This window comes from Pan troglodytes, chromosome 5 (assembly GCF_028858775.2).
Source record: "Pan troglodytes isolate AG18354 chromosome 5, NHGRI_mPanTro3-v2.0_pri, whole genome shotgun sequence".
NCBI lineage: Eukaryota > Metazoa > Chordata > Mammalia > Primates > Hominidae > Pan > Pan troglodytes.
The window spans coordinates 94,628,745-94,872,537 of NC_072403.2; the positions used below are offsets into that span (position 1 = coordinate 94,628,745).

The 243,793-nt window shown below is 38.2% G+C and overlaps 2 long non-coding RNA genes across 3 annotated transcripts; both read right to left on the reverse strand.

Annotated features, from left to right (window-relative positions):
* Positions 1–68,839: 68,839 nt before the first annotated feature.
* Positions 68,840–70,894, reverse strand: LOC107975316 (uncharacterized). Its single transcript, XR_001718747.4, has 3 exons — positions 70,775–70,894; positions 69,775–69,963; positions 68,840–69,159 (listed from the first exon to the last, which is right to left on the reverse strand). It is a non-coding gene; the product is annotated as an uncharacterized LOC107975316 (long non-coding RNA).
* A 22,832-nt stretch (positions 70,895–93,726) lies between these two features.
* LOC134810326 (uncharacterized) lies at positions 93,727–233,143 on the reverse strand. Of its 2 annotated transcripts, XR_010158085.1 has the most exons (5): positions 232,942–233,143; positions 231,038–231,142; positions 96,670–96,771; positions 95,651–95,742; positions 93,727–95,090 (listed from the first exon to the last, which is right to left on the reverse strand). It is a non-coding gene; the product is annotated as an uncharacterized LOC134810326 (long non-coding RNA). The 2 variants fall into 2 exon arrangements; XR_010158084.1 differs by having other exon boundaries at positions 93,727–95,742.
* Between the last annotated feature and the right edge of the window lie 10,650 nt (positions 233,144–243,793).

A 243,793-nucleotide genomic window follows, 5' to 3' on the forward strand; every position in this document is an offset into this window, starting at 1 on the left:
CAGTGAGAGGAGTTCAGTGTTTTGAGGCTTAATGTGCACTGGGAAAGGAAGCCTGTTCTTACAAGTCTGCAAACTATTCTTCCCCTTGTCTGGGCAAACAAATTAATCTAATCATGAAAGAGTGTTAAGAGAGGGAGGGAAGGAGAAAAATGGGAGGGGAGTGGCAAAAAGGGGGAGGAAGGACAACAAAGTTGAGGAGGGAAGAAGCAAGAATAAAGACTTAAAACAGAGATTGCCATGGAAGAAGAAAGAATGTTTCCCATCATTAAGGGGTCTTCTTTCAGAAGAAAACTACTTTGGATGTAAAATAAGCCCTCCTACTGATAAACTATTTGGCTTCATCCAATCTCCATGGGTCCCATCCAAATTAATTTCATTCCTTTGTCAGGCTCCTCCCCTCTTTAGTTCCTGACTCCATCTGTCCTCTCTGAAGAATTGCTGGGCACTCCAGCTTCACACCTTTGTTCCTGGCTGCTTTGGGCTTCCAAGACCAATCTCTCACACAAAGGCAGCTCATCCAAGGACATAGGGAGAGAGAACTAAACGGCAAGGGCCATCCTTAATGCTTCAGAGAAAACCCCAAACAAATGGAAAATGCCAAGCTTGTTTTAAATAGAAAGCTATCCCTGTAATTCTTAATTCTATAATTACCATGCTATGTCGCTCTGGCAATGAATCTCTCCACTTACACTTTTCTCCAGAAAACTCTGCTTTTAAGGAAGTATTTACATATGTCAAATAATCTAGTAAATAAAATTTGTATGTAATGCAAACCAGTTATATAGTTAGCCTTCCCTAAACAACAGAACCAGCTTCAGAGATTTAGCTCCACAGGGGATCATTGAGATCGTCTAGTTAATAACCTCCTTGTCCGGGGCCCAAAGGGCCAGAATGAATTTCCCCGCTTCACTACACAGTTAGTGGCCACGCTAAGAATAGAAGCCAGGTCTGAGTTCTGGTCCAGTGACCTGATCTCCTTTATTGTAAAATTGGAAGGTTGATAAAGCCAGAAAGGGCTTACATTTAGAACACTGTGAAACAGTCTTATATTTATAATAAGCCCTCAACTATAAACATGTGACCACTTTTCAAATTCCAGTTTTCTTTCCCTTCCAGCACTCAGGTTTTGTATTAAGAAATAAAAGCTGTTCTTCATCTAAATTCAGCAGTCATTGAAAGGGAAATATGCTGCCTCAGAAATCATACACAATATGCTTTATAGTCACTTCTACATGTCCAGAATCATCCATTCTTCTGATTTATGCTTGATATTGTTCTTTTCCATTACTATGGACTACTATGGATAATTGTGTGTTGCCTAAATTTTTAAAAACCAGTAACAACTTCATCAAATGTGTTTTTACAGTTTTCCCAAAATATTGATTGTAATTTAAGAATGGCTTTATGTGTATTCCCACTGAATTTTCTTCATTTCAGATTTTAAAATTGTGTAGCCATAAGCCTACACTATCTTGCTTCTTCTACCTTGTTTACACTTCACTCCTTTTCTCCTTTACCGATTTTTCTTCTGCCAAATAAATGTGAATGTACTTCCAAGTCTTTGCTTTTAAGCCACTCTTCATACTTTGGCCAACAAAAGTTCCAACTTTTTGCCCCTTTGAAAATAAATCATTTCCTATATGTGTTCCCCTCCCACAAACTCAGCAACTCATAATTACCCAGGATTCCTTCTCCTTTGTTGACATTAATTAGTTATACAATCTCAAGATTCTGCCTTCCATTTAATTTCAATTTAAGTTAACTTAACAAATATTTTCTACCCCTTACTTTATGTAGAGTGCTGTACTAGGCTCTGTGTGGGATAAAAATGAGCAAGTTGTATTCCCTCTTCTCAAGACAGTACTTGTCAACCAGGAATGTCTTCTCCAAAAAGATAAATGGAGCTGATAAAGTGTCAACTTTAAAGGGGTATTTTAAGGATTAGATGAACTAATGTGTGTAGTTCCTAGCATATGCTAAATCCTTAGTATAAATTACCTGATATTATGTTACTTTTCTATTATTACCAAATCATTGCTTTGATCCTCTCCAGTCCTAACATGCTGACAAAAGTATATACAGTACAAGGCTAAATGTGCTAAGAGCAACAGAAGACCTAGCAGACACCATTTTAAACTAGTGGTTACATATCCCAAGTAATGAGACATACCAATGTAATTTAACTCCTGATATGATGCACCGAGAGGGCACCTCACGTTTGAGATATCCATGCCATAAATGTATAATCTGAATCAAATCAGGAGAAAACATGAATGAACCCAGATAAAGAGACATTCTACAAAATAACTGTCAAGACTCTTCAAAAGTAGTAAGATTATGAAAGACAAAGAAAGACTGGGAAGCTGTCTCTGATTGAAGAAAATCAAAGAAGCATGCCAGCTAAATGCAACATGTGATTCTGGACCAGATAAAGGACATTAGTGAGAAAATTGTTAGGATCTCAATCAAGTCTGTAGATTAGTTAATGGTATTGTAGCAATATTAATTTCCTGGTCTGGATCACTATGCTATGGCTATTCAAGTTATTAAGATTTGAAGACAGTGAGCAAACAGTATGTGCAATTTTTTTACTATGTTTGCATTGTTTGAAAGTCTGAAATTATTTCAAAATAAAGGTTTTTGTTAAAATAACAGGAGTCATATAAAGTATAGGCAGAAGACAAAGGAGAGAGAATCTTTCCTCAAGTCATAAGTCAAAGGGAGGGGATGAGGGAGGATAGCAGAAAGATTTTTGGGGATGGAAGCATTTGAGGCGGTCAATATTGAGAAAAGATATTCTAGGCAAAGAAAAGAACAGAATTAAAAGCAGCAAATAACAAGGTACGTTTTGGATATAAGTCATCACGTTCCTTTGGAGCTCGGTGTCTTTGAAAGGGAAGTAGTGTGAGACAACAGTGAGAGGTGGATGTTTCTGTGTCTCTGTGGTAGGCTGAATAAGGCACTTCTCCACAAAATGTCCATATCCCCATCCCCACAACTTGACAATATGATACCTAACATGACATAAAAGACTTTGCAGATGGGATTCAGTGAAGACCTTGAGATGGGGAGACAATCCCGGATGAGCCAGGTGGGCACAAAGTAATCACAAGGGTCCTTATACAAGAGAGGCAGGAAGATCACAAGGCAGAAGGAGGAGATGGGACAAAAGGAGCAAAGGTTGGAGTAATGCGCTTTGAAGATGGAGGAAGAGGCCATGAGCCTAGAAATGCAGACAGTCTCCAGAAGCTGAGAAACACTAGGAAGCAGTCCTGCCAATGCCATGATTTTTGACCCTGACCTCCATAACTGTAAGAGAAGAGATTAGTGTTACTTTAAGACTCTGAGTTTGTTGTCATTTTTTACAGCAGCAATCAGCAACAAATACAGTCTCTATACCTGACTTTGGTCTGAAACTCATTTCAATTTCACCTCTATCTGGGCTAGGGTTACAGTCTCCTACCTGTTCCCTCTGCTTCTATTCTCCATTCCTCCTTTCTGTGAAAGGTTGTCAGATTTATTTTTCTCATGCCCTGGACTGATCATGTCATTCCTCTAAACCAAAGCTCTTAGGCATCCACAGTAGCTGCTAAAATGAATCCACACTTACTATCCTGGCATTTAAGAACCTCCACAATCTGGCCTCAGAGTGAATTTCCATCTTTATCTGTAATTCTCTGCAGCATTACCTTTTCATCTAGGCAAGCAGATTTAGTCGCAGTCTCCAGGGTTCTCCTTCTGTGTTTCAGAATGCCAGCTTTGAAGGTCCAGGTCACTCTTCCCCCTTCTTCCACATGCCAGTTCATAGTGATTTCCCTCTCTGCTGAACTCTTAGAGACTTTAATGACTGTGTGGTCTGAAACCACATGTCATCTGTTCTTAGAGTCCAGACTGCCTGAGAATTGACACACAGGAAATCAACCTAGACTGGATGGGATTGCCATCTAAAGATATGATTCAGAATTTTATGTGTGAACCTGGGAAGCAGATTTAGAAAGTACTCAAGTCAATTAAGGTGTATAAATTGGAATTTTGGGAGCAAAACTAAAACTAATAGAGAAAAAAATGTTCCAGACAACATGATCTAATGGCTAAAGGCCCTATGCTTTCTGGCGTCGAAATCCTGGATCTATTACTGAGTAGTTTTATTCCTACAGCTGAGATTATTATTGATTAAAATAACTGACTATGCCTGCTCAGGCTGTTATTATAAGTTCATCTTCTGATTATAGTAATTTTCACATATAGCTCTTCCTATGAAGAGAGAATCTACTGGCATGAACTGTGGTTCTCATTGTAAATTGGCATTTAGTTTCATACATCAGTCTCTTATGAATTTGGTTATTAAATTGATCACTAAGGCTAAGTCCAAAATCACTAAATCAAGTGAAGGAACTAAAGCAATTTGTTGCATTGCTCTGGCCAGTGAAAGAACTTTACACTATCTGCATCTGAATTATTTAGACTGTCTGTAATGATCAAATTCACCAGATTATTGCTCAACCTTCTACTGTAATTTGCATAGATAGCCTCCATGTGAACCTGGCATTGTCCCTGGAAGTGCCAGGCAGCTGCTCCATTGAAAACAATAACAGCTGTGAAGCTTAAATCACTTCATGTTTCAGTAAGATGACAACAGCATGGCATACAAGCAGCAGACTGAAAATTCTTTTCAGATAATGCTGCTGAAAACACAGAACAGAAAAAATCACACAATACAGTTGTGTGCTTTAAATTCCACAGTTAGAGAAGCCAGGGCCTCCCTCAGAGACCCTAGGTGACTCATGGTTTTATAGTGTTGTCTAGAGCATGCTACCTTAGCACACACATTGAATCCCCTAACTCTCATTCCTAAATAAAATGCAAAAGAACTAAGAAGCACTCAGTACAAGTCATAATTTCCTTCATATTCTGGTGGGAAGTCATGGTAATTAATGTAGCTATAAACACTCCTTGATGAAGCCCCTTTATATTATTTTTAGTCAAATTCTCTCTTTGGCAAGTGATTACAGAATTACATAAAGTCCCAAACCCCAACAAACATATCTAGCAAAAATAAATAAATAAATAAATAAAATAAAACAAACATCCTTTGTTTCTTTGCACAGTTCCTCATTGCACCATGGTAGTATATATCACTACAAATTAGTACAACCAATCATATAAAATCAAACTCATAAAAACTCAGACTTCAGAAAGGGGGATGCTAAACTCAGAAGACTTCGGATTACCAGAAATTCAGAGAAAGTGGAAGTTGACAATTTCAACAAGTTTTCTAGCTGACCTTTAAATGATTTTGATGAAGAAAAGGGCAGGCCACTTGAGTAGGAGAAATAAATGCTCACCTATGTCAAAATATTTGGCAGGCACTGGGCTGGGCCCTCTGGCCTGAATGAATCTCAAGTCGCCTGTCAGAGGACCCGCATTTCTATTACTTTTGGATTTGAAAATAAGAGACCCATGTTTAAAATCAAATATTCCAGCCAGGGCAATACCTCCCTTTGTGCCATCAGGATCCTTTTCAAAAATCTGATCTAAAACTCTTCCTCTGATCAAGAACAATAAGTGGTTTTCCTGCTTAAAAGCCACCAATTGATTTCCATTGTCTCCAGCATGAAATCCTAATATTTCTTAACATAGTCCTTCCCACTGTGGTCTTGACACATCTTTTCTTCTCTCATTTTTTAAGCTGCAATTAACAGCTATTTTTTATTACAAAAGTAATATGTGGTTATTATAGTTACATTAGAAACACAAAAAAGCGTAAATACTGAAATAAAAATAAACACCCAGAGATAACCATTATTAATCATATTTAATTTTATGTCCTGACAGTTGCTTTTCACTATATAGGTATACATTCTCTCTATGCCCTTTTCTTTCACTTTTTATTTTTTTTTCTATATCAGTTCTTTGCTCTAAGCATATTTTCATGAGCATTTTCACTCCCATTACTTAGAAATTAATTAGAAAGGGATCATAATGAAACCATTTTAGTTTACAAGTTATTAAAGATAGCTATAGGAAGATAATACATGTTATGTTAACCAACATTTTCTACTATGTTTTCTAATTTTTTCTTTCTTCCATTTATTCAGGGGTGTTTATTGCCTTTCCTAAGCACATTGTTACAGCAATATTTGGGGAGTGGGGGCTACATCAAATTCTTGATGTCTGAGCTTCCAAAACCTTAATATTTGAGGACCTTATAACATAAAGCTTATACCACAAAGTGTGGATCTAGAAGAATATGTTAGTAGAGTTTGCCCAGGACTGTCCTGGCTTAACATATTAAAGTCCCATGTCTCAAGAACACCCTTAATTCTGGCAAATTGGGACAGTGGATCAACTTAGCAAAAGCCAGCACTTTGTGTTCCCTGTTGAGATAAATATTCTACATTCCTGTAGGGAAAGAGTCTTAGAAGGCAAGTCCTTGAGGCAGGGCTCTCCTTCTGTATTTCAGAATGCCAGCTTTGAAGGTCCAGGTCACTCTTCCCCATTCTTCCACATGCCAGTTCATAGTATTTCCCTCTCTGCTGAACTCTTAGAGACTTTAATGACTGTGTGGTCTGAAACCACATGTCATCTCTTCCTGCCAGGTGTCAGCCCTGGATTGATAAGATGGATGGTGTCCAGAGCACAGTCCATGGCTCAAGGGATAGAAAGGAAAAAATTCTGATGATCTGCATTGTTTTTTTCCCGAGAAAAAGGAAATGAGAGAGTTAGGAAGTATGAGGAAAAGTGTGGAGGAAATCATACGTAAGAGAAATATGAAAGAGAGCTGATGAGGGACAGTGTCTACAGCTGCTGGCCCTGCTGAGGGTAGGAGACCAGGCCAGTCAACACAGCTATATCATTGTCCCCAGCCATAGCCAACAACCCACAACCAGGGACTAATGCAAGTGCCCTTGAAGTGACTTGTCATCAACTCCCCAGGGCACAGTTGAACCCCTTCATTTTACAGATGAAAACACAGAAGCCTACAAGAAAAAAAAACTTACTCAAGATCATTTACTCAGTGGTAGAGTCAGGATAAAAGACCAAGATTCTATACTGTTTATGTTCACTAATTGTTTGAAACAATATAAATAAACATTATAGGACCTATTTTGGGGTTTACATAAGAAATATTTGAAAACCCTCAGGAACTCTGCAAGAGTTAAGGTTTTATTCTACTTACAAACTAACAAATGAGCCTGTTACTATTTCACTGATGGCTGACAAAAGGCATGAGACTCCTGGGATGGAGACAAAAGACTTTATTACTCAAAGCAAAAGCAGTGACCAGAGTTTCATGGTTGCTTGCTTCAGGTCCCCATGTGCCCCAAGTTTTATGGGGCAACACAAAGGGCTCATGATGGATGCCTGCAAAGAAAATGGGTTGTATTTACAGGAAAGGAACACTGAGCTTGGGGATTTATTGTTTTTATACTAAACAGAAGCAAGCCTACCTTTGGTCTCCAGGAAAATATTACCTCATCTTTCAAGGTTAGGTTACTCACTACAAACTCAACTCTAAGAAATGTCTCGTAAAGAGCAGACGAGACCCTGTGTTCTTGGCTGGCACACCCAGAAAGAGCATGCAGGAATACTCAGAGCCCACAGAAGAAGATTGCCTCTTCCAACATCTATCATTTAAACTAAATGGAGTAACAAACCTAAGTGGTTACAAGGTATAATATTGCCCATTAGATTTCCCATTCCTTTCCAAGATTGGGAGTTAACTCATCATATTTTAGGAAATAAAATCTTTTTCAAACACTGTGGTACTTTACAAGCACTATATGGACTCCTATAGCCATTTATTTCACTGATCAGTTTTAAAATATGGCAGTTAAACAAGGGTGATATTCCAAATATTTAACATGGACACCAGTCAATCAGAACAGAAGCTGGCTATAAACAGTGAGTGTATCACACAGTTGTATCAGCTGCTAAGTTCTACTAAGACTGAACTCAGGGTTAACTTAAGATACAGGAAGTCGAACACCAAGAATCTGCTGTAGTATATAACAAATGTGCCGCATTTGCGTAGGGATAAGGCAGATATATGAATGCTTGTTAGTGATAACAGTGCTAGTCTATTTGATCTAAATAAATTGGAAGTCAGTTCAGAAAATAACTTTATGGCTCAAAAAGAAAGAAATGTCGTTATTATTTTCCCCATTTTCAAACGAATACGAGGAAACCTGCGTACAAAGACATTAACTTGTTTGGAAGGCCAGGGTAAAGTATGGCTTCAGCTAGAAGAAATTTCTAGGGAGCAACTATTAGAGAAAGGTCAAAGAATTCTTCAATTTAAAAAAAGGTAAAATAATTTTGGGTTATGTTTTTACAGTCTTGAGGAAGTATTATGAGTGACTAAAGCTCTGGGGACAACTAAGTGGCACTTAAGATGCTTCCTTTACATATTGTCAGTGGAGTCTGTCTGGCTAGTCTCTCCAGGAGGTAAGATATAATTGACAGTAAAAAGTTTCCCAAAGAAATTATGCTATTTTCACTCTCAATTGGAAGAAACGCTAAGGCTCATGCACGGCTCATAGCCACTCAATCAGCCACCTACAAATCCAGAAACATCTCAAGGAGAAAGCTCTTGCTTCTTTTTCCTCATCCACTCAAGGAAAATAATTTTAAGATTTGTTTCTTGGGAATCAGACCCAGATACATCTTGCCTCATGGTTCTAGAACAATTCAATGAGAAGGACACAGATGACCTCATCTGGTGACTGGAAAAACTGTAGTGCAGAAATGAAGAACTGTGAGATTCACCAAATGCCAGTTGCAAGGTAGAATGAATCTGTTGAGCTGAGTTAATTCAAATTATCTGGAGAATTGTCTCATGTCTCTACCTCATAGATCTCGAACCACTGAGTCAGTAGATAGGACCAAGGAACAAAGTATGTCTCGTCTTCATTATACCCTTGCCACCACCCCATCACCAGTCCCAAAATGAAGAGAAGGTATATTTAGTTACCAAGTGACTAGCACCATGTGCTTCCCATGCTGTATCACTTTATTCCCACATTATGAGCTGGCTTATTGTTTGTGTTCTGCCAAAAAAAAAAAAAAAGCATTACAGCCAAAGAAATGGAGCAATGAAAAAAATAGAAAAAAGAAGCAAAAGAACAAATCATACTCTATGAACTCTTTAGAATCTTATAATCAGAAAAGCTGAAAGGGAACTATTTTAATTTCAGCATGGGTATTTGTTTTTCTATTTAGAAATGATTTTCTTTCAAATTACAGGTCCTAACCTGTATGGGATAGGGTGAAGACTGTAATCCTTTTAGTATTTGTGGGTTCTAAGGATTTTAGCCAGCTCTGGTCATCTGCAAAGTATGGTGGTATATTAGTTTTCTGTGGCTTCCGTAAAAAATTATCACAAATTTCAAACAAATTTGTGATAATTGTGGCTTAAAACAAGAGAAATATATTCTATTACAGTTCTAGAGGCCAGAAGTCCAAAAATCAAGGTTTCAGCAGGGCTGTACTCCTTCCAAAGGCTAGAGGAGATAATCTTTTCTTGCCTTTTCTAGGAGGCTCTGATGGCTCCAAGCATTCCTTGGCTCATGGCTGTATAATTCTTATGTGTGCTTTTATCTTCACATGGCCTTCACTTCTGTGTTTGTGTCTTCTCTTATAAGGACATTGGATTTAGGGCCCATCCAGATAATCTGGGATGATCTCATCTCAAGATCCTTAATTACATCTGCAAAAACTCTTTTTCCAAATAAGGTCACATTCTTAGGTTAGGGGTTAGGACATGGATGTATTTTTTGGCAGGCCACCATTCAACCCATTACAGGTGTGGTTAGACAGACTAATTTTTTTAAGTTTCCTGCCCTTGTATTACAGCACTTATGACTAACTAAGAAGAGGCACTATGAAAATACAATAAACCATGTTAAAAAAAAAACAAAACATAGGAGTAGGGTTTTGAATTTTCTTTTTTTTTTTTTTCTGCTGCATCCAAGTGCCTGGCACATACTAGATGCTTAATAAATATTTTTGAATGAAGGAGAGTTCTGGAAGAAAATTAAGAGATTCTAGGAGAGGAAGCATTTGAGCTAGGTATGAATGATGGGTTGCTCATTGCTTCTGAACATGGCTACAAGGCAAGATGGGATCTCCATTCTCAATGCATAGACTAAGGAGAATAAACAGCTAGACCTGGGGAGGTGGAGAAATTTACTTGGCTATACAATTTGTCCCCGAAATATGAAGCCGGAGTCCAAATTATAATGCCCAAAAAAGCATGGCAGAAATCAAGATTGTAATCCACTCCTGTAGATAGTCTGTAGCATCATTATCTCAAGTAAAGATGCCGAGATAAATAGGTGTGATATTTTATATGAATTCATTTAGGCAGATTAAGACCGAATCAGAGGTAGTAATAGCCTTCTAGAGTAGGAACTATCAAAAATTAGGAAGCATCATGATTCCAGGCAAGAAGATGGGAGCCCAGGGCTAGGATGCAATCCTAATATGGAATGATCAGAGTGCAGTTTTTAAAGTACAGGTAATCGACAATTTTGCATACTGGAGAAATGTAATAGAAGTTAAGAGAAGTCTGTGGGTTAGTGGGCATGCATGCCCATATGTTATCACACATACACCACTAGGATGGGGAAGGTATTATTTTATGGCTGCCCCACCCAGGATCTTAGCTTAGGAAATGTCAGAGCTGAGCCATCAGAAGGTCCTCCATGTCAGAAGGTAGGCTGGATCAGGAAAGGGCTGACATTTTTGGCAGATAAAAATATGGAAGGAAGCACAGTTCAGTCAGAGAGAATACATGATAAAATGCACAGGGAAATGCAAAACTTGTTTCAAAAATGGTAGATAATGCATGCCTTATCTACCATTTGTTTGGGAAATGAAACTGTAAAGTTCCATAGGGTGCCAGTCCTGGATAGGGAAATGAGGAATGTTTATTTATGTACTTTGTCTCATTTAATTTTATGGCAATATTTCAGGGTTCCCTTGAGAAATTAAAGGTTAGCTGGGCTAAGTAACTTGCTCAGGTTTAACCAGCAGAAAGGATAGGATTCCAATTTAGGGTTGTCTGACTTCAACTGATATGCTCTTTCCATGGGATATAAGACCAGCTCTTTACTGCCACTTCAGAAAGTGAAAGAGGCTCCCCAGGAGTGATTAGCACAATACTGAACATGTACGTGTTTTGAAGAAGAGAAATGGATGCTATAAATAAGTACAGCTGGGAGATGACTGCAATAATCCGGGTGCAAGAAGACAAGTGTTGAACTAGAATGATAATAGTAGGAATAACATCATAAGTTTCGTTAGCCAAAGTTAACATTGTATCTGTCCCAGAAGTCCACATGATACATTTAACCAGGTAGAGTTTAACTTAAAAAAATTTACTTTAATTGTTTCAGGAGGTGAGATAGAAGAATAGAAGGTGCACTTTTTTTTTTTTTTTTTTTTTGAGCCGGAGTCTCAACATGTGAGCCTCATTCTTGTTTTGGAAAAAAATTACTGTTTTTTTTTCTATTGATTAACATAGGGATACTTTAAAATATAAAAGAATTCAGCATTTTAAATTTCAAATGTTATGAGGGCCATTTATTAAATAATTTTGCTTCCCAAAGTAGTTTGATGATTTATGAATGACAGAGATGGTAAAGATCTCAGATGAAAAGTGTTATATCAGCTAAAAATATTTACAGTATTTTAATTTATTACAACTAAAGAACAGTGGAATGTTTTGTAATTCAGAATATAGATTGTCATTTAAAATTTTAAACCTGTTTTTATAACTTCATTTTTCTAACATTAGCTATAGAGAGAGTTGGGTAGAGCTGGCAGCTAATGAGTTACTCATACTTCACTTGACTCCAATTTCTTAACTATAAAATCACAAAACCATCACAGAATTGGAAATATGAATATTAACCACCATCTTCCAAACTCCAGGAGGAACTGTCACTAGTGAAGCCTAAATATAGACCTGCCCCAAAAGTACGAAACCCGAAGTAGGGAAAACAATGCTGGTTGGAAATATGGGCTTTGGAACTGCACTGTCCTGAGTTTGAATTCTCAGCTTTCTCTGAATAATCTATGCCCTCATCTGTAAATGGAAGACAATTATTTCTCTTTCAGGGGTTTCTGTAAGCATTAAATGTCATAATATGTAAAGTGCTTAGCAAATGTAAAATGTAAGTGCTTAGAAAAGTTCTGGGCTCATCTGAAGAGATTAATAAAGGGAGCTGTCATGATTAGAGAGATTGTTCTCCCTCTTCCATCATGTTGCTGACCTTGGAGATGCAGGGTATTTGTAGAAGCTGGTGATCACATTCTTACTGGGATTTTTTTCTAAAGCAATCAATGCAGCATCCTTCATCCCATGCATCAGTAACTCTTTTTTCATTTGTTCATGGACTATAACACCAAGTAATGTAGTACAGCTGGAAGTAAATGTTAGGTGCATTGATTGCACCTTGAGATGTGCTGGCCATGGGAGGAAGGAGCAGGAGACAGGAAGAGCTGTGAGAATGAATGGTAGATTCTGTACGCTTTTCGCACATACAATTTGACAAGGGGAAGTGACAAATAGATTCAAATTATCAAGAGTAATTTCCCTCTACATATCACACAATCAGGCAGCAGAAGCAGGAACAGATTCTTTTCCAGACCAGCAGATTCACAATAGGTAAATGCCTAATGGGCATGCAGATCATATGCACTGCATGAGTTAAGGAGGTGTCTCTGAGCCCCAGGTGAATAGTGAGGGGGGTGTCAAGGGAATTCTGCACTGGAGTTGGAATATAAATGGCAGGTCTGTTTGGCGTCTTCTCATTCCAAGATAAGAAAACAGAGAAAGAGCAAGCTGAGGTTAATAAAAGAATCTTAGAAATATGAAATGTTGCCAACTTAAACACAAGCAAAAGATCTGGATATATCTCTTCTCACCAAAGAAGATACACGGATAGAAAATAAGCATATAAAAAAATGGTCAACATCATATATCATTAGGGAAATGCACTGTGTAGCACTTATAGTAGCTAAAATCCAGAGAAACAAAACAAAACTGACAATATGTCAATTGCTGCTAAGGATTGGATAACAGGAACACTCATTCATTGTTGATGGGAATTCAAAATGTAATAGCCACTTGGAAGACAGTTTGGCAGTTTCTCACCTTGGGAGGCCAAGATGGGCGGATCACAAGGTCACGAGATCCAGACCATCCTGGCTAACATGGTGAAACCCCGTCTCTACTAAAAATATAAAAAATTAGCTGGGCGTGGTGGCGGGTGCCTGTAATCCCAGCTAGTCAGGAGGCTGAGGTAGGAGAATGGCGTGAACCCGGGAGGCGGAGCTTGCAGTGAGCCGAGATTGCGCCACTGCACTCCAGCCTGGGCGACAGAGAGAGACTCCATCTCAAAAAAAACAAAACAAAACAAGACAGTTTGGCAGTTTCTTACAAAGCTAAACCCAGTCTTCCCATACAATCTAGCAATATACTCCTAGGTATCCTGGGTAATCACACATCCAACTGATTTGCAAACTTGTATGCACACAAGAACCTGCATGTGAAAGTTTATAGCAGTTTTATTTAAATTGCCAAAAATTGGAAGCAACAGAGCTGTCCTTTAACAAATGAATGGACAAGTAAATTGTAGTACAATTATTTCATGATAAAATATTCAATGATAAAAAAATAAGAGCTATCAAACCACATGTCTTAAGTGTGTATTGCTAAATAAAAGAAGTCATTCTGAAAAGGCCATTTGTATAACATTAAACTACAGAAAAGGTGAACAAATCAGTGGCATATGCAGAATAATTTCAAATCTATGTGAATACTCTACCTTCCAGGAGGGGCAGCGTAACTCTCTACTCTTTAAATGTGGGCTGTGCATTGTAGCATCCTTCTGAAGAGTACAGTATGGAAAGGAGGGAAAAAAATAACTTTACATTGAAAAAAAATCTGACAAACATCTTTGTCAAGTGATCAAAGTTAATATCAATGGTGATAAGCCATGTTGATAGTATGCAGGCTTGATATGATCAGGATGGCACTTTACCTGTGTGGCCTTCCTCCCCAAAACCCATAACCCCAGTCAAATCATGAGAAAAATATCAGACAAATCCTAAATGAGGGGTGTATTAGTGTGTTCTCACACTGCTATGAAGAAATACCCAAGACTGAGTAATTTATAAAGAAAAGAGTTTTAATTGACTTACAGTTCCACATGGCTGGGGAGGCCTCAGGAAACTTACAATCATGGTGGAAGGGGAAGCAAACATGTCCTTCTTCACATGGTGGCAGGAGAGAGAAGTGCTGAGCAAAAGGGAAAAAGCCCCCTATAAAACCATCAGATCTCATAAGAACTCACTCTCTATCACTGAGAACAGCATGAGGGTAACTGCCTCCATGACTCAGTTACCTCCCACTGGCTCCCTCCCATGACACCTGGGGATTATGGGAACTACAGTTCAAAGTAAGATTTGGGTGGGGACACAGCCAAATCATATCAAGGGACATGCCACAAAATATATGACCAGTACTCTTCAAATCTGTCAAGGTCATCAAAAACAAGGAAATTCTGAGAAACTGCCAACAGGAATCTAAGGAGACACAATGACTGGTATGGTCTGAATGTGTGCCCCAAATTCATATTGAAATCCTTACCCCTATGTGATAGTATTAGGAGGTGGAGCCTTTGGGAGGTGATTATGTCATAAAGGTACTGCCCTCATGAACGGGATTAGTGCCCTTGTATTAGATAAAAGAGTCCCCAGAGATCCCTCATCCCTTCTACCATGTGAGGATATTATGAGAAAGCACCATCTATGAGGAAGCAATTCACCAGACACCAAATATCACTCCTTGATTTGGACTTTCCAGCCTCCAGACTGCAGGAAGTAAATGTCTGTTATTTATAAGCCACCCAGTTAATTGTATTTTGCTATAGCAGACCAAGCAGACTAAAGACAATGACTGAATGTAATGTGGAATCCTGGATGAGTCCATGCTTTGAGTTAGGAATTTAGCCCCACCTACATTTCTAAACTTTGGGGTTCAACAGAGTTGAGGGAATCTTCTGTGGTTCACAAAACACTCTAATCCTTGGGCTATATAGGCTACCAGCTCTGTTGCTTGAGATCTGGAGACAAAGTTCATCTGTTGGCATTCCCCTCCCCACCACTGCACCTATCTGCTAACCCTGGTCAAGTATTTAATGCACCTAGTAGATTTTATTTTATTTTTCAACTCAGAGTTTAGTGTGTTTCCTAATTTCACAAAGACAGAGTTTGCTATTTCTCATTCTTCTCTTTTTAAAAGTTGATTTTTGCATGGAAAGAGGGAAAGAAATATCCTCATCATGCTTACCCTGAAAACCCAAATCATTTTAATTTTAAAGACAAGTAAGAATTAAAAAGGCAAGTTAACTGCAACACTCAACATTTCCCCCCACTCCTTTCTACTATCTTTTATTAGTTTCAAATTTTAAGAAAGTAGATTGCAATGGCGTTTTGTGGCACCTTTTAAAACTTTATAGCAGCCAGAACAGTAATGTCATATATATATATTTTAGTATAACAGCAACAGTATAATTGCTGAAACAAAAAATAAAATCTATTTATGTTCCCTGTAAGATTTTGCCAAGCTTCTAGTTAGTAGCAAGGCATTCTAACACAGATTGACACGTGATTTCAAGATTCTGCCTAAACCTTGCAAGAAAATTCCTCATATTTAAGAGTTTGCATTGCCCCAAATAGAACTTTTCCATTAAGTTATTTATTCCTACTATATGTGAGGTATTGAGCCTCAGTACCAGTTGAATTTGACTTTTCTAAGTTTGTGGAAAATAGTACATAAGATTTGATATTGCCATCAAATTTTTCCCCAAAATTCTTTTTGTTATATTAATTTATTTTCTTTCCCGTATACCCACTTGGTATACGTTAAAGAGGAGGGCTCAAGAAATAACAATGTGCTATGAATACACTGCAACAAGTTAGCAATTTACATTTACAGGATTTATCTGCTAAAGATGCTGTAGAAAATAAAAACAGCAATGAAGATCCCTTTTAAAAGAAAGGTATAGAGGCATGAGGCTCAAATAACCCTCTTTAAGATTTCACTGAAAAGAAAATATGTGAGATTTTTCTATAACTTTCTACCTATTCCCAAACCTTCTATCTCCTTAAATAAGTAAAGATAGTTCCCCGTTAGCCTTCTTTGCAATATTTGGGCTGCTTACAGTGCTGTCGGAGCAGTATCAGGTGAACATACCTCCAGGGGTTAGGGAATATGTGTTCTTTGTAGATTGTGTAAAGTTGGGTGCTGTCCTTTGGAGAGTATGCAGACTGCCACCTAGGCTTCTGCCTTCTGCCCTCAGGCATCTGTGCTTGTTCCCAGGGACATTTCAGCCCAGCAGAGCAGCCTTTACTAATAGTCTTTGGGACATTTCATTAGGCTAATGGTCTAATGGGACATTTTAGCCTGGCAGGGCAGCCTTTACATCTTGGCCTTTGTTTTCTACTTCCTCCTTATTCATTGAAACTGTATTTATTTTAAATGTGTTCTAACTTCACAGGGGCTACTATTTTAGCAGAGTTTAATCTTTTAAGATTGTCATTTCATCTATACTAAGCTGTAGTATATATGATCAAGGGGTCAAAAGACCCTGGATCTGAAGGCAGGTGACTTGTGTTCAAGCCCAGAGCCACACACCTTCCCAGCCAGTAACTGGAAGGGAACCATTCACCTGTGTGCCTCACTTTCCTCCTGCTTCGAAGGAAGCTGAAGGTGGTAGCACTGACCTCAAAGGGTGACTGAAAGGATTCCATGAATTAATGTAAAGCTCTTGGTACCAGTAAACTCCTACAAAAAGGTGTCTATTGTAATTCTACTCATTATATGTTTTTCTTTTGTTTTGGTTAGGTTTGGTTGGTTGGTTGGTTGGTTGGTTTTTTGAGACAGAGTCTCGCTTTGTCGCCAGGCTGGAGTGCAATGGTGCCATCTCGGCTCACTGCAACCTCCGCCTCCCGGGTTCAAGCAATTCTCCTGCCTCAACCTCCCGAGTAGATGGGACTACAGGCATGCGCCACTACGCCCGGCTAATTTTTGTATTTTTAGTAGAGACGGGGTTTCACCATGCTGGCCAGACTGGTCTCGACCTCCTTGGCCAGACTGGTCTCGACCCCCTTGGCCAGACTGGTCTCAAACTCCTGACCTCGTGATCCGCCCGCCTCGGCCTCCCCCAAAGTGCTGGGATTACAGGCGTGAGCCACCGCGCCCGGCCTTTATTTTGTTTTTAATCATTATATGTTTTTCTTCTCTATTGTTGCTATGATCTAAATATGGCTCCCAAAATTCATGTGCTGGAAATTCAATCCCTAGTGCAACAGTGTTGGGGGATGGGGCCTAATGGGAGGTGTTCAGCTCACAAATGGATTGATACCACTGTAAAAAGGGCTTGCAAGAGTAGGTTTGCTCTTTTCTGCTTTTCCTACAAGTGAGGACACAGACTTGGTCTCTCTCTTGCCGTTCCACCTTGTGAGCGTGCAGTAAGAAGGCGCACACCAGGTGCATTCATCTTGGGCTTCCCAGCCTCCAGAACTGTGAAAAATAAACTTCTTTTTTTGTATGAATTACCCAATCTGTGATATTCTGTTATAGCAGCGTAAAACAGACTAAGACAATTGTCATATTTTATCTTCTTTTAGTTTTTAAGCTTCCTGATTTGAGTTTTTAAGCTTCCAGATTTTACCATTTCTCTCTTAAATGGTTGTATTTTTTTCTTAATATTTTTATACTACCGTAATCTTTTACTTTGTCCTTCAAAGATTAGATATTTTTGTCTCTTTCATTTATTTCTCAAATTTTATCATTGTAATTATCTTCACTTCTTTCACAGTTGCATTTGTTTTATTCTGAGCCTTTTTCCTTTTTCTCCTTTTACATATTACCTCTCTCTTTGTTGAGCCCTTTTAATTTTATGTGGTTCTGGGGTTTTGTTTGATAAAACTTGCTTTTGCTTTATCTATATTTTGTTTACTCATTTATGTCTCAACTTTAAAATATCTCTTACTTTTGCTTCTTTTTTTTTTATTTTTTATTTTATTTATTTATTTATTTTTAGACGGAGTCTCACTCTGTCGCCCAGGCTGGAGTGCAGTGGCTCGATCTTGGCTCACTTCAAGCTCCGCCTCCCCTGTTCACGCCATTCTCTTGCCTCAGCCTCCCGAGTAGCTGGGACTACAGGCGCCCACCACCAGGCCTGGCTAATTTTTTAAATATTTTTTAGTAGAGACGGGGTTTCACCATGTTAGCCAGGATGGTCTCCATCTCCTGACCTCGTGATCCGCCCTCCTCAGCCTCCCAAAGTGCTGGGATTACAGGCGTGAGCCACCGTGCCTGGCCACTTTTGCTTCTTTTATTCTTTCTGTTGTTTGCACTCTAGTCTCTTAATTGCTGCTCTTCTTAAACTTTTGCCTCTGTGAGTTTATCTATGTCTAATTTCTTCAGCATCTTGACATTGGTTCTTTGACTTCTTTCATTGTTTATTTCATACAGGCACAGGAGTATAGAAAAAAGGACTGTATGGAGCAGGTGCCTCAATAGCAGGAATCATTAGTACCCGTTTGCTTCTAGTTCCCCTGCCTCCCCGGCTGTCCCTCTGGCTCCCATTAATGAAGCTCATGTTTCCTTCAATGTTATTCAATATATTTCTGTATATATTTATATAATATTTATATATAACATATATAATATTTTTATATGTAATATTATACATAGATATATATTATAAATATCTATAATTGATGTATATAAATAATTTTATGTCCAGGCATAGTGGCTCATGCCTGTAATCCCAGCACTTTGGGAGGCCAAGGCTGGCAGATCACTTGAGGCCAGGAGTTCGTGACCAACCTGGCCAACATGGCAAAACCCTGTCTTTACTAAAAATACAAAAATTAGCTGGGTGTGGTGCTATGTACCTGTAATCCCAGCTACTCAGGAGGCTGAGACACAAGAATTGCTTGAGCCTGGGAAGTAGAGGCTGCAGTGAGCCAAGATTGCACCACTGCACTCCAGCTGGGGCAACAGAGTGAGACTCTGTCTCAAAAATAAATGAATAAATTTTTATATTTACATATAAATAATTTACATATATAGTTTATGTATAATATATAAAAATGTATGGATAAATATCTTTTAAATAATTTATATGCAAAATATATTTATACAATATATAAATAAATATTTTATATAATTTATAATAATTTATGATATATAAATATAAAGATATATTTATCTATACTTAGAGATAAATATATGTAGATATTTATATATTTACATATTTATACACACATCTATATTTACATATAATATATACATATATAACTCTGTCTCTCTATATAAAAACATGTATGAATATATATCTATATACACTATATATTTATATATGTATAGTCTGTGTGCACTATATATTTTAGTGTATATACAGTATATATTCTATACACACTATATACACTTTATATATTATATACATAAATATATATTATATTTATATAATACATATTTATAATTTATATATCTATTTATGTATCTACACACACACACAAACTGAGTAACTTGGGATACCCACAGGCTAAAAATCTTCCCTAGGACCATAACAGAATTTATTAAAATGGTACATTTATATTGCTGGAATAATGCTATATTCATTTATTTAAAAGATTACTTATTTTCTGATTAGAAAGGTAATAGATACTCAGGAGAAAATCTGGAAAATTCAAGAAATTATTACAAAATAAAAACCAAAAATTACCTACAATCCCAGTAACCTGAGATCACCAACTTTATTTTCCAGTATGTTTCTTTCCTCTCAGACTTTTTCGATGAATATATCTGTATATTTTTTCTTTAGAATTAGGATTATACTATATGTAGTAATACAGTCAGCATTTTTCTACTTATCAACATATAGTGATTATTTTTCTTTGCCTTAAAAATCTTTAAAAAAATCAGTTGTAATGGTTCCCTATATGCCACTCACTAGATATGTCATGTTTAAGCATGCCTCTGTGTTTTTTGTTGTTGTTATTTCTGCTCATGCTTAATCTTATCTCTCTATTGGAAGTTAGATGGTCTTAGCTCATAGTCTATGCCACATGTACATTAGGAGGGGACATACTAGATAGAGCTCACGCACAGCTTATCTTTAATAAGTTAGGACCTAGATGATGATGGATCTCTGGGCTAAGAATCACAAACTCAAATGGCCATCAGGGCCTAGCAGGCAATGTAAACACAGGGCCTGGTCCACGCATGGTGGCAACAATAGGGAGCGATGAGGACTGTGGTGAACCAGAAAGCATGGGCCATCATAAAGACAGCAGCCTCACCCCGCTCAAAACGATTGTTTCTATGCCTGAAGTCAGGCCCTGGTCTTCTCATTTTTTTCAAGAGAAGCCAAAATTCAAATTTTTGATGTATCAACTGATTTTTAAAAATTGACAACTAGTGGAATATTTTAGGAAACACTATTTGAGCCAATACTATGCAAGACAAATGAAACTGACAGTTAGACTCAGTCCATGGGCCACAAGTCTGAGGCCTCTACATTAGCTGAGTTCTTATGGAAAAAGCCAAGTTAAGAATTAGAAAACTGGATCCTCTTTGAATCATAAAATTTGATTGAAGTTTGTTGTACTATTATAATTTTAGTTTCATCTATCAACCAGACATAGACAAAGGGTAGGTTCTATCCTTTTGAAGCAGACTCAGGAACACATCCATAATAAGATATCCAGGTGAGAGGCCCAGAAGCACTCAAGACTGTGACCCCCTCCTGCCTTGAGAAAAAAGTATATGCAAAGGGCAGTGTTGGGAGGGGAAGGGGGCGTCTCTGTTCCCTCAGCTCTACTGTTAGCGCAAATTGCTACACTGACACAGGTGAGGAACCTGAGAATGATGGCTTTCAGAAATGTCTAAATCTGCATAAAAATATGACTGTGCAGCACCTTGAAAGAAAGATTGGGGATATGGAGAGTTTCAGAGGTATAGGATACAAGAGAGATGCTGTGAGCTAAAGTTCACCTTCCGACATACTTCCTCCTGCCCTGGTCTACAGGGCTTCAAGATTATGTCAAAACTCAGCATTTCAGACTGGTAAAGGATCATTCAGGGCCTGAATAAGACAAGATCATGGAGAAATAATAATGGTTATAGAGCTGGTTTCTTCAAGGACAGCTGAAATTCAGCCTCGAGAGCATGCTAATTTTGAGACTTAGTTGGGGTAGGAAGTCAGCATTTATTCTTTCAACAAGTTTTCATTAAGTGCTTATTACATGATAGGCTCTTTACTATTCATGGAAATTCAACTGTGAACATGATAGACATGATTTCTTATAATCTGGGGGAAGAGATGGGGGTAACAGATAACTAAACAGGCAATTATAATCTGGTATTAATATAATAATGCTACAACAGGGGAGGTATAAGGTGTGATAGAAAACTACCTAACCCAAACTGGGTGTCTTAGAAGGATAAGCTGAATGAACTATAGAATTTGTTAGGGTTGTCTGTGCTTGGAGGAGAAGGAGCTGAAGTAGAAAAACTGTTCCATACAAAGGGAAATGTGCATGAAAATATTCAGATATCAGAGAGAGCCTGATGCCTTAGAAGAACTGACAGAAGCTTATGGCTAGATAATTGAGTAGCAGGGGTGAAGCAATGAGAGATGAGAAATCCAAGGAGATCCAGTACCCTAGCTAAGGCACTTGAAGAGGAATCCCAATAGTGGTTATGAATTTAAGCAATTGGTCAATAGCAACTATTCTTTGGCTAGTGGATTGAATTGGTGCAGGGAGCAGGACTCTATTCTCAGAGAAAAGGGAGGGTTAGAGCCTGGCAAGGTACAAGGGGCTACCCAAATGGACTAGAGTTGAAGATGGTGAAGAGTTGGGTGCTATTCAAAGATTGAGGCAAAAGCTTTGTTGTACAAATTGGTCTAAGTCTACAGTAATATGACTAATTCCCACTGGGTGTGGACATCTATTATTCCGTTTTCATACCGCTATAAAGAACTGCCTGCGACTGGGTAATTTTTAAAGGAAAGAGGTTTAATTGACTCACAGTTCAGCATAGCTGGGGAGGCCTCAGGAGACTTACAATTATGGAAGAAGGTGAAGGGGAAGCAAGGCGCCTTCTTCACAAGGTAGCAGAAAGGAAAAGTGCCAAGTGAAGGGAGAAGAGCCCCTTATAAAACCATCAGATCTCATGAGAACTCACTATCATGAGAACAGCATGGGGGAAACTGCCCCCATGATTCAATTACCTCCACCTGGTCTCTCCCTTGACATGTAGGGATTATGGGGATTACAACTTAAGATGAGATTTGGGTAGGGACACAAAGCCTAATCATATCAGTACATAGCTGCATGATTAGGATTGGTTCACGGCTGGAGCTAGACTGTGGAAAGTGGAGCCTAGGTTAGATGGCATTAATTAGTTATTTCTCCTGTGAGAGAGAGACAGGAATGAATAGGCAAGTTACTAACATAGCAAGTATCCTACCCACTGAGTTCTTAGTTGAACTTGATTTTTAATTTTTTTTTTAAGAAAAATTAAGCAGAATTTCAGGCTCTGGAAGGGGACCTCTTCGAAATTAGTTACTTTAAGAAACCCCATATACACTGCATATGTGATAATTCAGAAATTCTATTATGGAAAAAATTAGTCCTGCTAATATATTAAAGGCAATTAAATTGCAATTTGGCAATAAAGCTTAAATAAACAAGCAAAAAAGGCATATATGAAATGAACAAAATTTTCAGGCCTCACTTCATGTTGAAAAAGATTTTTCCATGCTTCCATTACACATTTATTAATTAGAAACACATTAGTAGCTGAGAATTGAAGTGAGCTTATACTAGACAGACACTCTAAGCCCAATAGCATAAACTCATGTTGCAGAAATAAAAATGTGTCTTTATAAACATCCATTAAGCATTAACCTCAAATTCTACAAACTAGCAACACAATGTGGAACGTTTTTAAATGTAAGCCAAGCAAAACAGCCAAATCAGGATTCACCTCTTCTCTAAACAAAGATGAAAAAGTGAACCACGTGCCATAGCTGTTCTCTTTTGTATATATATGCTCAAACAGTGCTTTTCAAACAGTTACCTGTGAATGAATATTTCATATCATCTTATTCTCACCCTGAATGAAGACTTAATGGAAATATTTAATAGCATGCATAAATCATCATATCTCAGTGCATTCTCACAATGACTCCATGAGGTAAGTATTATTTAAAGCTTTGAGAGGATAACCAAGTTGTCCAAGGATGGAACTAGGGCTCATATTTTGATCTCATAACTCTAAATACAATACTATTTTTAATAAACACATTAATAGGTTCTCTTTCTTTAGTGAATAGGGGTTTTAATTCCAAAGAACTGTTTTCTTTCCTTTTCTTCTCTTTAAAAATCTTCATCTTTGATCTTTATCTTTTCAAGCTCAAGCATTAGGACACAAAATCTCTTCTTCCAGCTAGACACTAATATGCTCATTTAATTCTCAAACAGTTATTAAGTTTCAACCATGCTCCTGTGTGGGGGTGAGTAGACAGGTCACCTGGCCCTATACTCATTCTATTAATATTAGAAGATCATGTTGAACATGTATACATTGCCACACAATAAGCCTATAAAAAGTTGACATGCAGTAATAAGATGGAATTAACCAATTTAAGTAAACCAGCTAGTTGCCCCTTCCCCACAGGCAGGATCTAGGGAACCTGGATTGAATCCAGACCTCAGACTTGAACTTGCTTTGGGCTACAGTATATGAAAATAGGACTCAGCAGAATCTTAGGTGGAACTGTGAAACAAAGATGAGCAGAACATTTTATTGGGGCATGCTGTCAAGCTATGGGAGTTGTAAAGAGGCAAGCTGGACATGTTTGAGCAAAAATGATCAGGAGACATGAGGCAAGAACAAATAGAATGCAAGAAGAAACAGATGAATCTACTATTATGATTATAGACTTCAATACCCCTCTATCAATAAGGGATAGATCCAGGCAGGAAATTAGTAAGGATATTGTTGAACTCAACACCACGACCAATTAACCAGATATAATGGACATTATTAAACTACTTCATCTAATAACAGCATACTACACATTCTTCTCAAGCTCATATGGAAAATTCACCAAGAATAAACTACACACTGAACCATAAAACACACATAAACAAAATTAAAATAATAGAAATAATATTGTATATGCTCTCAGACCACAATAGAATTAAACTAGAAATCAATAGCCAAAAGATAGTTGGAATATCCCTAAATTCCTGGAGATTAAACAATACACTACTAAATAACACAGAGGTTCCTCAAAAAATTAAAAATAGAACTACCATATGATCTAGCAATTGATTTTCTGGGTATATGCCCAAAATAATTGGAATCAGGATCTCAAAGAAATATGTGTACTTCCATGTTCATTGCATTATTACACAATAGCCAAGATACAGAAACAACTCAAATGTTCATTGATGGGAAAAATAATAAAGAAAATGTGGTATATACATGCAATGGAATAGTATTCAGTCTTTAGAAGAAAGAAATCTTGCCATATACATCAACATGGATAAACCTGGAAGATACTAACCTAAATAAAATAAGCCGCAAGATATCCAAATAGGAACAGCTCCGGTCTACAGCTCCCAGCGTGAGCGACGCAGAAGACGAGCGACTTCTGCATTTCCATCTGAGCTTTGAAGAGAGCAGTGGTTCTCCCAGCACGCAGCTGGAGATCTGAGAACGGGCAGACTGCTTTCTCAAGTGGGTCCCTGATCCCTGATCCCCGAGCAGCCTAACTGGGAGGCATCCCCCAGCAGGGGCAGACTGACACCTCACATGGCAGGGTATTCCAACAGAACTGCAGCTGAGGGTCCTGTCTGTTAGAAGGAAAACTAACAAACAGAAAGGACATCCACACCAAAAACCCATTTGTACATCACCATCATCAAAGACCAAAAGTAGATTAAACCATAAAGATGGGGAAAAACAGAGCAGAAAAACTGGAAACTCTAAAAAGTAGAGCACCTCTCCTCCTCCAAAGGAACGCAGTTCATCACCAGCAACGGAACAAAGCTGGACGGAGAATGACTTTGACGAGCTGAGAGAAGAAAGCTTCAGATGATCAAATTACTCCGAGCTACGGGAGGACATGCAAACCAAAGGCAAAGAAGTTGAAAACTTTTTTAAAAATTTAGAAGAATGTGTAACTAGAATAACCAATAGAGAGAAGTGCTTAAAGGAGCTGGTGGAGCTGAAAACCAAGGCTCGAGAACTACGTGAAGAATGCAGAAGCCTCAGGAGCCGATGCAATCAACTGGACGAAAGGGTATCAGCAATGGAAGATGAAATGAATGAAATGAAGTGAGAAGGGAAGTTTAGAGAAAAAAGAATAAAAAGAAAGGAGCAAAGCCTCCAAGAAATATGGGACTACGTGAAAAGACCAAATCTACGTCTGATTGGTGTACCTGAAAGTGACAGGGAGAATGGAACCAAGTTGGAAAACACTCTGCAGGATATTATCCGGGAGAACTTCCCCAATCTAGCAAGGCAGGCCAACATTCAGATTCAGGAAATACAGAGAATGCCACAAAGATACTCCTCGAGAAGAGCCACTCCAAGACACATAATTGTCAGATTCACAAAAGTTGAAATGAAGGAAAAAATGTTAAGGGCAGCCAGAGAGAAAGGTCGGGTTACCCTCTAAGGGAAGCCCATCAGACTAACAGTGGATCTTTCGGCAGAAACTCTACAAGCCACAAGAGAGTGGGGGCCAATATTCAACATTCTTAAAGAAAAGAATTTTCAACCCAGAATTTCATATCCAGCCAAACGAAGCTTCATAAGTGAAGGAGAAATAAAATCCTTTACAGACAAGCAAATGCTGAGAGATTTTGTCACCACCAGGCCTGCCCTAAAACAGCTCCTGAAGGAAGGGCTAAACATGGAAAGGAACAACCGGAACCAGCCACTGCAAAATCATGCCAAAATGTAAAGACCATCGAGACTGGGAAGAAACTGCATCAACTAATGAGCAAAATAACCAGCTAACATCATAATGATGGGATCAAATTCACACATAACAATATTAAGTTTAAATGTAAATGGACTAAATGCTTCAATTAAAAGACACAGACTGGCAAATTGGATAAAGAGTCAAGACCCATCAGCGTGCTGTATTCAGGAAACCCATCTCATATGCAGAGACACACATAGGCTCAAAATAATAGGATGGAGGAAGATCTACCAAGCAAATGGAAAACAAAAAAAGGCAGGGGTTGCAATCCTAGTCTCTGACAAAACAGACTTTAAACCAACAAAGATCAAAAGAGAGAAAGAAGGCCATTACATAATGGTAAAGGGATCAATTCAACAAGAAGAGCTAACTATCCTAAATATATATGCACCCAATACAGGAGCACCCAGATTCATAAAGCAAGTCCTGAGTGACCTCCAAACAGACTTAGACTCCCACACAAAAATAATGGGAGACTTTAACACCCCATTGTCAATATTAGACAGATCAACGAGACAGAGTGTCAACAAGGATACCCAGGAATTGAACTCAGCTGTGCACCAAGCGGACCTAATAGACATCTACAGAACTCTCCACCCCAAATCAACAGAATATACATTTTTTTCAGCACCACACGACACCTATTCCAAAACTGACCACATACTTGGAAGTAAAGCACTCCTCAGCAAATGTAAAAGAACAGAAATTATAACAAACTGTCTGTCAGACCACAGTGCAATCAAACTAGAACTCAAGATTAAGAATCTCACTCAAAACTGCTCAACTACATGGAAACTGAACAACCTGCTCCTGAATGACTACTGGGTAAAGAACGAAATGAAGGCAGAAATAAAGATGTTCTTTGAAACCAACGACAACAAAGACACAACATACCAGAATCCCTGGGACGCATTCAAAGCAGTGTGTAGAGGGAAATTTATAGCACTAAATGCCCACAAGAGAAAGCAGGAAAGATGTAAAATTGACACCCTAACATCACAATTAAAAGAAATAGAAAAGCAAGAGCAAACACATTCAAAAGCTAGCAGAAGGCAAGAAATAACTACAATCAGAGCAGAACTGAAGGAAATAGAGACACAAAAAACCCTTCAAAAAATTAATGAATCCAGGAGCTGGTTTTTTGAAAGGATCAACAAAATTGATAGACCGCTAGCAAGACTAATAAAGAAAAAAAGAGAGAAGAATCAAATAGACGCAATAAAAAATGATAAAGGGGATATCACCACCGATCCCACAGAAATACAAACTACCATCAGAGAATACTACAAACACCTCTACACAAATAAAATAGAAAATCTAGAAGAAATGGATAAATTCCTCGACACATACACTCTCCCAAGACTAAACCAGGAAGAAGTTGAATCTCTGAATAGACCAATAACAGGAGCTGAAATTATGGCAATAATCAATAGTTTACCAACCAAAAAGAGTCCAGGACTAGATGGATTCACAGCCGAATTCTAACAGAGGTACAAGGAGGAACTGGTACCATTCCTTTTGAAACTATTCCAATCAATAGAAAAAGAGGGAATACTCCCTAACTCATTTTATGAGGCCAGCATCATCCTGATACCAAAGCCTGGCAGAGACACAACCAAAAAGGAGAATTTTAGACCAATATCCTTGATGAACATTGATGCAAAAATCCTCAATAAAATACTGGCAAACCGAATCCAGCAGCACATCAAAAAGTTTATCCACAATGATCAAGTGGGCTTCATCCCTGGGATGCAAGGCTGGTTCAATATACGCAAATCAATAAATGTAATCCAGCATATAAACAGAGCCAAAGACAAAAATCACATGATTATCTCAGTAGATGCAGAAAAGGCCTTTGACAAAATTCAACAATCCTTCATGCTAAAAACTCTCAATAAATTAGGTACTGATGGGATGTATCTCAAAATAATAAGAGCTATCTATGACAAACCCACAGCCAATATCATACTGAATGGGCAAAAACTGGAAGCATTCCCTTTGAAAACTGGCACAAGACAGGGATGCCCTCTCTCACCACTCCTATTCAACATAGTGTTGGAAGTTCTGGCCAGGGCAATTAGGCAGGAGAAGGAAATAAAGGGTATTCAGTTAGGAAAAGAGGAAGTCAAATTGTCCCTGTTTGCAGATGACATGACTGTATATCTAGAAAACTCCATTGTCTCAGCCCAAAATCTCCTTACGCTGATTAGCAACTTCAGCAAAGTCTCAGGATACAAAATCAATGTGCAAAAATCACAAGCATTCTTATACACCAACAACAGACAAACACAGAGCCAAATCATGAGAGAGCTCCCATTCACAATTGCTTCAAAGAGAATAAAATACCTAGGAATCCAACTTACAAGGGACGTGAAGGACCTCTTCAAGGACAACTACAAACCACTGTTCAATGAAATAAAACAGGACACAAACAAATGGAAGAACATTCCATGCTCATGGGTAGGAAGAATTAATATCGTGAAAATGGCCATACTGCCCAAGCTAATTTATAGATTCAATGCCATCCCCATCAAGCTACCAATGACTTTCTTCACAGAATTGGAAAAAACTACTTTAAAGTTCATATGGAACCACAAAAGAGTCCACATCAACAAGTCAATCCTAAGCCAAAAGAACAAAGCTGGAGGCATCACGCCACCTGACTTCAAACTACACTACAAGGTTACAGTAACCAAAACAGCATGGTACTGGTACCAAAACAGAGATATAGATCAATGGAACAGAACAGAGCCTTCAGAAATAATGCCACATATCTACAACTATCTGATCTTTGACAAACCTGAGAAAAACAAGCAATGGGGAAAGGATTCCCTATTTAATAAATGGTGCTGGGAAAACTGGCTAGCCATATGTAGAAAGCTGAAACTGGATCCCTTCCTTACACCTTATACAAAAATTAATTCAAGATGGACTAAAGACTTAAACGGTAGACCTAAAACTATAAAAACCCTAGAAGAAAACCTAGGCATTACCATTCAGGACATAGGCATGGGCAAGGACTTCATGTCTAAAACACCAAAAGCAATGGCAACAAAAACCAAAATTGACAAATGGGATCTCATTAAACTAAAGAGCTTCTGCACAGCAAAAGAAACTACCATCAGGGTGAACAGGCAACCTACAAAATGGGAGAAAATTTTTGCAACCTACTCATCTGACAAAGGGCTAATATCCAGAATCTACAATGAACTCCAACAAATTTACAAGAAAAAAACAAACAACCCCATCAAAAAGTGGGCAAAGGACATGAATAGACACTTCTCAAAAGAAGACATTTATGCAGCCAAAAAACACACGAAAAAATGCTCACCATCACTGGCCATCAGAGAAATGCAAATCAAAACCACTATGAGATACCATTTCACACCGGTTAGAATGGCAATCACCAAAAAGTCAGGAAACAACAGGTGCTGGAGAGGATGTGGAGAAATAGGAACACTTTTACACTGTTGGTGGGACTGTAAACTAGTTCAACCATTGTGGAAGTCAGTGTGGCGATTCCTCAGGTATCTAGAACTAGAAATACCATTTGACCCAGCCATCCCATTACTGGGTATATACCCAAAGGACTATAAATCATGCTGCTATTAGGACACATGCACACGTATATTTATTGTGGCACTATTCACAATAGCAAAGACTTGGAACCAACCCAAATGTCCAACAACGATAGCCTGGATTAAGAAAATGTGGCACATATACACCATGGAATATTATGCAGCCATAAAAAATGATGAGTTCCTGTCCTTTGTAGGGACATGGATGAAATTGGAAATCATCATTCTCAGTAAACTTTCGCAAGGACAAAAAACCAAACACCGCATGTTCTCACTCATAGGTGGGAAATGAACAATGAGAACACGTGGACACAGGAAGGGGAACATCTCACTCTGGGGACTGTTGTGGGGTGGGGGGAGGGGGGAGGGATAACATTAGGAGATATACCTAAGGCTAAATGACAAGTTAATGGGTGCAGCACACCAGCATGGCACATGTACACATATGTAACTAACCTGCACATTGTGCACATGTACCCTAAAACTTAAAGTATAATAATAATAAAATAAAAAAAAATTACACAAGTAAAAGAAGCCAGTGGCAGAAGGCCACAGGCCACATGAACCCAGTTATATGCAATGTCCATCAAATCAGAAAGCAGATCTGTGGATGCCGAGGATAGGGAGTGGGGGAAGAGAGGGGCTGACTGCTAATGGGTACAGAGTTTCTTTTTTGAGTGTTAGAAATGTTCTAAATGTTCTAAAATTAGATTATGGTGACGGTTTTATAACTCTGTAAATATACTAAAAATCACTGAATTTTATACTTTAAATGCATGAACTTAATGATATGTAAATTATTTCAATAAAGCTTTAAAAAAAAACGAGGATTTTGAATTAATCCAATCAGACAAAGACAGAGAAAAAAGAATTTTCAAAAATGAACAAAACCTTCAAGGATTTGGGGATTACGTTAAATGGCCAAACCTAAGAATAATTGGTGTTCCTGGAAAAGAAGAGAAATCTAAAACTTTGGAAAACATATCTGAGGTAATAAGCCAGGAAAACTTCCCTACCTTGCTACAGAGCTAGACACCCAAATAAAAGAAGTTCAAAGAATACCTGGGAAATTCATTACAAAAAGATCATCACCTAGACAAATAGTCTTCAGGTTATCTAAAGTCAAGATGAAGGAAAGAATCTTAAGAGCTTTCAGGCAAAAGCATCAGGTGACCTATAGAGGAAAGCCTATCAGATTAACAGCAGATTTCTCAGCAGAAACACTACAAGCCAGAAGGGATTGGGGTCTTATTGTAGCCTCCTTAAACAAAATAATTGCCAGCTAAGAATTTTGTATCCGCCAAACTTATCTTCATAAATGAAGGAGAGATAGTCTTTTTCAGACAAACAAATGCTGAAAGAATTCACCACTACCAAGCCAGCACTACAAGAAATGCTAAATGGACTTCTAAACCTTGAAACAAAACCTTAAAATACACCAAAACAGAACGTCCTTACAGCATAAATCTTACATGCTTTATAGCCTATAAAAGAATAACACAATGAAAAAAGCCCAAGGCATTCAGGCAACAACTAGCATGATGAATAAAACAGTACTTCATATCTCAATACTAATGTTGAATATAAATGGCCTAAATGCTCCACTTAAAACATATAGAAAGGTAAAATGGATACAAATCCACCAACCAAGTATCTGCTGTCTTCAAGAGACTCACCTAATGCATAAGGACTCATATAAACTTCAGGTGAAGGGGTGGAAAAAGATATTCCATGCAAATGGACATTAAAAGTGAGCAGGAGTATCTGTTCTTATACCAGACAAAACAGACTTTAAAGCAACAACGGTTTAAAAAGACAAAGACAGATAATAATAAAAGGATCAGTCTAACAGGAGAATATTACAACCCTAAATATACATGAACCTAACACAGGAGCCCCCAAATTTATAAAACAATTATTACTAGACATAGGAAATGAGACAGACAACAACACAATAATAGTAGGGGACTTCAATACTTCATTGACAGCACTAGACAGGTCATCAAGACAGAAAGTCAAAAAAGAAGCAGTGGACTTGAACTATATCCTAGAACAAATGAACTTAACAGATATTTACAGAACATTCTACCCAACAATTGCAGAATATACATTTTTTCATCAGCACATGGAATATTCTCCAAGATAGACCATATGATAGGCCACAAAATAAATCTCAACAAATGTAGGAAAATCAAAATTATATTAAGTACCCTCTCAGATCACAGTGGAATAAAAGGGGAAATCAATTCCAAAAGGAATCCTCAAAACTATATAAAAACATGGAAATTAAATAATCTACTCTTCAATGATCTTTGGGTCAACAATGAAATCAATATGGAAATTAAAAAATTATTTGAACTGAACAATAATAGTGACACAATTAGAACACAGCAAAAGTGGTGCTAAGAGAAAAGTTTATAGCATCAAATGCCTAATCACAAATCCGAAAGAGCACAAATAGACAATTTAGATTGCTAAGGTTACATCTCAAGGAACTAGAGAAACAAGAACAAACCAAACCCACATCCAGCAGAAGAAAGTAAATAACAAAGGTCAGAGCAGAACTAAATGAAATGGAAACAACAGCAACAACAACAAAAATACAAAAGATAAATAAAACAAAAAGGTGGTTCTCTGAAAAGATAAACAAAATTGATAGACCATTAGCAAGATTAACCAATAAAAGATCCAAATTAGTTCAATTAGAAACAAAATAGGAGATATTACAACCAATATCACAGAAATACAAAATATCATTCAAGGCTACCATGAATGCCTTTACACACACCAGCTAGATCTAGAGGAGACAGATAAATTCCTGGAAATATATAATCCTCCTAGATTAAATCAGGAAGAAATAGAAACTCTGAGCAGACCAATAACAGGTAGCCAAATTGAAACAGTAATTTTAAAATTGCCAACAAAAAAAAGTCCAGGACCAGATGGTTTCACAGCTGAATTCTATCAGGCATTCAAAAAAGAATTGGTAGCAATCTTACTGAAACTATTCCAAAAGACAGAGAAACAGGAAATCCTTTAAATCATTATATGAAGCCAGTATTACCCTAATACCAAAACCAGGAAAGGACATAACAAAAAAAGAAAACTACGTACCAATATCCCTGGTGAACATAGATGCAAAAATCCTCAACAAAATACTAGCTAACCAAATCCAATAGCATATCAAAAAGATAATACACCATGATCAAGTGGGTTTTATACCAGGGATGCAGGGATGGTTTAACATAGGCAAGTCAGTACATGTGATATATCACATAAACAGAATTAAAAACAAAAATCATATGATCATCTCAATAGATGCAGAAAAGGCATTTGACAACATCCAACATTATACTGAATGGGGAAAAGTTGAAAGCATTCACCCTGAGAACTGGAAAAAGACAAGGATGCCCACTTTCACCACTTCTATTCAACATAGGACTGGAAGTCCTAGCCAGAGCAATCAGACAAGAGAGAGAAATAAAGGGCATCCAAATCAGTAAAGAGGAAGTCAAACTGTCACTGTTAACTGATGGTATGATCGTATACCTGGAAAACCCTAAAGACTCATCCAAAAAGCTCCTAGATCTGATAAATGAATTCCATAATGTTTCAGGATAAAGAATTAAGGTACACAAATCAGTAGCACTGCTATACACCAACAATGATCAAACAGAGAATCAAATCAAGAACTCAACCGTTTTTACAACGGCTAAACAAATAAAATACTTAGCAATATACATAACTAAGGAGGTGAAAGCTCTCTACGAAGAAAACTAAAAACACTGCTGAAAGAAATCATAGATGACACAAACAAATGGAAATACATCCCATACTCATGCATGGGTAGAAACAACACTGTGGAAATGACCATAATGCCAAAAGCAATCTACAAATTCAATGCAATTTGCCTCAAAATATCATCATCATTCTTCACAAAACTAGAAAAAAAATCCTAAAATTCATATGGAACCCAAAAAGAGCCCACACAGCCAAAGCAAGACTAAGCAAAAAGAACAAATCTGGAGGCATCACATTACCTAACTTCAAACTATGCTAAAAGAATATAGTTACCAAAAACAGCATGGTACTCATATAAAAACAGCATGGCACTGGTATAAAAACAGGCATGTAAACCAACAGAACAGAATAGAGAATCCAGAAACAAAGCCAAACACTTACAGCCAACTGATTGTCGACAAAACAAACCAAAATATAAAGTTGAAAAAGGCTGCCCTATTCAACAAATGGTGCTGGGATAATTGGCACAAATAGAGGAATGAAGCTGGATCCTCATCTCTCACCTTATATAAAAATCAACTCAAGATGGATCAAAGACTTGAACCTAAGACCTGAAACCTTAAAAATTCTAGAAGATAACATCAGAAAAACTCTTCTAGACATTGGCTTAGGCAAAGACTTCATGACCAAGAACCCAAAAGTAAATGCAACAAAAACAAAGAAAATAGATGGGACCTAATTAAGTTTAAGTTTCTGTAGAGCAAAATAAATAATCAGCAGAGTAAACAGACAACCCACAGAGTGGGAGGAAATATTTGAAAACTATGCATCTAAAGAAGAACTAATATCCATAATCTACAAAGAACTCAAATAGATCAGCCTGAAAAAAGGAAATAATCCCCATCAAAAAGTGGGCAAAAGATATGAATAGACAATTCTCAGAAGAAGATATACAAATGGCCAACAAACATGAAAAAATGCTCAATATCACTAATTAACAGGGGAAATGCAAATAAAAAACACAATGAGATACCACCTTACTCCTGCAAGAATGGCCATAATTAAAAAATAAAAAAATTGATGTTGACATGAATGTGGTGAAAGGGAACACTTTTACACTACTGGTGGGAATGTAAACTCGTACAACCACTATGGAAAACAGCATGGAGATTCCTTAAAGAATTAAAAGTAGATCTACCATTTGATCCAGTAATCCCACTACTGGGTATTTACCCAGAGGAAAAGACATCATTACAAGAAAAAGACACTTGCACACACATGTTTATAGAGCACAATTCACAATTGCAAAAATATAGAAACAGCCTAAATGCCCATCAACCAATGAGTGGATAAAGAAAATGTGATACACACACACACACACACACACACACACACACACACACATATATATATATATCATGGAATACTACTCAGCCATAAAAAGGAACAAAATAATGGCATTCACACAACCTGGATGGAGTTCAAGGCCATTATTCTGCTAAGTGAATTAACTCAGGAATGGAAAACCAAACATCCAACCTCAGCCTCCCGTGTTCAAGCAATTTTCCTGCCTCAGCCTCCTGAGTAGCTGGGACTACAGGCACATGCCACCATGCCCAGCTAATTTTTGTACTTTTAGTAGAGACAGGGTTTCACCATGTTGGCCAGGATGGTCTCGATCTCTTGACCTCATGATCCGCCCACCTCAGCCTCCCAAAATGCTGGGATTACAGGCATGAACCACTGTACCCAGCCATTTTGTTTTGTTTTGTTTTCACTTATAAGCAGGAGCTAAGCTCTGAGGACTCAGACATAAGAATGATATAATGGATTTTGGGGACTCAGGAGGAAGTGTGGGAGGGGAGTGAGGGATAAAAGACTACACACTGGGTACAGTGTACACTGCTCAGGTGATGGGTGCACCAAAATCTCAGAAATCACCACTAAAGAACTTTTCCATGCAATGAAACACAGCCTGCTCCCGCAAAACTATTGAAATATAAATAAATAAATAAATAAATAAATAACACTACACATCTATTAGAATGGCTAAAATCCAAAACTCCGACAACGCGGAAGTGCTGACAAGGATATGGACTAACAGGAACTTTCATTCATTCCTGGTGGGAATGCAAAATGGGAAAGTCACTTAGAATATAGTTTAGCAGTTTCTTACAAAGCTCAACACATTCTTACCAATGACCCATAAGTCATGCTCCTTGATTTACCTAAATGACTTGAAAACTTATGTCTAGATAACCCATACATGGATATTTGTAGAAGCTTTATTTGTACAGGTTCAGATTCTCATATCTGAAATGCTTGGGACCAAAAGTGTTTCAGATTTTGAATGTTTTCAGGTTTTGGAATATTTGTATATACATAATAAAATATCTTAGGGATGGGGCCCAAGTCTCAACATGACATTTCTTTATGTTTTATATATACCTTATATATACATGTTATATATATAGCCTGAAGGTAAGTGATAGAATATTTTTAATAATTTTGTGCATGAAACAAAGTTTGTATACATTAAGCCATCAGAAAGTGAATATATCACTATCTCAGCACTTATGTAGACAATCTGTGGCTGTTTGGCATCACCATCATTCCTGACTCTGAATTTATAGCTACCAATAAACAATCATTTTCTCATATTTATTCACATGTAAGTACTTAACAGTAAAAAAAAGACATATCATTAATATAGTAAAAAAATGTGTTCAGGATAACTAAGCAGCATAGTAGCATCATTAGGATACTTGTATCAGCTGTTAAACAACAGCAGGAACTAACAATGGCACGTGGGTTCAGGTGTGGAATTTTCCACTTGTGGCATTATGTTGGTGCTCAAAAAGTTTTGGATTTTGAAGCATTTTGGATTTCAGATTTTCTGACTACAGATGCTTAGCCCATAATTAACAAAACTTGGAAGTAACCAAGATGTCCTTCAATAGGTGAATAGTCGAACAAACTGTGGTATATCCCAACAGTGGAATTTATTCAGCACAAAGAAGAAATATGCGGTCTAGTTATGAAAAGAGACAGAAGAACTTTAAACGCATATTGTTATGTGAAAGAAGCCAATCTGAAAAGGTCAACATTCTGTATGATTCCAAGTATATAACATTCTGAAAAAGGCTTAGTAATACAAACTACCAGACTTATGAAAGATTGAACCATAGAAAGGCACAATACCTAGACAAAAGAAATAATCCAAGGCTGCCAAGAAAAGGGCCTGACATGTCCAAGTTGCAGGAAAGGATATTGGGAGAAGAATAAACTAGTTCTGATGAGTGATTATTTATGGGATAGGTGGGAACAGGGAGAAGTCAACAGTGACCTCAAGGTTCCCTATTGGTGGTACAGAAAAACAGGGGACATGTATCCCTCAGAACCAGGACAAGTTAGGAGAGGACAAGCAGTTCTTGATGGAAGGTGGTGAGTTAGGTTCATCCAGGCTGCATTTTAGTTTCCAAGTAGAAACATCCAGCGAATAATTTTGAATGTGTGACAGACACTCAGAAGAGAGATTGAGATACACAGTTGAAAGCCATCTGCTTTAAGCTGTTAGAAGACATAAGCACCAATGAGATCCAGAGGTATAGAGCAGAGAGAAAAGCAAAGGGCAGGGAACGGACCATCTCTGTGGCTGAATCTGCCTGAAGAGCTCAAGCTCCTAGATCACAGGTGGGCTGTAGAACAAAGTCACCAGGCATCCATCACTCCAAACTCTGCCTTTGAGATCCTCCTCCTCCAATGTAAATCTAAGGTAATTAATCAAATCAAACAAAAGCTTCCAGAGACTTGCTCTTCTTTTGTACTAACCATCTTTCCTCTCAAGTCTCCTCTCCAGGGTCTTAATTGCATATTTCATAAGCCTGTTTGGAACTTTTACTAGCTGTCACCTTCAGTGAATACCGGCCAAGTAAAGTCTTCAAGTGTGTGATATCTAACACACTGGATACTTAAAGCAGTTATTGAAATAGGGCCTGCAGATATGACAGCTTGTGCTAACAGCTCCAGAACTATTACAGGTGAACATTTCAAAGCTCTTCACAGGATTTTTTTTTAATTCCTGGATCGTTGACCTCATTAGCTCCTTGGCTCTTAGGCCCATGTGAGCTCAATTCCTTCCTGTCCATTGTCAGAGTCAACAATAGCCCTGTCCTCCCTGGTCCAATTGTGTCTCAAGTGCTGTCATGGATACATTCATCTACATAACCCTTAACATTTTAAGGACAATGGCTGTCCAAAATTGACCACTCAAAGAGAAGTATGGATTTTTTCTTGTTCTTTATAACTTTGATCATTTGTGGTCATTTTTTGAGCAAACGAGGCTTTTGGGTTTTTGTTTGGCAAGGGTTTTTGGCCTCTGCTTTCAGCAAAGGGATGAAGCAAGTCATTTTGTCCACATATTTCATTGCCCCAGGGCCAGGCTCACATCTATTGCAGGCAGGTCTTGGAACCAGCTGCCCATGCTTCCTGAGAGAAGGGCATAGGGAAAGGGGTGTTCAGAGGGATTGGAATCAGTCGTCTTTTCCTTACACTCAACACAGCATCTACATGGGTGCCTTAGTTCAACCTAGGCCCACAAGTTTGAACTTGAGAAACTCATTCCTGTGCACAGAAATAAACATCAGCTCCCAATGTACCCCTAGTGACACCCCTATCTCCAAGATACTTTTTGACAACTAAAAAGAGTCCTAACAGGAGACTTAAAAGGATCCTGTGAACTGTGATCTTTATTTTAAGTGACTCAGAGCCCTTTTCCACTTTTCAAACATTGACTCATTATCCAAGCACATTTAATACTTTCTTGTGTATAGAGCTGTGCTAGGCATTTTACAGAGCTAATTAAACAGACATGATGCCTAACCTCTAGGCGTTTATGATTTAAGGAAGACAGTGTCAGTGAGAACAGAGGAACCAATTCAGGACATAAGGGAAATGGAACAAATACCTTATGGCTATGCAGATAAACTATAAGAGCAAATGTGTTATTGGGTGTCTACTGGCAGCAACAGGACCATCCAGCTCACCTGGGGAATTCCAAAGCTCCTAAAGTAAGTTCATTGTGACTATTATTTATCTTTTTAATCCTGTACATTCATTGGTAGGAGCTAGTGATGCCCAACAAATGTGGATCACTGACAATATATTTCTGTCTTTCCATTCTGCAGACAGAACTTCACAGAAGTAGACAGACACCCCTGAAGCCAGGCCTCTGGCCCTTCCTTATCTCACCTTCCTCAGTCCAAGTTCTGTATATCTTTGCTTGCTCAGCTTTAGTCTAGTCTGATCATTCCAACTTGGGATTCATTCTTTCTTCCCTAGACTTCCTTCTCAGAACCATCTGCTCACCCGTAGAGGACAAATCCCAGGTTTACCCACCTTAATCTCAATAATGTACCTATTTCAGATAGTCAAGAGCTATGCACAGTAGCTAAAATCAATGGAAGGACCAGAGTTGCTAGGGTCACCATTTAATATCGAGGTCTCAAATTTCCCAAAGAAGTAAGAATCATATTAGAGTTTGAATAACACTGCAAAGTAGATTAGGAAAAAAACACAATAGACTTAGGGCCTGGCAAAGAGTTTTAAAATAGAGAATAAAGTTCTTGTTATGCCTTGTAGGAAAGCAGAGCTACATTTTTTATTAACAATGGTCAGTTTTGTTGTGAGGGCATTGGTTACTTTAAATTACTGGACAGAAGGCATATCTGAAATGGTTCTGGGAGTAACCCAGAAGGGCCAGGCAAACACCAAAGCTCTCAGACAGTAACAAAGCACCAGGAAGCCCTGTGGCCATCAGCTCAAAGTCTTCTGTGGCTGGTGGAATATGCCCACTGTAGAGTTGGCATGGTCCCTTCAGATTCAGCCCTATTGCTCTGTCCCAGTGTGGGAAATGGGCATCTATATGGAGCCCCCAGCCTTACCCTCTGAGTCATGCCATCTTCTCAGGTGCCGCTTCAGAGCAGAATGCAAGCCCCTGCTCTTTCTGGGTACTATGCCCTTCATCCCCCAGATTCTACTAACTCTCTGCTATCCTATTTTATTTTATTTTATTTTATTCTCCTTTTTTTTTTTTTTTTGATGGAGTTTCACTCTTGTTGCCCAGGCTAGAGTACAATGGCATGATCTTGGCTCACTGCAACCTCTGCCTCCTGGGTTCAAGCGATTATCCTGCCTCAGCCTCCCAAGTAGCTAGTAATACACACGCCCACCACAATGCCTGACTAATTTTTGTATTTTTAGTAGAGAGGGAGTTTCACTATGTTGGCCAGGCTAGTCTCGAACTCCTGACCTCAGGTGATCTGCCCACCTACAGCCTCTCAAAGGCCCAATCCTCTCTAAGCCATCGGCCTCCAACATACCTTGCATATCTCTTCAATGGGTTCAGGCTTTTCAAAAATCTGAAAGGTATGTGTCTGACAGGAAACTTTGGCTTTTAGCCCAGGAACATAAACCATCCTGAAATCAGTAGGCTAAAAAGCTCTGAATACTTGTTTGAAATGAGGAACGGGGAAAATGTAGGAAGCATTATGATGCTATAAGAAGTAGACTGTAGTGTACAGTCAAATTAGAACTCAGGATTAAGAAACTCACTCAAAACCTCACAACTACATGGAAACTGAACAACCTGCTTCTGAAGACTACTGGCTAGACAACAAAATTAAGGCAGAAATAAGTAAGTTATTTGAAACCAATGAGAACAAAGACACAATGCACCAGAATCTCTGGGACACAGCTAAAGCATTGTTTAGAGGGAAATTTATAGCACTAAATGCTCACAGGAGAAAGCAAGAAAGATCTAAAATCAACATCCTAACATCACAATTAAAAGAACTAGAGAAGCAAGAGCAAACAAATTCAAAAGCTAGCAGAAGACAAGAAATAATTAAGATCAGAGCAGAACTGAAGGAGATAGAGACATGAAAAACCCTTCAAAAAATCAGTGAATCCAGGAGCTGATTTTCTGAAAAGATTAACAAAATAGATAGACCGCTGGCCAGACTATTAAAGAAGAAAAGAGAGAAGAATCAATAGACACAATAAAAAATGATAAAGAAGAGATCACCACTGATCCCATAGAAATACAAACTACCATCAGAGAATACTACAAACACCTCATGCAAATAAAATAGAACATCTAGAAGAAATGGATAAATTCCTGGACACATACACCATCCCAAGACTAAACCAGGAAGAAGTTGAATCCCTGAATAGATCAATAACAAGTTCTGAAATTGAGGCAGTAATTAATAGCCTACCAACCAAAAAAATCCCAGAACCAGATGGATTCACAGCCGAATTCTACCAGAGGTACAAGGAGGAGCTGGTACCATTCCTTCTGAAACTATTTCAAATAATAAAAAAGAGGGACTCCTCCCTAACTCATTTTATGAAGTCAGCATCATCCTGATACCAACACTTGGCAGAGACACAACAAAAAAAGAAAATTTCAGGCCAATATCCCTGATGAACATCGCTGTAAAAATCCTCAATAAAATACTGGCAAACCGAATCCAGCAGCACATCAAAAAGCTTATCCACCATGATGATCAAGTTGGCTTCACCTTAGGATGCAGGGCTGGTTCAACATATGCAAATCAATAAATGTAATCCATCACATAAACAGAACCAACGACAAAAACCACATGATTATTTCAATTGATGCAGAAATGGCCTTTGATAAAATTCAAAACCCATTTACTCTAAAAACTCTCAATAAACTAGGTATCAATTGAACGTATCTCAAAATAATAAGAGCTATTTATGACAAACCCACAGCCACTATCATACTGAATGGGCAAAATCTGGAAGCATTCACTTTGAAAACCAGCAAAAGACAAGGATGCCTTCTCTCATCACTCCTATTCAACACAGTATTGGAAGTTCTGGCCAGGGCAATCAGGCAAGAGAAAGAAATGAAGGGTATCCAAATAGGAAGAGAGGAGGTCTAATTGTCTCTGTTTGCAGATGACATGATTGTATATTTAGAAAACCCCATCGTCTCAGCCCAAAACCTCCTTAAGCTGATCAGAAACTTCAGCAAAGTCTCAGGATACAAAATCATTGTGCAAAAATCGCAAGCATTTCTATACACCAATAATAGGCAAACAGAGAGCCAAATCATGAGTGAACTCCCATTCACAATTGCTACAAAGAGAATAAAATACCTAGGAATACAACTCACAAGGGATGTGAAGGACCTCTTCAAGGAGAACTACAAACCACTGCTCAAGGAAATAAGAGAGGACGCAAACAAATGGAAAAACATTCCATGCTCATGGTTAGGAAGAATCAATATTGTGAAAATGGCTATACTGCCCAAAGTAATTTGTAGATTCAACGCTATCCGCATCAAGCTACCATTGACTTTCTTCACAGATTTAGAAAAAATTACTTTACATTTTATGTGGAACCAAAAAAGATCCCATATAGTCAAGACAATCCTAAGCAAAAAGAACAAAGCAGGAGGCATCACACTACCTGACTTCAAACTATAGTACAAGTCTACAGTAACCAAAACAGCATGGTATTGGTACCAAAACAGATATATAGACCAATGGAGCAGAACAGAGGCCTCAGAAATAACACCACACATCTACAACCATCTGATCTTTGACAAACCTGACCAAAAAAATGGGGAAAAGATTCCCTATTTAATAAATGGTGTTGGGAAAACTGGCTAGCCATATACAGAAAACTGAAACTGGACCCCTTCCTTACACCTTATACAAAAATCAACTCAAGATGGATTAAAGACTTAAACATAAGACCTAAAACCATAAAAATCCTAGAAGAAGACCTAGGCAATACCAATCAGGACATAGGCATGGGCAAAGACTTCATGACTAAAACACCAAAAGCAATGGCAACAAAAGCCAAAATTGACAAATGGGATCTAATTAAACTAAAGACCTTCTGCATAGCAAAAGAAACTATCATCAGAGTGAACAGGCAACCTGCAGAATGGGAGAAAATTTTTGCAATCTGTCCATCTGACAAAGGACTAATATCCAGAATCTACAAGGAACTTAAACAAATTTACAAGAAAAAAACAACTCCATCAAAAAGTGGGTGAAGGATATGAACAGACACTTCTCAAAAGAAGACATTTATGGGGCCAACAAACATATGGAAAAAAAGCTCATCATCACTGGTCATTAGAGAAATGCAAATCAAAACCACAATGAGATACCATCTCACACCAGTTAGAATGGCAATCATTAAAAAGTGAGGAAACAACAGATGCTGGAGAGGATGTGGAGAAATAGGAATGCTTTTACACTCTTGGTGGGAGTGTAAATTAGTTCAACCATTGTGGAAGACAGTGTGGCAATTCCTCAAGGACCTAGAACCAGAAATACCATTTGGCCCAGCAATCCCATTATTGGATATATACCCAAAGGATTATAAACCATTCTACTATAAAGACATGTGCACACGTATGTTTATTGCAGCACTGTTCAAAATAGCAAAGACTTGGAACCACCCCAAATGCCCATCAATGATAGACTGGATAAAGAAAATGTGGCACATATATACCATGAAATACTATGCAGCCACTACAAAAAAGGATGAGTTCATGTCCTTTGTAGGGACATGGATGAAGGTGAAAACCATCATTCTCAGCAAACTAACACAGGAACAGAAAACCAAACACCACATGTTCTCATCCATAAGTGGGAGTTGAACAATGAGAACACAGGGACACAGGGAGGGGAGCATCACACACTGGGGCCTTTCCGGGGGTGGGGGCTAGGGGAGGGATAGCATTAGGAGACATACCTAACATAGATGACGGGTTGATGGGTACAGCAAACCACCATGGGCTGTGTATACCTTTGTAACAAGCATGCACATTCTGCCCTTGTATCCCAGAACTTAAAGTATAATAAAAAATTTTAAAAAGAAGAAGTAGACTGTGGGTATAATGGAGACACAAAGGGCAGGGGTCTAACTCTGTCAAAGGCAAACATGAAGCTCATTGACGGTTTCACAGAGAAATGATTCCAAGATGAGTCTTTAGCTATATAAAATTTATCTCACATTTTACCTTCCAGAATATATGCTTTATAAACTGGAGAAAACCTGCAGAAATCCTTTTTTTTTCTCCAAATTCAAAAATTGCACTCCATTTGATCTAGGAATGTAACCAAAAAAATCACATTATTTTACCATGTGGCAAATTTTCTAGTGATGACAATAATAGTAGTGACAATTACAATGAAAACACAGAATGGCATGAATTACTAAAAACTTTCTGACACCTCAGTACATATACTTTTTAGGCTTGCCTGGAGGAATTGTGGAGCTGAAGTTAGTCCTTATTTTCCACTAGCCTTACTACTCATGCCTAATTGTAATGTGCATAGAGAATGACATGAGTTTGAGTGATTGAGTGAAATCAGACACATTGAATTTCCCAGGTCTGGTAATTAATACCTTGTCAAGTACCAAGACAGTGGTGCACTCAAGAGGAAAAGCCCGAGAGTAATTATACAGTGGCCAGGTTAGGGCTCAGTAAGTGACACTGACTTATTGGCACTGAGTTTAAGACACTGCCTGTCAAGATCGATTTATAACAGAAATGACTCATCTACCCTTCTCATTCTAAGATCAAGTGTGTGTCCTCTGCTCAGGGGAGTCTAACTTTCTTTGGCAGACTGATAGAGTCAAAGTTTAATTAACATGATGATAAATCACATGGAAGCCATCGTGTATTACCAATTCTCAGATAACCCATTCCATGTCCTATGCTGTCTTTTGCCTAGTCCCTGTGCCTTTATAAAGGATTCAATACAAGGAGTATTTAGTAGAAATACTAAATTACAGTATTTATTTGGGGGAAGAAATCAAATACAAAAAAGCTTGTATCTTTTTAGAAAACAAAACATAGGAAAGAAGAAAAAAGGAAAGACGGAAGGAAGGAGGAGAGAGACTATGTTGAGCATCTTTAAGATACAACTAGGCTCTTTCTCTTACAGAGCTGTGTATATTTTTCAGAAATCTGCTTGATACAACCAAAAAGGCCACTAAGTAGAATCTTACTTGGATAGAATTATCCAGGCTGGGAGTACCTACAGCTGGACTAAAAAGGGTTTTTTTCAAAATGACTAGGGAATCTGTGGAGACTCCATCCCAATCTTAGACAAGAAATTGCAATCCAGCAAATGTTACAAAATTTAGAAAAAACAAAAGTTTATGTGGTCAATGTATGCATCCTTTTTCCACTGTGGTCCAGCTGGAAGACCTGAGATCAGTTATTTAACCTCTTTAAGTTTCAGTTTTCTCATCTCTAAAATAGGGAATTTAATGGCATTATGTATATAAAATCCTCACTACAGTTCTTGGCAAATATTAGATACTCAATAAAACCTCAGTTTTTATCACCATCATCACTAGAATGGAGGGACTTGACAGAAGAGAACAGGAGAACAAGAGAGAATCCATACTTGAAAGCTAAGAGCTATTATCTAAAACTTACCCAACTAGGAAGTCCAGTGGTTTAAAAACAAAAACATATCTTTTATTTTACTAAGACCAAATAGATTTATATCTCAAAAAATGTTAGGACAAATTGCATTTTTCAGAAACTTAATTATGCATTCTGATACTTCATAAATTCCATTAAACAAGGTGTTTATAATAGTTACTGGATGAAGTTAAATTTTATAATTTGGTATTTTCAAATATTATTTGTCACTTGATTTTACTGTGCTTTCTGTGTAGTGCCACTTTTTAAAAGGTAAACAAATTGATACTTTATATAACAAAGTTGAACTCATATAAAAACCTCAGTCTTCAAATGCAGGATGAGACTTAATTCAATTTTGGCCAGGTAGCATCTCATCAGTAAATCACTGCCTAGAATGTAATGCAGAAATAATGGCATAAGGCCCTGTCATTGACATAGATGTTTGAAGCAGTGTTTGAAGTCAATCAAGATCTCAGAAGCTTCGGTTAAAACAGTAATTTCCATGACTATGGCATTACTGAGGTTTTAAAACGTTTGTACAGGCTAAGGGATGGAAAATATTTATCAAAATTAGAGAACCCATACCAAGTTTGGGCACTGAAGATAGTCATCAAACAGTGGCAGCAATAAATATTCTCTTACTTCCTTATGTGGTCTCAAACTCCTGAAATGGGGATGGGAAAGTACTGAGTCTGTTAGGACTGCCCCTTCTTCTGCATAAAAACATAATTTTTAAAAAATCCCCACTCTGTCCATACCATCTCATGGGCCTCCATGTCTCCAACATTTGGGATGGGGGTGGTGATGGGAGAAACTCAGGAGGTCACTCTGTGTCTGTAAACCTTGGAAGTAGAGACTTTTGAATAAAACTCTTCAAAAGGGGATTTCAGGCCTGGCGTGGTGTCTCATGCCTGTAACCCCAGCACTTTGGGAGGCCAAGGCAGGCAGATCACCTGAGGTCAGTAGTTCGAGACCAGCCTGGCCAACATGGTGAAACCCTGTCTCTACTAAAAATACAAAAATCAGCCAGTTGTGGTGGCGGGCGCCTGTAATCCCAGCTACTCTGGAGGCTCAGGAAGGAGAAGTGCTTGAACCTGAGAGGTGGAGCTTGCAGTGAGCTGAGATTGCACCACTGCACTCCAGCCTGGGCAACAGAGCGAGACTCTGTCTCAGTTAAAAAAAAAATTGGGATTTCAAAAGTTGTGCTAGTTTAATATTTACAACTAGAATCTGGGGCACCATAAAGCTAATGATAAGTTCGATGTTGACATAGGATTCTCTAGGCAAAATGGAGGAAATAACTCCAGACAGTTTGGTTTACAATCAGCCAAGTCACTGTCATCACAGCCACTGTCCTCATAGCTGCCACCATCCTGTGGCTGGAAAGCATAACCCCAGGGGCTCAGTGCACATCCATGAAGGCTACATCCATCAGATCTCTCAGCTCAGGTGAGGAGGACCCTAGCCTCACAGGCAGAAAGGGCAATTGCATTTGATAATACTCCCCAAGGTAAGAACAGAGATAAATGTCTACTAAAGTGCATAATCTAAAGCCTGCCCAGTTCCAATAGTGAAGAGAAAGGTTTTTAAGGGTAACCTAATTTTAGTGTCTCACTTAATTCTCTCCCAGAAATGTCCCTGCTCATACCATGGGTCCCCGCATGGAATTTACACTGGCAAAGAAACCAGGGGCTCTGGATTCTGTCCCTGGTTCTTACTCTATACCATTTTATCTACACTTCAAGAAGTCACTTAACTAAGCTGTGGTTCAGTTTCCATTTATGTCATATGTGTATGATATCAATTCATTGACATTCATTAGAAAAAAGCATCCAGTTCAGACAATGAATTACTAAAATTAGCTCCCAAATTCCATCTTGGTTCCCAAACCCTCCATTTTATCTAAAATGACCTAATTAAAAGAAAATTGAGATAGTATTATGCTGTCCTATAATGCACTTTAAAATACTCAACATACATAGTGTGATATCATGTTTATATTACTTACAGTGAGCTTCAGTCAGGCACTAATCAAGAATGCACAAACCAGATGGTCTTCTGGCATTCCACCCAGGAAATCTGTTCCCCAAAGCAGCTACCGTAATAACTTGAATGATTCACATCTCGGCCAATAACCAACACTTTGCTATTAGCTTAATGAATACCAGCAATGGATTTTTATTGATTAAAAATAGTGACCTGGTGAGTAGCATGATAAATTTTAGAACCAGCTCTTACTGATTACATTGAAGGTATCTAGGTATGGGTTAGTTTAAGGCATTTTGGTGACACGCAACTCCTTATGAACAGGGTATAAAATCCAGTGAGATCTATGCTTTCACCTTCGAGGATGACACTCCACTAGCCGGTCCTGTGTTCAGCCATTGGTTTAGGAGGCTTTCTAATTGCCTGATACTGCCTATAAAAGGATGGATTCCTGCTGCTGGAGTATGGTTGTGTTTGTCCCCAATAAACTCTGCATGTAAGACAGGGGTTAGAATATGCCAAAGGACAGACAGAAGGGATTTCATTGGGATTACACAGCTGGTTGTATGTGCAATTTTATGCTTGCTTTCTAATTATATTTGTTTAAAAATATCTGTATGTGTAGCAGAATTTGATCTGAGACCTGCTGCTATAAATAAGTGATACTGCAGTTATGAGGAGGTGTTTACCCTTATCGATTTTAACTTTCTCCAGCAGCTTCCTTTATCTGCCAAAAAGAGCCAAAGAGTTTCTGTACGGCCAGTTGGCTTGTCACACACAGCTAGTAAGATTGGTGTAAGTAAAATTGCTTATTAAAAAAACTCCATTCTCATCAGGCTAACCCAGAATTTGATTTAATAACTGAGCATCTAACTATTCTTTGTATTAGAATATCAATTCAAATAAAAGCTTATCTTAGGTACCATTCAGGAGTGTGTTACACTTGCTGCTGCTTCTCCGCTTATCTGATTTTTGCTTTGGAAAAGACCCAGTAAACATTTATTTGAAAACTAAGTGCAAGGTGCTATGCTGGGCACTAACAAGGGTACAATGGGATATGACTCGAGGTTTGGGAGCTTCAGGAACTTTCATGAAATGATGAAGTAAGCTGGAAGTTAAACTGGACTAGAAGTCAGGCAATCCAGGCTCTAGTCTGGATTAGCCCACTAGTACTTCTTTGGGCAAGCCAGCCTGTCTGTCTGAGCTTCACCTCTTTGTGTGACAGCAAAGGGGAGGCCCCTCCAGTTTCTTCCATTTTACCCATCTATGATGCAATTAATCAAAGGCTGTGAACTTATTCCTGCTGTGAGCCAGGCATTTTACTAGTTCTTAGGATTACAAAGACAAAAAAGATACGGCCCCTCCCCTAAGCAGGTCATACGATGTGAGAAAAAGTAGAAATAATCACAATAATAGTATATTTTTATACTTTATATAATATTATGACCCCCATTTCATTGAGAAATATCCAAGGAGCTTAAACCAATTATGTTGTTTTTCCCCTCACAGCAGGTGGATGGCAAAAGTCAGAAGATCATCTAAGACTATAGGAGAGGGAAAACCCATCATAGTTGGGCTGAGTAATTTTGACTCAAGTTATAAAGTTGGATACTGATGTCACTCCCTGTTCATCAAGTATCATCTAAGGAATATAAAAAGACTTTGTTCAAGCACATATGCCCTGCTATTTTTCCTGGAATTTCTGTCATTAAAATCACTCTGAAGCAACATAACCATAAACCTTTGATAATTTTGCCTGAAAAGGATAATTACTCAAAAAGTCAATTTTACATCATGATACATAACCTTACCAAATACATGATAGGTAAGTTTTATTAACCTAAGAAAAGGATAAATGACATATTTTTAGCTCTTCTTCTCAAATTACCACCAACAAGATGTCCCAACGCATCCTCCAGGCGAACATTTTAAAATCCAAGTCATCATCTCCACCAAACCTTTCTACCCCAACCACCCACACCAACCTTCTCCACCCAATTTCTCCCTCACTACTAATGTTGCCATTTTTCTCTCAGTCAGTCATATAAGCTTAAAATCTTAAAGCTAACTTTGATCCCTTTTTTTGGTCTCCACTGCTCAAGATCTATGGACACACTCTAGCATATCTCTTTCTCTCTCTCTTTTAAAATTGTGATAAAATATGCATAACATAAAATTTATCATCTTAACCACTAGAAGTGTACAGTTCAATATTGTTAAGTATGTGCAACCAATCTCCAAAACTATTTTCATGTTGTGAAACTCTAGACCCTTTAAACAAACCCACATTTTGTCCTCACTCCAGCCTGTCAACCACCATTCTGTGTTCTGTCTCTATGCATTTGACCATTCTATAGGTACCTCATATCAATGAAAAACACAATATTTGCCTTTTTCTGACTGGCTTATTTTGCTTAGCTTAATGTCCTCAAGGTTCCTCCAAGTTGTAGCATGTGTTAGGGTTTCCTTCCTTTTTAAGGCTGAAAAAATATTTCACTGTGTGTATACACCACATTTTGTTTATCCATTTATCTATCAATGGACAGTTGGGTTGCTTCCACCGTTGGGCTATTGTGAATAATGCTGCTGTGAACATGGGAATACAAATATTTCTTAGAAACTCTCCTTTCAGTTCTTTTGGGTATATACCAAAAAGTAGAATTGCCAAATCATATAGTAACTCTATTTTTAATTTTCTGAGGGACACCATACTATTTTCCATAGTCTACCAAGCCCTTCCCTCATTCCTTTGCCCATGCCCTCTGCCTTCCCAGCCACATTAACTCCACCTGCTGAAACACTCTCACCTCTTAGAAACAATTTCACTTGGTACTGGCATTGCATAGTCAAAATGCTCCCTCCAAATTCGAATGTCTATCAGCCTATGATTCATCTTCATAGCTCTTATGCATCCATGTGTGTGTCCTCGGAAACATGCATGTGCAATGTCTTCTTTGCTACAGTGAAAAGCCTTAAAGGCAGGGAAGTGAACTATTTTATTTGCTGCTAAAACTCCAGCACTCTACATTGCTAGGCATACAATAAACAGGGAAGAATTGATTATCTTTAAATGTTGAAGGCTTCATATTTTCCTAAATATGACTTCTACTCTCACTTTTGAAATTACAAACTCTTAGAATTGAATCAAGTTTATAAATGATCCTTTCAGAGATTCTCTGAGAGCTCTTTATTTGAGGCTTTAATTTTCTAGTTTGACTGTCTGTAATGATCAGATCGAAGAGATAATGGCTAAATAGCTGCTTCTCTTGGGGCAATATAGAACCAGTCATCACTGGATCTCATATTGGACTTTCTGCAATTAGCTCTCTTTCCTTTAGTTACAATCATTGTCTTCCAAATGCTGTATGCTAAGAAATAAATAATGAATATCTAATATTGTAGGAGTCTCACAGTAACAGATTCGAGGAACAGATTCAGTAGGTCTAGTATTACTACGTCAGTGAGAAATTTTAAACTTGCCTCCTTTTTAATTGGTTTGTTTTATTATTGTTTTCCTTCTCTATTGGACAGATTATAATAAAAGAATCATGACTTTTGCCAAGGAGAGACGACATAAAAATAAGTTAAGACAGGAGAGAATTCTACATGCATGGTACAATTTTAAAATAAAATTATAATACATAATAAAACACAAAATGAGTTGCAGCTGTGGTCTGAAAATCTTAAATAGGTCATCGAAGAGAAAATTGACTAATAAACAATCTCCCACACACTAACAAATCAGTGTACATATGCAAATAAAATTAACTCATGCTATAAAAGGCTAAAAAGAAATCCATAAAACATGTTGTAAGCTGCCATTTTTCCAGAATCGTTGGAGGAGAGAGGCAAAGTGTGGTCAGGTCCTGTTGAGCCTGGGTTGGGGAGGATAAGATCACGAAGTGACGAAGAGGAAGGTGGGAGCAAAACCAGGAAGTGACAAAAGAGCATTGAACGCTTGGTTCTGAGAATTCTAAGTTTTTCTGGCTGCCTTGATACATCTTACCGAGCCAGAAGCAGCATCTTAAAGAGCCAAACCATGCTGCACATGCCTATCTTTTATCTCCTATTTGTAAGCTGAGGCCTGTGTATTAGATTCATGTTTGTACACACTAACAAAGAACTAGCACACCATAAAACAGTTAGTGCATGCTTAAGACATTTTTAAAGAGTGAAATACTATATCTTACAGTCTATGTTAAATTATTAACTAAGATTTTTCTGTGATCTATAACCAGGGTCTTCATATATTTCACTTTACCTGGAACGTCCCAGTTAACACTACAGTCCAAGCATAGTTCTCTCTTTCACTCTCGAAAGTGCTCAGGTTTGGAAGATAAATTTCATGATGAATCAATATAGTCATCTAGTTTATGGCAGTCTGAAAGTTGATTTCTAGAATTCTCTGTCGTCAACTTGTTTACTGGCCATTGTCTCTTCCTCATCAAAACAGAATAGATTATGCAAGTTAACACTGAAAAGACTATAACTCTGGATTCCAGATAAACAAATTTAGTTATGATTCTAACATTAGCAGTTTTTTATAGAAAAATCATTTTCTAAAGTCAAAGAATATTTAAAGCAACATAACATTTTATATAATTAATTTCTTCCCAATATGAATGTATAGCAGAAATGTTACTACCTTCAACCTTCTGGCATATCATTAAATATAGGGCAACAGCCATATTGAAAATGAATTCACTCCATATATGTGTTTATGTGTGTGTATACATATGTGTGTATTTGGGAGAATGGAAACATTTCTGATGCTCCCAGGAACATAAGAGACTTTGGGTTATGGTTGCCGTACTTGGCAATGACTTCATTGTTGGATTTGTATAAAAAGATAAATGAGGGGCAATTTTTATCTTTTGTAGAAAAATTTTTTAATTGCTTCAATGTATCTTACTATGGCTGCTTCTAGCATGTGCCATGTGGTTTGTAGGAATTAGGAAAAAGTCACCTCTTTGGATGGACCCTGTAGAAAAAGGAGTTTTCCTTTCTCCATGCTGGACCAGGGCTAGATCATAGGCTGGATTGAACCCCTTTTCACTGAGAGGGGTGGCCCTGATTGTAAAACTAATTTTTTCTACCTTACAAAATAGATACAGTCCCATAAAGACTGCCTGTGAAGGAAATCACCATATTTTACATCCTACTTTTTCACTAGAATTTTTCAAAGGTGTCCATCTAAGAGGGGGGAAAAAAGCACCCTTTATAATGCATGATAGTGGTAGAGGGAAGCAGGGGGATTCTATTTTAGTATGCAGAGAAGCTTTGGAAATCTCAAAGTTTAAAGAAACGTAACAAACACTTGATAAAAATCTTAAATCTACAATTCAAATAAGTAAAAATCTATGAATTAAAAATAGCTAGAATGCTTTTATTTTGAGGATTTTATTGCCAAAGACCAAAAGATTAAAAGAACAGATCAAACTGAGCTTAAAAGTCCCTGGTTTTTAATTAAACTTCTAAAATACTAGAACATGCAAACATGCTGTTCTCTTATATGAATATCAGATAGATAATCATCATGATGACGACAACGATGAATATTAAGAACAGGGCTAGAGAGGAACAAAAACACAAATACATGAGAGGGTGAAATTCAGAATGTGGTGAAAAGCAGCAGATAAAAGAGATACAGCACAGACTCTAGAATCCACACAATTGTCACAGCCATAATGGAGCTACCTATTCACCCAAAAAAAAAAAAAAAAATCTATGGCTGAGGAGGTCCCAAAATTCTGAAAGCAAGCCTTGGTAAAAGGCATCACAAATCATTTTTCTGATTTATGACCCATGTAGGAGTCCATTTCTGAGCATCCAATACCTGAGTAAGGAAACATACTGGTAGCTCTAAATTTTACCTCAAGCTCTAATTGCAATATAAAAATAAAACTACCAGACTGGCTTTTGTATAGATGTTGCAACTGGAATGGTGCTGCGTAGACAATATTTTTATATATTCTGAATTTATCTGTCTGTTCTTCATTTCTGCTATCACAATGGTGCCCAAATCTAAATAATAGAAATGTTTAAAGTGGTATTTTTTAAATCAAAATATCTGTAGTTTCCTAGAATAAGAGAAAAGTTTCCAATTTTGATGCAACATTTTTACTGACTGACAAACCAAACAATATCCACTGCACTGATCAGTTCAGAACTGAATCCAGAGAGTGCAATTCTTAAAAATTGCTGGTTGAACTGTAAAGAAATCACATCATTAATTGTTTCTCTCATCATGGGATTTTCTCCATCTGACTTTTCTATGTACAATCAACCTGAGATTTATTGACTTGACAGTATTTTAAATAGATTTGTTAAGAAAAATAAATAGGCAGGTTGCTTATACTAGTGCTTCCCAATCTCTTTCCATTAAAGACTCTTTTTACGTTTTAATATATCTTACAGTTGACATTTACACATTTTCCATTTCCTTTAGTGTCTCATCTCTGCATTCAAGTACTTTGTTTTGAGACCTTACAGTAAGTTTAAATATAGTTTCCTTTCTCTACCTTCATGTCTGCCATTATTCAAACAATCATTGTGCCCAAATCTATTGATACATGTGCTTTTTCCCCCAAAAAATACTTCAGCTCAAATCTTGAATCTTTAAGTTAAAACTAAGCTTCTACCCCCTCAGCCCCCACAAGGCCTCAGCACCCAGTTTGGGCCCTGGTTTGGTTCCTTGCAATGTTAAAGTCACACTACAGGTAGCTCGGACCCATTCTCTGTGAAATAATTCCTGTAGTGATTGAAAAGAGCACATCCTCAGAAACATTGGTACCAAAAATATATAGGAGGTCAAGGGTGCTTTTTAAAAGACCAAGAAAGAAAAGGAATAGCACAAAAATAAAATTAAGCACTAAAATATTTCATTTAGATATCCTCTAATCTCTATGAGGGGTCTTAGAGAATAGGGCAGATGAGTTAAAATTAAAGGAAAAGGAATAGGGGTGCATGCAAAATGTTGCTCTGCGCCTGGGATCTGTAAGTGTGGCCCATCACTCCTCCTACCAGGGACCAAAGGCATCCATGTTCTGTGCTCAGAGGAGCACAGTGGCACTTCAGCTAGCAGATCCTCTGAAGCAAAATACCTTCCTAGAAAGGGACATTGCTTATTAAAACAAACAAGCAAAAAAAGTAGCATTATTTAAGAGACATATGTTGGCTTGCCTCTTTTGTATCAGGATTCTCCTTATAATATGCCACTATGAGTGTCACAACCAAAATATCACTCACAGAGTACAGAGTCAATCTTTTAAATTTAATTTTCATTGAAAATAAAGTGTATGCATTCAGTTGATAACTAAACCAAAAGCTCCTTAAAGCAAGTGCCTATGTGTTAACGATTGCTTCCTTATATACCAGATAAGTTAATGAAGGCATGAATAACCTTTTTGAAACTAGAATGATGGATACATGCTGGCTGAAAGTGAAAACAAATAATAAAATAGCACCATTCGCAAAGCACATCTCTGTGGAACCACCAGGCTAAAGATTCAACACAAGAGCTCATAGTTTTCCCATATCTGCTGCCTCAAAAGCAAATGCTCAAATTACAAAAGCTCAATCCAAGGAATCCTTCTGACAAGCAGAAATATTACCTTTGTGCTCTCCAAGATCCTATTAAAGCTACCAGAAGCAGAACAGTAAGGAAACAGTAAAAAGTTTCTGCAATAATAATGTCAGTGATGTTGATAGAGCGTTAAGGCACTTATTAGGTGTCCCTTTGGAAGAACGGGAGAAGAGATTATTAAGAATAACAACCACCAAGGATGACCAGATTCATTGGCTCCTTGTGAGTGAAAGCCCCAGGCAGTTCCTGAGCCTATTAGAAGGTCTGAGACAGACAGGCCAACAGAGGATCAATTTGTATCCAGAAGCCAATAAGTAGACAATACCATAAATGTGTGGGTTAGGTTTGCCATTTTGCTGTTCTGGGGTTTCTCGGCAAATTTGGTTTATTAGTATGAGGATGAACACTCTTTAATGAAACCAAGGTTTATTGACAAACTGTGCACAACCCGTGAAAGCATCCCTGGGAGAAAAGGCCCATTTCCTCCCCTGAAGATCCCCACAGTTATGTGATGGTTTTGTTTATTTTTCTAACCAGAAATGCTCTTTTAATAAATAAAGTGTCACTTATTATCTCCAAAAGTCACATGTTTTACAAGCAATCTGTTCTGTCTCCTTTACTAGTCTCTTAATCGAATTCTCTTTCTGTGGAGACTTTGGTATTGAACTATATTGAAAACCGTTACATTTGTCTAAACATCATAGGTGATAAGATTAATTCCACTTCTAAAAGATTGCTTTGGACAGCCTAAGACATGAAACAGAACTAGAAGCATATTTAATGTCACTAACCTTAGAGACAGGGCATTCAATACAATTCATTAAGCATAATTGAAAAAGAAATCCTACAATGAAAACGTAACAAGAAACTTGTGTAAATTAACTTTTTGAAGTATATTCTTCCCTCAGTGCACATAGTCAGCTCTCATTAATTTTAATGGACATAACTTGCTCATATATCAGCTGAAGAATTTCACCTGCTTCTTGTAAAACTGGCTGCATAAAGAAAAAGGTGCCCACAAAGAAAAATGGACATTGTTGCTAAAGGTTGCCTAAACAATAAAGTCTAAAGTCATTATAGTTAATTAAATCTAAGTTGTTGCATAGTCTCATAAATGAGGAATTATGAAATTAAGCAAATTGTTTTTTAAAAAAAGAAAGCACCTGGGAAAATAACGTTGAGGTCAGGCCACGTGTATTGTTGACTGCTTTTCCACTCAAAATATAATTCTCCCACCAATACGAACTGTGAGTTTGAGGGTAGAGATAGTGTCTTACTCTCTGGCACTACACACAGCATCCACCTACCACCCAAAGGGTGCTCTGTAGATAGTTGAATTGAAATGGACTGACTATTCATTGTTTCCCAAATTCTCTCCAAACTTTCACACCTCTGGGCCTCAGCTCATACTGATCCCTCTGTCTAGAACATCCTCTTATATGCCCAACCCTAATCTCCAATTGCCAAATCCCCAGCCAAGCCACAAAAGCTCTATCAAATGCTAGGAAGTTTTTCCTGATACTCCCAAATGAAGATTGTTGGATCAGCATAATCTCATAATGCTGTTACATTCTTAAAACTTACTGAAGACCCCAAAGGGTTTTATTTATATTAATCATACCTATCAAAATTTAAGAAATTAAAATGGAAAAATAATTTATCTATTAATTTACTAAAATAACAATATACTCATTTCATATTGGCATAAATAACATATTTTTATAAAAATAAATCCATATTTTCTCCTCAAATGTGAACAGACTTATATTATTTAGCATTTTTTGAATCTTTTTAATTTCTTTTTTTTTTTTTTTTTTTGGTTGAGATGGTGTCTCTCTCTGTAGCCCAGTCTAGAGTGCAGTGGCACAATATGGGCTCACTGCAACCTCTGCCTCTGGGTTCAAGTGATTCTCCTGCCTCAGCCTCCCGAGTAGCTGGGATTACAAGCATGCACCGCCATGTCCAGCTAATTTTTGTATTTTTAGTAGAGACGGAGTTTCACCATGTTGGCCAGGCTGGTCTCTAACTCCTGACCTCAAGTGATCTGCCTGCCTCAGCCTCCCAAAGTGCTGGGATTACAGGCATAAGCTACTGCACCCGGTCAGATCTCTTTAATTTCTGGCTTAAAACAGAACACTAGATTCTCATATCCATTTCTGCACTCGATATGTTGCAATAAATTGTTGGGTTGAAACATTTGAAGAAAAACTGGCCCACATGACATGTAGTTGGAAAAGAAAGGAGTATTTTCAGTTAGCTGTGGGTGTTCTTGATATTACACCGAAATTCTACAAATGGTAGTTTCTTACATATTAGTTGCAATATGAAATCTGAAACAATATTAATGAACTTTGTATATTTTGTTACATTATATTATTGTTCTATTTTATATTTTGAATAAATGTTTTTACCTATGCATGGTTCGTATTATGCATCTGAATTTTTTGAAACACTTCAGATGATTCCAGTGTGCAGCCATATTTGAAAACTATTGCTCTAGAATTTATGATCAGAGCCATAAGGAATTAGAATGTGTTTCTCTTACTTCCACTAACCCTGGCCATAATAATACCTCCTCTCTGTTATTCTGGATGTGACACAGAGAGAGAGAGAGAGAATTTGAAGATTAGGAGAAGGAGGAAAACCAGATGAAGCTAGGAAACATATGTGTATCATAACAGATCTCTTATTTTGTGAGTGCCTAGTGTGCGCTATACACGCACAGAAATGCACGTTTTTTCAGACCCATGTAAGATTATATTGTAATGCCTCCTTACTTTGCAATGCCAAATACTTTCATGTATGTTTCTTAGAAACAATGACTACACACCTATTAGAATGGCTAAAATCCAAAACAGTGACAACACCAAATGCTGATGAGTATGTGGAGCAACAGAAACTCTCATTCATTTTTCCTGGGAATGCAAAATGGAAAAGACACTTTGGAAAATCATCTGCCAGTTTCTTACAACACTGAATATACTTTTATCATGTGATCTAGAAATCATGCTCCTTGATATTTACCCAAATGAGTTAAAAACTTTTATGTCCACATAAAAACCGGGACATTAATGTTTATGGCAACTTTATTCACAATTGCCAAAACTTCGAAGCAAGCAAGATGTCCTTCAGTAGGTGAATATGTAAATAAACTGTTATACATTCAGGCAATGGAATATTATTTAACAGTAAAAATAAATGAGCTCTCAAGCCGCAAAAAGATACAGAGGAACCTTAAATCTACATTGCTATCATTGAAAGAAGCCAATCCAAAAAGGCTAACATACTGTATGATTCCAACAATATAACATTCTGAAAGAGGCAAAACTATAGAGACAGTAAAAAGATGAGTGGTTACCAGGGGTTGGGAGGAAGAAGGCAAAAATAGCAGAGCATACAGGATTTTTAGGGCCTATGATGGTGAATACATGTCATTACACATTTGTCAAAACTCATAGAATGTACAACACCGAGAGTGAACCCTAATGTAAACTATGAGCTTTGGGTGACAATGATATGTCAATGCAGGTTCATTGTTTGTAAGAAATGTACCACTGTGGTGCAAGATGTCAATAGTGGGGGAGGCTGTACATATGTGAGGACAGGGGTATGTGTCCTATCTGCTCAATTGCACTGTGAAACTAAAACGAAAAGTTAATTAGAAAACAAGGGCAAGCGCATTCTTTTACAAGCACAGTTTAATTATCAAAATCAAGAACTTACTATTTATGTGACTATTATCTAATCTACGGAATTTAGTCAAATTTCACTAATTATTCCACTAATGTCCTTGATAGCAAAAGGAAGAAAATGTCTTTTTTTTCTGATCCAGAATTATATATTGCATTTAGTCGTCATGTCTCTTTATCACCTTATAATTCCTCAATCTTTCTTTGTCTTTCATGACCTTGACATTCAAGGTATACAAGCCCTCAGTTTGGGGTTATCTGATGTTTCCTCATAAATAGGTTATGCATTTATGGAAGGATTAGCACAGAAGTAAAGTGTTGTGTCCTTTTCAGAGCATAATAAGAAGAAGCACATGATATCTCTGTCTCATTATTAGTGACATTTACTTTGATCACTTACTTAAGGTGATTTCTGCCATGTTTCCTCAGTGTAAATCTTTTTTCCCTTTGTAATTAATAAATACCTTCTGGAGACCTACTTTGACGTGATGTAAATGTCCTATTTTTCATCAAATTTTCAACCATTAGTTTCTTTCTTGGTTCTTGGCTAAAATTATTATTACTACAGTGGCTGCCAACTGGTGATGCGTCTACTTTTTAATTCCTTTCAAGTTCTCCCTTCTCTTTCAGCAACATCAAATATTTCTGTTATTCTGGGAGTGATATAACACTAACTAAGCAGCAGCATTGCTTAATTGCATTCTCAGAACTGATCAGATTCTAATCAGTCTAATTAGGTTTGTGTCATTCAGTACATTCTAGGGCATTGCTAATGGGGCTGCCATCAAGCAGATACTTGAAAAATCCCTGGTTGGCATATCTCTTCTAGGCTCACTGAAGATTTCCAACTGTTGTTTAGCAAAGGTAAGAACACTAAAAACTCCTTGAATTTTCCTGAGTTTTAAGATCCTTGACCCAGAAAAAGAGTGGATTCCTGGGGTCCTTAAAAAGGTAATTGGAGGCTGGGCACAGTGGCTCACACCTGTAATCCTAGCACTTTGGGAGGCTGAGGCGGGTGGATCACGAGGTCAAGAGTTCAAGACCAGCCTGGCCAAGACGGTGAAACCCCATCTCTACTAAAAATACAAAAATTAGCTGGGCGCAGTGGCAGGCACCTGTAATCCCAGCTACTTGGGAGGCTGAGGCAGGAGAATCGCTTGAACCCAGGTGGCAGAGGTTGCAGTGAGCCGACATCACGCCACTGCACTCCAGCCTGTGTGACAAAGTGAGACTCCATCTCAAAAAAAAAAAAAAAAAAGTAATTGGAAAATCTTTAGACCAGCCATAACTGTCGTTTCTAAGGGTCAAACTAGGAATCATAGAACCAAATCACCTCATTGAATTCGGAGGATTTAGCTTCAGAATAAACTGACTTTTTCTCCTATCATATGCATTCTTCTTTTAAGCCTATGCAGTGGAATTTTTAAACTTCAGAGAATGTATTTTTCAGTTCTAGAATTCCCATTTGATACCTTTTTATAATTTCTATTTTTCTATTAAGAATTATTACCTTTTAATTTATTATATGGGAAAATTTTCCTTTATATACTCAAAAATAGGTGTAATTGTTTCTTTAAAATCTGCATCTGCTAATTCCAACATCTGGATTATCTCAGGGTCAGTCTCTTGTCTTTTTTCATGAGAAAGTCTATTGGTTAAGTTTTCTTATTTCTTTGTATGGCAAGTACTTTTTCATTATATTTCGAGCACTGTGAATAATATGTTATACAGACTCTGGATTCTGTTATGTTCCTTTGAAGAGTATTAATTTTGTTGTTAGAGCAGTCAGTTAAATTGGCTGAACTCAGACTGAAAACTCTATATTTTCTATGGTGAATGGTAGCTCAAATTCCTTTACCAGTTCAATTCCTTTACCATAGCTGAGCTGCTAGGAGTCTGTCCCACATGCATGATTTGAGACCACCCAGAAATTTGAAAAGAGTTTATGAACAGCATTGTGGACTCCCCATCTCTGGCTCTTTCTTCTCCAAGATTTCTCCTTCATTTTCCAGTGGCTGTGGTTTCTCTGAGCTCTGTAATTTACTTCTTTTAAACAGTAAGACTGTATGAAGTACTTTAATAGCCACTCTGCATAGCAGACTGGGACCTGTACTCAGGCAAAAAGAAAAAATATCACTAAATGATATTTATTTAATTTAGTGTCACTTCCCCTCCAGTATTTGCCTGCTTTTGTTCACTTTCCAGTGCCATCAGGCAAATAATTTTTTAAAATATTTTGTCTAGAATTTTTAATTCTCTACAGAAGTATTGTAAGTATTTTGTCAATTACCAAAGACAGAACAAATCATCTTATTGATAGTTATTTAAGATAGTGGATTCCTCTTTATCAAAAACATGGTTATATTTAACTTAATTTCCTTTTCATTAATTGATTCATCCCTTCTTTGCTTAACAGATTCACTGTGTTGAGTGTTGTCATGAAACCAAAAAATGAGAAAGAATGACCCCTGCCCTTGAAAAATTTAAAATTTAGTTGGAAAGAGGAAACATAAACTCATGAAACTAAATAACATGCATTATTGCTTGCATGTGATCTAGTATCAAGTGAGTGTTACCAGTAAGAGTGTTCTTGTTACTCAAAGTGTGCTCCCTGGATGAGCAGCATGGTAACCCCTGGGAGCTTTTGAAAACTCAAAATCTTGGGTCCCACTCCAGACTTACTGAATCAGAATCTGCATTTTTATAAGAGCCCCAGATGACACGAATGAACATTAAAGTTTGAGAAGCACTTTTCTAGATGTTAAGAAGAGAGGGCTCCTGCAGGAAGTTTTAGGGAAGGTTTCATACATACTGAGAGATTTCAGAGATACATACACACAGAGATTTCAGGCTCTGAATGGTCCAAGAAGACAAGAAGAGCATTTTAGGTGGAGAATACGAGGCAAAATTAGGAATAAGTTCAAACTGGGTAATAGTTAAATATAATTCTGAAAAAAAAAAGTTGACACTTGTGCCAATCAGAGTGCTTTCATCTGCAAATCAGAGAAATCACAGCCAGAAGAGATTTACAAGGACGCTATTATCTCACATAAGTAGGTCAGTTTTAGGGATGGGTAATCAAATAGTTCAATGAGGTCATCATAAAAGCAGGTTCCTTCCATTTTCTGCTGTGCCATCTGCTGATCCCCAGGATATTGACTGTTAGGCTGACTCCCCCTCATAGCCTCCAGATATCTGACTCAGTTTCAAGTATTCCTTGAGGATACATCTACCCTGTCTTTGTCCTTTTTTTTTTTTTTTAATACAGTGATAAAAACCTTCCCAGACGCTCTTGGGAGATATCCTTTCATGTTTTCTTGGCCAAAACTTTGTAAATTACACATGGTTTCACCAATTACTTGGAAAAAAAATAATGAGACCACTGTAATTAGCTTAAAACAATTAAGGGTTACCTCTTTGGTTGGGGAAGAGTCCAGCTATCCTTGAAAGAGATGCTCATAGTAGGAGAGCAAACAAAAACCAGCATTCTATTTTCAAAGAAGGGGAATGGCCATTGACTAAATCTAAAGTGCCTGCTGCCTTTCAATATTTCACTTCGTCATGCTGAGTCTTACTCTAAAATATCACCCTTATTTGAAGAAAGGAGCAATTTAGGAATAAACTATAGCGAATAAATTGATAGGTAAATAGACAGAAAAATATATAACTATTTAGCTTTTCATTAGCATACTTCTTATCTCACCCATAAGAAGTCCTTTTCTATGCCACATTTTAAAGAACTTTTTTTAGTTTGAAGAGCATCATTGTCAGTAATAACTCTAAACTATGCCAAATGAATAACTTTAAAATCCAGCCCCCACCCACCACTTTTTTTTTTCTTTACTGGTTTGCATTTGCTTTTCTGATACTAAGAATAACACTTAGGATTTATTGAGTGACATCTGGTTTATTAAATGTCTATTTCTTCTTGCTTGTTAAGGGGATCATAACACAGAAAGACAAAATTGAGAGAATAAAAGTATAACCAAAGAGTAGGACTAACCTCAAAACTCACCATAATTAGAAATAAACACAGAGAAATATGCTGAGAAAATTGCCTGCCTTCATCTGGACATCTGTTTGTACATTTGAAACCTTATTCTGGAAATCTCCATTTTACTTTTCTCCATTTTTTATGTGACTGAAAGCTTCACTTTCCATGGACATCTCTTTTGCACATTTTTTTACATTCAGCCTTCAAGAAAGCTCACCTCTTAAAAGACTAGAAGGTACCTCCTCCCTGCCTGTAGACACCAGCATTTACCCCATGCTTAAGTCTAGCGCTGTCACCAGCAAAGGAGAAATAACTGGGATCAACTAGTAGAGGATGCCCTGCTGTACAACAGTTGTTGTTGATGTTGGTGGTGGTGGTGGTGATGGTGCTGCTGGTGGTGGCGGGAAGTGATTTGAGGCTCTGGAACCCTTCCAACTGATATGAATGGTTAAAAAAAATACTGCCCATATATTTATCACCATGTTTTGTGTTTTCCTCATTTCTAAGTGAAGAAATGACTCCTTCTTGTCTTTCCCAAAAGCCTATAGATCGAAATTAGAGGAAGCATAACCTAAATGATTTGTGTGTCCTAAACACTTTGTTTGCCTTGAAGAAAGGAGAAGGTAGTTTTAAGGGGATTATTAGAAGGATCTCTCACCTTCCTCTAACCAAGAGCTGTATTTAACTGTTCCAAATTGGCAATGTGGATTAATAGCTCGGCACCTCAGTTTGAGTCTTGAATTCACCAATGCTAAGGATATGACACTAAGCACATCAATTACACTCTTTTAGTATCATTTTTCTCATAATAGAAATGATAATTATGGTAATTGGGCCTGTTTATGGTGAAGATTAAATGAGAAAACATTTGTTAAATGCCTGCCTCCTAGTAATGGCATCTGTTATTATTTCGTTCTGTTTAGTCAAGACTGTGACATAATGTAGAAAAAAGTCTCAAATCACCAAAAAAAGTCACTTGCATTTTTCTTTATATTGACATCCCAAATAATGAAAAGAAACATCCAAGAGTCACTGATATTTGTAGTGTTTTGTTTTGTTTTTTTAAGTAAACTGAGTTCATCACTGGCTTGGAAATAAAAAGACTGGCTCTAAGTCTGACTCCTCTACCAAGTGCTGGGGATTTACAGAATGGCACTTAATTTCTCTGGATCAGAGTTTCTTGAAAAACTTGGATGAGATGATAACTCTTATCATAAGACTTAGGACAAAGAAAAGGAGTCCCTACTTTATGTCATTCACTGATAAGATAATTTATATATATCTTCAACAGCAAAGAAAAAGGCTAACTCATTGAGATAGCCTCAACTGAAATACTTTTGGTTTTTCCCAAGACTATGTCTAAACTTCCTAATTTCTTTAAACTCTATTTCATATTCAAGGCTCATTTCATACTTACTACCTTCATGAAGCCTTCTCCAATCCTACCAACTCAGGGCATCATCTTCTTCCTTTGAAGTCCCATGACACATTGCTTTCATTTCCCTCATATCATCATGTTCTGCTTAGTGTCATAATTTATTATTTTTCTGTCTTGACTCTCCTACATTCACCACAACAGAGCGATAAGCTCCTCATTGAACTGCTTATATTTTATGTGTAATTATTGCTCCTTGAAAGCAGGACAATGCTTTGCTCATAATATTCCCTGCAGCTCCCAGCATAGCATCCTCTACAGTGCACACACAATCAGTCGTAATGGTTGAATCGAACTGAATTAAATTAAAATGAAAGTTTTCTTTAATGAAAATATTTTCTATAATGAGGAGTCATTGTATTGCTAAGTTTCTATGTCATTAAAACTTCATCTTACCTTAGAAATAAAACTATAAGAATATAACAAACTTTGGGGCTAGAAGATAAAATGCCTGAATAGAAAAATTGTTAATAAAACATTTAAAAGGACACTTTCATTTCGGAATTTCTAAGAACATATGTTTTAGATCTTAACATTTCTCTTGTTTGGAGACTCCAGATGAAATAATAGTTGTGCAAATACTTTGTAAAAAGGAAATCATTATGTAAACATCATATTTTGGAAGTATTTAGTAGTAAAATATAAAATATTATTTTCTTGGTTTGAAATAATAAAAGGAAAATTTCACCACTGAGAATAAAGAAATAAAATCAATTTTTGTACTTATCAAATTTGACAGATTCATGACATATCAATAAGAAATAAAATCAATTTTTGTACTTATCAAATTTGACAGATTCATGACACATCAATAAGAAATATTTTAAAACCCTTTTTATTGTAACAAAGATGAACCATACTTTTGAAAGATTCAGTTTTTAACAGCTAGAAAGGCACATCAGTATTTTAATTTCTGTAATTCATTTTTGATTCCCAAAGCGATGACTGTAAGATCAGTAATAGGCACACAATCACACAGCCTGAGAAGGTACTAATTCAAACTATTGCACTAGTTTCATCTGGTCAGTCAGTTTGTGGTTATCCAAATTAAAGTAGCCTGATAAGGCCGTTTATTTCACAAGTCATCCATTATAAAATATGGAATAGGTTTCAAAACTGTATCAAATGTTGTAGGAATACACCACACAAAAAATTGGCTAAGTTTCTCCACATGATCCCCTAGTCTCTCCCTTTAATACAGGTATACATTTTTTCTGAAATTTTCTTTATTTAATTTCAATATATCTGTTAGAGATTTCCATGTTAGTTCACATATATCTTCTTTGCTCATTTCATGTATTCTTATCTAATTTAACTTAACCCAACCCAGGTAGTTTCCTTCTCAAAGCCTTTCTCCAGTAGTGTTTGGGTTTCTAAGTACCCTTTCAACCCTAACTATTATGAGATGACAAAAGATGGGCAGTAAATATGTTCCCAACAGAAATGAGTGTTGGCAACCTAATGGATTAAAAAGTCCCAAACTGGAGATACCACCAAGACACTACTTGAAAGTATAATGTTGCCGTTTATTACAACAAAAACAAAGATAAATAGATGGGACTTAAACTAGAGTTTCTGCACAGCAAAAGAAATAATCAGCAGAGTTAACAGACAACCCACAGAGTGGGAGAAAATCTTCACAACCTGTACATCTGACAAAGGACTAATATCCAGAATCTACAAAGAACTCAAACAAATTAGCAAGAAAAAAACAATCCCATCAAAAAGTGTGCTGAGGACATGAATAGACAATTCTAAAAAGAAGATATAAAAATGGCCAACAAACATATAAAAAATGCTCGACATCACTAATGATCAGGGAAATGGAAATCAAAACCACAATGCAATACCACCTTAATTCTGCAAGAATGGTCATAATCAAAAAAATCAAAAAATAATAGATGTTGGCATGGATGTGGTGAAATGGGAACACTTTTACACTGTTGGTGGGAATGTAAACTGGTACAACCACTATGGAAAACAGTGTGGGGACTCCTTAAAGAACTAAAAGTAGATCTACTATTTGATCCAGCAATTCCACTACTGGGGATCTACCCAGAGGAAAAGAAGTTATTATATGAAAAAGATATTAATACTTGCACACACATGTTTATAGCAGCACAATTTGTAGTTGCAAAACTATGGAACCAGCCCAAATGCCCATCAATCAACAAATGGATAAAGAAAATGTGGTCTATATATACCATGGACTACTACTCAGCCATAAAAAGGAATGAAATAATGGCACTCCCAGCAACTTGGATGGAATTGGAGACCATTATTATAAGTGAAGTAACTCAGAAATGGAAAACCAAGCACCATGTGTTCTCACTGATAAGTGGGAGCTCAGCTATGAGGACACAAGGCATAAGAATGATACAATAAACTTTGGGGACTCAGGGGAGAGGATGGGAGGAGGTGAGGGATAAAAGACTACACACTGGGTACAGTGTACACTGCTTGGGTGATGGGTGCGCCGGAATCTCAGAAATCACCACTAAAGAACTTATTTGTGTAACTAAACACCACCTGTTTCCCCAAAACCTATTGAAATAAAAAATAAAGAAAAGAAACAAATAAATCATAATAAAGCTTTCCTGAAGACCAAAAAATAAAAAAAAAAACCTCTAGAAATAAACCTAGACAGATATGTGGTGAGAAAAAAAAGAAAATTAATGTTGCCATTTATAATTTCCCAGTGTCATTCACCAACCTAGCTGGCTATTGCTTTAGACAAAATGATCACTAATTAAAGCAATAGGCTATGAGCCATATTTTTTATAAAAGTTTCAAGGAATCATTTCCTAGCATCATAGTCCCACCTTATACACCATATTGTATCAACACTTTACATTATTGCAAACTTTAGAGGTGTTCTTCGGCCTCTTTTCAATGGTTTCCTTTCATTTGATAATGTTATCCCTTTATCTCTCTGCACTAAAGGTAACATCACACCCCCACATCTGATATAGTTATAGCACCCAGAGCAGAACTTACAATGGAGAACATGATCAATTCTTCCAAAAGCACTGTAGGCCTACCCAGAAGCACAGTCATTATCTTAGCTGCTTCCGTCTAATGATAGAAAAATCTTTTATAATATGTTTGCGTTAGCATTTTTCCAAAAACCCTGAAATTTGAATTTGTTTTACTCCAGAAAGACATTAAGTTGTTTCTGCATTCAAACAACTCTTAATGCAATAGTTCAGTATACCCCAAACTTATGCTATCTCATTTTGTAATTTAATTCCCTCAGTATCGTTCACCTTGGTTTTTGTTACTCCCAAAGGATAAAATCTCATTTGTGCAAATTTGCAAAATATCTTTTTATAAAAATCTTTTTTTGCAAACAAGTAATAAGTAGAACTAAAGTTCCCAAGGGGTTTCTGTTTTACACAAAAACAAAATTTGTAGTCCTGAAATGTTCAATGACTAAAATCTATATTTACCTGTTTAATCACTTGCCTTCATAAATCCTCTAGACCTGATATCCCTAATTAAAATTCATAGCATTCCAGGTGTGCACAGATGTGTTAACTGCTAATGCATACTTATCTATTTCAATGAATTGAGGAAACATGCTGAGGGTTTTTATTTCACAGTGTGGCCAAATTATGCTTCGCTGTTTACATCATTGAAAGAACTAAAAGGGTTTTCCTATCTGAGATTAAGGCCCAATATCTCACTTGAACCCATAATAACTAGAAACTAGGGAGATAAGAAAATCTTATACTGGGATTGAACAAATAAGTAAATTGATGGTGGATAGTGGGATCCAGATTTCTCTCTGCTGAGAGGTTATAGATAAGTTGGAAGTCAGAATGAGACATGTGGTGTGGGCTTGGGGTCAAAGACATCAGTGTGAATTCATGTTTAACTTAAAATATATACAGATAGATAAATACAGAAATGATTTTGTATATGTGTGAACACATGGGTTAGTATACATACATATATTTCCTAGCTCTGCCCTCTGAGAGGACCTTCTAGAAGCAATAACATCCCAGGATGAATGAGCACACCCAATGCCCAGATCTTGGTTTCTAACACCATTCTCCAATGAAAGGAACCAGGGCTCCTTCAGAAATGGCTGACTCTAAGGCTGAGACAGAGAATATACAAATGACCCTGGAACATCATGTAGTGCCAGAAAGTAAGGATATGCTAAATAAACAAAATGATGGGGACCTGCCAAAGGTGTACATGAATTAACCTGAGATTATTCAAAGGGGGAGAAGAGACAAATCTCCCATGTAGAAAAATTCCAAATAATTTACATAGATACTTACCCATCGAGGAAATGGAGTTTAACTTCCCATCCCTTGAATATGGACTGCACTTACTAACTTGCTTTCAAGTGTTGGGGAGTAGGGAGACTATATTTACAGTGGAGAAACTTGTCAAACACTACCTTGACAGGTGGTCAGGGTTAACATCATCATTGACCAGTCATGTTGATAGCATATACCCTTGATGTTATGTGATAAGAAGGACACTTTATCTCTGTGGTATTATTTCTAAAATCTCATAATCCCAGACTGATTGTAAAAAGGAAACATCAGGCCAACCCAAATTTAGATAGTTCCACAAAATATCCAACCAGTACTCCTCAAAATTATCAAAGTCATCAAAAAATGTTTTAAAAATCTAAGAAACTTATCACAGCCAAGCAAAGTCTAAAGAGACATAATAACTAAATATAATGTGTTTTCCAGTAATGTGTTTTCTATCTAATGAGATCCTGGAAGAGAGAAAACAGGACTGGATCCTGGAACAGAAAAGTCTGTTCGGGAAAAAACAGTTAAATCCAAATAAAGTGTGACATTCATCATACTCACCAATGCTGGTTCCTTAGTTGTGACATATGTACCATTCAGAACAGGGGAAACTGGGTGAGGAGTACATGTGAATTCTCTGTACTATCTTTGCAACTTTTCTGTAAACCTAAAACTATTCTAAAAGAAAATTTTATTTAATTTTGTTCATGTGAGAGCAAGTTTCAGTATGTTTCCTAAAATAAGAAACTTTGAATTAAAAGTTGCTTTGCTCTGGGACAATCAATACAATAGACATCTTAGTTATGCAAATATAATACAAGGATGTATTTTTCATTTTTGCGGAAAACCTAAGTGCAGTGAAATAACCCAAATGATAGCTATTTCAGAGGAAGAAGCTTAGCTGTCTGGTTAGGTAAGCTAGCTATGTAATAAGTTTGGCCAACTTATGACTATGCAGACTTTTTTTTTTAATTTGCAAAGAATATGTATGAGTGATTTAAATTATTGTGTGTCCTGGTACAGATGAGAAGTCAAGCTGGAGAAGACCTCAGGAAGAACACATAAACAATTGCAGATCAACTGCCAGATACTACACCATCATAGACTGGACTAGTGAAGGCTGTGGCAACATCTAATTATAGTTTACTGTTGAGGAAATTAAAACATACTCTACAAATACTTATTTCTACTCACATAATTGGGAAGAGACATGTCCTTCTGCATTTTCATCCAAATTCTCCTCCAAAGCCAAGCAAAATTGACCCTGTTCTTATATACGGGTGCTGAGATCTGAAAAGACCACAAGATAAATGTGTTGGTCAAATCTAAATTCATTAGGTTATCTTTGGAGGAGTAGACAGTCAATAGTCTGGTTATTTATTCTGAAGAAAATAGCTTTGGCTAATGTTGCTCTTGATAAGAATGAAGTCTCTAATTTGAAATCATGAGTTACAAACTCAAATGTCTACCAGGTTTAAGTAGATATCACAAAACAGGAATCAAGGAAAATAGAAATCAAGTTTAGACAGATCCTGTCTAAAAGTAGTGGTGACCATTAGCACCAATTGACTTCTACCTTGTGGAAATGTAGACCCAATATTAATGGGTATTTTTAAGAAAAAGAAGAAAAGCCTGATTTTTGTCATGAAGGTTTTGAAATATTAGCATGGGTTTAAAAAAATGTAAAACACTGCATAGGCCAAATGACATATATCTGTGATATTAATTTGTACTAAAGGCAATTAATTTATAACTTCTGGCCTAATTATACCATTATAATTCTGGGTTTTAATTGTGTATTGTTGTCAGGCTTTTTCCAGGATGTTCAAATATACAATTAAAATACATGTGTCTTCAGTGTGATGAAAGAATCAAATTCAGAAAAGGTTGTTGCAGAATTGTTACCAAAACACGAAGGGTCCTGTCTAGGTCCTGCTGTTCATCACACAGAAAGCCAATCACTGAGCCAACAAGTATTTTTAGGGAAGAAGGCTTTAATCAGGTGCTGCAGCTGAAGAGATGGGAGATCAGTCTCAAATCCTTCTCCATGACTGACTATAATTGGGGGTTTATATGCAGGAAATAAGTGTAATCCTGTGTGGGAAAACAGAAATTAGGAACGGTAAGGAAGAGGAGTTGGTCAACAGGAAGCAAGTGGCCAGTTAGGCAGTCATGCTAGGTGAGGGGTCTGGCATCTCACTGTCCAGATGTGATGATCTGGTAAGTTTCAGTTCCTTATTATAATCTGGGACGACTGATGGTTGATTTCCTGAGAAAGGAACTCAGATAAGACAAATCAAACTTTCTCAAGTTTTAAGACTGGGAGGATCAATTTCTATGTTTACTCAAAAGAAACCATAAACCTCAGGTCTGTAGGACAATTGGGCCAGTTCCAGAATGATGAACTAAAAGAAAAATAAGAATAGTCATCTCCAGAAAAAAAGACATCTCAGGACAGAGATGGGGGCAAAACCTGTACTTCCAAAATTAGTAGATTCTGAAAGAAGTTAAATATAAGGGAATCTAGAATCTCTTTCACTTATAATTTGTAAGAATAATAGGCTGTGATTTTAGACTGTCAGACCCAACTGAGGACATGGCCAAATCTCCTTGAGGGTCAAATGTGGGTAGGGGAGAGCTGGAGGTCAGTGATAGGGTAAAGGGCATTCAGCAGGTTCACGGCTACATTCAGGGGAGATTTAGAATAATCAGCAGTGCCAGCTACAGAAGGATGGGTCTGAAAGAGATGGATTGCTGGAGAAATTGTAAGAGACAGTGGTCATCTCAGGCAGGAATTAAACTTGGTCATCATGACAAAGACCAATAGCCTAAAATAGGTTCATTTCCATTGTGACTGCCTCAGCTCATCTTCTAATCAGTCTCTCTGCCATTCCTATGTACATACCCGGCTTCTGTCTCACTGCCTTCGTGTCATCCTCCACCTCCACCACAGTGCTTCTTCACTGATGTTTCCAGTGGTGTACCAATGGCAGGACAGTGGGAGCAGTTCACCCCAGTGCAAGCCCTAAGGTGGGCAAATACAAAGGGAATTTAAAACAATAATAAAACTAAAAGTCAGTCTGCCTTTCATCATATCCATGTGTATGTAAGTCTAAACAACATCATTGATACGTTACTTCTCCCCCAAAAATATTTTCTCTGCCTAAGTTCTAAACAATTGTGATTACTAATGACTTTTAATATTGTATACATGAGCTTCAAATTAGCACATTTTTAATTGTGTATTTAGTAGACATTTTACTTCCATAAACATTTTTTACATAGAAATTCATCAGAGAATTTCCAATTGTACAATCAACACCCTAAAATGTGTTTCCGTCATAAGCTTGTAACGATTCAAGTATTTTTCAAGCTCCTTTCAAGAGCAGTTTTTATGTCTAACTTCTAAGGCATCATACATTCCCACTTTTAAATACAGGCAGTCCTTGGTTTGCACAGCACTGTGGAACTGAAAAAATTGTCATGTAAGCAGAAACCATGCAAAAAGATCTTCATCATCAAAAGGTAGAAGATTCTTCTGTGACTTCTAAACTTTTTGGTTGAGACATTAAAAGCCCTCTTACTCTCAGTTCTAAAGAATAGAGAAATGAAAAATAGTAAAATTGATATTTGTTTAGTACATTGTAAGTTAAAACATTAGAAACATTGTGAATTAGTGTTTTATTTCTTTGTTTTAAAAAAACTTATCACAAGTAGTTTGAATGGTGTTTTCTTTCTTTTTCTCCTATAATTTATTTTTGGAATGAGCATTTTTTTCTATCCCTTGACAAATTGTTAGACTATTTTGAAGTTTGAATCAGCTTCCAACATTTTATCCTTTGCATTTTCAACATCATGAAATATCTCCAAGAGTCCCCTTCATGTGAAGTCCCTGGTGTCACTTCCTCAGAGACATCTTTATATTTCTTTTGTCACATCCACTTGCCTAATTTATGTCCATAAATTCACCTTCACCAAGTTCCTCTGGCTGCATATCTAAGTCTCAAATGATGGCTGTGTCAGCATTCCCATGGTCAGCTATTTCTTCTAGAACTCCATTCATGTTTGATGTCAGTTTCATTTCTAGCATTATCACTTTTGTTCCTTTGTTACACTTTCATCTTTGTTGACCAATATACTGTTTTGACTATCCATTTTTGTAAAAATATCTTGTGGACTATCACTGGACAAGAAGGATGTAACACAACTACACACTGTACTATCTGTGCATGTACTACATAACAGATGCACGGTGACCAGTCACTAACAGACTCTTAAAGAAGTATCATGATTGGTCACCAATCATGATGTGAATCTTTTATTTATGTAGTGATTTTTGAGCTGAAGGGCTGGCTGTAAAGTCTGTATTTCATGCAATTACTCACAGTTAATAAAGTGAACTGGTAACTGAAATGTGAACCTTGTTGTTGCAGGACTGGTGCTATTTAACTACACTGTGATAACTGAAATTCTTGTCCATCAGAACTGTACAACATAAGGACTGCTAAAGGAGATTCACAACAAACAATGACAGTATAGTGATTTCAAGATGAATAAACAGAACTCGAGTTCCTTCTGTTAGTCATTCTAAGTGACCACTTGGAGTTTTGATTTGTGTTTAATGTTTCAAACAGTGAAAAGAGTACAAACTGTGAGGTTTTTTTGGTAAGTGTAAATTCTAAGCTCATACAGAAAATATTTTATTGAATTTGAATAATATCTTTAAAATTAAAATTTATTCTTATTTTTCTGATTTTTTTTAAAAATCAGAAAAATATTACTAAAATTAATGTTGTCATATAGAGGAGGCAGTTGTTAAAAAATGATGTATTCTGTGCATCAAATATGATAGGCACACAACTGGATCTTTCTAAAAGACAGATCTGATCTTCTCATTCCCCTGACCAAAAGTTTTCACTATCTTGTTATCATCTGTGTGATTAATTCTTAACCTATATCACCTGCGAAACTTCTCAAAAATACAGATTCCTGGGATTTAACACATAGATTCCAAAGCAGTAGGTCTAGGCTAGGGTCTGAGAAACTGTCATTAAAGCCCATATGTGGCTCATACAGGTGCTGATCCACTGACATACAGGATTAATTCTAAATTCCTTAGTGTGGAAAAAAAGGGTCCTTAAGATCTGGCCCCTGTCTACCTCTACAGAGTCGTCTCCTGCTACTGGTTTCTCCCTCACATTTTATAGCTTACAACTGCTTATAGCTACTGAGCCAGCCCTAGGTACGTGTTGTTCCAGCTTCCATGGACTGCTCTAGTCCCCAACCCCATGCCGAGGTCCACTTAGAAAACCCTCATTTCCATGTAAGGGTCAGCTCAAGGCTCATGTCTTTCAAGCCTGCCTTCTGTTGGGCTCCCTTGGCTCCTTGTCTATACTCTGTAGCAATTACATCATCACACTGTACTAACTGAACAGTTCTGTGCCAAACTTCTTGAAATGGCATGTCTTTTTCATTTATCTATTTCCAGCATTTAGCCCATTGCCTGATTATTTCTGGGTGTGTCTTTTAGGAATGCTTTCCACTAAAAGTAACAGAAAGCCAACACAGGCTTAAACAAATAGAGGTTTGTAATTCTCAAATAAAAAGTCTTGAGGGAAGTGGCTACTGGTGGGGTTTCATTAGCTCAACAATGTCACGGCTGTCTTTTCTGTGGCTCTCTTGGCCTTTCTCTCATACCTGGGGGGCATCATGGTTGCAAGATAGTGGTTGCAGCTCTGCACATCACAGTCACAGGAAGGAGGAGGAAGGTAGTTGTACAAATTGTGCATATGCTGTTTAATCAGTAAAGCAAATCTTTTCAGAATTCTCCTGCAAACTTCCACTAAGGTACCATTTGCCAGAACTGGGCCACATAGCCACCACTAGCTACAAGGGGGGCTGGGAAAGAAGAGGATGGGATTGGTGTGATTCACCTAGAACAGGATTGGTGTGATTAAGTTAGAACGTTAGATCAATCATGACCCATGGCCTCGGGTGGCACATCATTGCTGTGAATAAACTTGCAGTTCAATTGGCAAAAAAAAGTGGAAAAGAATGAGTATACAATTATCAGCTCTGCCACAGTAGGTATTCTATATACTTTATAAGTGTAAACGAGTGAATAAACAAATGCATGAAACATGAAGAAGTAAATATTAATCTTTGCAATAAGGACAGGTAGATAGTTCTTGTAATTGATTAGGGTAGAAAAGGCAAGAGTAAATACAGATGCAGAGTGATACAAATAAAAGAAAACTCAACTCTACAACTTTAAGGCAAAACAAAACAAATAAAGGACATAATTTATGAGTCTCTATATAGCTTCCTTCACTGACAGAAGCATCAGGCAGCTCCAGGCTTATATCCTCACAGGTTCAAGTTCAGGGGAAAGAAGGCACCACAGGAGCCACGAAGAAAAGCATAAGTTTACAATCAGGCTACAGTCACATGGCTACCCTGAATCCAGGGGTCAGGACTAGTCACAGTCAAGACTCACAGACCAAGTAGGAGAAGGGTGGAGAAAAAACAGGAGCTATTATCAGAAGAAAGGATGGATTGGATGACTGGCAGGCAAAAAGAATAGATGCCACCTCAAACAGAACCCACAAATGAGGACCAGGCATTCAGAAATGGGCATGAGAAGTTAGCAAGGCAGGTGTATGGGTTCAGAGTCAACATGATTTGATGTCACTGCCGTCCATGTGACACTCCCACATCACTTAGTAGAGGAGCTGGCAGCACCTGCAACACATCATCTCAGCTTATCTTTTCTTGGGTGGTTACCTTTACAAAGCAGCAGTAAGAGGATAGATTAAATTAATCCTTCTCAACTTTTCATCAGAATATCCCCTACAGCCATGAAGGGTGAGCACTCTGGATTTTGGGGCAGAAGGGTGGTGAAATAGAAGGCTGGCAGAATATTTTGGAGCTGTCTGCTGCAAAACTAAAATTTATTTGAAGTCTTGTGCTTTTTACCTAAGATGTTTAACTTTGAATTTTATTCCATAGAATATCCATGTTATTTTTCAAGTGTTTTAACTTACTAATCACTTAATAGTTTCTCAAGTTTTTTTTTCCAAATAAAATTGACACTCCTAAATGACATACCATTTCATTCACTTTGGCACATAGCTATTTACCACTGGACTATACATACGGCAGTTCAAGAAGCATGGGATTAAGTAAACTCTGCACATTGTTTCCAGCCTGTTATTCTCAGGTAGCTCTCATTAGCCATAAATGTTAAATTAAAGCTGTCATTAGCCATAAATGTTAACACAGACGGTCCCCAAATTAGGATTTTTCAACTTTAAGATGGTGTGAAAGCGACAGGCATTCAGTACACCCCTCAACTTATCCAGATAAACCCATGGTAGGTCAGGGAACATCTATAAAATTGCCATCTTTGAGTACCTACCACATTCAAAGCAATTTTATATATTTTCTCATTTAATTTTCCCAATAATTCTGAAAAGCAAATATCATCCCCAAACACACAAGGAAGGTGAAAGTCACAGAAATTCACTAAGTCACTGAGAGTTAGACATTTAAATAATAGGATCGAAACTCAGGACTCTGGCTCTAAAGCCTGTGTCTCTTCCATGTCTTTCTTCCTCTCCTTTCAAATTGCTTCTTTACGCTTGAGGAATATCAACCTTGAATAAGAAACAATCTACAAATTTAAGCAGAATACAGAATAACTAATAATGCATTATCCTACACACACTGAGGCCTCCTGCGCTAAGGCAGTGTGGAATAGTGTAGTAGACCTGGAATTAGGAGTCCTAGGTTCTTTTGTCAACCCCACCTATAGCAACCCCACCTATAGCATTGGAAAAATACTTCTCTGGACCTAAGGCTCTTGATCTGCAAAATAAGAGTGAGACCCGGTCATTTTTGCAGTCATATTCAGCTCCAAAGTGCTAACCTTTCAACATCAATTCCTCAAGATTCAGCAGTCTAAGTGCAGACTAACCAAGTCTTATACGCCTATTAAATGTAATATGCCCTCCAAAAGAGATCAGAAAGATTTAATTATAGACACACTCTCAAAAACGGTATCAGATGAATGCTAACTCCAACCCCAACTTCTGAGAAAATAATCATAACAGCACTAGGATGATAACAACTACTTATTGATTGTTAATCACATCCCAGTTACTGTTCTAGTGTAAGTACTATCTCCTTTAACCTTTGTAACAACCCTACACAAAGTAGATCCCATTATCATTCCCATTTTACAGGTGAAGAAACTAAAGTATGGTACATTTAAGTAACTTCCCAAGATCACATAATTAATGGCAAACTCAGCCATTAATTTTGTATAATGTAATGTGTAATGGCAAACCCAGAGTCAGACTCTGCAGTCTGAAGCGAGATGATCATGAAACACTGTCTCCCTCCTGACCAGGCTGTTCTCATTGAGAAATGTGCACTTGAAAAGCTTCCTGGAGACGAAAGATCTTATCATTAATGCTGCACCATAGATTGATTTAAAACACAGTGTTTTATTATGCCAGCAGATGCATGCCAGAGTTGTGACAATGTCCATTAATGTCTAATTGGCTTTGTTAACCTTGCTGGAGTCTGTGGAGATTGCAATGGTGAGGTCTGAGAGAAAAACTGAGCTGGTGGGAAGGAGTCTGTTTGCAGTTAGGAGGCAGGCACCTGATACACAAGGATTCCCTGCATCGTAACCACACTAACACTGATGGGAAAGTAAATTACCATTAGTATTCATCACCACCAGTCAGACATGCCTAATGATTGGCTTTCAGGTTAAGTAGAGAATACTAAACTTACTCAATAATATTCATTCAGTAGTTGTATTCGCCGGTTTTTACACTGCTGTAAGACACTGCCCAAGACTGGGTAATTTATAAAGGAAAGAGGTTTAATTGACTCACAGTTTCACATGGCTGGGAAGGCCTCAGGAAACTTACAATCATAGCAGAAGGCAAAGGGGAAGGAAGGCATGTCTTACATGGCAGCAGGCGAGAGAGAGAAAGAAAGAGAGAAGGGGAGGAAGAGCCCCACACTTATCAAACAATCAGATTTTGTGAGAACTCTTATCATGAGAACAGCAAGGGTAAAATCTGCTGCCATGATCCAATTATCTCCCACCAGGTCCCTCCCTTAACACGTGGGGATTACAATTTAAGTTGAGACTTGGGTGGGGACACAGGGCCAAACCATATCAGTGATCCTTTGCGAGCTCAGTTGAGTAATGCATTTTTTCATGGAGACTGTTTTGGGATGGTGTTGTATGGAATACATTCTGGAAAATTCTGCTCCATAGAATATAGCAAGCTTTGGCCAGCAGACCACCCAAAAATGAACAAGTGCAATAAAGAGTTCTTAGCTTTCTATGCTACTCATCCAGGAGGCCCTGGTGCCCCAGACAGCTGAAGCATTTAAGAGAAAGTAGATTCTCATGTTTGTTGAACCTCACTCAAACCAAGGGCAAGACCGAAATGTCTCCATCAATATGCAAAACTTTTTACTTTTAATTGGACATTTATTATAGATAAGACATTCTGATAGGCATTTTACATACCTTAAATTGTTTAAAGTTTAAGCATCTTTATCATTTTTAGATGTATAAAAGATAATTTTTAAAAATAGAACACTTGCTGGTAACCAACTTAGTGTTAAGATTATTTTCTTAAATTCAACTAGTTGATTAAAATTAGGTGAAGGGAATGAGGGATTGACATGAGGTGATGTCTTTTAATTTATCTACTTAATAGAATTGAAAGATCCCAACAGGTTCTTCCTGCTCAATACACAAACAAAGACCATAGCATTGCAGTAAAGAAAGAATTTAATTGACACAAGGCTGGCCATGCCATGTGGGGGACAGTTATTACTCGAATCAATCACATCTTAGGTTAGGGGTTTTCCAAAGGTAGTTTGGGGGAAGAGGTGGAGGTGGCTAGGCAATGGGTACTTACTGCTGATTGGTTGGGGGTGCAATCATAGGGATATAGGAAATTATCCTCCTGCTGGCTGAAGTGCTTCTGGGTGGAGACACAGGAGTGGTTGGCAGGTCCAGGTAGAGCCATCATTGGTGTTAGACATGCAAAAAACCTGAAAAGTTATCTCCAAAGGGCAATCTTAGGTTTTACAATAATGATGTTATCTGCAGAAGTAATTGAGAAAGTTGTATATCTTGTGATCTCCAGAAGAAATGGCTGGCAATGCTCATATGTTAGCAGAATCCAGGCTTTTCTATCTTCCTAGCCTGGTGGTCTCATTAAGCTTTACAAAGATGGCTGTGTTTGGGGGAAGGGCTATTATCATATAAACTATAAATGTCTCCCAAAGTTAGCCCAGCCTATGCCCAGGAACAATTAAGTCAGCTTGAAGGCTAAAGGCAAGATGGGGTTGTCTAGATCAGATATCCTCCACTGTCATAATTTTCTTACTGTTACAATTTTTGCAAAGGTGGTTTCTGAATTGTCACAAACATCCTACCCAAGTTAAAGAACTTGCTATTTTCTATTTTTATCTTTCTTTTAAAAAATAATTTCAGATTTTGATTCAAAGATAGAGCTCATTTTTGCCACTGAATTCTCTAAGAATTTCTATCAAGGAGGAAGTCTTGATTAGATCAGTGAATCTCAGATATTTATAGTCCTTGGAAGAAACAGGTTACCAAAAAAAAGAGGGAAAATGAAAGATGGTTCCTTTAAGAAATGAACAAAGAAGGAATATACGTCCCAACCACAAGAAGCAAATGGAAGGAAACGGCTGGCTTCAGAATGTTAATATCATCACTGCAAATTAGTTTTCATATAAGTAATTAATCAACTTTTGTCACTTTTTGCGATTCATTGTGAACATTCTGCATGAGGTCCGTCCTTCACTGTGCTACTTCAAGTTTAAAAGCCTGAGGCTTTTAGAACTTGCCTTATGACATTGTCAAGGCCCTTTTTATAGACTAATTAACATGCCAGAAATTTCAAGCCAACAAAAGATACAATGGTACCATTTTTCAGCTTTGAAGAACTTTTCATGCCCACTTCAAGCACTTCTTACACTTCTGGCCCTCTCTGCTCAGATACCAACCTCACTGGAGGGACTGGCTTTAAGCTTCATGGAGGGCCCCACCCTTCCTGTTCACTCAGTGGGACCATTCATGAGAGGAAATAATGACATTACATTATGCAATCTTCCCTATATGTAACCTCTCCTAATAGAGCCTTTTTGATGGAATTTTTAGGATCCACGGCCACCAGGATTAAGCTACATACTCTAAGCTAAGGACCACACTGGACTGGAGCAAATATAACAGATCTCAGCACGGATTGCCTTGGTACCAGAGTCCCTAACAAGCCCACATGCTGCCAGTCACACTGTCCACACAGAATCTTGGGGGATCTGGAACACTCCATCCTGGCTTTAAGTTACCACCACTACCAAACTACTGCCCTTTTCTATTAAGGCTTAAATTGCCAATATAGCAATACAGAAGAACCTATACTCACAAGCATTAACTTCTGTTTAAAGGGATGTTTACAAACAACAGGATTTCTTGTTTCTTGAACCTAACTTAGCAGCAAGATGAGTTCTCACCCGGGGGAGAAATTTTATATACAATTTATTAGTAGTTCTATTACATATGTAAATGTGCCCATTATAGAATATAAAGAGAAACAGAAAGGAGTAAAATTAATCACTCATAAATATCTATATTAACAATTTAAATAGGCTTCTTTTCACCTTTTTTCTCCTGTAACTTGTATTATAGGAAAATGAAAGTAGTTGAAACTATAAGTGAATTTTAGCCAAATATTTTTCCTAAATAAGCCAGCCAAAAGATGCTCTCCCCCAAGTCCTCTGAGATCTAATGCTGGACAAGAGGTACTGTGCCCCATCACCAACCACCCACATGGAAGCAGGACTCAGGACATCATGAGCTGCACATTTCTTATTTTGCTCACAGTCAAGCTGCGCAGGCAGAAGGGGTGAGGATTATTAATCAGAGAAAGTGAGATGAACTACCAGCTCTCTCTCCTCTGCTCCTCAAAGAATTCTTTCACTTCCTCTGCCTGTTTCCTGTCCTCACCCAGGGTGGCCCATGTTCTCCCATGGCGCTCTCCTCTGCTGCTCCGCTGCTTTCCTGAAGGGCAGCAAAGGGCCTCCCGGTGTCCACAGCATCTGGTGCTGCTTCAAAGCCAATCACTAAACCAGCCAACTATCTGCCCTTGTGGTTTGCCCAGGCGAATCTTCCAAGGCCAGTCGTGTCAAATTGGAAGCTCCGGGAACCTCTGTGCAAATGAATTCTAAAATCCTCCCTACCTTTACAGCAATCCGACAGAGATTTATGTTGTCACCAAGAGGAAAACAGAAACCTTTCTGCCATCACTGAGGTACTCCAAGTGTGACTGCCTTTACTGCAACTCTCCAAGAGTGAACTCTGCATGAAAAATAAAATTTCGGTCTTAACATCAGCTTTACTGTGAAATGGGCTGGAATTCTTCAAGAGACTAATTTATAAATGAATTCCGAGAATCTGAACAAGAAGTATCTGAAAGTGAAAACTTAAACGATACATAAATAGGTGAAAATACGTTCAACCTCATTAACGATCAAAGGTATGCTAAACAAAACATACATGTTTTTGCTTATCTAACTAGAAATGATTTTTTAAAGTTATATTTGATGTCAGTGTAGAATGTTGGGAAACTTGTTAGTCAGGTTTCCCAACATTCTACTGGTGGGAAATTGGTAAAAGCAACTTGGAGAATTTATATTAACAGTAGAAACTATGCATAATCTCTCAGTAAACAATTCTACTTATGATCCTAAGGATAAAATTAGTACGCAAGAAGATTTGATAATAGCAGAAACTGGAAAAATATACAAGAATGAGTAGTTATTAAATATGGTATCTTCACTTGACAGAATACTGTACAGCCATTAACAAGGAGCTGGAGGAAGAGGTTTATACATGAGAAAAAGCTAGTTATGAAACAACACATACAATATAGCCCCAGTTTAGTGGAAATACATACACCTAGAAAAGGGTTTAGAGAGGAGTCATCAGTGGTTATCTCAGAGTGAGGTGGACACAAGGCTAGCAGGATTGCATGCAGTTAAGAGTAAGGGGATTGAACATACTTGGATGCATATCCTAACTCTGCCACTCTGGGAACTGGGGCAATTTTCTCACAGACTCCTTATTTGTAAAATGGGGATAATGTGACTACTTAGGGCTTGTTAAAGGATTAAAAGAAATGGTTTTAATAAAGTACATAGCACAGTATTTGGTACAAACAAAAACTAACTTATAGATCTGCAGATTTTTATCTGTAATTATCAATTTTCTATGATAAATACATATTTTATAATGAAAGTCATTTAAAAAATGTAAACAAATATAGAATTCTAATTAATGATATACACATTTAAGTGATTAGAAGGGAAGTATACTAATGTTTGCAATTTACTTTGAAATACACCAAAACATAAGATGGATTGATGGTGGATACACAAAAGTTTACTGCAAAATTCTTTCAACTTTGTGGTATGTTTGAAAATATAAAATGTTGGTAAAAAGGAATATCACTTTAAATGTATTATCTTTTTTATTTATATAAGTAAGATGTCCGGGCACAGTGGTTCATCCCTGTAATCCCAGCACTTTGGGAGGCCGAGGCGGGTGCATTGCTTGAGGCCAGGAGTTCAAGACCAGACTAGGCGACAGGGTGAAACCCCGTCTCTCTACTCAAAATAACAAAGAAAGAAAGAGAGAGAGAGGGGAAGGAAGGAAGGAAGGAAAAGGAAGGAAGGAAGGAAGGAAGGAAGGAAGGAAGGAAGGAAGGAAGGAAGGAAGGAAGGAAATTAGCTGGCCCTGGTGGTGCATGCTTGTAGTCCCAGCTACTGGGGAGGCTGAGGTAGGAGAATCACCTGAACCCAGGAGGTCAAGGCTTCAGTGAGCCAAGATCACACCATTGCACTCCAGCCTGAGCAACCAGAGTGAGACTCTATCTCAGGAAAAGAAAAAAAAAAAAAAAGGAAAAGATCTTCATTTTAACAGAGCATGAAATTAACACATAAAGAAAAAGTTAGTAATTTCTCTAACATACTCCTCACCAATTCCACTCTGCTGGAAAGGTATTTTTTGTATCTTTCCACATTTTTATGCTCATAAATTTAAAAGAAACTGTTTTTTCATAAGATTTTATCATTCATATTACTTGCAACCCCTGTTTTTTACATTTGGAACAGTAATTTTTGTTTAAAAAACAAAGAATGAGATCTACCTCTTACTAATGAACCTATAAATAACAAATAAATTTTCTTTATACATAAGATAGAAGAACATAGCTTTTTCCCATATGTGGTTTTTTTTATTACTCAAAATTTTAGGAGCCTTCATAGCAAGAGATAAAATACTTTGGTTTTTAAAATACTTTCATTATTGTTATATTAAAATACAACATAGCTTGGTGCCTGCGCATCCTACTGTGAGCTAGCGTTTATTACCGTCTCCTCCCATGGGTTCCAAGTCCACTCACCTCTGTCTTCGGTGGCAGTATTGCTAGCATTACACTTGAGGTCACTTTCTGCAGGCACCACTGTAGCCCAAGATAAAGATAAAAATGTACCTGAGATTCACAGCCTCTGAATATGCAGGACCACAATTCCCATTACATATGTACACTGAATGTGAAGAAAACAAAACAAAATAACAACGGTAACAAAACTGTACAAATATAGCTTGTGTAAGGGGTTGTTATCTACCCCACAGAAGCAGACTGGACTCTACTCAAGATTTCCAAGGAAACTATCTTTTGTTAATGCTTTGAAAATGTCCTCTCTGTTATTTTCTCCGCTTTTTCTTTATGAAACTCCTATTTTCTTAGGATACTGAACCTCCTAGATTAAGCCTCTAATTATCTTAGCTTTTCTCCCTTATTATCTATTTCTTTAATGTTACTTCTTCCTGGGTGTTTTCCTTGACTTCATCTTCTTGAATGATGAGCATTCTTAATTTCAACTATAATTTTTAATTTCTAAGTGCTTTTTGCTCTGACCAGACTGGTTTCATTAATTTGCATTCTTGTTTTATGTCACTAAAGATATGAAAAAGCAATACTTTATAGCATTTTTTCCATTCCTTGATTTGCCTCTGTTAACTCTTAGTGTATTTTTATTATTACCTTTTGGGGCAGGAGTACCTTTACTTTTACCTTTACTTTTACTTTACTGTACCTTTACTTTTCATGTTGAAGGTTTTCCTTAGATATCTGGTTATTTTCTCCTATTTAAAAACAAGACATTAAAATGATGATTGGAAGCCCCACTCTATTGGTGGCATCTTAGTTCATTTTGTGCTGTTAGAACAAAATGCCACTGACTAATTTAGAGCGAACAGAAATGTATTCTGTCACAGTTTAGATGGCAGGGAAGTCCAAGATCAAGGCAGTAGCATCAGGTGTGGGCCTTCTTACTGCATCCTTACGTGATAAAAGGCAGAAGGGCAGGAGGGAACCAGCTCCCTCTGTCAAGGCCTTTTATGAGAGCACTAATCCCATTCATGAGGGAGGAGCCCTTGCAGTTTAATCATCTCTTAAAGGCTCACCTCTTAATACCATCACATTGGTAACACCTGGATTTTGGAGGCGACACATTCAAACCACAGCAGTAGGGCTTGACAACTAGTGAATCTCACTGTAGAGCAATGAGCAGGCATCCAGCTCTTTTAGGTTTTTATTTGTAGGTCTGGTCAGTTCCTGAGATTCCTAAGAGAAGAATCCTCCAATCTCGTCCTTGGGATAGAAGGCTGGCTACTAGTATGCTCAGCTTAGATGATGGAAAACCTCCTCATTAGATACAACATGTTTCTTGTATTTCCCTGGTTTTCTATCCAGCATCGAATCACTTCTCTCATCTGTGCTTGGTATCCACAATTCCAAAAACTGTTTCTGCAATTCCTCTAAGAAATAGATCTCTCAGCTCTCTTAGGGCACAGGAAGGGTAGTCATCTAACTTCTCAGAATGAAGGTGGGCATTGGCATCCAATTGCTCCCTAAACAAATAGTCCTCTTGTTCTCAGCCTCCTCTCTTCCAGGCTTTGGGCTTCCAATTTCTGAGAATTCCTGGAATCTGGCAGGGTAAACTACTGAGCTTCTCAGTGGTAACCTCCCTCCTCCCCTCCACATACACACTTGTAAATTTGACCTTTGATCTGACCAATGGTTGAAATTCACCCAACCATGTGCAATCTTCATGTGTTATAGTTTGGAGTTTTAGGTGTTTCCTGGTTTCATTAAAGATAAAGCTGAGCACCTGTAATTGTGCTGTGGTTGTTACTGTTCTTGTTATTGTGTGGTAACTTCTGAGAGGAGAATTGGGCAGAGACATTGTTACTTTTACCTCCTATCTTATAACTGATAGAGCTTCTTATTAGTAGAGGAAAGATTGTTGTTTATTTTCTTAGGTGAGAATAGAAAATTATTCTCTTCTAGTTGGAAAAAGCCTGTCATATGTATATTTCTTCATATTCTCAGCATGAATTCTAACCTAAATGATTTCTTTCTTTCTTTAGATGCCTAATACATACAAAGTTAGGAAAGCTAAGGCAGGAAGCCAAAAGGAAACACTGTTTTCTTTTTCTCCCTGGCAGTCTCTCAACATTTTGGGCTTCATACACTATCCCCACTAAATAACGGAGGGAGAAACTGAGATATAAAGTGAATCCCAAAGTGTTGAAGGATATTATGCCATCAAAAGCTCATGTCTGCATGTAAGAAGGGGATTTCAACCCCAAGTTTTCTTTCTAGAATGCTAAGGGCAGGCAGGAAAATTATGAGGAAAGAAAATACTTAGGATTTAGTAAAATAGATACCAAACTTTACATAGGAGTTTATTTCTTCACAATATTTTCTATGTTATATTCTAAGAACAAAAGCACACAATCTTCTTCTGGGTAAGGATAAGCTTTTGTTTGACACACATGGCTCGCATGCAGATCCTGCCACCACCATCTTTCTAATTGGACTGGAGTTCATATCTTTTCTCATTTGGCTGCCATTCATCCAAACTACCTCCCACTCTTCCTTTGTCTAAGAAATTTCCCACTTTGAAAGTCCTGTTGGGAAGGAGAGTTATTTCTCACTACATAGGCTGAGGCGCTGAGGCTGTCAGATTCATAATTTCCCAAGTCAATCTTGCAGGTAGAGTGCTGGCACTTGACCAAATCAGGTGCACCTGCTCCAGCCAGCAATGTAAAGGCACAAGGATTTGAGAGGAAGGGAAAGGCTGTTTTTGTAGTGCCAGTTGCAGCAGCAAAATCAGGTTCCCAGGGCAACAGTAGTATCAGCAGTAAGCACGGCTCTGTGCCAGCAGGGTCTACTTTGGCAACCTAAGTGCATCCACTACCACTCTGCAGCTGTAGTGACAAAGGTCTTTATGGAGCCACTGAGCCTGAGCCAGGTCCTGCAGATTCCTGGTAATTCTATCCATGACCCACTATATTTTCAATAAATCCCCCTTCTGCTTAAGTTAGCTGGAACTAAGACCCTGACTGATACCTGTGGGTTTCATATGATGATTGAAATAACTGAGAGCTAAAGGTGCAACTCTTGACCTATTAAATGACAACAAATACCATACAGGTAAGAATATCTAGCCATACAAATGCTACAGATAGGTAGATATTTCCTTTGGTACCCACACATTTTTTGTTAGTTTGAACAATATAATCCTGTTTTCAGAGTCCTACTCCAAGAAAAAGTGCTAATATTCTTTTAATCTTGCAAATTTCATGGACCAGAAGACTCATGGTTCTTGGTGACCCCACTAGAAGCTAAGACAATGTGAAATCACAAATGAGCAAGCCAGCTATTCCTACTCATCATCATAACTGCCTAACTCATCCTTCAGACACCAGCGTGTTCAAGGAGCTCCTCTGGGTCTATACACCTGCATTTAAAATGCATATTCAGGCCAAAAGGAGAGAGAAGGTATGTGCACAGAGGAAATTAATAGCTGTGGGAATCATGTTTGAGCAATCTTTTAGTAAGCAAAGCTAATGAGAGTACCCATGCCCTTTTTTTGTTTAGTAGTGGTGTCCAGGTGGTGGTTTTAGGTATAATTATTATAAATAATGCCAGTTTAAGCTTCAGAGAATCAAAGGTAAATTCCTGAGAGAATTTTATTTTCTCAGGATTTAAATAAGCAACTCAAAAAGAAAAGAGAGGCAAAGGAGAATGTTTTCAATAATAAACAAATAGCTATTTTATAGGAGAAAGTCTAAACAAAATATTAAGAATCAACCCAATGCAATGCAGCAAAATACTTTTGAGAAATGACACCATGTTAGGTGCTGAAGAGTTATAGAGATAAAAAGGACTTGGGCCTACCCTTAACTAAAGTTGACAATTTGAGTGAGAGGTAGCAAAAAGTGGAAAAAATACTCAAATATCAGAAGATAGTTAAGCATGACAAAAGGCAGAATGGGATCAACCAGAAGAGATGTAGCAAGAATCATATTTTTCATTTGTTTTTCAATGTCTGTATTTTTTTACTTCCAAAGCTGCCATCTTGTGACTTTCCACACACCGAGGCTGAGATGCTTATCATTTTCAGGGAGAAGGTAGATCTGTCTAGAATAAAGAAGACACAGGAACATTATGATTTTTTTACATTTAGAGGGTTCACAATAGACAGAAAACCCTCTGGCTTTCAATAGAAAGAGCTGGATGCTTGAAAGAGAAAGCCAGTTTCTCGGGAATCTCAAAGATGGGCTTTGAAATTCCAATTGGCCAAGCCTAGAAGACTGTATTATAGAGTTCTAACTGTAAACACAGAGTATGGAAATGCAGGTTAGGGAATGGGGCAGGCATTTGAGGAAGCCCATCCTGTGGCTGCAGGAGGAGCCCAGAAAATTGAGATGCTTCTCTTGGGCCACCTTGGGGCTGAGAGCCTTGTCGGGGATGTAGAACCCAGGATGGCTGGGAATCCAGAGTGTAGGAGGCTTGAGCATCAGTTCCCTTCAGGACCTCTTGGAGGGGACCTCTTCGCAAATTAACTGAGCCACCCTGGGCCACAGTCAAGTAGAATTGCATTTAGGCTGAGAGGGTCTGAGATAGATCCCTACTCTTTACTCCAGCTCAGAGTGAAACCAATCCAGAAAATCCCTGGAGTCATTGCAGAGGGGCAAGAAAGACATCTGAGAAAAATAAATAAATAAATAACAGAATGTGATGAGTCCTTATGCCTGCTTGAAGAATGCTGCATCATAGGGAAAGGGGACCATTCACAGAGGCTGCAATGTAGACAGCTCAAAGCCAGAAGACAGATGGGTCCATCAGTGAGCCTCACAGGGTCAGCAGCACTGGTGAGAGCAGAGTTGAGGGAGGAGAGAACAGAAAGGGACCGTGGCTGTGCCAAGAGAAGAGAGAACAAGCTACACCAGCCAGAGAAGCCTTCAAAACAGACACAGAGAGACTTCATACAAAGCCAGCCAGGCCCACCTGCCTGCCCCTGCCATGAGAAGCCCATGCTTCATTTCCATGTGCTGGAAGCGAGAAGGGAGAACACCTATGAGGAGACACCGATCCTAGTGGGGAACATGAACCTTGATTGACTAAATTTAAGTCCTGATTTCACTAATGATTGAGTAAACTTGAAGAGGCAAGATCATGTGTTTTCTAGAGCTGATTGGTGGCTGATGAGTAAGTTAGACCCATTTATAGGAAACTGCTTCTATTTCTACACATGAGTCAGTGTGTACATGGTGCGCATAACACAAAAGATACACACCAAATATGGGGACACTGAAGGAAGGAGATACTGTATTAAGTTGGGGGAGCAGAGCAATTGGGCCGCCACTGGATGTTTTGGACTATGCCTTAGTGAATTTATGGGATTCTGACACACAGAAATGAGGTGGAGGCATTCCATGTGGCAGAAAAATGTCTATCAAAGTCTAGGAAATTGGAGTAGGTAGGAAATGATAAGGAAAAAAATAATGGTCCAATTTGGCTGGAAACTACAGTCCTCATAAAATTATATATACGCTCTGCCAGAGCCTGTGCTTTGTCCCTAAGTGCTGGGAAGAGTTTTATAAACATTTATGGTATAAAATATATTCTGAGCAGAGTGATGCCTGGAAACTTATGCCCATTACTTAAAAACACTGTTGTCTCTGGTTCCTGTTCCTTACTGCAAATGTAGTAGACAAGCTTGCCACCAAATATTGCCTCTAGTGGGAATACTTCTGTATTCGGCCTCAGCCCACAGAGAAGGAATCTTCCATCAGTATTTTGTCCTTTCATCAGATACTAGGAAAGTTTGCACCATTCTGCCCATCCCTACTCCTTGGATGGAAGCATGGCTAATACAAGGAATGTGGTGGTTCCATGTATATGAGGTGGGGTTCAAGCAGTTTTATTTTGACGAATCTCCAAAGGTGATCTAGAAATACAATCTTGATCTCTGCTTTTTCTATCACTCTCTTTGTCTCGCATTTCTTCATACCAATTTGGAAGAATATCTGCTACGTAGTTGGTTTCAATAAATATTTGTTGAATGAATGGACAGACACACCCACCCATTTCTTTTCCCTTTTCTTTTTCTTTTTCTTTTTTTTTTTTTTTTTTTTTTTGAGATGGAGTCTCGCTGTGTCACCAGGCTGGAGTGCAGTGGCACAATCTCAGCTCACGGCAACCTCCAACTCCCTGGCTCAAGTGATTCTCCTGCCTCAGCCTCCTGAGTAGCTGGGATTACAGGTACGTGACACCATGCCCAGCTAATTTTTGTATTTTTAGTAGAGACAGGCTTTCACCACGTTGGCCAGGATGGTCTCGATCTCCTGACCTCGTGACCCGCCTGCCTCAGCCTCCCATGGGGTTACAGGTGTGAGGCACTGCATCTGACCCCATTTCTTAAACTTTAGCATGCAATGGAATTCCCTAGTAGGCTTGTTAAAACAGACTGTGGAGGTCCACCTGAAGAGTTTCTGATTGAGTAGGTCTAGGGTGGGGGCTAAGAAGCTACATTTCTAATTAATTCCCAGGTGATGACAATGCTGTTGTTAGAAAGGGCTACACTTTGAGATCCAGTGGTCTAAGTAAACCCCCTGAATACTTTAAACATAACCCCAAACTTAATGGGACCTTTGAATGGCTTGCCTACCATTTTCCTGGAAGCTTTTAGAAAAGATGTTTCCCTATGTTTCATCACATAAGTTATAGGAGCAACTTAATAGCATAAATTATAGGCATTGAAAACTGTTGCTGAAACATATGGAATTTTTATCAAGAAGTCCAGGAATCAGAGACTTCTGAATAAAATGTGAGTCATCATTTTCTATTCAAAGTTTGATGTTATAATCTAAAATAAGATTTTTAAAAAGCCATAGGATTTCTATTTTTTTTACCCTAAACTGGCCTCCTTTAATATCAAAACAAAGCAAAAATCAGGCTCCCTTTCTGGAGTGATTGAAAATTAGATAAAGAGGACTGTATTTCTGTCCATTATCTGGAGGAGAATCCATGTGAGAACGTGGGACTGCCTCGTTATCTTTTTAAACCTACAGAAGAAACAAAACAAAACACCATTTTCACATTCTGCCAAGTACCCACAAAGGACCAGTTTTCTGCCTTGTTTTCTAGACACTATAAAAATATCAGAGCTGCTTAATTTTAAAAAATCTTCTGCAAAAATTTAAGGTTTTTAAACTTTCAAACACTAATACTTAAGATTTATGTTGTCATAGCTTTCCTTGGTAAGATTACTCTTGAACTTCCCTAATTTGTAGTTTCAATTCTATTAGTTGTCTGTAGAGTCAAATATTTTGTTTGATCACTATAAATAATAAGTGTTTACTTTATAATGGTGTATATTGTTTTTATCATGTGGACTCTCACTACTTAGAAGTTTAAGTGGTCAAATACCCTTGTTTCTGTAAGCCAGCTGAGAACCATAACTCCAATTATACCTAACTGGAAATATATACATATATAGGTAGATAGATGCATATATATGCAAAATGCATATATATATAATATACATATATATATATATGATATTGGAGCTAAAAAGTCTCTCTCAGAGAGCCAGACTGCACATGAAATTCCCAATAAAATGTCTGACACAGCTCTGAACTACAGGGCTTCTCAAATTTATCCACAACTCTGAACTTTTGACGTAGTCCTACAGTGGACAGACATGTTGCTCATAAGGGCAGAAAATAACAGTCTGAAGAAGTGTTCCCAGATCTGGCCTTTTTATTAAAAACCTCACTTATCCAAAGACTGATGCTTATTAAGCTTGACATAACTCCTCCCGGACCTGAGACTTCAGCTTCAGATTTATTTTCCTTGTTGTATTTTATAAGACACGAAAAATTAAACACTCTCATATGTCATTATTATTTGTAATTGCAGGTTGTATTTTGCAGGCTGATTGCTCCCTGCTGCCCCTGTGTTCTATGAGTATGTGTAATTTTGCGCATTAGAGAATTTTCTATTTGTCTGCCAATGGGCTCTTTTGCCAAGATGTAGGCAGGCATAGATATCAAAAGCCTTCAGAGCAATAGCAAAAACAGAAGCTTGATTCAAATCACTTTTATGAAAGGAAACTCTTTTTTTCACATAATTTAGTAGGAATTCATCACTGTGCTACGGAGTGAATGGAGGCTAACAGAAGCAAGAAGGGTCAAAAAGGAAATAGATACAGAACATGGGCTTGAGAGTGGAGGGCATAGAACAGACGAGTGTCAAGGTAGATAAGGAAGATTTTGGCAAGTAAGAATCAGGAGCGAGAATGGCAGAATATAGTTGGCAAGTTTGGGAAACAAGAGTGCAAAATGAGTGAGGGCGCCAAGGTGCCAGGTGAGAATGCCTAGAGAGGATGGCAGAGGTGAAACTGGCATTGGTGAAATTGACAGAACTATGTAGGAAGCAGGCCAGACTCAAACAAAACTGAGACCAGCAGCCAAGGCTATGACTATAAGACTAATGGAGATGCAAGAGAGTGAGATGGAAGCAAAACAGACAATCAATTTTGACTATTCTAATGAGCCTTAATTAACTACTTTGGCTGAAAACCTCCCATGACAGAACACAGCAGCCTCCAGAGCAGCTTAAAGAAACGGTCAGGATGTACATCAGCTGTTAACAGAACTCATCACTTTAATTTTCTTTAGCCAGTCATTTTCTACTGTATGGGTGAAAGGTCAAAGGTGTGAATCTGAATTCACCAAACAAGATGCAAAAAAAAAAATTAAGTTATGAGCTGTATTTATGTTACTAGCAGAAACCTTCCTTAGGAGATCATTAATATTTCAGGAGGTCCAATTAATAAGAACCATTTCTACATAAAATTTTGAATTCCTTAGGCAAGCCACCAGGCTAGATAAAGAAACCCACCAGATGCCTTATAAGTTGTATTATCCTGTTATTCTTAGAAATGAATGGATATTGAATTCAACCCCTAAGTCAGTGGTTCCCACTCCAGATAGCATGTTAGAATTACATGGGGGAAATGCTGATTAGCCTGGGGTGGAACATGAGTATCGAAATTTCTTAGGAGCTTCCTGTGTGATTGTAAGGACTGAGAACTATTGCTATGTGGAAGAGACTCAATGAGGAAAACACAGCTCTAACTACCACAATATTAAAAATATATTTTAAGATGTAGCGAGGATTTCCTAGGATATCATGCAAACTTTGCTTCTACTTCTTTGGGTAAAAGGCATGTAGTGACGTTAGCCAATCTCAATATCATGGGCTCATCTCCTGAGGTTACTATGCCTCTTTTTTCTTTCAAGAAAAAGAAACAAGAGCATGTTGCTTAATCACGCTTACTTAATTTGTGCATATGTCTAATAAGTTTCAATTGCTTTGTGAGATAGTATTGTTGGGTCCTGTTCCTTTTCTGTCCATTATAATTTGTGCAGCCTAATTTATCCTTTCAGTTTCTGAGTATGTATTCAATGCTTTTAAGTGACAGACAGAGGGGAAATGTCTGTAGTATTTCAAATAGAGATCTAAAGCAGTGGAATGGTTTAACCAAGGCAACTGCTAAAAAGCAAATAGATGGCTTCAGGCCCAACAGAAATAGATATTATATCGAAAGAATGCTTTCTAAAAAGTAATATTTGGAAATGAAGATAAACACAAACTTTGGAAGACTCAAGAATGTCATTTTGATACAGGAACAATGTCTAATGAAAATTTACAAATCATTGGTTAATAAGAAACATATAAGTGTATAAGTATGGCCAGACTTAACTAACTTAGGGGTTATATATGCATATTAATTGACAGACATTAGCCATGACCTATAAGTTTAAATGAAAATTAAAATTCTACTAAATGTTAGATAAGAATAAATCTTAAGTCTTATAAAGCACTATAGGCATATGAAGAGAGTAGTACTATAATGTTGGCATGAATATTATTCATTTTGACTTCTTAGTTAAATTATCCCCTGGTCTGAGATTATATTCAAAGGCAAAGTACTATTCAAATTCATCTAAGGTGTAAAAGCAAGAACAAAGACCCAGCAAATTGAGGTCATTCAAATACATTTTTAAAATAATAAGCACAATAAATTAAAGCAAGAATTCTCAAGGAAAGATTAGATTTTCTTGCCCTACATAAAAATCTTTGAAACACTTAGCAAAAATAATTCAAATGGCAAAGTACAAACTGAGGGTCTTTTAGGGCAGCTTGGCAATGGAAGGGTCAAGGAAGGATAAGAGGAGCATAGGGTCAGCCAGCATGAGTCAAGGAAAGATATAAGTAATCAGAGAAATCGAAGAAGTATCCAATTTTTATTTTGATGTGGTTTCAGCATTGCAAGACATGAAAATTTTCTCACTGGAGCATAATAATAAGGGTTTTGAGGATGAAATCTAGATTTCCTTTGGAAAGTCATTTCACATTGAAATGTCAGTTTAATTTATGTGAATATGAACTTGAATATGCGCATTTGTTTTCTATTGCTGCTGTAACAAATTATGAAAATTTAGTTGCTTGAAACAACATAAATTTATTACATTATACTACCATAGGTTGGAAGTCCGGTACAGGTCTTATGAACTAAAATCAAGTTGTTGACAGGGCTGTATTTCTTTATGGAGGCTTCGGGGAAAAATCTGTTTCCTTGCCTCATCTACCTTCTGGAAGCTGCCAGCATCCCTTGGCTGATGGCCCCTTCCTGCTTCTTTTTTCTTTTTGAGACAGGGTCTCTGTCACCCAGACTGGAGTACAGTGGTGCAATCACAACTCACTGCAGCCTTGAACTCCTGGGCTCAAGTGATCCCCCCATCTCAGCCTACCAAGTAGCTAGGACTAAAGGCATGCACCACAATACGAGCTAATTTTTTAATTTTTAGTAGAGACAAGGTCTCACCATATTACCCAGGCCGGTATTGAACTCCTGGCCTCAAGTGATCCTCATGGCTCAGCCTTCCAAAATGCCAAGATTGCAGGTGTGAGCCACTGTGCCCAGTCCCACTTTCTGTATGTTGAAAGCCAGCATTATCTCATCACCCTGACCATTCTTCTGTGATCGTATCTTTTTCTCTGATCACAGCTCCAAAACGTTCTCTGATTTCTCATCTCTGATGTCCAGAGATTAGATTCATGTGATTAGACTGGGCCTATTCAGATAATCTGAAATAATCTCTCCATCTCTAGGTCCTTAGCCTTAATCACATCTGCATAAGCCCCTTTTGCCAGGTAAGGTAACATATTCACAGGTTCCAGGAATTAGGGTATGGACATCTTTGGGAAGACTATTATTCTACCTACCACTATTAAAATATAATAGCAACTAGATCTTCTTCAAAATGAGTTCGATCTTCAAAATGAGTTAAAGCCACATCTGTCTTCAAGTCTTCCAGATGTCATCAGATGCCCAAGCTTCCTTCTTTACAAATTGATGAGGCTTCACTCTTTCCCCTTGTGGTTCATAAATTCTGATGTCCTTCATGCTGTGCTCTTTGATTTACTATAGGAGATGGCACCTTTTCCCTTCCACTACATAAAAAATTCACGCAGAATCACCCATTTGCTGTTTCTTATAACTCAATTTAAATAATATAATTTAAGAACTTGTTTTTTTCCCTTTATCTATACATGCAACTGCTACACCAGACAAATTCCCAGAGGCAGGTATGGTATATTTAACTCTCTTCAGATGATTTCCACACAGCACCATGGAGATAAAGAATTTTATTGATGCTTTTATCATTTAACAAGCACATGGCAAAACAAGTATACATTTTATAGACAGAAAACCACAGATAAGTGGTTATTTTAAGTCAAGCTATCAAAGCAAATCAAATTAGGTGAGATTGGAGAAAAGAACTTTCCAAAACAAGTCACCAAAAATTTCTTTCAGAAACCATTTTTGGCAGGTTCAAAATACAGTTTTCTGGGCACATACTTTTTATACTTAAAATGAGGCACCCCATTAATGATCTCTTTTTGTTCTCTTCCCAAGATAGTCCCATCATAGATGCTGTGGGACATTAGGACTAGAAGGAAACAGAACTATCTAGTTTCTCCATTTAATAGATGAGAAAACAGAGGCCCAGTAAGGTGAAACAAATAAAAGCATGAGAACTATATTGACATCATAGGTGAAAGCATGGGCTTGGATTGCTTGTGAACATTATTCAGAATCAGGAGCTAAAGGGAAAGATTCTCACACTCTCAGGCTTCCAAATGACAACACTCTTATTAATAGCTTCACCTTGAGAATGGATAATAGCCACGAGCCAGTGGAGCAGAAGGCCAGAGGAGAGAAGGGTGTCACTCACGCTGACAAAGTACACCAGCAATAATGAGAAAATGCACACAGTCCCTTGAGCAATGATAGTTCAGCTTGGTTTCCCTCAAAGAGTCTAAGTTTTAGTTTAAACATTTCCAGCCACAGCTTGCTTGATTTTTAATAAACAGGCAAGTTGATAATCTTTCTTCTGAGAATTTTATCTCTGGTGCTAAAGCAAATTTAAATCAGCATGCTGTGTAATTGTACGTTTTCAGCAGATATAAAAACATGCAGTAGCAAATAGCTAACCTCCTCCCATAGCCTTTACCCCACCCTTGTCTCTTCCTCTCCCCTCTTTCCACCTGTGTGATGCTGTGAAGACATGCCAGGCAGCGTTTTCAGGCACGTCTCATTCATGCCATGAGCCTTCCCTCTCCGAAATCTCTGTTTCCGCACAATCTCCCTCCTCAGACCTATAGCTGAAGACAATGGGAAAATGAGAGAAAATGCAAGGGCTCATTAAACAAACGTAACACTCCATCACATGCAGTGATGAAAGTTTAGTTCCATTTTAACTCCAGGGGCCTCCAAACAAAACTTTCACAAAGAACTCACTCCCATGTCATCTGTCTCCCACTGCCACCATCACAGGAAAAGGCTCCAGAGAGATTTGTTGTGTTCTCGGAGCATCCCTTTTTTCTTGGGTCCTTCTCACCAACAAAGGCTTTAGAAAGCCTCAAAAAGCATACTGTCATTACAAAGAGGTTTACAGATGGTGATGTTTATTCAATAAATGCTGCCTGCTTGCTGCTGCCACTGCTACATCTCAGAACTGTGATGAGTGTTGGGATACAACAGTGAAGACACAAATCTGGTCCCTGGAGCTCTGATTCTAGTGACAATTGACTAATACTAAATCTCCTAATGAAAAGAAATGGTCTGGATTTAAAGTTCAAACAAATTTTATCACCTGGTCTGGATTTGAGGTTCAGATAAACCTCATTACCTGGCATGAACGAGAGTTTGCTCATGGACATACGTTCGTTGGATTAGAATGTCTTCTTTTCCTGTTCCCTGCTTCCTCTATAGAAAGGCTGGAGGTGTCTTGATCATCTGGCTAACTTCCTGCACCTACGGCAAGACCAGACATATAGTAGGTATTCAATAAATTCTTGATGTGTGAACAAATTAAGAAATAGCTTCAGCCTTAGGATTCATTTTTTAAATTTCATCCAGGAAGTTCCAGGATAAAGATAGTAAAGCCTTCAAGATAATAAAGACAAACAAGATTGGCAAGCAAAATAAAGTTGTGTCAAAGGAACAATCCTGGGAAAGGCACACAGATGATCAGGTCACTAGAACTTTGATTAAGGAGAGTGAATCAGGTGGTAAACAAGCCATGGTAAGAAATGGAATCAACATGATGAGTCATCAGTTCCTAGCAGTGGTGCTTCAGAGAATCAGATTTCAAGAGGAAAAGTAAGTTCAAAGCCAGCAAGCTTTCATAAAGAAGCAAAGTAACAGAAACCAACAGTGAGTGATGGACCTGTGGTAGGATCTTTTTGCCCCCAGCTTTATTAAGGTATAATGACAAATGAAAACTAGATATTTATGGCATACAATCATAAATATAGTTATACATATGCATTAGTTCGTTTTCACACTGCTGATAAAGATATACCCAAGACTAGACAATTTACAAAAGAGAGAGGTTTAATTGGATTCACAGTTCCACATGGCTGGGGAGGCCTCGGAATCATGGAAGACAAGGAGGAGCAAGTCACATCTTACATTGATGGTGGAGGGCAAAGAGAGCAAGCTTGTGCAGGGAAGCTCCCCCTTATCATACTGTCAGATCTTGTGAGAGTTATTCACTATCATGAGAACAGCATGGGAAAGACCCACCCCCATGATTCAATTATCTCCCACCAGGTCCCTCTCACAACACGTGGGAATTATGGGAGCTACAAGACCAGCTTTGGGTGGAGACACAGAGCCAAACCATATCATTCCACCCCTCCCAAATCTCATGTCTTCACATTTCAAAACCAATCGTACCTTCGCAACAGTTCCTCAAAGTCTTAATTCATTTCCACATTAACTCAAGTCCACAGTCCAGTGTCTCATCTGAGACAAGTCAAGTCCCTTCTGCCTATGAGCCTGTAAAATTCAAAAGCAAGTTAGTTACTTCCTAGACACAATGGGGGTATGGGCACTGGATAAATACAGCTATTCCAAATGTGAAAATTTGGCCGAAACAAAGGGACTACAGGCCCCAAATCCAAGTTCAAATCCAGCAGGGCAGTCAAATCTCAAAACTCCAAAATGATCTCCTTTGACTCCATGTCTCGCATCCAGGTCACAATGATACAAGAGGTGAGTTCCCATGGTCTTGGGCAGCTCTGCCTCTGTGGCTGTGCAGGGTACAGCCTCCCTCCCAGCTGCTTTCATGGGCTGGTGTTGAGTGTCTGCGGCTTTTCCAGGCATGTGGTGCAAGCTATTGATGGATCTACCATTCTGGGGTCTGGAGGACAGTGGCCCTCTTTTCATAGCTCCACTAGGCAGTGCCCCAGTAGGGACTCTGTGTGTGGGTTCCAACCCCACATTTCCTTTCCACAGTGCCCTAGCAGAGGTTCTCCATGAGAGCCTGCCCCTGCAGCAAACTTCTGCCTGGACATCCAGGCGTTTCCATACATCCTGTGAAATCTAGACAGAGGTTCCCAAACTTCAATTCTTGACTTCTGTGCACTTGCAGGCTCAACACCACATGGAAGCCGCCAAGGGTTGGGGGTTGCACCCTCTGAATCCATGGCCCAAGCTGTACCTTTGCCCCTTTTAGTCACGGCTGGAGTGGCTGGGATGCAGGGCACAAAGTCCCTGGACTGCACACAGCATGGGTACCTGGGCCTGGGCCACAAAACCATTTTTTCCTCCTAGACCTTTGGGCCTCTGATGGGAGGGCATGCCATGAAGACCTTTGACATGCCCTAGAGACATTTTCCCCGCTGTCTTGGGGATTGACATTTGGCTCTTCATTACTTATGCAAATTTATGCAGCTGGTTTGAATTTCTCCTCAGAAAATAGGATTTTCTTTTCTACCACATTGTCAGGCTGCAAATTTTCTGAACTTTTATGCTCGGCCTCCCTTATAAAACTGAATGCCTTTAACAGCACCCAAGTCACATCTTGAATGCTTTGATGCTTAGAAATTTCTTCTGCCAGATACTCTAAATCATCTCTTTCAAGTTCCAAATTCTGTAAATCTGTAGGGCAGGGGCAAACTGCTACCAGTCTCTTTGCTAAAACATAACAAGAGTCACCTTTGCTCCAGTTCCCAACAAGTTCCTTATTTCCATCTGAGACCACCTCAACATGGATTTCATTGTCCATATCGCTATCAGCATTTTGGGCAAAGCCATTCAACAAGTCTCTAGGAAGTTCCAAACTTTCCCACATTTTCCAACTCCTGCCTGTTACCTAGTTCCAAAGTCACTTCCACATTTTTGGGTATCTTTTCAGCAGCTCCCCACTCTACTGGTACCAATTTACTGTATTAGTCTGTTTTCACACTGCTGATAAAGGCATACCCAAGACTGGGCAATTTATGAAAGAGAGAGGTTTAACTGGACTCATAGTTCCACATGGCTGGGGAGATCTCAGAATCATGGCAGAAGGCAAGAAGGAGCAAGTCACATCTTACATTGGTGGCAGCAGGCAAAGAGAGAGAGCTGTGCAGGGAAATTCCCCTTTATAATACCGTCCGATCTTATGGGACGTATTGGCTATCACAAGAACAGCATGGGATAGACCCACCCCCATGATTCAGTTATCTCCTGCCAGGTCCCTCCCACAACACATGGGAATTATGGGAGCTACAAGATGAGATTTGGGTGGGAACACAGAGCCAAACCTTATCAACATATATTTATGTATATAATCATTTTGATACATGTATATATTGTGCAATGATTAAATAAAACTAATTAACATATCCATCACTTTACGTACTTACCACTTTTTAGTGGTAAAAACATTTAAAACATACCCTCTTAATAATGTTCAATTATATAATACATTACTATTAGCTATAGTCACCATGCTGTACAATAGATCTCCAGAACATATTTCTCCCATCTAACAAACTATGTACCCACTGACTAACATCACCCCATTTCTACTCCTTTCTCCCTCCCAGTCCCTGAAAATCACCATTCTACTGTCGGCTTTTATGAGTTTTACTATTTTAGATTGCATATTTAAGTGAGATCATACAGTATTTGTCTTTCTGTGCCTGGCTTATTTTGCTTAGCATAATGTCCCCCAAGTTCATCTATGTTGTTGCAAATGACAGAATTTCCTTCTTTTTGTAAGGCTGGATAGTATCCCATTGTATGTACATGTATATGCCTATACTACATTTGCTTCATCTATTCATCCATCAACAGACACTTGGGTTGATTCCATATCTTGGCTACTGTGAATAATGCTTCAGTGAACATGGGCGTGCAGATATCTCTTCAACATTCTGATTTCAGTTCCTTTGGATATATACCCAGAAGTGGGATTGCTGGATCATATGATTGTTCTATATTTAATATTTAAAAGAACTTCCTCACCATTTTCCATGACTGTACTAATTTACATTCCCACCAACAATGTGCAAGGGTTTTCTTTTCTCTACTTCCTCACCAGCACTTGCTATCTGTTGTCTTTTTGTTAATAGCCATTCTAAAAGTGTGAGGTGATAGCTCATTGTGGTTTTAATTTGCATTTCTCTGATAACTAGCGATGATGAACATTTTTTCATATACTTGTCAGCCATATGTATGTCTTCTTTTGAGAAATGTCTTTTCAGGTCTTATGTCCATTTTTAAATCAGGTTGTTTTCTTGCTATTGAGTTGTTTGGGTTCTTGTATATTTTGGATATTAACCCTTTATCAGGCATTTGGCTTGTCAATATTTTCTTCTATTCTGTAGGCTGCCTCTTCACTTTGTTGCTTCCTTTGCTCTGCAGATGTTTTTCTGTTTGATGCAATCCCATTTGTCTGTTTTTGCTTTTGTTGCCTGTGCATTTGAAGTCAAATCCAAAAAATCATTGCCCAGACCAGTATCAAGAAACTTTCTCTTGGCTGGCTGTGGGGCTCACACCTGTAATCCCAGCACTTTAGGAGGCCGAGGTCAGGAGTTCAAGACCAGTCTGACAAACATGGCAAAACCCCATCTCTACTAAAAATACAAAAAATTAGCCAGGCGTGGTGGCATGTGCCTGTAGTCCCAGCTACTCAGGGGGCTGTGGCACGAGAATCGCTTGAACCCAGGAAGTGGAGGTTGCAGTGAGCTGAGATTGAGTCACTGCACTCCAGCCTGGGAGACACAGTAAGACACCATCTCAAAATAATAATAATAATAATAATAATAAAGCTTTTTCTCTGTTTTTTTTTTCTAACAGTTTTACAGTTTCAGGTCCTATATTTAAACCTTTAATCCATTTTCATTTGACTTTTGTGGATGGTATGAGAGATGGGTTCACTTTCATTCTTCTACATGTGGATATCTAGTTTTCCCAAAACTATTTATTAAAGAAACTGTCCTTTCCCCATTTTCTGTTCTTTACACCTTTGTAAAATACCAATTGACCATAACTCTAAGGATTTATTTCTGAGGTTTCTATTCTGTTTCATTGGTCTATATGTCTGTTTTTATACCAGTATCATGCTGTTTTGATTACCGTGGCTTTATAGTATATATTTTGAAAGTCAGGTATTGTTATGCCTCCAGCTTTGTTCTTTTTGGTCAAAACTGCTTTGATTATTAGGGGCCTTTTGTGGCTCCATATGAATTTCTATTTCTGTTTTAAAAAGTCACTGGAATACTGATAGCAATCTCATTGAATCTGTAGATCACTTTGGGTAGTATGAACATTTTAACAACATTAATTTTTTCAATCCATGAATACAGGATACCTTTCCATTTATATGTGTCTTCTTCAATTTTCTTCACCAATATTTTATAGTTTTTAGTGTATACATCTTCTACTTTCTTAGTTAAATTCATTCTTAAGTTGGTTTTTTAAAAATTATAAATGAAATTGTTTTCTTAATTTCTTTTCCTGATGGTTCATAGTTAGTGTATTGAAATGCAACTGATTTTTGCATGTTCATTTTGTACCCTATAACTTTACTGAGTTTGTTTATTAGTTCTAACAGGTTTTATTCTGGTGGTGTCTAGGTTTTCAAGATCACTTCATTTACAAACAGAGACAAATTTTCTTCTTCATTTCCAATTTGAGTTCCTTCTATTTCTTTTTATTGCCTAATTGCTTTGGCTAGGAATTCTACTATTATAATGAATAAAAATGGTGAGAGTGGGCATCCTCATCTTATTCCAGATCTTAGTTAAATATCATGTTAATTGTAAGCCTGTCATATATGGCCTTTCTTATGTCATGAAAGAATGTTGAATTTTGTCAAATGCTTTTACTGCATTAAGATGATCATATGATTTTCATCTTTTATTCTGCTAATGTGGTATATAACATTGATTTGTTTGTGTATGTCGAGTCATCTTGCATCCCAGGAATAAATCCCACTTGATCATGGTATATGATCCTTTTAATGTGTAGTTGAAGTCAGTTTTCAGTTTTACCTTGTTGAGGACTTTTGCATCTATGTTCATCAGAGATATTGGACTGTAATTTTCTTTTTTGTAGTGTCCTTGTCTGGCCTTGGTTATCAGGGTAATGCGGGCCTTGTAAAATGAGTTTGGAAATGTTCCCTTCTCTTCAATTTTTTTAGGAGAGCTTGAGAAGCATTGGCATTAATTCTCCTTTAAACGTTTGGTAGAATTTGCCCCCAAAACCAAGCCACAGTATCTTTTTGAAGGTCCATGGCCCCATTCCCTAGTACCTGACTTAACAATAGTATTGACACATGGCCAGGCGCAGTGGCTAATGCCTGTAATCCCAGCACTTTGGGAGGCCAAGGTGGGCTGATCACGAGGTCAGGAGATTGACACCATCCTGGCTAACATGGTGAAACCCCTTCTCTACTAAACTACAAAAAAATTAGCCAGGTGTGGTGGCGGGTGCCTGTAGTCCCAGCTACTCCAGAGGCTGAGGCAGGAGAATGGCGTGAACCTGGGAGGCGGAGCTTGCAGTGAGCTGAGATCATGCCACTGCACTCCAGCCTGGGTGACAGAGCGAGACTCTGAGACTCCATCTCAAAAAAACAAAACAAAACAAAACAAAAAAACGGTCGTATTGACTCCTTACTAAGGCTGCTACATATATCATTTGGTCTGCAAAGACTCTGGACCCCTCTTTTCTAGGCCCTTGGGACCTTTCCTAATCTTTTGGAATTAATTTATTGTTCATTTAATTCATGCGTTCCAGTACCCCTCTTTCAATTCTGCCTAGGTCATCACTCAAGCCCAGACACCCTTGTCAGACCTCTCTCCTTGATGGCATGGACCTCTCTTCACATGAAAAACACCCTAAAATCATGAAAAGCAATAGGAGAGGGAAATGGAGGCAAGAAAAGAGACAGCAAAGACATAGTCATAAAGGAGGAAAGAGAAATAAGACATGTTCTATTGTGAAGTGCAAGGGATGTTTTGTTAAAGGGGTGGGGGCAGTGTTCCAATTATGGTGCAAGTGGTTAAAAGCAGGAGCTCTGGGGACAGAGTGACACATTTGAGTCCAGCACTGCTGTTTACCAACTAGGTTAACTTAGGACAATTACTTAACCTCTCTGGGCTCACCTTCAATAGATGAATAATAATACCACTTACCCTTATAACAGTTTGTGAAGACTAAGTATGTTAATTCATATCAATGCCTGGCACATAGTATGGACACAGTTAATGTTGGCTAGTATAATGAAAACGATGTCATTTGGACTCCTGACTCTTACAAATATTTTAAACATATGTAAAATGGCTTAAAGTTGGCATGTATATGTGCTAAATTAGTGTGCTTATTCTCCCCAGGGAACAAAAAAGGGGGGGTGGGGATCGGCCCTGGAAGAGAATATAGGAAAAGAGCTTCCTTGACCCTCTTCATTCATAGTAACCCAAGTTTCTTCTCTGGAAAGAAAGAGTCTGACAGATTATGACATATAGTTACTGTCAGGAGTGAAAAACAACCTTGCAGTAAGTCTGTTTTTAATTTGTGTTTTTGAAAAATTGGGACTATGCTTTAAAATTCCCTGATTATTCAATGGTGAGGATGCAATTACAGGAGCATGATGCTTCCCCTGTCCTCAGAGGCAGCAACTCCCCAAAACATAGCAAGTAGGCCTCCACTTTGTGTTGAGGATGGGGATTGTGGAGCCTCCTCCTGCAGTCCGTAGACTGTGAAGGCTTCTGCTAAGCAAAGTCACTGCTGTGGCATTAAAAGCAGCATTCCCAGGGCTCCTCCTCGCAGCAGCCTGTGCTGAGCATGCCCAGCTGCTTCCTCCACCCTCGCATCCTCTCCTCTGCTCAGTTCATGCCCTGGATGATGAGAACAAAAATAAAATGGGAATTGAAAAGAATTTGGTGTAACAGATGGGGATTTATCAAACGGAATTGGGTTTTTGATTTTTCAAAGCTAATGCCAATGTCAGTAACAAGAAAAGACCAGGAGATGGGTGCCTGGGAGAGGCGACTCTCTGCGCAGGGTGCAGGAATCTTGAATGGGAGCCTAGAGCCTCAGATGGTGGGAGTGCCAAGAAGAGGATTAATGACGAAAGGAAACACAGAGTTCTGGTCAGGAAGCCAGGCCACCAAAAGCACAAAGAAAGACTGAGTGACAGTCTTTGTGAAGAGAGCATAATCACTATAACTCTAGTACAGGCTGTGCACCCAGAAAGTCTGCTTCAGGGAATTGCTGTTGGTAGACATAAGGACCTCTGGGGCCAGGTGTCTAACCTGTTTTCACCAGGAGTCAAATAGAGAAGGGATCTTGCTTGTCAGGTAAGCAGAAGAGCAGTGCGTGAGCCCTGGGCAGAGTGGATGCTATCAGCTCTCAGCCCTGCAGATAATCCCTCCTTCTTCCTTCCTAACAGAGTCCCAATTTCTTTCTATGCAGTTTACCTTCCTCCATGCAGCCTATGGGCCTCAGGAAAAGCTGACCCCATGCCCAGTTCTAAGTGTTTCCGTAGTTTAAAAGAAATCCTGTCCTCCTTTCCAGAGCTTGGTAAATTGTCACATGACCATTGAGACCAAGGAGAGACTTCCTAGAGCTTCTACAGAAGTTCTTCCCCCACCTTCTGGAAATTCCTCAGTGTTCTTTATGATGCAAGTTCAGAACCGCTGCCAGCCTAGGAATGCAGCCCACTAAGGACAGAAGAGCCACAGAAACACAAAAACAAGGCCATGAAGTTGTGTCACTCAGAAGCCATTCAACCTTGGACTTCCAGTTTCACAAGCCAGTAAAATCCTTATGGTTGAAGCCAGTTTGAGTTGGATACTTTTGTCACGTAGCTGAAATATCCTGGAGAAAAGAAGGAAGGTGGGGAGGAGGGTGAGAAGAAGGAAGAAGAGAAAGAGAAGGAGGGGGACAAGAAGAAATGAAAAGGTTCTATTACAAGTAAGACTCAGAAAAATTAAGCAACTTGTAATGAATCAGTACTCCAGCTTGGGTCTAGCTGATTTTGAAAGTCCATCTTTTTCCATTCTTATCTCATGCAGCCTCTCCACAGTGAATAGCAGGAAGGAGCACAATCTTGATTACCTGCCCGAATAGGGTGTGCCCTGCATCTCCACATCAGCTGGTAAAGAGCTTTTGCTTGAGAAACAGAGGGCTGTATAAAAGAGAAAGGGAAAGGGTCCTAACCATGGAACTCAGGCTTTAAAGGAGAAACCCAGATCCTACGGAAGTAGAGGAGGCAGGAACTGCTGGCTCTCCTTCTGTTCTGTGGCTTTCCTGGGCCATGTTTTATAACAAGGAAAATTCTGGAGGTAAATGGGAAGGAAACTGTCAGCAACTCCCATTCTCAAGGGCTTAACAGAAAAAAAAGGTTGATTGATGGAGAAAATAAAATACTATCGGTGGAGTCAAATATATTTTAAAAATCAGCACAAGAGCAAAGAAAGTCACACACAACTATTTGTTTTTATTTTCCTTCCTTTTGAGGCAAGTGAAATAAAGAATATAGCTCCCCCTTTAGGTCATGAGAATTCATTACACATTCTATGCAAGTGTTAAAATATCACATGCACCCCATAAATGTGTGTAATGATTATGTATCAATAAAAAAGGAAATTCAATATGAACATGATTTGTCATGGACTAAGTACTTTTTTCTTGGAGAATGTCTTATTAAATGCATAAATGCTGTGATTATCAAAAAGGATACATTCAATAGAAGACTCCATCATCAGAAATGTAGTTACCTAAAATGGAATTAGCATAGGTAATATAGTTACCTAAGAATAAAAATTGGTTGATATCCAGGTGTGGTGGCTCATGCCTGTAATCCCAGCTAATCGGGAGGCTTAGGCTGGAGAGTCCCTTGAGCCCAGGAGGCAGAGGTTGCAGTGAGCCAAGATCATGCCACTGCACTCCAGCCTGAGAGACTGAATGAGACTCCATCTCAAAAAAAAAAAAAAAAAAAAAAAGAAAAAGAAAAAGAAAAAACATTGGTGGAAAGAGGCATGGAGATCTATTCCGGAGTACAGATTTCCTCCCTGCCCCATCTCAGGACATTCTCTCGGCTCAAGGCAATGCAGGGTGAAAGTACTCAGCCCTCTGGCTCCTAAACAGGAAGAAAGGAGAAGCGGGCTAGTGGAGGGAAGGGAGGACTCTCCTGACTCTCCTACAATGCATCTCCTGCCACTTACCAGTAACAGAGGAACTGCCTATGCCTATGCCTCTCCAAAGACTGTAACAGGGGGTAGGTAAAGTCACATGAGGAACATTATCATACACCTCAATTTCCTTGCCTCTCCTTCCTTTGTACTCACCTCAAATATCCAACCCTGATTACACTCAACCATCCTTCTACTCTCCATTCATGTTCAAGCAGTTGTCTGGTCTCACTTTGAATTTGTGATCACAAATCTCAAGTGGGCCTTCAGTGCTGCCTGGCAATCCTGCTATATTCTCCTAATCAGTTTCTTTTATTACTCTCCCAATGATTCACAAGTTTTCCCTCCTTAAACCTCCAACACTCCCTGCCCTTCTCATTCTCAACCAATGGCTTCGCTTCTTATTTCAATGAGGAAATGGGTGCCATCAGGAGAGAATTCCACATCCTCCCATCATTGAACTTATCAATTTTTTGTACAAACCAACTGCCCTTGTTTTTATCTCACAGTTCCTCCTTTTGTACATGGGATCTCAACTCTTCTCATCTGCTCAAGTGAAAAGTTTCTTAATTGTGAAAAAAGCCTCAAGAGCTGATGAGATTCCTGTAAAGATATGTAAAATGTCATGTGTATTCACATTTTTAAGGAAATATCTATAGCTTTTACAAAAATCTCAGACAAAACAAAAACATTTAGCCCCATTATTCTAAGAGCTAATAATAATAATAGCCATCCTTTATTAAGCCTTTGTCATATGCCTAGTACTAGCATAAATGAGTTAAATTCTCAACACAATTGTATGATAAAAATACTACCATAGATAATGATAAAATAAGTACCTATATCACAGATGGACTGTATTAGTCTGTTTTTATTGCTGTAAAGGAATACCTGAGACTGGGTAATTTATAAAGAAAAGAGCTTATTTGGTTTATTGTTCTGCAGACTGTGCATGAAGCATAGAGCCAGAATCTACTCCTGGTGAGGGCTTCAGGAAGCTTACACTCATGGAGAAAATTGATGGGGAGCCAGTATTTCACAGGGTGAGAGAGGGAGCAAGAGAGAGAAGGAGGAAGAGCCAGGCTCTTTTAAACAACCACATCTCATGTGAACACATAGAGTGAGAATTCACTCATTATTATAATGACAGCACCAAGCCATTCATGAGGGATCTACCACCATGACCCAAACACCTTCCACCAGGCCCCATCTCAAACACTGGAGATCACATTTCAACATGAGATTTGGAGGGGACAAATATCCAAACCATATCACGGGCAAACTGATGCTCAGACGCCCACAGATTTTAAATAACTTGCTGAAGTTTGCAGGAGTGGGATTTGAGCCCAGACAGATGCTCATGACCATCACACTAATTTTGCCTCCATGTTGTCACCAAGAACTGGCCACTTGAAGGATAAAGAATTTAGAATTATTTATTCCTTGTCCTCATATCATCTTTGGAAAACTAATACACAAACACATGTACAAATTCTCTGAAGAAAAATGTTATTTTACAGCCAAATTGGCTCCAATAAAACAAGGCTGGGGGCGAGGTGGAGCCAAGATGGCCAAATAGGAACAACTCCATTCTACAGCTCCCAGCATGAGCGATGCAGAAGACGGGTGATTTCTGCATTTTCAACTGAGGTACTGGGTTCATCTCACTGGGGAGTGTTGGACAGTGGGTGCAGGACAGTGGGTGCAGTGCACTGAGCATGAGCCGAAGCAGGGTGAGGCATCGCCTCACCCAGGAAGCGCAAGAAGTCAGGGAATTCCCTTTCCTAGTCAAAGAAAGGGGTGACAGACAGCACCTGGAAAATCAGGTCATTCCCACCCTAACACTGTGCTTTTCCAATGGTCTTAGCAAACGGCACACCAGGACATTATATCCCGTGTATGGCTCAGAGGGTCCTATGCCCACAGAGCCTCGCTCATTGCTAGCACAGCAGTCTGAGATCAAACTGCAAGGTGGCAGCGAGGCTGAGGGAGGGGCGCCTGCCATTGCCAAGGCTTGAGTAGGTAAACAAAGCGGCCGGGAAGCTCGAACTTGGTGGAGCCCACTGCAGCTCAAGGAGGCCTGCCTGCCTCTGTAGACTCCACTTCTGGGGGCAGGGCACAGCCAAAACAAAAGGCAGCAGAAACCTCTGCAGACTTAAATGTCCCTGTCTGACAGCTTTGAAGAGAGTAGTGGTTCTCCCAGCACGCAGCTGGTGATCTGAGAACAAACAGACTGCCTCCTCAAGTGGGTCCCTGACCCCCAAGTAGCCTAACTGGGAGGAACCCTCCAGTAGGAGCAGACTGACACCTCACATGGCCGGGTACTCCTCTGAGACAAAACTTCCAGAGGAACGATCAGGTAGCAACATTTGCTGTTCACCAATATCCACTGTTCTGCAGCCTTCGCTGCTGATACCCAGGCAAACAGGGTCTGGAGTGGACCTCCAGCAAACTCCAACAGACCTGCAGCTGAGGGTCCTGACTGTTAGAAGGAAAACTAACAAACAGAAAGGACATCCACAACAAAATCCCATCTGTATGTCACCATCATCAAAGACGAAAGGTAGATAAAACCACAAAGATGGGGAAAAAACAGAGCAGAAAAACTACAAAGTCTAAAAATCAGAGCACCTATCCTCCTCCAAAGGAATGCAGCTCCTCACCAGCAACAGAACAAAGCTGGATGGAGAATGACTTTCACGATTTGAGAGGAGAAGGCTTCAGATGATCAAACTACTCCAAGGTAAAACAGGAAGTTCGAACCCATGGCAAAGAAGTTAAAAACCTTGAAAAAAATTAGACGAATGTCTAACTAGAGTAACCAATGCAGAGAAGTCCTTAAAATACCTGATGGAGCTGAAAACAACGGCATGAGAACTACGTGACTAATGCACAAGCCTCAGTAGCCGATTAGATCAACTGGAAGAAAGAGTATCAGTGATGGAAGATCAAATGAATGAAATGAAGCAAGAAGAGAAGTTTAGAGAAAAAAGAATAAAATGAAAGGAACAAAGCCTCCAAGAAATATGGGACTATGTGAAAAGACCAAATCTACGTCTAATTGGTGTACCTGAAAGTGACGGGGAAAATGGAACCAAGTTGGAAAACAATCTGCAGGATATTATCCAGGAGAACTTCCCCAATCTAGCAAGGCAGGCCAACATTCAAATTTAGGAAATACAGAGAATGCCACAAAGATACTCCTTGAGAAGAGCATCTCCAAGCCACATAATTGTCAGATTCACCAAAGTTGAAATGAAGGAAAAAATGTTAAGGGCAGCCAGAGAGAAAGGTCGGGTTACCCACAAAGGGAAGCCCATCAGACTAACTGCTGATCTCTCGGCAGAAACTCTACAAGCCAGAAGAGAGTAGGGGCCGATATTCAACATTCTTCAAGAAAAGAATTTTCAACCCAGAATTTCATATACAGCCAAACGAAGCTTCATAAATGAAGGAGAAACAAAATCCTTTACAGACAAGCAAATGCTGAGAGATTTTGTCACTACCAGGCCTGCCCTACAAGAGCTCCTGAAGGAAGCTCTAAACATGGAAAGGAACAACCGGTACCAGCCACTGCAAAAACATGCCAAATTGTAAAGACCATTGATGCTAGGAAGAAACTGCATCAACTAACGAGGAAAATAACCCGCTAAATCATAATGACAGGATCAAATTCACACATAACAATATTAACCTTAAATGTAAATGGGCTAAATGCTCCAATTAAAAGACATAGACTGGCAAATTGGATAAAGAGTCAAGACTCATCAGTGTGCTGTATTCAGGAGACATATCTCCAGTGCAGGGACACACATAGGCTCAAAATAAAGGGATGGAGGAAGATCTACCAAGCAAATGGAAAACAGAAAAAGGGAGGGGTTGCAATCCTAGTCTCTGATAAAACAGACTTTAAACCAACAAAGATCGAAAGAGACAAAGAAGGCCATTACATAATGGTAAAGGGATCAATTCAACAAGAACTAACTATCCTAAATATATATGCACCCAATACAGGAGCACCCAGATTCATAAAGCAAGTCTTTAGAGACCTACAAAGAGACTTAGACTCCCACACAATAATAATGGGAGACGTTAACATCTCACTGTCAACATTACACAGATCAACGAGACAGAAAGTTAACAAGGATATCCAGGAATTGAACTCAGCTCTGCACCAAGTGGACCTAATAGACATCTACAGAACTCTCCACCTCAAATCAACAGAATAAACATTCTTTTCAGCACCAAACCACACCTATTCCAAAATTGACCACATAGTTGGAAGTAAAGCACTCCTCAGCAAATGTAAAAGAACAGAAATTATAACAAACTGTCTGTCAGACCACAGTGCAATCAAACTAGAACTCAGGATTAAGAAATTCACTCAAAACCAATCAACTACATGGAAACTGAACAACCTGCTCCTGAATGACTACTGGGTACATAACGAAATGAAGGCAGAAATAAAGATGTTCTTTGAAACCAACGAGAACAAAGACACAACATACCAGCATCTCTGGGACACATTCAAAGCAGTGTGTAGAGGGTAATTTATAGCACTAAATGCCCACAAGAGAAAGCAGGAAATATCTAAAATGGACACCCTAACATCACAATTAAAAGAACTAGAGAAGCAAGAGCAAACATATTCAAAAGCTAGCAGAAGGCAAGAAATAACTAAGATCAGAGCAGCACTGAAGGAAATAGAGACACAAAAAACCCTCCAAAAAATCAATGAATCCAGGACCTGGTTTTTTGAAAAGATCAACAAAATTGATAGACTCCTATCAAGACTAATAAAGAAGAAAAGAGAGAAGATGCAATAAAAAATGATAAAGGGGATATCACCACCGATCCCACAGAAATACAAACTACCATCAGAGAATACTATAAACACCTCCATGCAAATAAACTAGAAAATCTAGAAGAAATGAATAAATTCCTGGACACAAACACCCTCCCAAGACTAAACCAGGAAGAAGTTGAATCCCTGAATAGACAAATAAGAACTCTCAATAAATTACGTATTGATGGGACGTATCTCAAAATAATAAGAGCTATCTATGACAAACCCACAGCCAATATCATACTGAATGGGCAAAAACTGGAAGCATTCCCTTTGAAAACTGGCACAAGACAGGGATGCCCTCTCTCACCACTCCTATTCAACATAGTGTTGGAAGTTCTGGCCAGGGCAATCAGGCAGGAGAAGGAAATAAAGGGTATTCAATTAGGAAAAGAGGAAGTCAAATTGTCCCTGTTTGCAGATGACATGTTTGCATATTTAGAAAACCCCATCATCTCAGCCCAAAACCTCCTAAAGCTGATAGGCAACTTCAGCAAAGTCTCAGGATACAAAATCAATGTACAAAAATCACAAGCATTCTTATACACCAATAACAGACAAACAGAGAGCCAAATCATGAGTGAACTCCCATTCACAATTGCTTCAAAGAGAATAAAATACCTAGGAATCCAACTTACAAGGGATGTGAAGGACCTCTTCAAGGAGAACTACAAACCACTGCTCAATGAAATAAAACAGGATACAAACAAATGGAAGAACATTCCATGCTCATGGGTAGGAAGAATCAATATCGTGAAAATGGCCATACTGCCCAAGGTAATTTATAGATTCAATGCCATCCTCATCAAGCTACCAATGACTATCTTCACAGAACTGGAAAAAACTACTTTAAAGTTCATATGGAACCAAAAAAGAGCCCGCATTGCCATGTCAATTCCTAAGCCAAAACAACAAAGCTGGAGGCATCACACTACCTGACTTCAAACTATACTACAAGGCTACAGTAAACAAAACAGCATGGCACTGGTACCAAAACAGAGATATAGACCAATGGAACAGAACAGAGCCCTCAGAAATAATGCCGCATATCTACAACCATCTGATCTTTGACAAATCTGACAAAAACAAGCAATGGGGAAAGGATTCCCTATTTAATAAATGGTGCTGGGAAAACCGGCTAGCCACACATAGAAAGCTGAAACTGGAACCCTTCCTTACACCTTATACAAAAATTAATTCACAATGGATTAAAGACTTAAATGTTAGACCTAAAACCATAAAAACCCTAGAAGAAAACCTAGGCAATACCATTCAGGACATAGGCATGGTTAAGGATTTCATGTCTAAAACACCAAAAGCAATGGCAACAAAAGCCAAAATTGACAAATGGGATCTCATTAAACTAAAGAGTTTCTGCACAGCAAAAAAAAAAAAAAAATACCATCAGAATGAACAGGCAACCTAAAGAATGGGAGAAAATTTTTGCAATCTACTTATCTAACAAAGGGCTAATATCCAGAATCTACAATGAACTCCAACAAATTTACAAGAAAAAAACAAACAACCCCATCAAAAAGTGGGCAAAGGATATGGGCAGACACTTCTCAAAAGAAGACATTTATGCAGCCAAAAGATACATGAAAAATGCTCATCATCAGTGGCCATCAGAGAAATGCAAATCAAAACCACAATGAAATACCATCTCACACAAGTTAGAATGGTGATCATTAAAAAGTCAGGAAACAACAGGTGCTGGAGAGGATGTGGAGAAATAGGAACACTTTTACACTGTTGGTGGGACTGTAAACTAGTTCTACCATTGTGGAAGTCAGTGTGGTGATTCCTCAGGGATCTAGAACTAGAAATACCATTTGACCAAGCCATCCCATTACTGGGTATATACCCAAAGGATTATAAATCATGCTGCTATAAAGACACATGCACACGTGTTTATTGCGGCACTATTCACAATAGCAAAGACTTGGAACCAACCAAATGTCCAACAATGATAGACTGGATTAAGAAAATGTGGCACATATACACCATGGAATACTATGCAGCCATAAAAAATGATGAGTTCATGTCCTTTGTAGGGACATGGATGAAGCTGGAAACCATCATTCTCAACAAAGTATCACAAGGACAAAAAAACCAAACACCACGTGTTCTCACTCATAGGTGGGTATTGAACAATGCGAACACATGGACACAGGAAGGGGAATGTCACACACTGGGGACTGTTGTGGGGTGGGGGGAGAGGGGAGGGATAGCATTAGGAGATATACCTAATGCTAAATGACGAGTTAATGGGTGCAGCACACCAACATGGCACATGTATACATATGTAACAAACCTGCACGTTGTGCACATGTACCCTAAAACTTAAAGTATAATAAAAAAGAAAAAATAAAATAAAATAAAACAAGGCTGGGGGAAGCAAATGGCTTTACTCATAAGTAATTTAAGTGATATATTGCTTTTTATATTGTGCATCATTTTTTAATAAACTATTATGAGGTATTATGCAAATTAAAAATTATCAGCCTTCTGTAAATAACAAAAAGTACTTAAAATATTTACTAAGTGATTTATAACTGTTCAAGTGATCGAAGAAGGTAATTTAGACTGTTCCTTGAACTCTGCATATTTAGACAATTAAAAACTTGCTTGGTTTACATTTTAAAATGCCAAAATATGAGTCACTATCATATATCCTCACTTGTTATACATTGGCTACTATTTCATTTTCACTTCTTTATGCCTGGCATAACCCATGCACCGGATCAAGGGAATAGCACTTAGGATACTAAGCTGCCCCACTTTGAAGCTCATTTATCCTGGTACTCAGTGAAGAAAAACAAATATTCTTCTGAAAACAAAACTGCCAAGATGTAGCAACGGTTCCATTGTTTCTTCACACTGCCTCTTCTTTGTTTCTTCATTTGCAAAAGTCGCAGGCAACATATTCAGATCTTTGGAATACATGAAAGCACTTTCTTGAGTTTCTGCAGTCTGTCAGAAAGTACAAAATCCTTGCGAATTCTCATTTTGCCACATACTAGGTACATTCCTAGCTACGGGATGCTGAGATGGGGATTTACCCAGGAAAACCAAACTAGGAAGAAATCTCAACTCTCACGTGCCCCTCTTCTGCAGACAGGTTTATATATACATGACATATGTGGCCAAAAATCCCTGAGCAGGGGTGTTTTTCCATCTCTAGCTACTACTTAAGCCAAAATCCTAAAGGTGGGGGCCAAATCTGTGCCACATTTTCCAAACTTTACAATAAGATCCCCTTAGCCCTTTTAGTCCCTGCTCCAACTGTACTAAGCTTTGCCATCTTGCAAAATCATGCCCTGTTGATACTTGCTGCTACCTCAGCCCGAAATACCCTTCCCTTCCTCTTATTTCTTCTTCACTTAACCAATTCTTCATCTTTCAAATCTCAGCACAGAGATACTTTCCTTGAGCACCCTTATCCCAACTTTAGAATAGGTGGCATTCTATGGCTCCCCCAGTGCCCCGTTTACCCTTATCTTAGTACACACCAAACTCTGTTGTTCTGGCTTATTATCTGTCTCCCTTGCTAGAATCTACCATCTTTGGGACAAAGAGCTGTGTTTCCCTTGTTAAAAGTTGCATCACTTATCACAATCTAGATTAGAATCGATAATAAAAATCACATGTTAAAGGAATGAATGGCAGTCTTCATTTATCATATCCTTTATTTGGGGCTACATGCCCATAGATGCATGTAGAAAAGAGGTGCATGGAGGAAAGTGGTAAAAAGACACAGAATAAAGCGGGTGGAGTAGGGAACAAAAGCCATACCACCGTATTACGTGAAAAAAAAAATCCATCACGCAAAAGCTGCCCTCCAAGGATGACCCCTTTTCTCTTCATCCTTATTTCCATTCCTGCTTCCAAACTTCTACCTCACTGGTCCTTACAATATGCCCTCCTTTTTTTCTCATCATTTTTTTTTTTTGCCATATCCTCTACTGCCAACCTCTGACTATCTAACAACTTACCTTTCTCTCTGCTGTCTTCCGGTGATCATGTTCATCTGATTTGAGTGGTTTTATATTTTTACATTTCAACATCAAATCAACAGAAAAATGGAATCTATTTTGTAAATAAATGTGGTATACAGTACATGCCTCACATTGATTTATGCATGACAATACATATTATGATTAAAAGATATGCTTTCTAGGTATGAGCAGTGTATCTCATCTTACTATTATATGTCAAAAGATCAATAACAGACTTCTGCTTCTGGCCAAGATGAAGTAACAGAGAATGAATTTATAATCGAATCTGAAACAACCAAGAAACTGCAGAACATATATGAAACAACAGTTTTTCAAGGTACTGAATATCAGGCAATGAAGGTTAGTGATCCCTGAAAGACAGGAAACAAAAAAGGTAAACCCTGTGATTGTCCCAGCTTACAGCCTTGAGAGAATTTCCAGGATATGGCACAGGGAGAGGGAACCTAAGTGGAATCTGATAGACTCCCTGAGTTTAAGAAACAGACCTAGGAGTCCAGGGAGACAGAAGATCCTAGAGTTTACAGGAAAGAGTACCAGAGAAGAGACAGCTTCACAGATACAAAAGTCTAAAATCTCAACTATTAACCTGATTTTGATTCTGCTCATACATGTTAGAAAAACAATGGTAAAAGAAACAGCTGAGACTGGGCACGGTGGCTCACGCCTGTAATCCCAGCATTTTGGGAGGCCAAGGCGAGTGGATCACCTGAGGTCAGGAGTTCGAGACCAGCCTGGTCAACACTTTGAAACCCCATGTCTACTAAAAATACAAAAAATTAGCCGGGCATGGTGGCAGGCGCTTGTAATACCAGTTACTCAGGAGGCTGAGGCAGGAGAATCACTTGAACCCGGGAGGCGGAGGTTGCAGTGAGCCGAGGTTGTGCCAATGCACTCCAGCCTGAGCAACAAGAGTAAGACTCCATCTCAAAAAATAAAACAACAACAACAACAACAAAAAAAAACAGCTTAAAGAATTAGAGGAAATGGCACCTAAAACAGGACCAGGAATGATGCTTATTCCCACTAATCAAACTGGAAAACCTCGTAACTCACAGTAAACTGGTAAAGTATTTAGAAGGGTCTTGCCTCTAAATGGAGAATAATTAGCCCCAGACTAGACACAATTCTGCTTCCACCTAAAATTCATTATGTCTGGCATCTAATAAAAAATTACAAGGCACAAAAAGACACAGGAAAATGCAACCCACAATGGGGTTCTAGAATAATCAAGCAAACGAAACTGGCCCAGGAATGACATAGACATTAGAACTAGCAGACAAGGACATTAAAATGGTTTTTGTAATATCCCTTCCTATGTTCAAAAGTTCAGTACAGACATGAAAGATATTTTTTAAAGACTCAAACTTCTAGAGATAAAAATTACCGTGTCTGATGTATTGGTTTTCTACTGAGACGTAACAAATTATCACGAACTTGGCAGCTTAAAACAACACCCATTTATTAGTGCACAGTTCCATAGGTCAGAAGTCTGAGAGGGCTTGCCTGGGGTCTATGATTAGGATCCTACAAGGCTAAAATTATGGCATTCACTGGTCTGGGTTCTTACCCACTGGCATTGAAAAAAAATTAACTTCTAGGCTGAATACAGTGGCTCATGAATGTAATCCCATTGCTTTAAAAGGTTGAGGCAGGAGTATTGCTTGAGGCCAGAAGTTCAAGACTAGCCTGGACAACACAGTGAGACTTTGTCTCTACAAAAATATAGATACAATTTTTTAAATTAACTTCCAAGCTCACTGTAGTTGTTAGTAAAATCTGGTTTATTGTGGATATAGGGCTGAAGTCCCCATCTTCTGGCTGACTAGTAACCAGGGGTCACTCTCAGCACCTGGAGGCCATTGTCAGATCCTTTTCATGAGGCTCCCTCTATCTCCAAGCCAGCAATGGCTTAAATCCTTCATGCGCTTCAAATTTCTCTGACTTCCTCTTCTGCTACCATCCTGAAGAAACTCCTCTTAAGGGCCCACCCAGTTAATATCCCTTTTGATTCATCCAAATTCAACTGACTAGTAACCGAAGTTACTAAAATTAATTAAATCTGAAAAATTCCTTTTGCCATAAAACATTACAAAATTGGGGATTATATCTCATTATAGTAACAATTCTGAATTAGGGTAAAAAATTTGGGAGGTCATTTTAGAATTCTGCCTACCAGGTATGAAATGAAAAATATTAAGATTGGTGAACTTGAAACATAACAACAGAAAATATCCAAAATGAAATACACAGAGAAAAATATATAATAAAAAAAAACACACTGTGTGAGCATCAGTGAGCTCCCGGACAACCTCAAGGAGGCGGGGGGTATTTGAAAAAATAATGGCTCAAAAAATCCAAAGTTGATGAAAACTATAAACCCACAGTAGCAAGAACATTAGTGAATCCCAGGTACAAGAAATATGGATAAAACTATACCAAGGCATATCATAATCAAATTGTTCAAAACCAGTGATGAAGAGACAATCTTAAAAGCAGACAGAGAAAAAAGATACATTATTTATAGAGATAGATAAAGATGAGAGCAATTTTCTCATTGGAAACAATGTAAACAGAAAGATGGTAAAGCAACATCTTTAAAACACAAAGGGGAAAAGTCAGTCTAGAATGGTACACTCAGCAAAAATTACTTTCAGAAACTAAAGCAATGGCACCTTAGGTGAAGTAGTGAACTATTTCATAATGTTCCCGGGGCACAGAGTATCACAAGCACAGTGATATCTAAGGATGGAAAAACTGCTAAATTAACTGCTGACTTCAGAGCCATGTAGTAACTGCTCAATCCACACCAGCAATGTGGATGGTTCATGTACTACTGCCTCTTTCCCCACTTAACTCAGTTCTGAATTACAGTCTCCTATATATGCACCTGATTGGAACAACATAAATTGCATCTAAAAGCCTAACTGCAAGAGTTAAAAAAATGTAATTAACGTTCCAGCCTTTGCAGTCACGAAATACGAAATTAAATTTCAAACAGATATTGACCAGACGCCATCTACTTTATGTTCTATATCAGCAAAAATGTACACTAGGAACTTCCTAGTATATACGTTCCTATATCAGTGTGAATGTCCCTTTGTGCCCATCAGCATGTTGTTTTTAGCATATACTAGAATCTGGATTCCATTTTTATCCATTGGCCTGTTGGGCTCTCCCACCTAGACAGATAACCATATGTTGTTGTTGTTGTTGTTGTCATTTTTCATGGCCTGAGGAACTTTCTACAATGTCTCCAAAATGGTAGATGTTCCAAATATATTCATGCAATTAAACTACATTTGTTGATTAGTTCATTTAATAAATATTTATTAAGCTCTTACTATGTCTAGGTGCCAAGAACTGTTCTACAGAGATGAAATAGAGCAGTGAACAAATTAGACAAATTTACTGGCTTCCTGGATTTAACATTCTACTGGTGAGCAGAATAAAAATAAATAAATAAATAACTGTGATATAATATTAAGACTGCCCTTAAGAAATCTGAAATAGAACAAGGAGAGCAAGACAAGGGCTGCTCACCTATTTTAGGTAAGATTGTCAAGAAAGGCCTCTTTGAGGAGGTGACATTTGAGCAGAGATCTGAATATAGTGAGGCACCCAGCCATGTAGCCAGCTGTAGTGATAGAATACTAAGTGCAAAGGTCCTGAGCCATGGGCATCTTTGGCAAGCTTTAGGAACAAGGAAGTCAATATGGCAGATCAGAGAGAACAAAGGGGAGAGTGGTAGGCACTGGGGAAAGGTAGCCAGAGAAGGCTCTCAGTCTTTATTTTGCCTCTGGAACACCTGAGGAGCTTTGACAATCCACAAATGTTCAGGTCCCAAATCCAAAGATTTGATTTGAGTTGTTCAGGAGTGGTACCCAAGCAACAGTAATTTTTTAATCCTCCCCAGGTGATTCTAATATACAGACATTTTTAGAATCATTGCTGCAGAACCTTGTAGACCATAACGCTTTGTACTAAGAGTGATGGGATGCCATGGTGGGTTTGAGCAGGGGGTGAAATTACTGACATATATATATATATATATATTTTTTTTTTTTTTTTTTTTTTTTTTTAGATGGAGTCTCACTCTGTCACCCAGGCTGGAGTGCACTGATGCGATCTTGGCTCACTGCAAGCTCTGCCTCCCAGGTTCACACCATTCTCCTGCCTCAGCCTCCCGAGTAACTGGGACCCCAGGCACCCGCCACCACGCCCGGCTAATTTTTTGTATTTTTAGTAGAGACAGGGTTTCACTGTGTTAGCCAGGATGGTCTTGATCTCCTGACCTCGTGATCCACCTGCCTCCGCCTCCCAAAGTGCTGGGATTACAGGTGTGAGCCAACGCACCCGACCCTGACTTATATTTTAAAAGATTACTCTGACTGCTGGGTGGCTCCAGAAAGCAAGTATAGAGGCAAGAACAGAAATAGAAAATGCCAGTTAGGTCGCTATTACAACAGTCTTTGTAAAAGAGTATGGAGGTGGAGGTGGAAAGGGTGAGAAATGATCAAATTTGTGATAAATTACAAATGCAGTGTCAACAGAATCTGCTGGTGGATTGCATGTAGGATGTGAAAGATTCTACGTCCCCCCAAAAAAATGATGATTCAGTTCTGGGTCTGAGCAACTAGATGAAAGGTATTAGTGGGATAGGGACCACTGCTGGGGGGAGGGGGAGAGAGAAGCAAGTTTCAGGGGAGAAATCAGAAGTTAATGTAAAATAATAATAAAAATGCTGATATCAATACATTTCTACATCTCTGCCTTCTTCCTTCTTTACTTAACTTTCATCCGGTCATATCCTGACTCCTACCCTCTCTGAACTATATATTGCTTCTCATCACTTTCGTGACTCCAAAGCCCAGAATGTTTCCCTGCAATAATACTATGTCACTATAAGATTATGTATCTAAATAGGAATTTTAAAGATCTGATGAAAAACACATCTGGGTAAACCTACAACTCCTGGAAAAGAAAAGACATTACAAACATATCCATAAGGAAAGTTTAGGCTTTTGTCAATGTACTCATAGGTGCAGGTTGGAGGTTAAAATTTAGTTCAGCCAAATTCTTGAAAAAGCATAGGTCTTAGAGCTTGTAAGGGTCAGGCCAACTGAATTTGAAGAGGTGATCAATCTTCTCCACTAGCATTCTTGCATATAAAATGACTGCATTAGATTTTGCAACATTCATTTGCATTTCTTTATTCATATATTATATGCAAATGCTCATTAGATGTTCCTTTCATGTAAATTTTTTTTAATATTCCAATTTTAAAAATGAGTTAAATGTCTGACTCCTTTGGTCATCATTTCTTTTTTTTTTTTTTTTTTGAAACGGAATCTTGCTCTGTTGCCCAGGCTGGAGTGCAGTTGCGCGATCTCAGCTCACTGCAAGCTCCGCCTCCCGGGTTCACGCCATTCTCCTGCCTCAGCCTCCCAAGTAGCTGGGACTACAGGCGCCCTCCACCACGCCCAGCTAATTTTTTATATTTTTAGTAGAGACGGGGTTTCACCGTGTTAGCCAGGATGGTCTCGATCTCCTGAGCTCGTGATCCACCCGCCTCGGCCTCCCAAAGTGCTGGGATTACAGGCGTGAGCCACTGCACCCAGCCTCCTTTGGTCATTTTAGCATGAGATTTTATCAGATTTCTATAAAGTAATCTGTTTAAGTTTTTCTAGAGGCTGATTTTTCTATTCTGCAATTAATCCAGCATGTCTGTTTGAAAATACTCTTCTCTCTGCAAAACATGTTATAATGGCTTTCCTTTCCTTAATTCTAAGATGGCACTGGATTACAAATGCTTTAATATTACTCATTTCTTTTGAAAAAAGTTATATTACTTAAGAGAAAATGTTTATCACATTTTCTTTACCAGAACAAAAAATTTGTTTAAAGCTGAAAAATAAAGAATTTAAAGGAATCTTTAAAATAACAAAATATAAAGGCTAAATATTTAAAGTTTATATATATATACAATGATAGGACAGCTAGCTGTGAACATCACTTTTTATGTTTTAAAGATGGTTCTTCTTAATTAAACAATAAAAGTTAGCAATATCACTGCTAATTTATTGGACTAAACTATTTCAGAATAAAGGTAAAGACCCACCACCCTAGATTTTTAACTTAATGGGAGAGTTGGGAGGTGGAGCAAATACAGTATTATAAGAATGCTGGTGATAAGAGTTTGCTTTTCGTACCAAAATGTTGATGAAATGGACAAGATTCTTCATAGATTGAAAAGGTATTGAATGTGTGTAGAAATGAAAACAAAATCTGCTTAAAAAAATTGATTCCGATATGAGGAAATTGGGGCTACAATCAAAGCTTCAAGAAAGAGAATGCCAAAAAGGACATACAAGCTCCTCTTGACTCAGAGAAGAAAAAGATCAGAAATATGTTTTTCCTTTTATGATAGTGAGCTTCTGAACAGTGTTTTGCTTGCCAGCAAAATTGAAAGTAAAGGGAAAAAAATATTTCAAAGTGAAAAAAAAAGATTCCCACCAATATTATAGAGTAAACTGATCCGAGACAGCAATATATTCTTGAAGAATTCCCCTTGGCTAATACATTTACTATATTTTTCTGCTAAATCCTTTTATCTCTAGTTGTAAAAAATACTTTTGAAGCATTGCTCAGACAATAACATAAGTTGTAAAAACAATTCTCAATGTGAAAAATGATGTTTATAAAATTAAGTTGATATACACTGACTTAAGCTCAATTTTTAAAAAAATTTAATGATTTGTAACACCTTTTGTATAAGTACATTTATTCAAAACATGTAAAGATCCAATTTAATGTAGTGGTGGTAAGGCACTATAAACTTCATCATCTACATAAGCAATAGAATTTTCTAAAAAAGTGATTTCTGACAGTTTATCTTCTAAAAATCCCAAGTACCACAGTAAAATGTTTTTTGTTTTAGTATTTATCTATCTATATATCTATATGTGCCAAATAATACTAATGTTTTACTTGTAGCCAATTTCTATTTTCATTTTTATCATTAAAGTTTGCTATTGGAATTTCAGAAGGAAAATTTGAGAACATGAAAGAGCTACAAATGAAGGAATATTGCTGAAAATAACCTGTCATTGCAAGATCTCCCTACACACATTTTTCCCCTCGTCTCTTTATTTTTCCATTTCACTTGCCCTTGACCACTTCTTTACTATCTATTTTCTCCTAGCCTTTGCCCTAGCTCCAAACTGGGGAAATTAAACAAATATTTTCCCCTTAATAGTATGTGTAGAATAAAGCTTTCTGTTCCTTGTTTTTAATTTCACAATTAGGGAACTTTTTGTAGGGTTCTTTTTTATCCTGTTCTTTAAAAAAAATAAAATTCTCAATTAAAATATTTTTTACTGTAATCCCAGCACTTTGGGAGGCCGAGGTGGGCGGATCACGAGGTCAGGAGATCGAGACCATCCTGGCTAACATGGTGAAACCCCATCTCTACTAAAAATACAAAAAAAAATTAGCCGGGCGCAGTGGCGGGTGCCTGTAGTCCCAGCTACTCGGGAGGCTGAGGCAGGAGAATGGCGTGAACCAGGGAGGCAGAGCTTGCAGTGAGCCGAGATAGCACCATTGCACTCCAGCCTGGGCGACAGAGCAAGACTCTGCCTCAAAAAAAAAAACAAAAAATATTTTTTAGTCTATTATGGTTCTCAAATTGTTTTTCTATGTGGTTGATATCCTTCAAGAAGAAAGATCTTTCTTACTATGTTCATGGATATAAGCAAAATTTGACCCACTTCTAATTAAAGTCTCCCAAGAATATGCTATTTCATCAACTCAACAAACATTTATTAAGCACATAATATGTATTAGGGACTGTGTTGGATAAAAGAAAATCATAATATTCTTACAGTAAGCTTACAGTACAAAGAGAATAAAGATGGACAAATCGGAATGGGGTCATGCGGGAATGAACATTCTTTCTGGTGTCGTCTGGTAAGGAATCACAAAATGTGTCCACAAAAGCTGAGATTTATAAGCTAAGTAGAAATTTGTCAGGAGTCAGAAGGGCATTCTGGAGGAAAGCATAAGTGAAATAAAGTAGATAGGATAGAAACTCTAGCATGTGTGTTGAACTACATAGAGTCTGTATTCTCAAAGCTTAAAATGCAAGACAAGGAATAAAAGGAGAAGCATCTCTGGGAGACAAACCAGTCAGATGGCGAAGGTCCTAGTAAGCTATTCTATGTTTAGATGTTACCCTCTACAGCAGTGGCCTCCAAGTGGGTTATTCCAAAAAGAGTTAAGATCATCATTGAGACTTATGAAAGAAAACATTAGAACTTCTGTTTTTCCCAACATCATATTATGAAAAATTTTAAGCACACAAAATGTTAAAAGAATTGTACAGAGAATTCCCATATACTCACCAACTAAATTGTACAATTAACACTTTAATATATTTGCTTTATCAAACATCTGTTCATAGCTGTATCCATACACCAATCCATTTTTTACTGTTTTTTGTATATTTCTGTTTATATTTGTTATTCTTGAAGATATTTTTTATGGATATAGAATTCCTGATTGACAGTCTATTTTTACTTTCAGCAATTTAAAGTCATCACTCCACTGTCTTCTGGCCCCCATTCTTTCTGATAAGAAAAGTCAGCATTCTTCTAGGTGTAATGTGTCATTCTTCTCTGTCCACTTTCAGGATATTCTATCCATCTTTGCTTCCCAGCAGTTTGACTGTGATGCATCTATTTGCAGTTTTCTTTGTATTTATCCTCCCTGGGATTCACTGAGATTCTTGAATTCATGAACCCATGTCTTTCAACAAATTTGAGAAACTTTTAGCCATTAGGTCTTAAAAATTTTGGGGTGGGTCCCAATATCTCTATCTTTTCCCCCAGGATGCCATTTACAAATACTTACATATTTTACAAATAAATTACAAATATATAACCTACAAATATACCTTTTGATTTTTCCCACAGGTCACTAAAACTCTATTCATTTCTTCAATCTTTTTTCTCTGACCTTTAGGTTAGATAATTTTATTTATTGATTTCCAAGGTCATTAACCCTTTTTTCATTTCCAATCTGCTACTAAATTCATTCAGTAAATTTTTTATTTTAGATAACTGTATTTCTCTATTCTAGAATTGGCTTTTTTTTTTTAGTTTCCATCTCTGTGAGATTTGTTATTATAAGCCTTTCCATCCTTAAGTATAGTTATAATAGGTATACTAAATTTCAACTCAGAATCAGTCTCCATTGATTGCCTTTTCTCTTTATTATGGTATTATTTTTTCTATTTCTTTGGATTTGTATTATACCTAGGAATTTTGTCTGGTACTATGGACACTATAAATGATACATGGTAGAGAATGTAGATTCTGTTATGTTCCTCACAGGAATATTAATTTTTGTTTTAGCAGGCCGTTAACTTGGCTGAATTCAAACTCAAACTTTGAAACAGTGCTTTTAGCCTTAGCTGGGCTGCTTGGAGTCTGCCCTGCATATGAAAGGTGGTTTCTAGAGATTTTGGAAATGTATACTTTTGTTCTCCTTTCTAGCATTTCCCCACTTTCCAGGTACTGCAATTACCTTAAACTCTGGTTCCTCGCAAACAGTAAGACTGTGCATTTCTGTCCATATTTTAACAGCCTATGTGTTAGTAATCTGGGGCTCACCCTCAGGCTAGAAACTCTAAAAAATGAAGCTCACCCAGTACCATTTCTTTTCTTCAAATCTAACCCCTCTTTCAGTACTTTTCTGCTTTTGTTTACTCTACATAGCCTTTAGATAGCTGCTTTACATTTTGCCCAAAATGTATAGATATTATTTGCAGGATAGGTGATCCGATAGACCTACTTGGCCATTAGTGGAAGTGGAACCAGAACTCATATTTTTAGTTGTCACTTATCATTTTAGCTAACATAAAAAGCAATTGATATTTACTAATATTTAAGGATTAACACACCGTCCTTTGGATCATATAAAAGGAAGTTATCATTATTATATATTATATGAAGTATTCTATAGGAAAAGTTGGAGAACTGGTAGAGGTTACAGGCATGGAATTGTTGAAGACAGTGATATAGTTTGGATTTGTGTCCCTGCACAAATCTCATGTTGAATTGCAATCCCCAATGTTGGAGGAGGGGCCTTCTGGGAGGTGATTGGATCATGGAGGCAGATTTCTCCCTTGCCGTTCTTGTGATAGCGAGTGAGTTCTCACGAGATCTGGTTGTTTAGAAGTGTGTAGCACCTCCCCCTTTGCTCTCTTCCTGTTGTTCCACCCATGTAGGACATGCCTGCTTCCCCTTCACCTTCCACCATGATTGTAAGTTTTCTGAGGCCTTCTTAGCCATGCTTCCTGTAGAGCCTGTGGAACCGTGAGCCAATTAAACCTCTTCTTTTTATAAATTACCCAATCTCAGGTAGTTCTTTATAGCAGTGTGAGAACGGACTAAAACAGACAGCATTCTCACTCATTTGTTAACTTTCGGTATATTAGCACATATTGCAGGTCATGTGTTTCTTCCCATGTATATTTGTGTGTTTAGAGATTATATTTCTAGTCTTAGAAACCAATCTAATCTTTATAAAATATATCTGTGGCTCTAAAAATATTCTTGAAGGTGCCAACTATAGATTGGACATACTAATAAACAAGAAAAATCAAACAATAAGAATATGGCAAACTGATACTCTAACTTATGATGAGCTCTTTAGCCACACCATAAAGTAGAAAAAGAATAGTCTAGTCATACCTGATGAAAACTTAGAACCTCCAAAATTTAAATTGCCAAGTGGAATATTAGAAAAAAAGAATATATATCCCCTCATTAACAACAATCCTCATTCTAAGTGAATTTTGTGTATTAACATATTAGCTCTTCAATCATTCGACAAATATTTATGAAGCACCTATTATTCATCTGGAACTCCTCTAGATGCCAGGGAAAGAGCTATGGACAAAACAGTGAAATGCTGGCTTCATGGAGTTTTGATTCTACTGGAGGGAGATGGACAACATATAAAATAAAAGATAAGTAAAATACATACAATGCTGGTAAATTATGGTAACATTATAACATGATAACATCATTAAAAGTATGACAATTAACAACTAAGTATACTGAACATAAATGCAACCTACCAAAATTTGAGAGCAGAAAATTTCTTGTACCATTTCTAAATGAAAAGTTTCTTAATTATTCTTTTTTACGTTTTTCATTGTTGTGGGTACATAGTAGGTATATATATATTTATGAAATAAATAAGATGTTCTGATATAGGCATGCAATGCATAATAATCACATCATGGAAAATGGGGTATCCATCCCCTCAAGCATTTATCCTTTATGTTACAAACAATCCAATTATACTCCTTTAGTTATTTTTAAATGTGCAATTAAATTATTATTGACTATAGTCATGCTGTTGTGCTATCAAATACTAGATTGTCTTCATTCTAACTTTTGTACCCATTAACCATCCCTACCTCTCTCTCACTCCCTCACTACCCTTCTCAGTGTCTGATAACTACCCTTCTACTCTATCTCCATGGGTACAATTGTTTCAAATCTTAGATCCCACAAATAAGTGAAAACATGCAACGTTTTGTCTTTCTGTGCCTGGCTTATTTCAGTTAACATAATGATCTACACAGTTCCATTCAAGTTGTTGCAAATGACAAATCTCATTCTTTTCTATGGCTGAATAGTACTTCATTGTGTACCATATTTTCCCTATCCATTTATCTGTTGATGGACACTTAGGTTGCTCCTAAATCTTAGCTATTGTGAACAGTGCTGCAACAAACATGGGAGTGCAGATATTTCTTCAATATACTGATTTCCTTTCTTTTGGGTATTTACCCAGCAGTGGGATTGCTGGGTCCTATGGTAGCTCTACTTGTAGTTTTTTGAGGAACCTCCAAACTGTTCTCCATAGTGATTGTACTAATTTACACTCCCACCAACAGTATACAAGGGTTCCTTTTTCTCCACATCCTCGCCAGCATTTGTTATTGCCTGTCTTTCGAATATAAGCCATTTTAATAAGTTATTCTAAAATATTGTTTGCTTCACTATCCTCCTATTCCTTTTCATTTCTATTATATTGATGTGTGCCATGATGATTAAACAAGTGAATAGCTTTCAATAAATAAAGAAATAATATATTTGGCTAAATGCACTTATAGACCTTGAGATTTTAAAAAAAGAGCTCCATAGATGTTTGTTATTATTACTATTATTAACATAATAATAATTTTACATATATATATATATCCTATAAATAAATAAATAGGCATACCTACATTGGGCCAAAGTTCAAAACATTTTGCTGCCAAGTCAAAAATAGTGTGAAAACCTCTTCCCTAAGCCATAACGATCCATTGGAAAGCTTTGAATAGGGTAGGTTAGTGAACTGGGAGACCCTGAGCAGCCCCATGGGGCTCACTCTCAGGAGGGTGAATCCCACTTCCAGTGGATCCCGGCTCACTGCACTCACTGCCAGGGCTCCCCAGCCTTTCATTAGGGCATATGTGGAAACAGCCCCATGAGGGGCTGCGGGAAGAGGCAAAGTGGGGCAGGGAAGGGCGTGACCTGAGGAATTGAAGCCCTCAGAATCCTCAGCTAAACTCTCCATAAGAACAAAGCCACATCTGGAGGCAGACCCCTGGGAAAATAATCCAAGGGGCACACTACAGGGATGAAGCAGGGAATTGGAGGTGGCTCCCGAGAAAGGCCATATGTTTTAATGCTTGGCAACAGCCATGAGGTTGAAAAAACTTTCCTGGCCCACTCCCATCCCCTACAAAGGAACTCCTAAACGTACAGGAAAGCCCATCACATTTTGCCATGAGTAACAGAAAAGGATCAAGATGGAGCCCCAAGCGAATACAAGCAAAAAGGGGAAATTGTCCAAATCATATACTGAGACAATTATCACATACTAGAAATATAAATACACACATATATATGGAGAGAGAGAGAGTGAGAGAGAAAAATCACAAAGTAACTGACTGCTGTAATCTAATATTTCAAAACGAAATAAATTAAGAAAATGAGAGAAGCTAGGAAGGAACAACATAACTTAAATATAGAACACTCACAAATGGTACAACCAGAACTCAGAAAGATATGAAAACAGAGCTGACAAAGTTCATAGACTCAAACAGATGAGAAAGCACATAGAAATTGCACGTAGAGACACTGAGGACAAATGCCACAGACATCCCCATTCTGTTTACAACCTGGTTCTCACATAGAGAGCAAATAAGGACAAAATTCTCTAGTTTATTAAACCTCTATGGCTCTACGTTGGGTTTGGCCCATTACCTTTTGCTCATCTCCACCTCTAGCATTTTGTATCCTCCTGTACATCATCCCCTAGGTTCTCCTTCTAAATCTCATACACCTGCCCCGACACTCTTGGAGCCCTTCTCTACGCATATGTCTAGTAGTATTACTTATACTTACAGGGCCCGTGGTGTTGAGAAGTCTTAACCTTGGCATCCTTGTTGTTTGAAACCCCCTACCCCACATCAAGCCATAAGCAATTCAGACTTTGACTACAGAAGTAACACATGGCAACTGGTGGCAGTTTCTCTTATCAATCACAGTATAAATGGAGTAAATGAGAGCCTGATGGTGTCAGCCTCCTAGCAGATGATGTGGATTTTTAAAATAGGGGTCAGGAAAACTATTTTTCAGGGATACTGAATTGTCTATAAATAAATAATAATTGGAATAACAGAAGTCCAAATACAGTGTTTAACATATCTAGCTATTTGTACTGTTATATTAATGACAATCAGAGAGTGGTGGTGCTATGAAGTTCCAAGCACTCCAGTAATTCCAGAGGAAAGGAGTCTCTCCCTGAAATCAGCAAAATCTATTACCAAAAATGTGGTACCAAACTAAAAGAGACTAAGAGAAGTCACTGGGGAAAAAATATTAAAGCAAACAAGGAATAATGCCATCGTGCCATTTTTAAGTAAGATACATTTTTCATTTTGTAAATCAGATTGTAGAAATCTTAATTTTCCTTTCTGTTCTTTTACTTTTAAAGTTTTATTCTGAGTTTTCCCCTTAGTTAGAATTACTAAAACCACCTTGACACTTCCAAAGCTAGGGTGATTTAGCAAGCATATAAATCTGAGCTTAATATCTATACCAAGAGTTTCTAAAGCCTTAGGGATTTTACTCTAAAGATGTCCTCCCAAAAGGCCCCCCTGCCACCATGTGGCAGCAAGCCTGACCTCTTAGGATTAAAGTTGGTGGTGATGAGCTTCCAACTTTGCTCACAAAAATCTAAGTAAAGTTCAGGTAACATGATCCAATACCGATAAAAGAAGACGGCATCTCTGATTACATTGCAGAAACTAAGTAGGATGCATGCAGGTTGCAACTATATATACTGCAGATGGCAGATGTTAAAAAAAGAGAAAAAAACAACAGAAAACCTACCAAATTTTATTTAGTGGAATACATAGTTATGAGAATGGCATCAAAATGTAAACCAGACAATGGCTAGGTCAGTTGGAGGAGGGGAAATACTGCAATCAGGATGGCTTTATATAGTTCATTTTCTACATAAACAAATTTTGATATGTAAGAATGTCAGTGCTGACATTCTATAGTAATATCCTAATAGCTTGGAGACCTCCTGGGGATATTATTTCTCTCTCTGCCTATCTGGTGGTATGTGAAACCAATCAGGCCCAAAATAAAACACTGAGAACAGCACAAAATGTAAGAGCAGAGAGAAAAGATGTGTTATCTGGCTGCCCCTGATCCTAAGAAAGAACTAGAAAATTCAGTCTGTATTTGATTTAAGCCAAAGATAGAGGAAAAAAAGAAAAAGCAAACCAATAATAACAACAACAACAAAACCTCCTTTCTTCCTATTTCTGTTATTAGTGAATTTGGGAAAAGGACAAATACTCCCAACTAGAGTTGAGGACTGAGAGCTGTAATATGAGAATAATTACAAAAGGATCTCCTTCCCCCTATACCCTCCCCTTCTAGGTTAGAGTCTGAGGTGTTTTTGTTTGTTCAGAAGCTCTTTTTTATAAAATTCAATAATTATTTTAAGGAAAAAACTTCTAAATCTAACATGAATTAATATAAACATTATTAATTATACATACATAATAGCTCAAATTGTAGCTCAAATTAACTCCTTCAGTTTAATTAAGTCAGAACTGCTGGTAGTGAGAAAGTTTTTCCTGAAATAAGCATGGTGAAGGCAATTACTCTGCTCTGCTGAGATTGTTGCAGGTGAAAAGCAAGAGGAATGCCCCTCCACCAAAGGACTGTTTATTTTGTGTTTAAATGTAATTAAAGCCAATTCCCATTTCCAATTGCCCTGAGACAAGCAGAATTTCCAGAATAATCTTACTGCTTTGAATTCGACTCAAGAGGGAGCCTAGAGATAGTGCAGAGCTGGGGATAGAGATTGGACATTGTTTCCTTCAGATCAGTATTAGGAAGTGCTTCTGCTTTTCTAATAACCTGGTAAATGAGAAGATGTCTACTACAGATCATCCAGTGGTAAAGTTATAGTGGAGACATCCACTATAACTTTGATAGAAATCTATCTTTGATAGAAATGATTTAGTAAATACTGGGTATAAATCCTAGCTATGCACCTGATGGTATAACTATAAGCAGCAAGCAGTACAGAAAAAAACGCAAAAGAGATTTTCCACTTGAAGATCCCTCTCTCTATGGAGAGAGCTGTTTCTTATTCTCTTCTCTCCTTCCTTTTAAACCTCCACTCCTAAAAAAAGAAAAAGAAAGAAAGAAAGAAAAAGAAAAAATGCAAAAGAATCTACTGCTAATTACTTTGAAAATGCAAACATGGTCTTGATCAACAACAGGAAAGACTCTGTTCTGTCTAGGAGAGACAGAGAAGGAGGAAATGAAGGGAAACCTTCAGCCAACAACACACCGTGTACTTTTTTTGTCCTAAGAATACACATGAATACATTAACAGCATGGGAGCAAGCTAGCAATGTCATTATCCACAGGAGTGTAGAAAGAATGTGAAAACTGTTCAAGTTACTCAAGAAATTCAGGTTAGTACAAGATTACAAACAGCTCTTCCCTCTCCAAACATGCAGAGCATAAACATCTTTGCACCAATTTTCAAGACATAGAAATACAGCCCTGGTAGCAAGTACAGCCTATAAATATGGACCCAAAAACAAGATTCACAGGAAGCAATTTGTGCAAACACAGTTTAGCCTGTCACTAAGTAGAAAACCCAGCTAGTACCTTCTTGCACTTAAGCCATGAGACAAGAAAATCAAACTAAATGGATTTTCTAAAATCCCTAAATGAAAGCTTATATCCCTTTCTTTGGGAAAGGCAACGAAATAAGCCATTGACATTTTTTCATCCCTAACTCAGTCAGCATTCAAAATGCAGTACAAAGCAGAATATTTATCCTACCACCCTTTGCCCAAATACAGATTTCCATAAAATCAATTAATCTTTAGGGTGAAAGGGGACTTGGAGGTCATGACACCCAGTCTTCCACCCAATACTCCTACAGCCAGGAGATTACCCAGCCCGTATTTGAAACACTCCACTTGGGGAGCTTACGACTGCTTCAGGCAGCTTCTTTTACTGACAAACAGTAGCAGTTATTAGAATGTTCTAATATTGGCCTGAAATCCACCTCCTGGTAATTTCCACCCACTGGTCCTAGTTTTGTTCTCTGAAGCATTTCAGAGTCTAACCCTTATCATCACCATGACAACTCTTCAAATATTCGAAGGCAGCAAGAGCTTTCTTCACTCAGGCTGCACATTCCCAGTTTCCACACCTCTTCATTTAGAGCAGAACCCATATTCCCCAGGACACTATCCCATGACTATGTCCTATTTGGTCAATGTCAATGTGAAAATATACTTACTGGAAGATTCACATAGTATTTAGTATTGCATTTAGTAGTATTAAAAGTAATGGCAAAAACTGCAATTACTTTTGCACCAACCTAATGGATTTAGAGCCCAGTGCAAAGGCTTTTGTTCTTTCTGGAGGAACACATTTTCCTATCTAAGAATATAAACTTTTTTCAATTTCCCTAGTAATACCTGCTACCAGAACCATGAGTGATTGTACTTAACCCTGACACCCCAAGAATAGAAGTGTTTCATAGCAAACATTAGAGTATAAGATTGACTTCAGTCTCAATAAATGGTTTCAAGGACTTATGATATAGAAGGTTTTATGCTAGGGGTTATGGACGATATAAGATGTTCACATCTAGCAGGAAAAAACAGACAAATGCAAAAATAAACTACACAACAATGTAGAAAGAGATAAATCCCCTAAAAGACTTGTAAAAGATTCTTAGGGAAGAAGAAGACACTGCTTCCCCAGAAAGGTCTGGGAAGACTGCCTGGAGGACATGGGAAGAGGTAGGGCTTGAGGGGCTCTGGAAGGATGAGTGAGATTTTAGCATGCAGAGAAGCACAGAGAAGAATGAGGGATTCCAAGACAGCAGACAACTGAAGAAAAGGACTAAAGGGGAAATAATACAGTAGCTCCAGTCAGACTGAAGTGCATAAGGCAAGAAGGGAAGGAACGGGGTACAAAGATCCAAAATCCTTTTGAAGGAGTTGGATATTTTTTAATACAATACTTACCAATTATGCTAAATACATAAATTTGACAAATCACCTACTCATGGCTAATGACTTTTCTACTCAGTGTGAGGATCTCTAAGATATTTACTTCTATACTCTTAATATGTTCAAATAGATAAACCAGAGGCATAAGATATATGAATATTTTGTCAATTGTAATAACAATAGCTAAAATATTTTATTTAGTAATTTTTTAGTAATTTTTATGTGGTACTATTCACAGTAGTGCTTTACATGATTGAGCTCATACTTATAATATCCATTTGAAGTAGGAGCAGTTATTTTCTCTTTATTACAGAAGGAACTGAGGCACAGAGAGGTTAAGACACTTGCCCAAGATCACACAGCTAGCAGGTGGTATAGTTAAGATTTAAATCTACAAAATCTGGCTCCAGAGCTAATTTGCTACTCCATGCTACCTCTCACTTCAAATATGCAGTTACTTATTCTAACAATCTGTTTATAATCTTACTAATTCAGGATTTTTAAAAGTTGTTTTTAGCCTACAGGATGAGCTAAAGCAACTTTTGTGGTTTATATCTATCTGCTCATCTTCTGGAACTCTTACACTATTCCGGATACTGATTAAGAGACTCATTTAGCATGTTGAATCCCAAGAACTCTGAATCATCAGGGAAAACAAGTCATGCCTCTATGGCCAACTGAAGGAAGACTTGCCTGTGTAAAAATATATCTATAGATCATACACAATTCCCCTCATACCTCCTCTTAAGCAGTTTCCATAATTAAGGGTAGACTAATCTCTCCTAGCTGCCACCCCTTCCCTGCTTCCAGGATGGCTCACAGCTGCACAGCTCTAGACAAATAAAAATGTAACCTGCTGTTAAAATCCCTAGGAAAGAAAATTCCACAGCCACCCCCAAGGTAACAAATCCCCTTGCCTGACCACTTGGTGCAATGCCTATTCATCAAGTCAGAAAGTTTATTTACATACTTCCAATGAAACTGCTTTGTCCTAATTTCCTTAGGGGCCCTCTGGTGCCTGAAAACCTGCTTTGTTCTTTGGCAGCTGCTGCTGTTTCAGATTATAGGACCACTTAATTGGGTGTGACTTGTTTTCTGGTCCTGACTCCTCTGCCGTCACAGAGACTTCCTGAAGTCAGCCTGAGCAGAGGAGACTTAAGAGAAGTCCATCTCTCTACACGGAACTGTTCTTAACGTTGACCAAGGAGCTGGGCTGACTGGGAGATCCAACATGCAAATCCAGTGTACGGATCCAACAACGTGCATGAACTGGAATGGCTTGCCCTTACCGGCTAAATGCAACACTTTCCTCTCTGTGTCGGCTGGGGCTTCTGTTCTGATTAGTCTGATCCATCTTTTGGGGGATGTCACTTACCCTTCAAGTCCTCAGAAACTTGAAAGGCTGGGCTACTCTGAGTAAGAGAGTCCCTAAGTCTGAATTTTCAGGAAGCTTCAATACTCTGGCAGTGGACACCACACTAGATGCTCCAGGCAGCAGCGAGGCCCTCCTAGGCCTCCCAGTCAGCCAGGGTAGGAGCATAAGACACAGTCACCAGCTCCATTCATTTCCTATTCCAACCCACAAATTCTCCTGCTATTGCCAGGTCAGAGAGGTAATTATCTCAACATTAATGACTACAGTCAGAACATTAGACTGAGTCTCAAATCACCAGACCCTCCTGACTCCAACCAGCCCCTGGCTATTGGTTAACTTTTGAGGTAGAAGGAGGCTTTCACTCTACTACTCTATTTATTCATTCAACAAAAATATCAAGCATCTACCAAGCTGCTCCAGGTACTATACTAAATGTGTGGGGCACCAAGATGAGGAAGTCACTGCCCATACCTACCAGGCTCTCACAGTCCAGTGAGACAGGCCAATTGTCAACTCAACCAACTGAATGTATCAGAGTGTTAGAGTCCTATGCTTGTAGTGATGTGTTCATATTCTATTATAATAGATAGCAAGAAGTTTTAAATAACTGCCTGGAGAAGGTGGTGAATGTGAAATTTAAGCCGAGCTTTAAAAATGAATAGTAGCATGTCTAGCAGAAAAGGGGAATAGAATACTCCTATCAAAGAAAGCAACACAAACAAGACACTAAGTATACAATGATATATGCTATTGAAGAAGATATGCACTATTCAGAGAAGAGAGAGTGAATCTGCCATGGTGGCTAAGAGCTGAAGAGAGGAGAATGGGTCAGAAAGAGTTACTTGAAAGACAGGTTGGGACTAGATTGTGAAGGCCTGGCCAGGGGATTTGGTTTCACTTTGTGGGCCACAGGAATTGAGAAGAGTCAGGACATTTTCTGGGTTTTCGAAAAATCCCTCCTATATGGAAAAAGGTATGAAAGTATTCAAGGTAGTATAGTTAGTCGAGAAGGAGAGCATTCTCTAACAACCTGGATGCCTTTCTGTTGTTCTCCCTGTCTACAAATGGGGAGGGGGTTGAAGGGAGCACATGGCAGCTGCTGTTCTAGGGAAGGGATCAATCTCCTTCTCTGTGGCCCTTGGGGATAGAACCAGACACTGTGGAGGAGGGAGACTTCACCTCAAGGGATGGGACCTCTGGGCAGGTATGGTGGCTTATGCCTGTAATCCCAGTAATTTGGGAGGCTGAGATGAGCAGATCACCTGAGGTCAGGAATTCAAGACCAGCCTGGCCAACATGGTGAAACCCTATCTCTACTAAAAATACAAAAATGAGCTGGGCATGGTGGCACATGCCTGTAGTCCCAGCTACTCTGGAGGCTAAGGCATGCTAATCGCTTGAACCTGGGAAGCAGAGGTTGCCGTGAGCCAAGATCATGCCACTGTACTCCAGCCTGGATGACAGTGAGGCTCTGTCTCAAAAAAGAAGAAGAAGAAGAAGAAGAAGAAGAAGAAGAAGAAGAAGAAGAAGAAGAAGAAGAAGAAGAAGAAGAAGAAGAAGAAGAAGAAGAAGAAGAAGAGGAAGAAGAAGAAGAAGAAGAAGAAGAAGAAGAAGAAGAAGAAGAAGAAGAAGAAGAAGAAGAAGAAGAAGAAGAAGAAGAAGAAACCTGTGAGGTTTAGCACTGAAGACTGAAGCTGGAATAGGCTGTTTTGAAATGTTGCTGCAAGGAGGAATTCCTATTGTCTGGGTTGAGCCCTGGTACACTAAGGAGATATCAGGTTGATAGGATCCATAAGAGACTCAAGTTTCACACAGAAGAAAGTGCTTACAAGTGGTAACATGCTATGGTACTGGAGGGAAATTTTGTTCTATCTCACTTTCCTCTTTCTAAGGACATACCAAAAGGATTCCCATAAAGACTGCCCACTATGATCCTACTGCTGCGTGTAAGAAGTACATTACATTTTTTAACTTTTTGGTCAAGGGACAACATGGAGATCTGTTGCTAATGTAAAATACTACTGAGAGTCAGTAAAGCAAATATTTACTAAATCTCTTTCCTATGCAAGAGCCAAGGCCAGAGCAAAGATCAGCTTCTATTTTGAAGGCCCTATTTCTAGCTTGCTGCAATAGCTACCATTTTGGATCACCTACTCAGTGCCAGACTTCATACTAGCAGCTTTCTTACAGACTCTTAATTTTTACAACAACCATACCAAGTAGGTATCATTATCCCCATTTAATAGATATTAAAATGGAAGCACAGAGGGCAAATAACTCACCCAAGTTCACATTCCTGGAGGGCAGTAGAGATGGGAGTGGATCTCAAAGTCATCTACCTCCCAGGTCCCACATCCTCCCTGGGCTGCTGTGGGGATGGTGAGAGATGCCCTGACAGGGAAAGCTGAAGCTGAAGCTGAAAGCCGGAAGACAACAGGTGCAGGGTGTGGCTCTGGGCAGCAATGTTTTTGATACACTTTTTCTAAGTGAAGCCACTTTCAGTGTTTTCTCAACTGTCTTCTAGGATCACAAGAGAAGAGTGTTACCAGACCCTAGGAGGCCAAAGTGACTGACCTCCCAGCTCTGCCTTTAGAACTCTCTTTGGGGGAATAGTCCAGGTCAGCATGACCAATATGTAGATGGAGAAACATGAAGCTCCTGAGAAGCAACTTTGTAAAATGGAAAAATACGTGTTTAGTTTTGTATAGCTCAGAAGTTCAAAAATTCACTTGACCTAGAAGCCTTCTTTTTTTCCATAGAACACCTCGGACCCAGTAGAATTGAGAATTCACCAAACACTTAATGAGGCAAGGTAAGACACGATCCACCCCTACTGAGACAATCCAAATATCAAGATGTGGATTAGCCTCTCAGGCAATAATTCAACCACAGCCATTTGCAGGCCCTGTAGGTGTGAATGACTGATTGAGGGAGTCATTTAATTCCTTTGACCTTCAGTTTTCTCATCTATGAAATGGAGAAAGCATAAGGATGTCTTGGGGATTAATAAACTAATTCATTGAATGGGTTAGATGTAACTGCCCGACATATAGCAAGACTCAATGAGTGTTAGCTATTACTTTTTTAAAGTATATTAAATGCTGGAGATGAAACTACATGAGACTTGTGAAAATACTTCATAAACTACAGAGTACTGTATAAATGTCAATGGTTAGTTGTTATTATTATCAGAAACTTCTTGGTCTCTATAAAAGGCTGCTGTCCAATTAAATCCTCTGTGTCCACAGAAAATACCCAATTGTTGAAGATTGATTACTCAGCTTGTTGAGGTGTCACTATTCATGTGGTTCTGACCTGCAATGGAAGGAAACAAAAATCCTCCTTTTCTCCTTCTGCAAATGGAAATTACTTTCCAAGAAGCCAACTCCTTTTGAAATGAGAAGCAAAGCAGAGAAAGCACCTGGGTAGGGGTCTTTGCAATTAATAAAGTGTGAAAGAACAAAGATCACGTAGGCAGATTATTTGAGAGTTTTAAAATGCACGAGGATTTTTAATGTTTTTTCTTCAGGTGGTCAGTTTCTAGCTAACTGACCTTATGCTGGAATTTCAGATATCATGTAATACTAGAGGTACTGGGAAATAATCCATTGTGTGGATGATCCACAGTGTACCCGGCACGGGGCTTCCAGATGCAGCTACTGAGAAGCCGTTTGTCTCCTTCTACAGCAGTCTCTGGTGAACATGCTTCCCAGGAGAGCAGGAGCTTTGTGAATGTTTCCTTTTTCCACACATTATGTTTACTTATCTGGATTATCAAAGGAAGTAGCTGACACACCTAACATCAGCCTGGCAGGTTTGAGTCCAGCAGGGTGAGATCCAGGCAGCTGCAAGAGTGTAGTATCCTTCCCAAAGAGGCTAACTGCCTGCCAAGGTGCCCAGGATGTGCTGGAAGAAACTGTCAAAACACAGAGTAGACATATGCAGTACAGCCATGCTTGCCCACCTGACTGGGCACATGACACGTGAGCACTGCCCACCAGCCAGGCCCTCCTCCCGCATTACATTGTGTGTAGGGCATGAAAACAAACAAGAGATCCTGCTGCAGTCTTCTTGCCCTAGATCTCTTCTTCCTCCTCCTGTCCACTCTCCCACTCCCTACTGTCCTCGTGCTTTTTCTCTCTTTCCCCAAAATAAGATACCTTCCTAATGTTAACGCTTTCCAGTTTATGAGGCAACTTTACAGTTGCTCCTAACACATGGGCTTGAGAGCCCAGATAGATCAATGTGTGTTTGAACCTAGCTCTAGGTCAGGTTTGGTCACCTGGAGCAAGGTTGACTGACTTCTCTGGAAGGGTAAAATTCAGATAAGCATACCTACCACAAAGACACGTTGGGAGGAGAAAGTGTTCCGATGTATTAGAGCATTTTCCATGGTGACTAGCACGGAGGAAGTACTCTTTAAAGCAGCAGCTATTAGCCTGAGACCCTCTCAGTTAGGGGCTAATCACATGTTTTACATCAGAGGAGACTGAGGCACAAAGGGCAGGACAGGATTGCCCAATGCCACTCCATTGGGAAGAACCAGAGCTGGACTTTGGGCCCAAACTTGATTACATGGACACTCCTCACCACACTGCCTCCTGGCCCTTTTGTCTTTTTTTTTTTTTTTTTTGGTCCTATCTTCCCCAAAACCTAATAAATGTGTTTCTTATATAGGGAATAATTCTACTATGAGTTCTGCTTATTTTCTGGCTCTAGTGGCCAGGAACTGACATTCCCACCATACTACGTTGATCAGGTTCATAGCTTGAAATACGTAAGAATATATATGTACACACATACAAAACATACACAAAATATGTCCACTATATATACATATATTACCTATATACACATGTAATATACACATATACATATATGCACATATGTATATGTATACATGTATACTAAATTCCGTATAATTTTTTTTTGTCTAAGAAAACTGTAGGTAGATTAGGTATGGAAAATCTGCAGTGAGATTCAGGGGAGACATTCAGAAACAAAGCAGAGGCCAATGATATGAGAGAAGAGAGAAAACAAATTCAGTTTCCGTGTGATTCCAATTTTGCTGCAGCATTGATGATTCAGTGTTTTCATTTCTTCAAAGAAATATTTGCAGTAGCTCTTATATTTAACAAGCCAGCTTGTGCTTAACGTTTTATAAATACGAAATACGAATACAAATTTTAAAAACAGCAAGAACACACAACAATACTGAATAGTGCTGAGAAAGCATCATAATTTGGAACAATATATTTGATGTACAAGAAAAGAATATTTCTGGTTATAGTTTCGATAGCTATCTTAGAACTTGAGAAAATGCATGTAAACTACCAAGACCTCATCAAATATAATCGTGTTGAGAAGTCAGAAAACTATTAGTTTTCTTATAAATAAAATCTACCTTTTATTGCAACCTGTCTTAAAAACTAGATAGAAAATTTCTTTCAGGTTAAAATCAATCTCTGTTAATAGCCCATTCTAAAATGTATTTTATTAATATTGGACCCATTTGAAAAACCTCAAAAATGGAGAATTTGTTTGGAGGTGGAGGGTATAGGTATCTTGATCCTCTGGAGTAGCTCTATGAGTTCTCAAAGCTGGGTGTCCTTATACTTTGAATTCCAAAAGTTCCCCAGGTCCTAGTAGCTTGTTATTATAGGGATAGGAAAGCCCAGAAAGTACAAAGGAATCTCAATGGGGTCACTGTATAAATGCATAATTTCATCCAGAGTATAATTTTTCCCCTATAATAATATACTTTGAATCATAAATAGTGAAAATATAGAAGTAGGATGTCATGTATAAACTCCCAGAGTTTTAGGTTCTAAGACTTAAATCATGTTGTAAAAGCAAGCTATGGGAAGATGTGTTTGAATTCTGGCTCTACCACTATGAGCTCTGTGTTTTTGCACAAAACACTTATCCTCCATGAGCTGTTGTTTCCTTGGTTATAAAACAGGGACAATAACGCATACCTCAAAGGTGCTATGAGGAATGGGTAAAAGAACATGCATGAAAGCTCACAGCATGGGCCTAGACACACAAATAGAGTTCTGTAAATGTTGGCTAAATATGGCTGAAATGTTGGTTGTAAACGTTGCCCCTACCTCACCCCAAATCCCTAGAGTAGTATTCTAGGGAGTAGTGGGTTTCCAATCCACCAAACTCATTTTTCCTTCAAAGTTTCTTGGACATAACTTTATTCTCAGAAAGTAAAGCATCATACATTTTCTTTGAAAACATCAGTTTCCAAACATGAGGGGAGTTTTTAAATTTATTTTTGTTGTTGTTGTTGTTTGTTTGTTTGTTTGTTTTGAGACACAGTCTTGCTCTGTCACCCAGGCTGGAGGGCAGTGGCGTGATCTCAGCTCACTGCAAGCTCCACCTCCTGGGTTCACGCCATTCTCCTGCCTCAGCCTCCCCAGCAGCTGGGACTACAGGCACCCACCACCACGCCCGGCTAATTTTTTGTATTTTTAGTAGAGATGGGGTTTCACCGTGTTAGCCAGGATGGTCTAGATCTCCTGAGCTCGTGATCCACCCGCATCGGCCTCCCAAAGTGCTGGGATTACAGGCGTGAGCCACCGTGCCCAGCCGGGAGTTTGTTTTATTGTGTTGTAAGGAGTGAAATCCTCATTAAACTGAGTTTTATGTTGAAGCATAATCTCTATAAAATCAGTAAACACTGCGCATATGCAGTGGTGAAGGTGTGTGGGTTTGGACTAAGGTAGGGTCTGGCCTCTAGCCAGCTTGCCTGCTCTCTAACAACCCACCTCCTACACATCCCCCAAAGGCCCCAGCATAATTCCAGAATTTGCTAGGATTGTTTGAAAACTTCTGTTCTAAAGGGACAAATAAGCCTTCCCATTCCAGGGCAGTAAAGCTGTTAGGAACAGTCTGCTAAGGCACTAATAACTGTGATCTTGCTCTTTCATTGGCCAAATAGAAAAATGTGTAATTCTGGAAAAATCAGCATATTAGATACCAGTAGGGTCACCATCTATTGAGAAGTTAGAACCAAACAGAAATCCCTACCCTTATTTCATTTCAAATTACTGTAATCCTTAACACTATCTTGGTTTACTTAATGAATAAAGGCTCAAAGTGAAATTTATGTTTTGCCTTACTTGTTAGCCCATCCTTAGTATTCGTTTGGTAGTGAGTGGCACAGATGGCAGTCACACAGGGTATTTCTGGATTGGGGCATAAGACAGCAAAACTGCAAGATCCAATGTTCTGCAGGTTTGAATTCATCTAATGGTTAACATCTAATTGCAGACATCCTCCATAATACTACAAAGATAGATACAATCCATTTGGGTCTAAATTGAGCAAAGCAAGCATAGTGCCATGGGAGTATTATAGATGAGGTCTTGCCCTGGTGTCAAGCTTACTTCAATCTCCCAAGTGGAAAGAATAAAGAAAGTACTATGCTTTAATTTGGGGGCTATTTATACACCTTAGTAATTACAGATGTGAAAGCAATGTATTTTCTAAGAAAGTTCTGGCTAAAACCATAGTTTTAAGGATCTGGATAATAGCTTTTCAGCAGCTATTTGTATTTCTCTTCAGTCTGACTCTCAGCGGTATCTTTATTTACAGAAATGTGCTCCACACAGTTAAATCTAAGACTGTTACATTTCAGAAAGGAGAAAGAACCTTTTATTTGGTTGGAGGCAGGCAGAAAGATATCCGTACTAATCCTCCGTAGCTCTAAACATTTTCTCCAGCACTACAAGTAACAGTTAAACCATTTTAACTATTGAGTGAAAATGAGTAACTACACAGCACTTTGCAACTTAAGCTCTTCTTTTAAATTATACATATTACTATTTTCACTCATAAATTCATTTCCATGCAAACCTTATTTTTAAAGGCAAGTGTTAAGAATGCTCGAGTTGCACTATTTCCTACATAGTGTTATCCATTAATACAGCTTGTTTTAATCTCTTGGAAAATAGGCCCTTTCAAATCAGAGAGTGGCCTCTAATCTAACAAATTCAGATCAGTCTGAATTTGTCACACTCTGCTCATTTTTCCTCTTTTCCATCTGAAAGCTTAAACTAAAGAGGTTTATTTAGTCTTAGACTTTGTGTTTGCTCTTGGAGAGATGCAAGAAAAATTTCTTGAAAGAATCATGTTTTCCTAGTCGTGGAACTGGAGAGAAACAGAATGTGTGGGTTATGAGACACTAAGGCTAACTTAGAAACAGAGCCTACTGCTCAGCCTTCTGGCTGAAGATCTGAAAGTGCCAATATTCTGGCCTGAACGGGTGGTTGAGTTTCATAAATATCCATGCTGTTGTGTGATTAGTCACAGAGAGGGAAAACTGTGAGCCATTGAAATGCAAGCAAATTAAAACAAACAAACGAAAACCAGAAAAACCCAAAACTGTAATTTAGTGCAGCATGCAGGGATAAAATGCTATTTCATTGCCAGTGGCCAAAGATTACATTCCAATGCTAGCCAGAAAGTTGAGGAATTCACAAGACAGGACCCAGATTCAAGATGAAAGACGAAACATATGCATCAACTACTCTTACACCTCTTGTGTCCTAATGAAATGGTAGAAAAGTTGTTGGTTTTTTTTAATGAGCCTACAACAATCCTCGTAAGAAAGGAATCAAGCAAAAGAACAGAAAGTTCAAAGGAACTAGGAAGAGAGAAAGCAAATATGATCAGATGTACAAAGAAAACCGAGTAGGAAAAACAACACTTCCAAACCACATTGCCCACTGAAACTCCAAGATCTGGGTCAACTAACACAAAAAGCAGGAATGGGACCTGGGGCACCCACCAAAGTAATTAATAAAGAATTGAATGTAGAAGAGCTAAGCCAATTGGTCCCTTGCAATTTCCAGAGTTAAAACGGAAGACTTTTATCGAAGACTCAAAAAAGTCAGGTACTCATGAATCTTCATTACAACCCTCTGAAGTAGGCCCTATTATTATCCTATTTGTTAAATAAAGAAACTGAGGCACTGAGATAAGCAACTTATGGTCACATGGCTAATGACTGATAGAACAGGAATTCAAACCCAAGAACAGTTTGGCTCCGGAAAACACGTTCCTCAATAACCATGCTATACTGCCATAGAAGGCCAGTTGAAAACTGCCTTTATTAAATTGGTGGGCTTCAGATTCAGAATGGCAGACTGAGAACAAGCTCCAGCCTTACCTTTCTGCACCATCCTTAGAAATAACAGTAACCAAAGTTTTAGCACTATCTTTACAGTGAAAAACAAGGAATGTGCCATCCTTCAAAAAAATTAGCAACAAAAAAAATTAGCATTCATTTCTACAGTGAGAAAAAATGTCCTTATAGGGCCAGAAAATTTGAAGACTCCTAAAGACAGAAGTCAAATGGAATCAGGTTAAAGAAGGAAACCACAAACTAAAGCATATGCAAAAAAGGGACTGTTGAATAAAAAAAGGAGGCTCAAAGGTGCTTGAAACCCAGATGCAGCAGTTACCATGGAGAGGAATGGGCCTTGGGGCAGCTAATGAGCAAGTACTCCTCTAACCCCAACAGGAATGCTGCACCTCAGGGAGAACTTGGACTGCAATCACCTGGGTCACAGACACAGAGCAAAGCCCTGGGTAAAATGAGGGGAATCAGGTATCTACTAGACCCAGAAAACACCTACATGCTCTAGACATAAGTACTACTTCTCCTTCTCCACAGTCACTGGAGAATATACCTAGGTAGGCAGCACATGCTGACCCTCTCCCAAAAGCAGGCTTCATAGACAGGCTACTGGGGAACCTGGAGAAAAATACAAAACCAGGCTAGGTGCAGTGGCTCACGCCTATAATCCCAGCACTTTGGGAGGCCGAGGCAGGTGGATCACTTGAGGTCAGGAGTTCGAGACCAGCCTGACCAATGTGGTAAAACCCTGTTTCTACTAAAAATACAAAAATTAGCCAAGCTTGGTGGTGCATGCCTGTAATCCCAGCTACTCAGGAGGCTGAGACAGGAGAATTGCTTCAGCCCGGGAGGCGGAGGTTGCAATGAGCAGAGATTGCACCCCTGCACTCCAGCCTGGTGACAAAACAAGACTCTGCCTCAAAAAACAAAACAAAACCATGAATCATTAGTATTTGATTAGAGGCATCAAACATAACAAACAGAAGGAATTGCCTCCTAATGAAATCAAGAAAAAAGAATAAAACTTTAGGATAGGTATAAATAATATCCTCAAAGATATAACAGTGAACATGATATTCATAAAGTGAATCAAGTCTAGATCTTGAACACTAAAAGTTTAATCATTTAAATTAAAAATAAACGGCTAAACTAAGTAGCAAAATGGACAATGAAAGCAAATTAATTAGCTAGATAATCAGACTGAGGAATTCACAACAGAACTCAAAAGGACAGAGAGTCTGAATATACAACAAAAAAGTAAGAAGTTCAGAGGAAAGATCCCAAAGTTTCCAATATTTATCTAACTATTATCCCAGAAAGGAGATTATATAGTATTATATAGAAAAAAATATTCAAAGCAATAATGAAACAAAAATTTCCACAACTGAAGACAGGCATCCTCAAGGTAGGTAGAAGCACCCACTAAGTGTCAAGCAGCATGAATCAAAAAGACACATTATGGTGTAAATGCAGAACTTCATTGATAAAGAATTATTGTGATGCAGAACTTCATTGCATCACAGAATTAAAATATTTTGATTCTGTATAAAGGAACAAGAATCAGACTGACATAGGCTACCTCATCATCCACAGCACATGAAAGAATGTCCTCTTGAGGCTGCCTCTTAAAAACTTATGTGGGAAAATTATTTTGAACCTAGAATTCTATGCCCAGTAAACTATCATTCAAGAGTAAATCAAAGATATTTTGAACACAAAAAATAATCAGAATTTTTTTAACACATTAACATTTTCTCACAGAATTACTAAAGTACATTAGCAAAAAAGCCAAGAGAAAGTAGTTTGATACAAAAAAGCAATAAGCAAAAATAATATTAAAAATATTAAATATTAAAAATAATATTAAAATATATTATATGTAGACTATGTCATATATAGTCATAATAAATAAAATATTATATATAAATATTACATATTGATATGCTTATGTACCTATTATATATGGTAAATTTTATAATATATAAAATATATAAAATGTAATATAGAATATATAATAATATAAATAAAATAATATATGTCAAGTATACAAATATTTCTAACAATCTGGAACTAAAATTACAGATAATCTCAAAATAGGAAGGAGAAGTAGAAAAGGAAATAACATTCTAAGGTTCTTATCCTTTTTGGAAGAGAAATGATATAGATATTGATTAACTTAATAATACCAATAGAAACATATGTTTAATTATTGATATTAAAATTTAAAGATCCATCACCAGAAGATTAGAAATATAAAGACTGTAAAATTTCCAAACCTTAGGATGAGGGGTGGAAATGAAACAGAAAAATGATTGTCCAAGAAAGACCTAACAGAAGGAAAAAAAGATCTTAAAAGAATGTCAACTAGAAAACACAAAATAAGATGGCAAGTGGAATAAATCAAAATATATCACTAATCACAATAAATATGAATGAGTTAAAAGATTACAAATAAAAGACATTAATCCAATAAGGACAAAAAGAACAGAAAGATTATAACAATAAGATTTTGGAAGCTGGAAACAAAAATAAATGACTACTGACTTAGCAAAACTTAGACGAAATAGAAAGTCTCTGGACTGGAGGAAATGGAGCACAGCTGAAGGATCGGCCACTGTATTAAAAACAGAAAAATAAGTAGAAGTCTAGGTACATACAGAATCTTGAGACCCATCACCCTGTTCCCAGTCGGATCTCAGAATATTTTCAGTGATGCTTCTGTCCTCTAGATAGAATACTAGGAGATTCTCTTCTGGGAAATAAGAACAGTCTAGAAGAAAAAGACCTAAGAATACTGACATTAGCAATTTCCCAATTAAACTTAGTCTATCTCCCTGCTGGGAGACCAACAGTCAACAAGTCCTAACCAAGTTCACAGAGTTTCCCATCTGCTTGTTAGCGCCCCATGATTAAATGAGTATAGAGGAGAGCCTAGTAGGAAAGATCACAACCACATACAAAATAAAGCAAGCTGGAAGAAACAGAGTCTGGTTTTTTTTCTTTTTTTTTTTTTTTAAAAACTTCTAAACTGTATTCATTAATTCATTCATTAATATTCTCAGAGAAATAAGAAAATATTACATCCATAAAATAAGAATATGATGCTTTTAATAAGGAACATTCAGAGCAAAAAGGTCTCTTAAAAATTAAATGTATGTCATAAATAGCTCTTATTATTTTGAGATATGTCCCATCAATACCTAGTTTGAGAGTTTTTAGCATGAAGGGCTGTTGAATTTTGTCGAAGGCCTTTTCTGCATCTATTGAGATAATCATGTGGTTCTTTGGTTATGTTTGGTTATGTTTATATGATGGATTACGTTTATTGATTTGCGTATGTTGAACCAGCCTTGCATCTCAGGGATGAAGCCCACTTGATCATGGTGGATAAGCTTTTTGATGTGCTGCTGGATTCAGTTTGCCAGTATTTTATTGAGGATTTTTGCATCGATGTTCATCAGGGATATTGGTCTAAAATTCTCTTTTTTTGTAGTGTCTCTGCCAGGCTTTGGTATCAGGATGATGCTGGCCTCATAAAATGAGTTAGGGAGGATTCCCTCTTTTTCTATTGATTGGAATAGTTTCAGAATGAATAATACCAGCTCCTCTTTGTACCTCTGGTAGAATTCGGCTGTGAATCCATCTGGTACTGGACTTTTTTGGTTGATAGGCTATTAATTATTGTCTCAATGTCAGAGCCTGTTATTGGTCTATTCAGGGATTCAACTTCTTCCTGGTTTAGTCTTGGGAAGGTGTATGTGTCCAGGAATTTGTCCATTTCTCCTACATTTTCTAGTTTATTTGCATAGAGGTGTTTATAGTATTCTCTGATGGTAGCTTGTATTTCTGTGGGATCGGTGGTGATACCCCATTTATCATTTTTTACTGCATCTATTTGATTCTTCTCTCTTTTCTTCTTTATTAGTCTTGCTAGCGGTGTATCGATTCTGTTAATCTTTTCAAAACAACAGTTCCTGTATTCATTGATTTTTTGGAGGGTTTTTTTGTGTCTCTATCTCCTTCATTTCTGCTCTGATCTTAGTTATTTCTTGCCTTCTGCTAGCTTTTGAATGTGTTTGCTCTTGCTTCTCTAGTTCTTTTAATTGTGATGTTAGGGTGTCAATTTTAGATCTTTCCTGCTTTCTCTTGTGGGCATTTAGTGTTATAAATTTCCCTCTACACACTGCTTTAAATGTGTCCGAGAGATTCTGTTATGTTGCGTTTTTGTTCTCACTGGTTTCAAAGAACATCTTTATTTCTGCCTTCATTTCGTTACGTACCCAGTAGTCATTCAGGAGCAGGTTGTTCAGTTTCCATGTAATTGAGCAGTTTTGAGTGTGTTTCTTAATCCTGATTTCTAGTTTGATTGCACTGTGGTCTGAGAGACAGTTTGTTACAATTTCTGTTATTTTGCATTTGCTGAGGAGTGCTTTACTTCCAACTATGTGGTCAATTTTGGAATAAGTGTGATGTGGTGCTGAGAAGAATGTATATTCTCTTGATTTGGGGTGGAGAGTTCTGTAGATGTCTATTAGGTCCACTTGGTGCAGAGCTGAGTTCAATTCCTGGATATCCTTGTTAACTTTCTGTTTCGTTGATCTGTCTAAAGTTGACAGTGGGGCGTTAAAGTCTCCCATTATTATTGTGTGGGAGTCTAAGTCTCTTTGTAGGTCTCTAAGGACTTGCTTTATGAATCTGGGTGCTCCTGTATTGGGTGCATATATATTTAGGATAGTTAGCTCTTCCTGTTGAATTGATCCCTTTACCATTATGTAATGGCCTTCTTTGTCTCTTTTGATCTTTGTTGGTTTAAAGTCTGTTTTATCAGAGACTAGGATTGCAACCCCTGCCTTTTTTTGTTTGCTTGTTTTCCATTTGCTTGGTAGATCTTCCTCCACCCCTTTATTTTGAGCCTATGTGTGTCCCTGCACTGGAGATGGGTCTCTTGAATACAGGACACTGATGGGTCTTGAGTGTTTATCCAATTTGCCAGTCTGTGTCTTTTAATTGGTGCATTTAGCCCATTTACATTTAAGGTTAATATTGTGATGTGTGAATTTGATCCTGTCATTATGATTTAGCTGGTTATTCTGCTCATTAGTTGATGCAGTTTCTTCCTAGCATTGATGGTCTTTACAATTTGGCATGTTTTCGCAGTGGCTGGTACCAGTTGTTCCTTTCCATGTTTAGTGCTTCCTTCAGGAGCTCTTATAAGGCAGGCCTGGTGGTGACAAAATTTCTCAGCATTTGTTTGTCTGTAAAGGATTTTGTTTCTCCTTCACTTATGAAGTTTCGTTTGGCTGGATATGAAATTCTGGGTTGAAAATTCTTTTCTTCAAGAATGTTGAATATTGGCTCCTACTCTCTTCTGGCTTGTAGAGTTTCTGCCAAGAGATCAGCTGTTAGTCTGAAGGGCTTCCCTTTGTGGGTAACCCGACCTTTCTCTCTGGCTGCCCTTAACATTTTTTCCTTCATTTCAACTTTTGTGAATCTGACAATTATGTGTCTTGGAGTTGCCCTTCTCGAGGAGTATCTTTGTGGTGTTCTCTGTATTTCCTAATTTGAATGTTGGCCTGCCTTGCTAGGTTGGGGAAGTTCTCCTGGATAATATCCTGAAGACTGTTTTCCAACTTGTTTCCATTCTCCCCATCACTTTCAGATACACCAATCAGACATAGATTTGGTCTTTTTACATAGTCCCATATTTCTTGGAGGCTTTGTTCATTTCTTTTTACTCTTTTTTCTCTAAACTTCTCTTCTTGCTTCATTTCATGCATTTGGTCTTCAATCACTGATACCCGTTCTTCCACTTGATCGAATCGGCTACTGAAGCTTGTGCATGCATCACGTAGTTCTCATACCATGGTTTTCAGCTCCATCAGGTCATTTAGGGTCTTATCTACACTGTTTATTCTAGTTAGACATTCGTCTAATCTTTTTTCAAGGTTTTTAGCTTCTTTGTGATGGGTTCGAACATCCTCCTTTAGCTCAGAGAAGTTTGTTATTATCAATGATCTGAAGCCTTCTTCTCTCAACTCGTCAAAGTCATTCTCCATCCAGCTTTGTTCTGTTGCTGGTGAGGAGCTGCATTCCTTTGGAGAAGAGGCTCTCTGATTTTTAGAATTTTCAGCTTTTATGCTCTGGTTTCTCCCCATTTTTGTGGTTTTATCTACCTTTGGTCTTTGATGATGGTGACATATAGATGTGGTTTTGGTGTGGGTGTCCTTTCTGTTTGTTAGTTTTCCTTCTAACAGCCAATATCATATTGAATGGGCAAAAAAATCATACTGAACAGGCCAAATTGTAATGCTTTTGTGGTATAATGCTTTCAAAGAGAAGCATTCTCTTTGAAAACTGGCACAGGACAGGGATGCCCTCTCTCACCACTCCTATTCAACATAGTGTTGTTAGTTCTGGCCAGGGCAATCAGGCAGGAGAAGGAAATAAAGGGTATTCAATTAGGAAAAGAGGAAGTCAAATCGTCCCTGTTTGCAGACGACATGATTGTATATTTAGAAAACCCCATCGTCTCAGCCCAAAATTTTCTTAAGTTGATAAGCAACATCAGCAAAGTCTCAGGATACAAAATCAATGTGGAAAAATCACAAGCATTCCTATACACCAATAACAGACAAACAGAGAGCCAAATCATAAGTGAACTCCCATTCACAATTGCTTCAAAGAGAATAAAATACCTAGGAATCCAACTTACAAGGGATGTGAAGGACCTCTTCAAGGAGAACTACAAACCACTGCTCAATGAAATAAAACAGGATACAAATAAATGGAAGAACATTCCATGCTCATGGGTAGGAAGAATCTATATCGTGAAAATGGCCATACTGCCCAAGGTAATTTATAGATTCAATGCCATCGCCATCAAGCTACCAATGACTTTCTTCACAGAATTGGAAAAAACTACTTTAAAGTTCATATGGAACCAAAAAAGAGCCCTCATTGCGAAGACAATCCTAAGCCAAAAGGACAAAGCTGGAGGCACCATGCTACCTGACTTCAAACTATACTACAAGGTTACAGTAACCAAAACAGCACGGTACTGGTACCAAAACAGAGATATAGACCAATGGAACAGAACAGAGCCCTCAGAAATAATACCACACATCGACAACCATCTGATCTTTGACAAATCTGACAAAAACGAGCAATGGGGAAAGGATTCCCTATTTAATGGTGCTGGGAAAACTGGCTAGCCATATGTAGAAAGCTGAAACTGGATCCCTTCCTTACACCTTATACAAAAATCAATCCAAGATAGATTAAAGACTTAAATGTTAGACCTAAAACCATAGAAACCCTAGAAGGAAACCTAGGGAATACCATTCAGGACATAGGAATTGGCAAGGACTTCATGTCTAAAACACCAAAAGCAATGGTAACAAAAGCCAAAATTGACAAATGGGATCTAATTAAACTAAAGAGCTTCTGCACAGCAAAAGAGACTACCATCAGAGTGAATAGGCTACCTATAGAATGGGAAAAAATTTTTGCAATCTACCCATCTGACAAAGGGCTAATATCCAGAATCTACAAAGAACTTAAACAAATTTACGAGAAAAAATCAAACAACCTCATCAAAAAGTGGGCAAAGGATATGAACAGACTCTTCTCAAAAGAAGACATTTGTGCAGCCAACAGACACATGAAAAAATGCTCATCATCACTGGCCATCAGAGAAATGCAAATCAAAACCACAGTGAGATACCATCTCACACAGTTAGAATGGCAATCATTAAAAGGTCATGAAACAACAGATGCTGGAGAGGATGTGGAGAAATAGGAACACTTTTACACTGTTGGTGGGATTGTAAACTAGTTCAACCATTGTGGAAGACAGTGTGGCAATTCCTCAAGGATCTAGAACTACAAATACCATTTTACCCACCAATCCCATTATTGGGTACATACCCAAAGGATTATAAATCATGCTACTATAAAGACACATGCACATGTATGTTTATTGCGGCACTATTCACAATAGCAAGGACTTGGTACCAACCCAAATGTCCATCAATGATAGACTGGATAAAGAAAATGTGGCACATATACCCCATGGAACACTATGCAGCCATAAAAAAGGATGAGTTCATGTCCTTTGTAGGGACATGGATGAAGCTGGAAACCATCATTCTGAGCAAACTATTGCAAGGACAGAAAACCAAACAGCACATGTTCTCACTCATAGGTGGGAATTGAACAATGAGAACACTTGGACACAGGGTGGGGAACATCACCCACCAGGGCCCATCATGGGGTTGGGGGAGGGGGGAGGGATAGCATTAGGAGATATACCTAATGTAAATGATGAGTTAATGGATGTAGCACACCAACATGGCACATGTATACATATTTAACAAACCTGCATGTTGTGCACATGTACCCTAGAACTTAAAGTATAATCTAAAAAAAGAAAAAAATAATAAACATATGGTGGATAAATGGTAAAATGTATCTGGGAACAACAATGCAATACCACCTTACTCCTGCAAGAATGGCCATAATTTAAAAATAAAAAAAAAAATAGATTCTGGCATGGATGTGGTAAAAAGGGAACACATTTGAACTGCTGGTTGAATGTAAACTAGTACAACCGCTATGGAAAACAGTATGGAGATTCCCTAAAGAAGTAAACATAGAACCGCCATCAATCCAGCAATCCCACTATTGGGTATGTACTCAAAGGAAAATAAGTCATTATATGAAAAAGACACATGTGCATACATGTTTATAGCAGCACAATTTGCGTTTGCAAAACTATGAAACCAATTTGAATGCCCATCAACCAACAAGTGCACAAAGAAAATGTGGTATATATACACCATGGAATACTATTCAGCCATAAAACTGAACAATATAATGACCTTTGCAGCAATTTGGATAAAGCTGGAGGTCATTATTCTAAGTGAAGTAGCTCAGGAATGGAAAACCAAACATCTTATGTTCTCACTCTTAAGTGGGAGCTAAGCCATGAGGACGCAAAAGCATAAGAATGATATAATGGACTTTGGGAACTCGGTTGGGGAAGTGTGGGAGGGAGGTGAGGGGAAAAAAAGACCACATATTGGATGCAATGTATACTGCTTGAATGACAGGTGCACTAAAATCTCAGAAATCACCACCAAAGAACTTATTCGTGTAACCGAAAACCATCTGTTCCCCAAAAATTATTGAAATAAAAATAAAAATAAATTTCTAGGAACAAAGAGACAATCCTAAAAGCTTTCAGAGGCCAAAAAGAGGTTGTGTGTAAGAAAAAAAAATCAAAATTTCATCAGACTTTTTAACTTTGGAAAATTGGAAAACTTGGAGAATGATGCAATGCCTTCAAAAATTCTGAGGGGAAATGGATTTCAACAAAAAATTTCACATCCAGCTAATTGCCAACTAATTATGATGGCGGAGTAAAGATATTTTCAGGCATGAAATGTCTCAAAAATTTATATTCCATGCACTCTTTCTCAGGAAGCTGCTAGAGGAGGTGTTCCTACAAAATGAGTAAGTGAAACAAGATACAATATATGGGATTCTAGAACAGGGAATTCAACCCAAGTGGGTAAGGAAATTCACCAAATGATGGTGAAAGGAGACCCTAGGATGATAGCTGTGTGGGAAGCCTAGGAATAAACAGATCCAAGTTGGAAAAGTTCAGAAACTTCCAGCACAGAGTTCTCCAGAAAGACAAAATTGATAGCATACCAGATGTGCTCAAATATATCAAAAGGATATTTAAACAACTGACAGAGTCTGGGTATAAATTAATGATAAGTATATATTTTAAAACTAAAACAAATAATTTCAGGGAGAGCAAAAAGAGGTGTAAGAGAGCTTTGAATAAAGTTTACATGATCCAATCATTAAAATATAATATTGATCTAACCAAAATTAAGTATAAGTTCGTCAAAAGGATAGAAGGAATTGAAGGCTACTTGCAGAAGAATGAAAAAAGGCTACATCTTCAATCTCCACAATGGAAGGTCAATAGATAACACTTCAATCAAAAAAAGAAAAAAGAAGAAGGAAGAAAGGAAGAAGAAAGAAAGGAAGGAAGGAAGAAAAAAAGTTGTAAAGGAAGAAAGAAGAAAGTGTCAGTAAAACATGTTATTTAATAAGCTTGTTAGAGCTATTTGACTCTTTAATCAGAAAACAGCAATAGCAACTTGAAAGGACTCATGTACCACTTTGCTAAAAATAAATTTTAAAGACTCACACTTAACTACAAAGAAATGAGAAACAAACTGGCAACAGGCCATCAACAACACTGCACACTAGACTACCAAGATGCAACACCTTCAAAGCCCAAGGAAAAATAATTTTCAACCCAGAGTTGTATACATCTATAAATATACATATATATGCATGTGTACATCTCAACTATCAAATATTATAAGAATAAAATAAAGATAATTTCAGCCATGTATGGATTCAGAAAGTTTACACACATGCATCCCATAAGAAAACTATTTCCCTGGGGAAAAAAAAATTTCAGCAAAACTAAAAAGGAATGCAAGAAAGAATATGACTTGAGATACAAGCAACCATGGCAACCGAGTAATACCTAAAAGAAGAAAAGAAACTGAAAGTGCAATTGAGATGTTCTTTTTTCCCAGTAGTTAGATTTCAGAAGGAGTACTATGGTGGTTTATTTAAAAACAAAATAAATTTGATTTTGGGAATAAATTTTTTAATACTTTGAATGTTATTTTAATTTGGGTTTAAACTTTTAGAGTCATTCTACAGGTAAATCGGGGAATGCTGAATTCTAGCTGAAGATTACATTCTAAATGTTATAAACTTTGACCATAAAAAATAAGAATAAAACTTTTGTTAAAAGCAAGAAATTGAAGAGGTTGTGGTTGAGGGATTGTGTACTAAATTCCTTACTTTTCATAGTTAAGATGTGAAAGGTACCATCCAAATTATGAATTATAAGTTATGAATCATAAATGTTTTATTTAAATTATAAAGAAAAGTGCCAGTGGACATAAAATAGAAATAGTTAAAACTGGTACTAGTGTTTTCTTTGGGAAGTGGAATTAGAGGTAGGAAGACAGAACTATTATTTTTCTTTTCATATATTTTTCTTATGGTTTGGATACTTTCACTGTGCCTAGATAAAACTTAATTTTTTAAATAAAAGACTAGCTTAAAATGAAGGTGGGCCTCCCTAACAGAGAATTAGTAGTATATCCTCCAATAGTTCATAAGGTATCCATGCAATGGAGTCCTGTGTGGATGCTGGAAAGACAAAAGAGGATGTCAGGGCCCTCATGGAAGGATGTCCATAATGTGATGTTGGTGGAAATGTTTTCATTTATTTGTTAATTTATTTACTCAATATTAATCAAGGGCCGATCATATGCATAGCGCTGTGTTAAGTATTAGGTGCATATTGAAGGATAACAGTTCTTATGCAGTTTACATGCTGGCAAGGAAAATAAACGATAAATAAACATAGAAATAAGTGTATAATTATATAAAACTTCTGTACAGAGACTGAATCCTAAGAAAATATATATAATATGTCACTTTAGGGTTAAAACATTATATATTAATAGACACAAATATATGCATTAGGAAAATACATTTATACATGTATAGGAAGAGGACTGGAAGGACGCACTCTGAAAGATCAGAATCAGGAGCAGTAGGTGGAGGAAGGGAAAGAGTTTCATTTTTTATTTTCACATCTGTTTTGGGTAAGTATTAATTTTGCATTTTTTATAATTTAAAAATTAAAATAACAAATTCATTGTAAAAAGAAGCAGAACTGGTCAAGGAAGTGAATAATTGAACAATCCACTTATGCATCAATTCTGGAAGAAATAAAAACATTTTCCCTATGAAGAAAGAGTTGTTAGCATTGTATTCCTATAAAAAGGAGAGCATAGTATTATTTACTATAATTTATTAATTATATTTATTATTAATAAATATATTAGCAAACAAAAAGGGGTGTTCTAGAGCATTACTTTACAGCCCTTTAAAATACTGAATTATAGGGGCATTGATTCCTATTTCTGTATCATAGGCCTCTCGTGTTTTACTTGTAATTTCTTTATAGGAAAAGTCACTATTTTGCCAGTCTTTAAATTCTAGTAATTCAGTTCACTTAGATTGAACAAACTTTTGATGAGCATCTCTGTGACAGGACCTTTGCCAAGGACCTGAGGGATGCAAAGGTGAGTAAGACAGCAAAATGACCCCCAGGAAATTCACAGGAGAGTCTGCATCCATATCAGAATCTTTCACAATTGGCCTGTGGGGCTTTAGCATCTTCTCATTTCTACATCAAGTTATTAGGCTGTGTTTCAAGGTAGCCAGGAGTCATTTGGCTCCTTTTTATTTTCCTTTTTTCCTTTGTTGCCCAGGCTGGAGTGCAGTGGAGTGGTCTCTGCTCACTGCAGCCTCCACCTCCTGGGTTCAAGTGATTCTCCTGTCTCAGCCTCCTGAGTAGCTGGGACTACAGGCACCTGCCGCCACCCCTGGCTAATTTTTGTATTTTTTAGTACAGGCAGTGTTTCACCATATTGGCCAGGCTGGTCTTGAACTCCTGACCTCCTGATCTGCCCACCTCGGCCTCCCAAAGTGCTGGGATTACAGGCGTGAGCCACCGCGCCCGGCCATTTGGCTCTTTTGGTTAATGAAGGTTGGAAGCGAGGTCCCAAAGGCATAAAACGTAGTTTTGGTACATGCTCTTCTCTGGTGAGTGATATCAGCCACCAAAATTAGAGTCGTGCCATGCCTAGATCAGGTTTAACACCATTTTATGTACATCAGCGTTACAGCTTCTGTATTCACATTCCCAGCTGGACTTTCAGACAGAGGCACAAAGTTTATATAGGTAGAGTATTGGCTCTATCCCCTTAAAGCTTCATTTTGCATTGACTGGAATTCAGCTGCAGGTCCCTATCAGGTGACTATAAGCAGGTTTAATTGCTCTTACATCCTTTACTAACACTGGAGACAAAAAATATCTGGCATCCCAGTGTTTATAGCCCTGTTATGGCACTCATGGTATTGTTTGTGAGTTTATATATTTACATGTCTATCTTCCTTCTCCAGAATATGAGTTCTCTGAGGGCAGGGATGTGTCTTATTGTTCTTTGCCTCCCTAGTGCTATGCAAAATATCTGAAAATATATTTTTGTTTAAAAGTATTGAATAAATGAAAAAAATGTTACTCAGTGGACAGTCTATCCTGCAAGAATGATATCGAATATTTCTTGTTTTTCATACATGTTCACTCCCATTTCCTAAGGTATTGAATCTTTCACTCTGTACTTAAAGAACATCAATGAAAACCTGGCCTTGATAATATTAGCAACATGGATTAATTCCTCCCTATGTTCCAAATCACATGCTAAGAGAGTGTGTGTGTGTGTGTGTGTGTTTACTTACATGTTGCATTATTTTATCCTTACAACAATGCATTAATTAGATACCTTTATCATCACTGCAACACATGAAAGAATCAAGGCCTAGAAATAACAGCCTATTTCAGGACACAGGGAATACAGGGTGGACATAGGATTTGGATCCACACGCTTATGCCTTTAGAGCCTAAGCATTTAGCTACTCTGTTATCCTAAAGGCAGAGTTCTCCAGACTGTGAGAGGTGAGAAAAAATAGTAAAGAAATGTATTAATTTCATGAAATGGTAGAGACAGGCAAGGCAACTTAGAAAACTGTGGCTATGTCTGGAATGCTAAGCTTTGGGTTAGGTAAAACTTAATTCCAGTAATATGGAATTCCTTTGCTTTAATAAGAATAATATACTTGAAAAGTCATTCCATTATGTTTCTTAGGCAGCATTTAGCCACTTACTTATTTACATCATGAGAATAATTAGAACTCATTTTGTAATTTGTATAAATACGCATAATGAACTATTTACAATATTAAGGGCCATGATCATGGCATGTAATTATAGCACAATGGATTTTTTTTACAACAGTTGATAAAATTAATCTTTTACTTGGTATTTCAATAATGCCTTTTTAAAAATTCCACTGTTTGTTTAATTATTAATATTTTTATTTCTCTCTAACATTTTTGGTAAAACTCCTTCCCCTTCTCATGGAAATATTTTTAAAGTTTAAAAAGTCAGAAAGGCCTAGGTTACATCGTGGCTCTCCCACTCTAGCTGTGTGACATTGGACATGTTACCCTCACTGAGCTTCAGAGCGCCACATGTAAAACAGGAAAAGAAGCCCTAATTTGTGAATTTTTTTGAGGAGAAGAGATAATGTATAAAAATCCCCTAGCCCAAGGTCCAGTCACCTAGTAATGGTGATGATGCTGATAACATCAACAACCTTTATTGAGTGCTTGCAACTTCCAGGCCCTTGTCTAAGCATTTTACATGAATAAACACATTTACTCAATTGATAGTAGCAGGCAGAAGTAACTGTAGTAGTGGCGGTACTCAGTCTGAGGACCCCATTCCCATGCCCACCATTTCTCCATCAAAAACAGAGCACTGGAAACTTTTAAAACATCTTGTATTTAAAATTTTGATACTCATCCAAATGAGATGAAAATTTATGTTAACACAAAAACCTGCACACAAATGCTTATAGCAGCTTTCTTCAAAACTGCCTAAACTTAGAAGCAACCAAAATGTCCTTCAGTAGGTGAATAAACTGTGGTGCATCCATACCATGAAATATCATTCAGTGATAAAAAGAAATGAGCTATCAAGCCACAAAAAGATGTGAAGGAACCTGAAATGTATGGGGACCACACAGGTCCCTGTTAAGTGAAAGAAGAAAGAAGCCAATTTGAAAAGGCTACATCCTGTGTGGTTCCAACTATATAACATTATGAAGAAGGCAAAACAATAGAAACAGTAAAAAAAAAGATCAGTGTTTGCTAGGTGTTTTGTAGAGGAAAGAGGGGAATAAATAGGTGGAGCACAAAGGATTTTTAAGGCAGTGAAATTCTTCTGTATAATATAATGGCGGATATTGTCATTACATATTTGTCAACACCTGTAGAATGTATAACACAGAGTGAGTCCTAATGTAAACTGTGGACTTCAGTTATTAATAATACATCAGTATTAATATTGGGTCATCAGTTATAACAAATGTTCCACACTAATACAAGATGTTAGTAATAGAGAAAACTATTCAGGGGTTGGGAGTAGTAGTATATGGAAACTGTGTACTTCCTATTCAAATTTTCTGTGAACTTAAAACTTCATTAAAAAATGAAGTCTATTCATTTAAAAACAGTTATCAAATTTTACACTTTAACAAATATTATAGAGCTGTTTCAGAGACTTAGTTAATACAAATATTAATTTTTCCTGAAAAAAAAGTCATTATAAAACACTAAAAGTTGGGAATTATCTTCAGATTAGATGTAATCAGTTTCATTACTATGTTATTCACACACATGCACATGTTCACACACATGCACATAAAATAAAGAAAAAGTTGTCCAGAGGCTAAATAAAGGGACCCACCTTATCCATGCTGAACAGTCTCAGATAGAGGAATCTCCATGTCATTGATTCTTAATGTCGGATATGTAACAGCAGCAGCAGCAGCATCACCTGGGACTTGATAGAAACCCAAAGTCTGGGGCTCCAGCGACTCGCTGAATGAGTGGGCGGGGCCCAGCGAGCTATGTTTTAACCAGCCCTTCAGGTGATTCAGATGCTTGTTGAAGTCAATGGATGTCTACCCCACATCCCTCCCAGACACACAGATACACAAGCAAAAGACTCCCATGCTTGACGATGGAGCTTCAGCATAAGACTGGGACAAGAGGGAGGCCAGTGAGGTGTCAAAACATTCAACAATCAAGATGAATAATATTTTAATGCAATATTTTAAAAAATCATATGAATGCAAAAAAGTCATGATGAATAAAATACTAAAATTCTCAATAAAGACAGGATCAGTGTAAGTGACATTCCCTTTCACCTCAGGCTGCAGTCTGGCTCTGCAGATATTGCTTCAGCATCAGGAGGTGGGAGTGGGCCAAGGGCCAGGGTCCCTGAAGCCAGCCTCGGCCCTCTTTCCTCGCTGCAGCACACACCCACACCAATGTGTCCCGCTATCCTCATCAGAGTCACTGTCTGCTCGTTGCTACTTAGACTTTCCTTAACTACACCCATTAAGAGGTAATTCTAATTTAGTGGAAGCTCTTAGTATTTCTTAAAGTAATTAAATAATGATGGTTCAAGAAATTTACCACTTTTGTGGGAAGATTGAGTGTACACAAAGACATAAACAACTCCCACAAAGTAATATATCTTCATGCAAGCTACGACAGTGCTGAGTATTGACATTCTGAGGACTCACTAAGGAGAAGGGTGAACTGAGCCACATGAAGTTCATTTGATACTTTGCAAAAGTGTTTTGTGAACTGCACATCACTACAGGAAGTTAGCTGTGGTTATTCTCTTCCCGGGAAATATCAGCTGTAAGCCATATTTGGAACAAAGTAAGTTTTATAGATCTGGCAGAGGGGGTTAGAGAACAAAAATCTTCCATAGCCAGGAAGAACTGAGAAAATGGGAATGTGGAGGAAAAAAAGAGACAAATTTACTTACCTCCTATATACATAAATAAAACTGGAAGAGATAAAGTGGGTGTAAGAGAGAAAGGGCAAAGTGGGAAAATGGGGGGTGTGGGGGGGGCATTGCTGTGCCAAAGAGCGTGGCTCAGCCTGAATCTCACGTGGATTCTGGAAGCTGAGAAACTATGGATTCTGATTCAAGTTAAAAGCAGCCAACAAGTAAAAAGAGCCAATGACATTAAAACTGAACTAAACAGTCATTTTTGAATTTCAAGTGAAGAAACCTAGTGGAGACTTCAGCACAATTCAAACTTGTTCTCTGAAATGGCAAGGGCTCGGGGAGTGCTTCCACAGCAATTATTTCTTTAAAAGAATTGAAAAGAAAAGTTCAGTTTGGAAGCTTTGATTGATCCCTGGACTCTTGAGTCATTCTGAATGAAAACACTTAGCATCACTATGGGAATCCATTACCCTGGTGATTTGGGCAGGGCAGAACTTTGCAAACTGTTTTCTTTTTGGAGAAACATATTTTTCTTTTTCAGTAATTGTTGCTGAAGACCTACATCTGAGAGCCAGCAGCAGGTACAGGAGCTAGAACAGGACAAGGCTCATCAGGTTACAGAAATCAGAGCTGTAGCTCAAGCTAAGGAAGCAGATAAAGGAATCAGGTGGACTAGGTGAGCTTCGCCTTGACCTGCTGCTAAGAACTAAGTTGCCCATATTAGGGTCAAATAAAAATCGAAAGTCACCACCATTGCTTTTAGGAACAGAGAACGAAAGGACCTCCCCAGGGTTATCAGCATAGCTTGTAAGAACTAAATTATTTAACATCAATGTCCCAAAGAGAGCCTATTAGGGGAACCTGTGAAGCAGTGAATGGCATTTGAACAGAGCCTAGAAGAGTACAAGTATTGGGATCAGGGCCTATCAGTTCTATTTACCAAATTATCTAACAAGACCCATCAGTCAGACTGGATGTAGGAAAGAATGGGAAAGCCCCTACAAAGCAAGGACTTTGTGGAATAGGATAATGGAGCGGACGTGTTCTGGCAACAGATTCCCCAGAAGACAGTGTTCATTGCACTGTCCCAGCCCATCACGTTACAGTGAGACAAGGGTATTCTGATTAGAATATTTTTCGTACAGGAGGTCAACACAGGCTGGTCAGGTCTAGGAGGGGAATCCACCACACATCTCTGATGTGTAACCCAGGCCTGGATCTAAGGAGACGACAACATTGGGCCCACACCCAGATAGAAAACAAAAAACAGAAAAAGGTTCTGAGAGGGACAGAGAATTCTATCAGCCCAAAAGCCATGCCAACCTGAGGGTTGAGAGTGAGGAAAGAAATTCAAAGCTCCAATCCTGAGGGTTGTATCAATAAAGTAGATAATGGTTTTCCTAAAATTTAAAAAAAAAAAAGTCTGTTAATCTATGTATGCTCATATTTATTTTTGTTTTGCTTTTCTTTTACAGTTGAGTAATAGTTCTTTTTGAAAATACTAACTTGTCTCTTATTAATTGGGAGTAAATGATTCTTGTTACTGTTGGAAAATAAAGACAAGGCCAAAAAGTTAAGATCTTTGCATTATAGAACCGAGAGTTTTTGAAGATTCTTGATTTACCCAGAGATGTGATAAAATCAGTCTTCCTCCTTGAAAGATTTCAGCAGCAGTGTGTAGGATGAATTACAAAGAAAAGAGAAGACAGAAAGCCTACTATTTCATGCTGTTAGCATGATTTAAAATGTAAGAAAATAATTGCTAGGACTTGCTGATAATTGTAGAATGGGACAAATCTGACAAAGAATTGTTCAGAGCTACGTGTAGGTAGAAAACAGAATAGAGAAGATCCATGTCTTTGGGAGGACACTAGAAGGATGGAGGAGTTCTGGAGAGCAATGAGGAAAGTAGGTGGAAGCGACTTTGAGGGGGCCAGATAGCAAATCATTTCAATGTTAGATTTTAGATTAAGTGTAACATCCATATTTTGTGGACAACTAGAGATATGATAATGGACAGTGGGTGAAAGGTCAAAGAAAATTTAGAAAAGAAAATAACTAGGGTTGAAACTATATGCATAGTACTAGAGAAAAGAGCAAAAGGCACAGAAATAATAATAACAGTAATTACAACTTCCACTACTCATTGAATGGCTGCTATTTTCCAGCCATTGTACTGGAAGTTTCACTTATTTGATCTTTAGACACTCTGAGACAGATTCAATTGTCCTATTACAGATGGGAAATTGAGGCTCCAGGTGGTTAAACGACTTGCTTACATCACACATTGAAGAATCACAAGTAGATTTCAAGCTGCCCAATCTGACGCCCTTTCCACAGCCTATTTCCTTTCATGTATGGTGGTACAGTCTCCTTGTCACAAAACACTTGAGGTAGAAATATGAAAATATAGATATCATGGAAATACAACTGGAGTAATTTTAAATGGAAGAGAGTAAGGGACAAGGAACTTCAGGGTGTGAAGATGGGGTAGGCCCAACAGGGCACAGGCCCGGTCTAGAAAGAGGCCAAGAAATTTGTAATGCCCTCCTACGATACCAAGAAGTCACTAAAGGAAGTCACTAATTTCCTCCTTTGTCCTTATCCTGACACAGCACAAAGACAGAACTTTGAAACATAATTTGGTTTCGAAACACTTAATTACCTTCCCCATTGATACAAAGGGAAAGATGAAACCCATATAACAGCTTCAGAGAGAAGCAGAAGTTTCAATAGGGAGTTGAACAGAGAGAATTGAGATGCTTTATAGCTTCATTAATAAATTCCCAGGATACTATACTCATCCACATTCAGTTATAAGCCTCCCTTTGGCCCTGTACATTCCAAAGCCAAATGTAAACAACTTATATTTTCCTAGTGTTGACTATAATAATTATGTTTGTTTTGAAGTCAAATGATAACATGTTTAAATCAGTTCTATTTATCCTGCATTTACTAATCAGTTAATATGTGCTAATCTCTGGTAGATACTAGTATACAGAGATGAAGTAGACATTTCCTGCCTTCAAGAAATGCACCATCCTTACATAAGCAACTATAAATTATACCAAGTGATAAAGGCTATCAGAGAAGTATGAACTAAGTAAGCTAGGGCATAAAGAAAAGCATGAAAATCTTGTCCTGCAATTGCCAGACAGAATATCAAAAAAAGATAATGGTTTCTCTGGGCCTTGAAAGGTGAGTAAATTTTCTGAGAGGATCAAGGACACATAGAAAGGATGGAGTATTTTAACTTGGGCAAAAATGGAAGCTAGAGTAACTGACCAGACAGAACTGGCCCCAAAGCTCACAATCTAAAGGACAGTGTATAAAGGAGCTTGAAGGATTTGTACCCTCCTTCAGTCCTGGTACTGAACTCCCATCAATTGGGTGGACACACAACAGAAGCCCAGACAGCAGAGAGCATCTGAAGTTAGAGGGTGAGCAAAACCATAGTTCCAGGCCTTCCTCTCTGGCCATGAGAGCCCAAGCCTGGAAAAGCCTCTGACAAAGGCCCAGCTATGGGCTCAACTAGGGTACAGTCCCTCTCAGTGTGAGAGTGCTTAGGAGATGCTAAGGCCGATGAAGAATGGTCCTAGCCATGCCAAGAGGAGCCAGAAAAGGCCTGGTGCAAAGCCATCTGATGCCTAGATCACAGCTCAGGAATATCAGATACAAGGTCTGGGGCAGTAAGATTAATGTGAGACCCCACACAGCCAGCATAATGTAGTTCTGAATATTTGTAATAATTCTTCAAACTACTACTATAACAGAAGGTAAGTATTCATAATATATTCTCTAGGTAACTAAATGAAAATGCTTTTGTGCTACTTTACACCTGTTTCACTTCCATTTCCTTCATGACTACAGGCTTTATCATCATCATCATCATCATCATCATCATCATACTAGCTACCAATTATGGTGTATTTACCATGTGCCTGAAGCAATACTGGGAGCTGGGGGGTCTCTCATCCTTAGAACATTGCTATAAGGAAGACATTATTAGCCCCATTTTATAGATGAAGAAAATCAACTTCAGAGGGATTATGGATATTGCCCCAAATATCATATAGCTAAACAGGGGCAAAAATAGTGGGATATCAAAGCTGATGTTTTATCTGGTAACAAATTAGCTCACCTCAATGGTAAATAAGTCATTTTAATAAAAAATTTGGTTAATTAAAAGAGAAAAAATTCAGATTGTTCAGTTGGTAATGTAAGAATGAAACAGTTGAGTGACTTTTTAAAAGGTTTTATTACATATACAAAAAAGTAAACAATTTATTGAATTTTTACCAGCTGACAAGACTAATTTTCACATTTTGGTTGGATGTATTAAAGATCCATGGATTATAGTACAAAATCACGTTTTCTTTGTCTATTACAGCCTTACAACAAATAAGAGAGGAGACATAATTTCCAATCCACAGACTTGTATAATCTTATTCTAAAATTTACAAACAGCCTTCTGACCCCATAACTTGTCTTGCCTACTTTTCTGACCTTCACCTGTTAAAAATTAGTCAATACATCCAATGAACTCCATCACCAAGAACTTCTAGACTGACTTGAAGACATTTTTACTCCACTATATTCAGGTTATCTTTCCCAAAGAAATATCTCAATTCTTCCCACTATTTCCTCAGGAAACTCAACTCCCCTGAACTCAGTTCTGAGTTCTTCAGAAGTTAGAGATCTGTTGGAACCTGAGTGGCCCCACTTTCATCACACAAAACTGCAAAATGTAGCAAGGAAGTCACATTTGACTGTAGCAAAGAACCTTGCAACATTCCATTTTTAAAGTGTTCCTCTCTGTCAGGGCATATGAATTATTATCCTACTCCCCTCACTGCTAAATCTGCCCCCTCTCATGGAGGTGCCAGATGCTGCCTGTTCACTAGCAACGGCTCTGTCACTTTTACTTTGCATCCTAATTAAGAAGACATAGAGAGACACAGGGAAGTGCAAGTACCAGAAGGATTCTGCTATCTGTCATACTGTCCTCCAGATGTTCTAATGATGCCTTTGAATTTGGATGGAGGAGACACACAGAAAGAACTCTGGCACTATGAAACCTTTCCGTGACTACTTGTTGGAGAAAGACAATTAATGACCGAACAGCTGCTAATGGGAACCTTCAGCTGGAGAACTTGTTATGAAGAGCATTTACCAGCACTCAGAGGAATTCATACTGATAAACACCTTACTTACATGCCTTATTTTTGTTCTAAAATGCACAATTCATCCTTCCTAAATCAATTTCCTTCAATTACAAACAGAACTCCTTAAGACAAGAAAGATTTATCACTGGTTTTTAAAAAAATCATCCTCTGAGCTCGTTGAAGCCTACAATAGGAATCATTTCCCTGAAATGTTCAAAAAATTTCCCACATATTTGATTGGTAGCTAGACCCTGGTATTGCATAAGGGAATTGCAAACAAATACTTTTGAATACTGGAGCCAGATAGTAGGAACTTGCCTTTTGGACATTATTGACTAATTCACTTTCAAAAAGATACTGTGCTTAGAGCTCTATGACAGCTCCATACCCCTATCCAGAAGCAATTAATACATGTTCTTGCTTTGGATATAGGTGACCTGCAAGGGGAATAAAAGGATATAGTCAGTAATTCTTAAGTTATCATCATGGCAGTCGGCCTTGTCTTCAAAGTGGCCAGACTTTATTATAACTATGGGTTGCTATTGTTCACAGTTGCTCCAAAGTGTGGGGTGGAATTGAAAGGTAAGCTTCTGGTAAGGGAACAGATCTTGATCTCATTCTCTGAGGGAAGAGAAAGGCTAATTAATAAAATGGTCTTTTAAATAGAAACATAGATAATTCTGCCCAATTTCATTATCCTAACAACCTTTCTCCACTCCCAAAGAAAAATGAACTATTCTTACTGATTTTCATAAACACTGTGCTAAGTAATCAGGAAATAATTAATTTAGAGCTCTTCATTAATAATGGGGATGAAATTCCTTAATGAACAGCCTCACTTTAATTCAATGATGAGATAACTATTACTGAAATATTTATTGATATAAAATTAGATCAGAAAGAGAAAAAAGAAGCTTTTTTCTTAAAGGTCAAATATTCAATAAGGCCTAGCTGATTGCTTGTCCTTTTTGTCCCCGAAACAATACAATTCTAAAGAGTATTAGAACTTTGGTAAATAAGTTTAAATATTATTTTTGTTTAAAACATTAGCCAGTCAACAGCTACTATGTATCTTCTCAGTTATAGCACTAGATTAAATGATACGGAGTGATACAAGTAAAAGCAAAGACTTTCCCTCAAGAAAATTATCATGTAATTCAGATTTGCTCAGCAGCAGCTCTCTTGGCATTTTGGGATGAATAATTACTTGCTGTGAGGGTTCTCCTGTGCATTAAAGCCAGGGCAGAGGCCAGAGGCATTACCCCTTGCCCCAGCCGTAGCAACGAAAACTGTTTTTCAGACATTACCAACTGTTCCCTGGGAAACAAAATCACCTCAGGTTGAGAACAACTGACTAATTAAAGGATCTAAAGCTCTGAGAAAACCTTCAAGCACATAGTTTTCATGAAAGAGATACACTAATAGATCGAATAATAGCTCAGCATCCAAAGAACTATCCAAATACATAGCCCTCTAGCTCAATAAGTGGGTGACCTAGTGGTTAAAAATTTGACTGTAGAGTCAGATGGCTTAGGTTTAAATCCTGGCTCTAACTTTTACTAATGTTAGGCAAGTTATTTCTCTTCTCTAAGCCTCAGTCCCTGCCTCTTCAGAATGGGGATAATAACAGTACTTACACACAGTTTGTTTGGAAGAGGAGACAAAATAATACATAGGAGGGCCTGGAATTACTCATATCAACTATTAATATTATCATAGATGGCATTCACATTTTTGTTGAATTGGAGAGACTAGACCTGTAATAAATATTCATGTAGACATTAAATGAAAAATAACTTTGAATAATTATTTTAGTGGTAATGGAAATTTTAAACATTTATTATGTATTGGTTGAATGATATTTCCTTTTAAATAATGTTTTATAACAAATATAACACATCTAATCTCATTAGTTTTTTCTTTGGAGTAAAAGAGCACATACTGACCTAAGAATAATTAATCCAGAATGATCAAAATTGAGATGTATCCTAGGAAAGTTATTGAAGTTTAAATCCAAAATTTGGGGAACACCTAGGCAAAAATATGAAATAATATATAAAGAAAAAGAAACAAGGCTGACCTTGTATTTTTCCACAGAATCCAATGCCAAAATCCAGTAAATCAATACACAGGAGTGCTCCAAAGAAAGAATTGTGAGCCAAATAATTCATATCCAGTAAGCTATCCTCCAAATTTTATGAAGGCTTCTGTCAAACCATTTAAAATATGCAAAAATTCATGGAATTTTTTTGCCATGATTCCTCCTTAAGAAAATGGCTGGATGACAAGTTTCCTCCAACTGAAATATAGCTGAGGAAAATCTAGCAAAAGAAACGATGATAAACACTGAATGTATTTAATTGTAAACTAAAAGAGAATGAAAGTTCAGAGAGAACTTTTTTTTATAAAAAGGTCAAAAGAAGGTGATAGGTAAAATAAGTTCTCTGATTGTTTCAGCTTTTATACCTGGAAATCCAAGTATCTCAAAGGTAAGAAGTTAAATAACATAAATTTAAACATACTTGGCAGTACAAATGGAAACACTAAGAAAGCTAATGTTATTGACTGAAATTCATTGATAAAGTAGAAGAGGAGGGGAAAGAAAATTCTAATCTTCTTTCATGCTAATTTCATTATTTTGTATATTAGGAAACTAATAAGTACACTCAAAATTGGAAGAGCTGAAGTTATTATATAAAAGTATAATTAAAAGGTAATCAGTACAAAAGTGTAAATTTCTCAATTTCAAAAAAACTGCATGAGGCAAAATGAATGAAAACAGATCAGAATGTGTCAGACTTTTCAAAACAGAAACTATAAAATGAACTAACATGACAGAATCAAGACCAAGCATCTCTGTCATTTCAGTACATTTAAATGGCTTACACCAATTAAAAGACAAAAACTGAACCACAAATCAAAACCCAGTTCCAAAACAAAGTGAGTCAGAAAGTGAAAATATAAAGATAGTCAGCATTATAATAAGAAAGCAAATAAAAAGAAAGCAAGACTTAGAATTTTAACATCTGGCAGAATGGAATTCAGAATTAAAAGTGTTAAACGAGACAAAGAAGCCTACTTTATAATGACAAAATGTAAAATTCACAATGAAGATTCAAGTGCTACAAATATTTATGCACCAAGTAGCACAGCTGCATCATAAACAAAGCAGAAATGATAGGAGCTTCAAAGAGAAATACCTAGGAACTCATTAGTAGTAAGAGACTTGAAATCACCTCTCTCAATTTTTGACAAATTTTGTAGGAAAAAAAATAAGGTTATAGAATAATAAAATGAAAATCGGTAAATAGAAATCTGATTAATAAATGTAAAACCCTATAACATGAAAATTATACCTCATTTCATACAAACATAAACATTCATAAAAATTAACAATATATTATTAGACCCCAAAGATAACTTTTGTAAGTTCAAAAAAGTAGAAATAACAATACAATTAAATAGAAATTCCATCTAGAAATAGTTTCGGTTTATAAACATACATATATGTGAGATATATTGTGAGATATATAGAAATTATGTTTATACATACATCTATTATAAACATACATATATGTGAGATATATTATGAGATACATATAGCTCACAATTTTCTAAGTATGACACCAAATCCATAATTCATAAATGAAAAGACTAATAATTTAAAACACATAAAATAACATTTTTGCATAGCTAAAACCACCACATGGTAAAGACAAAACACAAAGAAAAAAACAGTTAAAAATATTTGCAACACATATTCCAAATGGCTACTATTTCTAAATTAAAAGGAGTCTTACAATTCCATATGTAAAAGAGCAACAACTTAATTTTAAAAGGCAATGAACAGTTTGCAGAAGAGAAAATAAAAATGGCTCTTCAACATATGACAAGATGCTAAACTTCACTCTTAAAAAAATGCAAATTAAAACAAGATGGAGATTACATTTTTTCACTTATATTGGCATCGATCAAAGAATTAGATAACACAGTGGGCTGGTAAGAGTGAGGGAATAGGCATTCTCATACATTGCGGCTAGGAGGCTAAATCCATACAACCATTTTGGAGGGCTATTTAACAAATCTAGTGTAATTATCAATGTCCTTACCCTCTGACCCAGCAGTTGCACTTCCAGAAATGTATCCTACAGATAGATATGTACTCACATATCTGATATGGTATTTGTACAAAGGTATGCATAGTCACATAAAAATAGCAAATGTTGGCAAACATCCAAAATCCCTATTAATACGGAAATTGTTATATAACTTTTGGTATATTTATATAATAGAATCAGAAAGAATAAAAATGCACTGATAAGAATGCACTAAAATGGAATGGACTCCAAGACATAATGTTTAAAAAGAGAGGGAAGGAGGGGAGGGAGGGATGGAGGGAGGGAGGGAAGGAGGGAGGGTAGGAGGGAGGGAAGGAGGGAGGAAGGAAGGAAAGAAGGAAAGAAGAAGGAAAGTGGTGTAGAAAAGTGTGTATAAAGTAGGGGTTGGGGAATGGACACACATATTTGTTTATACACACATTTGCACAAACTGTCTCCAGAAGAATCCATTAGAAATTGGTTAGTTTCTCAACTGGGGAACAATAGTGGAAGAAAGATTTGCCTTTCACTATGTAGCCAAAAGGTATCTTAATTTTTTTTTTAACAAAGAATCTATTTTTGGGCCTATAGGTTGGATTTGGCCTGTGATTTGCTAGTTTGTAATCTCATTAATGGTCATTAAGCCAAAAGGGATCATTTTATCATAAAATTGCTAACTTCCTGTTTAAATTTATCTACAACCCATATAATATTTGCATTACTCAGTCAACTTTATCCAGGTATGAACAATTATTGTGATGCAAGCGCTCTAACTTCTAATGCCCTAAATTCTGAGTCTACTATAAAAATAAAACATTTCAGTATGTCACAGAAGAGATTATTCTGTTGCAAACTAAATTATACAGGGTTTCACTTACAACCTGTCTACCTCTGACTTGATAACTTTATAGTGTAGATGAATTCTTTCAGACTGAAAAAAAATTTTAATCTGTCCTGTTAGAAATTCAGGGAAGAGAAAAAAAGGAAAGGTTTATTTTGCTCTATTCATTTCTCAAGAGAAATATAAGCTACATTTGCTCATATTTGGGCAAGAGTTTAAAAGCGTAAACGTTGAAAAATCATAAGTAATCATATAAAAGAAGGAGAAAAAAACTAATCATATCTGACAGCATAATCTCAAAACAAAGTTTTTATTTTTATACCAGAAAAGTTAGGGGAAAAAACCCATCCTGTGTTGACTCCCAAATTGCTCTGTAGATTCAAGTCTCTTTTGTCAGTCTCTGAATGGTTCAAATTTCTCAGGTCTGAAGGCCTTTCGACCTTTGCAAAATGCTTATATTCCATAGACACACAATTACCTGTATGTGTCTCACTCCCAATTAAATTTGTAATGGGTTTTGACCAAACTGATACCTCCTATTTCAAGTAATATTTAGTGCTACGTCTAAAGAACATAGTGCAAATAGTATCCACACAGTGATCTCATTTTAAAGCTTTTCTTCCCAAAAGTCCGCTTCAACTTCTCATCATACAAGCTAAAATTACCCAAAGTCTTTATTGAACCATTTACCTGTATGCTCTGGGCCATTATTTCATACAAAAGGTTTTTGGTGAAACAAGAGTATGGTCTCTTGAACTTTGTCTTTTAATTAGTATAAGCTCCTTGGAGGTTATAAGCTGATGGTGTGACTTCACAGCAGATAACAGAATGGACCTAAGGAACAGTACTAAAATTAAACATTCCTTACAAATGTTTCAGGCAATCCTAAGCCGTGAAATGCCTGCCAACCCCCTGAGAAGATCAATAGAGCAACCACTGGGCATATAAAGCAGAACCGCCCACTGGAAAGACCAGTTAATGAAAGTCCACAATGGGCAATCAGTCTACAATATAAGCACATTTGTACAGAAGAATGGATTCCCTTTATCTGTGCCTCTAACTTTGGTAGATGGTTCAGTGAGCAATTAGGCCTGCAAAAACTAACACTCACAAGCCCCAAACTGATAAGATGGCTTCACATGTATAGAATTAGATTATTATTGAGTTCTTGCCGTTAGGAATCACTTGAGTACTGATATTAAACAGGAGCATTCTAGGGTCATCTTGAATAACAAGGCTTTTTCTTTAAGAAATTCAATTCAAATCACAGACATTAAGATTGGTTTTGTGGAAAAGGTATTTGGTCTTTTACTGACCAGCACATTTATCCATGTCATTTGGTTTGCTTCATTAAATGTAATGCTCATGTATTGTACATTACTTTTAAGAGGAAAAACATACTGAAGCATTATAGGCTCTTCCTAACAAGTCCATCAATGCAGTAGTGTATACTGTATCTACTTTACAATTCTATACTAGGTTAGAATCTCTCTTTCAACAGCAAGTTATTTAATCTATCAAAATAAATATCTCCTATGGTAATTAAATATTTTTCACAGCTGAAATTACCCAGCCCCCTCACACAGAATTAATAGCCCTTTGTTCATACATATTGCTATGGTTTGAATATCTCCTTCAAAACTCATGTTGAAATTTAATTGCCATTGTGATGGTATTAAAAGGTGGGACTTTTAAGACATGATAAGATCAAGATATTCTGCCCTTGTGAATAGATTAATGCCATTTTCATGGGAGTGGATTAGTTATTGGGAAAGTTCAGCCTTCTTTTTTTCTCTGATGTGCTTCCTTGCAATATGATGTCATCTGCCATGTTATGAAGCAGCAAGACAGTCCCTCCACGATGTGGCCCCTCAATCTTGGACTTTCCAGCCTCCAGCACTGTGAGCCAAATAAATTTGTCTTTAATGAATTACCCTGTCTGTGCTATTCTGTTATAGCAGCAGAAAAGGGACTAAGTCAGAAAATTGTTACCCAGAAATGGGGCTGTTGCTATCACAAATACCTGAAAATGTAGAAGTGGTTTTAGAACTGTGTAATGGGTAGAGGCTAGAAGAATTTGGAGAAGCAGGCATTTCACAGCTTAAACATTTGGAAGGAATGTTTAATTTTAGCACTGTTTCTTAGGTCCATTCTATTATCTGCTATGAAGTCACACCATCAGCCTCCAAGGAGCTTATACTAATTAAAAACTTAGATTGCTGCAAGTGGAGCAATAAGAGCGACTCTTGTAAGGGCTCAGAAGAAGAAAAGAGCTGTAGGGAAAGTACTCTTAGAGAGTGCTTGAGTAGTAGTGATCAGAATGTTAGTACAGGTTGAGTATCCCTTATCCAAAATGTTTGGGACCAGAAGCATTTCAGGTTTTGAAATTTTTTTGGAGTATTTGCATATACATAATGAGGTATCTTGGGGTTAGGACCCAAGTCTAAACATGAAATTTATTTATGCTTTATATACACTTAATACACATACCCTGAAATAATTTTATGTAATATTTTAAATAATTTGGAGCATGAAACAAAATTTATTTACATTAAACTATTGTATTACCCTTTGTGGGTGTGCTTTTGTGAGGGAATCTGGGTATGACAAGAAAACATAAATTGCAGATGAAGGGGACTGGGAGGGTCTTTTATCCCTAAGGATGCTGAATAAACCATGTGTCGTGCACCTCAGTTTTGACTGCAACCCTTCACATGAGGTTAGGTGTGAAATTTTCCACTTGTGGCATCATGTTGTTATCCAAAAAGTTTTGAACTTTGGAGCATTTCAGATTTTGGACTTTTGGCTTAGGGTTACTTAACCAGTAGAAATATGAAAAGTAAAGGCCAGTATGACTAGATCTCAGGGGGAAATGAGGAACAAGGTATTGGAAATTGGAGTAAAGGCCATTCTTTTTATATAGTTGCTAGGACCTTGGCTGAATTATGTTCATGCCTGAGGGCTTGATGAGCTAGGATACCTGGTAGAAGAAATACCTAAGCAGCAAAGCATTCAGGCTGCTGTGTGGCTACTTTTAACCACATACAGTGAGATGCAAAATGAAGAAAATGATTAAAGATGGAATTTATAATAATAAAAAAACAGAACACAAAGATTTAAAAAATTTACAGCCTGGCCATGTAAAGAGTGAAAAGGCATCTTTAGGAGAGCAAACCAGGAGTGTGGCCAAGCAACTATTTGCTAAAGAGATAGCCATGGTTAGAAGGGAGCCAAGTATCTTCATAAAGACAATGGGGAAAAGATCCCAAAGGTATTTCAAAAGATCTCTGAAGCTGTCCCTCCCACCACAGGCCCAGAGAGCAGAATGGTTTCCTGGGGGCCCTCCATGGACCCACTACCCAGATCCAACTCAGGATCCACACAGTGCTCCTCAACTGCCCCATCTGTGGCTCAGGTGAGCCCAGCTGTGACTCTACCTGCCACTCTAGAAGGTTCAAGCCATAAATGCTTAGCAATACCCATGTGATGCTAATTCTGCAGAAGCACAGAATGCAAGAGTTGAGGAGGCTTAGCAGCCTCCATGCAGACTTCAAACAGTTTCACAGATAGCCTGGAGGCCCAGGAAGAGACTTGTCACAGGGGAAGAACCATCACAGAGAGTCCCAGCTAGGGCAATGCTGAGTAGAAATGTGAAGTCAGAGCCACCACAAAAAGAGTCCCCACTGGGACAATGCCTAGTAGAGCCATGGAAGTGGGACCAACCCAAGACCACAGAAGTGTAGGGCCACCAGTTTGCAACTCCAGCACAGGAGAGCTGCAAAGCACAAGATGCCAATCCATGAGAGCTACTGGGTGGACTGAGCTTAGCGAAACCACAGGGATGGGGCTTCCTAAGGCTTTGGGTACCCAGTTGTCCGTACCCCACCCCTCCACCACCAGTGTGTCCAAGTTGTGGGACATAGAATCAAAGGAGATTATTCTGCAGCTTTAAGATGTGATTTTTACCCCTGTTGGATTTTGGCTTAGTTGGAACCAGTTACCCCTCTTTTCTTACATATTTCTCCCTTTTGGAATGGGAATGTCTATCTATGCCTGTCCCACCAATATATTTTGAAAATAGATAACTCGTTTAATTTCACGGCTCACAGCTGGAGGGAATTTGTCTCAGGATGAATCATGCCTTGAGTTTCACACAAATCTGATTTAGATGGGACTCTAAACTTTGGACTTTTAAATCTGTGCTGGAATAACTTAAGACTTTTGGGGCTATTAGGATAGAATGATTATATATATATATATAATTTTTTTTTGAGACGGAGTCTCACTCTGTTGCCCAGGCTGGAGTGCAGTGGCGCAATCTTGGCTCACTGCAACCTCCGCCTCCCGGGTTCAAGCGATTCTCCTGCCTCAGCCTCCCAAGCAGCTGGGACTACAGGCACACGCCACTATGCCCAGCTATTTTTTTTTTTTTTTGTATTTTTAGTAGAGACAGGGTTTCACCATTTTAGCCAGGATGGTCTTGATCTCTTGACTTCGTGATCTGCCCACCTCGGCCTCCCAAAGTGCTTCCCAGCCAGATTACAGGCATCAGCCACCGCACCCAGCCAGAATGAATATATTTTGTATATGAGAAGGATGTGAGTGTGGGGGGACCAGGGATAGAATGCTGTGGTTTGAATGTCCCTTCCAAAATTCAAGTTGAAATCTAATTGCCATTATGATGGCTCAGTAGCCCCCTTATCCTCAGAGAATATATTCCAAGGCCCTCAGTGGATGCCTGAAATCATGGATGGTGCCAAACCCTATATATACTGTTTTTTCCTATACATACATACCAAAGATAAAGCTTAATTTATAAATTACTCACAGTAAGATGAATAACTAATAAAAAGACAATTATAAAATACTATAATAAAAGTTATATGAATGTGATCTCTCTCAAAATATTGTAACTAGAACCACAGAAAGTGAAACCAACTATAAGGGGGGACTACTATATTAAGAGATGAGACCTTTAAGAGGTGATTAGGTCATGACACCTCCATCATCATGAATGGATTAATGCCATTACCATGGGAGTGGGTTAGTTATTACGGGAATTTGACCCTCTTTTCCTCTCTGTCTCTCTCACATGCACTTCCTTGCCATGTGACGCCATCCACGACATTATGACACAGCAAGAAGGCCCTCATCAGATTTGGACCCTTTATCGTGGACCTCCCAGCCACCAGATTCATGAGCCAAATAAATCTCTTTTGTTTACAAGTTACCCAATCTGTAGCATTCTGTTATAGCAGCAGAAAATAGACTAAGACACATATATCATACTGCTTCTCACATTTTCAATAGGTGCTGTTGTTGACAGATCTTCTGTTCTCACCAGATTGGGACCCTCCTGTTGAGAGTGGAGAACAGATCTTCTTTATCTTCAAGTAAGCTCCAATGACTTTCACAGAGCCTCCCACATTATAGATGAATGAATAATGAAAACTTGTAGCCAGAGGTTTGTAGTCTTCTCTCTTCTGCCTAATCCCCACAGCAGCACTGTGATGTGGGTGGCAATGCAGAGGGGGTGGAATGTTGAAGCACTTAATTTATCCTGAGTGCCTCTCAATCTCACAGTCATAGTTCTCTTTTTTCTCTTAAGTTCTATTGCAATTGTAACTTCTAGATTCACAATATAACTCCCTTCTGAATGTGGCAGGTGCTGCAAAAGAATGGCAATTAAGATCCATTGCAGTTCAATGCAGAAACAGGCAGCCTGTGGCAATGAAATTACCAAGTGGCACATGAGGTCCCTAGTGGTGACACTCTCACACTACCTACTGCATAGCCCTCTTTTATTTGTACCTCACACAGCCCCCCCTCTCTCCCTTCCTCTGGTTCTACTCCGATCCTCTTTTTTCTTCCCTCACTTAGCTATTTCAATTTCCCTGCTTGCGCTCACAATGGCCCATGAGCTAAAAATATTGCTGGGCAGGGATAGAAAATACTCGGTGAAGTGCCACCATTCTTGTCTCACTTGCCTAGGACAAGTCATTAGCTGATTTTGAAGACTCTTACTTGCAATCTCAAAATCCTAAAACATGGCTAGAGACAGCCACCACCAATTAATAAGAGTGGACATGGAAGACGGCACCTATTGCAACCTCTAGGGAATTTTTATCCTCCTGGCAGTAGAAAGTATTAACTTAAGCCTCAGTATTGAACTGGAAAAAAAAGATTTCCTTTTTTTATTTCTTGCCCCTCCTGCCACTGTGATTGACTGGTAGTGGCTCTTCTGGAGCACTGTTTAAGGTGATCAAGAGATAGCATTCTGGCCCAACAAGAATTAGTGCTATTATGCATTAGTAATGTCTTACTAAGCAATCAGGAATACAGAGTGGCAATATACATGCTATGTATTTGCCCTATCTGCCTTACTCTCTCATTTGATAAGTTACTATTCCAATATCCTCAATGCAACCAACAGGGCTTGCAAAGTTTATTTATTTCATTCAACAATTAACTGAACTTGAATATGAGTTCATTAGATTTGAGTATAAGCCCAGCACAATGCTAGGCACTGGACACAGAAAGATAACTAAACACATCATTAATCTCAGGCAACAAATAAAGTCTAGTTTCTAACAAACACAATATGCCATTTGAACTTAAAAACAACCAATAGACAATATTGTCCATGTTCTTAAAGTTTAAGAAAAGGACTTGCATTCACATAGAACCATTTTTTTTATCACTAATCTTAACCTTGGCTTTGCAAAAGCCTAAGCAAGCCACAGATATTTGCAGGAAATTCCCTAAAGTTTCCTGTTATATTTAAAAGGAGGTTAGGGTCCCTGATGTAAGTTCAAATAATTAAATATTGAATGCTGCCACTCCAAAATGTTTGAGAATTTGTGGATTACATGTGTGTTGTATGTGATACCAGTAACAATAGTTGAAATTAGAACAAACATGGAGAAAATAATAGACTAAAGCAATATAATTCCCCACAGATATAAGAATACACCATACAAACACTAACTTTCAATAATGATCAATTCAGAAGAGTTGCGACAAACACAGAATCTGTGACACTGATGCATGATGGGAGTAACAACTTGTTGTCTGTGTTAAAGAAGAGCTGTTTCCCTGCTAAAGAATGTAACTTGAGAACAGAGGCAGCAGCAGGGCAAAGACAACAGATCAGAATAGAGTACATATAATTTAGCCTTCTGAGTTGAATCATCGTCTGCCATCAGTCTCCTCTCCTCTCTTATCAGTCATGGTGGTTTCAAGCCCACCACCCTCCAGAGCATTAGGCTGCTGCTGTTTTTTTAGATCTCAAAATTTTGTTTGCCTCTGACATCTATTATATCAATACACTTTTAGTTTTGTTTGTTTACTTGCTTGGACTATATTTGTATATAGGTTTCAGAACAGTCTCCAAGCTTTTAAGTTTTGAACTATATATATGTAATATATTAAATATATAATTTTTAACTAGATACATCCCAATATGAAATTGGAAGATAGTGTATTTTCCCCCAAACTAGCCAAAATAATCCAATAATTGGTCTATTTTTCAGCTGCTGTTTTCTACTCAAAGGTGAAGCAAGTACCCATCCACCCAATCATCCCCAATCATTGAAGTGGATCCCCAATCCACATGACAGATAAACATATTTACTGGAAATATATATATCAAGGTGTGATCTATAGACTGCCCACCTCAAAATCTACCTGAGAAACATTAAAATGAGGATTTCTAGAGCTATCAAGAGCCCCCACATCTGTATTTTAGCAAACCCACTAGATGATTTCTAAAGGGACTGAAGTATGAGGAGCTCTACCATTCTAGGGTAACTGCCTCCATGGCAAAAGTCTTTTCCCATCTAATCCCTAAAATATATCAGTCAAACTAGTCACATCTGTGCAGAAGTATTAGGGTAATTCAAAGTCCAAACCACTGGAAATTTTCCTAAGGTTGGCATGAGGAGCCTGCCCTCAGCCTAATAGGCCCAGAATAGTCCTGTTCTCTGAGTGCACAAAGCATCTGGAAGCCATGTATGCCAGTGATGGAGTGAGTCTAGAACTGCTTACGCATTGGGTAAAAATCTCTGAACCTCATATAGGTCTCCTCCTAGCCAGGTGCCCACCTTCACTGAACAGGCAGTACCTCTGGCCACCTGCCTTGCTATTATTTATTGACTGATACTACTGGCTCAGAAAGGCAGCTGCAAGTGAGTCACAGAGGGATTTTTGCAACATCTCTGGCTGGTGCTGCTCAAAGACAAGCACCCATAAATCCTCTGGTTGCCATCGATCAATGGCAGACACAACAAAAAATACTAACCAGGCAAGTTTAAAGTTCAAACATGGCTACTGAGGGACAGCAAGGCCATATGCTGATTCCCCAGTTCCTTTTTAAGAAAGGAGAGCTCAGAGATAAATACAGAAAATCATTCTGTTACTATTTTCAAATATCTAACCTTTAACTTTGTTTAACTTCAATAATTGCCTGAGTTGAGACTGCTTCTAAAGACAAGTTCAAGTTGAATACTAAGTTCCCCACTTGATTTTATTCAGTATAGATTTCCTTTTAGAGCAGTTATTTTGATTCAGACACACTTAATTCACATCATACATTATAACACAAAAAAAAGCCCCCATGCTAATGCTAGTATAGAATAAAAACACTTGAATTTGTGAATTCCGGAAGAATTTGTAAGCCTCCTGGTACTTGTATTATGCTTCCAGCAAATATATTTCTACCAAGGGCAGGCAGAACATGACTTTGTACAGAGATATTACTTTGTACAGGACCACACATGCATGAAAGACCAGAACAGTGAAAGAACTGAAAACTCAGAGACAAGGATAACTGGAAATTATCTATTCTACAGTCCTCATTTTGCATTTAAAGAAGGTGGATTCTCTGGAGTGAACTCAAAGTTTCCTTCCAGCCCTGAAATCGGTTTTTGCTTCATACAGCAGAGGTTCCTGGTGCCCAGAATGATCACTTCACCAATCAGGGTTCCTATATCTGACCACGGCTTCCTATGGCAGCCCTTCCTAAGGGTTCCCGTATCTCCCTTTTCTGGCCACAGAACATACTGAGTTTATGCAAAAGTAGAAAGAAGGTGCTGGAAAGTTAATTCTGCATACCAGCTCTCAGCTAATGACAGAAGAAGTTAGATTATTAACCAGCTTCTGACCCTCAGGTGGGACAACGCTGAAGTGTGCTTTACACCATCTCTCAAGGTCGGGTACAGTGCCTGCTGACACACCCTGAGGGAGCTTCCCTGACCCACTTCACTTTCCCACCAGTGTCCACTGAATACTTACCCCTACTGGCACTCAAATCCTGGCCTTGGAGTGTTCTGGGAGAGTGCACCCTAACACAAAAGGTCCCAAAGCTACGGCAGAAAGGGAAGACCACACTGGTTTGGTTTTGCATATTTTAAGGATATTTAAAGAAAATAGTTGGGAGCAGTGGTTCAAGACTGTAATCCTAGCACTTTGGGAGGCCACAGGAGGAGGATCACTTGAACCCAGGAGTTCAAGAACAATCTGGGCAACAAAGCAAGATCCTGCCTCTACAAAAAAAATTGAAATTTTTAAACTTCTAAAATAAATAAATAAATAAAAATTAGCAGGCAATGTGGCCTTGCACCTGTTGTCCTAGCTACTCAGAAAACTGAAACAGGAGTATGGCTTAAGCCCAGGTGTTTAAGGCTGCAGTGAGCTATGATCATGCCACTGCACTCCAGCCTGGGCAACAGAACAAGACTTTGTCTCCAAAAAAAAAAAAAAAAAAAAAAAAGATAACTATATTAGATCATGTCATGGGAACCTAGAAGAGTAAGTAAACAGTCTGTTTCAAACAGTTTGAGACATATTCATCCAATTCTTAACAAGAGCCAAGTTTTCAGAACCTTTGTTTCAATTCAATCAGACAGTTATTCAGAACTGAATATCAATCAGGCTCAAAACTGATTTAACAAGCAATTTTGAGGTAAAACTAAAAAAATCAACCATATTTGTTGGAAAGCCAAAAGTAGTATTTGGCATACTTGCCTTATGAAATGAGGACAAAACATAACAATTCTGTAAATATCTTCAGAATTAGGAGGACAGACAAGGAAAGATGACTGAAGAGAAGCCTCCAGTAATCATCCTCCCCTCAAAAACACCAAATTGAACAACTATTCACACAAAAATCACCTTAAGAAGAACCAAAATCAGGTGAGTGATTACAGCACCGGGTTTGAACATCATATTAAGGAAAGAGGCACTGAAGAGGGTAGGAAAATCTTGAATTGCCAATACCACCCCTCTCCTATTCCCTGGTAGTGGCCTCATGACACAGAGAGAGAATCTGTGCATTCAGAGGGAGAGTGCAGAGCTTGTGGGAATTTGCACTGGAACTCAGTGCTGCCCTGTCATGGCAGAAAGCAACACTGAGCAGAATTCAGCCAGCTGAAAACAACATTTAGACCAGCCCTGGGCAGAGAGGAATCATCCAACCCAGTGGTTAGAACCTGAGTTCTGGCAAGCCCTGCCACCATGGGTTAAAGAGCTCTGAGGTGCTAAATGAACTTGAAAGGCAGTTTAAGCCATAAGGACTGCAATTCCTGAGCAAGTCCTGGTGCTGTGCTTGGATAAGAGCCAGTGGACTTGGGGTGCATACAACCTAGTGAGACTCTAGCCAAGGCAGCCAAGGGAGTGTTTGTGTCACCCCTCCTCCAACCCCAGGCAGCACAGCTCACGGCTCCAGAACAGACTCTTTCTTTCTGCTTGAGGAGAGGAGAGGGGAGAGTAAAGAAGACTTTGTCTTACAATTTGGATACTGGCTCAGCCACAGTAGAATAGGGCGCCCATCAAAGTCCTAAGGCCCTATTCCAGCACCTAGCTCCCAGATAACATTTCTAGACACCCTGGGCCAGAAAGTAACCTGCTGCCTTGAAGGGAAGGATGTGGCAGGATTCATCACCTGCTGACTAAAGAGCACTTGGGCCGTGAATACTCAGCAGTGGTAGCCAGGTAATACTCACCACAGAACTTGGGTGAGACTCAGAGCTGTGTTGCCTTCAGTTATGACCCACCACATTCCTACTTGTAGTGGCTATGGGGAGATACCCTTTCTGCTTGAAGAAAGGAGAGGGAAGAGTAAAGGAAACTTCATCTTACAGTTTGGGTACCAACATGGCCACAGTGCAGTACAAAACCAAGTGGGTTTCTGGGGTCTCTTATTCCAGGCCTTAATTCCTGAAACTGCTGTGAGCCAGAGGGATGCCCACTGCCCTGAAAGGAGAAACCCAGACCCAGAGCATTCACCACAAGCTGATGGAATAGCCCTTGGGCCTTAAGTGATCATCAACAACAGCCAGGCAGTACTCACTGCAGGCCTGGGGTAGTGGTGATCATGGGGAGAAACTCTTCTGTTTGTGGAAAGGAGATGGAAGAATGGGAAGGATTTTGTCTTCAGGGTTTGGGTATAAGCTCAGCCACAGTAGAATACAGCACTAGGTAGATTCAAAAGTTTTCCAAATCCAGGCCCTGGCTCCTGGATGGCAACTCTTAACCTGCCTGGAGCTGGGAGAACCTCGCCTCCATGAAGGGAAGAACACAAGCCTGACTGTATTCACCACCTGTTGTTTGTAGAGCCCTAGAGCCTTAAGAGAACATAGGTGGTAGCCAGTCAGTGGTCACTGTGGGGCCTTAGGAGAGACCCAGTGCTGTGCTGGCTTTGGGTCTGACCCAGCACAGTCCCACTGGTGGTAGTCACACCAGTGCTTGTGTCACTCCTCTCCCACCTCCAGACAGCTCAGCACAGAGAGAGAGACTCCATTTGTTTGGGTGAAAGGAAGGGAGGAGAATAAGAATCTCTGCATGGTAATCCAGGGAACTCTTCCAGATCTTACCCAAAACCACCAAGGTGATACCTCTTCAAGTCTGCAAGAAGCACAGCATTACTGGGCTTGGGATGCCCACTAATGAATATATGGCTCCATTGAGCAAACATGAAGATGATAACACTGAAGTCCCTTCAAATATCTGGAAAGCCTTCTCAAGAAGGATGGGTACAAACAAAGTTAGATTGCAAAGACTGCAATAAATACCTAACTCATCAATCCCCAGACACCAATAAACATCCACAAGCATCAAGACCATCCAGGAAAACTTGACCTCACCAAATGAACTAAATAAATAAGGCACTGGTGATCAATCCCAGAGACAGAGATATGTGACCTTTCAGAAAATTCAAAATAGCAGTTTGAGGAAATTCAGCAAAATGTAAGATAACACACAGAAGGAATTCAGAATCCTATCAGATAAATTTAACAAAAAGGTTGAAATAATTAAAAAGAATCAAACAGAAATTCTGGAGCTGAAAAATGCAATGACATATGGAAGAATGCATCAGAGTCTCTTAAGAGCAGAACTAATCAAGCACAAGAAAGAATTAGTGAGCTTAAAGATAGGCTATTTGAAAATGCACAGTCAGAGGAGACAAAAGAAAAGAGAATAAAAGAGAATGAAACATGCCTACAAGATCTAGAAAATAGCTTCAAAGGGGCAAATCTAAGAGTTACTGGCCTTAACCCATTTCCCATTTGCCCAAAAATACTCTTGTCTCTAATCCTAATGTAATATCATATACATTTCTGTTACATTAGGATTAGAGACAAGTTCTATTTAGAAATAACTCCAAGAAAAGTTTTTATATTTTATTTTTACATTGTAAATCAGTCAGATTTGTTTCAGCCTCAAAGAGTATGTTGATATAAAATTAAATGAGCACTTGGCAGCAAGCTGCACTTTTTTTTCCTAAACAGGTAATAGGTTAAAGAGGAGATTGAGAAACAGATCAGGGGAGAAAGTTTATTCAAAAGGATAATAAGAGAGAACATCTCAAACCAGAGAAACATATCAATATTCAAGTACAAGAAGGTCATAAAACACCAAGCAGATCTAACCCAAATAAGGCTACCTCAAGACACTTAATAATCAAATTCCCATAGGTCAAGAATAAAGAAAGTATCCTAAAATCAGCAAGAGAAAATAAATAAATAACATACAATGGAACTCCAATATGTCTGTCAGTAGACTTCTCAGTGGAAACCTTATAAGCCAGGAGACAGTGACATGACATATATAAAGTGCTGAAGGAAAAACTTCTATCCTGGAGTAGCATATCCAGCAAAAATATCCTCCAAACATGGAGAAATAAAGACTTTCCTAGACAAAAAAAGCTGAGGGATTTCATCAACACCAGGACTGTCCTATAAGAATTGCTAAAGGAATAGACAATATGTTAGGCCACAAAACAAGTCTTAAAATTCTCAAAAAATATTGAAATTATATCAAGGATAATCTGTGACCACAATGGAATAAAACTAAAAATCAATAACAAGAGGAATTTTGGGAACTATACAAATACATGAAAATTAAACAATACGCTCCTAAATGACCAGTGATCAATAAAGAAATTAAGAAGAAAATTTAAAAATTACTTGAAATAAATGATAATGAAAACATAACATACAAAAAATTATGGGATGTAGCAAAAGCAGTACTAAGAGGAACACTTTTAGCAATAAGCACCTACATCAAAATAGTAGAAAAACTTCAGACAAACAACCTTACAATGCATCCTAAAGAACCAGAAAAGCAGAAGCAAACCAAACCCAAAATTAGTAGAGGAAAAGAAATAATAATGATTGAAGCAGAAATAAACAAAATTGAACTAAAAGAATAATACAAAAGATCAACAAAATGAGAACTTCATTTTTTGAAAAGATAAACAAAATTGACAAATCTTTGGCCAGACTAAGAAAAAAAGAGAGAAAATTCAAATAAGTAAAATGAAAGATGAAAAAGGAAACTTTACAACCAATATCACAGAAATTCAAAGGATTATTAGAGGCTACTGTAAGTAACTACATGCCAATAAATTGGAAAGCCTAGAAGAAACGGATAAATTTGTAGACACAAACAACCTACAAAGATGGAACCATGAATAAATCCAAAATCTGAATAGACTGAGAACAACTAATGAGATCAAAGCTGTAATTCAAAGTCTCCCATCAAAGAAAAGTCCAAGAACCAATGGCTTCACTGCTGAATTTTAGCAAACATTTAAAGATGAACTAACACCAATCCTACTCAAACTATTCTAAAACATAGAGGAAGAGTGAATACTTTCAAACTCATTCTACAAGTCCAGTATTACTTGATACCAAAACCATGCAAAGACATATCAAAAAAAGAAAACTATAAGCCAATATCCCTGATGAACACTGAAGCAAAAATCTTCAACAAAATACTAATGAACTAAATCCAACAACACATCATAAAAATAATACACCATAATCAAGTGGGATTTCTCTCAGGGATGCAAGGGTGGTTGAACATATGCAAATCAATAGATGTGATACATCATATCACAGAATGAAGTAAAAAAACCACATAATCATTTTAATTGACTCTGAAAAAGCACTTGATAAAATTCAACATCCCTTTATGATTAAAAAAAAACATTAAAAAACTGGGTATAGAAGGAACACATCTCAACACAATAAAAGCCATATATAATAGACCCACAACTAATATCATACTGAATGGGGAAAAACTGAAAGCCTTTCCTCTAAGATCTGGAACATGACAAGGATGCCCACTTTCACCACTGTTACTCAACATAATACTGAAAGTCCTAGATAAAGCAATCGGACAAGAGAAAGAAATAAAGAGCATCCAAATTGTAAAGGAAGAAGTCAAATTATCCTTGTTGGCAGATGACATAATCTTATATTTAGAAAAACCTAAAGATTTCAATGAAAAACTATTAGAGCTGATAAACAAATTCAGTAGTTGCAGAATACAAAATCAACATACAAAAATCAGTAGCATTTCTATATGCCAACAGTGAACAACATGAAAAAGAAATCCCATTTACAACAGCTACAAATAAAACAAAATACCTAAAATTAATTTAACTGAAGAAATGAAAACTCTCTACAATGAAAACTATAAAACATTGTTGAAAGAAATTGAAGAGGACACAAAAAATGGAAAGATATTCCATGTTCATGAATTGGAAGAAACAATATTGTTAAAATGTCCTTACTACCCAAAGCAATCTACAGATTCAATGTAATTCCTATCAAAATACAAATGATATTCTTCACAGAAATAGAAAAAAATCCTAAAATTTATATGAAACCTCAAAAGACTCAGAATAGCCAAAGACATCCTGAGCAAAAAGAATAAAACTGGAGGAATTACATTACCTGACTTCAAATTATACTAAAAAGCTATAGCAGCCAAAACAGCATGGTACTCACATAAAAACAGACACATAGACCAATGGAATAGAATAGAGAACCCAGAAAGAAATACATTCATCTATAGTGAACTCATTTTTTACAAATGTGCCAGGAACATACATTGAGGGAAAGACAGTCTCTTCAATAAATAGTGCTGAAAAAACTGGATGTCTATATGCAGAAGAATGAAACTAGATTCCCATCTCTCATCATAAACAAAAGGCAGATTAACTGGATCAAAGACTTAAATCTAAGACTCAAACTATGAAACTGCCACAAGAAAACCTTAGAGAGCTCTCCAGGACATTGGACTGGGCAAAAATTTGTTGAATAATACCCCACAGCATAGGCAACCAAAGCAAAGATGTACAGATGGAATCCCATCGATTTAAAAATCTTCTGCATAGCAAAGGAAACAATCAACAAAATAAAGAGACAGTCCACTGAATGGGAGAAGATATTTGCAAACTACCCATCTGAGAAGAGATTAATAACCAGAATATACAAGAAACTCAAACAACCAGGAAAAAAAACTTAATAATCAGATTTTTTAATGGGCAAAAGATCTGAATAGACATTTCTCAAAGACATACAAATGGCAAATAGGTTTATGAAAAGGTGTTCAACTTCATTGATAATCAGAGAAATTCAAATCAAAACTACAATGAGTTATCATCCCAACCCAGCTAAAATGGCTTTTATCCAAAAGACTGGCAACAACAAATGCTGGAAAGGATGTGGAGAAAAAGGAAACCTTTGTACACTGTTAGAGGGAATGTAAATTAGTACAATCACTATGGAGAACAGATAGGAGGTTCCTTAAAGAACTAAAGATAGAACCATCATACGATCCAGCAATCCCACTGCTAGGTATGTACCCAAAAGAAAGAAAATGAGTATATAGAAGAGATATCTGCATTCCCATGTTTATTGCAGCACTATTCATAATAGCCAAGATTTGGAAGCAACCTAAGTGTCCATCAACAGATGAATGGACAAAGAAAATGTGGTACATATACACAATGGAGTACCATTTAGCCACAAAAAAAAAAAAAAAAATGAATGAGATCCTGTCATGTGCAACAACATGGACGGAAGTGGAGAACATAATGTTAAGTGAAAGAAGCCAGGCACAGAAAGACAAACTTCACATGTTCTCACTTATTTGTAGGAGCTACAGATAAAAACAGTTGAACTCATGGAGACAGAAGGTAGAATGATGGTTACCAGAGGCTGGGAAGAGTAGCTGGGCAAGTCGGGAGAAGGGAGCATGGTTAATCAGCACAAAAATATAGTTTGATAGAATGAATAAGAGCTATTATAGTACTTGATAGCACAACAAGGTGACTACAGTCAACAACAATTTATTGCATATTTAAAAACAACTAAAAGTATAATTAGATTGTCTGTAACACAAAGAAAGGATAAATACTTGAGATGATGGATACCCCATTTACCCTCATGTGAGTATTATGCACTATATGCCTGTATCAGAATATCTCATGCACTCCATAAGTATATACAACTACCATGTACTCACAGAAATTAAAAATTTTTAAAAACTTGAATTAATATTTGGTCTGAATAAGCTGGGTTTCTGTATTTGGTTCACCATATTTCTGTTTTGTTTTAACTAAGACAGTTTTTCACCTACATTTTATTAAATTTATATTGAGTTAACCCTAGAAATACTTTTTTTTAAAAGGTTCACCTTTATCTTATCTTTTTACTTCACTGGTATTTGATAATGCTTTAGTCTCTGCAGCAATATACAATTTTTATTAAATAGGTCTTGTCTATAAGTTATAGGTTGTCAAGACACAGACTTGTCTCCCTTCCATTGTTGTTTTAGTGGATATATAAAGACATAAAAGAAAACTTTAAATTAGAGCCTCTGCTTCACTGAGTCCAAGGTCACTCAAAAATTAATTTAGGATGAAAAATATAATACTATAGCATATTGGTACAACTTTTTTCCAAAGAAAATATACTGTGTCTTATAAATAGTCATTGCTTGCTGCAGCAACACTGCTGGGGGAAAAAAAATGTAAAAAGTATCTGTGTTTTCCAGAACAAGCTAAGATGCTAAGACTCCAAGTGAGCAAGTGATTTGAATGAAACCACTCAGTGAGCCAAAGGTAAGAATGAAAACAGGCTGCAGGACCCTAATTCCAAGTTATGTTGTGTAGATTAAAATTTGGTTATTTAATCTCACTTCTGGGCAGAAGTGGATTTATCCTGAATCCAGTGAAGCTTAAACTCCAGAGCCCCACATACGCATACATCCCTTTCAGAGCCCTGGAAGCAGAGCCCACATAACCTCACTTAGTGTATGACTTTGTAAAAATTGCAAAGGTGCACATTGAAACCTAACTTCACTCTGACTTTAAAGAGGATTATTCAAATTTTATAAGCTTCAGATTCTGCAAAACAGGAATTCCTTCTTGTGCTAGATTTACATTAAAACATTACCTGTGTTTCTCAGCTGATTACTTACCCCTATGACTCACAAACCAACCAAAATATTTTGTCTTTCAGAAGAGACATTTTAGTCCAAAATTAACTCAGGCCTCACAGCATCTTCCCAACTAACAACTTCACTAATCCATGGTCTTCCAGAAGACATTTTACAATTACTCTGAACCTTTGTGAGAAACTTAGGAAGCTTTAGTGCATCAATGAGCAGTTAACATCTGTGGATCCCTACTGAGATCTGAGGTTTAAACCAATTAGTGGCAACCAGGAGCTTTGCAATGTGCTTTCATACAGAACAAGCATATGCTTATGTTTTAAATTTAAAAACATACTCTCCTGTAGAGAATGTCCACACGGCATTCTCTTTCTTTGGCTCATGTAATTATTATTACATTTTGTGCTCCAAGAGTGGTTATGGGACTCACAGAAACCCTGAGTCCCAAAAGAAAAATATTTCTACATAAGAAACCATACTCTTTGAATCCCATTATTTTGTGGACTTCTATTCATGTAGTTCTTTGTATCTGTTTATTTGCAAGCCTCCACAGTTTGTTCTTCATTCTCCACTCCCAGATCCCAGCCAAAATGCTAGATAAAAAGAAATGAGCCTTAAAATAATGGCCAGACACCCTAGTGGTACAATCCTTTTAGGCTGAAAGCTAGCCATGGAGAAGAGATGGCAACTGACCCTTATCTCCAACTTTTGAAATTGTAACTAATGTTGCACAGTTTGTCCTTACTAGTTTCATTAATAATAATAATATCTAACATTTATTGAGCTAGGACTATGTGCCAGGCACTATACTAAGTACTTGACTGGCATTCACTGTCTCATTTAACCAACCCAATAACAATAGAGGGTAGGTACTCTTTAATGTCTCTTTATAAATAAGGAAACTGAAGCACAACAAGGTTAAGCAATTTTCCCAGAGTTACTTTTGGTGACTCTGGGAAAGTCACAAAAATGAAAAATTGGTGACTACCATCTTTCATTCCTAGGAATGCTCAGTCCCAGCCTCTCTCAATATAGGTTTAGGGGTGTGACTTAGGCTGGCCAATTAAAGAATCCCATTCCTCTAGCCACAATGATTAATTCAGGGATGGGCATCGTATTAGTTTTCTACTGCTGCGTAACAAACAACCGCAAACACAGAAGGTTAAAAACAACACCACCAGTTTATCAGCTCATACGCCTGAGGATCAAAAGTCCAGTCACAGCATGGATGCATTCTCTGCACAGAGCATCATAAGCCTAAAATCAAGGTGTCAGCCAGGATGAGTTCTCATCTAGATGCTCCAGGGGTGAAATCTGCTTCCAAGTTCATTCTTGTTTAATTCCTTGCCATTGTTGGACTGAGGATCCATTTCCTTGCTGAGTCTCAGCCAGGGGCCACTCTCAGTTGCTAGTGGCTGCTCACATTCCCTGCCATAAGGCCCCCTTCATCTTCAAGCCAGCAAGTGTGTTGAATTCTTATACTTTACATCTCTGATATCACCATCTCTGACCTCTAGATCCAGATTTAAAGGGCTCATGTAATGAGGTAAGGCCCACCCAGACAATCTCTCTAGCTTAATATCAACTGATTTGGGATCTTAGTCATATCTATAAACCCTTTTTCAGCAACATCTAGATTAGTGCCTGATGAAATAACTGGGAAAAGGTGTTATGGACACCAGGAGCTGGGAATTTTCAGCACTATCTTAGAATTCTGCCTCCCACAGGCACATAAATAAACCAAGCTAGTCTAGTCAGTATCCTCTACACAAAGAAGCCTTCTTTCTTCTCTGAGCTCACTAACTGTATGCACAACATATGGTTGGAGCTTCGAGATGGAGAGAGCATGACTGCAAATGAAACTAAAATAGACAGAAGAAAAGTTGAAAGAGATGATGCTGATAACATTATTAAAGTCTCTGGATGCAGCAGCTTGAGTTGGCCTTCCGTTATGTGCAATCAAAGAGTTCTGACCAATACAACTTTCTCTCTCCAAAGTCCAAGTTCTTAACTACCAGGAAATTTTTCACTTTCTTTGACTAGGCTTTTGTATTCTAAGTCTGATTTGTATGAGTCTTTTGCACATTTTTTTAAAAAAACAAGCCAGTACTGTCAATCTTCATTTTTCCTTCCTATAATTATTTAAATGATATTAAACATAAGAAAGCTATATCAATTAGTGACAAATATTTTTTAAATTGATAGGTAAACATCAGGGGAAGCTGAGTGAGGGCGCACACAAACTCTGCATACTATTTCTGCAACTTTAGTTAAGTCTTAAATGATTTTAAAATTAAAGGTTATATTTTAAAAGTCCATTGATAATCGACTCAGACATCAAATTAAGTCAACCATACTGCTTTGCTATACGTTTATAAAATTTTTTTCTGTTTTCAGGTAAAATATACAAGATGAAGAAGCAGGGACCAACTGTGCAAGAAACCTTGCATATAGTCCTCTCTATTGAAAAGGTCTAAAACTAAAAATATTAAATATATTGTATTTAATATGTAATGTAAATATTTAGGTGTATTGACATCTAAAAAGTGTGCCACCATTCTTATTGATGTCATTTGTTACTACTGACAATGTTGAAAGCATCAATAGTTTTCTGTCTCCTGTAATCTTTTCTTCTTTAATTATTGTTGTCTTCTGGGTTTTTTGGTTTTTGTTTTTTTGTTTTTGACACAGAGTCTTGCTCTGTCGCCCAGGCTGGAGTGCAGTGGTGCAATCTCGGCTCACTGCAACCTCCACCTCCCAGGTTCAAGTGATTCTCCTGCCTCAGCCTCCCGAGTAGCTGGGATTACAGGCATGCACCATGACGCCTGGGTAATTTTTGTATTTTCAGTAGGGACAGGTTTTGCCATGTTGGCCAGGCTGGTCTCAAACTCCTGACCTCAAGTAATCTTCCCACCTCGGCCTCGCAAAGTGCTGGGATAACAGGCATAAGCCACCACACCCGGCCTTTAATTGTTATAGGCTGAATTGTGTCCCTACCCCAACTCCAAAATTTATATGCTGAATTTCCAACCCCCAGTAGCTCAGAACTGACTGTATTTGAAGACTGGGTATGTAAAGAGGTAATGAAAGTTAAATGAAATCATTAGGATGGGTCCTAATCCAACTGGACTGGTATCATTATAAGAAAAGGAGATTAGAACATAGAATACATAGAAGGAAGATCAGGTGAAGATATGGGGGGAAAACAGCCATCTACAAGCCAAGGAGAGAGGGCTTAGAAGAAACCAACCCTGCTGACACCTCAATCTTGGATTTCTAGCACCTAGAACTGTGAGAAAATAAATTTCTGTTGTTTAAGCCACCCAGTCTGTGGTACTTTGTTATGGCAGCCCTAGCAAATTTATACAGATTAGTATGATGTTAAATACGGTACAGGCATATCTCATTTGATTGTGCTTCACTTTACTGTTCTTTGCAGATATTGCATTTTTTACAAATTGAAGGTTTGTATCAACCATGCATCAAGCAAGTCTATCAGCACAATTTTTCTAACAACATGTGCTCACTTCATGTCTCTCGTGTCACACTTTGGTAATTCTTGCAATGTTTCAACCTTTTTCATTATTGTATCTCTTAGAGTGATCTGTGATTGGTGATCCTTGATACTACTATTGTAATTGTTTTGGGGTGCCATGAGCCACATCCATACAAGACAGTAAATTTAATCAAAAGGAGATTGCTCCCTTGCTCCTCTGTCTTTCTCCCTCTTTTCAGGCTTCCTTATTGCCTGAGACACAACAATATTGAAGTTAGGATAATTAATAACTCTGCGATGGCCTCTAAGTGTTTAGGTGAAAGGAGGAGTTGCACATCTCTCACTTTAAATCAAAAGCTAGAAATGATTAAGCTTAGTGAGGAAGGCATGTCAAAAGCCAAGATAGGCTGAAAGGTAGACCTCTTACACCAAACAGTTATCTAAGTTGTGAATGTAAGGAAAAAGTTTTTGAAGTAGATTATAAGTGCTATTTCTTTCTCCATATTAGCATTAAGGCTATTTCTCTTTCTTATCAAGTAATAAGAAAGAGAAATGATAAGAAATAGAAACAGACTTAATGCTAATATGGAGAAAGTTTGAGTGGTCTGGATAGACATCAAACCAGCCACAACATTCCCTTAACCCAAAGCCTAACCCTGACTTGCTTCAATTTTATGAAGGCTAAGTGAGGTGAGGAAGCTGCAGAAGAAAAGTTGGAAGCAAGCAGCGATTGGTTCATGAGGTTGAAGGAAAGAAGCCATCTCCATAACATAAAAGTATAAGGTGAAGTAGCAAGTGCTAATACAGAAGCCATAACAGGTTATGCAGAAGATCTAGCTATGATCGTTGATGAAGGTGGTTACGTTAAACAACAGATTTTTAATGTGGACAAAATAGCCCTCTATTGGAAGAATAATTCAGCTAGGACTTTCATAGCCAGAGAGAATAAATGCCTGGCTTCAAAGTTTCAAAAAACAGGCTGACTCTCTTAATGAGACGAATGCAGCTGATGACTTGAAGTTGAAGCCAGTGCTCATTTAACATTCTGAAAATCCTAGGGCCCTTAAGAGTTGTATGAAATCAACCCTGCCTGTGCTGTATAAATAAAACAATCAAGCCTGAATGACAGCACATCTGTTTACAGCATGGTTTACTGAATATTTGAAGTCCACTGTTGAGACCTACTGCTCAGAAACAAAAAGATTTATTTCAAAATATTACTGTTCATTAACAATGCACCTTGTCACCCAAGAGGTCTGATAGAGATGCATAAGGAAATTAATGTTGTTTTTATGCCTGCTAACAGAACATCCATTGTATAGCACATAGAGCAAGGAGTAATTTCAACCTTCTAGTCTTATTATTTAAGAAATACATTTTGTAAGGCTATAGCTGCCATACACAGTAATTCCTCTGACAAATCTGGCAAAGTAAATTGAAAATCTGCTGGAAAGAATTCACCATTCTAGATGCCATTAAGAACATCTGTGATTCTTAGGGAGTGGTCAAAATATCAGCATTAACAGGAATCTGAAAGAAGCTGATTCCTACTTTCATGAATGACTTCAAGGGGTTCAGGACTTCAATGGAGGAATTTGCTGCAGCTGTGGTGGAAATACTAAGAGAACTAGAATTAGACATAGACCCTGAAGATGGGACTGAATTGCTGCAATCTCATGATAAAACTTGAATGGATGTGGAGTTTCTTCTTATGGATGAGAAAGAAAGTGGTTTCTTGAGATGGAATCTACTCATGGAGATGATGATGCTGTGAATATTGCTGAAATGACAATAAAGGATTTAGAATATTACATAAACATAGTTAATAAAGCAGCAGCAGCGTTTGAGAGGACTGACTCCAATTTTGAAAGAAGTTCCACTGTGAGTAAAATGCTATCAAATGGTAGAACATGCTACAGAGAAATATTTTGTAAAAGGAAGTCAATCGGAGCTCCCAAGTACCTGTGACTACAGACAGGCACCACCACGCCCAGCTTTTTTTTTCTTTTTCTTTTTCTTTTTTTGTCTTTTTAGTAGATACGTGGTCTGGTTATGTCATGTTGCCCAGGCTGGTCTCAAGCTCCTGAGCTCAAGCCATCCACCCGCCTCAGCCTCCCAAAGTGTTGGAATTACAGGCATGAGCCACCATGCCCAGCCTTCATTGTTGTCTTATATTAAGGAATTGCCACAGTCACCACAACTTTCAGCAACCACCACCCTAATCAGTCAGCAACTATCAACATTGAGGCAAGACCTTCCACTGGCAAAAAGATTAGGACTCACTGAAGGCTTAGATGATAGTTAGCATTTTTTGCAATAAAGTATTTTTTAATTAAGATGTGTATATTGTGTTTTTAGATATAATGCTATTGCACACTTAACAGATTGTAGTATAGGTAAACATGACTTCTATATGCACTGAGAAGCCAAAAAGATTATGTGACTCACTTTATTGCAATATTTGCTTTATTATAGTGGTCTAAAATCAAATAGGCAATTTCTCTGAGGTACGCCTGTACTTAGTTCCAGTTTTAAGCAAAGGTCTTTGGCAAGGAGGAGATTAGGTCCAATTTTAGGTTGTGAACTCTGATCTGCTAAAAATTTAATGAACTTTCTTGTTCCAACCTAACACTGAATGGCAAGCCAGCTTTCCCAACAGGGTGTCTTTCGGTGAGGTAAATGGAGAGGTTTAAGGCTGCAGGAAATCTGAGGACTGCACAGAGGACTGTCCAGAAGATGGTTAAAATGGTGCCCAAATGGGTACCATTATGCCACCTGCAACTCAGTGCCTTTGAAAAGCTATCTGTGAAGGGAAGTATGTTTTCCCATTAACTTCCATTAATAATTCCAAAGATGCATCTATGAAAAATAGAGACAGTAGAAAAAGGTGACACTGTCAGAGCTTGGAGAATACTGTTCTTCAGGGAGTGTCTTACTGACAAAGATTCCAATGTTATTGCTAGGCAGTATAGCCCAAGTGTTAGGATTTTTTTTTAACTCCCTAGGAGATTTCAAATTTCAGTCATAACTGAAATCATCTGATATACAACAGTGCATCTCCAACATGAATAAACATACAGATAACCTGGGGATCTTATTAAAATGCAGATTCTGATTCAGGAGGTCTAAAGTGATGCCTAAGAATCTATGTTTCTAAAAAGTTCAGGGAATGCCAGGGCTGCCGGTCTGTGAAACACACCTGGAGCAGAAAGGCTCCAGTAGACAGCAACATGCAAGGGTGGCATTAATTTAATCAGAAAAACCCAGAGGGCAATTTGGAGACACAAAAAGTGGAACCTGTAGGAAACAGAAACAATGTTCTTTAGCTTTGGCTACTGTGAGATCACCTTGCAGGGAAATCCATGAGTGGAACTACATCTTCCTTGCTCTGTTTCCATAAACTCATCAAGCAACTACATCATTAAGCTGCTGTGATCTAAGTCAAACATTGTAGGGATGGGGAGAGAGCAGCTTCCTTTTATGAGTAGAAACAATCTGGAGTGGGAAAGATGTATTCATCTTCTTTTCATGTGGCACCTGCCTGCTACAAGCTGTAAACAACAGGGGAACTCATTTGGCACACTTTCCCTGCAGCGACTTGTCAGATGTCATAATTCCATGAATAAAAAGCCATTGGGAAAGAATAATGAATGTATTCCTAAGTATTGAATTTCTGTTTATCCTGATATCTCTTGAGTCTCAGCTTTTACCTGGGTGCCAACATTCTTTTAATATTAATATTATTAAGCTTTCTGGAAAAAATTTTTTATTATACTTTAAGTTCTGGGATATATCTGCAGAAAGTGCAGATTTGTTACATAGGTATACATGTACCATGGTGGTTTACTTCACGACAAACCTGTCACCTACATTAGGTATTTCTCCTAATGCTATCCTTCTCCTTGCCCCCTACCCCACAACAGGCCCCGGTGTGTGATGTTTCCCTCCCTGTGCCCATATGTTCTCCTTGTTCAACTCCCACTTACGACTGAGAACACGCAGTGTTTGGTTTTCTGTTCTTGGGTTAGTTTGCTGAGAATGATGGTTTCCAGCTTCATCCATGTCCCTGCAAAGGACATGAACTCATTCTTTTTTATGGCTGCATAGTATTCCATGGTGTGTATGTGCCACATTTTCTTTATCCAGTCTACCATTGATGGGCATTTGGGTTGGTTCCAAGTCCTTGCTATTGTGAATATTGCTGCAATAAATATACGTGTGTATGTATCTTTACAGTAGAATGATTTATAATACTTGACTATTTACCCATTAATGGAATTGCACGGTCAAATGGTATTTCTGGTTCTAGATCCTTGAGGAATTGCCACACTGGATTCCACAATGGTTGAACTAATTTACACTCCCATGAACAGTATAAAAGTATTCCTATTTCTCCACATCCTCTCCAGCATCTGTTGTTTCCTGACTTTTTAATGATCACCACTCTAACTGGCATGAAATGGTATCTCATTGTGGTTTTGATTTGCATTTCCCCAATGACCAGTGATGATGAGCTTTTTTTCTAATGTTTGTTGGCTGCATAAATGTCTTCTTTTGAGAAGTGTCTGTTCATATCCCTCACCCACTTTTTGATAGGGTTGGGTTTTTTTTGTAAACTTGTTTAAGTTTCTTGTAGATTCTGGATATTAGCCCTTTGTCAGATGGATTACAAAAATTATTTCCCACTCTGTAGTTTGCCTGTTCACCCTGATTATAGTTTCTTTTGCTGTGCAGAAGCTCTTTAGTTTAATTAGATCCCATTTGGTTTTGTTGCCATTGCTTTTGGTGTTTTAGTCATGAAGTCTTTGCCCATGCCTATGTCCTGAATGGTATTTCCTAGGCTTTCTTCTAGGGTTTTTATGGTTTTAGGTCTTACCTTTAAATCTTTAATCCATCTTGAGTTAATTTTTGTATAAGGTGTAAGGAAGGGGTCAAGTTTCAGTTTTCTGCATATGGCTTGCCAGTTTTCCCAGCACCATTTATTAAATAGGAAATGCTTTCCCCACTGCTTGTTTTTGTCAAGTTTGTCAACAATCAGATGGTTGTAGATGTGTGGTGTTATTTCTGAGGCCTCTGTTCTGTTCCATTGGTCTATATATCTGTTTTGGTACCAGTATCATGCTGTTTTATTTACTGTAACCTTGTAGTATAGTTTGAAGTCAGGTAATGTGATGCCTCCAGCTTTGTTCTTTCTGCTTAGGATTCTCTTGACTATATGGGCTCTTTTTTGGTTCCACAAGAAATGTAAAGTAATTTTTTCTAATTCTGTGAAGAAAGTCAGTGGTAGCTTGATGGGAATAGCATTGAATCCATGAATTACTTTGGGCAGTATGAACATTTTCATGATATTGATTCTTCCTATCCATGAGCGTGGAATGTTTTTCCATTTATTTGTGTCCTCTTTTATTTCCTTGAGCAATGGTTTTTAGTTCTCCTTGAAAAGGTGCTTCACATCCCTTGCAAGTTGGATTCCTAAGTATTTTATTCTCTTTGCAGCAATTGTGAATGGGAGTTTGTTCATGATTTGGCTCTCTGTCTACTATTGGTGTATAGGAATGCTTGTGATTTTTGCCATTGATTTTGGATCCTGAGACTTTGCTGAAGTTGCTTACCAGCTTAAGGAGATTTTGGGCTGGGATGATGGGGTTTTCTAAATATACAATCATATCACCTGCAAACAGACAATGTGCCTTCCTCTCTTCCTATTTGAATACCCTTGATTTCTTTCTTTTGCCCGATTGCCCTGGCCAGAACTTCCACTACTATGTTGAATAGGAGTGGTGAGAGAGGGCATCCTTGTCTTATGCCGGTTTTCAAAGGGAATGCTTCCAGCTTTTGCCCATTCAGTATGATATTGACTGTGGGTTTGTCATAAATAGCTCTGATTATTTTGAGATATGTTCCATCAATACCTAGTTTATTGAGTGTTTTTAGCATGAAGGGGTATAGAATTTTATGGAAGGCCTTTTCTGCATCTATTGAGATAATCATGTGGTTTTTGTCATTGGTTCCGTTTATGTGATGGATTACGTTTATTGATTTGCATATGTTGAACCAGCCTTGCATCCCAAGGATGAAGCTGACTTGATCGTGGTGGATAAGCTTTTTAATGTGCTGCTGGATTTGCTTTGTCAGTATTTTATTGAACATTTTTGCATCAATGTTCATCAGGGATATTGGCCTGAAATTTTCTTTTTTTGTTGTGTCTCTGCCTGGTTTTGGTATCTGGATGATGTTGGCCTCATAAAATGAGTTAGGGAGGAGTCCCTCTTTTTCTATTGTTTCAAATAGTTTCAGAAGGAATGGTACCAGCTCTTTTGTACTTCTGGTAAAATTCAGCTGTGAATCTGTCTGGTCCTGGGTTTTTTTTGGTTGGTAGGCTATTAATTACTGCCTCAATTACAGAACTTGTTATTGTTCTATTCAGGGATTCAATTTCTTCCTGGTTTAGTCTAAGGAAGGTGTATGTGTCCAGGAATTTATCCATTTCTTCTACATTTTCTAGTTTATTTGCATAGTGGTGTTTATAGTATTCTCTGATGGTAGTTTGTATTCCTGTAGGATCACTGGTGATCTCCCATTTATCATTTTTTATCATGTCTCTTTGATTCTTCTCTCTTTTCTTCTTTGTTAGTCTGGCTAGCAGTCTATTTTGTTGATCTTTTCAAAAAAGCAGCTCCTGGATTCATTGAACTTTTTTTTTTTTTTTTTTTTTTAGACAGAGCCTCGCTCCACCTCCTGGGTTCAGGCCATTCTCCTGCCTCAGCCTCCTGAGCAGCTGGGACTACAGGCACCCACCACCATGCCCATCTAATTTTTTTTTTTTTTTTGTATTTTTAGTAGAGATGGGGTTTCACCATGTTAGCCTGGATGGTCTTGATCTCCTGACCTTGTGATCCACCTGCCTCAGCCTCCCAAAGTGCTGGGATTACAGGCATGAGCCACAGCACCCAGCCCATTCATTGACTTTTTGAAGGTTTTTTTATGTCTCTATCTCCTTCAGTTCTGCTCTGATCTTAGTTATTTCTTGTCTTCTGCTAGCTTTTGAATTTGTTTGCTCTTGCTTCTCTAGTTCTTTTAATTGTGATGTTAGGGTGTTGACTTTAGATCTTTCTTGCTTTCTCTTGTGGGCGTTTAGTGCTATAAATTTCCCTCTAAACACTGCTTTAGCGGTGTCCCAGAGATTCTGGTATGTTGTGTCTTTGTTCTCATTGGTTTCAAAGAACTTATTTATTTCTGCCTTAATTTCATTACTTACCCAGTAGTCATTCAGGAGCAGGTTGTTCAGTTTCCATGTAGTTGTGCAGTTTTGAGTGAGCTTCTTAATCCTGATTTCTAATTTGATTGCACTGTAGTCTGAGAGAGTGTTTGTTATGATTTCCGTTCTTTTGCATTTGCTGAGGATTGTTTTACTTCCAATTATGTGATCTATTTTAGAATAAGTGCTATGTGGTGCTGAGAAGAATGTATATTCTGTTGATTTGGGGTGGAGAGTTCTGTAGCTGTCTATTAGGTCCTCTTGGTCCAGAGCTGAGTTCAAGTCCTGAAAATCCTATTAATTTTCTGTCTCATTCATCTGTCTAATATTGACAGTGGGGTGTTAAATTCTCCCACTATTATTGTGTGGCAGTCTAAGTCTCTTTGTAGGTCTCTAAGAACTTGCTTTATGAATCTGGGTGCTCCTGTATCAGGTGCATATATATTTAGGATAGTTAGCTCTTCTTGTTGCATTGATCCCTTTACCATTATGTAATGCCCTTCTTTGTCTTTTTTGATCTTTGTTGGTTTAAAGTCTGTTTTATCAGAGACTAGGATTGCAACCCCTGCTTTTTTTTGCTTCCCATTTGCTTGGTAAATCTTCCTCCATCCCTTTATTTTGAGCCTATGAGTGTATTTGCATGTGAGATGGGCCTCCTGAATAAAGCACACCAATGGGGCTTGACTCTTTATCCAATTTGCCAGTCTGTGCCTTTTAATTGGGTCATTTAGCCCATTGACATTTAAGGTTAACATTGTTATGTGTTAATTTCATCCTGTCATTATGAGGCTAGCTGGTTATTTTGCCAATTAGTTGATGCAGTTTTTTCATAGTGTCAATGGTCTTTACGTTTTGGTTTGTTTTTGCAGTGGCTGGTACCAGTTGTTCCTTTCCATATTTACTGCTTCCTTCAGGAGCTCTTGTAATGCAGGGCTGGTGGTGACAAAATCCCTCAGCATTTGCTTGTCTGTAAGAGATTTTATTTCTCCTTCACTTATGAAGCTTAGTTTGGCTGCATATGAATTTCTGGGTTGAATATTCTTTTCTTTAAGAATGTTGAATATTGGCCCCCACACTCTTCTGGCTTATAGGGTGTCTGCAGAGAGATCCACTGTTAGTTTGATGGGTTTCCCTTTGTGGATAACCTGACCTTTCTCTCTTGCTGCCCTTAACATTTTTTCTTTCCTTCATTTCAACCTTGATGAATCTGATGATTATGTGTCTTGGGGTTGCTCTTCTCGAGGAGTATCTTTGTAGTGGTCTCTGTATTTCCCGAATTTGAATGTTGGCCTGTCTTGCTAGGTTGAGGGGGGTTCTCCTGGATAATATCCTGAAGTGTGTTTTCCAACTTGGTTCCATTCTCCCTGCCACTTTCAAGTACACCAATCAAACATAGGTTTGGTCTTTCCACATAGTCCCATATTTCTTGGAGGCTTTTTTCATTCCTTTTCATTCTTTTTTCTCTAATCTTTTCTTCATGCTTTATTTCATTAAGTTGATCTTCAATCTCTGATATCCTTTCTTCTGCTTGATTGATTCAGCTATTGATATTTGTGTATGCTTCACGATGTTCTCGTGCTGTGTTTTTCAGTTCCATCAGGTCATTTATGTTCTTCTCTAAACTGGTTATTCTAGTTAGCAACTTCTCTAACCTTTTATCAAGTTTCTTAGCTTCCTTGCATTGGGTTAGAACAGGCTCCTTTAGCTTGCAGGAGTTTGTTATTACCCACCTTCTGAAGCCTACTTCTGTCAATTTATCAAACTCATTCTCCGTCCAGTTTTGTTCCATTGCTGGCGAGAAGTTGTGATCCTTTGGAGGAGAAGAGGTGTTCTGAGTTTTAGAATTTTCAGCATTTTTGTGCTGGTTTTTCCTCATCTTCGTGGATTTATCTACCTTTGGTCTTTGCTTTTGGTGACCTGTGGATGGAGTTTTTGCGTGGTCATCCTTTTTGTTGATGTTGATGCTATTGCTTTCTGTTTGTTAGTTTTCCTTCTAACAGGCCCCTCTTCTGCAGATCTGCTGGAATTTACTGGGGGTCAACTCCAGACCCTGTCTGCCTGGGTATCATGAGTGAAGGCTGCAGAACAGCAAAGATTGCTGCCTGCTCCTTCCTCTAGAAGCTTCATCCCAGAGAGGCACCTGCCAGATGCCAGCTAGAGCTCTCCTGTATGAGGTGTCTGTCGACCCCTCCTGGGAGGTGTCTCCCAGTTAGGAGCCACCAGTGTTAGGGACCCACCTGAGGAGGCAGTCTGTCCCTTAGCAGAGCTCAAGCACTGTGCTGGGAGATCTGCTGCTCTCTTCAGAGCTGGCAGGCAGGAACGTTTAAGTCTGCTGAAGCTGTTCCCGTGGCCGCCCCTTCCCCCAGGTGCTCTGTCCCAGGGAGATGGAAGTTTTATCTATAAGCCCATGACTGGGGCTGCTGCCTTTCTTTCAGAAGTGCCCTGACCAGAGAGAAGGAATCTAGACAGGCAGTGTGGCTATAGTGGCTTTGTGGCACAGTGGTGGGCTCCACCCAGCCCGAACTTCCAGGTACCTTTGTTAACACTGTGAGGGGAAAATCACTTACGCAAGCCTCAGTAATGGCAGACACCCCTCCCCCTACCAAGCTGGAGCATCCCAGGTTGACTTCAGACAGCTTTGCTGGCAGCGAGAATTTCAAGCCAGTGGATCTTAGCTTGCTGGGCTCCATGGGGGTGGGACCCACCAAGCCAGACCACTTGGCTCTCTGGCTTCAGTCCCCTTTCCAGGGGAGGGAAAGGTTCTGTATTGCTGGCATTCCAGGTGCCACTGGGGTATGAAAAACAACTCCTGCAGCTAGCTCAGTGTCTGCCCAAATCACCACCCAGTTTTGTATTTGAAACCCAAGGTTATTGTGGTGTAGCCACCTGAGGGAATCTCCTGGTCTGTGGGTTGTGAAGACTGTGGGAAAAGCGTAGTATCTGGGCTGTAATGCACTGTCCCTCACGGCACAGTCCCTCATGGCTTCCTTTGGCTAGGGGAGGGAGTTCCCCGACCCCTTGTGCTTCCCAGGTGAGGCAGCACCCCACCCTGCTTCTGTTTGCCCTCTGTGGGCTGCATCCACTGTCTAACCAGTCCCATTGAGATGAACCAGGTACTTCATTTGGAAATGCAGAAATCACCTGCCTTCTGCGTTGATCTCACTGGGAGCTGCAGACTGGAGCTGTTCCTATTCGGCCATCTTGCCGGGTATCTCTTTTTTTTTTTTTTTTTTGAGACAGAGTTTCACTCTTGTCACCCAGGCTGGAGTGCAATGGCACGATCTTGGCTCACTGCAACCTCTGCCTCCCGGGTTCAAGCGATTACAGGTGCCCATCACCACGTCCAGTTAATTTTTTTGTATTTTTAGTAGAGACGGGGTTTCGCCATGTTGGCCAGGCTGGTCTCAAACTCCTGACCTCAGGTGACCCACCTGCCTTGGCCTTCCAAAATCCTGGGATTACAGGCGTAAGCCACCATGCCCAGCCAAGAATTTTTATTTGATACATAAACACATGGTATCTTTGGTAAAGTAATACAAGAATAATATTTCAGGATTTCCATTCTCCATAAATGTTTCTACCTAGCTTTAGCAGTTGTAACACTACTGAGGTTTTTTATGGCTTTTTTAAAACATTGGTTGAGATGGAACTATGGGTGCTGATTTTAATTTTCATATGACCAAATAAAGATGCGTGTGACCCCAGGAGGTTTCTTCTAGGACAGCAGTCCCCAAATTTTTTTGTCCTATGGTTCCTTTTCATCCTTAAAAATTTCTGAGAATCCAATTTGCTTTTGTTTATATGGGTTATTTCTATTGATACTCTTTTAAAAACTAAAACTGAGAGAATTTAAAAATATTAGTTCACTTTAAAATAACAAAGCTTTACATTTTATCATAAATACTTTAGAAAAATTAAGTTTGTTTTAAAAAATAAAATTAATAAAAAGAGTTTCATTTTTAAAATATTTTTGAAAATCTTTTTGAGCCTCCCTTAATAGAAGACAGCTAGGATGTCATATCCGTTTCAGCATTTACATTGTTGTGATATGTGGTATTAGTTAAAGCATATAAAGAAAATCTGGCATCTCAATATCTATGATCTAGAAAAGGAAGAGTATTTTAATATTCTTCCAGATAATTGTGGCTATCCCTCTTTTACACTACAGCAAAACTCAACAAGCGGTCCTTTCTGAAAGGTTAATTGTAATACGGAATAAGAAACCATATCAATGAACTTTTATTTTCTGTTACATTAAAATCCACTGTTCTTTCTTACTCTTTGAATGGATCTTTTACCCAGGCATAATTTTGTGACATTTGGACTACCTTGATTCCCTGAGTTACGGAGATCTCCCAAATGTTGGTGCATTTCATTATGTAATATCAAAAACACATTCATTAATATCCTCACCATTCTCATCAGAAAAGTCTTTATGTATTGGAAAGTTATCAAGTTCATGGTGGCAAATACAAATTTTCCAAAACTCAAATTGTCACTTGCAAGCTCAAACTTTATCACTGGCAACAAATGCTATCAGTGTTCCTTAAAGTGACAGAAGCAATTTGTTCATTAAAAAAATAAAATTAGCCAAGTAGTCATGTCTTAATACCAACAGTTTATTCATTGGTCATTCTTTCAGCTGAAAATGGTGTTCCAAGAAAAACATGGTTAGTTCAACTCCACAAGTCCTTTTCCTCAAGATAACCATCATAACTCACATGCAGTAGAAGTTTTTTCTATGCATACTTTCCACTTAGTCAAACAGGATTAAAAACATATATGCTCAATAGCCAAGATTTAGCAACAACAATTTATACTATTCTATTGAAGATCCTACCAAGTAAAGCTGGCCTTTTGTTTTTTAAACTGCAAGTGTGTGGTAATGACAACTAATGCAGTTTGAAACCACTTCCTTAATTTTTCCCAAGGCACCAGCCATGTTGCCTACCATTAATTTTGTACTACCATTATTATTATTATTATTATTTGAGATGGAGTCTCGCTCTGTCACCCAGACTGAAGTGCAGTGGTGCAATCTCTGCTCATTGCAACCTCCGCCTCCTGGGTTCAAGAGATTCTCCTGCCTCAGCTTCCTGAGTAGCTGGGACTACAGGCACGCACCACCACACCTGACTAATTTTTGTATTTTTAGTAGAGATGGGGTTGCACCATGTTGGCCAGGCTGGTCTCAAACTCCTGACCTCAAGTGATCTGCCCACCTCAGCCTCCCAGAGTGCTAGGATTACAGGCATGAGCCTTCGCCCTGCCTGCACTGCCATTATTTGACCACAGAAAGGGTTTATATTCATGTTTTTCTTTTTTCTTTTCTTTTTTTTTTTTTTTTTTGAGACGGAGTCTTGCTCTGTCACCCAAAATGACTACTATCTTCTGCAATAGTGCCTTATGTAACACATCTGGGAAACACTGTATTAAATACCCTCTTTAGTCCTTTCTACTTCAACATCCAATGAAAATTTATGGTTGCATCTATCTGCCATATTATCTCTTTGAACTGACATAACTTTAGGGAATGGAGAAATTTTACCAATTTTTATTAAGCTTCAATATTCTTTTCTATGATTTGTTAATCAAGTTTTTATTTACATCTGCAGTGTCTAACACAGTGCCTGGAACAGGATATGTGTTTTGAAAATGTTTACTGCTTTATATCTTATCACTCTTAAAAGAGTTGCAAAAACACACACAATATGACAAATGCATTCTAAAACTCCAATCAAACAAAAAGGTACAGCATGAACAATTATAACTGGGTTGTAAATTTGACCCGAAGCTTCCTGAAGTCCAAAGAAACATGAAATTTCAATCAGTCATTAGAGAAAAGCCACATTATTGCTCGAGCGTGGTGGCTTATGCCTGTAATCCCAGCACTTTGGGAGGCCAAGGCAGGTGGATTATAAGGTCAGGAGTTTGAGACCAGCCCGGCCAGCATGGTGAAACCCCGTCTCTACTAAAAATACAATAAACTAGCTGGGCATGGTGGCACACACCTGTAGTCCCAGCTACTCAGGAGGCTGAGGCAGGAGAATTGCTTAAACCTGGCAGGTAAAGGTTGCAGTGAGCCGAGATCGCACCACTGCACTACAGCCTGGGTGACAGAGCGAGACTCCATCAAAAATAAAAATAAAAATAAAAAGCCACATTATCAACTTAAATTTTAATAGGAATTGACCAGAAGATAATTGAGGGTCATGCAAAATGATTCCAAGCCACATCCAGAGGTGGACTGAGACAGTTTAATAAATATTAGATATAGACTTCTGTTCTAATTTATGACTAGTAAAATATAACTTTTCTATAATTTGACTATGTCATTGATAATTTTTATAAAAGTTACTTCTGATTATACTTGCAAGGAGCCAAGTTGTCTATGAAGTAATCTAGGGAGTTCTCTCTCTCATTTGTTGCATAAGTTAAAATCCTCTCATTATTCACTATGAAATCTCTAAACTCACAACAACACATGCCAATCATTCTAGGATTAAAGTTGGTAAGGAAGCCTACATGTATTTATTCATATATTTACATATTCGGAAATTGAGCATCTTCTGTGTACAAAACCACAGCGTATGTGGTATAATCACCTGTGTAAGACCTTCATACTTGCTTCAAGTCAGGTATCCAGATAATATGTCATACAAATAATTTTTTTCCTAAAAAAACATAATACTTATAATACTTAAGAAGCAGCTAAAAGTAACCAACTTTTGCATTCAGTAGGGGCAAACTGTATTCAGTGCTTGGATAAGAATTCATATCAAGTATATGTGCTAATAAGCTTCGGTCTACACAATATAATATGAAGATGTGTAGAAAATATAAATGGATCTGAAGTGATTTGGGGGACAGATGAATTAAGTGTGGAGAGAAAAAAGAGGAAGATTACATGTTAAAGCAAGAAAGTGTGAGTAACAAAACTGAGAACCAGGCTCTGTTTTCGTTTTGCAGTTACTAGTGAAGCAATCTTGAATAAACCTTTCAAAAACTTTTTCTCTCACTCTTCTAAACGTGAGTCCTTCACTACAACAAGGTAGTTATGCTCATGTCTTGGAAATTCAGGTTTAGTCTACCTAATCATTGTGGCTTTATTCAAGCTGGTCTCTATCAAAGAATAGTCTCTTCCATTCCTCTCCTCCCATTCAAAATTTTATCTGTTCTCCAAGATAGTCAAGACAGAGTTCAAACTTCATGTCATACATGAAACCATCCTCAATATTTTGCATCTCATGGCATTTTCATCCCCCTCTTAATTCTTAGAGCATGTTTAAAATGTATACCATTAATTTAGAAAATAATTCACAGCCTTTGACTCTTAACTATTTGGTCATCAGATGTTACATCTCCCTATTTAGCTGCTATTAGCCTTACAATACTAAATTCTAGCATTCTCAGTCCCTGACACAATACTAAATACATACATGATAGTGGATCAATAAGTACTTGTAGAATTTAATGGAAATTTGCTGATCTATGAATGATTACTTACTGCCTACCAATGATGAAGAGAGATTTCTATTAACAAGACAGTCACTAGTTACCAAAGTGATTCTTAGACTATCTGATCATTAAAAGCCTCCCAGCAGGCTGCATGAGTATCTTTAATAGGATGTTTCCCCCCACATACTCTACCCGGACCTTCATCGTTTTCACTTTGTCTTTTTATTAAGCACACCCACTAGGCTTTCCCACCCTGTCAATTGTCTGTGGTTCATTTATTCATGTAATAGAGCTGGACAGATCATAGTGAGTAATAAAATAATGTTATTTCCCATTTCACTGTGTTGTGCCCATTTTGTTGTGTCAGGAACTCCTATATAGGGACATTATATTCATCCTTACTCACTAAGCTCTTTTCAGTTTATAGTTCCATTGGTAAATAAATGAGAGTGTTTCATTATTGTCACAGCTGTTTTGGCAAATTATAATGTTTTCATAGATTTTAACATGATTTTGACTTGCTTATTTCAGAATAAAAATAATAATAATTTATATAGTGCAAAAAGAGCAGTTATTACACTAAGTCAGTGAAGGAGCCAGCCCACGTCATGAAAATCCTCATGGCATCTTGCTTACACATGGAAGTGCCCAGGTAGATTACATGTGACCCTGAAAAATCTGTTAGATGCACATCACCAGGGTGACTAGAATCATCATGCTGGAACTGTGCAGCTTATTAATTCTCCTTAACTTTGCATGATGATACTTAATAGGTCTATTCTAATTCTTTCCTACATTTATATTGTTAGAGGATAAAAGGGAAGAAAAATCTTTTAAAGAACAAACACATAGGCTTGATTTGGCATCCCATATTCAATGGTCCTTTAAGACAATATACTTCAGTTAGCTTTTCCAAACAAGTATCATCCAAAAGGTTAACATAGGATAGATGTTAGATAAATAATGGACCTAAAGATCCAGGGATGACATTTTCTCAAGCTGGAAACAATCTGAGCAACATGAAATTAAAGAGCCCGCATAGCAAAGACAATCCTAAGCAAAAAGAACAAAGCTGGAGGCATCACACTACCTGACTTCAAACTATACAAGGCTACAGTAACCAAAACAGCATGGTACTGGCACCAAAACAGATATACAGACCAATGAAACAGAACAGAGGCCTCAGAAATAACACCACACATCTACAACCATTTGATCTTTGACAAACCTGACAAAAACAAGAAATGGGGAAAGGATTCCCTATTTAATAAATGGTGTTGGGAAAACTGGTGAGCCAAATGTAGAAAGCTGAAACTAGATCCCTTCCTTACACCTTATACAAAAATTAATGCAAGATGGATTAAAGATTTAAAGGTAAGACCTAAAACCATAAAAACCCTAGAAGAAAGCCTGGGCAATACCATTCAGGACATAGGCATGGGCAAAGACTTCATGACTATAATACCAAAAGCAATGGCAATGAAAGCCAATATTGACAAATAGGATCTAATTAAACTAAAGACCTTCTGCACAGCAAAAGAAACTCTCATGAGAGTGAACAGGCAATCTACAGAATGGGAGAACATTTTTGCAATCTATCCATCTGACAAAAGGTTAATACCAAGAATCTGGAAAGAACTTAAACAAATTTACAAGAAAAAAACAAACAACCCCATCGAAAGGTGGGTGAAGGATATGAATAGACACTTCTGAAAAGAAGACATTTATGCAGCCAACAAACATGAAAAAAGGAGCTTATCATCACTGGTCATTAGAGAAATGCAAATCAAAATCACAACGAGATAACATCTCACGCCGTTAGAATAGTGATCATTAAAAAGTCAGGAAACAACAGATGCTAGAGAGGATGTGGAGAAATAGGAATGCTTTTACACTGTTGGTGGGAGCATAAATTAGTTCAACCATTGTGGAAGACAATGTGGCGATTCCTCAAGGATCTAGAACTAGAAATACCATTGGACCCAGCAATCCCATTGCTAGGTATATACCCAAAGTATTATAAATCATTCTACTATAAAGACACATGGACACATATGTTTATTGCGGCGTTGTTCACAATAGCAAAGACTTAGAACCAACCCAAATGCCCAACAATGATAGACTGGATAAAGAAAATGAGGCACACATACACCATGGAATACTATGCAGCCATGAAAAAGGATGAATTCATGTCCTTTGCAGGGACATGGATGAAGCTGGACACCATCATTCTCAGCAAACTAACACAAGAACAGAAAACCAAATACCACATGTTCTCACTCATAAGTGGGAATTGAACAATGAGAATACATGGACACGGAGGCAGGGGCATCACACACTGGGGCCTGTCAGGGGTGGGGGGCTGGGAGAGGGATAGATTTAGAAGAAATACCTAATGTAGATGACAGGTTGATGGGTGCAGCAAACCACCATGGCACTTGTATACCTATGTAACAAACCCGCACATTCTGCACATGTACCCCAGAATTTAAAGTAGAATATATATATTATATATATATATTCCCTTTATATATATATTATATATATTCCCTTTATATATATTATATATATATTCCCTTTATAATTACCTTGAGACTTCATGTAATTGATCTAATTACACCCCCTATGTGAAGCATTCACATTGCCTTTTTATGATCGAAACCTAAACTTTAATGTTTTCTTCATGAATCATTGATGGCAGGCCCAAACTGAAACCCAGAAGAACTGCTGAGCTAAGAAATCTTCAACTCTGTCAGCTAATTCAGCAAAAAGAATTTACAACAAAGAATCCTTAAGGATGTGTGTGACTTGTCTGGTGCAGCATTTTCAGGACTGGGAGGAATCAAACATCTCGAGGATCCACCCAGAATTCCTCAGGAGTTATATTTATCATCACAAATGGTCCTGCTAAAACACTGAAGACAGATGACTTGTAGCATAGTATTTTGTGATCTGTATTGAACAATCCACTTGATCAGAGATCTAAACTCAGAATTAGAATTGCTGCAAATCTTTAATAATCACTAGAACCCTTCCTACCATTCATGATATGCTCTGTTTCAGATACCGAGCCCAATTAAATTGACATTAATGTCACCATTTTACAGATATCTGAAAATCAATGAAGTTAAATAACTTGCAACTGGTCACACAGCTAAAAATTAGAAAGAGACCAAAAGGAAGAGTGTGAAGTGAGGTGTAAGTGGAAAGAAGGACTAATATATAAAAGGTGTCATATGGATAATAAACATTTTATTCTTTATTCTGAGAACAATGTGATGCTACTGGAAGATTTTTAGAAAAAAAGAATGAGATGACATAGAATAGATGTGGATACGTCACTTGAGGGGCAAATGTAGTGGTCCAGATAAAAGTAGATAGTAGCTTGGACAAGAATGATGCTGGTGGAAAGGTTAAAAACAGGAACATTTGAGAGATATTCAGTATGATCACATTGACAGGAGTTGGTGATATATTGGATATAAAGAGTAAGGGAGAAGTCAGCCTCAAGAACAACTCATGGGTTTCTGGCTAATAGAAATAGACTGATGAGAGTATCCTTTACTGAGATAAAGAGTACTGAGAGATGCACGGCAAAATTCTAAGTTCTGGGCTGGACATGTTGGGTTTAAGATATGCTTGAGATATCAAGAGAAGTCAGTGGACAGTTGGACATAGGGGATTGAATTTAGATGGGAGGTCTTAAATGAAAATATACATTTGTCAGTCATCTGGGCATCCATGGTAATTGAAATATAGTTTGGGCTGAGATTTCTTAGGGGAGGAATATAGCATAAGGAAAAACAGGGGGTGGGGAGCAAGGACTATGCTTTGAGGAAGATGGGCACGCATGAAGTTCACAGAAGAACTGGTCAGAAAATTTAAAATAATAAAAAAGTGTACAAGAAAAGTTGAGAGAAGAAATTATCTCAAATAGAAGGGTGTGGTTATCAGAGTCAGATCAGGTAATTGAGCTCTGACATTATTCATTGAATTCAGCTACATTGAAGACATTGGTGATGTTCACAAACAGTATTTTGGTAGATTGTTAAGGGCATAAGTTAGATTGCAATGGATTTGAGAGGAGTAAAAAAAAATGGAGACAATGATTACAGACAACTCTTTCAAGAAATGTGGTTGTAAATAGGGAGAGGAGAAATAGGACAAAAACTTATGAGGGTTATGTGAGGTTCAGGAATTTATTTTATCTAAGAGAGATTTAAACAAGTGTGCATAGAAATGATCCATACTCATGGTGGAGGTGAAGACTGTGATCCACATGCCAAAGTCATTAATAAATGGACACCCAGAGGCTGCCAGATGACATAAACCAGGAAATAAAAAGAATGATAGAGCTGAATGGCATGAGTTTCAAAATATTTTTTTCTTATAAAAGAGTAAGGGAGTGCTAAGTTGGAAGAAGCAAAGATAACAACAGTTTGTTTCATCACCAACCACAGGTTTGGCACGAGTAGTAAAAGAATAAATAGCACTGCTTTGAGAGAGCTATAAGAAATGTCCTGTCCTCAGAAGATGGGCTGGTTTCAGCAAAGGCAAGAAGGACTTGGGAAAATTGAGAAGAGGTTAGGATACAAGGGCCTCTGTCTATTAGACCATGAGATCCTTGAGATCAAGGATTCTGCCATATTGATGAGGTAGTTTAGACCTATGGCTCTCAAAGCTTTAGAGTGTATCAGAATCACCTGCAGGGCCTGCTAAAACACAGATTACTGTGTCCCACCCTCAGTTTCTGATTTACTAGACTTCAGGTGAGCTCAAGAATATGCATATCTAACAAATTCCCAGGAGATGCTGATGCTGCTGTCTGGGAATCACATTTTGAGAACTCCTGGGATAATCTATGCTGTGTGATAACAAACCCTGAAATCCCATTGGCTTAATAAAATAAAAGTTTATTTTCACTTATTTGAAGTGTAACTGGGTAGCTCTCCAGGGCAGTCCCCTTCTAAGCAGAAATCCAGGAATCCAGGTTGCTCCTCCCTTGTAGTAATGCCATCTGGAACTTGTGGCCTCTAAGGTCAAAAGGCAAGGGAAGAGAGACATGGAGAGTCACTTGAGATGTTTTCAGCAGTCAGGACTGGAAATGGTTTATTATCTCTGCTCAGCTCCCATTGATGAGAACTTTGTCTCATGGTTCAAACATCCCTGCAAGGGAGACTGGATGTAAATGTAAAGGAGAGAACATGAATGTTTTGTGAACATTAATCATCTCTGTCAGGGCATCTTCTGTCTCTAACTTCAGCAGAGGGAATGATACCAGTTAAGATCAAGAGGTCAATGTATATTGCCTGGTTCAATAAATGGAATAGAATTTAATAGTTATTTACTAAAACCTGGATTTTAGCTTTCCTGCAGACAAAGCACCCCTTACAACTAACTGCTATTACCTATTCATATCCCCAACACACACACACACACAAATCATGGCCTCCTCTGAGTTATCTTTTCTCACCTTGCCAGGATCGACTTTTCATTGCTACATTTGGGACATTCATAGATTGAAGTGATATGCACATGCTGAAATCGAAAAGGAAATTATACTGATTTAAAAAGCAAGGCTATTTCAAGTTCACTCCCCTTTGCTATGAATTCAAACATTTGAAGTAGAGTATTGGGTTCAACAAGCAGCCTTATTTTTGAGAAGGCTATACCCTTGGGATGCTCCACTTCCCGTATTACCTTCAAGGTCTTTATTATATTCTAGGGCTGGAGATGGCCGAGTGACAGGAGAGCTGACAGTTCTATTAGCCATAGAGGGAGGACAGGTCAATCAAGACTTCTCACATCTCTAGGTAATAAACTGGGTTTCCAAAAGTAACCCAGATTCCAGCAGGATGGGCCGCAAAGTCTAGTTACAAGATGAAGTGGGCTCTTCAAGGGCAGCTTTTACCTCTAATATCCTCCAGCACCCACTTGAAATAGAAAGCATTAGTCTCATTTCTAACATGCTTCCTGCCAACCTCTGGTAGCACCTAGTGCAGAGTACAGAAATACAAACAAGAGAAAGACAGCAATTTTCTGGGCTCCATGGTGCCAGGAGAGCAAGCTTTATCCTCTACCACTGTGGTCTTGCAGAAAGGAAAAGATGATATGATGGGTACTTGAGGTAAACAGACATTTTGATTCCAATCCATGGAGATGAAAGAGGTAACGTTTTAATCTTATTTTCATCTCATTTGCATCTTATTTTTTTTCTCCAATTGAAGCACAAATCTCACAATGCTTAATAATTACTTTGTGTGACAAGTACATCTCTTTTAGGAAAAATGAGAAAACTAAGGAAAAAAATGAAAGAAATTCCAATGAGGAGTAAAAATGTACTTATTATTCAGTGTCTCAATATAATTGATATAATGGAGAAGTTTCAGCAGTTAGATGTTTTCTTAGAAATATTTTCACAGCATATCATAGAGAAAAATTACATTAAAACATGTAGTACCTAGCTGCTGCTTTGAATGTTTGCATAGTACAAATATGTTTAGCCTCAAGTTTTCATGACAGAGACCAAAGGAACAAAAAGTTAGTTTCTTAATTCTTGACCTTAGTGAGATGCCTTTCAAAAGGTGGCTGAGACATTTGTAATAACTGTCACTGAATTCACTTTTCAGACATAAAACTGTGCTGAGACTTACACAAACATGATCTGCATTCAGATTTCTACACATCTTGGGAAATGATTGGCTGAATAATATTGTATTTGTAAAATGTTATTGTGGCTTAAGAGGCAGTCCACAGGGAGGAGAAGTTGTTTCAGCATCAGTAATGAATGCCTTATTTTTTTATATGCTGCTGTAGAGATCTGAGACCCAGAGCTGTCCAGTCTCTATCAACACGCAATGCTCCACAGATCAGTGTTTATTAAGGTGCTTTTAAAGAGACAAAAATGATATTGTTCTAGGATCAATTCTGCATTTAGTCTGTAAATGCAGTCGTCCCTTGGTATCCATGGGGAATTGGTTCCAGGACCCCCCTCAAATACCAAAATCCACGGATGCTCACATCCCTTAGATAAAGTGGGGTAGTATATGCATATACCCTATGTACATCCTCCCATATACTCTAAATCATCTCTAGATTACATTTAATACATAATACAATGCCTATATATCACTTCATTCACATAGAATCAACATAGTGCTTGGCATATGGCAAATTCAAATCTCGCTTTTTGGACCTTTGTGGATTTTTTTAATATTTCAAAAATATGTAAAAGATTTGTAAAATCTGCAGTTGGTTGCATCCATGCAGTTGGATAGGAACCTGTGGATCTGGAGGGCTGACTGTATTTATTGGAGGGCTATTATGTTCAATAGAAATACTTCTACATAATTTTCTACAATACTTAACTGAATATAGAGAAAAGCAAAAGCATGAGCCTAGGAACCATAGTTCAGATTTCAGAATGTAAATAGTGAGAGCAAGTTTAAGGGATAAATATATGTGAAATTGCATTGTAACTTATTCAAAACCTATGTGGTATAATGGTAGGGTTTTTATGGATTTTTCAAATGTGAGACTTAAGTTTCTGTATCACTCTATCATTTTCTATCTGTGGATCACAGAAAAATTACTTAAGCTCACTGAGCCTCAGTTTCCTTATCCGTAAAAGAAACCTAATATTATTTACCTGTAGAGCTGACATGAGAATTAAATGAGATATATGAAAGAGCCTAATGTGTCATAAATGTTCAATAAATGGTAGCCATAACTGAGCTATATTATCATTCAGCCTTCTGTGAACAGGTTATATTCTATTGATATATTAATTACATATATTATATTTATATATATTAATATATATTAAATGCTGCTTATCGGCCAGTCATGGTGGCTCACACCTGTAGCCCTAGCATATTGGGAGGCTGAGGCAGGAAGAGTGCTTGAGCCCAGAAGTTGGAGACCAGCCCAGGAAACACAGTGAGTAGAGACCTCATCTCCACAAAAAATAAACAAAATTAGCTGGGCATGGTGGGACATGCCTGCAGTCTGAACTGCTTGGGAGGCTGAGGTGGGAGGATGGCTTGAGCCTGGGAAGTCAAGGCTGCAGTGAGCCAAGATCATGTCTCAAGAAAAAAAAAAAAAAAGAAAAGAAATAAAAATGATTTTTATTGAAAAGGATGTGATTTCTAAAAAGAAAGCTTTGTTTATAAAAATTTTTAAAGGATTTTTAAAAAGTTTAAATGATCATACATTTAACAGTTAACATCAAACATATATTAGCTTCTAAGTATCTATTAACCTAGAAAGCTGTTTTATGTTCCAAAGTAAATGTGGATGAAAAATAAGAGAAAATTAATTCCGATTTGCTATTTCATTATACTTTCTATTGGATGTTTGGATTTTTAAATTTCCATTGACCTTTAAACTGTTTATGTATCACAAGGCACATTTTTAAATGTTCTTTTGGACACATCCCTAGACAATTTAAAAGAAACAAGCTAATCCTGGATATCAACTACAGCACACACATTGAAGTTTACCAAACACCATGTAAGGGAAATGTGATTCCTGAGTCATAGGGTCTAAAGAATTGTAGACATGAAAGTTATTTTAAAAGTTGGTCATTTTTAATTAGCTCCTGTAACATCATTTATCACGGTAAAGTGTGAGAGACCTGTTCATAAATATTGGAATTTGAAGGTTGCATTTATAGATAACATAGCTTCTAGGCTTTTTCTAACTGGTCAATTGTCTACAAGTCATTTGTCACAAGGACTAGACACACAATTCTTATAGCTCTCAAAAATATTCATTTCTAGAAGATCATAGTCACAGTTCCTTAAAAGAAAAACGTTAAAAGACATGTGTTATTAAAAAATTAATATGTCTTTTTACCAATATGAAGTTCCTGGATTTCATTTGCCACACTGTTCAATGAGTTAAATGTCAGAAATCAGTAACAAAGCCTATATGTTCCATGCCATCTCTGACAACAGTGTAAATTAAAAGGCTGTCAAGTTATTTAGTTTTAAAGATGAAGGTAGACTTTCTGGCAGTCACATTTTCCATCACTGATGACTCTGACCATATCCAAAGAGGATATGAACTAACAAAACCCAGACAGGGAAGGAAGGAGAAGGACAAAAGGAAGTAAAAAGCATAATGAAAAACAGAAAAAGAACAGTTTCCATAGCAGGAATAGAAGTAATGGAAGTAAATAGTTATTTTTCCAACTACCTTGAATATAAAGAGAATTCAAGAAAATCAGAAATTTCTTTTTCAGTAAGATACAGTAAATAAACAAAAAGGCATCCCTTCAGAATCAGCTGTTTTTAACTTAAATGCAATTGTCCTTGTGGGGAAAAACACACTCTAAGCAAACGTTTTCAAACTGCATTATAAATACAGATTATATTTCATGACTTAGTGTTAGGAGTGGCTGAGTACGCCTGCTAGACATTTGGCTCTCCTACCCAATCCAAGCAGTGGTACCAAGGCAGCAGCTCTGATGAAATGATTCAAGAATGAAAGGAGGATTTGGGAAACTAATTGGATTTCTTATCTAATTTGTCCTTTTGGAAAGAAATGAGTCTCATTTCTTTCACGAAAGTTAATTCTAGAATTAGGATTCATTTATGCTAATTTCTGTATAGATATCTGGTTGTGCTATTTTTATATACAAAATCATATCTGTATATTTTCCTATAAAAACACTAAAATGAACAATCACACAAGCAAAGATTAGTGTTAATCTGTTCAGATGACAAATTCCTATAGAGGATAAAGACTAATACTTGACGGTGTTTATACTGTTACAGTGAGATACCATTAAAATAGATGGATTTAGAATACTGCTGTCAAAATATGCTCCCTAAATTGTAATTCAATACAGTAAAATTTCTGATTCAATAAGGCCCAGTGTGACTGTCAGGTAACATTACCTTGTAATGGATTCCACTACATACACGTTTATCCACACAAGCACATTAATAAATGTATAGGCAAAATGCCATGTTTTGAAAAATTGTGAACAGTAAATAGCATTCGTTTCTGATCTTTCTATTATTAATTTTTGTTTCTTCTGTAGCTGTCATGTATAACTAGGCTGTTTGCATTATATGAGCATTCCCCAGAATACAATATTTCAGAAAGAATTCTACAAATCCAAGATAGCAGTGTCCACAGGTCCCAGCCATATGGTATATACTTGTCCTTTGAGTTACTGCTTGCTTAAAAAAACCAGAGTGGTTTCCAGCACAGACACAAGATGGGACAACTCCTAATGCACTTCCCTTCTTGGGTACTTTCTAGGTAACTGACATTGTCCAGCAGGTGTATATTTCTTCTCATTTGAGAGTCAAATGCAGAAGCTAGCATTGATTATGAATATGTGACAGAAAGAACATAGTAACATGTACAATGAGTTCAACCAAAAAAAAAACCCTATATATTCTTTCTGGGTTATGTGGTACTTTCACATGCTTAACAATACTGTAGATACCATTCTATAGTTTGCATGGGTTTAAGGTGATTCCAGACCCATCGTCTTCCACTTCCCCTTCCATTCCTTTCCCTTCCCTAGAAACTTAGTTCTAAAGCCATTAGGTAGGACAGAATAACATTGGTGTCCAGACCAGGACGGGGACAGGAGGCACAGTGGTCCACAGCAGGTATCAGAGCCCAAGGAGGGTGAGGAAGGTATACGTGTCAGAAAAGACCCTGTGTGGGGTGTCAGAGACAGAGCTGGGTGATGAGGGAACATGCCCAATGAACGGTGTGATAGCTGTGATAAGAAATTGGTGACTTTTGGGAGAACTGATCAAATAAAAAATACATTAAGCATAGTGGGTACCAGGTGTCTCCCTGTCAGAAAAGGGAACTACCAATATGAAAAGAGAGGTGCTGGGGGAGGAGCCAAGATGGCGGAATAGGAACAGCTCCGGTCTACAGCTCCCAGCGTGAGCGACACAGAAGACGGTGATTTCTGCATTTCCATCTGAGGTACTGGGTTCATCTCACTAGGGAGTGCCAGACAGTGGGCGCAGGCCAGTGGGTGCGCGCACCGTGCGCGAGCCGAAGCAGGGCGAGGCATTGCCTCACCTGGGAAGCGCAAGGGGTCAGGGAGTTCCCTTTCCGAGTCAAAGAAAGGGGTGACGGACGCACCTGGAAAATCGGGTCACTCCCACCCGAATATTGCGCGTTTCAGACCGGCTTAAAAAACGGCGCACCACGAGACTATATCCCACACCTGGCTCGGAGGGTCCCACGCCCACGGAATCTCGCTGATTGCTAGCACAGCAGTCTGAGATCAAACTGCAAGGTGGCAGGGAGGCTGGGGGAGGGGCGCCCGCCATTGCCCAGGCTTGCTTAGGTAAACAAAGCAGCCGGGAAGCTCGAACTGGGTGGAGCCCACCACAGCTCAAGGAGGCCTGCCTGCCTCTGTAGGCTCCACCTCTGGGGGCAGGGCACAGACAAACAAAAAGACAGCAGTAACCTCTGCAGACTTAAATGTCCCTGTCTGACAGCTTTGAAGAGAGCAGTGGTTCTCCCAGCACGCAGCTGGAGATCTGAGAACGGGCAGACTGCCTCCTCAAGTGGGTCCCTGACCCCTGACCCCCGAGCAGCCTAACTGGGAGGCACCCCCCAGCAGGGGCACACTGACACCTCACACGGCAGGGTATTCCAACAGACCTGCAGCTGAGGGTCCTGTCTGTTAGAAGGAAAACTAACAAACAGAAAGGACATCCACACCGAAAACCCATCTGTACATCACCATCATCAAAGACCAAAAGTAGATAAAACCACAAAGATGGGGAAAAAACAGAACAGAAAAACAGGAAACTCTAAAATGCAGAGCGCCTCTCCTCCTCCAAAGGAACGCAGTTCCTCACCAGCAACGGAACAAAGCTGGATGGAGAATGATTTTGACGAGCTGAGAGAAGAAGGCTTCAGACGATCAAATTACTCTGAGCTACGGGAGGACATTCAAACCAAAGGCAAAGAAGTTGAAAACTTTGAAAAAAATTTAGAAGAATGTATAACTAGAATAACCAATACAGAGAAGTGCTTAAAGGAGCTGATGGAGCTGAAAACCAAGGCTCGAGAACTACGTGAAGAATGCAGAAGCCTCAGGAGCCGATGCGATCAACTGGAAGAAAGGGTATCAGCAATGGAAGATGAAATGAATGAAACGAAGCGAGAAGGGAAGTCTAGAGAAAAAAGAATAAAAAGAAATGAGCAAAGCCTCCAAGGAATATGGGACTATGTGAAAAGACCAAATCTACGTCTGATTGGTGTACCTGAAAGTGATGCGGAGAATGAAACCAAGTTGGAAAACACTCTGCAGGATATTATCCAGGAGAACTTCCCCAATCTAGCAAGGCAGGCCAACATTCAGATTCAGGAAATACAGAGAACGCCACAAAGATACTCCTCGAGAAGAGCAACTCCAAGACACATAATTGTCAGATTCACCAAAGTTGAAATGAAGGAAAAAATGTTAAGGGCAGCCAGACAGAAAGGTCGGGTTACCCTCAAAGGGAAGCCCATCAGACTAACAGCGGATCTCTCGGCAGAAACCCTACAAGCCAGAAGAGAGTGGGGGCCAATATTCAACATTCTTAAAGAAAAGAATTTTCAACCCACAATTTCATATCCAGCCAAACTAAGCTTCATAAGTGAAGGAGAAATAAAATACTTTACAGACAAGCAAATGCTGACCGATTTTGTCACCACCAGGCCTGCCCTAAAAGAGCTCCTGAAGGAAGCGCTAAACATGGAAAGGAACAACCGGTACCAGCCGCTGCAAAATCATGCCAAAATGTAAAGACCATCAAGACTAGGAAGAAACTGCATCAACTAACGAGCAAAATCACCAGCTAACATCATAATGACAGGATCAAATTCACACATAACAATATTAACTTTAAATGTAAATGGACTAAATTCTCCAATTAAAAGACACAGACTGGCAAGTTGGATAAAGAGTCAAGACCCATCAGTGTGCTGTATTCAGGAAACCCATCTCACGTGCAGAGACACACATAGGCTCAAAATAAAAGGATGGAGGATGATCTACCAAGCCAATGGAAAACAAAAAAAGGCAGGGGTTGCAATCCTAGTCTCTGATAAAACAGACTTTAAACCAACAAAGATCAAAAGAGACAAAGAAGGCCATTACATAATGGTAAAGGGATCAATTCAACAAGAGGAGCTAACTATCCTAAATATTTATGCACCCAATACAGGAGCACCCAGATTCATAAAGCAAGTCCTGAGTGACCTACAAAGAGACTTAGACTCCCACACATTAATAATGGGAGACTTTAACACCCCACTGTCAACATTAGACAGATCAACGAGACAGAAAGTCAACAAGGATACCCGGGAATTGAACTCAGCTCTGCACCAAGCGGACCTAATAGACATCTACAGAACTCTCCACCCCAAATCAACAGAATATACATTTTTTTCAGCACCACACCACACCTATTCCAAAATTGACCACATAGTTGGAAGTAAAGCTCTCCTCAGCAAATGTAAAAGAACAGAAATTATAACAAACTATCTCTCAGACCAGAGTGCAATCAAACTAGAACTCAGGATTAAGAATCTCACTCAAAGCCGCTCAACTACATGGAAACTGAACAACCTGCTCCTGAATGACTGCTGGGTACATAACGAAATGAAGGCAGAAATAAAGATGTTCTTTGAAACCAACGAGAACAAAGACACAACATACCAGAATCTCTGGGACACATTCAAAGCAGTGTGCAGAGGGAAATTTATAGCACTAAATGCCCACAAGAGAAAGCAGGAAAGATCCAAAATTGACACCCTAACATCACAATTAAAAGAACTAGAAAAGCAAGAGCAAACACATTCAAAAGCTAGCAGAAGGCAAGAAATAACTAAAATCAGAGCAGAACTGAAGGAAATAGAGACACAAAAAACCCTTCAAAAAATTAATGAATCCAGGAGCTGGTTTTTTGAAAGGATCAACAAAATTGATAGACCGCTAGCAAGACTAATAAAAAAAGAGAGAAGAATCAAATAGACGCAATAAAAAATGATAAAGGGGATATCACCACCGATCCCACAGAAATACAAACTACCATCAGAGAATACTACAAACACCTCTATGCAAATAAACTAGAAAATCTACAAGAAATGGATACATTCCTCGACACATACACTCTCCCAAGACTAAACCAGGAAGAAGTTGAATCTCTGAATAGACCAATAACAGGAGCTGAAATTGTGGCAATAATCAATAGTTTACCAACCAAAAAGAGTCCAGGACCAGATGGATTCACAGCCGAATTCTACCAGAGGTACAAAGAGGAACTGGTACCATTCCTTCTGAAACTATTCCAATCAATAGAAAAAGAGAGAATCCTCCCTAACTCATTTTATGAGGCCAGCATCATTCTGATACCAAAGCCTGGCAGAGACACAACAAAAAAAGAGAATTTTAGACCAATATCCTTGATGAACATTGATGCAAAAATCCTCAATAAAATACTGGCAAACCGAATCCAGCAGCACATCAAAAAGCTTATCCACCATGATCAAGTGGGCTTCATCCCTGGGATGCAAGGCTGGTTCAACATACGCAAATCAATAAATGTAATCCAGCATATAAACAGAGCCAAAGACAAAAACCACATGATTATCTCAATAGATGCAGAAAAATCCTTTGACAAAATTCAACAACCCTTCATGCTAAAAACTCTCAATAAATTAGGTATTGATGGGACATATTTCAAAATAATAAGAGCTATCTATGACAAACCCACAGCCAATATCATACTGAATGGGCAAAAACTGGAAGCATTCCCTTTGAAAACTGGCACAAGACAGGGATGCCCTCTCTCACCGCTCCTATTCAACATAGTGTTGGAAGTTCTGGCCAGGGCAATCAGGCAGGAGAAGGAAATAAAGGGTATTCAATTAGGAAAAGAGGAAGTCAAATTGTCCCTGTTTGCAGACGACATGATTGTTTATCTAGAAAACCCCATTGTCTCAGCCCAAAATCTCCTTAAGCTGATAAGCAACTTCAGCAAAGTCTCAGGATACAAAATCAATGTACAAAAATCACAAGCATTCTTATACACCAACAACAGACAAACAGAGAGCCAAATCATGAGTGAACTCCCATTCACAATTGCTTCAAAGAGAATAAAATACCTAGGAATCCAACTTACAAGGGATGTGAAGCACCTCTTCAAGGAGAACTACAAACCACTGCTCAAGGAAATAAAAGAGGATACAAACAAATGGAAGAACATTCCTTGCTCATGGGTAGGAAGAATCAATATCGTGAAAATGGCCATACTGCCCAAGGTAATTTACAGATTCAATGCCATCCCCATCAAGCTACCAATGACTTTCTTCACAGAATTGGAAAAAACTACTTTAAAGTTCATATGGAACCAAAAGAGAGCCCGCATCGCCAAGTCAATCCTAAGCCAAAAGAACAAAGCTGGAGGCATCACACTACCTGACTTCAAACTATACTACAAGGCTACAGTAACCAAAACAGCATGGTACTGGTACCAAAACAGAAATATAGATCAATGGAACAGAACAGAGCCCTCAAAAATAACGCCGCTTACCTACAACTATCTGATCTTTGACAAACCTGAGAAAAACAAGCAATGGGGAAAGGATTCCCTATTTAATAAATGGTGCTGGGAAAACTGGCTAGCCATATGTAGAAAGCTGAAACTGGATCCCTTCCTTACACCTTATACAAAAATCAATTCAAGATGGATTAAAGATTTAAACGTTAGACCTAAAACCATAAAAACCCTAGAAGAAAACCTAGGCATTACCATTCAGGACATAGGCGTGGGCAAGGACTTCATGTCCAAAACACCAAAAGCAATGGCAACAAAAGACAAAATTGACAAATGGGATCTAATTAAACTAAAGAGCTTCTGCACAGCAAAAGAAACTACCATCAGAGTGAATAGGCAACCTACAACATGGGAGAAAATTTTTGCAACCTACTCATCTGACAAAGGGCTAATATCCAGAATCTACAGTGAACTCAAACAAATTTACAAGAAAAAAACAAACAACCCCATCAAAAAGTGGGCGAAGGACATGAACAGGCACTTCTCAAAAGAAGACATTTATGCAGCCAAAAAACACATGAAAAAATGCTCATCATCACTGGCCATCAGAGAAATGCAAATCAAAACCACTATGAGATATCATCTCACACCAGTTAGAATGGCAATCATTCAAAAGTCAGGAAACAACAGGTGCTGGAGAGGATGTGGAGAAATAGGAACACTTTTACACTGTTGGTGGGACTGTAAACTAGTTCAACCATTGTGGAAGTCAGTGTGGCGATTCCTCAGGGATCTAGAACTAGAAATACCATTTGACCCAGCCATCCCATTACTGGGTATATACCCAAATGACTATAAATCATGCTGCTATAAAGACACATGCACACGTATGTTTATTGCGGCATTATTCACAATAGCAAAGACTTGGAACCAACCCAAATGTCCAACAATGATAGACTGGATTAAGAAAATGTGGCACATATACACCATGGAATACTATGCAGCCATAAAAAATGATGAGTTCATATCCTTTGTAGGGACATGGATGAAATTGGAAACCATCATTCTCAGTAAACTATCGCAAGAACAAAAAACCAAACACCGCATATTCTCACTCATAGGTGGGAATTGAACAATGAGATCACATGGACACAGGAAGGGGAATATCATACTCTGGGGACTGTGGGGGGGAGGGGGGAGGGGGGAGGGATAGCATTGGGAGATATACCTAATGCTAGATGACGAGTTAGTGGGTGCGGCGCACCAGCGTGGCACATGTATACATATGTAACTAACCTGCACAATGTGCACATGTACCCTAAAACTTAAAGTATAATAAAAAAAAAAAAAAAGAAAAGAGAGGAAACTAGCATGAGGCCTGTGGTGTTGGATTGGAAGGTATCAGGGTGAACTCATAGTTTTATGTGTGTGTGAGTGTGTGTGTGTGTTTTCATGCAGAAATAAATATACATAAAAATGTGTGTATACATGTATGTATTCACACACACACACACGTATATTCTCTAGCTCTGTCTACTGATATTGTGATCCCAGTAGCAAGGACCATATGAGCACTCAGATCTGAATACCATTCTTCACTGAAAGAAATGAGAGCTCCTTGGAAAAGTGGCTAATTCCAGGGCCAGAGCAGGGAAAACATGAAATGAGCTGGATGGCACATCTTGTTGTGCCAGAAAACAAGAAAATGCTCACAGAATGAATGAGATATTTCAAAAGAATCCAGAAATCATCCTGAAGGGGTTCCCACTGGTCAAATCTAAGACAATTGGGTCATTAAAATACTTAATGGTAATAATGAATTAAAATGCCTTGAATTTGGAAACCCTAAGAAAATCGAGTTATAAATAAATATGCAAGCAAATTGAAAGTATAATATTTACATATTTTTACAGTTTCACAACAATGTCCTACAAAATATTTGCTAATTACAGAGGAAAAAAATAAGATTGTGGGGAAACCTGGCAGAAACTACTTTAATCAAGTGATGAAAGTGAACATCATCAGTAATGGAACTGATCAGAATTGGTGCCATGTGCGAGGATACAATGAGAAAAAGCCTGCACCACTTCTGTGATGTTCCTGCAAAAGATGTATAATCAGAATCTAATCATGAGAAAACATCAGACAAACCTAAATTCAGGAACATTCTCCAAAAACAATGACTTGTAACCAAAAATAGCAAAGCTGTGAAAGTTAAAACAACAACAACAACAACAACAACAAACAACTAAGGAAGTGCTCCAGAGGGAATGAGCCTAAAGAGACATGATACTGAATGCAACCTGTGATTCTGAACTGGATTATTTTGCTATAAAGTACATTATTAGGACATTTGGTGAATGGAGTCTGAAGATAAGATGGTCATACTTCATTCATGTTAATTTCCTGACTTTGATGGTTGCTATGGCTGAATCGTATCCTTCTCCCCAAATTTACATGCTGAAGCCTAACACCCAGCACCTCAGAAGTGACTATTTTTGGAGATAAGGTCTTTAAAGAGGTGACAGAGTAGGTGGTTGCAGTGGCTCACGCCTGTAAACCCAGCACTTTAGGAGGCCGAGGCGGGCAGATCATGAGGTCAGGGGTTCGAGACCAGCCTGGCCAACATGGTGAAACCCCGTCTCTACTAAAAATACAAAAATTAGCTGGGCGTGGTGGCAGACACCTGTAATCCCAGCTACTCAGGAGGCTAAGGCAGGAGAATCATTTGAACCCGGAAGGCGAAGGCTGCAGTGAGATGAAATTGTGCCATTGCACTCCAGCCTGGGCGATAGGGTGAGACTCTGTCTCAAAAAAAAAAAAAAAAAAAAAAAAAAAAAAAGTGACTAAGTTAACATGAGGCCATTGGGTGGGCCCTAATCCAATCTGACTGGTTTCTTTATAAAAGTAGGAAATTTGGACACAGAGAGAGAGATATAAGGAGTGCCATGTGAGGACACAATGAGAAGGCAGCCATCTGCCAGTCAAAGAGAGGGACTTCAGGAGAAACCAAAGCTGCTGACCCATTGATCTTGGACTTCCAACCTCCAGAACTGTGAGCAAAATAAATCTCTGTTGTTTAAGCCACCCAGTCTGTGATAGTTTGTTATGACAGCACTTTCAATTTAATATAATGATTATATTGTGGTTATGTAAGAGACTTCTTGTTTGAAGGAAATTAAAGAAACAGGAGTGATGAGGTTTTAGGTTACTAGCTTATACTTAAGTGCTTCAGGAAAAAATATTCTTCAAAATGGACTTACAAATTTTTGTAAGTTTTTTATTGTTTCAAAATAAAAATATAAAAATATATATTACAACTTAAAAGTCCCAAAAGGAGTGTTTGCAGAGTTAAGAGAAGAGCAGAAAGGATAAAGTCCATACTGTTTTTGACACATTCACACAAATGCTTTTCCAGGTCACTGCCAATGACAGGTTGAGTGGAAATGGGTTTAAACTGAAAGATTATATATATGAGTGAACAGCAAACTATCGCAAGGACAAAAAACCAAACACTGCATGTTCTCACTCATAGGTGGGAATTGAACAATGAGAACACATAGACACAGGAAGGGGAACATCACACACCGGGGACTGTTGTGGGGTGGGGGGAGGGGGGAGGGATAGCATTAGGAGATATACCTAATGCTAAATGACGAGTTAATGGGTGCAGCACACCAACATGGCACATGTATACATATGTAACAAACCTGCACGTTGTGCACATGTACCCTAAAACTTAAAGTATAATAATAATAAAATAAATAAAAAATTTAAAAAATGAGTGAAAATATATATCATCTCCTTAAATAGAAATGCTTTTACACTGTTGATGGGAACGTAAATTAGTTCAACCATTGTGGAAGACAGTGTGGCAATTCCTCAAGGATCTAGAACCAGAAATACCATTTGACCCAGCAATCCCATTACTGGGTATATACCCAAAGGAATATAAATCATTCTACCATAAAGACACATGCACACGTATGTTAACTGCAGCACTATTTACAACAGCAAAGACATGGAACCAACCCAAATGCCCATCAATGATAGACTGGATAAAGAAAATGTAGTACATATACCCTATGGAATACAATGCAGTCATAAAAAAGAATGAGATCATGTCCTTTGCAGGGACATGGATGAAGCTGGAAGCCATCATCCTCAGCAAACTAACACAGGAATAGAAAACCAAACACCGTATGTTCTCACTCATAAGTGGGAGTTGAATAATGAGAACACATGAACACAGGGAGGGGAATATCACACACTGGGGCCTCACAGGGGGTGGGGGTCAAGGAGAGGGAGAGCATTAGGACAAATACCTAATGCATGTGGGGCTTAAAACCTAGATGACAGGTTGATAGGTGCAGCAAACCACCATGACACATGTATACCTATGTAACGAACCTGCACGTTCTGCACATGTATCCCAGAACTTAAAGTAAAATAAAATTTAAATTTAAAAAAAGAAAATACATACCATCTCCTTTTAATAAAAGAGGCCCTAAAAGCATTGATTGACTGATCGATTGACCTGGTCTCACTCTGTTGCCCAGGCTGGAATTCAGTGGAGCAATCACTGCAGCCTCAATCTCCTTGGATCAAGTAATCCTCCTGCCCAAGCCTCCCCAGTAGCTGAGACTACAGGCACCAGTCACCACATCTAGCTAATTTTTTAAAATTTTTAGTAGAGACAAGGTCTCACTATGTTGCCCAGACTGGTGTTCAAGCAATCCTCCCACCTCAGCCTCCCAAAATGCTGGGATCACAGGTATGAGCCACCATGCCCAGCTGCTCTAAACGCTTTTACAAGTAGAAATTTCCTTAAATTTTATTTCTATATTTAACTGATTTAAGCATCTGCCTTCATGCTCTGTAACACTGTGGTTTCAATAGATTTCTATTCACAAACTCAATCTTGTGAGGCTTCCCAATTATGTAAGCAGTAAAAATGGAGTTACTCTGGATAAAATAATGGTTCTGGATGAAAAAAATTCAAGTTTACTCACCCTCCCTTCTCCTTCTCTCATAAGCTCAGGAATTGTGGGGTGCCTACTAAGTTTGTATTTCAATGAGGGCTCCTCTGGCTCTTTAGAAAGAGTGGTGTAGGTTTTAGGTCTTTATCCCCCCATAGACACACACACATTCATACCCAGGATTTCCTTAGCATGCATATGGGTCAGAGGAGGAGCCATGGCAAAAGGTTCTTGCCATGCTGGCAAGAAGATGGCACTGACATCTGGATGCTCTGGCACTTCAAGGTTAGCTTTACAGCCATTTCAAGGCTGCACATTTTTTCTGGAGTCCAGACAACCTCCAAAGCAAAGATTATGCTGTAATATCTGTCTAGACTGAACCAGAATACTTCTAAACCTGCCTTCAGGAGCTGGGACACTCAAGCATTGAGGGGATTGGTGTGTGTTGAAAAAGTAAGATAAAACATTGAGCTGCTGGACCCAAGAGCATCTAGACTAGAGCTGGCACCCAGAAAGCTTCTAGCATAGCAATGGGTTCCTTGAGACTACCCTCCCCTGTTGCCCATAGCCTGCACCCCTTTAACACAAAGTCAGGATCTCCACCGTAAACTGCATTCCTGTTCAAAAATATTCATTGCTCCTGTTTGGGTAAAGATTATACTTTCCCACCCCCACTGATGTCAGGTTTGGTCTTGTGATTTCTTTTCAGCCAATAAAAAGTGCCAAAGTGACTTGCGTTACTCCTGGACAGAAGCTATAGGAGCCAGCACATGGCTTGCTGTCTTTTTCCCCCTCTGTCACAAAGCTAGCAATGATCCAGGTAAAGCCTACTGTACCTGCCTGACCCCAGAGTCAACATTATGGGGAGCAGATTTGTAGTTTACCCATTGATGAACCGGTTTATGCTATCAATGTAGTGTGGATGAAAAATAAATCTTTAGGCTATACCTTTGAGGTTTTGGAGAAGTTTGTTAACATAGAAAACCTGGACCATTTTGACTAATACAATACCCTATTACCCAGTGTCATTTCATAAAAGCAAACAATTGATTAAATACTTTTCAAATATTTAGATGGATTATCAAATATTTGGTTTTAAAGATACCTTGAAAAAAATTGTGTCATATTGCTTTGTGTCTATCAAATGACTACTTGCTAGATAGTAAAGGTAAAACAGTTTGTAGACCCACAATTTGAGGTCATGAACACCATTTTAAAAATATACATCCATGCAGGGCTTTTCTTTTAACCCATCAGAGAGTGCATGCTAATTTTTTGCCCTTCCTTTATATCATGCATTACATTATCCACAGACATTAGAGACACCTGTCCCCAACCACAAGTACCTGGGGATTGTAAGATTCTGTGCCACCTAGAGACTCATGATTGGAGCTATTTCTCACTCCTAGAACTTTAAAGAACCAGAAAGTTCAAGTTCTACTGCAAGCCTCCATCTGAGAACATCACATTCAAAGGCCCCTTGTTGATAAATTATGCCATCTCAAGCAGGAGAGAGAGTAGTCGGGGCTGCTCCTATTTTTGGCTAAGAAAGAGATCTGATTCTGACAATCATCCTTCTGGAAAATGACTTTTCTACTATACCAAATTATAATAAAACAAATTTCTAAAACTCAACAGTAAGACCTAGGCAGTGTCCTACTCTTGTTTTAGCAAATCTTTTTAAAAAAATTAATAAAAATAGGAAAACTGTGTAACCATGACTATAAACCAAGCAACTGGAGTTCTTCCACTGGGAAGAATTTGTTTTTCTTTTAGTGAATTGGATGTTAATTCCCAAGATAATAATTTGCAAGTTTAGCACAGGAGGTGACAGATTGTCCCTCAATGGCTCAGAGAGGTAATTTGGCTAATATAATCTTGTTAATGAAGCTGGAATTTCACCAAAAATAATAGCTCAGCTCTGCCAGGGGTTGATAGAAATTCAAAAGGCCAGGCTAATGTTTTTAATTTCTGTAAAACAATATTTCTCAAACTTTATTTCTTAGAACAGTATTATCCTGAAAGTTATTAACTAGAATTATGTGAGAAAAAGATGTTAATAAGTATTCTGTGAAAAATATTCAAATAAATTAGTGAAATGCCTAATATTATATCATCTTCTCTTTTTTTCCGATGTATATTAGCGTATTAAAGACCCTGAAAAATAGTGCAATAAAGAAACTTGTTTTACATCATTTAACCAAGTGATTCACAAACTTACAGGGAGTACCATATAATATCCTTTGGAACTAGTAATTTTCTATAATTTGATAAGCTCCCTTGGAACTAGTAGTTCTTTGTAACTTGATCTAAAATATCAAATCTGTATAAACACCACAAGATGGTCACCCGGTTAGAACTGAATTTTCAAAACTGTCTCAAAAGTCCTCAGGGGTGATCAGACTCTGTGTGACAAAGATATACCAGTCTGAAGAGACATAGTTTAGAGCAAATGTAACCCACATGATATCAGGCATGAAATGGTTAAACAGAAATACTCCTAAACTATTCCTGAGGCACTGCAAGTAGGGAGTGTTTAGAGGGGTTACATAGGAAGTATCATCTGGTTAGGCAAATAGTAGATGCATTTGCAACTTCAACTCCAATTTGCAAATGTTTCTTCCAACCAAGATTTATACCCTCTGCTACCACCTCTCAACCCCCAGCCATTACCACCATGGTATACAGAAGAATGCAGATCCTACAGAAAGAGCATAGATTTAGAGCTCTCAGATTAAAGATACAAACATCTACAGCCCCACAAAGCCATCCCTGGGGTTACTAGGCAAAGACTAATCATATGATCTGTGATTAGCAGGCAACCAGTGACCTCAGCTGATCAGAAGACCCCATCAGTCCTCACCTCTGCTGGCCTCTGGTTCTGAACTGTCACCTGTGCTGTCCTAACTTGTGCCACATTGGCTTCTGCTATGCTAAGTACAGATCCTTGTAGGTCTCCCATTTTCTAGTGTCTTGAGAGCTTGGTAGAATCTTTTGAAGTGAAAAGACAAGTGCTTCCTCCAAGTAACACTCCTCCTGGCTGGATAGGGTCGGTTTCAAGTGTATGTAACATTCTTTCTCTTATATCTGAAATCATAACTTCCTCAGACCCTCAGCATCTTCACAGTTCCTACAAGAAACCTGAATTCCATTGTCCTCTACCCTCATTTTTATAACATGCCCACACACACCTGAACTTCCTTGGAAGTCACAGCAAAAGACAGGTTATTATTGTTGCTTCCAGAAGGTTCCTTGACCCCTCTGTATATCACTGGATATAAATAGTTTTTTGAGACAATTACACATTTCACACATTACACTCAATTAAGTCTCAGTTCTAGACCACTTATGATCCTTTATATATATTGTCTTAGTCTGTTCAGGCTGCTGTAAAATATCAGAGACTGGGTGGTTTAAACAACAGCCATTTATTTCTCACAGTTCTGCAGGCTGGGGAGTCCAAGATCAAGGCACTGGCAGATCTAGTATCTGTGAGGGCCCTCTCTCTGATTTGCAGATGGCCATCTTCTCATTGTAGCCTCACATGGCAGAGAGCAGAGAAAGAGGCAAAGCTCTTTCATATCATTTTTTGTAAGGGTACTAATTCCATCATGAAGGCTGCACCCCCATGACCTAATTACCTTCCATAGCCCCATCCCCAAACACCATCACACTGGTGGATTCAACATATGAATTTGCCGGGGAGGGCATAAACATTTAGTCTATAACTTTCTGCCCCTAATTCCCCAAAATCCATGTCCTTCTCACATGAAAAATACATTTATTCCACCCCAACAGCCCTAAAAGTCTTTACTCATTCCAGAATCAACTCTAAAATCTAAAGTCCAAAGTTTCATCTCAATATCATCTAAATGTGATATGGGCGAGTCTCAAGGTACTATTCATCCTAAAGTAAAATTTCTCTCTAGCTGTGAACCTGTGAAGCCAAACAAGTTATGTGCTTCCAAAATACAATGGTGATTCAGGCATAGAAGAGACATCCCATTCCTGTAATTGCCTAACCAGTTCTTCCTACCTGCTGCACAGGCAAAATCAATTCAGTGAGACAGTGGCATTGCAATAAAGAAATAGTTTAATTGATGCAAGTCTGGCCATGCAGAAATTGGAGTTATTGCTCAAATCAGTCTCTCAAAAGGCTCTGAGTTTAGGGGTTTTCAAGGACAGTTTGGTGGGCAGGGGACTAGGGAATGGATGCTGCTGATGAGTTGGGGATGCAGTCATAGCAGTGTGGAAAATTGTCCTTATGCCCTGAGTCTGCCTCTGGGTGGGGTCAGTCACCTGTGAGTGGGGTTAGTCATTTGCCAATATGCAAAAGTCTGAAAAACATCTCAAAAGACCAATCTTAAGTTCTACAGTAGTGACATTATCTACAGAAGTAATTGGAGAAGTCACAAATCTTGTGACCTCCAGAACAATAGTTGGTATCATTTAACTACATCTACATTTTAGCAAAATTCATGCCCCTCTCATAATCCAACCTCATGGCCTTTCATTAGTTTTACAAAAGGCAGTTTAGTTTGGGGAGGCGCTATTATCATCCTTGCTTTAAGATTAAACTATAAACTAAATGTCTCCCAAAGTTAGCTTGGCCTACACCCAGGAATGAGCAAGGACAGCCAGCCTGTGAGACTAGCAGCAAGATGGAGTCAGTCATGTTAGATTTCTCTCACTGTCATTATCTTTGCAAAGGTAGTTTCATTCCAAAAGGGAGACAAAAGAGAAAAGGAAGAGTGACAGGCCTCAAGCAAGTTCAAAACCTAGCAAGGCAAACTCTATGAGATCTTAAACCTCAGGAATAATCTTCTTTGACGCAATGCTCTGCTTTCCAGATCTACTGAGATGACAGTCCAAAATATTATGCCCCTGATCCCCCAAAATTCATTTCAATGTATGAGTTCAGTTATAATTAACAAAATTGTCATATGGAGATAGGTTGCTAACCTGAACTAAGTGAAACAGTAGATTCAAGATTGGGTGAATTTTGGTTGACAATCTACTAAGCCAACAGAGTAGACTCAAGATTCTGAATCCCTTATAGAATATTCTCTGGGTATGTTGCATATCACACTGCACAACTGCAAGCTTACTTGTTACCTATCTGGGGGAAACGGAGATTCAACCTACACAGAAGTACTCTTAATTTTCAGGTCAAGAGACAACATCAATCCAGCAGAATGTCCTCCCATAAGCTTTGGTATATTCGCATTTCAATTTTGCTACTCCCTTTCTGGTTTTAGTACAGGGAGTCCATTTTAACATATCACTTTTCTCCAGATAAGTATAATCTTTTTAACCTTCTTGCAACCTAAGGAAGATTGTCTCCCCTGACCTCTTGAGCCTGACTTTTTATTACGTGGCCCCATGTGTTTGTTTACTTGTATGTTATGTTGTTCTTGCACTGCTATAAAGAAATACCCAAGGCTGGGTAATTTATAAGAAAAGAAGTTCAATTGGCTCACCGTTCTGCAGGCTGTACAGGAAGCATAGCACCGGCATGCGCTTCTGGTAAGGCCTCAGGAAGGTTACAATCATGGCAGAAGGCAAAGGGAGAGCAAGGCATCTCACTAGGCAAGAACAAGAGAGTAGTGGGGGAATGTACTACACACTTTTAAACAACCAGATTGCTCAAGAAATCAGTCACTATTGCAAAGTTGGCCCCAAGCTATGAGGGACCCACTCCATAACCCAAACACCTCCCACCAGGCCCCACCTCCAAAATTGGGGATTACATTTCAATATGAGATTTGAGGAAACACATATCCAAACTATATCAAATTGGGAAGTTCCTGTTGTTGTTTAGAGGTTTTTTCCTCCTATCCTAAGTAATGGTCATCCCCTCCAAAAGTTTATGTACTGAAAAGGCTACCAGCCTTTCAGCTGAAAATTATGACAAAAGCAACAATATATTTACAGCATTTGGACCAAACTCTTGACAAATAATTTAAATATAATTGGTAGAGTTAGAAAAAAAACCTTTCCAAAATTTTTTTCAAAATCTTAGTGTGACTACATATAACAGAGATTCCTTAATGATTTTAACTATATTTTATTATACATATTTTATTTGTACATTTTACATACCTCTATAATTAATGTCATTGTTTTAGACATTTAAATTTATAAATGTTTACCTATCTACAATTATTTTACCTATTTTTATTATTTTATACATATTTAACTATATTTTGTGTTATACTCTTTTTTAAGACAAATAGGTTCAAATATAGTAACCTTAATAGCAACAACTACATATTTAGCTTCAGGCTCTTTCAAATACGAAACTATTCCTGCATAATATGGCAAATGTATTGGAACCTATCACTTCCCTAACACTGGAGTAGCATTTCAAGAATCATGATCTAGGCATAAGAAATATAACTTCAAAACTGCCATTTTTATGTGATGAAAAGGTAGGTTACAAATTAAAAAAATTTTAAAAACCTGCCATCTCCAGTTATGGGAAAATCATGACCTGTCGCCTAATTTGGGTAGTGATGCTTCCTAATACTGCCTCTCCCTGTGGAGGTGAGATTAGCCAGAATTCTCCTCCAACCTACACTGCTGAAGCCATTGGGAGAGGGGAGAGGAAGCACAAAGAAATATTGGAACTTGAGTGGAGAACTCAGGAGAATTTGTTCTGGCTGACAGCTGAGGAAAATAGCTATGGGGTGGGAGTGGCACAGGTACATGCTATTTCAGAACAAGTGGTCAGGTGGATTTTGTAATTATTAAACATATTTAAAGAAATATAGTTCCATTATTTTCAGGTACACACTACCAGCAGGTAAGGTGAGGAAGTATAATTTAGACAGTTTCTCAAGGGAATTGCCTTAAAGAAATTCTGAGTCACTTGTAATTAACAAATCAATTTGAGGATAAATGGGCATTTCTGAAGTGCTTGAAGGTATTTAAAAGATTTTGTTCTCCTCTGAATATAAGCAACTGCCTATAATTTGGTTTATAGCATGGCTTTCTGTATCGCTTTCCAGCAATGGCTTCAACTTGACCTAATGACCACAGGAGGACGCTAACCATGAGCTTCATTTCAGCCACAAATTGCGCTGACATCAAGGCACTTTCTCCCAGAGTTCCTTTAAAACCTTGAGGTCTACATTTTCCTTGGCTATGGCTCAAAACAGAAGTAACTCTTATCACCTGTGTCCTCCACCCACGTCCCGGTTTTGCTCTGTGCTTCCTCTCCCCACCCTCAGGTTTCACCGCTTCCCTCCTTCCCAGAGATTTTCACTGAAACATGATAAACAAGCTCCCCCGCACCCTTCAGCTCCTCACAGAAAGCTCCTTCCCCCTCCCTGCCTCACTGCCCTGGTTAAAACCCGCCTCGCCTAAAATGGCTGCTCCTTACCATTGACAGGCTTCAGGAGACAGTTCCAGCTCATTTTCTTACTCTGCGCCTGGGGGTTGGGAATTGGAGTCGGCATTAAAAAAAAAAAAAAATCATACATGTCACTTCCAGACCACTGGGTTTTGTTGTATTGTACAAAAATCCCCATTCCATTTAGGACACTGTCATTTGGCTATATGACTTTTTTTTTTCTTTTTTTCTTTTTTTTTTGAGACGGAGTCTCCCTCTGTTACCCAGGCTGGACTGCAGTGGCGCGATCTCGGCTCACTGCAAGCTCCGCCTCCAGGGTTCAAGCAATTCTCCTGCCTCAGCCTCCCAAGTAGCTGGGATTACAGGCGCCTACCATCACGCCCGGCTAATATTTGTTTTTTTTTGTTTGTTTGTTTTTTTCAGTAGAGACGGGGTTTCGAGACCCTGACCTCAGGTGATCCGCCCGCCTCGGCCTCCAGAAGTGCTGGGATTACAGGCATGAGCCACCGCGCCCGGCCATATGACTTCTTACTCCACTCATCTCCGTCAGCTCTGACCTCCAGTGACTCCACCTCATTCTGAACTGTTCATTGACCTGCTCGAATTTTTCCTCAACTCTGAATTCCGCTGCCATCCTGTGAGACTTCATGCAGATGACCATTCAGGGCCTAACCTAATGGTTCTTCACAGTTCCACTGATTGTAGCTTTTTGTCATTCCATCTATCCCTTCCCCTAATCACACTGGGGCACTTGTCATTGCTCAGAATTGCTCCTATTTTGAAAATTCATTCTCTATATTCTCTAACCTTCTGGCTCTGCCTTTCTTTACTCCTGCTATAGCAGTTCAGAAATCTCAGCCCCTAACGCTTTTCTCTTCCAATTTACCAGTCCTTAATGTGTTCATTGTCTTTCCTGCCTAAAGCCTCAAGACACATGTTCCATCACTACCCCCTTACCTTCCTTTGTATTCTTTATTACAGTGATAACTATCAAAAGTCATACTGTTTTGTTTTCTTATGACTCTTCTACTAGAGCGTAACCTCCTTAAGGGCAGGAACTCCAATTCACTGCTGCAATCCCAGGGTTTAATAGAGTGAGCCTCTCATGAACCTCATACACTGCACAGATTCATTAAATATCTGTGAAAGGAAGAAAGAAAGGCTATAATTGTTTCTTCACGTCAGAGACTGAGAACCCCTTATTTAGTCCAATAAGTTTTAATTTGAAACAACTTTTCAGAAATGTGTATAATGATTCAGTAAATCTAAAAATATATTATTCAACATTAGAGGGGTTGACTTAATGCTTACTGGTACATCTATGTAAGAAAATACCAAGCAGTTAATGAAAAGATGCTCTAGAAGAATATCTAACAGTGTGAGAAAAGTTTGCAATATATCATTAAGAATGAAAAGCAAGTTGCAGTGCAGTATATACATACAGTACAATCTCATGTTGATAAAATATATAGGCATAAAAAAGACTGGAAAGAAAATCTATGTGATATTTGAGTTTGGTGATAAGTTTTTAGATATAATACCAAAATTACAATCTATAAAAGAAAAATAATTGTTGGACTGTATTAAAATTTAAAAATTCTGCTCTGTCAAAAACAGTTATGAGAATCAAAACGTAAGCCACAAACAGTAAGAAAATATTTTCAAAACATATCTGATAAAGGACTTGTATCTAAAATATGCAGATGTCTTAAAACTCAAGAAAAAAACTCACTGAAACATGAACAAAATTTCTCAACAGATGCCTCACCAAACAAAATATACAAATGGCGAAAAAAAAGCATATGTAAAGATGCTCAACATTAGCTGTCATGAACTGCAAATTAAAATAACAATGAATGGCCAGGTGTGGTGGCTCACACCTGTAATCCCAGCACTTTGGGAGGCCAAGGTGGGCAGATTACTTGAGGTCAGGAGTTCAAGACCAGCCTGACCAACATGGTGAAACCCTGTCTCTACCAAAAAATACAAAAATCAGCCGGGTGTGGTGGCACAAACCTGTAGTTCCTCTGGAGGCTGAGGCACGAGAATCACTTGAACCTGGGAGGTGGAGATTGCAGTAAGCTGAGATTGTGCCATTGCACTCCAACCTGGGCAACAGAGTGAGAACTTGTCCCAAAAAAAAAAAAAATACAAATACAACTCTACAGTTGTTAGAATGGCTAAAATCCAAAAAGCTAATCACATTAATTGCTGCTGAGGATGTGGAGCAGCAAAAACTCTTTTATTGCTGGTGGGAATACAAAACGGGATGGTCATTTAGAAGCAGAAAGGAGAGGAAGCAAGAATGATAACTATGGTACTGAATCAGGGTTTGGCCATTTCTAATTTTTTTAATTTTAATTATTTTTAAGAGACAGGCTGGAGTACAGTGGCACGATCGATCACAGTTTACTGTAGCCTCAAGCTCCTGTGTTCAAGCCGTCCTCCCACCTCAGACTCTTGAGTAGCAGGGAATACAGGTGCGCGCATCACCATGCTTGGTTAATTTTTAAATTTTTTGTAGAGATGAGGTCTCTTTTTTGCCCCGGCTGGTCTGGAACTCCTGGCTTCAAGTGATCCGCCTACCTTCAACCTTCCAAAGTGCTGGGATTACAGGCATGAGGCACCACATCTGGCCGAGTTTAGCAGTTTCTTACATAGTCATTCCATATAATCCAACAATTGCACTTCTAGGTACATATCCAAAAGATTTTAAAACTTATATTCACGCAAAAACCTACATGTGAATGTTTCTAGCAAGTTTAAATTGAAAATTGAAAGCAACCAATTTGTCCTTCAACAGACGAATGAATAAACAGTGGTACAATTATTCAATGGTAAAAATGTAGAATATTATTCAGTGACAAAAAGAAGTGAGCTATCAAGCCATAGTAAGACATGGATAAATCTTAAACACATATTGCTAAGTGAAAAAAGTCAGTCTGAACAGACTACATACTGTATTATGCCAATTATATGACATTCTGAAAAAGGCAAAACAATTTTAGAATAGTTAACAGGGTTTCAAGGAGAGGAGCAGGGGTTGAAAAGGTGCAGCACAGTATTTTTAAGGCAGTGAAACTATTCCGTATGATGCTGTAATGGTGGGTACATCTCTTTATATATTTGACAAAACCCATGGAACTTTACAACACAAAGAGTGAACCTCAATGGGTGAAAATTTTTAAAAAAGCATTTAGGAGTTCAGGGGATCTTAGCATGTGATCCTGGAATGCAGAATGTGACCAAAGAATTTAACTTATTACAAATGTATGAAATAATTTCAGTGAAATGGGTAGGGGAGAAAAGGTACTAATAAGTAAGTTCAGAAGTGAGTGAATACAGGAAGACTAAAGCCAAAATAAATTGCATATAACTACTGTACTCCAGCTAATAAAGTTGTTTCCATGGGAATACAGGTTAACAATTCTGATTCTGCTATACATGTATACTGGGATTAAAGCATATGTAAATGGATGGCAGATGGTAGGAGCCACGTTTTTCACTGTTGGAGTAGGAGGTTTTTGACAAGCAAAAAGAGGAAGCTAGAATGATCACTATGGTAATGAATTAGAGTTGGAGAAATCAGTATGAACTCATGTTTTAGCTTAAAATAAGTATAGATGGTTACATATAGAAATATTTTATATATATATATACACAAGTTGATATATACATATATATGTTTTCTTGCTCTCTTCTGCTTAAAGGACCTAGAAGAAATGGCGCCCCCATATTAATAAACACCCCTAATGCCCAGATCTTGCTTTCTAATGCCATTCTTTCATTAAAAGACAAAAGCTCAGTAAAGATATGGCCAATTCTAGGCCTGGGGTCTTGAATATGACCCATTGAAGATGAGTAAGTGCAGTACCAGAAAGTAAAAAATTACTCCAAAAAAAAAATCCCCCAAAACAAACCCACGGTTATAGTGGTATTTCAAAGGGCAAGCATACAGGAGCCAATCGAAAGAGCTCTCGATGGCAAAAGTTGGGACAATTTGAGCAAGAAAACAAGTAAAATAGTATTAGATTACAACCCAAGGTATAAAATCTATATCCATGAGTCCATACTGATATAAATAAATGTCTGAATAAATAAATAAATAAATAATAAATGGAGGAAGCAAATCTCCCATGCAAAAGAATCTCAAATAATGTATATAGATACTTCACCCTCAAGGTGGTAGAGCGTAACTCCCCATTCCATAAGTTTGGGCTGTACATAGTGACTTCCTTCCAAAGAGTACAGTATGGGGTGGGTTAGGAGTAACTTTACAATGAAGAAATCTGACAAACATTACCTCATCCTGGTGATCAAGGTTAACTTGAACAGTAATAAGTCATATGTATAGTATGTTTCCCTGGATACAATGTGGTCAGCATGGCATTTTACCTTTGTGGCTTTGTGGTCTTCCTTCCAAAAACACATAACCTCAGTCTAATCATGACAAAAATGTCAGACAAATCCCAATTAAAATACATTCTACAAAATTCCTGACCAGTACTCCTCAGAACTATCAAGGTCATCAAAAACAAGCCAAGTATTAGAAACTGTCAAGCCAAGAATGGCCTTAGGAGGCATGAAAGCTAAAGGTAATGTGGCATCCTGGATGGGATTGTGGAACACAGAAAGAACATCAGGTAAATACTAAAGACATATGAACAAAATGTTATTTAGTTATTAATTATGTATTAATATCAATTCATTAACTGTAACATATATGCCGTGCTAACATAAGATGTTAAAATAGGAAAAACTGGGTATAAAGTATATGGAAATCTTTATACTGTATTTGCAACCTTTTTGTAAATCTAGAACTATTCTTTTTTAAAAATGTATATATTTAAAAAGAAGAAAAAACTAGAAAGATATGCCTCAAAACCCTATTAGTAGTTGTGTTTTAGTGGCAGGATTACAAATAGTTTTTCCTTTTTGCTTATCTATATTTTTAAAATGATATCACTGAATTTTGATTTTTAGCTCTTGAAGGTTTGATATTAACCTAACAGTCCCAGCATTTGGTCTCTGGCCTCTTCAGATAGGTAGCATTTTGGCCCTTGGCAAGCAAATGACACCTGTTACCACCTCTAGGGGAGGAGTCCACTGTAGGGAGGACAGCAAAGAGCATGACAATGCCTACCACCAGGAGCAGCAGTCCCAGGATGTCACCTCACTGCATCAAGTCACCAAGAAAGCATCACCAAGAAAGACATGATTCACACAGGCGCTGAATGGAAAAACACTTTCCTCTTATAGAGAAGAAGCAGAGCAAGATCGGCTTCAAATAGGTGCCATGAACAGCAGGTCTTGCCCCACAGCCAACACAGGGAGATGGTCTGCATGGGCCCCTCTTGTGCTATAGGCAAAGGACTCTATCTCTTCCTCTGCAAGGAACAGAAATAGCAGTGCCATTGACCAGGTGTCATAGGATGAGCACACTTTACACGGAAGAAAAAAGTATACATTGAACCTGGAGCAGAAAAAGATACTCCCAAACAAGATGATATGCCCAGCACAGGCTGTGAGGGCTCCTTACCTCCATGTAGGAAAATGTTTCAGGACTGAGGCACTCTTTTATGCAGCCATGCAAGGGTCAGTATCCTGTGCATGACTGCTTTTTCCAACAGCCTTCATTCATAGGAATATACACTAGACACTGTAATCTCCTTTTGAAAAAGGAAGTAAAGGAAATGTAATTATCTCATAGTGGGTGATAAAAGTAAGTCATTATAAATACTAGGGGAATACAGTTAACCACTAGTAGTAGAGGAATCATTACTTTTGCAAATTAAGCTTTAAAAATCATGCCAGAAAGGTAGCTACAAAACTCATAATGCTTAGTAGAAATAAAATCTCAAGATCTCCAGAAAATCTCTGCATATGTTACAGAAGTCAGAGAGACCAACAGGGCAGAAATTCTTTCACAGAGAATGATAATATCTCTGAGGGCATATGAGAAGACATCAGCTCTACCCTCGGCTAATACATGAATCCTTCTGAAACTTGCCTTCCACATCTTCCTGAAGTGTCAAACTTCAGTGACGGCAAGTGTATGCCACTAAGTTGACTGGTTTCATTTTCAGGTAGATTCCAAAATCAAGTTATACAAATTAAGACTAAAATACTCCATGATAATTTGCATTTTTGTAAACAAATGGTTAATCAATAATAACTGTGAATTGAGGAGATGAATATTACCTATAAATGATGGGTGCCTTCTTGTTACTTAAAAGGGCGGTATAGAGTATAGAAGTTAAAGCATAAGTTCATGCTCAATGTTGGGCAATTATTTCACCTCTCAGAGCCTCATTTTCTGCTCTTTTAAAATGGAGATATTTATAGTCTGTACCTCATAGAGTCATTGTAGGGGTTAAATGAATTAATACGTGTCGAGTGCTTAGGATGCTATCTGACACACAGCAAGTTCTATATGAAAGTTAGCTGTTGGCTGGGTATGGTGGCTCGTGTCTGTAATCTCAGCACTTTGGGAGGACAAGGGGGGTGAATCGCTTGAAGCCAGGAGTTAGAGACCAGTCTGGCCAACATGGTGAAACCCCATCTCTACTAAAAACACAAAAATGAGCCGGACATAATTGGTGCGTGCCTGTAATTCCAGCTCCTCTGGAAGCTGAGGCAGGAGAATTGCTTGAACTCTGGAGGCTGAGGCTGCAGTGAGCCGAGATGATGCCACTGCCCTCCAGCCTGGGTGACAGAGCGAGACCTTCTCTTGAAAAAAAGTTAGCTGTTACATTAAGTAAAGGCAGTTAGTGGTTTTTAGCCATCTCTTTTTTACTCTGTCACATTCCACTCAGATCTAACAGTTTTGATTTGTATTTCCTAATGAGTAATTCATTATGCTATATTGGATATCACATTCACCCCCTTCACCCCTGACAACCTCTAACTCCTTCATGGCACAGCCATTCTCTGAGTTACCCAGAAGCAAAGCCTATTGATTCTTCCCTTTCTCACTTCTCTTGCAATTGGAGTTGCTACATTCTGAAATCTAACTTTGGTTATGGTTCTTGCGTTTTTCCCCATTGCCATCACTAACACTGAGCTTAAGCCCTTGTCAATTAATAATCTATTAACTTGGCTATTCTGCTTTCTTCATCCACCCCCATTTGTTTATACCCTGATGCCAGGTTAAATTTTATTTTTATTTTAATCACAGCTTTGTTGAGATATTCACATTCCATAAGGCTAAAACTTTTGAAGCATATCATGCAATGGTTGTTAGTATTCACAGACTTGTGCAACCTTCACCATTATCTACTTACAGAATATTTTCATTACCCTAAAAAGAAAGCTCAGACACATAAGCAGTCACTCCTCATTTTCCCTTTCCCCCAGCCACACAATCCCTAATCTACTTTCTATTTCTATGAAGTTGCCTAATCTGGATATTTCATATAAATGAAATCATATAATATGTAAACTTTGTGTCTGTTTTTTTTTCAGTTAGCATAAAGTTTTCAAGGTTCATCCATATCATGGCATATATCAATACTTCATTCCTTTTTGTCACCAAATGCTATTCCATGATATGAATATAATCACATAGCATTTATCCATTCATCAATTGATGGACATTTGGGTTGTTTCCATATTTTGCTATTGTCAATAATATTGCTACGAGCATTTGTGTACAAGCTTTTGGATGAACATCTGTTTTCAATTCTCATGGGTATATATCTAGGAGTAGAATTGCTGGATTATATGGTAACTCTTATGTCGACCTTTTTGAGGCACTTCCACTGTTTTTGAATGCAGCTGCATTATTTTACATTCCCACCAAAATATATGAGGGCTCTACCTTCTCTGTCCTCATCAACACTTGTTATTATCCATCTTTTTATTATAGCCATCCTAGTGGATATGAAGTGTTATCTAACAGTTTTGATTTGTATTTCCCTAATGAGAAATTCATTGTGCTATATTGGACATTATTTTTTGTATATATTTTTGTAGAAATATCTATTCAAATCCTTTCCCATTTTTAAATGGAGCTATTTATCATTTTATTGTTGAATTGTGATAGTTCATTGCATATTCTTGGTTCTAAAGAGTTTCTTATTGAATATATAATTTGCAAGACTATTCTCCCATTCTGTGGAGGCTGTCCTTTCGCTTTCTTCATATTGTCCTTTAAAGCACTAAAGTTTTAATTTTGATACATCGCCATTTATCTAAATTTTCTTTGGTTGCTTGTGCTTTTGCTGTTACAGCTGTGAAATTATTGCCTATGCAAGGTTAAGAGGACTTGCTCCTTTGTTTTATTCTGAGATTTTTTTAAAAGCTTTAGCTCTTACATTTGGTCTGTGACCAATTTTGAGTTAATTTTTGTGTGTTGTGGGAGGTAAGGGTCTAGCTTCATTCTTGTGCATGTGAGTATTCAGTTGTCCCAGTACTATTTGTTGAAAATACTATTCTTAAATGGATCAGTTCAGCAAAAGGATATAACAATTTAAAATTGCACCCCACAATGCACTCAACATCCAAGCACCCCAGAAATACAGCAAATATTATTAGATGTAAAGGGAGAAATAGACTCCAATACAATAATAGTTGGAGACCTCAACACCCCATTCTAAGTATTAGATCATCTAGACAGAAAATAACAAGAAATTAGGGATTTACACTACACTTTAGACCAAATGGACCTGATAGAAATGTACAGAACATTTAATCTGATAGCTTCAGAATATACATTCTTCTCCCCAGCACATGGAACATTCTCCAGGATATACCATATTTTAGGCCACAGAAAAGTCTCAAAAAGTTTTTTAAATTTGAAATCATATTATTTTCTCAGACCAAAATGGAATAAAACTAGAAATCAATAACAAGAGGAAAATGGGAAACTGTAAATACAACATGCTCCTGATCATTGGGTCAATGAAGAAATTAAGAAGAAAATAAAAACATTTCTTGAAACAAATGAAAATGGAAACACAACATATTAAAACCTGTTGGATACATAAAAAGCTGTGTTGAGAGAAGTTTATAGCAATAAACACCTACATCAATAAAATTCAAGGACGAACATAATAAGACCCCATCTTTAAAAAATTTTTTTTGTTTTAATTTTTTAAAAAATACTTTAGATCAAGATGGCTGAATAAAAGCCTTCACCAATTGTCCTCCTTCAGGAACACTAAATTGAACTATTCACATGAAAACACTTTCATAGGAATCGAAATTTACCTTGGTGTCAGCTCAGCCACAGTGGGATAGAGTATCAACTGGGCAGTTGGGGTCCCCAATTCCAGGCCTTGGCTCTTACACAGCATTTCTGGACTTGCCCTGGGCCAGAGGGAAGCCCACCGCTCTGAAAGGAGAGACCCAGGCCTCGTAGCAATCACCACAAGCTGACCAAAAACCTCTTGAGCCTTGAATGAACATCAGTGGTAGCCAGACAGCTCTGGCCATGTGGCTGGGGTGGTGGGAGCCTTTGGGAGAGACTCCTCTACTTGTAAAATGGGGAGGAAAGAGGGAAAGGACTTTGTCTTGTGGCTTGGGTGCCAGCTCAGAAGCAGTAGAATGGAGCACCAGGTAGATTCCTAAGGTTTCCCACTCAAGGCAGTGGCCCCCAGATGGCATCTGTGAACCTACCTGGGAACTATGGGAACTTGCCACCCTGAAAGCAAGGACATAAGCCTGGCTGGATTTACCACCTGCTGATTGTAGAGCCCTAGGGCCTTGAGCTATCGTAGGAAGTAGCCAGGCACTAGTTACTGTGGGCCTTGGGGGAGACCCAGTGCTGTGCTGGCTTCTGTGCTTCTGTTCTGTGTAACCCCTCCCCTAGATCCAGACAGCTCAGAATAAACAGTGGGACTCTGTTTGGGAGAAATAAAGGGAGGAGAACAAGAGTCCCCACCTGGTAATCCAGGGAATTCTTCCAGATCTTATCCAAGACCACCAAGGTAGTACCTTGGTACAAGTTTGCAAGAGCCACAATGTTACTGGGCTTGGAGTATCCTATAATGCAGATATAGCTGCAGTGACCAAAAACTTACATAATAACACGCAAGTCCCTTCAGTGCCTGGAAAGCCTTCCCAAAAAGAATGGTACAAACAAGCACAGACTGTGAAGACTACAGTAAATATCTAACTCTTCAATGCCCAGACACCAACAAACATCCCCAAGCATCAAGACTATCAAGACCATGACCTCACCAAACAAATAAAAAAGGCACCAGAGACCAATACTGGAGAAACAAACATATGTGACCTTTCAGAGAATCCAGAACAGCCACATAGAGAAAATTCAATGAAATTCAATATAACACACAGAAGAAATTCAGAATCCTATCAGATAAATTTAACCAAGAGGTTGAAATAATTACAAAGAATCAAACGGAAATTCCAGAGCTGAAAAATGCAATTGGCATAATGAAGAATGCATCAGAGTCTCTTAATAGTAGAATTGATCAAGCAGAAGAGAGAATTAGTGAGCTTGAAGACAGGCTGTTTGAAAATACACAGAGGAAACCAAAGAAAAAAGAATTATGAAAGAATGAAGCATGCATATGAGATCCTAGAAAATAGCCTCAAAAGGGCAAATCTAAGAGTTATTAGCCTTAAAGAGGAAAGGGTGGTAGGACATTTATTCACTGGGATAATAAGAGAGAACTTCATAAACCTAGAGAAAGATATCAATATCCTAGTACAAGAAGGTTATCAAACACCAAGCAGATTTAACCCAAATAAGACTACCTCAAGACATTTAATAATTAAACTCCCAAAGGTCAAGGATAAAGAAAGGAGCCTAAAAGCACCAAGAGAAAAGTAACAAATAACATACAATGGATCTCTAATACATCTGGCAGCAGACTTCTCAGTGGAAACCTTACAATCCAGGAGAGAGTGGTATGAC